Genomic DNA, 288,358 nt, shown 5'->3' with positions numbered 1-288,358 from the left:
TAAGTTTTGAACCCTTACTTGGCTTGGTCCTGGTATTTAAATTACCATTGAGTAGAGTCTTGGTGGAGCTAACCTTCTTCATTGGGATGCAGTGGACATACGGGCTTTCATTTTGTGGCCAAATTACCCAGACTTGGTTACCAACCATCAAAAGCATCATGCTGCTGATACTGACTGTCCCGTTGGTAGAACTGTCACTTCCTCCTTTATCTGCATTTTATAACAGCAAGAGGCAAAACTCACGGGACATGCCCTGCAACAGAGGATGTTTGCTTTTCCCTTCCTGTGCTGAGGGAGGAAGTCGTGAGCTCAGCAAAAGAGGCAGAGAGGCTGGGCACCGGCTCCTTTGGGGAGTTCATCTTGACAGCAGCCTCCAGATGGGCCGAGCTGGCAGCTTGCTTGTGGCTTGTGTGAACTGTGTGATCTCATTGCTCTTTGAGCCCAGGGACAGCACTGAGGGGCTTTATTTGCTGTGCACCTGCCCCATAAGCAACAGCATTGATTTCTGCTCCCAGAAGCCCTCAATAAGGAGAACCATTCAGTGGATATGTTGCCCTTTTTATCACCCAGAGAGAAGGATCTCGGCGTTCTCTGCCTCTCCTGCTTATAAATGACAGAACTCTCGTCTCATCTAGGTTTTTCTGGGCATTTATTTTTGTAAGATATTGCACAGATCAGAAACCCGCACACAGCTTCTGGTTCTGGATCTGTGATGAATGATGTGATGTAATATCACATTTTTAAAAGATAATACATTATTAGCCTGATCCTGCCCACTGACTCAGAGAAAATTCCTTGTAACCGAAAGAAGCAAATCAAAGAAGCCTTAAAATGACATGCTCTCTTCTGTTTTTTACTGGAAGTTTTCTTTTCTTTTCTTTTCTTTTTCTTTTGCTGGAGCAGGGGGTGGTATTTTAGCTAATTAAGATAGCAAGTAGTCATGATGAGCCAGAGCTGGAGGGATTCTGTGGGATCAGCTGACCCTTGATTTTATGCTCAGACCTTCCCAGATGGCTAATTGTTTATTCCTTCTGTGAAGATCTCTGACAGGAGAATCTTCACAAACCCTCTTAGTACAACATCTCAGGACTGATGTTGCAAATTTTGTCCCCATTTTGCACCTACATTTGCTCCCTGCTATAGGCGAGATGTTGGATATTCCCCAAAGATCCACATGTTAAAGGCTTGGCCCCCAGGGTGGCACGGTTGGAAAGTGGTGGCATTATTGGGAAGTCACTGAAGTGGGACCTAGTGGGAGGTCACTGGAGGTGTGCTCTCAATGGGTATTATAGCATTCTGGTCCTTTCCTCTTCTCTTTTGCTTTCTTTGCTCTGCCACACACTCTTACCTACCGCAGGCACAAAAGCAATCGATCATGGATGGAACTTCCCAATATGTGAACCCAAACCAACCTTTTCTCTTTATAAGTTTTTTTTTTTAACCTCAAGTGTTTATTATAGTAATGGGAAACTAGCTAACACACTCTCAATTTTGCCCAGTTGAAGTTGGATTGCTTTTTGTATTTCTAAACTAGTGAAAACCCCCTTCAACCTCTGCCTCCTCCATGACATCCACTTGGACAGAGTCAATACATTTTTGTGGCAAGAAAGTTTCAAGTTAGTCATCTTTTGGGTTCTTTGATTATTGTACTATTACAATACTTAAGAATTAAAATGAATACTAGAGATTATTTGCTCCAGCCTCCATCCTGTGTAAGAATCCATCTACACAATCCCCATTGTGCTAATCCCTATTTAGGTAAGGGATTGGTTGTATCAGAAGGCAAGGTGATCTGCAGGAGGGCAGCCTATGTTGTAAATAAATCATAAATTAAATGTCCTTTCCTAGGAAAAAAACTTGCCTTTTGCTGGGTCCTGAATGCCCTTTCTGGAAGGACATTGAACAAGCTGGAGCCTCTTTCTCATAGAAGCAGATTAGATACCTGACCGCTCTTATTTCTCCTCTTCCTTCTGTCTTAACACTAACCTCAGATAAATACACACTCTGATTTCCATTTGCTTAATCATAGATCACAGGCTGGAATTTCACCATACTTCATTAATGTCATGGACTCATTTATACATTCACATTTTTAAGACAGGCTGTTATCATTGGAATTGATAAATAAGAGGTGAAAATTGCCCCTACTTCATATTTATTTTAATAAATAAACAGCAACTTCCTGTGTGTGTGTGATGCTATGAGTGATTGTTTCTCTCTCCATTTCCCTTTGATCCCTGCAGAAGTTGGGGTGATTCATTGTGGGGACAGCAGACAAAGCACTATTCTGAAGAGTGGTAGTGAGCTTGGCCATCCTCCTTTTTACCCATCACCCTGAAAGTCTGAGTAACAAACATTACCCAGCGCCAATGTGACTGCTGCCCGGAAACTCTCTGAAGAATCTGCCTGCTTTGAATCCTAACAAGAAAAACCAAAAGACTCCCACTCAGACTCCAAGGGAAGATGAATAACATAAATGGCCTTCTCCCCTGGAAAAAAATCTAATTATATGTGTATAGATTTTTTTAAAGGTTGGCACTGAATACTCAGAAATATATTAAAATCATATTTACCTTCAATAGGAAAATTGAAAGGGAAATGGTATTCTGAGACAAAAGGCCAACTCTGAAACTCGGGAGATGGTGACAGTTACAAAATGCAGGCATGTGTTGAAAGTGTATCCATAAAAGGCTGACAGCATCATCCTCCCCAGATGGGCTTGGAGAGCTCCGGAGCTCAGCACCCACATCCTTTCTCTGCTCTTTGCTGAGAATCTTCAGTCTAGGTGGATGCTCATTTTACCACCATGAGTTTGATATAAAATCTTTTCCAACGCGAGGCTTTGTGTTGTTAGTCGTGGCTATGGATTTGCTATAAATATGTACTAATGACCTCAACTATTGCTAATACATTATTGCTAACAAAATTAATATAAGTAATAAAATATCAGATGGCAATATAGCTGAGAACATGAACCTTGAGCTCAGAAAGGCTTGGCTTCAAAATCCTGGGTCCATTATTTCTAGCTGTGTGCAAATTATGTAAATCCTCTCAGCCTTAATTTTGTATCCATGAAATGGAACAGTAATACCTATCTTCAAATTCAATACAAAAGGAGGTTTAACTTGATATAAAAATGTACATATAAATCACACAAGTACTCGGTGAATAGTCACTATTGGCAGTGTCAAAATCTGTAGCTATTGTTTAATATCCAGGCTAAGATGATAAGGAAAATATCTTATATTCAAACTAGAATGGTTTCTTGTTCTGTATTCTATTTTATACTCTATATTCATATCAAAACCCCCAATCAGCCGGGTGTAGCGGTGCACACCTATAATCCCAGCAGTTCAGGAGGCTGAGGCAGGTGGACTGAGAGTTCAAAGCCAGCCTCAGAAAAGCAAGGCACTAAGCAACTCAGTGAGACCCTGTCTCTAAATAAAATACAAAATAGGGCTGGGGATGTGGCTCAGAGGTCAAGTGCCCCTGAGTTCAATTCCTGGTATTCCCTCTCTCCCAAAAAACCCAATCAATTACATATTTTAAATTACATGCAACAAATTACATCTTTGTTTGTAAATATTTGTCAATGTTGTCATTTTGGAGAACCTAAAAGGAAAAATAGTGTTTAAAGTAATATCAAAGATTCCACTTATGCCATGTCTTGCTTCAGTGCCTCCTCTAGTTCCATATGATTTTCAGAATGTGGCACAAAAGTAGTAAACTGGTGACCACAAATATCTTGTAACTTATCTTGTTCTTATTTATATTGTGAGTCTATTGGATGCATGTATCACTTTTAATTGATCGTTGAAAAAGTTAGTGATTCAAGTCCTGACTCTGTAAAACTTACAAATCTAGGTCACAGCAAAGCAGTCATCAGACTTAAATATTGGAATCACAAGACAAGAAGACATTTTGCCACAAACTATAAACACAAATATCTTGATTGAGCCAATTTCACATCTTAGGTTGCTGCTAAGCTGACTCCACATCTTAGAATACTTAGACTCCACATCTACTAAGGCAGGGAAAAAAAAGGTTCATTAACAAGTAAAAGGATTCCTGAGGATGTACAACTGGTAATCACAAGATACTGAAATAAATATATTGATGCCTATATTGTGATACCTGTTCTTGCCATGCAACAAACTACACTAACATTTATCAGCTTAAAACAACAAACATATGTTATCTCACAGCTTCTGTGGGCAGAAACCTGGGAGCAGACTGGGTGGGTGGTTCTGACTCAAGGGCTCCGTTGAGGTCAAGTTCAACCTTTGAGCAGGGAGGGCTGCAGTCTCATCTGAAGGCTTGGCTGGGATTTCTGCTTCCAAACTCATCCATGTGGTTGGGGGTAGGTCTTGGACTCTCACTGGCTGTGAGGAGGGATTTCATTTTCTGCATTGTGGGCTTCTCCATAGGAGGCTGAAATGTCTTCATGACATAGCAGCAGGCTTCTCGGGTTTCTTGTGGGCTATGGCCTGAGGGCTTCTGTTTCTTGGCTTGTGAGCTCTCCATGGGCAATTTACAACATGGCAATTGGCTTCCCCCAAGCACACGAAGAGAAAGAAGGGAGAAAGTGGGTAAGGGAGAATATGAGCCTGAAGCCACAGTCCTACCTAAGCTAATGTAGGATGTGACATGCCACCACTTCTATGTATTCTATTGATCACACAGACATGGAGCCAACATGGAAGGGAACAACACAGGACAAAAATTTGGGACTTGGGATGTGGGATTATTGTGAGCCATCTTGAGATCTGGCTGGCCCAACATGCTTGGTGATTTAACAGCATAATGGGCCTCTTCTCTGGTTGAAGATTGACATGGTGCTGTGGGTTTTCTCTGGCTGTGAGAAGGCAGTCAGGATCATGGTTTAGGGGAGAGTTTTAGAGCAAAATTGAATGGAAAGATTTTATGCAGACATTTAAATGTGAAGTCATTTAGTCGATACATGTTATAGTTACATTTCTATAAAGAAAGCAGATTTTTCCTGTAACTTTTCCACATGGATGAAAGAAACTGTTAATTTGGAAAACATCTACTTTCATCCGTTGGCTTTTCTACATAAAATGAAAGAAAAGATGATTTGGGAAACTCTATTTCTACCCATAGTTACTGCAGTACCCCCCGAAATGTAGAGTTTGTGAGCAAATCTAGCCAGGTGATAAATAGTCTAGAAAAACATCTTTGATCATAGAATTATAGAATTGGCAGCTACCTAGAGCCATGCCTTCATTTTCCAGATGAAGAAAGAAGATACTGATGGGTAACTGCCTTCCCGTGAGAACCCTGAGATATGGCAGAGTTTGCAATGAAACTCCCAAATGGACAATATTTATAGTTATGGTTTACTCGGAGACAGCTCAGGATGAGAATCTGCCAGTACAAGCCTTATATTTTAATTCATTCAACACTTAGAGAGGTGTCTTCTGTTTCAAGGAAGGGGACATAAGATAGGACTTGGTGTGGGTCTCCTGGGAGCTCATGAAGTGGAGTGTCAGACCATTGGGCAAGTGGAGCCCACACATCTGTGGGTAGCCTTTGGGACCGACAGTGTCTGGAGTATGGTCATTTGTGCTTCATGGAGTATCTGAGCAAGCAGAGAGTAAATTATGAGGCTACGGTTGATATCTTTTAAGTTGTTTACTTTTAGAGTACGGCTAGGAAATACTGCAAGCCCTGAGAATGTTGACTTCTTGCTAGCACTTAAATATTTTAATTCTGAATTATTAATGATACTTAAAACCAAAAATAATCTGTTTTCAAGCTTTTGCTGTCACCTGATAATTCATTCATTCATTAAGCGAGTAACCACTGTCTACCATGGGCCAGGCACTGTGCTAGGTGCTGGTGATAGAGCAATAAATAACTCAGATGTGTCCCCAAGCCCACTTTGTGACACTGGCCATCCTCTCCTCACCTTCACTCTACAGAAATGGTCACTTCTCTTTTTGCCTCGTTGATAGCTTATTTTGAAGTTCTTGCTGCCATGATTGTCCCCAGTGCTACAGGGAAGCACAGACTTCAAGGGTTAATTAAACGCCTCTGGTTTCTAAAGGTGAAAAAAAAATCACAAAAGTATTTGGTGCTGGCATGCAATCTCTTCTTCCAGAGAGCCTTTGGGGGTTTGTTTTCTTAACACAAAGCGTCCTTGAGACATGATTCAACCTAGCGGAGCCCAGGAAGAAACTGTCCTCTCCAGAGTCTGTGGTAATGATATTTTCTTTCTTCCCTGGGCCATGAGAGCCTCACCAGCTGGGAGGGAGAGCTCGGCTCACCTGGAGGAAGTAGTAGCTGCTTCGTGGATTCACTTGAATATTGAGGTCTGTCCAGGGGCTGGTGGTTGATGACTTCACAGACAAAACACCAGTCAGTAGCAATCAGAGCTGTTCATTTTCCAGGACCTAGAGTCTTCCCTCAGCACCCACCTATTTAAGGAGAATTCTAGAACAATGGAGTGAGGGCATTGTGCTGCCCTCTCTACCTCCTGGGGGCTCACTCTTTTTTTTTCAGGAGAAGGTGACATCAGTGTGAAACTCCCTTCTTAAGCCTTCAGAAACATGTCTCCTTATTTGAAGATTAGATTATCCCTCTTCCATTGTTTTCCATGAGATTTTGTTCCCTTTCTCCTTTTTGGGGAAGGCCAGCTCACTATTTTCAAAAGGTGATGGACCATGTCAGGATTTAGAAAGTGAAAGGAAAGAGATTGGTTTGGATTTTCTCCCTCTCTTTGTGTGCTCTAAAGCTCAATAAACTTCGAATGGTGACTGCAGGTAGAGGGGCAGAAGAAAGCTTTTGTGTCCTTACAAAACCTAGGTTTCAGTTGGATTATAGAGGTAGTCAGGAGATAGAGGGAAAAAGTTCAAATAGCACTGTGACTACTTTCCATGTCAATGGCTATGTATCAGCCATATTCCATTGCTATAAGAATCAGCATGTTTAAGTATTGATAAAAAAATTTTTTAGAGAACACAATACAAGTTATCAAGAAACTGGATGAGTTTGTTGTAGCTAAGACAGGACTGTATGTAGTTTATATTCAAGTTTATGGATTTTTCTGAATACTGAATACATTGTCAAACTGGTACTAAAATTTCGTGTGAAAGAGTCAGTTCAAACTCTGTTAATCTGCCTGATACATCTTTTTGTGGTGTTTTAAAGACACTAAGCAAAAATTTTAAGCTCATTCCAGCACTACTATAGAGATTCATTGGAACTTTGCTGTCCCAATTTCTTTACTGAGTTAATATGTACAACACGAGAAGAGTTGCCTATGACCACTCAAGGGTTAAAATATTAACTTATTAAAGGTTTCTAGTTTCACCCATTTGGCCTTTTGGAGAAGATGGATGTCTTGGTGAGGGACACTGCCAATCAGGAAGTTAATAAACTTGAATTCACACCCAGTCAGGCAGTTCACTACCTTTTGCACAAAAGTTATTTTCCATTTCTGAGTTATTTGCCCAGAGTTCTCTTCCCCATGCCAGAGAGTTGTGCATATTGGAAACAATTGAGAGAAAATGAAAGTTATTATGTGAATTAGGAACTGAAGACATTATGTCTAGCAAAGGTTAAGGAACAATCGGATGAGGCGTGACACATCACTTGCTTGCTGTAACTCTCCAGTGTGGCTAAATAAATGCTGTGTAATAATCTATTATCAGATAGCCACCACTGCCCAACACCCTTTCTCCTCGTGTCTTTTTATTTGAGTCACCATCCATATCGAGGGAGGATAAATTAATTAACTATGCATAATCACCAAATTCTCTAAACACATTTGGACTTTACACAGTGTGGAGCCTATACATCGAAGGTTGCTGGTATAGATGCTAGATAGCCATCGCCTGTTGTAAACCTATTCCCACAGCAGATTTAGTGAATTCAAATTCAAATGATGCATCTACAAGATATTGTCTAAGGTGAAACACTGTAAATTTTCTCATCGCAAAACATAACAAAGCCTTTGAGATAGGATATTCATTAAACTATACTAACCACCATAGTGCAATGAGATATCAAAAGATACTGACCTTGGAGAACATAGGATTTATATGACTTTAAAATTTTGTGATAGGTATTTATTTGGCTAGACCTATGAACTTGATTAAATGTACACTTTCTCCCAAAACCCAAAGAAGGTGATTTGCATTTTTAAAATGAACACAGCTTGTTATATAATTGCAACCACTAGAGTTGGATTTCTTTTCTCTACTGCTCCCTAGTTTTTTCCCCACTGCTTCTCGAATGGCAACACACTTTCCCTTCAAAGTTTCCTAACATATTTCTTTCTATAACTCACGTCTCCCGATAAGAAGCAAGTTTGTTGGCTCATTAATACAGAACTTAGAGGGTTCACTACATATTGATCTAATTAAAATGTTTTTGAGTCAGGACAACAATAACAATGGGATTAATTATTGTAATTTGTGCAGCCGAAGTATACACATAAATAGAGAATCTTTATTTTTCAATATTGCCAGTGGAAATGAATTTCAGACATTAGGACCTGGGAGAGTCGGGAGCTACAGCTGCCGGGTGATGCCCCTCCCTTGGTTCTGGCCAGCAGCCCCGACATCCCTGCACAAAGTAATCACAGATCACAGCATTTAATCACTGAAAACAAGCACTCCAGAGGACAGCGGTGTCAATATCCCACTCTCTCATTATCTGTTTGGATTGCACATCCACACTGTCAGATAAACAGAGTGGAAAATTAAGATTAAAAATATGGTAATTTCATTTCAGGCAGCAGGCACCACTCACTGCCCCTATTATGCTATTGATTACCTCTGAATTCAATTTTTCTTTCAATGCAAACTTTAATCTGTTTGCTACCCAGCAATTCAACTCCCCAAGGGCTATTTGAGAGTAAGTAACCATTTAATCTGATGCTAACTGAAAAATCACCGTCCTTAATGAATTGTGTAAATCATTCAGCTCTAAAGCACCTTTGACTTCTATTTCATTTTTTATTTTCCACTCAATATAGGAAAGGATCGGCGTGTGAATAATTACGAAGTAGCAAGTATTTTTACATAGAGCAAATATGATAAAAACCCTATTATAGTGGGGCATGTGTAATGAACAGTACTTTTTAATTTCAAAATAGCTATTCATTAAAAAAGAATGGAAGATTAAAAAGAGAGGCTCAAAGCTCAAGGTAAAAGTTGATAGACATTGTAATTACATGGTTAATTTCAAAGATTTATATGCTGTTATGATTTAAAAGGAATTTTTATGACCTGACATTTTCATTTGAGAAGATTTTTTTATTTAAAATTAATCTTCGAGCTCCTATTCTTAATTATTTCTTGGCAAGCGATAAATGGGAATACAAAAAAAAATGCCCTATATCAAATTTTAAGCAGAATAAATGCATGCGAATTTTCCAACAGCAATAAAGTGGTTTTTACTTATTTGAATTGCTTTACATTGAAATCCCCGGTTGAAGGAATTTGTGGGAGAGAGCTGGAAATTATTGGCCCATTTAAGGGAACAGCAATCTTACTGCAATGCAGCATTCGGCAGATTTGAAAATATCAGGCTGGAAAGAGGGTTTTGCTCGGGCGATTTGATTGTCCTTCAAGTCGGCCTTAAGAGTTTTCAACAGGTCTCTGGCCCTGAAGGTCCTAGACTGGAGGGCTCCCTACCAGCAGTCGGTGGGACCCGCCCAGCACTCGCGGCCGGGTGCAGCAGAGGAGTAGAGGAGTAGCGGGCTCCGGGCAAACGCCCGCCTGTGGCCGCAGCTCGGTCTCCTCCGCGGGCGCCCGGCGGGACTGCGCAGCCGAGACTCGAGCGCCTGGACGGTACAGCTCTCTGTCATTTGGCCGCTCCCTGCAGACTGATGACACTGCGCTTCCCCAGGTCGAGCCCCACAAAGTGTAGGGCTGCAGGGCCGACTTGGCGAGGCTGCTAATTACCCGTCAGTGGTCGCCGAGGGTGGCCCCCCTGGGCAGCGAGCTGGCCGGGGTCTCCTGCTCCACAGCCCCACCCAACCCCTTCCTCCCCAAGGTCGCGGCCCGAGCGCCTTTCACGCTCGGTCTCCCCGCAAGCGATCGCAGCTGCAAGTCTCGCCAGCCCCAAAGTTTGGGGGCGAAGGCAGAAAAGTATTTCCTTCTCTCCTTTTGGCGTTTCCAAGTTTCACTGGGGGCAGAGGCGACTCTGCAGGCCCCACTTGCCCCATCCTCACCTCCGCCCCCGGTTCCTCTGCACGATCAGGGCACAGTCCCTGGCTCCCCCTTCTGTCCTCGCCCCAGCATCGCGGGGCCCCTTATCGGGGAGTTTGTGGGGGCTCCCCAGGCGCTTTGGGGCAGACAAGGGAGTCCATAGAGGGGAGCGCCTTTGGAGAGCAGAGGGAAGCGAGGGGCTGGCGGCGAGTTGAAGACTCGCATTTGCCCCCTCCCGGAAAAACCCGGTGCCAGGTCCCGCAATGCAAGGGCGCGCGGGAATGGAGCGGGGGAGGTGCAGGAGGGCGCTGCTCGCTGTGATTTTTAACGCAGCAGGCGGGGGCTTCGGTAATTTCCCTTGCGCGTCCCACTCGGCCGCTCTTTCTCTGCACCGAGCTCCAGGCGGCCGCCTTGCGCCCGAGGGGCGAATCTGCAAAACGGCTGAAGCTGTCTCTTAGCGTCCCTGCCCGAGAGCGCCCACTCCGCTGCCCGCAGACAGGCGACGTTCCAACCTCTGCTCTGCTGGGTTTGCCTTGCAATCACCGACCCCAGATCTTCACCCCCCAGCATTTCTATGTCACCATTTACGTCCCCGGGGGAAGAAGGGAGGGAGGGAGAAATTAGCGCCTAAGCAAAAGGAAGTCAGTGCAGCTGAGTTAGAGCTACCCTTTTGCTAAAACTCCTGGTAACTCGAGAAGAATCCACACAAAGCTTGGTCCCGGGGAGGAGTCTTGGGGTGGAACGTACAAAAGTCAGCTGTGCCGGCCAAAAATGAGGTTGAAATTCTACCCTACACCCAGCCCCTGTTCTGAATTTTTAACTTGAGCTGCGAGTGTTATTTCAGGTTAGCAACAGTTCTGGGCAGGCACGGGGAGCTGAGGGGCGAGGGGGTGGGCTTCCGCGAATTCTTCCTGGATCCTTGCACTCTTCAACCTTAAGGACAACTCGTTTTAGCCTACAGGATGGTCAGGGCCCAAATCAAAACGCTTTCATGTGCTCTATGGCCTTCCACTTACTCAGAGGTGTAAGAACTCTGTAGCTTTGTTTTTATTTTTTATTTTTTAACCAACATTAGCAAAGACATTTCATTCATTAAATATGTATTGAGCACCAGATACCGTGCTAGGCAGAACCGGTCACGGTTCAGGCAGTTTTAAAAAGCATTTTATTTTGTTGGAAGCAATGAGTGGCTGCATAACAATACTTAATGTATTTTAAGTATGTGCATTACCTGTCCAACTGGCTATAAAAGCTTCCTTAGAACTCATCTGAACCATCCTGTCAATGATAGTTTCAAGACTGTGAATCCTACAAATTATTGACCACTAGGTACTGCCTAGAAGATGATCTGTACTTGCAGTTCTGACCTTTTACACATATTTAAAACTATAACCCTTAATAGGTCATAATCCTGGAAATTCTGGTGAGTTTTCACGTAGAACATATTTTGACTACACATTCATTCCTGTAATGCATGCCTACATTTTTTTAAAACAAATTTTTCTTTTACTTGCTTTTTTTCAAAAATTCCAAAGACTACCATCTCAGTGTGGTCCATGAGGCAGCACATTTTTCAATTATAAAATATTGAATTATATTGCAAACCTCAAAAGGGAAAAGAAAAGAAACAGCAACGTTCTGATCTTTGCTTTAAAAATGACTGAGCCAATTTATTTTTTTAGCTGTTGATTTTTAATGTAACCCTTTCACCCAGAAAAGGACGTGGAATGTCAAGAAGCTGAGCCCATTAGGTTTGCATTTTCTCAGTCTGAAAATGCATGCAAAACAGCGCATTTATAAATGCAGACCTATGACAGCATATGTAAATGGAATATTTAATAAATTCAAAGCCCCTTTAAAATAGAAACCAGTAGTCGGACGTGTCATATAATGTGATCGAACTGCAGGTTTATGTTCATCTCCCTTGTATCCCTAATGTCCACTGAATTCTATTGAACTGTAGTTAACACTCAAGATACACTAATAACATTGAAAAAATGAAGCAGACTTCCTAACATCGCCCTATATTTTCTTGATTTAAAATATGCATATGTTTTGTTGTTTAAATGATCATTTCTTTAGTTTGTATCCTGGGTGGGAGGAATTAGGGAGCAGGTTATTAGAAATACTAAAATAATCAATAAAGAGAATGTTAATCTTAACATAAAGCTTAATTCCTTTAGTAGTGTGTGTTTTCTTCTCTCAGTCCCTCGGATACATTTTTAAAATAACCATGCACCTGAGTACATGTAACACACAAGAACTACTTTCCCTTGCTTTAAAAATCTAACACTGGGAAATGGGAAATGGCATTGGAGTTGCTGTCACTTCCAGTGTAACTGTTAGAGTTGATTTAGTAAGAAGCCCAAATGATTCTCCCGATGAAATATCTCTGAATCAAAAACTGGTCTTGACCATCAACTACCTGGACCAGGAACTAGGTAGAGTCTCCATCAGGGCAGGACTTTGTCATTGCACTGACTGGAAAAGAAAGAGGGGAGTCCATATGGAGGGGTCCATATGGAGGTGATGAGGAGCATGCCAGAAACTCTGCAGAGGGAATCCCATGCATATTAGCTCCTAAGGGCAGAGGACCAAGCAGCTTGCTGAATGCTCATGTGTGGAGAGCAGTGATTCTGTGCTGGGAACACCTATAGAAAATTAAATGAGACCTGCTCATTGTTAGTCTACGTGAGAGAGAGTTCTCTAGACCTTTGCAAGGAAGTAGGGCAACCCAGGAGAAGTACATGGGGAAAAAAAAATACTTTAAAGGTCTCAGTGTAAATCATAGAAATGCTGGATGGAAAAGGTAGGGCAAAGAAGAGACATGTGTTGGGTAGTCATTATTCTCATCCATTTGTTCAGCAAATGTTAATTGAGCACCTTCTAGCTGCAGGCACTAATCAAGCCTTGGGGATACAGACCCCACATGAAGCTCACATTATATTCGTTAAAATTAATGCCTGTCATTAGTTGCTACTGCTAAAGAAGAAAAAAAGTAACTCATAATTTATTTGCAGGTGTTAATTCTATTCATCTTTAGGACTGCAGTGTCCTCCTGGCCAGTGGAATCAAAGAGATTCTAAATGGTGTTTTGCCCATTAATCCATTCAAATTCAGTCCCCTAAAGGTCTCCATGTGCATCCACTTTCATCAAGGGAAAGGAAAATTAATATTTTCAAGCACCTACTCACAGGCTGAGAGTATGGGAAACACCTCATTTAATTAAAAAAAAAATGACATCCAGTGGCTAGTATCATCACCCCTTTACAGATGAGAAAACAGGCTCACAGATGTTAGATTTCTTACCACATTGAGCTACTTAGTAGAAGAAATAGATTTTGAGTGTAAGTCAGTTTTCCCAAGTCTGTTCTCTTTCACCACAAGAATCCATCAAGCTAACCCTTATAAAGTAAGGGTGTTCTATAAATGTAAGTCATGTTCATTAACCATTAACACTAAGGTTATTTTAAAATATCAATTTTTATGATGAAAAAATGAGACATGATTGACATTTCAATATTGTTAGTGAAATAATTCCTAAGCACTCTCCTCTATGTTCTATTTTTCACTTGAATTGAAGTTATAGAAATTGTTTGATAATAATTTATCTATCTATGGATATCTTTCATGATGTGGTTCCTGTCCCAGCTTCCCAGCCTATGGGAAGAATTTGGATTCTCGAGCTAACACTCTGATCCAGGCTATGTGTGTTATTCTGCCATGTAAAAGATTGGGTTTCTTCTAATTAGGCACTCCTCCAAAAAGAACTCAATTAGAATGAGAACATCATCTGAATCATTTCCAGCTACTTACAGATTGCACCTTTTATAAACCCCACAAAAATTTACAAACTAAATTTTCTTTATAATCACTTTCTGTAACTCTCAGAATAGTTAAGCATTACCTGCATGTCAAAGAGCAACCTGGGGACAAAAGGGATCTTAGCAATTTAATTACAAAACTCCAGAAAAATACAAATGAATCTGAGGCAAATGCTACAGAGACAGCAAGTTTGTTCACTGGGCATTGATTGGTGGAGCATGCAATGACGTCACAGCCTTACAAGAGTAAGTCCAGCACTCCTTGCCTTCTGAAGAGGCTGGGGTCAGCCAAACTGAAAGAATCCACTGTGGGGCTTTTCAGTTGTGTAGTAGGTGCAGTTTGCCAAAGAGAATCAGGTATCAGGGAATTTGAAAGGAAGGCAGACGCAATCTTGAATGATTCACAAAAGTTTATAAAACACTGAAGACGTGTAAATTTAAAAGTTACTTATTCTCTTATCTAAAGTTGTTTTGTCCGTTGCATTTCCTCCTCCTGGGCTTGCTGTGTGAAGTTGGGTCCATAGCAAAGGTTTGCAGTTTGGTTTTCCCCTGTAGTTGAGCCTTACTCTAGCAGGTCACTCTGCTTCCAAATCTACTGCATTCGTTTTCAGTCACCCTAGCAGTATGTTCTTTGTAGGATGGGTTCTGAAATTTACAAAACACTTTCACAAATGTTCTCTTGTTTTAGTTCTCCTGATGCTACTTAGAAGTTGGAACGACTGCTGGTGTTTTCTTCAATTTGCAAATGGAGATCAAAAGCACCTAAGATTCAGAGAGACGCCAGGACTATTCCAAGGCAAGACAGCCAAATAGTGCTAGAGCCAGTACATCTCTTTCTAATGCCACTAGCCACCCTACCTCTGCAAGGAAACCTGTGGAGGTTCCACGCTGAGCTGTCAGAGTTCCCATTGAAAACTTCCAGGATTTGCTCAAACATATAAAATGATGGCATCATCAAGCTTTATGAACTGAAAGAGGAAAGTTCAACTCTCCATTTTCCCTTGAGACCTTCTAACATGACCTTTCGTTCTTCCGGTCGTCTTTTATTCCTGGCCAGATGGCATAATATACAATCTCTGCCTGGTAGAACCAAGTTTATTTTCAGCCAGCTTACACTCCTGCTTTTACTCTCATGTTCAAAAGCTGCTCAGCTGCCCAGTTATTGGTATATTGGTCAGTGGAGGTAAGTGAATTATACTAAAATAGTGCAAGCTTAGCTGATTTTTAAGGAGTTGTTCATAGGAACAGAACATTTGGACACTTTATTCTACTGGGCATATGTATTCGATGTTGGGTGCTAATTTTTTTTTTACAGTTACTTAGAGAGACTCTTTTTTCTTCCCTTAAATATTCATCTCTAGCTGGTCTGTCTCTGTCAATTTAATACTTTTGAGGGATATTCCACATCCCTGCCATCCAGTGATGGACACTGCTGATCCTCTACCCAGCTGCATCTGTAGCATCTCGGCTTCCACCTGGGGTGTTAACCAGATTATTTTTCTATCACTCTTGCCCACACTGAATATGCTGAATACTGTATCTCTAAACTGGCTAGCCCACTCTCACAGCCTGAGTCTCTATTATCGTCAGCCACAGCATGCATATGTTTATTTAGTTTGCAGTCCTTAGGGAATCCTCTCTCTGTGCCCTTCCTGGAGTAACAAAATCTCTGGATTTTTTCTCTTCTGTTACATCTCCTGAAATACTCATCTTTGAATGTCTATTCCAAATGGCTACAGCAAGCTTTCCCACAACAGTAACATGTCCCTGCCTGCTTTGAATTCTGGCACACGACAATGCGATTATTTTATGCATGCTTGCCTTGTGTCTTCTGGCTGTGTTCAGTCCCGCTGCATCTCTTGCTGCAGTTTCTATAAGCACAGCGGCTCACAAGCTGTTCTAAAATATGCAGCCTCCTTCAATCCAAATCTTGGTCTGTTTGTTTCGGCTGTGTGTTTTTGCACCAATCTCTTGGTTACGGCACTAGGAATTAGTCCTAAGCAGCCAAAATTCGGACAGTCCTGTAAACCATTCTATACAAAGTAGCAGATTTGTATTTGAACACTGAACCTCTCACCATAGACAATAACAGAGGAGCCATTGAGAAAGATGGCTTAGATGTTGCAGGTGTGCAATGAACAGACTGGCTTTCCTGTAAACAGCCCATCTCAGCCCAGGGGCAAACTCAGAATAAAGAAGGAAGAGCAAAAGTGTCAAAGACCCCCAGAATTGCCCAGCACATCTTTTCTTCTCAATTAAGTCTGTAAGATTACAAACTTACTCCAGTATTGTTTAAAATATCTGTTCTTTCTTCTAGTTATGCTTTTCAGAGCTCTGTAAAACGGTTAAAGGTCCACGCAGAGCCTACTCTGTTAATCCAGATGGTGATGCTCCTTTGAAAGAGAGCAGTTGATGAGATAGGGATCCAAGATATAATTTTGCTAACTTTCTAGATAAAGTTTCTTAGGAACAAATGAGCCTTTTTCCCCGCTATGATTTACCCAGGAAAAAGTATGACTGAAGACATTTTAAGAAAAAAAAAAAAAAGCTTTCCCTAACTAAACTGTGGAAACAGACTTGTCATTCCCCATCAGCAGATTCCCGCAAGTAGCTCCATTTATCCTTACTCTTAATTACTGATAATTTGCACTTAAACTTGGGAAAGAGGCATGTCAAAGCCCTGACAACTCTTTATCAGTATTCCCATTTTAGTGGCACAGCTAAAGAGGCACAAAGAGGTCAAGTGATTTGCCCAAGGTCGTGGACAGAGTATTATCTTTTCATCAGATTGTTTCTATGGTGCCTGGAATTGCAGGAACAATGATGTGTTCCCACAGCACTATGAGCCAAAGGAGAGGGCAGGAGGAAGAGATGGGTGAACCAGCTTGATACCAGAAGAAAGAAGACCCACAGAACTGCCTTCAAGTGGGCAATGGGACTGACTAGTCCCCAACCATGCTTATTTGCAAAAAGGAAATAACAGATGGAATTCATTCACATATCCAATATATTTTTTACCAAGGGAATTGTAAAGTGACATTGTCTCAGACATCCAATGGAAAAGTGCCAAGAAATATTGAGATGGTCCGGTAGGAGATTTCCATGTAAATGAAAACACAAGGCATATTAGCAGAACTGAATATGTACATAGCACCCAACTATGAAATCTCAGTTTCTAGCATAATTACAGGGGCATAATAGATACTCAATAAATATTTGTCAAAATGATAGTTATTCAGCCAGGCACTGTGCTACATGCCTATAATCCCAGTGGCTGGAGAGGCTGAGGTAGGAGGATCACAAGTTCAAAGCCAGCCTCAAAATAAAAAATAAAAAGGGCTGGGGATGTAGCTCAATGGTAAAGCACTCCTGGATTCAATCCCCAGTGCAAAAAAAAAAAAAAAACTTATTCACTCACTACCATGCTTGAAGTTACCCTCTGACAGAGTGTTTGTATGTGTGATTTGACTGCCTGAGTTTATATAGGCAGGTTTTTTAATATAGATTTTATATAGATGTTTTATATAGGTTGGTTTTTAGAGTAAGTTAAAAAATTATTTTAACCTATAATTTTTAATTAATTTCTAACTTTCAAAAAACATGCAAATATGGTCAAAGAATTCTTACGGATCCTTCACTCATTTTCAAATGTTAACACCTTACATAAACTTAGAGCTATTCTCAAAGCCATAAAATTAATATTGTTACAGTACTATTAGCTCAGCTGCACCCCTTATTCAACTTTCCCCACTAATGGCTGTTTGGGGATCTAGGACCTAATCCAGGATTGCACATAGCATTTAGTTGCAGTGTTTCCTTGGCCATTTGCAATCTAAGCCAGTCTTGAATTGCCCTTGACCTTGGTACTTTTGGAAAGGACTAGCCATTTTGTAGAATGGCCCTTGATTTGGATTTATCTCTGGCATCCCCTTGAATAAATTTAGGTTATGTCTTTCTTGGGCAGAATGCCAAAGAAGCGATGCTTTGCTTTTCTCAGTACATGGTATCAGGAGATACAAGGTGTTGCTATGCTTTGTTATGGGTGATAATAACTCGGATCATCTGGTTACAGTAGTATCAGAGAGGTTTCTCCACTAAAGGTTAGTGTTTTCCCCTTGTAATTAATAAGTTTCTTATGGGATTGTACTTTGAGGTTGTGCAAATATCTTGTTCCTCATTATCCTTTTGCCCACTAATTTTATCATCCACCCATGACTCTTGCCTACAATTATTACTGTGGTGTTTGCCAAATGGTAATTTTCTATTTCCATCATTCCTCCTACGTGGATTAATCAAAATTAGGCTATAATTATTTATTGAAGAGTTTTTAAAATAAAGAATGGGATTTCACAGAGGCAGATTGAGAGCCAGTAACTCACAGAAAAAAGGAGATCCCAGGCTGTGTGAGAGATAATGACCGGGTCGTTGAGTGAAGCAATGGATAGAAGCCAGGCCTGTGACCAGAAGCATCACTCACTGAGAAAGAAAATGAAAGCCTTTAACAGTTTCTGAGAAGGCAGAAAAATACCTAAAGAGATACTCAAAGATCAGCATCTCAGGGTGCTGGGGATGTGGCTCAGTGGTAGGGCACTTGCCTGGCCTGTGTGAGGCCCTTGATTTGGATTTATCTCTGGTATTCCCTTGAATAAATTTAGGTTATGTCCTTTTTGGGCAGAATGCCACAGAAGTGATGTTTAGGTAAAACTGATGGCGGAAGACTGGCAACTAGTACAAGGCACTTGGGGACAGATGGGCCTAGAGAAGGATGAGTGGATTCATGAAAGGAGAAAAGGATCACCCTTCTGACTTCACTGGCAATTTGTGCAAAGACTATGTTACCCCTAATGGAGACTAAATGCTTGGGAAATGCTGAGGATTTTGTAGAAAAATACAAAGACTACTCCCTGAGTTGGGTTACCTCAGATTTTTCATCTTCTCCCCCAATAAATGTTGGGTGGTCTTCCTAAAATCAATCTTGGGGGACACTGACCTTTATTTCTCATTTCTGCCTCAGCCAGAGTGAATTGTGGTCTCATGACTAGGTAATGTTAGGTAGGACCAAAACCACTCATGAGAGAGTGTTTAGCTATTTACCAAATATTGGTGCAAAAGGAGAGGAAACGTCCAGATTATTGTGACAGCTGCCTCCCGCCTCAGCTCTCCTAATGAGCCTGACATGGGGATCTGCTCTGGGATTTCAGTCTCCGGAATGAGCAGCCAACAGGGCGAGCTGGAGGGTGCACATAAGGTGATTTCCATTCCATCTTCTCCTCCAGCTCCTTCACAGAGAATCTGGTTTGATCAGGCCTTGGATCCCTCTCCCAGTGTCTTGGCAGGACTGGTCCTGGTCCCCCAGGAACATGCTTTTGAAATAATGACTTTGGAGACAAACTGAAACTACTTGCTATTTTTTCTTTGGCTGATGAAGGTAGTTGTCACTTCTGTGAATTCCTGTCCTGGGCCTTGAAATGGCACCAGAGCATTGACCTGTTTCACCTGGAGCTCCTGCAGAGTGCCAGGCCTGTCTGACAGGCAGTGGTGGCCCCAAGTAGTATCTCTCTCCTTTCTCTAATCCTCCATCAAGGACTGTCCCTAACAAAGGGTGGTACTGCCCTCAAATTGGCATGGCAACAGAAGGGGGTACTCAGGAAAAATAAAAACTGGGGGAAAACCTCCCAAATTTCAATTTTGGGGGCAGAATTTTGAGAAACTGTGTGTACTTTTGTGTGGCATGGAGGGCCAGGCCACTGGCTTGAGACCTGGAGCAAAGGTAAGAGAGAGGCAGCTCCCTTCCTGCCACTCAGAGCCCCAAACCTTTCAAAGACTGATTTTTCATCTTCTCCTGGGGGGAGGGGGTGCACAGTGCTGTGGGTGACATGGAGGTTCCATTCAGCCTATCTGAGATCACTCAAATCACAGCCCCAACACTTACTATGTGACAAACCCCAAAAGCCTTGCATAGTGCTAAATGAATGGTGGCCATGACTAAGGTTAGGTCCCACAGCAGTGTTCTAATGCTCTGGGGTTTCTAGTTGAGTACTCTGTTTCCTTTTCTCATGACCATTCATAATGGCATTTTTTGCACCTCTATCAGAAAATTTAATTCTGTTATTCTCAGGAAATTGGATAATGTCTACTAGCAAGAATGTTATGCATTCTTGGGTATACATTATTAAAATGACATCTATTAAAAATGTCACCATGTCATATTTAAGTAGCAGCACATAAAAGCCAAAGTTCAACAAGCCCAAACTACTTATCGCACCAGGCAAGTGAAACTGCTTGGCTGAGGGTTTCTCTTGAACATTCTCCCCTTGCCTCCTTCACCCCTGTGTCTGGGAGAATCCTCCTAAACCGACATGCTACCTTCTGTACTTTGTGCCTTTATTTTTACAAGTGTAGTTGAGTTTCAATTATTTGTGAAAATTCTTAATAGCATATATTATCCAAATAATGATGACCTAGTGTGAGACTTTACTGGAGATCACTGTTATTAAGTCTCACTGAGAAGTGGGGCATGACTGCCGAACTTTTATAGGAATTACAGGGTTATGGGGTTAAAAGCAAGGTGTGGCAGGACTCAGCCATGCAAGACAAACACACAGGACTGTTAGAGTCCTTGGATGCTAAAGGAAGATCTAAGGAAGGAAGCTGGTGGACTGAAAGTGTTGTTAAAGGGGCCAGGCGTCAAGAATCCCATAGAATTTCTGTGAAAGAAACACTTGCTCTAATTAAGGACTGTGATTCCCTAAACTAAAAGTCAATAAAAACTTTTTTTCCTAACCCAAACACAGAACAGGTTGAAGGACTATGTGTGTTTCTGTCTGTAGTTCCTCAGATTACACATGGACAATCAGAGCAACATCAGAAGGTCCAAGGTTCTTAGGAACCTTCACCAATGAGCAGGACTTTAAGAAGCCTAACCACATATGAAGTTTGGGGTCTTGTCCTGAATATTTTTCAGGACCTAATCCTCCTTGTCAGTGAGTTTCTCTTAGAGCCTAGAGAAATAATTTATAGGCTTGGTTGTTAGGCCAGTTTGTATCCCAAATGGCTCTGGGTGAAAAGTGAGAAGTGCTCATTTCTTTTTTTCTTTTTTTTTGGGGGGGGAGGGTACCAGGGATTGAACTTGACACTCAACCACTGCGCCACATTCCCAGACCTATTTTGTATTTTATTTAGAGAGAGGGTCTCACTGAGTTGCTTAGTGCCTCGTTTTGCTAAGGCTGGCTTTGAACTTGAGATCCTCTGCCTCAGTCTCCCAAGCTGCTGGGATTCCAGGAGCGTGCCACTGTACCCGGAGAAGTGCTCATTTCTTTATTTTCTCCCTAAAAAATAATTTGTGGCCAGATACTTTTGCCCACCTTTTGAACGTATGCCCACTGAGTCCTTGAAGAGTAAGAACTTAACGTGCGGCAAGTTGAAAACAATATTGTTTTTATTATTTTATCCCATGTGAACCTCCTGGTGGGTGGCAGAGTGATTACAATTTTCTGTGGCCTGATTTATTTTCATACTGATTTGCCAGGCTACTGTAGCATTCCTACATTCCTTATAATTTGGGTGTTTATTACATACTTTACAAGGCACTTGAGTAGTATGATATCAAACTTGAAAGAGGTATTGTATATACAGAAACTCTATTAATAAAAATTACTAAGTAGTGCTATTTGTTTATGGTAAAAGGGGATTGGCTCATAAGATGATGGAAGATTCCACTATACATAATGAGCTAATTAGCAATTTGGAGGTTAGTTTTCCTTATTTAACTATCTCAGTGACTGATTTCTGCCAAATTCACTGGAAAAATTATCTCAATTATTAATCTGTTCCCCCCCTAAACCAGGTATTTTTGATTTGAACATGAATCTCTATGTGAGTTTATAAAACCTCTATCAAGCTATATCTGAAAATCATTGTCCTACAGACTGTTGACCTGGGTCAACAAGCCATTTGTTGACCATGAAGACCATATTGCAATTACAACTATCCCTCAATATCCGCAGGGGATTGGTTCCAAGACCTCCTTCCCCAAAGACCAAAATCTGTGGTTGCTCAAGCCCCTTACATAAAATACTGTAGTATTTTGTATTTGTATAACCTATGAATATCCTCCCATATATTTTAAATTACATCTACATTACTTATACTACCTAATACGATGTAGATACTATGTATTGTTACACTGTACAGTTTAGGGAATCACGACAAAAAAAAGTCTGTCCATGTAATCACACCTTCAGTAAGATGTAATTTTCCCCCAGTAATTTCCATCCAGAGTTGGTTGAATCTAGTAACATGGACCCCACCGGCATGGAGGCCCAGCCGTACACCTCCAACCACACTGAGAAGCCAAGTGGATTACATTGAGCCTCCGCTGTCTTCTCAATGTGTATCACTCCCAAAGCCTGGTGTTCCACCAAAAACCTTTCAAAATCCATCTCAGATTCCACATTCTGTGAATACCTGGAACACAGAGTTATTTCCTCATTTGACTCTATTTACAATAATCAAATTGCCATTGTCCTTCCAATCCCATTACCTTTGCAGAAAGTAAATTAGCAAGACCTGCTGAGTGAACCCCACTGCAGCCAATGGGTGCCCAGGAACAGACGCTACCTGAGTGTAAAGTCCAGAAACATTTATCTAGTGCACAATTTCTCGTTATTACCTTCATTAAGTCCTTTTTGCAAAGAAGGATTTAAAACAATGGTTCTCAAAATGTGATTCTCACACAACATCATCATCATTATATGTTAGAAGTGACAAAGCTCATGTCCCACCTGGACCTACAGAATCAGAATCCCTGAGTTTGGGGATCCACAGCCTCCACGTGAGTCTGACTCTTCCTGAAGCTGGAGAAATAGTGGCTTAGAGAAATACTGCCCTGTAAGTTGGCTAGAAGCAAATGTATTCTTTGGTTGGCCCTCCTTTGAATTTTTTTTTTAAGGGAGTATGTTGTCACTAAGATTTCTTTTTAACAGCAAACTAACCCTACGCCTAAAAACTAAGGCTCTGGAATTAAAAAATAATAATTTTATATATATATATGAGATTTTGTTCATTTGTACATGTTTTTCTTGTTACTCAGTTAATCATACCTAATTAAAATTTATAGTGAATTTATATTGTCCAATTCCCTTTTCCTGAATTTAAACATACCCCAGAGAAATCTTTACCCAACCATCCTTTTTTTTTCTTTTCAAGTAAACATTCACTCATTACTTCTATGACTAATATAACTCATTTTCCATCTTCAGAAGAAATTTTTAAAAAATCAACTTAAAGGAAAAACAACGACAGGAAGATATCACAGACCACATGCATACTCTACACCATACAATCTAGCTATCAGATATATTTATCTAGGGTCTTCCATGGAATTTCACATTATCCTGCTGGCTGTTTTTCATGCTTAAGTGTAATGTATAAAAATGAAGTAGTCATTAGATGGTTCAGCCCAGATCAGAGCCCTAGGGTTATTTGAAGAAACAAAGTATCTTAACAATGAGATCCATAATCCCATTTCTCAGATGAGGCATGAAAGGTTAATTGGGCATAAACATTAGCCAGATTTTCTCTTGGTTAGTTTCAAATGAAAACTTCTTTAAGTCATATTTCCAGCTCATATTCATGTATATATCTGATAAATTATAATAGCAGTTCTGTATCTCATGTTGATATAAAAGTTCAGATTATACATGTGCATGGTTTGTGATGTGATGTAATCATGACTTTTTACCAGTGTGTATTAAGCAGCTAGAAAGAACAAAGCACTTATCTTTAGTTGTGGGAATGACAAAGGAAGCAAGAGTTTTGGCCTGTGGTCTAGAAGAAGCTATAGGAAATAGGGGCAAACGATATTAGAGATACACACACACACACACACCACGATGTATAAAATATACATGTGCACAACTGATAACAAATAAACATAGACACATAGACTTGAATGGCAGAAAGTTAGTGCTTGCCAACTGTTCCATGTCCTTCCCACACTCCCAGGCTTCCTTGATGTTAAATTGGCCACATCATTTGTTCTAATTGACTATGTGCCAAGGGCAAAGCAACTAAGCTCCAGGATGGCTTTTCCATTCCTCTCTTCCCCTCTGTGACAGCCTTGGGAACCATCTACTGCAGACAATGCATCTAAAAATATGGAGGAGGGCTGCTGACTCACATAGGTCATTATTGTTGTATTAAGTGAGCATTTAAGATGTAAGGATTTGTTCTTTGCAAGCACCTGGTTTTGATTATCTAGCCTAATTCCACCTAGAAATGTGGAGCTGGGCGACTATGCACTGTGCTTCCTTTCCAGTCCACATGGCCCTCATGGGGAATGCCCTTCACCTGTCCATTCAACTGAGTTGTAATCGTTTAGGACCCAAGTAAAATGCCAGCTTATTCATTCACATTGATTCACTTCATCAATATTTTGGCATATCTAATATGTGCAGAAGGTATGCGGAGAGTATGTATTCATTCTTGAGGATCCAATGAAGACAGACCCATGCCCTGGCTTCATAGATTTTGCACTATGGCAGGGAAACAAGAATAAGGAATTTTAATCCAGCCCCATGCAGAAGGCCTATCTTCCTGCCCTGAGTTTTGGCAGTTCCTCTTACACACTAACCCGGTCACTATTCTTGTTAGAGTACATGGTCTCCCTCTCCCACCAGGTGGCAAGCTCTTCAATGGTGTGGACTTGATCTCACTTACCTGTGACTCTTCCACCACTTCAAGAGGCTTTCTGTAGGCAATTACTGATGATGTATATGGAGGGGTATGTTCAATGTATGAAAGAAATTTAACTTCTGGAATTATTTCTGAGAACTAATATTAATGGCGGGGAGGTCAAGAAATGCTTCATGGTGGTTTTTCAGGAGTATTCAATTAGGCTGTAACGATTCATAATTAAATATTTTCCTCTTGTGTGCCTGGCACATAGGAAGTACTCCATAAATATTTTGAATGAATATGAACTCAGTGAGTGGGTTTCCTACTTTCTTGTTGGTCAATAGCTCTCCTGAGTGAATGAATTCCTACCCTGAGGTACCCTCAGTAATTGAATGAGGAGACATGTCACACATTATTGTGGCAGATAGAGGCATTCCCAAGTCCACAGAGGAGCAGGAATATTGGATTTTTTTTTTCTTTTTAACATCTTGAGAAATCAATATACTTATATTGTTTCTGGTCACTTAAACCAACTCAAGTGTAATTCTCTTTAAAATATTGAATTTATTTGGCAAAATTAAGAAGGATCTTGTTTAAATTTTAGTGAACTAAAATATGAATGATGGTCTTCTTACCATTCTGTTAACAAGAAGTTTTCTCCAGGATTCACAGAAAGTACATAGACTTTGATAGTAATTTAATGAATTTAATTTTCCCAAGGGCCTATCTTTGATAAAGAGCAAACTGAAGATTAAAAGAAAATGAGGTTATTATATTTTTATACTAAATTTAATTTCATTTTGCTAAAATATTTCATTAAAAATTATAAAGCAATTGAAGGAAAGGTATTTTACTTATTTCTCTCCTCTTCGTTTTGTTCTGTTGAACACCCCTGAGGACACGCCATTGTTTTGTCTCTGTTACATTCTCATATATATTGTTGCTGGTGATCTAGCCACGATGTGAAGATTTTAACCACCAGATAATAATACCCTATGGGGTATTGATGAAATAGCCATTTGTGCGTATTGATTTATATTTCTAAGCTCTAATGTTTCTCCTTTGAAGCATTATTGACTCTGCATCTTAAACTTCCATAAGCAGTGATTATATTATTAAGGTTGGATTTTCTCTCATATAGAAATAAAGAGATTATTCTGTCTGTCTAATAATACTATTCACAAAATATCAAATAGAAACAGCTATTTAAAAAATAAATAAAGGCTCAGATGAAGCTGAGAGTTTAATCTGGCATGATGAAGCAAATATAAGGCACACTGAAGATAATACAGAGTAATAGTAGCAGTACATGCTAATGACCTGCACCTTTTAATTAATGGAGTTGTTTATCGGGCTCCAGACAGCCGGGCCGTAGTCTCTCCTATTATTTTTGGAGATGTACAATCTTGGGAATTTAACGTGAAGTATGGAATGAATCCAGTGGTTTCCATGTAATCCACAGGAGTTTTTCGAAGCCTGAAGAGTGATTTTAATTGCAGATGTTAATCAGATGTGTATTTTCGCCTATGTTGTTATTCACCTGATCTTTTTATGTTGCATGATTTTTGTGTCACTCTTGAAATTAACATCGTTGTGTTGATTTTGTTCTTTTTTGATGCTGTGACATGGAATGTCATAACCATCCTGAGTGAATATGCAGAAAACAAGTCAGATCTTTCAAAACACTTGTTTCTATCCACAAGGGAGTTAAAATAAATTGTTTTTCCTCCTAAGAGGTCTTTTGAAATGGGCTCCATTGAACTCAAATGACTTCAATTCAAATCAATATAAACTGGGCACCTATTGTTTTTCAGTTGTTTTAAGAAAGGAGCTTAGATGGTCAAGAGTAGGCATTTTTGTTTAGTGAAGTAGATCATAGGTTCCAAGCGTATTAAAGCTAGAAGGAGCCTTAAGATGCTAAATGGATCTTTGGCTTGTAGATGAGCAAGAAGAAGCCACAATGAAGTGGGAACATGTGCTCAAGTTCAGCAGCTGGTATCTCAGCTTGAACAAAGTCTCAGGCCTACTCCAAATCCAGGGAACTTTCTGCACATCAGACCTCCTCCTTATATGACCTGAGTAAAATCTGTCCAGGTTGAAGTTACCCTCTAGCTGTGTCTCAGACTCTCTGCTAATGGGCCCGTGGTTAACACTGACACATTCATTCAGTGGGATCTTATGTAGCCAGTCAAGATAATATTCATGAAGACGGTATAACACGGATTTGTGACAGGGGTAATGATAAAGGAGGAAGCAAGAAATAAAGGTGTGTGTATAACATAATGACAATATTTAAGCCTTTTATTGAAAAAGAAAGTGGGGAAAAAAATAGAAAGTTACTTGAACTTACATTTCAATGGTAGGAATAGCAAAAAAAAAAAAAAAAAAAAAAAAAATCCTTATTCCTACTTTCCAAATTTTTAATTCAAACTTTCTTTATAAGGATAGACTATTTTAAAGTCGAAAAGTGAAAACAACTGTTCTTGAACAAATGTTCAAAGACACTTAAAGCAAAGCCCTTTTGCAGTGGTCTGAGGATGTTTCTGGAGCAGAACACACACTCAAACGCAAAGACGAGAAAACCATCCAGTGGAGGAGCTGGAGTGAGGGCGCCAGTCCTGCTCCTCAGAGCTGTTTCTCAGGGAGACCAGGATGGGATGTGTGCCTTGGGCCCAGGGAGACACCAGCCAGAGCCATGAAGAGAGGAGCGATTAAAAGATGTGGTGGAAGGAATCTCCCTGATAAAACCAAGCCCTAACCAGAATCCTCTCCAGCTACAGCAAGCTGACTTGAGTGACAAGCTCTGCCTGAGTGTGCACACACAGGAATCTTGACCCTAAGAAATCAGAGAGCCTAATTAAAATGGGGGGACCCTGTGATTCCTGCACCTCTCACTTAAATAATTTATTATGAAACATCTATCAACATTCATTACCCTCTACAGACTCTGATTCAGAACACCTTGCCTGGGTCACACCTTTCAGTTCACTCCGTCAGTTCTGTGGGTTCCCACTGGCCTTTTGATTGTTCCATTTGGTTTCCTAGAGGTGGGTGCTGAAATTTCTTTTTAACAACTTCATTGGAGCTACTTTATACAAAATACACTGCACAGCTTTAAAAAATGCATTTTGAGCAGTTTTGACAGATTTCTACACCCATGAAACCACAACCACTAATAAGATACTAACATTTTCATCACTCCAGAAGATTCCTTGTGCTCCTCCCTCCAAGCCCCTCCCCATACCCCAGGCAGCCATTCATCTGCTTTTTGTCACTATGGATTAGTTTTCCTTTTCTAAAAATGTACACAAATGGAATTACTTTTTTTGTGTGCTTTCTTTAACTCAGAATAACAGCTTTCATGTTCATTCTAATGGTTAAAGGTATCAGTGGATGGCTTCTTCTTATTTACAATCAGTATTCTGTTGCATAGAACTATAACATTTTACTTTTCTGTTGAGGGACATTGGAGTTGTTTTTCTTTTCAAGGGTATTACAAATTAAGCTGCTGTGACAATTCAGTACTCCTTTGTGTAGATGAACATTTTCCTTTGTCTTGGGTAAATACTTCAAAGTAGAATGGCGAGGTTGCATGTTATGAGAACATTTGCCTTTTTAAGAAAATACTGCACTGTTTTCCACCACTGCAGCACCTGAGCATTCCCACTGCTCCAAATCCTCGACATCACTTGGTCTATGCAGCCTTCGGTTTTGCCACTCTGATGAGTATATTTGGATATTTCACTGTGAATCACACCTGCATCCCATCCTGGTCTCCCCATAGCTGGCACCCCATTCCAACTTCTCCAGTGGACGTTTGCTCTCCTGTCTTCAAATGTCCTACTCCAGAAACATCTTTAGATCCACTGCAAAGGGGCTTTGTTTCTGCCTCAAGATGATGCCTAACTTGTCCTTGCTGGAGCTTCTTATTCTGTCGTGAAACTGAAGCCAACAAGCAGTCATTAATTCTAGGAGATTCCTAAGGCTCCACCCTATTTGGTGGCTAAAAACCACAGAAATTTACTCTCACTCTCTCTGGGTTCTGCAGTTTAGAAGTTGGAAGTCGAGGTGAGGCAGGGTTGCGTCCTTGTCTCCAGGAGAATACATTCGTGCCCTCTTTAGCTTCTGGTGGCTATGGCAATCTTCTGTGTTCCTTGACTTGTGGCCACATCACTCCAATCCTGCCTCTGACTTCACATTGACTTCTCCGTGTGTGTCTTCTCTGTGTGTCTGTCCTAAATCCCGCTCTTCCTTCCCTTTCTCTCTCTCCCCCTCCCTCCCTCCCTCTCCTGTGTTAAAAAGACACTTGTCAGTGGATTTAGGGCTTACCACAAGGATCCAGGATTATCTGTTTGTCTCAAAATCCTCAATCATATCTGCAAAGATCCCTTTTCCAGACCAGATAACATTCACAGATTCCAGGAATTTGCCCTGGCTATCATTTGGAAGGTCATTTTTCAACCTACTCATTGCTGAGAACTGGGCACCCTGCTGGACATGTGACATTGCCTGTTTTCCTGCACAGTATTATTCCCATTTTGGAGATAATCTAGACTTCGATAATTATCTTGTCTACTTTCAGTGCTGGCTAGAAATAGGGTCAGTAATTAAATCCATTTTTTTCCCTGGCTCCCACAGTGTTTTTGGCTACTGTGTCACAGAGATGTTAAAACCTCCAGAATGCTGAAAGTTTTTCCTGAAATGTATGTGTGCTCAGTGGATTCTTAGAGCCACAATTTAGCTTCATTCAAAGTCCTAAGATAGTCTTTGTATCAGTGATTCCCAATCCTGGCTTCACATCAGACTCACCTGAAGAACTTTTAAAAATGATTAATATCCAATTTCACCACCAGAAGTGATATCTCAGGGATCTAGCCTTTTCAAGAAGCTATCCAAGTAGCTCTTTTGTGCAAAGCAGGATTGAGGGGCCCTGGGATTCTCTGCAAAACCCATGGCCTTGGAAGTCCTCTGAGGTAGGTTAACTCCATTCAGTGATCAGAAATGACCCTCAATACCTTCTGTGGTCAAAACCTAAGCCTCATTTTATCTTCATATTTTTTAAAAATTTGTTCTTTTTGATATACATGACAGGAGAGTGTAATTCGAAACATTATATCTACATGGAGTATAACTTATTCTAATTAGTATCCCATTTTTGTAGTTGAACATGATGTGGAGTTATACTGGTCGTGTATTCATATGAGCATAGGAAAGTTATGTCTGATTCATTTGACTGTCTTTCATATTCCCCTCCCCACTCCTTTCCCTTCATTTCCCTTTGTCTAATCCAATGGACTTCTATAATTCCCCTCCCTACCCACCCCCCTTGTTGTGGGTTAACATCCACATATCAGAGAGAACATTCTGCCTTTGGTTTTATGGGACTGGCTTATTTCACTTAGCGTGGTGTTCTCCAGTTCCATCTATGTACTGGCAAATGCCACAATTTCATTCAATTGCCAAACCTCAGTTTAGACTTACCCAAGTCTCTGGAAACTACAAGATGTCTAATTAAATTGTTCAGTAATTTAAATTCTATAGGTGTGAATAAATGAACTTACTTTATAGCTCTGCCCACTTTTGCTAGTTCTTTTTGTCAATCATGACCTCAGTGTTTCCTGAAGAAAGAGCTCTTTCAGACCCTCAGACCCTCATCTATAGAAAGTCACATATTCAAAAATATAACTCCAAAAGCTTCACACCCAGAGACAAGCTAAAAGCCTTCATTTCTATCAAAGGAATCTGAAGTCAATTGTAATTTTCCCTCTTTGTATTAAGAAAGGCATATTATTTCTTCCTCTGCATAATTAGAAGTGGGTGGATGGATTGATCTGATTTTCTTTCTCTAAAAATCGCCCAAGGGTTAAAAGCAAACAGGGAAAGATTTCTTCCCCAAAATAAAGATTTGAGAGACGATTATGGTGCCTTGATATTTGCTTCTTTAAACATAGTAATTAAGGAATTGAGATACCTATGTTGTTATATTTCAAATGTTCATGTGGAATATCTTAAGTAGGTTTACACATTTGCTGGTACATCTTCCACAAACCATGTGCTATTGGGATTCCTTGTACTTGATATTTTATTGTGATTTCTCTTACCTGACACAATTCAACTGAGAAAGTATTCCTTTTCAGGTTTATCTGTGAAAAACATACTAAGTGCAATGTTTATTATTTTGCTTTTTTTTTTGGTATTATGTTACAGTATGTTTGCATATTTTCCATAGAGAACTAGGGGCTAATCAAGGCCATTTTTGGCTTTCCACTTTTTAAAAAATTAACATGCAATAATTGTACATTTTTGTGGGACCCAGTATGATATTTTAATACATGTATATGTGGTGTAATGATCAAATCAGGGTAATACATTTCTTTATGTATGGAGCCTTTAAGCCCTGCTCTTCTAGTTCTTTTCAAATACATTAAGAAATTTTTGTGAATAGTTGCAGTAGTGCTGTAGAACATTAAAACTTATCACTCCTGTCTCGTGTAATGAAGGTCTCATTATTCAACCTCTGTCCTCTACCATTCCTAGCCTCTAGTAGTCACTATTCTACTTTTTTATTTTGAGATTAGCTCTTTTAGCTTCCACATATGAGAGAGATCATGGGGTATTTGTCAGCAGTCACTTTTTAATTTATGAATCTATACCCTTTGGGAAGACACAGGAAAAGAAGTTTGGAGTAACTGCCAAGTCATATCTAAGATCATTCCAAGTCAGAAGTCTCTTTTGCAGAATACTCAAAACTGAAAGTAGTTAAGTCATAATCAACTTGAATGCCTCAGTTTGGGCACATCCAAATGGAAGAAAGAGTTCCTGAGAGAGCTGTTCTGTAGAATATGAAAAGCCTTTGAGTTAAGAATGTGTCATGGATCTGTCCTCTGCCTGACTGTACAGCAAAATGGACTGAGAGATGCTGTATGGTATCATACAGGCTCATTCCCTAGTGTAATTCCAAAGAATGTGAGTGAGCTTCTAAAAATCAAGGGCTCCTTGGGGAATTTTAATCTGTAAAAATTGTGCAACCTCATATTTTCCAGAAAGGACTCAGCAGGGAAATTTTAAAACTTTCTCCTCTGGATGTGCTTGAAAGAAGGCAGTTCTCACCTATCTGAGTGGTTGGGAAAATGAGTCTCAGAAACTTTGAACAGAGGCTTGCCAAGAGATTCTGCATTGTAACTCTGTCCTCAAATGCCCTATAGGTAGAGGGTGTGGCCTGGAAAAACCCTGCACATAACAATTTTCCATTCAGTCATCACTTGAAGTATAGTTCCCACAGTCAGTTGATTCGGGCTGTTTGGGCCATTGCAGAACTGACTGAATGATACATGCTTGACCTGATTTTGTTATAAAGGTCAATAGCAAGGGAAGGTCACTAACATTTCAGAGACCAGTGACTTTGCCTATGTTCATGAATGAATTATATCCCTGTTAAATGTTTTAAATGACTCTTTGGACATCCAACTTTATAATACCCAGAAGTTGCTGATCAAACTAAGCATATTAGTATAGTTATAGCCTTAGTTGATCACAAACTGTGAATATTTCTCCACCCTTTTTATTTTGGAGAGTGTCAGCCCGCACTTGTTGACCATATGTTTTGGCAAGATAGATGTTCATTTCTTCCAGGGAGTAATAGATAGTTGTAAAATGTGACTTTTGGCATACAGAATTTCACAGTCTCCAGAATGGATACACTGGTACCTTACTGATGGAGTTCAAATAAACTATAGAGTGGAAAGATATTTCCTTGAGAGTCCTAAAAGGAAGCAAATGGAAAGTAAGGCTCAGTGATTTCAGCCTCAGGGACATTGTTGAATGTCATAGGTGGAGAAAGGGATCAGAGTCTCACAGAGGATAAAAACAGGAGGCAGAACAATAGCATATGTAAGTATTCACTACATGTTTGCCAAATGATCATAATATCGAGCCACTGTAGTATGACTCGCAGTGTCAAAACCCCCATTCAAATTTAAATAGAAAGTGGGGTGGAAAATTATTTAATGTTCAAGAAAATCTCATTCAGGTTTTGCTGGATATGCATGCTCAAGTTATACACTCAGTTGCTGCCATCTCTTGCAGTTGAATATGACTTTTATCAGCATATGTTGAGTGCTCTGTAACAGTGTTAGAGTCGAAAGAGACTTTGGAGATTATTTGGCAGCTACTCCATATTCCTCTTCATGTGCTCCCTCTTAAAAGCATAAGCCAAGCATGGCTCATTGGACCAACTTTGGGTCATGTACCCATTCCTGCACCAATCACCTGACAGGAAAGGTTAACTATTTTAATTGGTCAGAATCAATCACATGCTACCCACCCCCATCCCCAAGTTAGTTATGCATGGGAAATATGATCTATGGCCAGAATAGGTTGATGGATCCAAGGTTAGAACATAAAATAAATATTTCCACTAGAAATATCATGCCTTGTCTATTTAGTATGTATTAGGAACTGTGCAAAAAAATTGTATAAATAGTAAACCATTTTATGTGCCCAACAACCCCATAAAAGTAGAATGATATACAAAATATTAGCATACTCACCTATGAATCAGAACAAATGTGGAAGGGTCCCTGTGGAACTGGCATGGAATCCTGGAGGTCTACACTGCACCAGGCATTAACCCCTTATTTTCTGCCTCATGAACACTCCCAGGGGAAAGAGATTCTTGTGGAAGAGGCCAGGGCAGCTGGTTGGCAGCAAAATCTTGGGAAGCCTGAGGTAGTAGGGCTCTATTCACTTTGTCAGGAGTAATTCAGCATTTTCTAATAGCTGGCAGAGCCATACTCATGCACACCAGCTTGCTTGATGCCAGAGAAACAGGAATTACCTCTAGTTTACAAATGTGGAAACTGTATCTCACAGATTTTTATTAACTTGCTCAAGACCATGTTAGTAAACTGTGGAACTGAAATTCAAAGCCAGATTTATCTGCATGTAAAGTCTATGCACTACCAAATAATCCACTCATCCAGAGATCCTCCATTTATTACAAGCATCCTTGTATACCTAGGTCTTGCCCTTGAATAAGAAAAAGGTTTCCCTGAAAACCAGTGTGTCCTCAGTTCTTTCAGCATGACTTTTATTAGTAAGACAGAACTCACAAAGATGCTCAGAATCCCAAACTTCCATCTTCCCATCGCTCACTCGGTTGCCATGATTACTATTCATCAAATATTAATGGAACACTTACATGTTCAATCAATATATTTACATGATTCTGAGAAGGATAAGACACAAAATTAATGATATAAACACTGATATTTTCTTATATCATTTTGATTACAGCCCTAAGCTTTGCTGTAAAAATTCAAAGGGAATTTTTTTTTTACCAGAAAAGTCAAAATTCTTTGGGCATATTTTGGAAGGTATTAAGATTAATATGTAACATTTTTAAAAGTTGATTTTGGAAGATAAGCAACTCTCACCCTCAACTAGCTGTGAATTTCCAAAGCAAGTTTAAGTACCTGAGAATGTGGAATTGGTCTTTCTGTTGCTTTTGAGATTGGCAGTGACTTCATTCCTCCCTAACACTGTGGCAGTCACTAGAGAAGTGTGAAGTGAGTAACACAATGCCCTTGGATTATAACTGTATGGTGTAAATAGGTACCAAAACAAAACAAAAAGACAACAAGAACTACAACAAAATTGTTAATGTTGTAAATGCAAAGGGTGATTTGCATGGTGGTCACATAATCCAGATAAGATCCCAGTTCCATCACTTATTGAACTTGGACTGCACTTAAACACACTGAGATTTAGCTTTCTAATCTGTGATAGGGGACATAATAGTACCTCCCTTATACAGTTGTTGTGAGGATTATTTGAAAAATCTGTGCAAAATGCTTAGCATTGTATCTGGTATATTCTGTGCCAAATGCTCTGAGAATAATTGCAGAAAAGAGAAATGTCAATCAGGTCACAGAACTAGAGGTGGCTTCCTGGTGGAAAGTGCTTTAATGAAATTTGAAAGATAAAGATGGAATAGATAATGGAGGAGGCAGAGGGGCAATTAAGACAAGGAGTGTTAGGTAATAAAGTATCAGGAGAGTAAAGTACGGAGTTTTGTAAGAAAGCAGTGGACACCATGATTTTACCTGGATGGTGGATGTAATAAAGGGAATGACCAGATAGAGACTGGAATGATGTGTGGGCCTATGTTTGACAGGTTTTGAGTCTTCCACAGGGTGTACAAGCAGTGCCTTACCCAGTGTTATAAATATGAATGAGTGAACAAAAATAGATTAGATTCCTAGAGCTCTGAGGAGTGGGGAAAATAGATCTCTCTATAAACCTACACACATTTCCATCACACAAAAAGGACAGGCTCCGTAGAGATGCTCAAGTACGGGATGATCCCATGACGGGGAGATGTACAGACTGTCACCAGTGGAAAACTGTTTCCACCACTGGGTGGGACAAGGGGAGAGTTGGAGTGAGGAGGAAGAGCTATTGTCCTTGGGGGGATACAGAGGGGTCACTTACTCTCAGACATGCTTCCTTGAAGCACAGAAGGAGAAAGAAGTCGTTGCTCCACCTTCTGCTTTCCTGGTCACCGCGCTCCTGCTGAAGCCTCCCCTTACTCAAACCAGCTGGAAGCCAGCCCTCAAAGCCCCCCATCCAGAGACTAGACAGGACAGAAGGGTCAAGTGGAGGATATTTACCACTCATGTCAAATCATTTTCAGATTTTAACATGTGCTTGGCTCATTTTGAAGAAGACTGCTTACTGTGACTTAACTTCATGTGACTTGTGTGGCATGTCTAGTAGGTTCAAAAGTGGGCCGAAATGGCCAGGATTTGGACCCCATATGAGAAAAGTGATGGAACCAAGCTCAAGTACAAAACTAGGACTGGGTCAGGAGTTTCCCTGAAAAGGAAGGGGTAAGCTGAAACGCTATAATTGCTACCTGGCCTTGTGCCTTATATAAAGCTAAGTAACTTCCCCAAATTGTAAAAGTCAATACATTTTCACAACCAGAATCTGGATCAACCCTTCCTCCTCTCCCACCTTGGCTCCATGTATGTTTTTTAAGACCCCAACATTACAAGATGAGTTCTCCAAACCACCAATATGAAACCTGCTTATGGATAGGAGGTGGGCAGTCTTGTGAGTAAAATGACCACCAAACCACTACCTAATCCCAATTAAGATAGAGGAGAGGAATTCCAGTGCAAATAACCTTTTAAACTCTCATCCTGCAGAACATGAGGCAAACTAATGCTCCGAAAATCAGCCAAGTGCTTCATCAATGGGCAGAGGAATTCACCCCAGGCAAAATGAAAAGTTCAAAGCTATCTAAATATAACTTAAACTTATCAAGGAGATTTTTTTAAAGGAATATTATTCATTAAGAAGAACAAGAAATCAGGCTTGGGGTGTGGTTCAGGGTTAGAGCACTTGTCAAACATGCATAATGCCCTGTGTCTGATCTCCAGCACTTTAAAAAACAAAACAAAACAAAATCAAGATGCAAAGGTAGGCAAAAAGTAAAATAATAAGTGTATGAAAAAGACATGTGGGGAATAAAAGAGTCAATTTTAGACTGAATTAAGTTAACTAATTAGGAGAAGAATTAAAACAGAATTTAGCACAGAGATAAAGAGATGAGAGCTATAAAAGGGCATTGAAGATGCATATGCAAGACAGATTGAGATACTTCAATCTAGGCCTAATGAGAGTGAATGAAGTAGAGAAAGCTCTCCAGAAGGGCAGAACAACAATTTTTAAAAGAACAATGGTTGAAAATTTTCCAGCATTGATGAGAGATATGACTTTCCAGAGTTAGGAAGCATAATGACAGGAAGTGTCAAATAAAAATGAATCCATATCTTAAAATATCACAAACTAACATAATAGTATATCATCAAAGATAAGAATGATTAAAGTTATGAAGATAAGATAGAATACCTACAAAGTAAAAATAATGAAAGTTAATTTGGACTTTTCATCAAGAAGAATAGATGCCAGGAGACAATAAAGCATTATCTTCTAAATGATGATGGAAAATAACTGCCATAAAGAATTCTGTACCCAGCTAAACTATCCCTAATGATGGTTGTGGTGGTACTGTTGGAGTAGTAGGGAGAGAGGCAGCCTTTTGATCTCTAGGTATACAACTCAGGAAATTTACTATTTGTCTTATTTTGCTTGTACTGTTGCATCAAAATACTGACTGGATGGCTTGAACTACAGGCATTTATTTCTCATGTTTCTGAAGACTATAAAGTCCAAGAGCAAGATGCTAACTGATTTTGCTCCTAGTGAGGGCCCTCTTCCTGGTTTGCAGGTAGCCATCTTCTTGTTGTGTCTCCACACTGTTGGAGAAGAAGGAGGTAGGGGTGTGTGTGTGTGTGTGTGTGTGTGTGTGAGAGAGAGAGAGAGAGAGAGAGAGAAAGGAAGAACAAGTCTTCTGGTCTCTTACAAGGGCACTTTCCTACCATGAAGATCTCACCCTCATGACCCTGTCCAAATTTAATTAGTTCCTAAAGGCCCCACCTCCTAATACTATCATATTGGGACTTAGGTCTTCAACATATTAATTTTGAGGGGTAGACAAATACTGAGCCACAACATTGTCCCTGTATCCTCAATAAGTCTATGTAAGTTCTTTATAAAAAAGAAATATGCATCCAGGATAAACAAGTGAGATGAGAAACTATAATTAACTCAGAAATTAGATAATATATATTTGCAAAAGATGGTAAATACTCATTGACAAATTTAATAACTTCTATAAAATAAATAATAGCATAGTATTTTTATTTAAATTTTTTTTTTTAGTTGTAGATGGATACAACACCTTTATTTTGCTGATTTTTTAATATGATGCTGGGGATCGAACCCATTACCTCACACATGCTAGGCAAGCACTCTACCACTGAGCCACAACCCCAGCCCAGCATTGTGTTTTTTTAAAAGGTGATGTTTTTAATAATGAAACACCAATAAAAATCATCTTTATTTTGTACCTAATTGTATCTATAATTTACTTAACCATTGCCTAATTTTTTTCATAGCAGCAGTAATTTCTTAAAGCTTCAAGCTCTATAGAATAAACATACTATTTTCATAATATCTAAAAATAAATATTTTATTTTAGAATACTTTGAGATTTACTGAAAAGTTGCATATACTCAGTTTCCTCCATTGTTAATATCTTACAATAGTACATTTATCACAACTAAGGGACCCATATTTGCACACTATGATAAAATGCCATTGATTACTTGGATTTCAGTATGTCTTTACCGGTTCTTAATTTTTTCTATTGCAGAATCCATCCAGGATACCACATCACATTTAGTTATGTTTCCCTGGCCTCCTCTGGTCTACAACTGTTTTTTAGATTTTCCTTCTTTTTGATGACTTTGACAGTTTTGAGAAACATTGGTCAGATATTTTGTAGACTGGTCCTTAATGTTGGTGTGTCTGATGTTTTCCTCATGGGTATACTGGGGTTCTGTGTTTTGGGGAGATAGACTCTAGAAGAACACACTTCCAAGTTCTTTCAGATTGTTGCAGGATATATTTCCTTGCTAGTGTGGGTCTGGGGTCCCCATTTTCTTGCTGTCAGTGAGGCTGCTCTCAGCTCCTAGAAGCTACCTGTATTTCATGTCACATAACTTTTGTCACTTCCATGACATAGAGTCCTTATCATGCTTCAAATTTCTCCAGCTTCCTTGTTTCTGACAAGATCAGGCCCATGGTTAATCTTAAGGTCAGTTGTCTTGGGACCTTCAATACATCTGCAAAATCCCTTCAGAGTAACACCTAGATTCGATTTATTGAATAACTAGGGAAAGGGGTATGTATACACCAGGGCCCAGAATTTGAGAAACATCTTGGAATTCTGCCTATCACAGAAGGAGGAGGTAGAGGCACAGAAAGAGAAAGAGAAAGAGAAAGAGAAAGTGAAAGAGAGGAACAGAAAATCATGAAACAACATCATTTTGTTTGTATTTCTCCATTTGCTTTATCTTATCTCTACTTCCATATTTATTTTTCTTTTCTCTTAAGTTCTCCCCTAACTAACCAAAATGCTATGTGCATGGAGTTTTAAGTTGTAGTAAAGCCAAATTGTAAAATGGAAATACCTCTAAAATTATATAGTCTGGAGATTTTCTAAACTTTTTGTGAACAGTGGATATTTTAATGTTTCCCATGAATGTGAATCTGCTTGGGACCTGTCCATAACCTTAAAACTGTTCCATAACCTTAAAAGGCAAATATTTAAAGAAAATTATGCAAGGATATATCTTCTTCTAAAATGTATTTTAAAAACATATATGTAAGACAGACTAATGCTAAACAAATTTATATAGAGGTTATTATAAAAATATCACTTCTTAAAATGGTACAATCCATCAAGGGAGACCAAGACGTAACAAATACATGGTCATCTGATATGTTAATATTTGGTGCCATGAATATGCCAAACAACACTTGTCAACTCATTTTGCAGTGCTATTAGGCAGCTGTCAGCTGCTGTGAATCGTATAATCTCTGCATCTAGTTTAATACTACTCCACGTTCAATATATATTAGAACATTTATTTTACTCAGCTTTCCACATATAGGTTTCTTAAAGAGGGATGTTTAAAATAGAAAATCAATCTTGTGGCTCTGAACAAGCCCAAAGTTGAACAATTGAGAATAAAGATAAATAACTGAATAATTTCAGCCTCCAGATCCTGAAAAACTGGAATGCAAGCTCTCCAAGATGAAATAATTAATGATTTTTGGAGCAACCTATCGCAAGAGTACCCAAATATTACAAAACATACAGTTTGTGTTCTTCTTCCCTTTGCTACAACACGCTTTGTGCTCCAACAAAAACAAAAGAAATGAATAGACTTGATGTTGCCTCTGATAAGAAGTTCTGACTCAGCCCCATTGTTCCAAATGTTAATATGCAATAGAGATGTAAGATAGAGTTCACTAAAAAGCTATTGTGTATGTTGTGTTTGATAATGAAATATATAAACCAAAAGATGCTTTATTTTGTTCTTATATTCTTTGTTCATTCTCACCAAAATAAAATTTAAGTTATGTTATTGTCCGTGATAGTATAGACTAAAAGCATATAAAGTATCAATGATAAAAATACCACTCAATATAAATTAAACAAAACCTTTGAACAGATCTTTCACAAAAGAAAATCTACACAGCAAATAAGCACATGCAAAGCTGTTCGACATCACTAGCCATAAGGGAAATGCATATTAAAACCAAACGAGATACCACTACATGCCCAATAGAATGGCTAAAATTAAAAAGATTGACAACAGCAAGAGCTAGTGAGATGTGAAGAAACCAGTGTTCTCTTTAACTGTGCAAAACAACAAAAACGTATTCAGTTCTGAAGAGCAAAAGTTCAAAATCAAGGAGTAGGCAGGGCCTTCCTCTCTGGAGGCTGTAGGGGAGAGTCCTTCCTTAACTTCCTCCAGCTTCCAGGGGCTGTTGGCATTCTTATCTTCTGGCTGGGTCTCTCTCTGCTCCATCTTGACATCACCTCTCCTCCATATGCCTGTGCCTAATCTCCCCCTGCCTCTCTGTTATAAGGACATATGTGATGGCATTTGGGACTCACCCAGAAAAGCCAGGATAAGCTCTCCCTCTCTAAAGATCCTTAACAGTTACACCTTCTGCCATGTAAGGAAATATTCACAGTCTCCAGGGATTAGGATGGCTGTCTTCAGTCACTGCACATCCCAAATGTCCATCAGCTGGTGACTGGATAAATCATTTGTGATATATCCACACAGAAGACTCTACTCATTCACAAAAAGGAACTAAGTACTGATAAATGCAACAACATGAATGCATTTCAAAAGTATTTTAAGTGAAAGAAGCCTGATTCAAAAAGCTACAAATTGATTCCTTTATATAAACTCTGGGAAAAGCAACACTCTACAGATAGATAACTGATCAGTGGTTGTCAAGGGCATGAGACACAAGAAGTGGATTGACTATCATAGGAGCACAAGGGAACTTTTTTTTTCTCCCACAAGGGAACTTTTGGTGATGATGGAAACATCACCTATTTTGATTACAGTGATAGTCACATGACTGTATACATTTTAAAATTTATCAACCTGAACACATTTGAAATTGGTGAATTTTAGAGCTGAGCACAGTGGTACACTCCTATGGCTTCAGCTACTTAAGAGGCTGAGGCAGGAGGATCCTTTAAGACCAGGAGTTTGAGACTGATCTAGGCAACATAGCAAGACTCCTTCTCAAAAATAAATAAATAAAATAAAATAGATGAGTTTTATTTGATATAATGCATGCCTTAATAAGCCCACTTTGAAACAAGCATAGCACATTTTAATAATTTTGTGCATTTAATCTGAGACCACTCTTTGGTCTCTACTTTAATCAAAATTCATTTGATTATGAGTTCCTGGTAATGTGTCAATATGTTAAAAATTTTCATAGTTCTGCGGTTTAAAAAAGGTTTCGAAAAATGCTTGAAACATCATCTTTAAATTTTTAATTTATTTTCTTCTCTTCTTTTGTCTCTCCTCTTTAGAATATGTTACCAGTTACAACGAAGAGGCTAAAGTAAGAATTCTCTCCAAGACCACATTTGTTTAATTGACATGGCAGCCCTTTAAGTCTCTGGAATTTCCTCTAACTTCCCAGGCCCACAAAATTTGGTCCCTAAACACACTGCATCCCTGTCCTAATTAGTTTCTGGCCCTTATCGCTCTCCATTTAGAATCATTCTCCATAGTGAAATACCAACATCACCTTTCAAAAAAAAAAAAAAATCACTGGGCGCACACCTGTAATACCAGTTGTTTGGAAGGCTGAGGCAGAAGGATTGCAAGTTCAAAGCCAGCCTCAGCAACTTAGCAAGGTCCTAAGCAACTCAGCGAGACCCTAAGAAACTCAGCGAGACCCTAAGAAACTCAGCAAGACCCTGTCTCTAAATAAAATAAAAAATAGGGTTGGGGATGTGGCTCAGTGGCCGGGTGCCCCTGAGTTCAATTCCTCCTCAGTACAAAAAACAAAAACAAACAACAACAAAAAAACCTTCTCAGGTGATTCTAATGTGCAGTCAGGCTTGTGAACCACTGACCTCCACCAATTCAACTCCAAGTGGTTGCCACTCATAGTGGGAAGTGTGGATGGGTTGAGAAGCAACTAGAACGCCCTCCCTCTATCAGCACCATTACTGTTGTCTGCCAAAAGGGTAAATGCCTCTTAAGAAGAATTACCCTGAACTCATTAATGTTTTACAATGAAATAATATTTTCTTACATAAATTTGAAAAACAACACTACGATTTTCTAGCCATTCAGTTTGGCTTAAACTACTGGTCATGCTTGGTGAGTGTATGTACCCAGGGGATCCCTTCCAATGGTTCTTTGGGCTTTTGCCCACTGGCTTGGAAACAGCTGCTGCCTTCCACAACCTCCTATGAGATGATAAGCGACAGGGCCATCATAAAGGGTGCTTGGCGTATGGAGGGTTCTGCTTTCTTGCGGTCTCCTAAGACTACCTGTGTTTATGTGTGCGGGCACACAGTGCGGCCGCCCTGAGTGCCTTCAGCTAAAGTGAGAAAGGCAGCTCAGGAGTCCACCTACAGCGCACAAGTGGGGTATGACAGGCCAGGAGAGAACTGGGCATCATCATACCCATTTTTGTGGGTAAGGTGGGATCCTTTAAACTATATCCAAGCTTGCCTGGCCTATTCCATGTGCACTTCCTTCTTTCTTTTCTTGAGGCCAGTGAACTAAAAGGGTTCAGATGGTTAAAAACAAATAAACTAAAGAAATTTAGAAAGCCCATCCTCAGTACATCCCTGGGAATCCATAGTCACGTGGCTACCAAATGGCAGGTACTAGGGTGTGTCTACACCCCCTCCCAGGGTCCCTTCGCAATGCCTCCCGATTTCTCTCACTTCTCTGTGCACACCTTCCCACCTGTGGAGGACGCACTTGCGGGAGAGCTGGGAGAAGCCCTGGGCCTCCCCGTGGGAACGAGCCAGCGATCGCTCTCCCCAGGGGCCTGGCGCGCCCCCTCCCTGGCTTCAGGGCGCGGAGTCACCGGCTGTGATCGCGTTCCAGGCAGCAGGCGGGCTCCCGCTCTGGCCGTGGCGGAGGGCGGGCGCCTGTGATCTGCGTCCAGGACGCGCGCGCGCCGAGCGTCCCGGGGCGCCCGCCTATGATCGCGCGCCAAGCGCGGCCCCGCGCCCGCGCTCTCGCTTTGCCGCCCCCGCCGACCCGCCGCACCAAGCTCCCGCGGAAAGTGCCGGGAACAAAGGGTCAGTGGAGCGCTTGGCTCAGGCCAAGGCTGTGGTCTGGTGAGTGCCCCCGAGACCTCGTGCACCCACCTGCACCCCGCCATTCACCAGATCCAGCGAGGATCCAGCGAGGCGCCCCCAAAACCTTCCTAATGCCCGCTTGCTTCTAGACGGAACCGCGGAGGGGAAACAGCCTAAGGCACAGAACGCGGACCTTGGGGTTGCTTGTCTGTGCGGAGGAAGGACAGTGAACGCGTGCCCATTTGGAGAAGAAGACCTCTCTGGCTTGGTATTTTAGTTCAAAGCGGGTGTTTTTCAAAGCAGGTGTGAATAGTTTAGCAAGAAAACGTTTCTTTTTTAAATAGGTCCCTGAGCAATCTGAAATCAGACAAAAGCCTCACATTAGCATAGGGTGTGCATAGCCACCTGTTCAAATAACTGGGGCAAATAGTGGGAAAACGGCCTTGGATAGAAGAAAAGAACTCAAAACCAGTGCAAATACTTGAACCCGGGTGAGTTGAAGGATTAAGCTTCATCGCAGTACCGGCAGCAGCGGGGTCCGGTGGTATACCCCACCTGTAATAAGAACTTGCATGGGTTATTTTGAGCAACCTATCTAATTCCATTAGATGAGATAGCAGCTTTTTTAGCCTTGGCAAAACAAAAATATGGGGGAAAAAACCTTAGAGTGCCTGAATCCAGCAAGCATTGTATTTGAAAATCCTGATTTCAGGTCATGGGTGAACAGATAGGATTTTTTTTTTTTAATTCCACAAACAAATGCCCCAGCCCTGGAGTCTGTGTTTAAGATTGTTGTTACTGCCTGCTTCCATTCCAAGAAAACAAAACCATGATTTCATCAGCATTAATTCTTAATATTTTTGAGATGTTATTTTACATTTGTTTTGTGGCGTAAGAGAGGAGCGGGGGAGGGAGTGGGAAGGCAATGGAGAAAGGATCCAAGAAAAACTTGACTAGGGGAGAGTGGGTGGGAGATCAAAGGGTGTCGAAGGTGGGAGAGGACCAGAGCCTAGCAGTGTGGGAACAGAGCACATTGATGCAATGGAGATGGTGGCAAGAAGGGTCCAGAACCACCCTGAGACTAGAGCAAGGGACCTCTTCCCTGAGCCCTACCATTTAGAGAACCCCCTTCTAGCTCTCCTTGGTCCTGGTTGTCCCTAGGGGGTGAAATGACTAAGAGCCAAGAGGGCACACCCATCTAGCGCCCATTCCTTCTTGGTGCTTGGTAACAGAGTGGGTTCCTAAGCCATCACCTGGGAGCTGGTTGGAAACACAGGCTCTTAGTTCTACCCCAGACCCCCAGCTTTTTAATAAGATCCTCAGGTGGATTGTAGGCACATTATAGACCCAGAAGCAGTGATCTTGACCACTCAGAGAGGATCCAAGAATGGCCTGTTCAAGATGGCGGCTTCAGAACATGTTACCCTCACAAGGATGAAAGCAGCTGGCAACACTGCCGTGTGAGTAGCCCTGGAGCTAGGGAGGAGAAGACCAAACATGCTTGTGCCATCTGGGATGTCTTTCCTGGTATGGGCTATGTGTGAGACAGCTCCCCTCATACTTCCACTTTTCAGCACAAAACTCAGAGAGTCCAAGATTCTAAATTTTAATCACACCTTCCAGGTAGTTAAAATGGGTTATTAAACTGGGAGGCTAACACATATTGTATTCAATACTTCATTAACTTGGTTTGTAGCTTTACCTATTTAGACGTGTGATTTGTGGACCTCCAATCATGTTCTTGCCCTGGGCCAGAAAATATTAGGGCTAGGCCCTATAGGTCATAGACGTTTCCTACATTAAAAAGAGGGAACTCAGAAAGAAAGAATCAGTGTAACATTGCACTTCTTAGCATGTAAATGCATAGTCTCTAAGCAGTTGTTTAAGAGTTTAATCTGCATCTGAATTTTTTTTAAATGTTGAGATGTCCGTGACAGTTGTTTGCCTTAAAGGAGGATTAACTTCAAGAACAAACAGAATTCAACTTGTTCAACTAACACTCAGTATGAAAGCCATTCATTTTTTCAACCGACACTGATTATTCTTCCATTATGGTCCAGACACCATGTTTAGCTAGGCTCTGATGAATGAGACCTGGCTGCCCTCAAAAATTCCCTTGACCACTTAAGCAGGTTAAACCTCTCTTTACGAAGCAGGTCTGCTTCTTCAAACTTCCTTCTCCCCAAAATGATGAACTCCAAGTCAAATGCGTCAAGATCCTCCAATCAACTCTTACCTGGAGTGGACCTGAGGGATAATTTGGCTTTATAGGCAAGACAGGCAGGTGGATAATGCTTAAATTTGCATATTTGACAGCACAAAGTAAAGGCAAATTCAATTGCTTATCTGTTAAATCTTTTTTAGGATATTGGTCATTTCCTTTTTGTGACTTGGTATTATTAATGAAATCTGGTTGTTGAAATATCTTCACTGGTAAAGTTTCTGTCCTGTTTATCAAGGATGAGTTCTTCCCTTCCTGATGGATCAAAAACACCCACTCCCTAAAACCAGGTGTTGCATTCATTGCTGCTTCTGCTGGGGAGAAAGCCCTTGCTAAACTCATGGTGAAGTACTGGTCGCATCATGTTTTACAGTTCATATCCAGTCTCTTATTTTTAAAAGAAATTCAAAAGCACAAGTATTGACATGAAAAAATGACCAATGGTGGTTGCTCCAGCATTAGTGGGGAACATATTTTCCCCAATACTTCTTAAATCACAACACATGCCAGCTACCTGGTCTACTGACTCAAAAACTCATGGAGAAGAAGAGGCTCTCAGCCCTGGTGAAATGAACATAGTGATGTTTATCAGGCAAGGCTGACCCTGATATAGAACTTGTTCTCAAAAATGCCGTCTTCATCAGTAGACTAGAACAAGTAGATCGGGGGAGAAGAGGAAAAGGGAAGGTGCTGGGGAATGAGATTGATCAAACTGTTAGGTACAGGTATAAATAGGATACAGTGAATCCCGCTATTATGTGTAATTATAATGCACTAATTTAAAAGTGCCATCTCCATTCCAATGACCAATAGCCAGGAAATCCATTAAGCTGGAGTCCTGTTCTCATTAGGGGAGGAGGGAACAAAACTGAGAAGACAAGGGAACCAGCCTTTTCACTAAGATGGCAGCAGAGTCAAGAAGGAAGTTCCGACCCCTTTCAAAGCCCGAGCTTTGAAAGTTCTGAAGGCCAAGGAGCAGTATTGAAAGGTGTCCACAGCCATAGGAAAGGAGATGTCCATGTCACCCACCTTCTGGCAGTCCAAGATACTGCTCTCCCAAGACAGCCTGAATATCCTTGGAAGAGCTCCCCCAGGAGAAACAGGCTTGACCACTATGCCATTGTTAAGTTCCCTCTGATCACGAAGTCTGCCATGAAGAAGACAGAGGACAATGACACACTCATTGTGGACGTCAAGGCCAGCAAGTACCAGGTCAAACAGGCAGTGAAGAAGAAGCTCATGACGTGGCCAAAGTCAGCATCCTCATCAGCCCAATGGGAAGAAGTATGTGTTCAGCCAGCTCCTGATTATGATGTTTTGGATGTTGCCAACAAAATTAGGATTATCTAAACCCAGTCTAATTTATAAATATACATTTGTTTACCAAAAAAGAAAAAAAAAATAGGGAACCAATAGCTAGAGATGGAAATGTTAATTACCCGGATTTTATCATTACATATTATATCCTTGGAAGGAATTGTCACACTGTACCCTATAAGTATCTACAATTAAAAAATAAAAAGAGTCTTCATATAATAAATAAATAATCATCCCATAAAAAATCTACCTACAGACAGCTGTCCCATCCTCCTCCGTGGCTGGCAGCCTGGAGGCTGGGCTGGCTTGTTGATACAGTCCTCACCTCTCAGCACAGCTGCTTGAGAAAGACTTGAAAGTCCAAATTCCACCAAAATGAGCTATTGTTTCATGTTCCTAATCGTCATCTGCATTTCTGCCCCCACACATGTAGATCAGAAGCTTCAACATTATTACTATCTGGGGAAACACCAAGTTTCTCAGGAAAATTTGCCTAACCATTTCTCTCTGCCTGATAACTGATTTCAGGTGCCTCCCCAAAAGACATGTGGCAACAAATCTGGGCCCATTGTGCAATTGAGGAGCCACGGTTTCCACAATGACTAGATCCTGATGTGGAGCAGACCACTCCTGTGGCTACTTGGAAGTTAAGTTGGACAGGACACAAATTAGGCTATGTTCACCAAGCACTCTTTCACAGTGATATTTATGTATTTGTAAAAAGGATTCCGAATTTGTAGAAATAAGTGAATATTTATCTCTCCTAAAAGTGCCATGCAAAAATCTTTTCTTTTTTTTTTTTTTTTTTTGTAGAGCACTTTACCAAGCCCAGGGTTCATGTGGTCTGTCTTTTTAATGGGAATACAGTGATTTAGAACAGCAACACTAGAAAGATAAAACTTGATATAAAACTTCTACTGGCCATAGAATTCAGTACTCAAGGGTGTGTCTGAAGCTTTCTACAGGCAGATGAGACACTATTCTTAAATAAAGATCTACAAGTTTGTCCTAACTGAAAGAGGCACTGTAACTTCTCTTTACATATTTTCCTGGACCTTATAATTAACCCATGCTCATTGTAGATAATTTGGAGAACTCAAAAAGCTTACAAAAATTAAAATCAGCAATGCTCATACTGCTCAGAAATAACGATTTTTATCATTTTGATTGTTTAATTTCAGAATTTTAAGGATGCAAATGTGCTTTATACATATAAAGAGACAATGTTCAATGTTTATAAAATGTTAAATACTTAAAGGTAACTTTTGTCACTTAATATTATGAGTATCTCAATCACTAAATTATCTTTGCAAAGATGATTTTATTCACTGTTTAATACCTGATTGCATGAGCATACCAATTTTTGACTCTTTGAAATTCAGTTTTTTTCCATTTTGGATATTATAACATTGCAAAATAACATTGCAAAAATATCTCAATGTATATTTCCCCTCATTGGTATTTATAATTGTATCCCTAGAGTTGATCCCTAGAAGAGAATTTTTTGAGCCAAAAAGCAGGAACAGTTTGCATCATTCACATTTTAACCAGCATGTTTGATGCTGCTAATTTTTCTGTGTTTTTCCCAATAGTGTTTTCTATTTTAACCCTTGGAAACTGGACAGTTCCCTCATTTTCACTGTATTTGCTAAGAAAGCAACAGAGGGGCTGCAGTTATGGCTCAGTGATAGAGTGCTTGCCTAGCACATGTGAGGCACTGGATTGATCCTCAGCACACTATAAAAATAAATAAATAAATAAATAAAGGTATTATGTCCACTTACAGCTAAAAAGATGAAGGAGGGAAGGAAGGGAAGGAAGGGAGGAAGGAAGGAAGGAAGGAAAGTATTTAGCAAAACAAAACTCAAATTTCAGTAGAACTCCAGAGTGACCAGAGATGTTAACCTCTGCTTTGTTAAATCAGACATCCATCCCCATTTCTCAATACTGTTTCAGTTGCCAAAGTGAACTTTCTTGGAAGTGGTGACTGTTGGAGGGGAGGACACCTAGAATCAGTATCTCTCTCCAGTTTGTTTGCACACTGGCTTAGTTACTGCATTCAAAAGTAGCAACACAACAGTGATGGTGCTTTCTTATAAAACCCACTAGCAGCAGCTGCAACTGGGTTAAACCAAGTCTTTAAGAAAAAGTTTATTTGCATATTAAGAAAGTTCTTACTGGAATAAACTCGATTGGCACAACTCCAGGTAGAAATAGCCATGTATGGTGGGAAAACAGGTTGGGATAAAATGAATTTCAACTGGAACAGATTTGGGATCAGAGTTGGGATCATCTGCATGGCTTTAGCTGAGCAGCTAGCAGTGCTTTGTGCTTAACTTTTGGCAGAGATGCAAGGCATCCACTCCTAACTCAGCTGTCATCACAAGAACAGCATCATCCAGGTGCCCTCTGCTAACAAAATTATTTCACACAGGTGAGATACAGTATGTAATTTTTCGAGGTATAGTAATGCCAAATGCAGAATTGCTGATGAGCCAGATTTCTAGGACTGCAGCAGTCACCCACTGTTGGAGGGAGTGGCCGCATGTGGACCTGCCTGCATCCTGGGTCTAGGTGCTGCACAGGCACTTGACCCCACATGCATATGCCACACAGGTATGCATATTTCTGTGCCTTTGCCTTAAGCTAGATTTGAGTGCTTCAGTTTAGAAGGAGCTATACAAACCATACTCACAAAATTAAACTCCTCTGATGATTTCTGTAGAAGCATATAGTCATCAGCTCTTGTTTATCTAGATGTGGAGTCTTCACACAGTGGTGGAGCTGTGGAAAATATTGTTTTTAACTTTATGTTGAAAGAAATTTTAAGTCAATAGAAAAGTTGCAATAATAACACTATAAACTCCTATGTATCCTTCATCTAGGTTCACTCACATAACACTGTTTCCTACAGTTGTTTTCTGTCTTGATAATCTTTTGATTCAGAATCATGTATATAAATAACGTGTATATACACTTGTGCTGAAACATTTGAGAGTAAGTTGGAGACATAATGGTCCTTCATCTCTAAAGACATCTGTTTTAGTTAGCTTTTTTGCTGTTGTAACTAAAAGACCCAGCCAGCACAATTGTAAAGAAGAAAAGGTTGATTCAGGGGCTCATGGTTTTAGAGGTCTCCATCCATAGTCAGCAGGCTCCATTCTTTGGGGTCGAGATGAGGCTGAACATCATGGCAGAGTGTGTGGCAGAGGGAAGCAGCTCACATGGTGATCAGGAAGCAGAGAGAGAGAGAGAGGTCTTCACTCTCCAGATACAAATATATACCCCAATGAACCAATTCCTCCAGCCACACCCTACCTGTCTCCAGCTACCACTCAGTTAATCCCATCAGGGATTAGTTAATTGATTAGGTTAAGGTTATGGCTCAATCATTTTTCCTTCAAACCTTCTTGCATTGTCTCACACGTGAACTTTTGGGGAACACCACATCTAAACCATAACAACATCAATGTGTATTTCTTAAGAATAAAAATATTTTCTTACATTGCATGGTATAATAAATAACCAGGAAATATAGCATTGATAAAACTCTTCTAGTATATATTTTTTTAATTAAAATTTCTCCAATTGTCTCACTACTGCCGTTATTGTATTCTTTTTTTTTTTTTTTTAACAAATCCAGGATCCCACAATGCATTTCATTATCTTAAGTTTTCATTTAATAAGAAACAGTTCCTCAAACTTTAATGGTAACTGACACTTTTATTAGAGTACTGACCAGTTGTTTTGCAGAATGTCCTCTAAGTTTGGAGCAATCTAATTGTCGATTTCATCCAGGTTGTGCTTTTTGGGGGGCGGGGGCAGAAATCTCACAGAAGTGACCTGTCATTGTCATTGCCTCACACAGCAAGAGTGTGTTAGTTGGTCCCATTATTGGTGATGTTAATTCTGGTCACTTGGTTCGGGTGATATCTGCCAGATATTACAATGGGTAAGATACAATTGTCCTCTTATTAATATGGGAAGATACTTTCCATCTGTGCACATGTATCATTCCCTTCCAAATGTTCACTGTATTATTTAGCAATCGATATTGATTTTGTTGGAATTATTTATGGTAATGATGGCTTCAATGGGTACTTTTTCAGCCAATCCTTCTACATTTTTTAGTTGGCAGTCTATTGCAAAGAGATTTTCCCCTTCCATTGGTCCGTCCATCCTTCCATCTGTCCATCTTCTTATGTATCTACCTATGTGTGCTGCCTCTCTGGATCTTATTAGAATCAGTATGGACTCATGGATTATTTTAAATTCATGATTATGTTATAAACTGGAAAGTTTTAAGATCTTTAATCCTATCTGTTGTTCCTTTTTTACTTAAAATACTCCTTAAAGGTTCATGTTGATTTATGTAATCTGCAAAATTTAATTAAAAAATGTTTTTCACATAATGCCCTCTAAAATTAATTACGATTAACTTTTGGACCAACAGTGTTTGCAATACCAGTCTTCCATCTATTGTGATGCATAATTGTGATCTGGCTAGTTTTATGAAAATGGTTGCTGAGGGAAAGACAGATTTAGTCAGAACTTTCCAAAGTAAGCTTTCTGACAATATTCTTAGTGCATCTCAGTCTTGATTTTGGCTTGTCTTGAAAAGGCATATAATCCCATATGTTGTCCACTTAGGCAAGTTAGGGCTTGCAGCATCGATGGTGGTCTTGTAGGGCCAAGACATGTCATTCCTTTTATTAATGTTATTTTTAAGTTCTAAATTAAAATAAGCTCATTTCAGGGGCTGGAGTTGTAGCTCAGTGGTAGAACACTTGCTTCGCACATGTAAGGCACTGGGTTCAATCCTCAGCACCACATAAAATAAAGGTACCCACCTACAATTTTTAAAAAATTAAAAATAAATAAATAAAACATTTCAGTTAACATAATTGCTGGTTAACTGAAAACATGAGATTGTTTACCTTATAACTTTAGATTTAAAAAGCAAAACCTGTTAATTCACATTCTTTATTTTTAAAGGAAAATCAATGGCCTGAACATAAACCTCTTTTAAAAGCTACTTTCCACATCAAGATCTTGCTTTTGATTCAAGTATCTAATTAATATACACATAGGCATAGTATTATAGTTTTTTAGACCTAAAAATTCCCTATTTAATATTGAACATTTTAATGCTATTTAAAAATATTGCTACTGTTCTTGAAGAATACCTTGAAAGCTTATGTGGTCTAATTTTAAATGTAAAGATCATGGTATAATTTTCTCCTGATTTATAAAGATCTAATGTTTACTGAGATCTAACCACATACCAGGCTTTGTTCTAAAGCAGTGCTTCTCAACTATCTAGAGTTAAGAAACATTTTTACTTAAATTATTTTGGATCTATTGCAAATGAATAGTTCTACCACACAGGGCTGGCTAGGGTGTAGCTGGGGCCACATGAGCCTCACAGTTCAAGTTCAACACTCGATCTGGTGTCTGGTCTGCTTAGCAAGAAGAGGAGTTCACTTATCATGAGTTTGGAGTTGTGGTAATGTCAAAAGGCTATAAAAGTTTCTGAACACTTTCTTGAAATTCGTCTTGTGCTTATTGTGACTAGCTATAAGCTCTTCATAGACTGGCACTACTAACCTAAAGACCATGCTTTGAGTGGCACTGCCGTAAAGTACTACATATTTCATCATTGAAAGTGTCCCCCAAGAAAAATTGCTATCCCAGTATTATCCTAATATTACAGAGAAAAAAAAGGAGGGATAGTCTATTTCCCCATTTCAAGGGCATATAGTTAGCAGGGAGTAGAACTTAGATTCAGACTCAAGCAGCCATTGCACAGAGAAGCTAGTGTTTGGACCAGGCGGGCCAGATCCAGAGCCTACACTTCTTGTCAAATAAGAATAGTTCAGCTTGGATCATCAAAGACCTCCTCAAATATACCTCCTACAGTTTACAAACTGCCTTCATCCACACCTCTCTTGGGGGAAAAGGGACCTTCTTCCTGTCCGCGGTCAGTGCCTGTATCTCTTGGTTCCATTCTTCTTATTTTTCCTGTATGCTTCTGATCCATCAATCTAAATAAGTGTGCAAGAACAGGGAGAAGATCCATTTTACAGACAATGAAGCTGAGGTTTATTAAGGTAGAAACTTGCCCAAACATGTAACTAAGGCTGCATGGTTGTGGTGTGACTATATCCCAGTGTGCAAAGGTTGATCCCAGTTTATTGCCCTAGCACCTTGTTTGGGGCAAGTGGCACTTCCATTTCACTTTCAAGTGTCCTACTTCTTTGTCACCCTATGTTGCCAATGAGTGGCAGAGATGGAACGGACTATCTATATGATATATGACAGGCTCCCAACCAGGGGTCTGTTACCCCAGGCTATTCATTAAAATTTGTAATTATAAGTCCAGAGGGATTATTCTCAGTCATTCAGCAAACATTTATTGTCACAATGTGACAGAAATTGCACTAGCAGATGTAAGCTAAGAAATGAAAAGGTGGTTCAAGTCCTCAGAAACTTGGTTTAATGAGGAAACAGACCCAGAAATACTTATATTTAGGATAGGCTACCTAATTTATAGGACCCAGTGTAATGAAAACACAGGCAGGGCCCTTTAAAAATTGAGAATTTCAAGATGGCATCAACAAGGCATTCAGCCAAGTGCTGGGCCCTTCCAAGAAAGAGCCCTGTCTGTGTTCATTCAATCAATGAGGCGTGCTCAGTGCATTATGGAAATACATAGGAGTTGCCCAATCCCAAGAGTGAGCCTAAGATAGCTTCCTGGAAGAGATGAAAACTGTGCTGACCTTAGGGAATACGCATTGGATATTTGCCTTGTGTAGAGTCATTGGGACTAAAGTGCATCCCCAATAATTGGGCTGTGACACGTGCGGTGAACATGCAGATGTGTTACCCTGATTCCCCTTCAAGGTGTGTTGCCCCAGCTGCAGGAATTGCACATGGCAGGACGATCCTTGTGCACCATTTTAGCTCACAGCTTCTTGTGGGGTGGACTAAGGTTGTCTGGGCAACATTCCAGCTGTTTCTTCCTCCACCCAATCTTACTTCTTTCCTCTAGATTCTAAAGGTGTTAATCCCAAGGCCACTGATGCCAATAGCATCAAGAACACTAAACTTGATCATGGTCACCACAGCATCGCATCCCACAGAACCAAACTGCAACATGGACAAAACAGCACCCAGTACTCAAGGAGGACTTTAATTTAAAAATTATTGGTTATATGTATACTCATATCATTTATTTCTAAGCCTCCCAAAGGTAAAACAGTAGAAACAAGGATTGTATGAATGAGGTTACCCTCTGTGTTAAAAGCCAGAATTCGATACAGATCAGCATGCCCATTAAAATGCACAAGCCACATTTTGTAGAAATGGGGTCATGACTTTATCAAAATTCTAAAGGAAACCTATTTCTATTTTTCAGTCTGTATTTGAGGAATAATGTAACCCATAACTACTAATTATGGAGTAGGATGTAATTTCCCTTATTGACACACTCAATTTTCAATGAATGAACATTTGAAAATTATATCATTGGTGAAGAAACCAGGTGGCAATAAACATGGCTTTCAGGTTGGACCATTACTTATTGAACTTTCTCAATTTTCTTCATTCCAGGTGAAAGATTTTTCTCTTTCCTTTTAAATTATAAGTCCGCCCTTAGTAGTTGTGGCACATTAGAGGAAGTACAAATTAGTTTTTTGATGTGGTCTCCAGAATGTCACAGTCTTCTAGGTAAAGGTGAATCTTGAAGACATTCCCAAACAGAATTGACTGTGGGAAGTGACTTAATACACATTAAATCGAACACACTTCAGAGCACAAGATTCTGAACATTATTAATCTTTCAGAATTAGATTTGAAACAAATACTCAGATTTGAGAAGAGGGGCTTCTAACACCTCTACAAACATGGACTTTCATTGGTTTACAATTGACAAGTTAGTCAGCTGATAAATTAACTCACCAAATTGTCACAATGCTAAATAATAATCTAATTCACTGCCTCATTGAATTGAAAAGTTGATTCTTCTTCTCAAGTTAAGACATCAATTATTTATGGTGTTATCAAAAGGACTTAGCATTACATTGACTTATATATGTAATTCATTCCTAATAATGAAGAATAAAACAAAGACAGCAGGTGGAAACTCTTGGAGGTAATAAATATGTTTAGGACATCAATTGTGAGAATGGATTCTCAGATATATGTACGAAGTATAGACATTAAATATCTACAACTTTTTGTATTCAGTTATACCTCAAGACATTTAAAAAATAAAATCCCCAAAATTCCCATTTTATTTCATATCTATATTAAAATTGGAGAGGAAGTGAAATTTATGTAATTGGTTAAAGAAAATATAGGCCTTGATCTTTCATGTGCCAAGGACTTCAAATGTGTCATTTGCTGTGGGCCACAAGACAATCCTAGAAGAGCCTTGTATTAAAACATAAACTCAGTAGAAATAATTTCCCAGATGCAGATAATTCATTTGTAGAAGACTGAGGCATGTTCCCCACCTCCATGCCACCCAGAAAATTAAGGAATTGAATTTGGGATTCTAAAAGAAAAATAATATTGAGAACAATTTTTTTTGTCAACTCAGTTGTAAAGTATTTTAAATAGAAGTGCAGAAAACATATGAAAAGTCCAGTAGACACTGATCAGCCCAAACACACACAAACTAAAACCAAAACACTAGAACATTTTATGCACCCTAGATGCCCTCCCATTTTGTATCCAAAATACCAACACCTTCCATCTCCCAAAGCTAAGAATTGCTCAAACTTAGGGCCTCATGCATGTTGCTTGAATGGAACTTGTTTAAATGGAATCATAAATATTCTTTTGGGTTAGATTTCTTTGGAGCAGTGTTGTATTTGTGAAATTCATCTGTGTTGTTCACGTAGTTTAATTGCTTTCAACGTTGTGTGTTCTGCTACCTCATTTTCCTTCTCCTGTTGGTGAGCATGTCAGTTATTTCCAGCCTGAGCTATTAGGAATCGTTTGTAGGAACACCCTTGAACACCACTCTTGGTGCATATGTGTACACATCTGGCCAGTCAACAGGGTGTGCAGCTTATGAAACTGCTATAAACTTTTTTCTAAAATAGTTTTTTCCAATAAAAATATTCATACCTGCAGCAGTACGTGAGTATTCCTGTTGCTCCATGGGGTGTTTGATGCACTTTTCCAATTGTTGGACTCTTGGATATTCTTTTTTGTAAGATGAATTTTCAATTCAGGTCTCCTGTCCATTTCCCTAATTGAACTTTCTGTGTCTTTCTTAAGGAGCTTTAGGAGGTACATTTGATGGCACCATTTCTCAAATTTTAGCCTGTACCATAATCACCCTCTGGGCTTGTTAAAACAGATTACTGGTCCCTACCACCTGGGTTTCCAATTGAGCAGATCTGGGGAAGGTGCCAGAATCTGCATTTTTAATGAGTTTCCAGGCGATGCTGCTAGCCCAGGGACCACTCTTGATAACCAATATTCTATCACTTTCTAAGATACAACAAAAACCTTGACCATTTAATATTTGCTCAAGGCTGGACATAAGCTAATATTCTTTTCCCGGAAGGAGAGCAACTGGACCCCAACAGCCACTGTTTCTGTCTATCCACAGCCCACATATCTTCTTAGAAGACTTGGTTCACCTAAGCAGTCAACAGAACCCACTGATAAAGGAAGATATTCTTTTGATCTCAGGAAAACTCTGGCTTTCTTCAGCAAAGATATGAGTCAGTAATCCCTCTAAGAACAAAAATACAGACCTCTGAATGAAGAGGAAAACTGTCATTTATTTCAGTTGAGTTTTGTTTCATTAAAAATCCTATGACATCAAAACAGAAATGAAATAGAAACATGTTTATATGACCGTGTAACCTCTAAAGGCCAAATGAACACATATATATTTAAAACGTTTCTCATATTTAAACAGACATCATTGTCATTTCAGTTTCCTGAAATACTAAACATGACTCTCAAAAAACAACTTTGTGCGTGATTGTTGTACAAAACATTAATCGTAGACTTCTGAATACAAAGTCAGACCACCTCTGTGGCTCCATGTATTTTGGTGGTTTGCTGTGTGTGTGCTTTTTTTAATAATGCTTCATTCTACAAAACATTCGTTTCTGTTAATGAATCGAAAAGCCTACTATATATGGGCATTTATGTGTGTGTGTGTATAGAAACACACACATACACACACACAAACTGATGTATGCAACCTGAGGGTGATGATATCCTATTAACCTGAACCCAATGTACATAGCTACTGCATCAGGAAGAACTGGACTCATAGTTCAAATGAAGTACAAAGGTCCTAGAAGTATTGTGGTTTGTTGACTGCCTATTCAGAAGGACCCAAAGAAACTGCTGTTAGTGGTCAGAAGGAAACTAATCTGAACAGGCTCATGAAAGCTTCTGGAAGCATCCTGAGAACATAGTACATAATTACAGCCAATGTTTGCAACAATTTTCAGTTTTAATCACCAAGTCAGAGAGCCTATGTATGCAATTCGGAAAGGATCTTAGGAAAGGCTAAACCAAAAGATTTCTAGTCAACAAGAGGATTAACCTCCTGTAAACCAGAAATCCAAATAAGAATAATACTCCATATGTTAGGAATTATCCTTGGAGTTGATAATTCCAACTTTTGGAATTGTTTGGCCTTTTGGGAAAGTATCACCTTGCTGAGTCAGAAACTGCAAGGAAGTTCCATGTCTGAGCCAGGCAAATCTATAGATGAGGGACGTTCACATGTGTATCCTTCATTATGGAAGCACGAATAAAGGCTCTCAACTTAAGAAAGCATTTTCTTTTTTAGAACCTATAATAAAATATTGTCCTCCTATACTTTAGTCACATATCTTTTTGGAGCCGGGGCAGGGTGGATTCTTCCTCCTACAATGTTACTTGAAGTACATTTTTCTTGTTGTTTTGTTTTTTCCTGTTAGTTTTATCTGTACTATTCTAACCAGAGGCCTTTGGGGGAAAGTAAGGAGTCCTAGTTGAGAGTGGTGAGACAAAATGGCAACTTCACACAGTCTTCAAGTAAGTAGAGTCCCTGATACCACTGGAGGTTAGTGTCTTATTTTGGGGAACAGAGGAGAAAAAACAACAACAACAAAAAAAAAATCAAAACAAAACAAAATTATCCCAAAACTAATAACAAAAAACCCCTGTCATAACTGTATTCTATTCCTTACAAAATGGGCTTTGGCTCTGGGGTCCGTTAAGGCACAAAACCTGGTAGACACCTTTTATTGGTGGTCTGCACCTCTGATTTAGATTGTAAAAGAACAGCTATAACATTTGAATTTCAAAAGGGAGAAAATCCAAGAAAACTAACATCTTGTATGTGTAAATATTTGTTGCTAGAGTTAAGGAAAAAAACAAACTACAATGTAGTTTACACAGTGCAAAAACTATAGACAAATGCCTTTGGAATTGATTGACATCCTGGCAGAATCATAGTGCTGTCTCAAAAATGGTTAAGGCTGAAGACTGTCCATTGGAAGTGTTCATAACCACAGGGCCACTGTGAGCAATATCTGGATAATTCCTTTTGAAGTACACCTATAAAAAAAAATAACAAGCATAAAAAAAAAAACATCTTTAGAAGTTTCAAAGTCCTCCTCTCTAAGGCATTGCATTTCTGTGTCCACTTCTTCGTGTGAAGCAAATCATGTCATTTACTGAGGCACAATTACAAACCAGGGATGTACATATGCTGCAGAGGAATTAGCCCCCTAAAACCCTCTGCTGGGCTGGGCTGAATGCCAAACCACCTGTAGATCCACTTTAGTTCAGATCATTCTGATTCCCAGATATGTTTTATCACTCCATTAAATTGATAAGCAAAATCATTTTACTGACTCAAAACCTGGAGATAAATTAAAAACAGGGTGACAAAGAGGCTGGGAAATCTAGCGTCTGCACGAGGGTTTCTCATTTTCGCACATAAAATGAGCACAATAGATTTGGATGTTAATATCAGGTTGTAATCCCTATATTTTATAAACTCTGACTGACAAGCATTCAAACTCTGGCTTCTGTGTATGAAATATCCCAGCGTTTAATTTGTGCAGCAAAGCAGTCCCAGGGCCCATAGAAATGTGATCTGTGGATAGTGGGTCACAATAATGAAAAGCAGGGAAAAAGCTTGAACAATGACCCAACCAAGCAACTTCTCTAAAATGTAAGATGATACCAAATAATAGGACAGTCCTTTGCCAAGCCTTTGAGTTCCTGAATTCTACCAATTTCTAGCTGAACTAGAAGAGATACAGGTTTCCTGATAAATGTATAATCAGAACATAAAGGAAATGAAATGCTGTCAAGTTTCTCTGTTCCACAATCATCCGTTTTTAGTAGCTGTATCGTATCTTGGTTCCTTGACAGATGCGTGTAACAAAATGAAATAATGTCAAGACTTGTGAGCTCTTATCTCCAAATGTGTTTGGGTGAAAAAGGACTTCGAATGTAATTTTTTTTTTTTTATTCCCAAAGAAGAATGTGAAAAGTTTTGTTCGAGTCTTTAAAACAGAAAATGTACCATCTATCTGAGGCTGACGTGTGTCATGAGCTGGGTCTCTTAGTCATTCGATTCTGGATCTATTTTATGAAACCTGGCTCCAAATATATTTGTGGGTGCTGTCAACAAAGTTATCATTGGACATAATGGACTTCAAATACAAAATGAGGAGCGCTGAGACACACACCTATGTGTTAAGCCCACTTTCTTTCTTTCATTGCTTGCATACTTGTTACTCAAAAAAAAAAAATGACTTAAACACAAAATTCGATATATTAAAATGTCACATAAGAAGAAAAGTATTCTCTACTTAATTCCCACTGGGTGAAATTTGGGACAAGTTTTCAAAAATATGATACTTGTGTGTGGGGGTTCTGCTCTTTTTGAGGTAGCTATATTTTCAGTGGTTATAGATTTACATGTTTCAAAAGGGAGATTTCTTGTTGAAACTAAAAACAACCAACAATGGAACAAATGGAAATTCAACTGAAGTTCTGCTCCAGAGTCCTCCTCAGATATGTTGGTTTTGTCCCCCTGACCCTTCTCAATGTCATTTTTTATAAAGAAAATGATGCTATTTGCAATTCTGCACTAAATGGTCTTAGTTCCTGGTCTGAAAGGCTTGGTTGAGAACGGACTTCCTTTTGTATAAAATCCTTCATCTGGCCTATCTTTCCCGAATCCGATGCCACATGTTATAAAACATTCTGGACAACGGCCTAGAAGGATAGAGCATCTCTTATGCAGTGAGGGGAGTGGATGACTGCCCCTCTCTGGCAGGGTCCTCAGGTCCCAGGCTTATCCTAGGGTGGAAAGGCCCAGTCTTCATACTCCCTCCTGGGACTTACTGCTGATACTGGAAAAACTACTCTACCCTCCCTCTATACTGGCTGCCTCGTCTGTAAAATGAGATAACAATGACTTACCTCATAGGAACTAATTAATGGCTGCACACTGCTGGTGGAAAACACACCGAGTTAAGTGCTGGGTGTGTTTGGGAATGCTGCTCTGAGAAATGGCCCCTTAGTACACGGAAAGTAGCAGCATTACCCGGCATGAGACACAAAAACATCACACCAGGAGTCCCGTTTGTGGATCTTGATTTTATTAATACAGACCCCAGAGTCATGGTTGAGACTGTCCACTGAGTGAACGTGGCAAGCCGGAAGGAGAAAGTACAACTGAGAGGGTGCTAAAGCTGGAGGACCAGCCCTTGCCAGTTGGGGACTCTGGGACATTATTAGCCTCCTCTGTCTCAACTTCTTCATGTGTCAAAAAGGGATAACCTTGTCACATAAGAATGTCTGTGAAGAGTATATTGGAGACAGTGCCATACAATCTCAAGTCTGGGGCCAGCAGACTTTATGTCCAGTCAATGTTGGGCATCTTGCTCCTCTTCTTCTGGTTCTCTGGAGTCTGGTTCAAAGAGTCCCTTTGATGAAGTCTGAAACTTCATATTTAAACTCAGGCTCATCATAAAGCCACCATAATGGAATTAGATCTTACTAAAAGCAAGAAAGCAATACCAGCTCCCCTTCATGGACAAAAACTGGGGCTTTTATTTTACATCAGCCCAACAGATTGAATTCTGGCTCAATACCATCAGTTCCTTCTCACTGATCTGTGTAACTAATGGTACTCAAGGCCTCAGGTTCCTTCCTCATTAAAGCAGGTGTGATTTTGGTGTGCATCACTGGTGTGTATGTACTACTGTCCGAGAAATGGAGGGTTAGAGCTTCTGCTCTTAAGAAAATGCAATAATGAATTTTTCTCTCTCCTGTCCTTTTAGAAATCACCTTAAACATCAAAGATATTGAGAAAAAAAGAATAAGCTCAGCCTTTGATGGAATCAGGTGTCATCGGAAACACTGACTGGGAAAATATCCGGAAGGGTTGCATGTGCCACTGGATTCAATGAGGTTGTGGAAAGAGAGACAGTGGACACCACTGGGAGCAGATCTCAGCCATCAGGGAGAGTAAAGTCCTCCAATCAGCTGGCGCCAACAGAAATCATACAGAAACAGCTTTGTTGAAGAATATACATTGGTGAGGCCCAGGGGGAGAGAGGTTCTGAGATGTGAGCTGCATTATAAATACCCATTTCTTTCTCTCTCTGTCGTCTCTCTCTTGCGCAGTCATAAGGAGATTCTATGATAAACAGGGCGAATTTGCTTTGAAACCATGCCCTGGCCACAACTATCCCACAGCTCTATGGTCTAGGAAAAACTCATTTTATTCAAAGGGGAGAAGTAGGAAAAATAATAATAATAATAATAATAAAAAGAAGTATAAGATCTGTCAAATATACAAATAAAAAGTGAGAAAAGGAAAACGATGGACACGTGATAAATGAATACTACTGATCAGGTGAAAATGGCAAAACAAAACAAACAAACAAAAAAACCCAACCCACCATAATGCAATACATGCAAAGGCAAAAGTTGCAGAACAACCAACCAATGCACAACAGTGGTACAAGTGACCAGGGTAAAAATGCAAAGCAAAAAGGTGATGGGACCTGAGTTGACAGAGGTCAACAGTGGAGTGAAGGGGAAAATGAAAATATCAATGAAATGACTGAAGAACTGAAGGGAGCATGGAGATGGTTAGCCAGGGATGGAAAAAAATGAGACATGGGAACAGGATTGAGTACTCAGTAAAACAACTGGAAATTAATAATTACAAAGGACTGGGCGAAAACAGTTTATAAAACAGACAAAGGACACATAGCATAAACAGGACTGAGACTTGTAAAGAGGACAATATAATCAAATTTTTAAAATAGGGTAAATTTAAGGAAATTTCCAGAAACAAAAGCCCAAAGGGAACTCAGTGATATCCCAGAAAAAACAAATGACCTCCAAAATAAAGAAAGAATCCTTTGAGCACCAAGGGGAAAGACCAAATTATGTCTGTGTGGCTTCAGACTCCTCCACACGAATAAACAATTTTAGAAGACCTCAGACCAAAGATTACAACATATTAAGTCAAACAAAGTGTTCAAATTTTATAACAAGCAAGTTTAAATTAGACAGCAGCCAACTATTTCAGACATGTGATAAGTCACAGATTCTAGCTCCAATGAACCCTCCTCTAGAACACTGTTTTATAGCTTATTACTTATTTTTACTGCTACCTGTAATAATAAATATGTCTCACTTTACATGGAGTTCAGTTTACTTTCCCTATCTATAAGAACATCCCTATAGATTTCAAGGAGATCCATGAAATATCTAATATAGTTATTTTCCTTCTATTTCATTATTCTCTAATTCATTCCTTAAAAGGCACTGATTGTGATGGACTAAGCAGGTGCCAAACCCACTATTGGATCACTAGAATCTGAAAAGGGCTACACTAGGGCCGGGGGTGCAACTCAGTGGTATAGCACAGCCTTGCCCAGTATGTGCAAAGGCCTGGGTTCAATCCCAGCTCTGAGTAAAAAGTTAAAAAAAAAAAAAAAAGACTGTACAAGAGCAGAAACCCTAGCCAGCTAAGAGTTGGGGAAAGTATCATCAATTAAAACAGAGAAGTGAAATACACAGGTCTAAATATATTTAAAAACTATTTAGACAACTGAAGTTTTGTAGTTAAAAAAACCCTAAAATTTTACAGCATTAGCGTTTATTATTAAGCTGATAATTAAAATAATTTCTAAATATTCAGAATTTCTAAAGCTATTCAGAATGCTTTGGACATTTCTTTTGTTATAACCAGGAGGTAAGGGTTTGGCCTCTAGCCTTCTGAAAAGTGAACAAATTTTTGTTATTAATAGGTGACATTTCTTTATATCTGTAAAATGCTTATGTTCTTGGAAGCATGTAAATACATACCATCTCATCTGATCCCAGCAGGGTGAAGGGGCCGGGACAGTACTGTAATCCCTGCACTACAGACTTGTATCCAAGGCCACTGCCTGCTAAGGGCCTCTTTATCTATTTAATCAGGTCCAGGCTCCTAGGATCCAGGATGCTAGGATGTCACGACTTTTGGGTTCTACCTGGTGATTTCACGAATAGATAAAATGGCACATCCATCCCACGGGGAGAACAAAGGAACTCTGAAAGCTTCAACTAGGTCTGCTGCACCCAGGAAGAGGATGATGGGCACTCAGCCCTTGTTACATGGTGAATGGTGTGGTGACCCCCTCCTCCCAGTGCTGAAGCACTAACCCCACTACCTCAGAATGTGACTGCATTTGGAGACAGAGTCCTTAAAGAGGTGAGTTCATTGAGGTACTTGGGGTAAGCCTTAATCCAATGTAACTTTTAAGAGATTACAGGAAGAGGAAAGACCAGGAGAAGACAGCCATCGACAAGCCAAGGAGAGAGGCCTCAGAAGAAAGTCATCCTGCTGATGATGGCTTTGACCCTGGATTTCCAGCCTCCAGAACTTTGAGAAAATAAGTCCTCATGCTTAAAGCCAGCTAGCCCACAGGACTTTGTTAGGGTAGCCCAGCAGACTAATACACCCTCCAGCTTTATATGTCTACGAAGTACTTTTCTCTAAGTTTTCATGGATCATGTCTCTAAAGGCCAATCAGCTGGCCCGCACCAACGTTTTCAGAAAAGCAACTATGTGGTCAAGGATACGTGACTTGGAAGTACCTTTACCCAGATGCTGAATTTTCTTTTCAAACCAATGAATTCTAATCTGTGAGAGTGAAAAGCTTGTTGATTTAGACTAATCCCCACAGTGTTCTGAAGGAAGCGTTGATATTTGATCTTATACATTTAAAAAGCTGACACTCTGACAACTTGTTCTCCTAAGCGGACCAAGTGTGTGCAGAAATAATGTCAAGAAGATATTCAGTGGGGCTAGGAATCAAGATCTGTATTTCCTTTTGTCTTTCTGAAGAAGTGACCTGTGCTAGTGACGGGCAGGCCTGAGATCCAAGAGGGATGTTCTGCCTCTGAGGGAGCCTGGGTGACTGGCCCCACCTTGCACACCCAGTGAAATAAGGAGGAGTGTTTTCAGGCTCTATGCAGAATGCAGCGGCTGGAACAGGGCGTTGGCCTCACCCAGCAACGTGCCTTCTGCTGTCCACCAACCCATATCCTTGCCAACCAAGTGCCATAGGAAAGAACTGCTGTGAAGAGCCAGGGAAATCATTTTCAAGAACTTATACAAACTACATGAACGTAACTGACCATTAGTACTGTTGAAGCAGATGAAAGAGAATCAAGAGGTTTCTAATTTTGTGACCTCTGTATACATGTTACACTTGAAATAAAAGGAAGGTTGAAGGAAAACATTTCTCATTTGGTGTCTCCTACAAACGAGGGTAACACTGGTCACTCGATTATCTTGGGGCCTTATTTCCTCATCTTTAAAATAAGGATGATGAGTACACAGGGAATCCCAAAGGATTGGTTGGGTCTTATGAGGGAAAGTTGGACCAGCAGAAGATGAAAGTCCTCTGGATAATTTGGGCCTAGAAAAGTCTAGTGCTTCAAGTGCAGCTTCTCACCTCGGGTGCTAGCAGTGTAAGTCTTTATGAAAAGCTCGGTACACAGACACCATCCTCCCTGAGCCTACACCTTGAACCCCAACCTTGCTAACTATTTAGCTAGCTATGTGATCCTGGCGAGTTCCATCCCCTCACTGAGCCCTGTCCTCCTAAACAGTCGTAATGATAGAAGGGAGTCTATCCTAGCACAGTGTGTCCCTCTCAACGAGTGCCAAAGTATCCCCCTCATCATCAACAGTTCAACACATGCACCAAACACCTCGGTTCTTCTCTATTCTTTGGTTTATATTGCCCATGACTAGGGGCATGCCTAACATGTTGTTAGTACCAAGCATGATATATTGAATATGTAGGCATATACGTCACAGTTTTAAACACAGATGCAAGACTCAAAGAAATATTGGAAGGCACAGATCCTCATTCCTAAACAAGAATAAGAAACAGTGACAGAAGGAAACCTTTGCTACATTTTAGACAAATCACTCATACAAAAGGACTGTTAGATACTGGAACAGTATTATTCTGTTGTGTTTAAAAGATATTTAAAATGCTATATAAAACCAAGCAATGTTATTCTACCTATGGTGTTGAAAGCTTAGGAGATACAGAGAAGAATGAAAATGGAAAAGCACATCCATGTTGCCATGATGCTAAGAGGTGAGCAGTTACGACAGGGAGCCTCATCAGGTACCACTGGAAGCCCTTGCCCAACACGCGGCAAGGAAAGTGGACATTCGCCCCACCTTCCTCCTCCCACCAACACAAAAACCACCTCACAGAATTATTCAAAGAATTATGAGCCACTGTGTGACACTGGCTAAGTTCTTAAACCAAAGTGCAATATCCCATCTGTAGAAGGAGCTAGGACTGCATGGCTGTTGTTTTCAGACACCATGTAACCCAAATGTCTTTAGTACTCTGTAAACCTTCAAGCACTATTCAGACTGTAGCTTTGATGGATTTTTGATTTGTCCTGACGACAACGTTATCTTCTAGAAGGTAGAAGTACAAAGTGGTCTTTGGACCCAATCTTAACAAAGAATTAGGAGAAACCTGGGGAGAAAGTGACAGTAGGAGTTTTCTCGACAAATTATAAAACAAAGAACTTTGTTTTATATCTGCTTGTTTCCCTGGTAGATCTTTCTAGAACAAATGAACAATATTCAACATTTCCCTTCACACTCTCAAATCTCCTGGATGTACCTTGACAAGCATTTGCATGCACCTCAAATGTCCTCAGCACACATACGAATGAAATTCAATGGGTCTGCAAAATGAGTATTGTGTTCTGTGAGAATCAGAACCCTCAGTCTACATGGGGAAAAAGTCCAGTCTAAAACTGTCCCCATCAGGCACACCTGCTTGCATGCGTATGTACACCCCACGGCCCCCAATGCTTCTGTCAAGTCTCCCAGGCCTGACTTCAACCTGGGACATGCTGAAGCTTTGTCTCTGGAGGTTTGTAATTGAAAGGGGGCACACAGTGCTTGTTACCAGACCCATGGTGCCAAATTGTGAGGAATGAAATAGTGAGACAAACTTTAATTACAGCTCCTTGGTGCACACTCACCTGTTTTGCTGTTTCAGTGAGGGCAGCGGCTTCTGCCTTGCCCAGCTGCTGCACCATCTTGTAAAATAGGCTCTCTTTATTTTGCAGCAAAACGTACGGCTCATCATATTCTTTCAGTCTTCCTGAATCCAAAACCTGGTAATCAGCAGAAAGAAGACCATTGAAACACAATGTTTTGCAGCAACATATTATAACTCAGACAATATTTCGGAAAGGGGCAGGAGAATATAGAGAATCTATTTGGGTGGTAGGCCCGGAGGGTGTTTAAACGGTTTGATTACCCTGTTTTACGAAGCAAACAAAGGCCTAACCTGACCTTTTATTATTATAATGTTATAGGAAAGGAAGAAAATGAAAGTTCTAGACTATGATTATAGGCAATCAGCAGTCCTGTGCATTTTCTATTCTGCCAAGGGCATCTGGGGTTGTTATTATTAGTTAGTGCTTTTAAAACTGGGTAACTTCTTGATTGAAGAAAATCAAACTCAATTTATCTAAAACACAAAGTAATGTCAGAAAACCGGACGGCAGTGACCCTAGCAAATAAGCTGCTGAGCTGGTCTGATACAATCTGAGCAACAGCTGGAAGGGAAGTAAACGCCTGTGGAATTTCTTTAGGGGCCAACACTGTTGTCTGCTGGGAAGGGGGGCTACACCCCTGTTGGTGAGGTTAAGGTGCATTCTGAAGTCACCTCTGGGTGTAGTTTATTATTCTGAGAGCAAAAGACTGGCTAAAAGAGCTACTACCTAAGCAGCTTTAGCATAATTGCTCTGCACTGAAGAAATCTCTAGAAATCCAATTTTCTCTTTGGATAAGACTAAAGAAGCAATTAAGAAATTGAGCTCGAAATTCCAGTGATCACGGCTACACAGCACACGGGGGCAGCCCAATCTGAATTGCTGAGGGCCTGGAGATCTGTTTTCACAATTATCTTTCCTTGCTTCTGTCTCTCTTTCTTCAGCTGCCTGCCTTTTAGCCATCTTATTGCTCATTAATATGTCCACTGGAAATTGAAAGGGAGAGGAGGGGGCGCTTAGCTGTGCATTTCTTCTTATTAGTGGCTTTGGTTAATGGCTTCAGAGAGAAGAGAGAGTCTGAGACAATTGGCCCAAATGACGCACCTAGCAAAACCATTCTGATGTTAAGTGGTACTTAGTTCTTCATTTAGGCCGTGTTTAGAGTAAATTCATCTAAAGAGAATAGGCAGAAATTCTAAGCAGGACACAGGTTGTTTTTCCACATCTAGATATTGCAGTTAATTCTGGCATTTAATCGGAAACATTTATTAAGTCTCACAAAAGGCATTTTCCTGTTAATCTTTTGTTTACTACCGTGAATCACTGCTAAGGGCAGCTTTCTCAAAAGAGTTCAAAAATAATTGAATCTGTCACATCCACATAATAATTAAAATGTCCTATAATTTGGCATGCCAATTTAGATGCCCCGAATGTGTAATTTTACTTAAGCATAGCATTACAGGGCATATTCACTCTTCCTGACGTGGAAGAAAAGAAAAGAGAAAAAAAAACGCAATTTTAAAATACAGATCTCTCCCATGCCAAAGACTAAGTAAACGAGTGAACCCAGTTACTTTACAAAATAGTCAACTTTTCTATTCTGCAAAATCAATAAGCAAACTTTTATAAAGTACTAATTCAGAAGTGGGGAGAGTGAGCTCTTCACGATGAAGACAGCACATATTTTTTAATGGAAAGAAGTCTATACTTCTTGTTCCTAATCATCTTCCTACAAAATTTATTCAGGTTTGAGATAATAGTATCCTTTCCATCTTCCCTCAGATGCTGAAAACATATGAATGCTTCTTGCAGAACAATTCTCAGAATTGACCATAATCTAAAATGAGATATCCCCCAGCCAAAAACCAAAAAACAAACTTGAAAGCTCTCAAACAAAACAAAACAACAACAACAACAAAAAAAAAAAAAACAAGAGGATTAATGTCAGGAAGACTATTTTGGTCAAAATATTTGATGCCTTGTAAGCATTAACAGTGTAATGACCATATTTGTTGAGACAATTTTAAATTTGGGGTATAACAAAACTGTAATGCCTTGTTACAATTTACAGAGAGAGAGAGAGAGAGAGAGAGAGAGAGAGAATACGAGAATGCATACATGCACGAGAGCACACATATGCCAGGGACTAAACCCAGGGCCACATACATGCTAAGCACACTCGGCCCTACACCCCCAGTCCCAGAACTTGAATTTTAACTTTAGTAAGATAACACTTTGAGAATGTAAAATACTCTTTAATATGCACTGAAATAAAATACAAGGCTGGGGGTGTAGCTTAGTTCTGAGTTTAATCCCAAACACAAAACAGAAAACACAGTATCCTCACACGACTAAATTATTATAGCCCCAAACAGATGAATAAACTAGTTTTGAGAGATGGCATGTTGACATGCCCTGATACATAAACACAATGTGGCAAAGAATATGGTTATCATAAGATCAATGAAATTGCCTCCTAATAAAAAGAGCAGTTTTTGAACTTGAAAAGGAAAATAAAAATGGCTATGGGGGTGTACATTCACTGCATTTAAAGCCAACACTGTTAACTCTCAAAATAGATAAATAAGTTAGGTAATTAATTTCCTTCCTCTCTCTCTTCCTCCCTCCCTTCCTTCCATCCATCCATCCAAAATCAAGTGAGTACCTATTACCAAAGAGCTGTTTTAGAAATGGATTCACAAGCAAGCAAGGCCTAGTCTGTAACCTCCTTGCAGCTGCAGCTGAAGACTGAGCTGCAGAGAAGCTAAATAGCTTGGCCCAGGCAGCACAATCAGTAGGTGGCATAGCTGGGGCCCAAGGCCAGGTGCCAGGCAGCTTTCCTCTCCATGTGAATTCCCAGAGAAAGACACCATTAGTCTACTTACTGTCATGTAAAATAATGGCAACACTAATTTTAAACATTTAATTTTGGAAGATACTCTTCCATTTGAACAATATATCACATAATTTAAGAAAATATGTCTGTAAACACAAATGTGTCCTCTGTCCACTTTCCACCACAATTTTATTAGATTTGGGACTCAAATCACTTAGTGTGTGCTTGATACACACTCACAGAAGAATAAAACCAATTTTATTTAACTTTCAGGATAAATAAAGAAGTAGTCACTCATAGCCAAAACACCTTGGAGGAAAATGTAAGTGACCTTTCATTAATTCCTGAATTTATTTGGTTCACATCGATTGCACACTTACTACACTTGTGTCATTATACTGGATGGTGTGGAAAGACAGGAAAGTCCCAGCCCTGCCTTTAGGGAGCCTATGCTGATGAGCAGCAAAAAATACTCAAGAGACTCTACTTCGAGGAGACAAGCAGGAGATGCAGCAGCAGAAAAAGTCCCTAGGGCCAGAGGCTCTACAGAAAAGCCACAGGGAGGAGAAGGCAGCACACAGGGCTGGATAATAAACATGTTGACACACAGACACTGGGGTGGAAGGACAGTGGTCATTGCCAAACACGACAAGGTCCCGGAAGTCTGGAGGTGTGAAAGTCACCTCCTGCAAGGCAAGAGGCTGGCAGACGTGGCTCCCCTTGGTAACAACTGCATTCCCAGGATCTGGCATTGCCCTTGACAAGCACCAGGCACCCACTGCACATGAGCTGAAGGATAAATACAAAGGAAGCAAAACACACTGACCATAGTACCTGATCATCCATAGTATGGAGTTGGGGAGGCTGCAGAGTGGAACAGGAGGGAAGGAGTCTAGCTGGCATTGGGAGCAGGATAGGCAGGGGGCAGGGAGATTATAGGGTTACAGATAAGGACATGGAGAATCACACACTTCAAGCTGATGGCTCCGGGCAAGAGAGAAGTAGGGATGAGACAGAACAGGGATGAGGGCAGAGAGCTGAGACTCAATTTATGTTAAATATTAGAAGACAGAAAAGAAGGGATAGTCAATTGTTGAAAAAGAGTCAACTTGGAATGCACATGGAAAAAAAATGCCAGGGCTAAAAATTTAGCCTCTTAACCTTTATATTTACTGATATGATCAAAGATTCTAGGTCTTTCAGAACAAGTAAGCATAAAGCAACTCTGAATTTTCTTTCTGCATAGAAAAAGTAGACTTAATTCTCAGTTTTTATCTTAACATTTTTTATATCTATAAGAAAAGGCTCCTGAAATATTATGCTGGGTCCCCATCCTTCCTGTTCTCAAGTAAACTAAACAAAACTATGCATTAACATTGATGTGGCAGCTACCCTCAGCCCCAGGATGTCTCCAGGAATGCCAACCTCAAATTGCTTGCTGCTCTCTAGTAGGTAAAGGAAAAAAACATTCTATCAGATGCGTCAGTCAGTTACATAAGCTCAATGAAGATGTGGTTATCAGGCCTACAGATCTGCAGATAGTCCAGGTAGCTGTCCTAGATACAAGAACTAGATGGACCCATTGCAAAATAATTTAATCCACTTTAATGGGCAGGATGCCGTCATGACAGTGGGGTGTGCTCAGGGAGTGGTGAGGGGCAGGACAGGGTCCAGGTAAAGGCTGACCAAAGGAAAAAAAAAAAGCCCAGAGAAGCTTTCAGTATGGCAAGAGACAATAAAAGGGACCCCACTTGGGGACAAACCGAGAAAAGGGGGGATCAGCCCTGTAGAGCTCAGCTTTGAGATTCCAGGGGACAAAGGGGAATCTGGGCAGCCATTGACTTAGAAATTGGCTTCCCTGGCAAAAAAGTACCTGTGATTTTTCTGTGACTAGATACTGTGGCATGTGGCACTCGCCTCACCCGGGGAGGGTGGAGGCTAAACCATAGTGACCTATCTGCTACTCCCCAAAGCTCCTACTGTCCCCTGAACCCCCTCTCTCATATTTCTTCTCCCAGAGTTTGTGCTTCTAACTTTGAGGTAGTTTCTCCCCCACTGGAAACCTGAATAAAATCGTTCAGCACATGTTTGAAGGAACATGTTTAAAAAATTCTGAAATGTTCTAATAACCGTGGTCATGTAAGCTTATCAAACAAAGTTCTGTGAAGGTGAAAAACAGCATTTAAATAACATTCAAGTGAGTGAGCAGCAACTTGTGCTTTTCCAGGTGGATACATTACTGAAGTTACTGGTTTTGTTCTCTCCAAGAAAAGAAATGAAGAAAGATTTAAGTTTGGAAAGATGGCCAAGCCCTGAGAGGGCCCTGTAAGCAGAAAAGCTGCAATCCAACTTTGTGAGCCATGGTTTGGGTTCTCCATAATTCATTCCCCAAGAATTCCCTCGCTGCAGACAGTGACAATGTTGAACAGAGGCAACAGCAGTAGCTGCAAATTCTCTTCACCTTTGCTCATCTACCAGGAGAATCCAGAGGGGTAAGGATTGGGATGCGCAGGGCCTGGAGGAAAAGCCTCGCTATTGGCTGGAAAGAAAACATTACCAGTAACCGGCGAATCCCGAACACTCCAGGGAGGACGCCGTCTTTGGCGAAGAGACAGTGTGGAGTATTTAGGAGAAAGAAGCTTGCTAATTTGCCTGTCTTGCTCCACTGTTTTGTGGCAACTGAGCGAACGAGGAAGATTAAATTAGCTGCCATAACGACTAAGCCATGTTTAATAAAGTTAAAATTGAGAGAACATCTTTATAAAATAGAATTCTAAGCCTAACACATTAATGGCGCTTAATGAACCAAAACTGGGTAAATCCCTTTGGAGAGCCAACACATAAACAAAGCTATTAATTAGGTCACAGTTGTTTCCCAACAAGCCTTTTGTTTGATTTACTTATAGTAAACAAAACCATATCCATCCGTCTTTGTGGAGAAGTATTCACCAGTGCAACAAAATGTAATTATTACACCTTAAGCACTTGCAATTACACGACTTTACGATGACAATGCTGTTGCCCTTCATTAGCATCCATCACTTCCCTAGCTGCTCCCCAACACTGGCCGCTGGCCTCTGGAGCATTAGGTTTTTGCGGCTGATTGACTTGTCTTTATGTCCTTGATGCATTCAGAATAACAGAACAGAGGTTGCTTGTTTTCTAGAAAGGGAATAGGTATTTCTAAAGCAAGCAAGAAAAATTTCTTTGAAAATCAAAGGTTTAAAATTATTGGCTGCCGTAGTTTCAATCTTGAATGTCCTCCCAAAGTACAGGTGTTGAAGGTTTGGTACACAGAGTGGGTGTTATTGGGAGGTGGTGGAACCTTTAAGAGGTGGGGCCTAATGGGAGGCCTTTAGATCATTGGGGGTGTGCCTTTAAAAGGTCTGTGAGACTCCAGCCACTGCCTTGCTCTTTTGCTGGTCATGTGGTGAGTAGTCCTGTTCCATCACACATTCCCACCATGGTGTGCTGCCTTACCACAGGCCCAAATGATCATAGACTGAAACCTCCAAAACTATAAGCCAAAATAAACCTTTTCTCTTTATAAGCTGATTATCTCAGATGTCTTGTCATGGTGATAGAAAGCTGACTGGCATACGGGTGTTCTGTTCAATTGAAAGCCAACTGATAAACAAGCTCTGGAATATAATAGAAGGTTTCACCCTGGGGTGGATGGAGCACAAAGGCCAACTCCCCATCTGTAAAAGTATGGAATGCACGTCTGTTAGGTTCCCTTAGGTCAAGTCCTTCCATTCCCTGTAAAAAAGCCAGCAATAGCAACCAGTTTAATTGACCACACTGACATTTCCTGGTAGGACCTCGTGTGACACTGCTGATGATCTTGTGGCAAGGGAACCCTAAATTGTTGATCTTCTCAACACTGGGGCTAGAAGAGGGAGGCCTACACATAAACAAAGCTATCTTGGGTCACAAAACAAAGCTATTAATCAGCTCATGGTGAAAAATGTAGGGTCATCTCAGTGGGTTGCACATACTCAAAGAGAACCCATGTCTAAGCTGACCTGTCCCAGGGTCTTCGCCATTCACGAAAGTGCTCAGGTCGCATCACAGAAACCAGCACTGACTCCTCTCTCTGCCACATTCAATCCATCACAGCCCTGTTTTGCTATTTACCCCATATCCCTTCATTTCACCATCTCCACTGCTAGTACCTTCCCCACATCCAGAGGGGAAGAGAGGGCACAATTGTCAGAGTGAGAGAGAACACTCATCTGAGAAACTGACACACAAGCAGTGTGGCTACACCTATTACGGAAAGAAGGTGGGCCCTGGAAAGGGAGGGAGGGGCCAGACCACGTACTGCTTCATAATCACGTGAAGGATTTAGAGAGACAGTCACCACAAGAGAGAAAAAAAATGAAGTTCTTACCAGGAGACAGTGGTAAGTAAAGTGTTCAACACATGGATATCTTTTGATACTGACAACAAAGCTATTGGTTAAAGGAAATGCATCAACCAGACCTTTAACCCTGTGGTCAAATGCCTTGACAAGATTTAGGATGATCAGTTGACAATTCTGTCAGATTCTGTCCTTCCCTGCTATATCCCTAACCAGTCAAGATGCCATCTGCCTCAGGCAGCTTTCTTGAGCCTGTAGAAACCAGGTCAAAGTGGATTCTAGGTTTCTTTTTTTCCCTTGAGTAGTAAACTCACTTCACTTAACTTGTTGCCCCCGAGTGTGCTCCGTCTCCCTGGAAGCTAGCATAGGTAATGCTGCAGCCCAGGATGTACCTGGAAGTGTTTGGATTCCTGTGCCTGGTGGTTGGCATGGTGATGACCTCTGCTCTCCTCTGTGCAGTGGGAGTCCTTCCCTGGGATTAGTGGACATGCTTCACAGAAAGGTTATTTTCCTATTTACCTTTTAAGAGCACAATTCCAGGAAAAGAAAGGCAATGCCAAACAATGTTTCTGGAATCAATGAGCATCTTAGAATGGTACACAATCACACACAGAAGTCTGCTGGAGCAGCCTAAGTCCTACTGTGATGCTGCAGTCAAGAAAAGGAGCCCCACTGCTTGAAGTCTAAAACATCCTCTAGTTTGGACTGCCCCACTCTTGTTGGACAGCTCAGCAGAGCTCACTTCTGAACATGTCCTGCTCTGGGGAGTAACCTGTTTCAATGCTGATAGCTGGGTATTTTATTAATTGTCCCCACTGGTAATCTCCTCTGATAATTCGTGTGAGATAGGGTGGGGGGTGATATCCCCAAACTTCCCAAGACATCTAAAGAGCCAGCTCCATTATTATTGGAATAGAGGAGCTTGAATATCACCAATGGTTAACAAATTTTAGTCTGGACCACCCAATCACAGTGTAAACTCGATCTGGGACTTTGCATATACCCCATGGGGGCTTCTTGAATCCATCAGAGCATCACTGGATTCTAGATAGAGGTGATGGGTAGGGTCCACAGATAACGAAAATCATGGGCTGGGAGCTGGCCTGGAAAAAAAAAACAAAGCTTGCTTTTCTGACTAGGTACGTTGGTGCACGCCTGTAATCGCCTGTAATCCCAGCAGCTCAGGAGGCAGAGACAGGAGGATCGCAAGTTCGAAGCCAGCCTCAGCAAAAGAGAGATGCTAAGCAACTCAGTGAGACCCTGTCTCTAAAATAAATACAGAATAGGGATGGAGATGTGACTCGGTGGTCGAGTACCCCTGGTACCCTAAACAAACAAACAAACACCTTGCTTTCCTTTGGGCTTACTGGAAGCCAAAGGCACTTCCTTTGAGGGGTGCTTTCCTCCTCACTTTATGAGTCACGTCATAAGGCTTACTGACAAGGAATAGGCAGCAACAGGAAAGGACAAAGAGAAGACAGGAGAGACAGAAGGAAAAGGGAGGGAATATGGAAGGAGAGACTGAATCAGGAAGAGCTAATCAAAACCGAAGAGAAGATGCTAGACAGATATTCAGAGACACAGCTGGGCGACTGCCATGTGTGCAGCCCCTGGGGCCACCATGGGGGGACTCCCTGGCTAGCCCCTACAATCCCTGAGCCCCAGATCTGCCTTTCTTCACCCTGACCTGGGGCACACCCCATTCATAGGCTCTTTGGCCCAACGCCTCTGCTAGGTCCTGCCAGTAGGGGCACTTCAGGGAGACCAAGGTGGGACACAGGTATTAACCTCCCGGCACTCCAGCTCCTGCTAGCACCACCCTGGCCTCCAGCCTCCACGTCCATTAGCACATCTGGAACCAGCCTCATGATGCTTCCTCAAAAACAGCGCCCCCAGCTAGACAGTGGGCCCTCCTCGGAGAACTGAGCACCAACAGTTGAGCAGCCCTCCTCTGATCGCCTGGGACTGAGATCTGTCCAAGCTACCTCCTAAGTATACCTCCCCAGTGTTTCTCTTCATGCTCCCAGTCCTCTGATTCCTATGTAACAAGTTTCCTATATTAAATCCTCTGTCAAAACTGCTTTTCTGATTAGGCTGTTTTAAAATATTATTTTTAATTGTCGAATCATATTTGTATTACTTGTATGTAATACACACAGTGATAACATACACACGGGATGTGGAACGACTGAATCAAACTAGTTAGCACGACCATCACCTCAGTGGCGAGACACCTGAAATTTACTCTTAGATATTTTGAAGTATACAATATGTTAGGATTGATTATAGTTATCCTGCTCAAAATTTTGTACTTTGTGGGAAACTTTGTACTCCCCACTCCCAGTCTCTGGTAAAGTCCAACCTTCCAAGATTCTACAGATGAGGGAGATCATGGTGGTATTGGTCTTTCTGTGCCTGGCTTATTTCACTCAGCCTAATGTTATGTAGGAATATTGTCTTTTCTCCAAAGACATAATCTTCCATTTTAAGGCTGAAGAGTATTCCACTGAGTATAAATATCAGTTTCCTTACTCATTTACCGACTGATGGAGACTTAGGGTGGTTCTATACCTTGGCTACTGTGAATCAGGCTGCACTGAACCTGGGTAGGTAAATACACCTTAGAAATACTGATTTTATTTCCTTTGGACATATACCCAGAGGTGAAATTGTTCGATCCTATGGAGGAACCAACTTACTGTTTTCCATGATGGCTGTGCTAATTTACATTCCCACCAACAGTGCACAAAATATTTTGCTGAAAATGTTCTTCTCTGGATCGTCTCACACACCCATTTCTGACAGAACACCTTATGAATGTCCAAACAGTTGAGAAACTGGAACCTTAGCCAACAACTTCCCAGCATTATAAATGAAAGGCTGATTTTTTTTTTTTTTCTGAAAAGCTAAACAACCGTGACACAGAGAGAAATGATACTATCCCACCCCACTCTAGTATGAACTTTGGCATCATCAGCCATCTCTTACATTTGGGGTATTTTCATTAGTTGGCCATCTAAAAGAAAAATGGCAACTCAAATAAATTTTTAATACAAAAATAGGCAAAGAGATGTACTGGCAATATTCCTTAATAGCAATGAATGTGCAATTAGATACTTGAGCTATTGTCAAGAGTGAGAGGAAAGATTATCAGAGTAACTTATTGGGGGATTTCTGTCAACTTTTAACATAAGGGATAAATTGAAAAAAATTAACATACATAGAAGCTTCTGGAATTCCACAGGGGAAGGACTCACCATTATCCTGTCACTGTCAATAATGGTGTTCAGCCTGTGCGCAATGGTGAGCACAGTACACTGCGCAAACTTCTCCCGGATTTTTTTCTGTATTAACTCATCAGTTCTGGAATGAAAGAAGGTAAATTTGATTCAGTCCAGATGGGAAAAGTAGACTTATGACTTAAAAAGATCATACAGTATTTTTAATAATGTTTCAACAATCAAAATTGTAAGATATTCATAAAACAATGGAAAATACGTTCCCTTCTAAACTGTTTCAAACTATCAAAAGTGAAATTCAGGAATGAGTTTGCACAAGGTGCCTGATCCAGGTTGAGGACCCCTTATCTGAAATGCTTAGAACCCAAAGCATCAGGGATTCTGGAATTTTGGAACATGTGCATATATAAAATGAGATACATAGCCTGAAGGTAACTTTGTACAATATTTTTAATAACTCTGGCATGAAATAAAGTTTATGTATTGCAGTGAAAGGGGAAAGGGTCTACCCCGCCCCCCAGGGACAATGAATAAATCATGTGTTGTATTTTGAGTCACATGAGCTCAGGTGTGAAATTTTTCACTTGTGTTTGTCACATCAGGACTCAGAGTGTTTTGGATGTTGAAGCATTTCAGATTTTTTTTAATTAGAATGCTCCACCTGTAACATCAACTGCACTGTAAAACACATCCTTTCTTCCTCTGTTTTCCAGAATAAAGATTATCAAGATTCATTTTGGGGGGTACACAAAGAACTTAGAAACATTTCTCAGCATCATCACATGCTTCTCATTTACCACATTTAAAATCCGTATTCATCACTGTTCACATCCTTCACCCATCAATTGAAAGAAAGAAATTCATATTTGCTATTACGTCGACTTCAGCTCCATACCGTGGGTCCACATTTGCGGTCGCTTCATCAATAATCAATATCCGATTTTTCTTCAGAATTGCCCTGGCAAGACACACCAACTGTCTCTGTCCAACACTAAAATTGGATCCTGATTCAGCCAATTCAGTATCCATTTTACCAGGAAGATCTTCAATGGTTTCTTTAAGCTGTACCTGCAGATACAGACAGAAGAACAACATTTTCCTAAACAAATTACCACTGAAGCAGGCAAGTCTCTTAGACATTAGAGCTTTGAAGTTCTTTCTCTCAGAAGGCATGTCTTAAGTGTACAGCCTCGGGATGGTGAGAGGTGTATCCAGTCGGCATTCATTAGAAAGATGGCTGAGTCAACTCAGAACAGAAACTGTCTGACTTACAGAGAACAAACCTAAGGGGACCCACTTGCTTCTCAGTCACCATCGACAGGCACTATTTGCGCTGGGTCATGAATTAACACTGCTGGTGCACACATCACTTTAAAAATGTACTATGTGCTAAATAAAATTATTCTCCAGGTAAAATGTAGCATGATGAAAATGTCCCTCCTTAGATTTTAGTTTAAAGGTAAGTGCTCCTTATCTTCAATGGACAAAAACAGAACAGCGGTTGGCTAGGGAGTAGAGGGCTGACTATAAACGAACACAAGGGAACTTATGGGGTGACAGAAATATTCCAAAACTGAAATTCTGAGATGGATGCAGAACTCTAAAAATTTACCAAAACCACTGAATCATACTAATAAAGGGAGCATGTTCTGGTATGTAAATTACACCTCAATGAAACTGGTGCAAAGAAATGATCTCAGTGCCCCCATCACCTGAATCTCCTCCTGCCACGCGACATTCACGGAGACCTCCCAGGAAGTCTAGGGAGTCTCTCATAATCAAGTTCTTTCTCCCAACATACAGAATGTCTCTTTAAAATAAGTAAAACAGATCTTACAGTGGAGTCTAGGCATAGGACTCAGTACACATAAAGGAAAATAGAAATACAAAGTCACTGCAGGAACTAGGGTTCTCTGAAGAATACTCCTAGGTACTTCACGATTGTGGAATATTTTAATCACCTGGAAAACTTTTTTTAAAAATTCAAAGAATGGGACTCTGCAGGTCAGAATCGAGAAACCTGGAGCCTGTTCTGGAGATGGTTCATTACCAAATTGAAATCCTGAATTGCTAAAGCTGTTGCATGCATCTGCTTTGGTCTTACACAGGCACTGCAGAGAATGGAAACCCACAAACGACAGGAAACAGCATAACACCTTCTTACCCCAGACTATGGAGTGTTCATACTAATCATCTTTGCAAAACAACAGTTGTAGGGTGATGTGAGACTACGTTGGGTGGGAGGTTTGTTCACTGAATATTTTTTTAATGAAACCTTTTAGAAGGAGAGCCAAACTCAAGGCTATACTTAAGAGATACTGAAAGGCAAAGGGTCAATACACCTTACTTTAAGAAATCAGCAGATTGGTGAGTGATGGCCATGGAGCAGGTACAATGATACTGTAAGAAAGGAAAACACCAAAGGCAACGCTTCTCAAAATGCTGAAGCACTTTTATGAATGTGCTCTTGAGTTGAGTTCATGACAGAGAGCTAGCCACAAAAAGTGGGAATTCTGAGTTAATATTAAATATAGTATCGGTTCTTGTTACTAGCGTGAGAGATGGGGAAACACAGAAAATCTGAAGTATAAGATTTGGATTGTGGTGCAAGGCCCTATACTGAAAATGATAGTGCCAGCTAGGATCAGTCCCCTCCATTACAAGGAAGAGAAGCTACCAAACATTGTTCTCATGGGAGATTCCTAGATCTGCACTCCATACTGCCACTTATCAAAGGTTAGTGGTGGCAGCTGTCCCTTTTAAGTGGCCTTTAGGAACCCTGGTACATGAATTCTTCTCAAGACCAACAGCCAGACTTGGGAGAAATAATCTCTTCCCCTTCCCTGACTAAGGTGACATCTGGTCACTTATTGACTTTTTATTTTCCTTCAGGTTTCAATGTCTACCTGAAGAGGAATAAGGGTTTTTGAGGTGAAGGACAATGAAATATGTCTTCCAGAAAACAATGTCTTCTGGGACGGTTGTCATCAATGGATCAGGGACAGTGGGAAAAAATGATGTGAATATGAAGGTGCTCTGCAGTGCTACCATATGTTCAAGTTATGATTAGGCATTAGAAGGGAGGGAAGAACCATGGAGGCAGAAGACGTATCTGATAGAGGAATTACATCACTAATGAATTTCGTGAGTGAGATGAGTGTCAAGTTATGTAGGAGAATGTCCCTGGTCTCAGGAGAATGGAGTTACAAATTCAAGGGGGAAATCGCAACTTAACGAATATATCTGCAATTTATCTTCGAATGCTTCAGCCAGATAAAGACAGACAGTACCAGACAAGAAGCAGATGTAGTAAAATACTAACATCTGGGGAATCTACACAAAGGGTATGTGTGCTCCTCATACTCTTCCACCAACCTGTCTGTGGGTGAAAATTCTAAATAAAAAATTGGGCCTTTGAAGCCAGACAGCCTGGGCTTGAATCCTGCCTGGCTCCGCCAAGTAGGCAAGAAAGTCGAACTTTCTCTATCTTATCTTCATAACCTGCAATGAGACCTGACATTACTAGAATCAATAAGTCGGTCTCCAAACACTGTGAAGTATAACATGACATAGTATGTGTAAGTGCCTAGTGCCTGACATGAGGTGAAAGGTCAACAGACATGGTGCCAGCCAGCTCTCCTGATGTTCTGTTTTATTTTGCTTCACTGCAGCTATAAGTAGCTAACTTTGTATCACATATGCACTGGCTTATTTTCTGTATTCACAAGAATTTAAGCTCCAGGGGTAGTTGGGAGGGAGGAGGTTCTTTGCCTTAATAACTAGTATACAGAAGCTTCAAGATCCACAAGGCCTATGGAATGTGCTCTCAACCAATATCTGTTGAATGTATGAATGAAGCCACAAGCACATCTCAAGACATGTCCATTCCTATTAATTAGAAAATAAATCCACATGGACATGTACTTTATTATATGAAATGTCACGTTATTACTAGATATTGTTGTAAAGGAAATTTATTCCTTATAAAAATTAGCTGCCCCCAGGATATCATAGTAGTATATAAAATGTGCAAAACATTTTTTAAAAACTATTTATTTCTGGAAAACTGATTAAATAACATAGTATTCTAAACTATGGATGTATAACAGTTCGAATACTGAAAATACACTGAACTTATAAGACACCCCAGAACCATTGTCACGCATGCTGTCACCCACTGTGTGCACTGTATCTCCTGGGCATCAGTGACCCTCAAAAGAGATTGATGTGGATGTCAGGGTCTGTTCATGGGACTTTTTTAACTTCACACAAGAAAAGCTGATATGGGCTGGAAGGAGAAGAGGGACTAAAATTTGATCAACAGATGGAGATGAGCTTTTGACTAGAATACAGGCAGTGGGAAATGGGGTGAGGGGAGTCCATGACTGAAGTCCATGGCCCAGGGGCTGCAGAGTGTGGAGGAAGGTTGGCTCCTGGGTATGTGCATGGCTGATGTTCAGATTTCTGTATCTCGGTTTCCTGTGTAACAAGATGTACTTTTATCCTAATAGAGATACCATCAATGTTGAACATAACTGGATGATTTCTCTGCCATTCTGACAAGACATACCCTACTCTCAATTTTCCATTCCAATATTAAAGTTGTTTTATAACAGAGGTAACACGCTGCTCATTCATTTTTGGAGTTTAACTGCTGGAATCCCTTGACCATTTTTAATACACTGCTTTCATCTCTGGTTTTAATTTCTATTTATGCAGCTGCTGTTGCTGCTTCTTAGATGCCCATGTTGGCATGAATTCCAATAAGATATCTTCAGTTCACAGCTATTTTGTAGTATTTAAGGCAACTTTCAGTATATTTAGAAAAATAACCAAGAAGAAATGAGCAATGTTCCAAGGACTCTCCTTTGTGAAGGCCAAACTTACTTTTCTACCTCTGTTACTTTACTCTCCAAGGGAGAAGGGGGAGCAAGAAATAAGAGAAATCTTTTTCTCCATTTTAACTTTTCGTTTTTACTTTCAGTTGTTAGAGAGGTAACAACTGAAGTGTTCGCTTAAGCAATCTCATTTGCCTACCCTGTGGGTTTGGGTTTCCATTTCCAACTGGTATCACTCATAAACGAACTGGTCAGGGTTTTCAGTCCAAGTTTCCTGTTTGTTTTGCTTTTTGGTGCTGGGGACTGAGCTCAGCGCCATACACATGCTCAGCAGCTCTACCACTGAGCCACATCCCCAGCCAGGCTCTGTCAGAAGACCCTGAGATTACAAGGATTCCAGGGTAAGAAGCTCTGACTTATCAGAATGACGCCAACCTCCATAAACTTGTGGTCATGAAACTCTAATTATTTCCATGAAAAACTCACAGGGCTTCACCTGCTATCAGATCTGGGCCTTTTACACCAACCAGATGATGAAAGTATCTAAGTACACTAGAAAAAACTGAAAAATGCAGAAAAAAAGTTTAAATCACTCATTTTAAAAATAATCCTAAATAAGCAATGTGATTAGCTTGGTGGCAACATTTCTAAGGTGCAGGTTTCAGATTACATGCATGATTAAGAATAGGTGGAACCAAACTGCAGATATAATGCTATGTCGTAATTTTTTGAAAATCTACCAAATCTTTCATTTAAAAAATAGTATACACTGTGACAAGGAATTCTTAGAGAAAGACAATGATGAGTGATTTCTTACTTCTAAGATTTCACTAAAGCATGAGGTCAATTCCAGAAAGAATACACAGATCCACTTGGAAGGCAGGTCTGTCAAGGTGCACATCAATATGCCCATGTTATTCCCATTTATAGGAAGCTCTGAATGCAGTTTAAACAAAGGTAGACCTCAGTATTATCTGCCACTTTTCATTGTCAGAATTCTGAGAGGCTACTAAATTTTATTTTAATGAAATAAGTGTAAGTTACAGTCAAGTAACAATAAGTGTAAGTTACAGTTAGATGGCTTTGGATTGAGATGTCTCCCAGGTAGGAATTTTTCACTGTCCATGTTACAGTGTGTTTCTAAAGTAATTTTGCTATCTGAGAATCTGTAAAGAGCAATATCAAACTGTGAGGCAAACAAAAAAATAATTAGTAATTCCTGTTCTCTTAGGGCATGTCACAATATCACTGTTAAGTGTGTCCTGTGAATTCAAGAGCAGGGGATTGTCTTATCTTTCTCTACCATCTCTGATGGGTAATGGGTAATGTCCTCCTCGCTCTTCTCTCCTACAATTTCACTCCAGAAAGACTCACACACTTAAATGAAACCAGAGGCCAACTGTTTCTCTGGTAGGAAATGATGAAGTAATCAACCCAATTTAGGACAATAAAATCCCCATGGTTGCTGGAAAGCAGGATGGATCTGTAAAGGCTTGGCACTGACATGTCTTCAGGAGCAAGAATTACTGGCAGGAAGTTGTCAGGCCTCTAAGTCTGCTTGCTCTTCGGCAGAACCTATCTTTAAATTAAAGATTTCAGAGCTAACCCCAGAAGGGTGACAAGGACAAACACACCAATCAAAACAATAACAACAAAGAGGATATTATCGCTGAAATTATGTTTTTTTTTATTAAACCATACTTCTCTGAAATGAAGATCAACCATTCAATACATATTCATTAAATGCTTAATTTTGAAAACTAAGCATTTATTTAGATGAACACTAAGCTAGGTCCTAGGAGGGATTAGAAGTCAAAGATATGGTTTCTGCCATTAAGTAGCTTAGAATTAATTTGTAGAACTAGGGTGAACATGCAAAGTAATCACAAACCAACAACACCCTTAACAGTTCAAATCCTTTCCCGGTGAGGGCAAGGAAATTTAAGCAAGTAGTTTACAGTGAGCCCCTAATCAAATAATAGAAAACCCTCTAGAAACAAAGGCATCAGTATAAAACCTTAGCAAAGGCTACAGGGTTCTGTCAATTGAAGTCACTCTTCAGTATTAAAATGACATGTTGGCCAATAAATTATTATTATCACATTCTATGTGTATAACTTACCTTTATAAACACTTTCCTCAACAATTTCAAAGAATTTCCTAAGTATGATCTCATCTATCTTTCAGGTAATACTGAAAAGCTAATGCTTGTCTCTACTTCCAAATATTCCCTAGGAACACAGCAGTAAAATCAAAGTTGCAGGGCACTGAGTCCCTAGAAATGAGACACACAATTTCTAACTTAGATACCTGAATAAGAACAAATAAGATAATGTACTGAGTTACAGGCAGAAAGTTAAAATGAGAACATAAAATGCTTTATTTTTGGTTTTTATCATCTTCCATTCATACCTTTTATTTATGTTATCAATGTTTCCAAGTGATGAACCCAGTTAAACTGATCAGCAGCCCTCAGTTATCTGCAACATTATTTACACACACACACACACACACACACACATATACACTGATGCTAACCAATAAAAGATAATTGCACTTTATAAATTACCTCCTCTAAGGCATTCCATAGTTCCTCATCTGTGTGCTCATTAAAGGGATCCAGGTTTTTCCTCATTGTTCCCGTGAACAAAACAGGCTCCTAAATGTCCAAAAGAGTGAATATCATTACTGTTGTCTCTTCTCATTTTATTCCAATGTTCACTTTCAGGCTAGAATTAAACTATGAAAACAAAGCAAAGCAAAACAAAACCAAAAAACCAATATTCACTAGAATCATTGATTAAGGTTGCAAATGCCTGTTTATAAAACAACACCTCTACAAATTTCCCATTGAACACACCGGGCTCCACATATCTTCCAGACCACGGAACACTAACAGAAGCAACGATTGCAGGGTGCCCTCTTAAGAAAACGAAGGTGCAAAAGGGAGATCTGGTTTTTACAAAAGGTTCCTGGGTAATATCAGTAGAAACGGGAAATATACGTATTTGAGGAACGTTACATCAATGGAACTACTGAAATTATCAATTCTGGATGATGCTGGAAAATACCAACCAACCACATGATTAATTGAAGTTTATGCTTCAAAGAAAAATTGGCATTTTCTCCATCAGTAAAATAGTCTTCTGTATCGGGGATTTCTGTGTGTCCAAATGGGATGTTCTGTCCTTTGTCCAAAGGGGACATGAACTAATGAGGCCAGTGGCACCTCTGCTCATGAAGAGATCACCTCTGATGTTGCATTAGCTGACCCCCATGTTATCTTGTCTACGTATCAGGGTTACCTGTCTCTCAGAACCTCATTACTAATGACAAGGGTAAGGTAACCTGAAATCCTTTGTAAATCACATCACGTAATAACATTATTTTAATTTAAATAGTTCTTCTATTCATCTGCTTTAGGAGGCACCCACAATTAAACTGCTCTTAAAATACATGTCTCCTTCTGAATTTCAAGAAAGAATCTTGTCCATAAGCTTCTATAGACTGTAAATGTCCCTTCTGGCTCGAGCCACTCAGGACACAAGGGCATGAACAGCAAAGAGCCCAACTGGCTACTTTCAGCAAAGATGGCAGAACCACGAGGTGTGCAGATGTGGGAAGCAGAGAAGCCCTGGCTCTTCCACAGGTGCCAGAGAACTGCTCCAGGAAACCACAGACTCAAGTCTCTCCCAGCCTGGGGCTGGACCTCTAATACAAGAGAAGTGTCATTCACCATCTCAGTTCTAAGAGGTGAGGGAGAAGTGGACACAGAAGGTCAATGGTTTGCCACCTAAAAACAGGCATCCCTAGACAAAATACAAAAATTGAAGACATTAAAGTAGGTGTTTTATTTGCACAAAGTTGATTAAGATGCCCCCAAAGCACTGAAAAACCACAGATACCATGTTTCAAATGACTACTGAATTGAACAGAAAAATCCCAGGTGCTTTGTTTAAGGTCTTGCCTAAAACCAACAAATTTAAGACTTAAGACTGAATAACCATCTACACAGGAATGGGAATCTCTTGTCAGGGGTATAAGCATAATTCTATTGACTTCAGATGATTAAAACAAAACAAAACAAAACAAACCTTGGTCAATACCAACTTAGAGAGATTCCAACACGCAGAACATTCGTAATCCATCTAATTGTTCACACAAGGTTCACAGAAACAAAGTGGCCAGGGGCAATGGGGCTGCTATCACCCCTTCCTCTCTCTCTCCTCCCACTTCCCCACAAGGGTCCACACTGACAATGACATCCCACTCAGGGGCGTATACTGAGAGGCTCTCAGGATGGGTAGACAGAGGGGATAGAAGAACATAGGCTCAGAAGCAGTGCTAGCCACATAGAGAAGAGGGAGGAGGTCTCTGCTTTATCAATGACCTGGATAGTTTTTTCCTTCAGGTTTCTCCCATAGAGCAAAATCACATCCACTAACATATCCATGGTTTGATCCTCGTGGGTTTTTACAAAGAACCCTTTTGAGAAATGAGATCTAAGCTGATGTATGAAAAAACTGCTTTGCTTTTTGTAGTCTGACCTTCCTTTCTTTGCTAAAAGGATGGGAAGGGGCCTAGTATTAGCGATTTAGGGATAGTGGTTTGGTGGCTCAGGAGAACTGCACAGGAATGCATCAGTGAAGTCCAAGCCCCTATTCCTTCATCAGGGCCCTGTGCACATCCCCTCCCTCACCTTCTCCCCTTTAGGAACCCCCTTGAAATGGACGAGTCCCTCCAAAGAACAGGGACTAACATGAAGTCCTTCCAGCTCCAGGAGTTGTGCGCTCCAAGCCCCTGACCATCAGCTGCCCTATGCTGTGTTCTGAACTCCGACCTTAGGCACATGGGCCCCAGGGAGGTTTGCTATCCTCATCAAGTCACTGCTGATTGGCATAAAACCACAGAAGTGAAGTTCAAGCTCTTCCCACTGCGAGAGGGGTCCCCACTTAAATCTATACTATCAATTTAAATGGAAAATTTATCACTCATGTTCATTTAGGCAGGAGAAAATAGTTAAGCAAATAAGAACATTTTTCATTATGACATGCCGAATACATATTTCACTGAGTAAAGTTTCAATCAAAACTTGTTGAATGAGAAGAATGATTTACTAAAACATTAAGTGATTGAAGCTGTATTTTTCTTTAAAACCAGCAGGCAATTTGTTCAGTGTCTATTTTACTACACCAGCGTGTTTTATGTATGGTATTGGTTTCTGCTCATTCTACTTTCATCCACCTGCCAAAGAAGAAACCATTATATTATCTTCCAAAGGTAATAAAGTGCTCATAGCAGACACATATTGCAACAGTAGATAAGGGTCAAATTAATTATCACTTCTGATAGATATTATTATTTAACATGTCTACCTTTGTGCAATAAAATTAATAAACTAATCTTATAAATAAGTGTTGTAAAAACGTTTGCAGGCAGAACATTCAGCGTGGGGATTTATGGGAGGACACACAACCCTCTCATAAATATGTGCAAAATTTATTAGCCTAAGTATATTTTTTGTGATGGTACATATTTAAACCTCATTTAATGAGAGTTTTACTTTAACCCCTACAGTTAGCTGCTGTGGTTCAGTTAGGAAAACAATTGCTGTTGTTCAATATAATAATTTAAATTGAGGACCAGCATCAAACCTGTTTTTCATAACAGTTTTGAAAGTTCACACATTTTATTTGTGCTTTGAGCCACATTCAGTAGATAATTTTCCCTCTATTACTAACATAACACAAATCATAATGGATAAGTGGCCCAGGAGTGGCCATTCTGCATCAAAACCTTTAGGACAGTAACTGATAACCCCTTGACAGAACTCTCACCAGACCTATCCTATGTATTGACTGGGAGACAGGCCTCACTTATCCCAAGAAACTCTCCCCACTCACCTTCAGACACTTAAGAAGACCTGAGACCAAGACAAAAACTGCTACAAACTAGCAAGATGAAGCACAACTTTACCCTGATCTTTTTGGGTCACCAACCAGGCAAATTCATCTATGACTGCTGCTTCCCCAGTGTCCTAACAGCTGCAACTGTTTCATGTTAGAATCCGTGGGACCTTTTTTGAGGGTCGAACATCTCCTGGTCTCAAAAACCAGGGAGTTACCTAAAGTCACTTTAAGTCTTGGTTCCCGCCCCTGAGTTTTTTTTTTAAATCCTGTAGCCTCAGAATGAACTGATCATCATCCATTTTCAGAAGAAAAGAACATTGTTAGTCAACAAAGGAAGAAGAATTTAAGTCCTGTAAAGTCTTCTTTAAATACAAAAAGGTCACCAGCTCCAGGGAGCAGTTTCACTGCCTTTAATGAAGACTTCACTGTGCAGAAAACAAAGGTCGACTGCATTAGGCTGGGATCCCATTGTATTTCTTTACTAGTAACAGCATACCTTTTCTCTTTGAGTTTTGTTCTCAGAAAGAAAAATCGGGTGGGGGAGAGAAAAGAAAGAAAAAGAAAGCCAGGTAATCCAAAAGAAGTCTTAAAGAGACATTGCTCTGCTTACCCTGTTCAACCTACTAAAGAAAACTGGGAGAAAAGAACTACCAAAATAGCAGAGTGGACTGCTTAAAAAATACCTGGCTATTGTTCTGAAACAAATAAAAAAAAAAATCTATTCAATGTAAAAGAGAAAATCTGTCTGATCATGATAAAGTTGATAGCTGTTGATGTGCGCCAACCCTCAGGGTGTGATCATAAACGATGAATTTGCATGGAATTATTCTGCAATTGAAAACATTTTTTCTTTGTGCCCACAGGATAGGGGCTCTAGGTGTCACGAATCCATCCAAAAAAGGTTTTGAAATCCATTCTTCCAGATACTTTCTGATAAGCAGTCTATTCCCGGAAAACAGCCCCACCTTGGGGTTCTCTTTGGGGAGTGCATTAACCATTTCGAATCCATAGCACTAATGAACTCTACTCTTCTGCAACCTACTCTGGGGAATATTTTCATGGTCGGTTTGTTTATTTCTGCAATTTTGAACACATATGGAGGAGTCCCTTCATAAGGACACAGTGTTGGTTTTTTTTTTAAGTGACTCTAGGTTGGCCCCTGGCTCTGTATGGACCACTGTATATCACCATTCCTGAGCCCGTACCTAAGTCCTGAACCCCTAATTCAGAATTGCTCATGGACAGGTTCAGAAGGAGAAAGGAGGACCCCGAACCATCAGCTAAGGGGAGATGCACAAGAGAGAGACGACCAGGAGCTGGGAGCTTGCTGCTCCAGGATTGGGGGTGGGTGGCAACAAGAGGCAGCACTGGATTTGCCTTTTACTATGTCCCCTCCAAACTTCTAAGTTCCTCACCAGGGTGTTGCAACACTAGAAACCACGCCTCAAAGCTTGTTTGGGGGGGTAGGGGGAAGAGGGCCACATGATTTCTGCACTGCAAACCCAGTGGCCTTCAAGTCACCTTGACAACAGGTGTTCTCAGCCCCTGCAGCCACTAAGTCCTTGTCAGAGAAAGGGCTCTGTACTCCAGGAGCTCAGGCTGAGAGTACCTGCCACCATGAGCCATGATACAGAAATGAACCCATTTCTAAAATGCTTTTTTTTTTTTTTGAAGAGTGTCAAACATTTTTATTCTCCTTATTGCCTTTTTAAAAAAAATTAATTTGGGGCTGGGGTTGTGGCTCAGCAGTAGAGCGCTCGCCTAGCACGTGCAAGGCCCTGGGTTCGATCCTCAGCACCACATAAAAATAAATAAATAAAAAATTAATTTAACTTTTTACACAAACAGAGCACAACTTTTCATTTCTCAGGTTGTATATAATGTAGAGTCACATCATTTGTGCAATCATACCCGTACACAGGGTAATAATGTCCGTCTCATTCCACTATCTCCCCACCCCACCCTCACCTTCCAAAATGATTTTTAGACCTGAGTGCCACTCGAGATTTCTGGCAAAAGAAACCACACAAAAATCCAGCCTTTCAAAACCAGCAAACTGCCAAAGAGTGACGAAGCTCTAAGAGAAGGCACCTTCAGCTTTGCTCCATGTTGATTCACTTTGATTAAGCCTTGGGGGAATCCCTTTCAGTGGTGAAAAGCCATGCAATTGGTAGAATATCTGATGAGATGTCATTCAGTTCAACAAACACTTATTGAAAAAAAAAAAAAAAATTTCTAGAGTCTGATAGACCTGAGTTTTGATTCTACATATAAGTCATTGGCCTCGCGGTAAATACTGAATCTCTCCAAGCCTTGGTTTTTCTTCCTGGGACATGGGGCTTGCCCAGCCTACCCTGTGGGGCTGCCCTGAGACGTGGTAGCCTAAAGGAGGCTTCTCACAAGGGGCAGCAACAGCCTGGCCAAGCAGGGCAGAACAGAGGGGCACAGCGTTTTAAAACTGCAGGTGCGACCAATGGATCATGAAATCAATTTTGTGGCTCGTGATCATCATTTTGTCTTTTATACGAACTAGAATAGAACGGATATAATAGAAAATATCAGAGCGCAGGGCACAGAGTGATAATGTTTTATGAGATTTTAATTTCTGGGCACGTGTGTGTGCAGGGGTTTAAACACGGGCCTGCACTGGGATCAGGATGCAAGGAGATTCCTCCCGGGGACCCCGGTCTCGGTAGCTTTTCAGCAGTGTTGGCGAGGCTCAGATGCTGAGGAGCTCCGGGAGTTCGCCTGGAATCCTGGCACTGCCACTTCCTGGTTGAGCAAGTTAAGCTCTCTGTGACTCAGTTTTTAAATCTGTCACATGAGGGTGACAATAGAATTATTGGGAGGATTAAGTGAGAGGTGGTGGGGAAAGAAGTTAAAACATGTGAAGGATTTCACAAAGGTGAGGAATCATTAGTTCTGAGTAACTTGTCAGGGGTGGCCACAAGCACCGGAGCCCTGGAAACAGGAGAAGCAGCCTACGTCCTCAGAAAGAGAAAACAGCAAGGAATGTGGGCCATCGCCTGGGGGTGCGGGGTGGTTTGCAAAGGGTGACTGGGGTACAAAGCAGCGATCAGAAAAGTGGGGTGGGAGGAAGCCAGAAAACAAAACAAAGAGATGGCTTCACCATTTGTTCATTCTTGAGAAAAACAATAGATTTCCCTCTCGGGCTTAATCCTAGGGCCATCTAACAGTTTTTCTGCTGCTTTGCTATTTACATTTAAATAATTTGGTTTAAAGAAAATCACCAAGGACTATAAAAACATAAACACAAATTAGGGAGCCAACTCATTCCAGAATATTCTACCAGTTTTAATTAAGTAGTGATCATCCCTAAATGGCCAGTGTTGTTCACTGGGCCACCTACATTTTTTTGCATGCAGTCAAATCTTCACGTTGAATCTGTTGGGTATAGTCACTACTAGACACAGCTTAACAAGGACACTAAGGCTGAGTGACTTAATTCAGGTCTCACACTGTAGGAGGCAGAGAGGAATAAAAATGTGGGTCCTATAGATACTTTGTCCACACTCTGAAGCAGTGGATCCTTGCTGCCCTCTAAATGGCTTCCTGGGAAGCCATACTCACTACAACTATGTTTCTTCTATCAACCAACATTGCACCTTGGAGACAAAGTAAGATAAAGGCAAAATATAAAGGATCCGTGTTTACAATGCTTGGCGATCATGATCTACATGGATACAAAGCGTAGCACTGTTTTGTAAGTATTCTCTCTGGAATAGACACACAGAACATTTGCACAAAAGGAGGGTGGGAACTTATGGAATAGAACCAAGACCTGGTGATGTCAAGGTGTACTTAGTCTTTGCTCAGATGTGCTTCCAAAACATTCCCAGCAGAGCCAAGAATCATCTAACGCTATTTCTTTATTTAGAGTTCTTTTATGTACACAAGCATACAACCATTTCTTATTAAGAAGCATTAAAAGTAATGTAGGGCACGTTTCTAGATCCTTTCATCCAAGGATATGAAAGGACTTGGCAGACACACCCCTCATCTCTGCTAAATAAATTTCCTTTGGCCCATTTCTGAGATGGGTACAAACAAAAGACATAAGCTGGGAATTTAAATTTTGATTTTCTACTGTAACCATGAAGTCATAATTAAAATCTCTAGATGGAATCTTGTGTGCCAGAAAATTTCCTCCATTTTTTTTCTGAAAGGATTATCTTTTTTTTCAAAAGGGTTATCTTATTTTCAAAAAAATCTGTGGAAAAACACACAAAACATGAAATGACACAAAACATGAAACACACCTTAACTGTTTTTAAAGTATATAGTTTTGTGGTATTGAGTGCAATTACACAATCGTCACCACCATCCATTCATGGGACTTTTTCCATCTTACAAAACTAAAACAACTCCATGTCCTGTCTTCCCTCAGCCCCAACAACTGCCACTCTACTGTCTCCATGAACCCAGCTGCTCACAGAGCCTTGTACTCTAGACCCATCCAGAACTCCGTGACTGGCTCATCCCACTCAGCACAATGTCTTCAAAACGTATCCTTGTTGGAGCATGAGTCAAAGTGGCCTTCTTTTTTTTAATACTGAACAATTTTCCATTGTTCATATAAATCATTCTTAATCCATTTATCTGTAGACAGACACTTGGGGTTTTTTCCAGTCTAGGCTGCTCTGAAAACAGCCATACCAACATCTGAAGACCCTGCTTTCAATTTTTAGACCATCTGGTGACTCTACTTGTAATTCTGGAAGGAGACTTGGGCTGTTTTCCACAGGGGTTATAGCGTTTTACATTCCCACCCCAGTGCCCAGCGTTCCCATTTCTCTATATCCTCACCAACACATGGTGATGGATATATGTATATTTTAGAGTGGACACTGAGAGGTGGTATCACATCATGGTTCTGAGGTGGATACCTTGATCTCCAAATTACTGGAAGTAATTTCCAATTATTTCAGAAGTGGATGGTAGGTTATAAGCGTGCTCTATCATGAGATGTAAGTCCACATTCTCCCTCCCTTGGGGACCCAGGTTCTCTGTTTCCTAATCAACAAGGCTCTTTATCTACACATCCAGAAAGCATATTTGCTGGGTTCTTTTTCTTTTGTCTCTGTATTTCTCATCTCAGGAATGAGTGTGCATGTGTGTGGGTACCTCAGCTCCCCTTGACAATGGTATGCTTGCAGAAAAAAAAATCCCAAATTAGAACACCTAAAGAGCAATACTGGAGTTGAACACACATAAGCATCAAAGCGGAGGGCAGGATGAAGCTGCCCTAGGCCTGTGGGGACAGGCCCTATAGTGCCCATGGCTACTGACCTAGAGGACAGTAATTACTCAATAAATACTTCCTGAATTTGTGTTGAATAGATGAACAAAAAGCAGTGACAGGAGATTCTATTGTGCATGTAATCCAATCTCTAGAACACTCCCTGAAAGTTTTCCACTAAGAAGCAGAAGAAAATAAAACAAAATCAGAGCCCAGGAAGACATGGCAATTCAACCCTCTGCCATCATGGCAGATGAGGCCCCCAGTGAGGCACGCTATACACGCTGACAGCCTTCATAACTGCTCTGAGAGGTGCTGCCAGTAGCTGCCTGGTAAGGATGAGAAAAGGAAGGTGCAGAGGGATGGAATTCCTTTGCCCAGCCTTCCTCCTGATTCTGTACGGCCTCCCCAATCAAAACCACTTATGAATGCCTAGATTCTAAAAGTGTCTGCAAAGCATCTATAAGATGTGACTCTCACAGCTGCAGAGTTTAACCAGGGTCCTCCATGGAGATAATCACCCCTGAAAGGGTAGCTTTACTCCCTACAGCAAATTCCCTCATTAAGACACTTACAGTCCATGTTTCCATATAGGAACCTCTCGCGAGCTGACCATTTGCTATTCTGTTCTCAGAACTATGTACTTATCAGTGGATAAAACTAGCACCTAGGGAAGCTGAATCCAGAATCTGAGTAAGGTGTTATTGAATCAGTTTTTCCCCTCTTCCTCCCTCCCCCCATCACCCCTATGCGCATACACACACACACACACACACACACACACACAAGAAAACAACAACAACAACAAATGAACAGATCAGCTCTGATATCTGATGGAAATTCTTATTCAGGGCTGGGGCTATAGCTCAGTTGGTAGAGTACTTGCCTAGGACACACAAGGCCCTGGGTTCAATCCCCAACACCACCACCACAAAAAGAAAATACCTATTCAAAATATGCTCTACTGAGGGAAAGAACCAGTCTTTTCATCCCATTTCTTAAAAAGCAATAAAATTAAAAGCAATTAAACACAGGCGCCCTTTTGGAAGGCACGCGTGAGAATGCTCTGACTTGCATACCTGAGGTATGATGGACATCTTCTTCCTTAAATCATGAAGTCCAATTTCAGTTGTCAAGATCTTATCGATCCAAATTTTTCCTTCAGGTTCTGACAATCTAAAAAGGGCCGAGATGAGGGAACTTTTCCCAGCTCCTGTTCTTCCCACAATTCCAACCTACAGAGAGATCCAGGAGGGGGGAGGACATTTAATAATATGCAACACATCTGGAAGAACACTCTGGTTTCCGAAGGTGAATTATAGAGTTCTATACAGAACATCGTCTGAAAGCTTCTCGACCTCGGCACTGTCCACATTTTGGGATCGACATATCTTCATGATGGACACAGTACCCCTGGATGCTCATCAGTACCCCTGGTCTGAACCTACTGGGTACCAGCAGCAGCACCCAATTGTAAGAACCCAAAACATTACACACTGACAAATGTCCCCTGGGGGCCCAAATGCCCCTGGACGAGATCCATTGGTCTACAGAAGAGTTAAAAATCAGCCATCCGTCTGCTGGCTGGAAAGACCCAGGGCATGTGGAAAAGTCAGCTCTTGAACGCTTTAATTCCAAGGTCTAGAGATTTTGAATCTTGAGAATTTCTTGGATAACTTCACAGAGATGTTAATAACTTCAGTCAGAAGCACTATATATAAACAAGTATTAGTTTTCCCAGAATCCTATCGTTTAAGACAAATTATTCTTTGGCAGAGAACCTAAATCAATGCAGATGCTAAATATCTGGTTACATTTGTTTAAAATGTCTTAAAATGTTTGTTAGTCTTGGGTTTTAACAGAATGTAACCAGTAGCCAAAACAAGCAACAATGAGATCAACACCAACACCACCAATAATATTTGCTATTGACATGGGACCTTTCATCTGGGCAGTTCAGAAAGCATTTTACAAATCAATTAATACTTATAACTGCCCCTTGAAAAAGAGTCATCTCAAGTGATCATTCCTCTTATTAAAGCCAAAGTAGAGAGAAATGAAGTGCATGGGCAATAAGATCAAAGAATCAATATACTACAGGCAAAAAGCTGGTCAGGAATCAAACTGTACTGTAATAACTAGCTTGAACCTGTAAACAAAAAAAAAAAATGGCCTTTTTACCAATGAGGTTGCTCAACTGCAAATTCCTTGGTGAGAGCTTCTAAAAAATGATATCATCCTTATTTAAAAATTTGGAATCAATGAAGAAAATAAGACATGTCTTCAATCACTGGTAAATTAATTCATTTAAAATAAGTAAGTTAATTACATTTAAAATAAACTGCTTCAAACAGAGAGGAATTAAACTTTCCTGCATGCTGATTACGTGCTGGGGACTTTATACATCATCTTATTTGAATTCATTAAAATAAAACTTACTCTTTATCAATAAAGGCATTTAAAATTATCAAGATTAAATGTCGGAAAAGTGGCTTCATCTAATGAAAATAAGCTTTGGAGGGCCATTACCTACTTTATGGGAAATCCTAAATTTGGCACTGGCGGGCAGGAGTGCTGGGGATTGAACCCAGGGACACTTTACCACTGAGTTATGATCCCAGCTCTTATTTACTTTGAGACACCATCTCCCTAAAATGCCCAGACTGGCTTCAAACTTATGATCCCCCTACCTCAGCCTCCTAAGTAACTAGGATAACAGGTACTACATCAGCTGGTGGAATCTTAATTTATATGTTATGGATGAACTAACTTCTCAGCTGCTTTCTGCACGCATGTATGTATGCCCCAGGGTATACACATGTGGTTTGTGTTTGCCTCTGTCTTCTCTGGGTGCCCTCTTGTGTAAATCAGCACACATGAGGACATAGGCAGATACTACATTGGAGAGTACTGTGGATACCCAGAAGCTATCAGCTCCCTGAGAAACTGATCCATCTGTGTAAACTCAAAGAAAACTTAGCTCTAGCTATTTCTCTCTGCCATTCAAAGTCATCAAAAGTATAGTCTGAAAGATTTTCACAGGGTCTGACTGGATGCCGGAGGAGAATGTCCCTAGCATCAGTAAGTATGTGTTCATCCCACTAAAGGAACATGTTGAGATGCTTTTGCTTTAACTGCTTTGCAACTGCTCCTTTGTGCTTTCTCAGCCAGGCCAGGGTTGGTCTCTGTCAAATGCATCAACATGTTAGATGTCTGTATTTGGACTTTTCTGCATACATCAAACTCAGCATGATCAATACCCAGTGCCTCAGTTAAAAGAGCCGCTGCTTCAAGTCTCCCTTTTGCAATCTCCTGACTACTCTCCCAGGTTTTGGGTTCTAAGTATCCACCTTACTTCCAACTTCCTCCAAAGATAGCCTGGCATCAAGCCCTGAAGAGTTAATATCTGTGCCTTGATTTGACCCTTCAGTTAAAGTCCCTTAGCCATTGCCTACACTCAGGAATGCTGCTGGAATCCCTCCACCCACCCACCCACAGTGCTGGGGATGGAACCCAGGGCCTCTCCCATGTCAGGCAAGCTACCCCTCAGCCCTGCATTGCCTTTTAAATATTAAAACAAACTTTTCCTAATTATAGTCAGTGCAAATGAATATGAAAAGTACTACCCAGAGCCCAGGACTCTGACAGAAGCATTCTTCATGTGTGAATGCAACTGTGTGTGTGTGTGTGTGTTCTTAAAGTTACAAAATCACGTTTAAACAAAGTGAGATTAATATAAACATATTGTTGTTCCCTGTTTCATTTACTATTTCCTTAAAATATTTAAGAGGCACATAATATTAAAGCATATATGATCATTTATTTAATAAATCTACTCTCTCTAGATGTTTAGGCTGTATCCAATGTTTTGCTATTATAAATAACCTCATGTTAAATATTCTTGAAGCTAAATCTTTGAAAATAACTAATTATTTCCTGAAGATGAATTCCTTAGACGTGGGACTTCTGAGCAACAGGTACGAACACTTTCAAAGGAGGCTGTTTAGCACTGCCAAACTACCCTCCAGAAAGAGGATCCTAATCTCTACTGTCTCTGGCTCCCTGCTCACTCACCAACCTGGGTTTTGTAACTCTGTTTTAATAGACCTTAGTTCGATTCCCTGAGTGGCATCATTTTCCCCATTAACATCTTGCTAGGAGCACAGGACAGCTTCTGGCTTCCAGTCCCCTGCTGGGGTCTTCTCGCTGGGATCCTGGGCACTCAATTCTCAGCCTCAGCCTCATTGGAAACTTCCTCTACACACATTCCCAAGCAACCTTCCCATCTCAGTGAAGTGAGAGCTTCCCTAGGGGAACTGGGTGCTTGAGGCCTGAACCTGAAAATGTGCGCTATACACCCAGTAGTTCCCTCCACTGTGTACCCTGCAGGAGCCTCATTCTTCATTTGTGTGGAATCATAGCCTTGTGCTCAGCTCATGGTGGTGCCCCCACCTAAATTCTTTCACAAGCATTTCCACCTGCTCAAATCCTAGCCATGGGCACCCCAGTTTATTTCAAATGGCTCATTCCATAAAAACTCTACCTGTCCCTTCTGCGGACATGTCCCACCCCAACAGATGTCATATTACCCTTTCCTAAACATCCATTAAACTCTGTGACTCCTCCCATCTCATAGAGCCGTCATTCATACAGGACTCTGCCTCTTCCACTGGACTATATGTGCTGAGGGCAGAATCGATATTGGATTTACCTTCATACATTTATTTACCTGTGATGGCCTGCAAAAAGTAGCAATCCCACAGAGTTGAGAGATTAACTCAGGCTTGAGAAATGTTGGGGATCATCACCACATTGTTCAGGTAAATGATCAGCTGCTCAGAGAAGATGGACACGGCCAATGAGCCCTATAAACAGGATGGCAAATGGCCAGCCCCTTGCTTTCCACAGGACAGACAAGTCATGCATTGTAAGTGGTTAAGTTCACCTTATACCCCAGTAGAATGACGGCTACCGCTGATCAAGCACTGACCACATGGCTCTCTGGGCCAGGTGTTTTCCTGAGGTGAGCTCCTATTACTTCCATTTTGCAAAAGAGAAAAATGGAAGGTTAAAGAATCTGTCTAAAATAATTGAACCTGTAAGTGGTGGAGCAGGACTAGAACCCAGTTCTGTTTGCCTCTTGCTCGCTGTGCTGAGGGCCTCCCTGTCACTTATTCCCTTGATCCATGTGTAAAGGAGACAGTGGGGAAGGTGTGGCCACCATAGAGACCCTGTTGCTAGGCCTGGAGAGCATGCTGCAGATGCCAGTGCGTAATGCAGGGGTTGTACAAGAATTTTGTTCACTCTGAGCAGATCACAGTTGGTGACAGAAGAAACCTGCAAGTCAGGGACAGGCATGGGTCACCCAAGAAAAAGGACAGATTAGATCTAGTGTTCTACTGGGACAGAGAGACTTTTTTAATAACATCAGGTTATGAAAGGAACTTAAGTGCCTGAGCTGGTGCAGAGACAGAGACAGCTATGTGGGGATGGCTAAATAGCAGATGAAAATAATCTGCAACAGAAGACAGGTTCTACTGGAAAGATGCAAATAAACACATCAACTTAGGATCATACAGAATTAACTATAAGGTAAACTTATGGTTTATACTATAGAAAAGTTTAAAAACAAACAAACAAACAAAAAAAACCCTGTAAGGTATTAAGTGGCCCAGGGCCCTCCAGAGTCTCATGTTTAGTCCCAAGGGGCAATCCATGAGCTCAACTTCATGCTGATGAAGTTTCCTAGAAATCGTGGGTTATTGGTCACAAAAAAACCGCTGTGGGGGACAGAGGACTTCACAGGAGAGTCTCCTGCAAAGGCAACTCTGACAGAGAGCTGGGTCACCTTTGTGATTTTGTTGCTAACAAGTTCCTAGAAGATGCAGGTGCTGCTGGAGCAGCCAGGGCCAGAGAGCAGAGGGGAAATGCAGCCCAGAGCTCCCGGGAGGCGGGCTCTCTGAGAAAAAATTATGTAAAAAAGGAGAAAATGTAGGAAACTCATATTTTTGCACATTATAGCAAGGTCTAGTACACATCTGTAAAAATGTATTATCCAAGTAATAGCTGTGAGCAAGAAAAAAATAACAAACCCAAATCAATCTACCTCTAGAGCTGGAAAATGCTTTAAAATGGCCCAGTACTCTCAAATGATCAAATCAACCACAAAATCACCTAAATGAAAAATGCAGCCAGTGTTTAGAATCGAACCAGGAAGCCTAAGGTGGTGTTTACCTCATTTTTGTTCTTTATTTTTACTTGCTATTTCTTCCATGAATTAAAAACCTGCTTAGTACCGATTATGTTTTCCCATTTACTATAACTTCCAGGAATCTTGGCAGAGAAGACCATTGAAACGGAATAAAGCACTATTTCTGCTGTGTTAGCACATTCCCATGTCCTTGCCTGAAATGGTGACTCTGTCAATCAAGTCCAACACCAAGGGGTGGCCTGCGGTCCCAGGGGCTGGGCACAGGTGTGGCAGAGTTGAAACCTAGCTGGACACAGACAGAGTGAAAGCATTCCATGATGACACTGTATGCCTGCAATCTCTAAAGACACAGATGGAGCTAAGGTGACACTGGGTGGACCAAGGCACACGCTGAAAGTCAAGTTATTGTTGATACTACAACTCGGTCTTCAAAATTAATTTACCCTCAAACATTTTAGCATCTCGGGTGATCCTAGAATTTGGGGGTTTTAAGATCGAGGAATACAAATCTGGGGATATGCATTGTTTTCTAACTTGTAAAGGAGAGGTTCTTCAGTAATTCCTATTTTGTGGCTTTGAGGGAAATTTAAGACGTATGCAAACAACGAAAATTACGGTTGCCACATTCAGATCTGAAAAACGCACCGTGTGCGAGTAAGCAAACATCCTTACAGTCCTGCCAGGAACGGGATTGAGAGACTGGCTTTCATCATAGCTGTAGCTCATGTTCCCTACACAGCCGTCCTCAATGCCTTTGGACCTACAAGGAAGCCGTGGAAATAATTAGGAGCTTGCTTTTGCCAAGTGACTTACTGAAGCTGTTCCCTGGGTACCCTTTGGGCACTAAGTTGTACATTTATTCTTTCATGTCACAAGGGCATCACTCATTAAATCGTGCCTGTGATTAGGCCATTAAATGGGCCTGTGGTGGAAAGAGTTTAGAAGCAGCAGCTCCTAAGGTATTTAACACTCCAGGGGCTGGGGTGCAGCTCGGTGGTAGAGTGCTTACCTAGCATGTGCAAAGCCCTGAGCTCAAGCAAGCCCTAGTATTGTAAAAGGGGAAAAGTACTTAATGCTCCCATCTAGGGAATGGGCTGTTCACAGGGTCACCTTGTGAGTGGGTTTTGTCCTAGGGGTCCTTCCTACCTGCACATTATGCTCCCAGACAGCTTTCCTCAGCACCCACCACGTGCCCTGCAGAATGCCATTTAATGGGACACAGGAATGTTCCCTAATCTTAATAAGCTGTCCCTCTGTGCACATACATCACATTTTGCATATCCATTCACCAGTTGATGGACACTCAGGTTGCTCTCACCCTTTTTTGTGAACATGGGTGGACCACAAGTGCCATCTTCAAGTACCTAGAACATGATGTGGAAGAACAGACTCTCAGAGGCAGAGGTTTTAGCTGACTCTGAAAATGAGGAGACTTTCTGCAGCCAGATAGCAGCTGGTATGCTGGGAGACGGAAGGACAGGTCCTTTGGGAGAACAGGGGACACTCAGAGTGTGGGGATGTCTGCATGTAGGAGTCAAGGCAGGAGGGCCAGGTGGGGAAAGAGCTCCCTACTGCCTGTTTTGCTCTGGTCTAGTCCTTGCAGGAGCCTGCCCTAGTTCCTGACAAGGGAATGAAAGGACATTGGTGGCAGGTGTAGTTGCTGATAGAACCAATCCACACACCTCTCTGCAGTGTCCCCAGAACCTCCGGGATTTCCCTTCTTTGACTCTGAGTGAGTCTCTGGGCCCTTTGCTGCCTCTCCAGCATGAGGCTCTGGTTTCTGAGCCCCAGGGTTGTGGCTTCTGGGTTTTTCTCCGGTGGCTGAGAAGTAGCCACACAGCTCCAGCAGGAGCAGGCCTGGGTCTGGGGCCTGCGAGGGTCACAGCAGCCCTCCAGGCCGGGAACCCCTGTGTGGTGGGAGGCCAGGGAGCAAAGGAGAGTACAGGTTGCATGAAGGAAAGGAAGGAAAAGAAAAGGGACAAAGGACAACAAAGGAAGGGCTGGACGGAAGCTGCTGCGGTGACAGGGAGGAAAGTACCCGAGCAGGTCAAGGAGCAGGAAGTGATGGGAACTAGACACGGAAGCCCTGGTGACAAGGAGCCAAGGTTGACTTTCCAGGTGTAATCAGGAATAATCAGATGTCAAACATAGTATCCCAAGTCCCTTAAGTGCCAGCTCAGGGCCCAACACCACCAGGAGGCAGCTCACCGCAGGAAGAAAGAAATGCTGGTTTCCAAGGAAGATTTATCTATTTATATCTGATCTAATTTTTTCCAAGAGGAACCAAATGTCCTCCACAGGTCTAGAGCAAGACAACAAGCAGACACGGAACTAAATCTTTAGCTGATTTGCTAACAAAGATGGTTTAAACGAACCTTTTCTCTCGACTTAATGAGTGCCGTCAGGTGCTTTAATACCAGAGGCCCGTCTAGACTGTAGGTGAAGTTGACGTTGTCGAAGACGATCACGCCTTCCTGGGGCCAGGTGGGTGGTGGGCGCTTCTGGTATTCCCAAGGCGCTTCTTTTTCTAGATCCGTGTATTCAATGACCCGCTCCACTGAGATCATCTGAAAGAGACGTGGCATCCACACGGGTTAGGTGCAGGGATTGTGAGGGAACGCTTGTGATTTACACATGCTGGTCAAGGAGAATGCAGGTCTTAATACCCATCAAGACTGACAAGGATCCACAGTCTCGTTCCTCACCATGGCCCCTTCCTTCACTTACAGCTACTTCCCTCAACACAGACGAAATAAAAGGCATTTTTAAAAAGGTTGGTAGGGATCCCAGTCTTTTGCTACACAGCGGCCACTGGCTGTACATGAGTTAAATCAGATAGTCATCCAAACTCTTCATAATAATCTTCTCGAGCAAAACTGAAATATTCCATGTTCATTGTCTATCTTTGCAGGAGAAGGTAGAACTGTGTAGAAAAGGAAGTCACTTACAGGTGGAATGAGCCCTCCTAAACAACTCCACCCTGGTTCCCTACCAGGAAGGAATACCAGCGGCCCCAAGGCCTCCTGCCTTCTGCTCATTGCCTAAGAGAAGAAATGCTAGAACTGGATGTGGGGAGTGGGGAGACCCTAAATAAACAACCTCAAAATACCGAATTTTTCTTTTACAGAGAATGAGAAATCACCCATTAAGAAACAAAAATAAACAGGCCCCTAAGAAATTAGCTTATATCCTCTCTAGGATTTCAGAACTTCCCTCCTACAGAGACATTTATTGCATTTGAGGACAGCTTGTGATGAATATAAAACCTGCTGACATAGCATACATGAGACTGAGAAAAAGATGTATATATTTTATTTTACATTAACTTTAAACAGATGGAGGAAGGATCTGAAAAAACTCTGTTAGCTCCGATGTAAAAATAACAGTTTTAATATTTTACATAAGAATGGCTTTTATGCTATTTAATGGCAAGGAGACTTGAAAAGGCCAAGAACGTTCAAATAAACATTACCATATTCTCCACTTCGGCGCTTTGTCTAACAGACCACTGGAACATCCCCATGAGCGTGAGGGCGTAGGACAAGGCCAGGCCAACCTGCCCAGCATCCAAAGCTACGTGACAGGAAGGAGGGAACAACATCAGTCTCATTATAACCACACCTGGCTCCTTCTGCCACATTACCAAGAGAACCCAACAAGTTGCAGATAACGATAGTAACCATGATGCTTCTACTAGCTGTTGGTTGAGACCATAATACACCTTTAAAAACCCATGAGGAATTTTAGAAAGAATTATTAAATGAGTTTATTAATCCCAACAGGATCAATATACATTTGAAAAACAAATATGATATGCGTGAGGACTAGCGTCATTATTCACATACTCATCACCGTGGTTTCAAAGCCCATTATGTCATACTGCTTTCTACGTCCAACATGACCACAGCTGGGGACAATTTTTTTTTTTAAAGTAAACTACTGCTCTCCTGGTTCTATTATTAAATACTGAAATTCAGCGGTGTTACTATGGGAGAGTCAGGGGTGGCAAATTCATGCCAGACACGCCAACACCTGCTCATCTGGTACCCATCTGGCAGAGACAATGATGCTCTTTCTTACTGAGAATCTTTGTTGACCTAGAGCACGAGCAACTACACCGATCATCCAAAAGCAAGACCTAAAGCCATAAGCTGGACAAGATGCTTCAGAACAAACTTGGGTCACTCCTTACAACTACAGACAGGACTGGGAATGTGCAGAATGACATTTGCACAGCCCTCAACCCATTCAAAGAAAGATAAAAGGGACCCGTCAAGACCCCAGGGACTCCTCTAAATGGGTCACATTGCAGAATCATAACCATCCTGACATGCTGTAAAGCTTTCATACACTTCATTAGAACCAAGAGAATATGGCATTGGACAAGGTGGCAAGAGTTTAATTTAATAACTGTAAACACAGCTATAAATTGTAATCATACCATAAATAGTTATTCACATCTGCACTTACTTTTTGCCAGAATCAGGGACCCAAAGGCAACCACGATGACAAAGATGGCACAGATGGCATCCAGGCGCACGGCGAACCATCGTGATGTCGTCAAAAACAAGAACCAAGCCTCTGGATGCGCGAACCGTTGACAAGCAAGATGAACAAGTACAAAGCCACATCAGCCACAGTGAATGTGAGAGGCATGAAGATGCATGTGCCAGGTGGGACCCCACAGATACACACGCCAGAAACCTGAGGATTCCAGAAAGCTGGGCCTTGGAAGCGATGCACACACAACACACGGAGCTGTGCAGGAAGAGGCACTAACACTGCAACCCAGAGAAACGGTGCCATCGGAGTACAGGACACGCAAAAATGGTCTCGGGTGCCCTTTTCACAACGCTGAACCATGAAGTGAAGTTCACCAGCTCATGTGGTTGATGGTTTCCGGTTCTCCAGAGTACAGCTCTCACTTTGTATCTGGCACCTTCCATACTTAGTAGAGGGCCCTGTCCACAGGGCACATTGCTTAGGGGCTATCTCTGAATGACCAGTTTGTCAAAGGACCTGCGTGTGGTTTCTCATGTGCCATTTAATCACCAAAATACAATCAAGGTCGGAAAGATGGGCCAGAATTTTATACATTTACAGGAAATCCTGAAGGTTTTAAATGGATAAAAAAAAAAAATCACTGATACAAAGAATAGTACTGGTCAAGTGGGTGGCAGATCTGATAATCAGGAGATGGATTTCTGCAGTCAATTCTGCTGCCCCATGGGCTGGGAAGTGCTCCTCACGTGATCTAGTGAACATTTTATTGGAACACAGCCATGGCCTCTTGCTGATCTGCTGTCTGCTTGATTTCCTGCTGCAGCAGCAAAGGTGGGCAACTTCAGTAGGGACAAAGGGCACCCAGAGCCTACGCTATTACTAGATGGTGTTTTGCAAAAATGTTTAATGACTCCTGCCCCAAAGGGACAGAGACCAAGGGCCCAGAGAGGGAGTACCATGCAAGCCAGCAGAGGGAAAGCAGGAAAGATTCTGAGAGGAGCCAAAGTCTAGGGGCAAAGGAGAGGAAGACAGGATATGAGGTTATGCTCAGAGACAGGCAGAGGTGCTGGCCAACAAGGCTGAGGAAGCAGTGGTCCCAGCCATTGAAACCACTTCCAGAAGTGCACAGACCTGAATGCAAGTCCTGGTGAGCATCAAATAGCTCCTGACACCTCTCTTCAGCTCTGTATGCCCGGATGGTCCAGAGCCCCTGGAGGGAAGATGACAAGTGGGAAAATACTGGACTCCGTGCTGCAGAAAGAGACAGACACAAAACAGAGCAAACTCAGAGACTGGACACAGGCAAACCAGATAGCCTTCTCTGTTCTATGGTCATGTGTCCACCAAGCAGCATACTCAGGGCTTTGAGTTTCCAGAAGAAATGTCCCCAGAACCCTGGAGAGGACCCTACCCATTTACCCTCAACCCCTGGTCAGATCATCCCTCACTATGTTGGTGGGAAAATGAAGGTCTCTCTGTTTGACTCACCTTTGACCAAATTCAAATCTGGTTATTTTTTTCCTTTGCAAACCCATCCTTCAAGATCCTTTCTTCCATATTCTTCCTGGGTATCTCTTTGGTCAGGAATTATTTATTCACTCATTTTTGAGACATTAGCATTTTAAAAAATTGTTATAGCACTCACTCTACTAAACTATAAGGTCTTTTCCCGCCTTAGATTTTAAAGAGCCAAGATATAGCCACTGTATCTCAGTAACTAGAATGGCACCTGGCACAGGACAGGAACCCAGTGAATAGGCTGCATCCTGAGGAGATCTTTCTGTGCCTACTGGTGCAAGATGAGTCCTGTGTGGTCACTACGTATCTGGATGCCACACTGCACTTGCCCACAGGACCTGCCCAGTCGAGATATCATTGACTGGCCTTGGCTTCAGCTCCAGAAGCCTGAGGGATAGAAATTCATCCTGGTGTGTGACGGTCACTGTGACCTGGGCCACTGCCCTCGCCTTTCTGGAATCTGTCTGTAGTGCAGTGGCTTCATCATCTTAACAGAATTTTAAAAGTTGAATTCTCCTTTGTGTATCTCTGTTTTGATTTAGAGCACAATGTCCATGACGGGTCATGTGTTTTGAGCTTGCTGTCTCATGACCACCAGAGCCCAGCCCTGCGCATGGGGGGATGTGTGGGTTGCCTGTCACCAGGCAGCAATGGTTCCCTGACAGTTTCACTCTGCATTGTGCAGAAGGCTGTACTGGGACCGGGATGCAGCAGGAACACATGATCCCTGCACACGGCCTCTACCATCATCTGGGATGATGGAAAATACTGACAAATCCCTGTCACCTGACCATAGCCTGGAGAAGACCTGCTGGTAAAACATGGAGTGTTTGGGAAAAGCAAAGGTAATTTCATCTTACAAGAGGCTGCATATGTTTTATAAAATTACTAGGAATAGAAAAATCAAGAGAAAAACTCCAACTTACTCATTGGGGCATCCAATGGCCTATGTGGCTACGCAGTTCTACATGGAGGTGCTCACTGTGCACACGGGTACAGCACGAGATCAGGAGGTACTGGGCACACATGTGCCAGGGCAAGGAACAGAGCCAGCAGTCAGACTCCACAGTTGCATGAGCAAGGAAGAAGCAGATGGCCAACTAAGAGCCACTGTGGTCACTGGTGGCACAACCTGGACCATGGGGTTAGTTGACTGCCGGCTCCTCCCTGGGACTTTCCCAACAAGGATGTCTGACTGGGAAGACTAACTATTAGGAGTCCTCTCCTGAGATACTGCTTTCAGAAAGAAAAGCTTTCCTGAACATGGATTTACCAACCAACACATGATCTACTAATGCACGTCATTTAGGCAGAGCCCTGGGTGAATGTGGTGGTTCTGACTGTCCACCTACATGTGTGTGTTCTCACTCTGACATCCATGCTCTCTCTCATTCTCAGACATACTGAGCAGTGAATTGCTATTCATTTTAGCTTCCTTTAACCTTGCACTTTTAAGATGGTAACATGAACATAAGACTAAGCTCATGATCCAAATAAATAAGGCTGCGAGCCCTGCATGGTCTTTCTGAAGACATCAACAGATGGCCCTGCTAACCCCCAGAGGTTGGTCACCCTGCACACAGGGTATTCTGAGAGATGACCAGCTCAGGAGGGTTCTAGGCCCCGTTACCCTACCAAGAGCATGCTAAGGGTCTGCCTTCAGAAAGCCCGAGGACTTAGTCTACTGAGCTCTCATTTCTAGAACAAGGCAGGGTCTTAACCCTGTTTCATCAAAGGCATGCAGCCGAGGCAGACATGGTGGCCACCCAGGCAGTTCTTCAGCCTGGCCATTCTCAGCTGCTACCCGTACCAGAAAATCAAAGTCACCACTGGTTCTCTTCTGGCTGGGTTTGAGAGCAGGGTTGACTTTAGAAATCCGGTGTCACCCCAGCCTTGAACACCAGGAAACCCAAAGCCAACTGGGGTACTTCACCTTACCCCAAGAGTTACTGAGGTCCAGAAGAAATCTGTACCATTGAAAGATAATCCTGTTTCTTCCACACTCGACTCAGGGGTGTGGGGGATGCCTGTGGGGTGAGCTGAAGGACTGTAATGCAATTAACTAGAACTGAGAGCACCCCCTAAAGGCCTGCAGATGGACCCAAGGGAAGAGCAGGGCAGAGAGATGCAGGTGGAGATCCTGGCCTGCCAGTGTTGCCACAGGTATCATTAATGCTATGGGAGGCCTTCTGGTTATTACTGTGGTTTTAATCCTGTGTGTGCAGGATTCCAGGGCCTTTGGTATAGCCAGCAGGCACTTTCCAAGCACTGTCTCAGGGAATTCTCAGAAAAACCCCAAAGGGCAGGTGTTTTTATTGTTTTAACAAAAGGAAAACAGACTTCAGGACCATTAAGGCCCAAGATTAAATAAATTAACCAGAGTAATATAGTTAGGAGCCAGAGTGAACCTGCCTTATTGCCAAGGCTGTGCTTTTCATCTGAGCCACAGTATCCCAAAGGGAGAAGAGCTGGAGTTCAAGATTCTCATGCATCACTGGATGCATTTTTCTCTAGGCTCTGCAGCCCATAGTCAGAAAACTCGTAATTTTTTTAAAAATAATTTTTAGTTGTCAATGGACTTTTATTTTATTTATTTATATGTGGGGCTAAGAATTGAACCCAGTGCCTCGCACATGATAGGCAGGCGCTCTGCTAATGAGGAACTGCTCCAGCCCCCCAAAAAAACTCCTAACTCTTACTTAGCTAATATTCAATAGGCTTCCCCATTACTGTACCTCTTATTAAGCACCCTAGGTTAAACAATATCCCTGGAAATCTGGATGGGAATTCCTTACAATAGCAGACTCAAGGATGTATGGTCTGAACGCATGTGGCATTTACATTAACACTCAGCTAGCCAATGCCCACGGCAGACATAGCTAATGGATCATGGCACCCTCACAGTCAGGCACTTGGATATGGGGTCACAATCCAGGCACTGTAGAATGAAAAAAGTTCAGTAGAGAAACGCAACCAAGTGCCATCCTGGTTTTATGCCCTTCTCTATGACTGATTGTTGCTACATTCGTTTTTTCAAAAATAAACCATTGTGTTCAAGACTGCTTAAATATCAGCCTAAGATTTCAGAAGCAGCCAGGGCAGTATGATTTGAAAATAAACCTTGGGACTCTAGATGGCCTCAAAGAATATTTGGTTATGTGGGGGTAAAAGGGAACATCCTGCAGTCAACTAGGGTACAGGAAACCCACATTCCACAGGGCCATGACAAAGTTGTAGAATTTCCAGATCAAAATTATCTCAAAGTTTTTGGTAGATATGCCTTGGAAAGAAAAATCTTGCGTGCTTCTTGCAAAAGCCTTCCTTGGGTCCTCTCTCCTCACTTGCACATGGGTGGGAAGTGGCTCTTGAACAGTGCACAGTCTTCCCAGGGGTTCCTTCTGGAACAAACAACCCTTCCTTGAATATACCCGAAGCTTCTTTGCAATAGGATGGTGAATAACTCCATTTCATGAGCAGCCTCCACTCATAAAATGTCAAAAGCCTTGTTTCTGTGAAATAGACTAGGGCCAAAGAAACACACAAAGGAGAGTCTCCAGCAATGCCAATTCCCAATGCCCTGCAGCAATTGATACGAGCAGAGTCCTACGCACACGCTTGGCACACAGACTGCAGCATTCTGCTTCCCGCTGAATTCTCAGCAATGGAACCTCAAAGCAATTTGGCTCATTCCCCTGGTGCCTGAGAATTTTCTTCTACAGCTTTTCTGAAGCTGCAGGGCTCCATGCAGCCACCAGAAGCCACCAAAAATCAAACAAACAACCTACCCTCCATTGCCACAATAAACAGATAATTTTTCCACGGGGAACTACAGGACTCAATATTCCTGGTCCTGGTGTGGCTTTCAAAAAGGTGACTTGGCCTTCAATTGTACTAACTATCCATCACACAGGTTTTCTGACACCATATCTTCCTTTTTTAAAAAATTTTTGGCTGGTATCCTTGTACTTTAAAAAATATATAACAATTCTATTACCCTTATAGCTTTAAATTTTACTAAGAATGGAATGCATTAGTTTGTGCATTCATGAGATGAGCTCTGGGTTATTTCATCCTCCGCAATTACCTGCAGAATACAGTGATTAATCATAAAACGGTTTCCTCTGTTATCCGAAAACTAGGAAGTTGAAGGGAGCAATAGACTGAATGCATTCTAAACTGATTGCCCTCCTCCTGGTCTCCAAAAGAGATTATTATCAGCATCCACCTATTACCAGCCTAAGGGGGGAAACCTCAGCATGGAATTGCACCAAGTACCACTGATAATAAGGAGCACAACCAGAAATCACAATGCTTATACTTTCACAACACTTAACTGCAGCTTATTTCCAGTAGGAAAAAAATGTATTTTTCAAATATATTATTTCTGATATTTTTGGATATAGTTCTGATACTTCCTCCTTTCCTTTCTCTTAACATTTTCCTTCCTTTGCCACTTCCGGTATCTTCAAAAAAGAAAACTTCCCCGATTATTTCCCTTCTAAATTAGTTCTAACACATGAGGAACTATTTCATTTATTAGAAAAATGCTTCTGAAGTGCTGCTCTGTGCACCGGAAGCATGTCATGGGCAAGAGTGGCAGAGGAGGGTCCCCAGTCTTCATGGATTATTCCAGGGGAGTATTTTTCTACCTTGTCCTTCATTCCTTTTTCCAGTTAAATTGAAAAATTGCACCCAGCAGGACACCAGTTCCACCTGCCCTAAGGGCCACACTGACTCACGCTGACCATAATACTGTGCTCAATTACCTGATGTTAACGAAGTGAGAAATTCTGAAAGATAGAGTGTGCAGAATTTCAGAGGGCTCCTTAATCACCGCACAAATGGAAGCTCAGTCGCACTGCCATACCCACCTGAGACCCTCGGTACTCACTTGTAGATTCCAGGCGCTTGACATCCCTCGAGGTTTCCAGGAAGTATCGTCGGAGAACCAAGAAAAGGATGGCCAGGGGAACCAGCGGAATCGCGATCCAAGGAATCACTGCCACGGCCACAGACACCACACTGATCACCACCAGCAATGTCTGGAACGCAGAGATACAGGGCCTCCTTACCCAGAGGGCTTCTCAGCCACGAGCGCTAATGGTTAGTTTGGTGAGGATTCTAGTCCTTTCCTTGAAAGATTTGTTGGAAGAGGAAAAGCTTTCCCATCCCAGGAAATAAAGGCACAAGTGACAGAGAAGTCACCCATCACTTCTGGGCTCCAAGCACCATGCAAAGAAGGTCCTATGCATCCATTCTTTTGATACAGTCCACATCCCTAAGAGACAGGCATTATTATTTTCCATATTTAATGATTAGAAAGCTGGGATCCAGAGAAAGTCTGCATCCCAAACTACCACAAATCAAGTACATGCTACTGGAAACTGGCAAGCTGGTGCCACAGATGAAGCTTCCAGGGACCTCAGTTAAGAATGGGTGGCTACAGGCAAATTCAGGGCTCAGAAAAGGAGGAAATTAATTTCAATCTTTCTCTTTGGAAGAGGGGAGGCTCCATCTTGATCCTCTACCCTCTGTTAATATTCACTGAGTGCTGACTGTGTATCTGGCCCTATGTTAAACCCGTCAGATGAATCAACTACTTCGAGGTTCACAGACCCCCAGGAAGTAGTAGTATCATCTCAGAGACACTGAGGCACAGGAGAGGAGAAGCAACTTGATCAGATTTACACAGCATCAGGCACAGCACTGGGGGCCTCACACACTTACCCACCACATGTGCCCTCAGTATACAGCCAGCTTTTCATTGTTGAGGAAAAAGTTTTTATGTGGACCTCATCATTTGTCTTTAATTTTTCTTCTAAACACCCTTACTTGAGGAATTCCAGAGTTTGTCAACAGGCCCAATAAAGAACAGACAAGACAAATGTGACAAATATTTTAACATTTCGTAGAAATCCTTGGAAGAGTTTTGATAGTAAGTAAACAATCTTCGATGTCCAGAAAGCTTTTTTGTTGTTTTTTTTTTAAATCTTATCTCCTGGATATACATTTGCTTTTCTGCCATTAGGATAAGCATTTGAAATGTCTATTTCAAAGGCAAATGATGATCGCAAGAGCAGATGCCACTTATCAGGCATCTAAGGGTGCAGGGCTCTGTGCTAATATTCACTTAATTATCAAGTCCCCCCCGTGAGCTGATTTTGTTTAGGGAAACTATCTTACTCTTAAAAAGACAGCAAGCAGAAAAAACCCAAGCCACTGGGTGATGCTGATTTAAGTATTCAGCTTTATCAAATAAGAATAAAATTGTGGCCTGTGACTTAAGATGACGGGGCTGCAATTGAACACTCAAGTCCACCCTCGAGGGAAGCACACACTAGCTCCCTGAGGAGGGCAGAAGGGCCCTGGTCCCAGGCTCTGAAGTTCACAATCTTACACAAAAACATATCACTCAGCAGAAGGGACCGAGTGCTGGGGAAATACAGGGAGGCGTAGACAAGCCCCGTGTGAGAGTTTTGAGGATCAGAGGCTGACTTCACAGATACACGTGACAGGGCGGCTGTCACAGGTGCCTGCCTGGGAAACACAGAGTTCTGCAGACTTGGCACCAGCACGTGTGCCCCGTGCTCACCAGTTCTGTGCCTTCCTTCCTTTCCCCAAGGAAAGGGTGAGTGGGTGACACCCCAGACACCTGTTAGTGTGCAGAGCTCCTCAAGTCAGTTTTCGGGGAGGATCATGGCAACCATATTGTAATCAGAAGAGGACTGTCACTGTCATTTGTGTAATAAGAAAACTGGTCCCTAAGAGGTTCCGAGCATGGCCTACGAGTTCCCATGAAGTCACAGTGCCATGGAGAAGGCTAAGAGTGGTTGGTATTCAGGGAGCCCGAGGTCTCAGCGGCCTGCAGGACCCAAAGCAGGGAAGTGCTAAGCCCCCCAGAGCTGGAGGAAAGAGGAAACTTCCAGAGCCATGATCTGATGGCAGGAGCTCCTGGGAGTCAAGGTGGGTACAGACACATGCACCCTCCCGGTCTCTATAGCAACAGCAGTACACAAACCAGAGGGAAGCAGAATGGAGTTTCAGAGGAACAAATCCCGAGTGTGGGAATTCCAGCTGTTCGACCCCTTGCCTTTTCTGTCTACAGATGAACTGGATCATACACTGCTCAAAAGTCAAAAGGTTTCCTGTACGCTCACGAGAAGGACTTTTTAGCGCCTTCCAGGCCTTGTCTTAGGTTCACCATCATTAGTTTTCAGGGGGAAAAAAAATCACCCAGGTAATTATGAGAAAAATACACAACTACAATTTTTAAAGCAAACTTACATCATTTAATAGGGTGATACTCATCAGTTCAATTATCTGGCTCTCTCTAAGGTGAAGGACTTCTAGGGTTCATCTGGCCTGCCACAGGAAGCAGAGTTACGCTTGAACCAAAGTGTCCATTAAAGACAAGTAACTGCTCTCAGAAGCTCCCAAGTTAGTTTCGGTCTTTCAAATCTTATGGGCCCAAATTTGTAAGCAATTCATAGAGGCTTTCTAGTAAGTTCTAATTCCACTTGCGGGTCTTGCTATAAATAGCCTCCCAGTGAGGGGAAAGTCACATTCTCTTCTTTTTCTCATGCATGTGTGTGTGCGCGCGCATATACACACATATACACACAACACAATCTATACACATATATCACACATATAGGTCCCATGCATATATAAACATGTATAATATATAATCATATGTTTATTTGTATATACATATATAAATTTTTCACCATAAGTTTTCTTAAACTCTTCATGAAAATTGGCACAGAATAAAAACACCTAAGCAAAAAGCTACAGTCTGAAGGGGGGAAAAAGAGATTCCAATATGTGATGAAAATTCCTCCCAAGAAATCAGTCTCATCTCTTCCTTCCAGATTCCCAGGGATTCCCAGGAGCTGAATCCATGGTACCCACCAGCCTGCTGCCATGCCAAGGCACAGAGACCAATGATGTGTGTACAGCCTGAAGAAGGGACTGACCCATGCCCTGACACCCTGAAAGGTGAGGGGAGGTGTCATTCTGACACACCTGTCATAGCTGGGAATTCTACCCCAAGTTTTATAATTCTGCATGAACAAATACAAACAAGTCTTGGATAAATGCTTTCACTTGAGACTTCATAACTTGTAGTAGGTATGTAGCTTTTAGAAATGACAACTTAGACCCCGAGGGAAAATTCCTTAAGTCTGGTGTGGAGTGCTAGGATGGATTTAGGGCCAATCATCTTCAATATGAAACAGGAAGGGTGAGACTTCCCATCTCGCTGAATGTAGTAAAAACCAGGCTATGCAAACAGACCCAAAGGTTGGTGGTAGGGATCCAGGGAGACAAGTATTGGCAGTTCTTGCTTCACAAGAAGCAGCTGGGCTTCCCTTATCATTACTCCCAAGTGGGCTGCTTTTGCAGCCAAGAGCCAGAAGAGGAGGAACAGCATATTCAAAGATCTACAGTCCCAGCTGGGCACAGAGGTGTGCACATGTAATTCCAGTGGTGCGCGAGGCTGATGCAAAAGAATGGAGAGTTCGAAGCCAGCTAAGCAACTCAGTGAGACCCTGTCTCTAAATAAAATACAAAATAGAGATGGGCATGTGGCTCAGTGGTCGAGTGCCCCTGAGTTCAATCTCTGGCAATCCCTCCACCCACTCCAACACACTCTCACACACATAGACTGGCAGCTTGATTCCAACCAAGCACACAAGGAAGCAAGCACTTTGTTTCCTAAATGCCTCATGTACCAAAATGACGTTGACTTTCCTCAACCATGTTTAAGGTCTATCTTGCTTAAATGTGCGTTCTTGACATAAAATGGCCACTAAACCTCATGCCTGTTACTGTCCTTTCCAAATATTTTTTCTAATTCTCAGCATTGATAACTTAGAGAACTGGAGGTAACTCAATATTTTTTAATATGCTTGTTTTATTCTGTAACCTTTTTTATTTGTTTGTTTCAAGTCTTTGCTTCTTTTCAGTGAAGAATTACTGTTCTGAAACTGCTGAGAATTTCAGGGATACTAAGAGAAAAGGTACCAAATACTTACTTAGCATATTTAGTATTTAAAAAAACAAAATAATAATAATAATAATAATAATACCACCAGGGTTTGAATCCAGAGGTGCTTAACCACTGAGCCACATACCCAGCCTTTTTTGTTTGTTTATTTTTTGATACAGGGTCTTGCTAAGTTGCTGAGGCCGGCCTTGAACTTGCTATCCTCTTGCCTTAGCCTCCTGAGTTGTTGTGATTACAGGCATGTGCCACCATGCCCAGAATAAAAAAAAAGATAAATTTGGTGTTTCATTTCCAATGCATTATGAACTGTTGTGTCATTATCAAGAGAAACACAAAAGCTAGATAATGTACATTAGTGAATCCCAAGAAATCAAACTGTGTCCGTTCCAGGTCAGCCTCCTTGGTGTAAGCAAGCATCCTGACCTGGGTGTCAGGACGACAAAGGTGAAGGACTTTATTTACCACTCATGGAAAGGATATCCAGAGCACTTCATCCTCAGACAGATCTGCCTGTGAGCAGCTGTTTCCAACAAACCACACTTACATCTAAATGAACTGCTAACGAGGCGTGCAAAAGCAATAAAGGAAAAAAAATGATGCTTATGAAAAATGTTAATTGTGGTGTTTAAAACACTGCTCCCAACCAGGAAAATGTTACTTCCTTGCTAGTACATATGGCAAATGTCCTCAGAATATTGAAGAAATTACACAATTTTCTATATCTAGTTGACAACCAAAGCAAAGTACAATTGCCTTGCCCTTTGAAATACCAGGAAAAAAAAAAAAGATAACACTTCATGATGCTTGCCTTGTGTGCAACCTCTTAAGTATTTCACCTGCATTATCTAACTTCATTCTCATATCTGATCTAAGTAGAAGGGCTTCTCACTGCCATTTACAAAGGAGAAAACAGGCTCAGGGGTTAAGTCAGATAATACAGTCACTTTAATCCCAAGTCTGTTCTCTGAATCTCTGCATGATAGCGCACCCCATATTTGAAAAAATACCTGAATATATTCCTCTTTTACATACTGTCCCTTTCTATGCATTTAAGAATTTTGTTAGGTTTCCTGTGGTTGTATCTGGCCTCTCTCGTGAGATTAGACCTAGATTCTCAGCTAATTAGGTAATGAGTTTGCAAGCACTAAGAAGATCTTAAATTGCTTGCTAACAGAACACAATGAGACATGTTGATTTTAGAACTATTGTTTCAAGATAAAAAAAAAAAACAGGAAGAAAAAAGTTTCATAAGAAAGATGAATTTGTAAGCCTCAAAAGCAAAATGACTTAAGAAAAGGGGGGAAGAATCAAATTTAATTATTTAGTAAAGACACAAAAATCTAAGAACACAAAGCAAGAGTTGACTACTTTGCATGCACAAAAGCTGCATTTGAATGGTGGTAAAAATACAAATTTTGTCCCAAGCAGATACTCTAGAATTAATATCATACTGTACTATTACAGGTTTTAATGTATTTTCACGGGCAAATTTCCATTACAAGTACTCGTCTGCCTGTTTGGCATCTGTCGACCAAACAGCTTATAGTTCTGTAGGAACGTCTAGGTATCTACCTGCAATTTACTTTACACTTAATTCCATAGGATTCTGTTCCACCAAGTGTAGGAAGCTTGTGCCAAATAACTTGTTTCCTATAAACAGCAGTAAAAATATATTCTTCTTATTTTATGCAAATTCATGCCATCCATCCTTCTGCCTCACTCCTTATTTGAACTCTGTCTCGTATCTGTTATTAGGCTCAAAGTGAAAATACATATTTACTCATAAGGCTACTTAATCAGTAGACAGTACTCCTATTACTTGTTTACAGTATTAAAAAAATAAGATCAGCACCATCAAGATTGCTAACAACTCAATGGAACTGGAAAGCTTTTAATACTGCTGTCAGTCAGCCTCTAGAATTCTGTTCCAGATTCTGATAAGTGCAAATCATCCAGATTGCCTCGAACTATTATTGATTTTGCAGAAGATATGACTTCAGTGCAATAATTAAAGCAGGAGTCACTTCTTGGCAAGAAAGCATGGCAAGATTTTCCCTGATTTAGAAAAAAAGAAAACAAAAACAAATACCCGGATGCCTAGTTTTTGATCAGTAAGCTGTTTACTCATCTTCCATCTATTTATTCTGAAAACACATGAGATAAAAAAAATTACCTCTGGATGAAATGACTATCATAACAGATTGTGTTGCTGGCTAATACAAGATTCTTGTGGAAGCACTAAAATTCAGAGCAGGCTGTACAAATCTCCAAGAGTATTAAGAAATAAAAATGTAAGTCCTATCAAATTATACACTACATTGCAATTACAGGATGAATCCAAGCAAAGGGGAAAATATGGAAGGCCTTAAAGGTAAGCTCCTAAGCCTTAACACTGACAGAGTCAGCATGAAATCCACAGGTGTGACTTGTTTGTATGGCACCTGCCCTTGGGCAGTTCAGAGGTCAACTCTGGTTCCCAGGTCTATTGTTACTGGACCCTCCTTGGGAGGTCTCTCCTCTGTCACCTGGTTCTTTTGACCTCAGCCAACTCAGTTACCTCTGTTAAGTCAGAACTTTATGGGATGCTGGCATGACTGATTCTTATGAGGAGATCCACACACAAGTTCTCTAAGATTAAGCCTTTCTGAATTTGGATACAGTAACCACTCCTTTATCCTTCATTTGGCTGGTGATCTTTTCATATCCAGAGCAGTCCAGGGACCTGTGTCATCCTTCAGTTAGCTCTGTGTCTTGAGTCAAGGCCAGCTGCACTGAAGAGAGAATGGCTGGTGGGTTACACCCTGTTCGTCAACACAGGAGAGAAGGCAGGAGGGAACACAGCAACCATTCCTGCCTTTGGTTCAGCACATCTGATCAAAGTCTTCCTTTCTATCTTCCTTCAGGGTCAATAAACTCACTACAAAACCCAAGGAAGGAATCTGAAGATAGACTACTTTTTAATTTTTTTAAATATTTTTTTTAGTTGTCGATGGACCTTTATTTTATTTATTTATATGGTGCTGAGAATTGAACTCAGTGCCTTCACACATGCCAGGCAGGCGCTCCACCCCTGAGCCACAACTCCAGGTCCTGAGACTTCTTTTAAAAGGCACATATTAAGGGCTAGAGTGTGGCTCAGTGGTAGACTGCTTGCCTGGCATGAGATCCCCAGCACCACACAAAAGGGGGGAAAATATATCAATTTATATGAATCTGAAAATATAGTTCCAGAATGCATAAAGCAAAATCTGACAGAACCTAGGAGAAACAACTTCAGTCACAGTGGGAAATTCTGGCCCACTTATCTCAACAACTGATAGAACAAGGATATACAAATCAGTAGATACAGAAGATGTGAAAACATGATAAACTAAAGGCCATTTTCTACATTCTTAAATAACAACAACAACAAACCCAAAAGGCTAAAAGTCCAGAGCCTAAAAATTTACCATAAAAGTATAAAATAGCATATTAAAGTATAACAAGAATATAAATTTTAATAAATAGATATTAATGAATATTAAGGAGAAGAATCAGTGAACTGAAAGGTGGATTCTTGGAAAACAATAATGAAATAAATAAGCTGTCACACCAAAACTAAGCAAGGGAAAACAGGGTGGGTGGGATTACCATGATGGTGATTTTAAGCGGGTAACACAAAGGGAGCCCAGGCACGAAAAGAGGATAAACACTGCACCCATTGATTTCACATTTTGACCCAAAGGGCACATTTTTTGAAAAAATAATGGACAAAGAGCAACATGAGAAGGAATAGAAATCTGAATAATACCATGTCGACTTAGAGTTGGAAAGAAATGAGAAGCATAATCAAAATACCCACTAAGAAAATTCCTGGCCTATAGACTTTCACTGGTGAATTCTATGAAACAATTAGGGAGAAACCCTCTATTCTCTTTCAGAAAACAGAGGAGCAAGTAGCAGACAGATTTCCACTAGAAAATCAGAACCAAGATAAATATCAGGGGACTGATGGCAAGAAATCAGGGGGCGGCCAGGCAGGTCCAGAATCCACACAGAAGCTCTTAGTGCTGGACATAAAGATGTCATCCACAGCCTTCTGCAGCTCTTGGGCCTTTTCACTGACTGAATTAGGCTCATCCAGATTACCTGAAATAATGCTCCTCACTGGAAATCACCTGATTATGAACTTTAATCACATTTACGAAATACCATCACAGCAACACCTGACTAAATAACAGGGTAGTGAAGCCTAACCCAGGTGACACATGAAACTCATGGAATTGACCATCACAAGGAAAAATCCCTTGTCAATTCTTTTCATGAAATCAATGTTTATCTTGAATACCAAAAACTGACAAAAAAGATTACAAGAAGAGCAAACTACAGACCCACATCCTTCAGGAACAATAGATACAGAATTCAAGACAAAATATCAACAACTGAATACAATGATACCATGACCAGTGGAGTTTATCCCAGAAATACAAGGTTAATTTAACCCACAAATATCAACCAGTATAATTTGCCATATTACAAGAGTAAAGGAGAGGGCTGGGGTATAGCTCAGTGGTAGAGTGCTTGCCTAGTATGCATGAAGAACTGTGTTCAACTCCCAGAACCACAAACACACACACATACACATACACACACACACACACAAAAAAAAAAAAACAGGAAAGGGAAATAATTATATGATTATCTGAACAGGCGAGGGGGAAATAGTTGTCAAAATTCAAACTCCTTTTTGATTAAAAACATTTTTAACTCTCAGAATACTGGAAATTATTCAATGTGTTAACAGAAAAAAAGGTAAAATTACCCAGGTCAAATTTCCACTGGAAAATACACACACACACACACACAATTGTAATTAACCTCCTACTTGATGGGAAAATACTGACATTTTTCTCCCTAAATGTATAAGTAAGTCTTATCACTAGTACTGTCCATTGTACTGGCAGCCCAAGCCACACCAATAAATCAAGAAAAGGAAATAAAAATCATAAATATGGGAAAGAGAGAAGTAAAACTTATTATTTGCCACTGACATGACTGTATATGTAGAAAATTCTACAGAATTAATAAACAATGAAACAATTCCAAGAAATGCAGTGTGAATTGAACAAGTTCAATGATGGGGTCAGCATACATAAATCAACTGCACTAAACACTAGCAAACAAAAGATGATATTTAAAACAATACCCTCAACAGAACAGGAGAGTATCAAATACTCAAGAATAAATGCAACTAAAGAAGGGCAATATGGAAAACTACAAAATATTTCTGAGAAAAAGTAAAGAAGAATTAAATAAGTGGAAAGATATACCAGGATGATAAATCAGATACTGAATATTGTTAAGATTTACAGACATCCCCTGCCCCGGCCCCATACTGATCTATGGCTGAAGACTCCTGTCAATCTCCCAGCGTGGCTTCCCCATCCCACCACCACTAAATGGTATTAGGATCAAACCCACTAGCAAGACTTTAAAAAAAAAAATTGACAAGTTAATTCTAAAATTTAAAGGACCACAATGCACAAAACAATCTTGACAAAAGAGGTACAAAATTGGAGGACTTGGGTCTCATGCTTTACTAAAATGAACAATAACCAAGACACTGTGGCACAGATCCAAGGACACACAGATCAGTATTACAAAATCAAGTGCACACACAGGACCTGCTCACAGGCAGGTCCTATTAAGACCAATTCAATGAATAGTCTTTTTAACCAATGTGGCTGGAATAACCAGGGGTTGAAAATAAACCCCAACCACCAGTTAGTCCTCATGCCACACACTGAAACCAACACAAGACTCATCGATTCTTAAAAACGCAGAACAACAGGAAAGTATCTTCACAGTCCAGAGGACAGCACCAAGGTTTCTTAGGACACAAAAACACGTACTACACAAGGGAAGATTTAAAAAGAGCATTAAACACTAGCGACAAACAGAGAATACTTAAAACAATCCCCTCAACAGAATAGAAGAATATCAAGTACTCTGAGCTTCATCAAAATTAAAACCAACTAAAAATATACCAAAAAGAATATTAAAAAGCACACTTGTGTATGCATAAAGTCCTATGTTCCATCCCCAGCACAGCAAGAGAAAGAAAGAAATAAAGGTCAGAAAGCACGACACCAGGCTGGGGTTGTGGCTCAGCAGTAGAGCGCTAGCGCCTAGCATGTGTGAGGCCCTGGGTTCCATCCTCAGCACCACATAAAAACAAATTAAATGAAGGTATTGTGTCCAACTAGAACGAAAAAATTTTTTAAAAAATTAAAAAAGCAAGACACCAAGGAGGAGAAAGCATTCACAAAGCACTAATATTAAAAATACATAAAATGTACATAGAAATCAGTGACAAGATTTCCAAAAATAGTTTTTAAAAAATCAGCAGGAGATCTGAACCAATATTTTACCAAAAATATCTAAATAGCCAATAAGCATGTATGAAAAGAGCATGATACCATTAATCATCAGGGAAATACAAACTAAAACACCAACCACATCAGCTATACCCAGGAGGAAGACGAAAATCAAAATGACTGATTAACTAAATGTTAATAAGCACTCAGAGCAACTGGACTGCCCATAAATTGTTGGTGAGTGTGTAAAGTGGTACAAGCATTTCAAAAGACTTTTTGTTCATGTGCTGTTTTATTTTTTTAAAGTAAACATAATCCTCACTATAACTCACTCTTAGGTATTTTATCTAGGAGGAATGAAAACATATGTGCCCATAAACACTCGAATAAAAGGGTCAACTGCTTAAAAAGGAAAAAAAGCAACAATCCAAATGTCATGTGCAGAAAAGATAAATAAAATCGGGTATCTTCCTACAATGGGATACTTACTATTCAGGAAAAAATTTAAAAAGAAACCCTCAAAACATGCCTGGAAGGAAAAAACATTAGGATGAGCAAGATAATCCAGCCACAGAAAAAACATATTCTGTATTGATTCCTTGTATATGTAGGCCTGAAACAGGAAATCGAATCTATGTTGAAGGCAATGTGGGCGAGGCTGGGGTGTGGAAATTGCAGTATGGCACAGGAGACATTCTGAGAGCAAGAGAAATGTCCTATATCTCATTTCAGAGTGGCAGTCACAGAGATGTGCACAATTATCAAAATCCAGCAAACTAAAGGACAAAGTTTATTTTATTGTATGTAAACTACATCCCAATTAAAAATAAAGATAGGGTAAAAAAATTATGCCACCAGAATTCCATGTTCAAATACTGGGCAATGTATACAGAATAGTCACAATGCCCAGAGGTGACAGCCTTCAGGGCACTGATAGTGGGGGCAAAGGGACACACATGAGGTCCAATGTGCCTCAGAACAAACATGGCCATGGGTGACAACTGCCCCATGGGGTGCTGGCCCCTTGCTGTGAGCGCACTCTGGGCTTCCTGCTTCAGGACTGAATGCAGAGGACAATCAGAGAATGCTCAGTGACCTAGAGAAAGGGCTGCAAGACACCAGTGAGTCAGGAAACTCACAAGCAGGAGACCATCACAACTATAATGGACTGTGTCCCACATCACAGAGAAGACACGTCCACATGAGGATCAGCAAACGCGAGATGTTAATAAAACAGAGGCAAGTTCGCCAGCCTCACCCTCTCTTGTTCATCTTATCAAGAAAACCATTAGGTACCTAAACTAAAATGAATGCAATCAAGAATCGCATATGGAGACTCTGAGGGTCCTCGAAGACTAAACGTGTAGCCATTTTCCTCTCCTGAGTAATAACTGCCCATTTTATCGTGATGCAGGATGCGAGACGACAAGAGACCACTCTGTGAATGGCCACAATTGTTTTGCCATGGACATCATCCAATAATGCCAGGATGCAAAGTTCTATGCTCTGCAGAATACCACCAGGCTCGATAAAAAATGAGACCCTTCATTTTTTTTTCTTTAGGTCTTAATTAGCGTCTTGTTAAACGACAACCATTATCATTGGAGCGCACATGCTGGGACAAATTGTAACACTGGTTGCCAGCCTGGAAGCCTGGGAGGGTCCCTGGTGATTAACTGTCACCATGCTGATGTTGACAGTGCTGCTTTCTCTGTGTGCTAACTATCTCACTGGAAAGGACCCAACCATCTCATTGTCATTAAAAAAAGAAAAAGAAAAGAAAGAAAGAATGAAAAGTAAAGAAAAAGAAAGGTAAGGGAATCATTGGAGTGGGCCTGTGTGAATCCTATCACCCTGATCACTGAAGCCCGCGGGTCAAGTCTGGTCAAGAACCATGTCATCAACTCCCCTGTCCGTGGCAGGAAACCCACTTTAACCTGGCAGCTGGCAAGAATCATCACGACTATTCCCTCCTTGCAAACTCTCGGACTAAACCTCTTTTGTTGCTGTTGAAAGCATGAAAACACTGTGATTCAGTTAAAATGGATGATTTTACTCTTAAAGAGTAAGACAGAGATCTTTGAAACGAGGGCAAAGCAACCTCACTAACAATCTCTTTTGTGCGAGGGGGATTTGAGGGTGGGAGTGGGGGGCAGGGGTGAACAAATGACAAAGTCATTGTTCATGAGCTTTCTACACACTTTCCCTGACATCTCTACACAATGAAATGCAAGGGTCAGTGGTACTGAGACAAGCCAAGGCAGTCCCACCCTTATGCTTCTATAAAAGCCAGTGACCCGGCCTATTATCCCCAAGTCTTAGGCCGGCTTTGTTCTCAATGCCCAGATGCAGAAGCTTTTTCTCACTCCTCCCCCAGGAAGAGATGACTGAGGACACCTCCTTCACATTTTCTTTTGCTTGGGCATTTTCACTTCATAAAGCCGCAGTCAATGTGTTTTGGGGGGGGGGGGGGGAGGCAATGACACATTCCGTGGTGGTCTCCACCACCGCCTGCATTGGTGGCTCAAGTAGCCTCAGGATTAGCCCTTTGTGTCCCATGAAAGGATATGAAAAGTCAGTTATTTAAGCTCAGTCAAGCTGTTTTTTTTTTTTTTTTTTTTTTTTGGATGAGGGTGTGTGGGGAAGAAAGGTTTGCAATTCAGTTCTCCTCAATAAATTTCAGCATTTTGCTGAGGGCAGCTGTGCATGGGTTTGCATGCTCAGAGCAACCCCGAATCGTAAAAAAGGGAAACTGACATGCCCAAGTCCCACCTCTGCATCGTAGGTTCATTTTCACATTTGTCCCACAGGAAGACCTCTCGGAAGTGATGATGGTAAAGACAAGAATTCCAGATCATTGAGACTCTACTCATTGCTATTGGGGACCAAGGAAGTTTCACAAGCACTACGGAAATCACGTGAATATGAAATATGTCACATTCTGTGGTCTCTTCTGAGGAAAACTGATTCTGATACTGTAACTCTAAATGGGAAACAGCCATTTAAATCTTCAGGGTTCATAAATGTGTATGTACACCCCTAGAATCTGGGGTACAAACACATGTAGTGATATTATTGGGCTGGTGTCCATTTGACATTGTTACTATAATACAACATGATTCGACCAATGCTGCTAGAGACTATTTGTCCCATTTAAAAATAAATGTAGTTTCAATATAACTACCCCTTATGTATGCATGTCATGTGCTTGGACAATACACTAAAAGTTTTGCTGAAATGGTGCTGGGGTGTGACTCAGTGGTAGCGTACCTGTCAGCATATGCAAAGCCCTGGGTTCAATTCCCAGCATACCCAGAGGAAAAAGAAATCTCTCTCTATATGTATATATATATATAATTTAACCAGTCATGGTAGCACACACCTATAGTACTAACTACTTGGGGTGAGGCAGGAGGACCACTGGAGCCCAGGAGCTTGGGGCTAGCCTGGACAACATAGCAAGGTCCCATCTCTAAAACAAAACAAAACACAAAGCAAAACAAAAAATAATTTTAATGAAAAAAATGCCATTTTAGCCTCACGGCAACCCCTATGGCATATAGGGGTTTTAAAGGTGCAGAGTGTGTGAAAAGAAGAAAGACTAAGGATAGAGCTGGCATTGAAATGACAATGTGGGATCCGAGGCTCCCCCACTCCGCCCTACCTGATCCTTGAACCTCACTTATGCTGTAAGTGCCACCCAGTCATGCACATCCATCCCTGTGCAGCACGCTCAACCCTCATGCCTATAACACATGAGCCTGGGAAGCCAACAGCACTGGCTGAAGCAATTTCAGGATTCTTGAACCCTCAGGTAAAGCACACTAAACAGACTGCATCCATTAGACTCCTATGCTGCCTTCCTTCTTCCTCTGGAACTCCTAACAGCTCCAATTCTCCAAGCAACTACAATCTGACTAGAGAGCAACACACCTAGAGCTAAGGGTTACTCTAGCATGGTGGTATGCATGCTGGTGCTGTTGGGAAAAGGGCTTGTGGCTGACATGTGCCCTGGGGGAGGAGCTATCCTGCAATGTGGACCCACTATGCAGAATCAAGGGCTTGCATTGCCCACACTTTGGTGTTCCTACTTGGATGTCCCAAGGGAATGGCATTCAAACGTGTCCTTTCCTGTCCTCCCTGTGTTACTGCAACTCCATCCTTGTTCCTCCCTGTACCCTTCTACCTACCACTCTAAAACTAAACTTTTTGGGGGGTGGGGGTGAGGGGTGGTACTGGAATTGAACTCAGGGGCACTCAACCACTGAGCCACATCCCCAGGTCCATTTTCCTATTTGTATTTTATTTAAAGACAGGGTCTCACTGAATAGCTTAGAACCTCACTTCTGCTGTGGCTGGCTTTGAACTTGATCCTCCTGCCTCAGCCTCCTGAGCCACTGGGATTGTAGGCTTGTGCCACTGTGCCCAGCAAAACTAAACTCTTGAAACACAAGTTTCCCTGAGATCTGATCCTTTGGGGCCACCCACCTTTATCTCCTCCAATGCCTGTCTCTAGCTTATTGACATGGCTGTCCTACCCTGTGGTTCCCTGTGAACATTCCATGCTCTAGGCTTCCTGCCATGTATGTCCTCCTCCTCTACATGTGGTTCAGGAAGCATCTGGATGCCTTCCCCAACTTCCCCAGGCAGGCTACAGAAGAAGCCTGCTTACCTGCTGTGATCTGAACACAGAGAAGGCAGCTCTGAAATAATGCAAAACCTTAAAACTTTGCTTTAACTTAAAAACAAGGATAGGAAGGGAGAAAGAATGGGAACAGGAAAGACAGTAGAATGTGAATACACAACCAGTGTAAATCCACATCATGTACCACCAACTACTGTCATGTATAACTACAAAGAACAAATAAAAAAATCTATTTCCCAGCAGCTCTGGAGGCGGAGGCAGGAGAATCTAGAGTTCAAAACCAGTCTTGGCAAAAGCAAGGCACTAAGCAATTTAGTGAGACCCTGTCTCTAAATAAAGTACAAAACAGGGTTGGGGATTGGTTCAGTGATTGAATGCCCCTTAGTTTAATCCGTAGTTCCAATATATATATGGATATATTTGAAGAAAACATGTATAGATTCTGACCTGAAGATGGAGTTTCTCATGATCTTCTTTATATAAACACACCTATAATGCACTATCTACAGTTTTTGAGACTCCTGGGAAACTCTTGAGTACAGGGTCCTCTTCTAGTCCTCCCATTACTCGCTGACCCTCATTTATTTTCATCCACATTTAAATTACGGAGGGGGAAAAAACACTTACTAGTGAAGTCTTTATTACATCTTTTCAAAGCCGTCAACTTGTCAAACCACTCTGCTATTTGCCATTCCTATTCATCAATTCATGAAATTACAAGGACAAGTAGCATGAACAAGTTTAGGAAGAACTGCGAGTAACTCTGGGGCAGAGCATGGGCCCTGAGAGGCAGCCCACTCACTAGCATTCTAGAGGAAACGCCAGCCGCCACCTAACCCAGGAGGAGAAAATGAATGAATAGATAAAACAAGAATCAAGAATCGCTGACTTCTTCATTCTGTCTAGACCACTGACTGACAATGGAGTTAGGTCAGTATTGGAGGAGAGAGCTTCCTTCCTTGTCCTCCCCGGTCTCAGGGCATTCCCTGAACGGAGAGAGGAAGTCTGTAGCCATCTCTGACTCTTGTCCAGCCTTTACCCCTCTGGATTCAGCCTCACCTGTCCCTTGACACATGCAATGCCCCCCCCTCATTGCACCCCACAAGAACTAAAAACTCCAGGACCCAGCAACACCTCCCCACACCCTGTATTCCAAACAGGACGCTCTCCATTCCACTCTGCTCTTACCATCCCAAAGCCGGCATCCTGGACTCCCTTCTTGGACTTGCTCCTGGCTGGTGGTCACTAGGGACCCCCCTCACCCAGCTGGCCTGATGCCTTGTCTCGCACCTTCTCCTTTCTGTTTAACACACCATCTTCCTTTGGCTTCCCCAACACCAGTCTTCCTCTTCTCCTTTCTGCTCACTCTGCAGCTCTTCTGTTTCTCTGCTTTCTCTTTAAACCTCAGGAACTCATGGCCCTTCAAAGGACTTCCCTGTCTCTGGGCAACCAGTGCCCAGGGTCACTGACTACCTCCTGAGGGAAGAAGACGCAGGCTCTACACTGGTACCAGCTCTTTCTGAAGCACTCCTGCTTCCAACTACCCACAGCACACCCACCTCTGGAAGTCTCATGAGCTCCCCAAGATAAGACAACTGAAAGTGCACACCTGGGATTGGAAACGTGTCTCCTGCGAAAGTCTTAACCATTCTCCTGCAGTGCTCCCTCTTTTGTAACTTTGTCACCCAGCATTGCACTGGTGGCTTTCTATGGGTCCCTCCCAGCGTCATGCCTCAGAAGACAGGATCCCATTCCACTCAAGTTCTGTATCCCCAAGCCCAAAACGGGGCCTGCACACATAAGACACTCCATAAATGCTTGTTAGCAAATGAAGATAAAGGCTCTTTTTCATCTCTGTACATCCAACACACAATAAAAGCAGCTCAATAAAAGATCAGTGGGGTGGGGCATGGTATAGGAATAAGAAGAACTGAAAAGCATTAGTGATTCTTTTCAAAATTCATACATTTATAATAGAAATAATGTTTTCCTGTTGGGGGAATTTCAAGATTTTTCAAAATACATTTAACTGCAAACAGTGTCATAAAATATATCTGCCCACTAAATATCACAAATATTTGCATTATTAAATTTATATTTAAAAATACCATTAAAATGCTATTAAAAGATTACAAATATGGCATCTATTAACAATTCAATCATTATTTTAAGAAAATGAGGTTTTACAATCATGCTTCTGTATTTATACTCATCACATACTTAAAAATATGAATTTCAGTGATCTATGCTTTCTTTTTTGGTTTACCCACATACAACCTCTTTTGAGGGCCAAATTCCTGTTCAAACAGTCTCCCCCTCATTGATTTCTCATACCTGAGATCTAGATAAACATCTTCAAATACCTGTATTTGATTCCTGTTTTCATAGAAATGCCAACTTTTAAGTTGACAGATAACTTAGTTTTCAAAATCTTGTTAATATTTATAGAAGTTACAATTGTTCAAACAGCAAAGAAACAACATATCTGAACAACACTGCTAAGCCAGATGTGCAGTGACAGTCCCTAGCTAACTTGCCTGATAAACCCAGGGCAACCTACCCAGAACCTGCAGGCTGTTACCTCATATTCTATACATAATATTTGCAATGGTATATTTATGTCTTATGATATATTTGAAACATCCTTCCATTTTGACCTACCCTTCTACCCTCATCTGTCAAAAACTCACCTTTAGATCACTACTGTTCCACGACCTGTCCCATCTGCCCTCCACACATTCTGAACTTCTCACTCTAATGTAGGCAGCTGCAAGTGGCAAACATTTTCCAAACTAGATATGACGCTGTTTTCCATGAGCATTCTACAGTGACTAACAATATAAAAAACTCTCAATGCTCACACAAATACAAATCTTTTGTTGAAGTACCAGGGACACAGTCAGGCAAATAACCCCTTCCCAGTGAAAGAATTTGCTCACCTTTTAATAGGATTTCCTTATTTCAGTCATTTCATCAGAGTAACTCTGTCCCTGGTTTCTGCCTGGCTTCTACAGAGCACAGTGGCTCTGGACATCATGCCAGAAGCAGAGGGACTATGTTCTGGTCCCTCACTGATTCCTCAGCATCAGACTCAACTGTAAACACAAGTTCTATCCCAGTGAGCCACTGTTCTGAACTCTTACTTATAAAACAATAAAACTAATCATTATCTTATAGAAAAAGTAATCAAAAATGCATGCTTTGGATATGAAACTCCACAGGGAAAAAGGAATCATATTATTTCTATAGGGATTTGATTTTAACTCTCAAAAAGCATGAGCATATGCATATCTTTAGGCAGAAAAAAAAATACAAACCAGCAAAATATCCTGATAAGTGGAAAGCTTAACTCCCTATTCATAAAGATACTAACTTTTGTTTTGGGGATGCTGGGGATTAAACCCAGAACCCTGCACAAGGTAGGCAAGTACTCTAACCCTGGGCTATATCCCCAGCGGGGTTTCTAAGCTTTGAATTTTGATTTTTATTCTGTTTGTTACTATATCCTGCCAAGTTCTTTCTGGCTCAAGAATATCAGATGATGTGCAGCTTTCCTGGGTATCAGCAAGCACCCTACCCCCTGCTAGACATCACCAAGGGTACTTCCTGATAAAACAGCCCAGTCCTTACTAAACTCCATTGTCTCAGTCAGACTCAGCAGCCGAGGCCTTCGTGCTTTGTTTCTCTGCACCCAGGGGGAAGCTGGTTTTGCTGTAAATACCCACAGAATCTGATGAGAGACATTGAAACCCTGGGCCTGCTGATGTCAACAGAGGGTTCTGCTAATGACATTAAGAACAAAGGCAGACAGGAAATTTTCTACTATCTCAATTTTGAAAGGGGCTAATGAACCCTTTAGAAGAATTGATGAGCAGACAAGAGGCTTGAAAAGTCATTTCCCTTTCAGACACCCATGCCATTGAGAGGGCAGGGCTGCTGAGACAGATAATATTCATGCTACCTGTAGGGCTTACCTGAAGGGTACTTAAATGTTTAAAAATGTATTGAAAGGTTTAGTTAGAGTTGACAAAATTTCCACTGAAAAACCAAACAACCCTCCCACCACCACCACCCTAAAGATCAACTGAAGATCAACCCTCCCACCACCACCACCACCCTAAAGAGCCAAAAGGTGAGTGCAGCTGATTGTCATTTTGACCTTGCTTCGATTTAATTCAGGAGACTATTTAGAAATGTAAGGAGCAACCCCTTCATTCGGCTCAGCTAGCAGAGCTAATAGGCTTCTAATTAATTTCCAGAAGATTGCTGTTATAACTAACAGGTTTTAAACATTTGGTTGATTGGGGAAAATGAATTGAATATAATGTATTTGATTTGGAAAATTAGTTTTCATTCTATGTGCTTACCATAATAGTGTTTATTTTAAGTTTACATGATTCCATTAAGAGTCCCAGAACACCACAGGTTGTTTTTATCCTTACACAGTCCTATCCAACTTATAAAGAAAAAAAAAAAAAAGAACCTAAATTAATTTACACTTAAGACTTTTGTTGGCCTTTATTTGAGGGCAAGTTAAATTCATTTTTGTGGCTTTAATAAAAACCTTTGCTGGCTAATATAGCAACAGGCCCCAAATACTTCAAAATGATCCGGGTGATAGCTCAGTCAAAAGCCCACTCATCGAATGCAAATCCTCCCAAGAAAGGCTCGGCACACAAGTCAGATGAGCCAGTGAGGGCATTGTTTATGGAGTTTCATTTGATTCCTCCTGACAACCATTTAAACAATGAATGTTGGGAAATGTCCCTCAAAGAATCAACAACAATGGCAGGGATCAGCGCTTTTATATTGAGCTAATACTATTTTTAAAAGGAGAAAATATTTCTTCCTGAAGGGATTATGGGAAGCCTTATTAAAGACACCTGCAAACAAAACAAGTGACAATAGATCTTTATCATAATTGATAACTGAGTTATCCTCTCTATAAAACTCCTTTCTTGGAGACAATACCATCAAGATTTACCTCTGCGGGTTGACTCAAGAAATCAGCTAATTGGGACCAATAGTATTCAACAATGATAAGTTTACCAAGATTATGTGAGCAGATTTAAAAAAAAAAAAAGGCCCTTGTCTATCTGGTTAAACAGAAGTACAACGAGACTAGAATGTTCTCTCTTCACACTGCTGAGAGTGTCTATATTGAAATTAAGTAGCATCCTTTCCCTCCACATGCGATCCGAAAAACACATGAGGGATTCTAATTAGCAGGGCTCACTCTGCTAAGCACACAGTGGGCCAGCCGGCCCTGGGAACCCAGCCTTCGCCTAACTTGAAGTTTCGAAGGAAAGCAACCTTTCACAAAATCTTCTCAAAGTAATTAACAATCACTGTCAAAATGTGTACTTCCAGTCATCTGTATTCTGTGAAAAAAAATGAAACTGTTTCAGTGGAAGACTGCTCCTGGGGATGAATAACTTAGCTAAATCCAGCAGGACACATTTACCAAATAAGTTTGAAGTAGGGGAAAAAAAAAAAATCAGAGGTGCTTGTTTGCAGTAAGAGGACTCCACCCGTGAGTCCCAGGTAAGTCTCGGTTTACTTCCCCTTGGTAAACAGTGGATGCCATCGCCCAAGGGCTACGCTGTTTGCAGTTAGATATATTTATTGCCTCCTTTCTGTGTGACTAATAGGAATTTCAGTATTCCTATCAGGACTATTACTGATTTTTCTGACACGTCTAATTTTCCAAATTAAGTAATTTGGGCTCCTTTTAAAAAAAAAACCAGTGACTCCAGAGGTTGTCCTAACCTTGGACTCAGAGAACTTCTTGAGCACTAAAGAAAAGGGAGAAGGATCACTAGGCCCAAACAGTAAATGCACTTCATAGCACTTCTTCTTACCCTTTAACCTGGCTCACGGTTGGAACTGTCAACTGGCCCTTAGGGGAAGTGAAAGGGGTTCAAACTCAGGATGCATTAGCAACAGAAGCTGGGATTTTAGAATATGTGCAGCTTTTGATAGATGCACTTCATTTCCAAAATAAACACTTAAAAAAAAATCACTGCAAAGTAGGCAGAATTAAACAATACCACATGAGATGAAATGACCCAACATTGTTCTTGAGGACCTCAAGTTCACAGACAAAACCAAATGCTTTATAGAAGATACTTCTAGGGGCTTGTTTTTTGTTTTTTTTTTTTAAGACACATTAAGACAGAGCAATCAACTTGTGAAAAGGAAAGCTGCCTAGAAAAACAAAGAAGACATTTTCTGAGATGACTTTGATCCTATGCTCAAATCATTGGCTTAAACACGCTTGCCTTTAAAGGCTTTGTATTTGCAATAACTACTCTCTATTGTACTTGTTAACAAAGTATTATTTTCACCTTATTATTACTAATCTTTTCTTTGTAAGAAACCACACCTGGTTTTATCCCCTCCACACACACACACACACACACACACACACAAAACGGTGCAGGGTGCAGTAAATATTTGGCCTTTGTGGTAATACAATGCGTAATTTAGTTAATCTGGGCTATCTTTCCGTGAGAGCTGATTGTTTCTATATTATGAAATGAGTTCACAGTAAAGCAAAAAAACCACGCCAGATACCTGGGAGGCAGGCTGAGAGCCATTTACCCAGCATGTAGCTGCCACAAACCAACCCTGACAGGACGGCATGGCCACTCCTACACACCAGGTATTACTCATGCTAACTCAGCCTCCTGATCATAACCACTCCTTTCTTCTACAAACATGGTTTTTATTAAGGTAGCACTGCACATTGCCAGGCTCAGGGCCCTACTCCCACCCCAACCCCTGTGAAAAGCCTTGAGAAAATAGGAATTTCAGCTTTCCATTGGAGAACTGTCGTTCCTGTTACATTACCTGGATGAAATCTAGAAATGTCAGGGGAAGCAAGTCATCCATATGTCCAATGTCTTTGGAGAAACGATTTAAAATTCTTCCTGCAAAAACAGGATATGAGAAATTATTCATTTCCCCAGATAGACCCTTTAAGAGAAACAATTCACAAACAAATCAAAACAATACTTTAAATGTATATGTATTCAATATATTATGCATTCATATGAAATAAGCCGATGTCAGTGGCAAAGAAAAAGAAAATAGTATGATACCTAAAGAGAAATTAAAAAAAAAAAAAACACCATCAAATGGTATTGGGCAGGGAATTACAATGTGGCCCTGATTTTAAAAATCCAAAAAAAAAAAAAAAATGTGGTGGCGGGCAGGGGAGTCTTGTAACAGTATCAGGAAGGACTAGTGGATTTTAGAAAGTTCCCTTATTTTTGAGATCCCATCTAGGACTTGAATTCAAGTGCTACTTAGGTACATCAACAAGTGCTACTTGCGTACATAAGTCAATCCTAATTGTAATATTAATTTCCGGTTGCCTATCAGAATTAATTTTGCTAAGTGGAACATTTTTTAATAAATGTAACTGTAACCTTTGAATGTCCCCCACCTCACACACACACATACCCCCAGGAGGGTTCATGACCCCTCACATTTTGGGAAAACTTGAAATCCTTCCAAGTGGTGGGTGTACTACTGGAGCAGGAATCGTTATTTCCAGAGGAGTGTGACCAATAAGAATTAAATATCCAAGAAGAAATGAAAATGATACTTGCGGATTGATTAAAGATCCCTTCCTATCATTCATTAGTAGAATCCAAGGAAATGCTATACCATAAAAACTTCAGAAATGGAAGGTTGAACTAATAAGCATCTATTCTTCTGAATGACTAGAGGGGGCGGGCAGTGGGGATGGGAGGTTTGAAGGCACACACATGCTGGGTCTACTGTTTTGCAGGTAAGCCTGAGAGACACGTTTGTATAGTGCCCCCAGGGCCCAAGCAGCTGCTTTGGGAAGCCATGCTACAGACCTGGGGCGTCTGTGCTCTTCCCAGCATTGGCAGGGGGCCTTCCTTTCTCCAGAGCCTGCATACCACAAAACAGCAGGACCATCAGCAGTCAGCCTTCCACAGCCCCTGAGGTCCTTCCTAGAACCTGGGCTCCACCAGGAAGCACAGGGTGTTCAAGTCAGATATGAGTTGGGCCTTGATTTTCCTGTCTCGGCCGTAAGACATACAGACTCCAGAAAATATCTTCTAGTGACATCTTTGGCAGGCCCTGTGATAACTTTCCTTAGCCTTTAATAACACCAGCTTTACAGGGTTGTCCCAAGGATTAAATGGGTCCATGCAGGTGAAAGAAGCTGATCACAATGCCAAGCACTTTTTTATAGGTGCTCAAAGTAAAGAGACACAGAGGTGGGGCCCTGAGTATTAGCAGGTTCTGCAGTGTGCACCTAGGAGGAAGTTTAACGTGCTAAAATGCAGATTCTGACTCAGTAGCTCAGAAGGAGCTGGAGAGTCCATTTCTAAAGAACTCCCAGATGGCCCCCTTCCGCTATCTCCCTGATGAGCTCGGAGGAGCAAGAGGTTAGGAAAGTATTAATCGGATAGGCTTGAAGAACACTATAATCAGACAGGTCATTTTTTGCCACATATTCTTTTAGATTTTGTAGCCTATCTAGTTATTTTTTAAAATATTTTCTTTAGTTGTAGTTGGACACAATACCTTTATTTTATTTATTTCTATGTGGTGCTGAGGATTGAACCCAGTGTCTCAAAACGTGCTAGGCAAGCGCTCTACCGCTGAGCCACAACCCCAGCCCCTATCTAGTTATTTTTTAACTTTTCAAAGTATCAATAACGAAAGACAGAAAAATACACCTTAAAAAATATTAAAGACATGATTATAACACTTGCTGCTTCCTCAAAGGAAAAAGCTACAACTTTTTAACACAGGCAAGGTTCAGACACACAAAATATGATTCAGCTTTAAAAATGTCAAGAGCAAATTAAAAAAAAAATTTTTTTAAGATGAAAAGGCTACATAGAGATGAGCAGTACATGAAAAGCAGTCCTTTACCTTTTATTAAAAATAAGAATATAAAGGTCTGAGAAATCCAAGGTTTGCAAACAGCACAGAATAGAGGAGAAACACAAACCACTGAGAATAAGTCATCTCCTCACACAGCTACTACAACAACTGAATGCCAAAGATAGTCCAAAACTTATACTCTTATTCACCAATGAGCTGGGTGAAGAAAAGGAACGGTGTTCGGAGAATATGTCCACCTGGCTTTGTGGCAGACTATTGGAATCAGAGCTGTGGTGTCAAGTTCATGGCCCAGCAGTCATTTTCTCAGAGGTCCCCAAATCCTGCATGCCAATTCATCCCAATGGCATGTGGCCTTTGCTGAAAGGTGCCAGGAGACGCAAGGGAAGAGGAGCCACGATATCCTGAGGGGAACCCAGTCCATTTTTAGCCTGTTCTGGTAGAGAGTGCCGGCAAATCTTGCCTTCCTGTACTGCCTTCCTGTACTGTACTGCCCAACTGTTCCTGCTGCTTATTCAGTGACTTAAACTTCTCATGAATGACAGCTCTTCATATACTGGGAGAGGGTTAATCACAGACTTCTCACGAGCAACTTGCCCTCAATTATCCCTCAAAAGACAGAGTCCTGGCCTGGCCGTGGCCTCTGTGCATGCTCACATGGCCAGTCTCACTTCATGCCAGGAGCCCATGACTAAAATCCATACCAGGAACTGTCGGCATACCTCAAGTGGGAACCCCATTTCCCCCTTTCTGCACAGGACATACCCAGCCAGGAAACACCCCGGCACAGTACATTCTGGCAACCAGAGCATACCTGGACTTCCATGACTGAGAATTCACACCAACGCTATCCTGCATCACACAGGCAGATTTTCAGGAACAACAGTGGTGATATGAACAAATTGGAGAGTTCATCCCTTCTGACCTATAAATTCCATTTTTAGGAAATATCCCACAGTGCAAAGATATTCAAGGTGGCATTATTTGGCAAGTCAGAAGTGGGAATCAATCTAAATGTCCCAAAAAATGGTCTTAATGTGTTATGGGTAATTTTAATTTTTATGTTTTTTTTTTTTAATTTTTGGTGACTAAGTATTATTTGTGTAAAAATGTGAAGTGGAAGAGGAAAAGAGAAAGAAAAGAGACAAGGAAGGTTGTTGGGAAGACTGACCTTCATCCATCACATTCAGGGTCTACTTAACCGCTCTGGTTCACATTTTTCTGTCTTGTCCATGAGAAAAAATGTTTCGAAAGAAGATCTAGAACTTCTTCTCAAAATACAAATCAATAAGAAAGGTATCTGAAGAACTGATCCTAGAAATTAATCTGGAGTTAGCATCACCTGTAGAATTCTGACTCCTCACCCAGAGCCAAGACTCCTCAGCTTCTGTCTCACTAAACCATCACTTAACACATGGAACTTCCCATGTCTAGTTTGAACCCCATTTTTTAAAAGTTATATTTATATTTATAGATAAAAATATTGTGGTATATTTTTATTGAGGTATATTTCATATCTCTTCAATTTATACATTTTAGTTACACAATTCAATGGATTTTAGTAATTTTATTGTGTAGAAATCATCACCTAAAATAAGCTGAAGACATTTTTACAGCCCCATAAGATCCCTCCTGGCATCATGAGATCAAAGCCAGCCTCAGCAACTTAGTGAGACCCTGTCTTTAAATAAAATTTTAAAAAGGGTTGAGGCTCAGTGGGTTCAATCCCTGATGCAAAAACAAAAAAAACCAAAAAACTCCCTCATGTTACTTATATTGAAGCCCAGATTCAGGTAACCAGAAATCCACTTTCTACCTCTACAGAGGTAGGTGGGATCATATAGGTGGGATCAGTATGTGGCCTCTCATGTCTGGCTTCTTCAGCTAATATGCCTGAGATTCCATCCATGACACAGCATGGACCAGTAAGTAGTTCCTCTTTTAAGCCCTACTCTTTGCCATAAAAACTGTCTTAGGAACCAACAAACCAGGCCCCAAGAGGCCATGACTACCTGACCTTGAGGGTAAAAGTGGATGTGTTCAGTGAACTCTTTGCCATTATAAACTTCTACATATTCACATTTAGATACGCATAAAAGTTCATACCAAGAACTCACCGCTGGTTCTGCAACCTAATTCTTTTGATAAGAACTGGACCCTGGGATGTAGCTCAGGGGTAAATTGCTTGCCTAGCATGACTGAGGCCCTGGGTTCAAGCTGAAGGAAGGGAAGAAGGGAAGGAAGAAGGAAAAGAGCAACCCGCCTTTGGGCTGATATCCTGCAGAGCTGGAAGCGAGAGGTGCTGGGTTTGAGTTGGGCATTGCACATGTGGACCCTCACAGACCTGTAGCCAGTGGTAGACAGAGTGGACAGGGACAATAAGTACAAGAACTACCATCTTGGAGAGACGTGGAATCTAAATCCAGGCAGCCCAAACAAGAGAGCATACAGTCTACCCAATGGGACAAGGAGAATAGACTTGTACACTCCAGGCAGAACAAGATGGCAGAACAAAGACTGGTCCAAAGTAAAGGGCATTGAGTGGGAACCCTGCTGAGTCTCTAGGCTGGAAAGGGTCACTGTGTGCATGATGCTGTGGGCCTGGGAGGTGAGGATGCCATTCAAGGAGTGTGCCAGCATCATTCTACACAAGACAAAGATCCATTCTACTCATTCAGCCAGACCAACGTTGAGAACAGAATAGGAGCTATAGCTGTCTGTGGGTCTGGCCCATCTTCTTTGTTCTTCCAGTCAGAAGAGGCCATCCACAGGTGGGTGCTCACAGAAAAGCATAAAACCGAAAGAGCCCCCTGACCAAAGCCCCGTGAGGTCCTCATTCTCCTCTAACACTCAGGAGCAACAGGACTCCAGACAACTTATTCAAATTCTAGTGAGACTCAAATTCCTTATCTTAAAGATGAGGAGTTGATAAATTTCCTCCAACTACTTCACAGAGTCAAAGATTCGCAGGATACGAAATGGTGCTTGGAAAGGCCTCATCTAAATTCAGAACATCTAAAGTCATTACTGTAAGATTTCAGAGCTGGAAGAGGCATGAAAGATCTCCAGAGCCAATGATTTCCAAACTCTCCTCTGAAGATGATGAGATTCCACCTTGAAGAATGTCCAGAAGGTAGAGACTGGCCTCGCACAACTCTAGATACCCCCCTTTCTCCCATGGCTGCTTGTCCCCTCCCCAGGTTCACAAGGAGCTCGCCTCTGAAGAAGGACTCTGCAGGAAAGAAAAATGTCTGCCGCTCTTTGTGGACCTCACTCCTCTTGTTAGAGCTGAGGAGACAAGGACCAACCAAGGTGCTCAGGGAGACTCATGTTTCATAAGGGGGTGGATACTGTCTGCCCAGCCTGCTGGGGATTTCCAGGCTGCGGGGAGAGAAGCTTGGCAAACCTCATTCTTCAGAGCAAAGTCCTCTGCTGGCTCTTCCATTTTTCTGAGGATAGAGCCATTGACTGATTTTTTTTTCCTGGTTCTCTTCCTGAACTTTTCTTTCTTTCATTACTTTCATTTCCTGTTTACTGATGCACTCCCAATCTTATCTCCACTCCCCATCTCCCAGGGCTTACTCACACACCCCACTATCCTACAAAGCATCTAAGCTCCATGCAACTACACTAAACAAAAGCCTTTGAAACTGATCCACAATGACCCTTGCCCAACTTCTCAAGCTCTTCCTTAGGCCAATGCCCAAACACTGAGCAGAACACTTAAGTCACTTATGACTTATCTTTATCTCACATCATAACCAGCATGTTTTAATTTTCCATTTAAAATAACCTCATTTGCATCTTTATTTCTTTTATCTATCAGATCAATTCTATTAAGTTTTTAGGAACAGGGAGGAGAGGAGATTGACAGGAGGTACCCACTCAGCTTCCCTTCCATTCCTCCTGACTGTATCCATGTTCTGACTGCGGAGCTTCTCTGTTTATCTATCAGAAAGGTCCTGAACCCCACTCAGCTCCATCTACAAACTTGAACTTCTTTACCTTTATTGGATAGCTCTGGATAATGGCATTGCCCTCTCAGGAACCCTCCAGAGCACTAGCCACAGTTAACTCACCCAAGGTGACTAGGGGACCTAATCCAGAGACTGGCTATCAAATCATTCAGATGCCCCCTCAGCAAATGTGAGTCCATGAGAGAAGCAGGAAAAGCAGTGGAAGAACCATTCATAGCAGAGAGGAGAGGCAGAGGGCCCCCTGAGCCCTGGACAGTGGCCCTTTGCTTCCATAAGGACCAGCCCAGTTCCCAGATGGTTACCCTTCCTCCAGCTGCTTGAGCTGCCCCAGGCTCCCTCCTGTCCACCCCTCCTCATCTGACTAACGCAGGGAGATTCTGGCCCTAGCAACCCAAAAGCCTTGGCCACGACATTATCACTTACCTGACAACTCACTAACTAAAATTTCTTGGGGAAAGAATGAATCCTATGAGACTTAAATTTCCAAATTGGCAATTACTCTTTTAAGTAATAAAGCTTAATATATTTCAATTGCTCTGGCAGAAACTTTTTCAAGTGGATTACAGACTTCTGATTCCTTAAATGCACACATCTCTGGACAACACAAAAGCTCAACAGCGTAATTGTTTTTTAAAGGTGGCAATGTCCTTGGAAGCACCTAAATCACTTGGATGAAGCCCCTCACCAAGGACTTTGGCTCTGTATTACTGGGTTCTCAGGAGACACATTTTGCCATGGTTCTGGGCCTCCATTTTGCTTTAGTGTTGAGAATGGAGGAGATCCTACAATAAGTGGTAAAAACAGGGCCTGAAATGAGACTCAGAAACATAAGCAGTGTCCCCATAAAGGCACAGTGCTGTGAGACTGTGCTTGGTGAGACACTATTCTTGCTTGCTTCCTGATATCCCTGAGGTCTGGACACATTCTCAGAATACACACAGCATAATTTGTGCAGTGAGTTAACTGTTCAAGTGTGTTATTTTTTGCATATACATCTAGACTTATACACCTCTGTAAACACAGACTATATTTCACATGAGATCAATAACAAAGTGTGTGTGTGTGTGTATAATTTTGATAATAACAGGCTATAAACCCTTAAGGAATGTTCCAACTCTTTTTAAAATATGGAAAATTTTCTGAGTAGAGGCACTCTTACACAAAAACATAAACAAATCCATAAACTAAACTTAAGAAAAGAGGCTCTTACTGAAAAGAGACTATGAGACCCTAGACTTGCTCCATGACCATCTGCCTGCATGACCTTCAGGGAACAAAACTGGGAAGATGAATTCTACAAACAATGCTCCCTTGTCTTCCTCGGTCTGTAAACACATCAGGGAATTTATCAGGACACTGAAGGTCCATGGGCAGAGTGGCTTTATTCGTTTATTTGTTTATTTTGGTACTGAGGATTGAATACAGAGGTGCTTAACCACTGAGCTACATCTTCAGTCTCTTTTATTTTTTATTTTGAGACAGGGTCTCGCTAAGTTGCTTAGCGCATCACTAAGTTGCTGAGGCTGGCCTAGAACTTGTGATCCTCCTGCCTCACCTTCCTGAGCTGCTGGGATTATAGGCATGCACCACCACATCCAGCCACAGCGGCTTTAATCAGAAATAATCATAAGGACTCTGATCTGCACAGTCATTTCCAGAGCTCTGGGTGGGGCCTGAGATTCTGTATTTCCAACATACTCCGAAGGGATGCAGATACTTAAGGTCCAGGGACCACACCTTAAGTAACAGGGAAAAATCTGTAAAATTTATGAAGCCAGCCCTTCTGCTATCAAGAGCAAATGGTTTTTCTTTTTTCAAATTTCAAGTCTCTCCTTCCAATGCTGTTTCATGCCACCTTCTTCAACAATGTTTTCCGACTGTGGGACATCTGGTACCACAGCAAGTGTTGGGTTTATCATCATCCCAGTCACTTTCCCTGTCTTACTCTTGAAATCATCTGTCTGAGCTCCACGAAAGAGATTTAAGATTTCCAGCCGCAGAATGAGGTTGGGTACAGTGACCTAAAGATACTGCCATGATGACACAGAAGCTCTCTAGAAAGCCAGAGAAGATCCAGAGAGGGGGATACTGGGCTCCAGGTGTAGTGGGGTGGAGGCAGCTGTCAGAAAAGGAGGGAGGAATGGGCATGCACCAGATGCAGACCCTGCAAGGGCCAATGAGTGGCACAAAGGACGGAAGGACAGACAGGAGAGGAGAGGCAGTCACAGATCAGAAGAGCATCACCGCTCACCAGCCCAACAGATCCGGAGAGTATCAGAGGTGCCACCTACCCTTATAGACATCCAATTTAAGCAGCAGCCTTAAATGGGCACATGCTCACCCAAACCAATTTCTTAAACTAAATTTGGCACACAGGCCCAGGATGGTGCTGAGGAAGAGGCCTCCTGACCTCCACTTATAGCCCTTCTAAGACCCCATCTTCCTGACACAGCAAATATGGGCAAAGCACTGAGAGTTGTGTGTCCTTCTTCTTCCTGCCCTACCTCCTTATCCAGAGAAACCCACAACTGGGTTCTGGTGGCAAGTCTCAGACATGCCTCCTGCTTGCCTTTTGGCAGCCATGGGATGGGGGAGCCACAGGCGGACTAAGGCAGACACTGTGCAAGCGGTCCCAGTGACGCAGGGACAGGCGGACACCTGGGATGTCTCTGTCTCCTGGAAGTTCAGCTAGACCTGGGATGGCAGGGATTCAGACTCTCCTAGGGTGATGTGAAAGAATGCCTTTCTAGAACAACTGCACTGTGTCTCTTGCCTTTTCACATAATTAAGACATATTCAAAATATTCATTTCAAGGTTCCATTATGTGACATGACACATTGGAGCAAACGAGTTTCAATTTTGTGTGTGTGCTCTTTCCTTTTCTCATGAGAGCTTTCTCGTTTTGTCTCCCACCTGGAAGATCCCAGGTGGGACAGTCCAAACAAGAAGACCTATAAAAATCTCAGCTTCTTCAAGACCAAGGGCAGCCTCAGAGTCTGCCCCATCCGTCCACCTTCCGCTCTTTCTGCTTCTAACTCACAAAATTCTCTTACCTTGCACTCTTTCCACCTGTCACTCCTGGTTAGAGGAGTTTCAGGAATCCTCTCTTGGCTAACCATAATTAAAGTAAAATATTTAAAATAACTCCACCTCGGAATTAAATTACATAAATTATTGTAAGCTGAAAGAATCTATTAACAAGGGAACAAATGAATGAATGAGGGCAGAGGCGCTATTAAAAGGCATAACAGATTAGCTAAGTCCAAGGGCCCGAAGGCCAACACATGCCAGGCCTTACCCGGTTGTGGGCCCAGGAACAGGAAGATTCTCGAGGGTCATACTTTAAGGGGCGAATATACCTGGCAAAACGGCCTCAGGAAGTCATTTTTGCTACAGCAGCCCGCTGAATAGTTTGCTACAGCAAATAATCAGTACTTTATATTTTCTAAGCATTAAAAGGAGAAAAAAGTGAGGAAGAAAGACCAGACCATTTCTTTTACCCAAGATCTCATGCATATACCACCAGGAGTGAGTCTGGCCTGGACCCCTGGTATGGCCAGGGGAGTGCAGGCCTCTGGGGAGCAGTGCCTAGAAGACTTTCCAAGATGGAAACGCGTCCAACCTGAGGAAAGAAAGCTCCAGTGCCTTCCCACTGCAGAAGGCCCAGAAGGTGTGCGTAGGATTCCAGGAGATTCCTAACCCTCAGCCACAGGAAGCAGCCAGGCCTCAGAGCCCCAGCCAAGACTTTTTCTGATGCTAAGAGAACAGGAAACTGCCAATTACATGACCTCCCCTGCCACCAGAATGTACCACTTTTGTCCCAAAGAACAACCTTTTCCTCGTCAGGCATCCTGTGACGGTCATTCATGGCCAGACACTCATGAAATCTCTCTAGAAGAAAGACTGTTTGTGGGCAAATACAAAGGCCTGGGAATACCCAGCAGTCTCAAGAATGAGGCCACAGAGATGACAGCGGCAATACCCACTCATAGAGCCTTCATCTAAATGAAGAATCCACATTTCCACAAAGGCCAGCGCCAGGCTCAATCCCCGAGGTTACTGTGAATGGAAATTAGCATCTGGCATGTAGAATCAGCTCTCTCTCTCTCTCTCTCTCTCTCTCTCTCTCTCTCTCTCTCTCTCTAGTACACATACCAGTATATGTAATGCTCAAAAATAGGACAGCAAAACACTTGGTGTGAGAACATGACTAGACTTGAAGACAATGGGCCCTCCTACTCCCCACCCCATGTAAAGCAGGAGTGCTGGAAACGGATCAACCAACACCCAAATCTGATCGTCAGTTCTATCTCCAGAGCATCATTTTAATATCTGGGAACCGCCAACAGATGTTACACCAAACTGGCTGGGTTGTGTTAATGTAAATGTGCAGACTTTCGTTGGGATTGGGGGGGGAAAAAAGTATGCCATTAAGAAGTGGTGGGGGGAGACCGATTTCAACTACTGTAATACTTCTTTCAAAAATCAACATAAAATTTGGAAGACCTGGAAAATAGTGCTGTGAGTACAATAATTCTATTTGTCCTGTTAGCTATGGAAGTCTCAGGATGCACACTACCTCTTCGTCAAACGATTGTCTTTTTCTCCCAAGGAAGAAACTATTTGCAGGTTTGCTTTCTTGTTGACTTTTTCTATACCATGTGACACTACTAAATACCCTCTCTATTTTCTTGTATTTTATTTAGAGACAGGATCTCACTGAGTTGCTCAGCACCTCACTTTTGCTGAGGCTTGCAATCCTCCTGCATCAGCCTCCAGAGCCACTGGGATTACAGGCATACACCACTGTGCCTGGATTAAATACCCTCTTTTTAAAATATTTACATACACTGGTTTTTGGGATATTATTTTTTTTCTTTTCACATATGTCTCTCTTCATTCAAACTACTCTGACCATCCCTTAAATCCAAGGACCTCCCTTATATCTCAAAGCTTTTGAGTCTATGAACTCTATTCCTCTGGCCAATGGTAGTCTTATCCGCCTGAGTGTGAGCTCTTCTCCAAGGACAGCAACTCCCAACCAGAATGTGAGACCACTGTCTTTCTTCTCCCTTGCATTTAACTTTCAATGCACCCAGCTGGTGAATCTCTCTTCTTCTGGAGAGCTGCAGACACGTGTGAAGGTATAAGATGTTTTAATTGAACTGAGGACAACCTTGATGACTTAAGAGATTCGACACCATCCAATAATTAACTTCAAATGAACTTTGACATTTAAAAAGCTTTATGGACTTATGGTATAAGTTGCCCAAACATTTCCATATATTAAGAAAAAGATATAAATCCAGATTCTGAGCTTTTGATATTTAGGACCTTCCATGAGCTTGGAGCAACCACAGGAGTTGACCTTGAAGGTGGCAAGGTATCAGAAGGCCTGAGCTGACCTCCCAAACCCCGATGCATGTTATTACATCAAATAACTTAATCAGAACACAAACGGTTCTTAGATTTCTGCAGAGGTAATTAAATAACAATCCAATGCCAATTAATCACAGTCAAATAAGAGTGTGTCAGAGAAGAACTCGATACACACTGGAGACTATTTAATGGTCAAACACTTGGCAGGATTTTAGTTAAACAATGATTCATTAAACCTCCTCTGCCACACAATGGCTAGGCTAAACTCAACGTGAAAGAATCGAAACTCTTTTGTTCTCCCATAAAAAGACATCAAACCTCTGTGCGTGATATTCTTTTCTCTCTCACTTAGCAGACTGCTCAGCTGCATGATTCATGTGTTCAGCTGCTCCTATGCCCACGGGCGTCTGCAAGTCCTCCTTGGCGCTGAGCACTGTAGCTAAGCGACTCTTTCCTTCCCAACTGCACTAGTGAAGAGCTGGACAGATGACCACACCAACTTAAACTGTTGATTCACTTCAAGCAGGGAAAAGCACCCGGGACTCTGAACCACCTTCAGCCCCAGGAGAACAAGATCCCCCATCACAAAAACCCTGGGTCCACATAACTTGTCCATCCACCAAAACCCCACGTGACAAAATGTGTTTCTTTATAACACAACTCCCCATGAAAACTCAGGGATCCGCTTCAAGTTTAGCTGGTAATTAATTCCCAAAGGCTTGTCATCAGATTTCTTGGGATACTACACTTTTCTGTAAGTTCATTTCTTCATATGGAGCAAGAATTGAAGAAAAACAACATTCCTCTGTATATACTGGGGTTTGCCTACCCTAGCAGTAGAAGCACCTCCAGAGTTTCACTAATGTTACTATTTCTTAAAAGCATGATTTTTGCACTTCATTGCTGATATGAATCTGAATCCAAGATCAGAGAGGTGGCTAAAAAACAGCTCTGTGGTGTTACACTGCAGATGTTTTGGGATGGTATTTGCCTCTCTTTAGAGAAGGGTTACATAAACCAGTTTTAGTTAAATGCTGGGTTGTTACTCAATTTTTTTGATGCATTTAAAAATATGATTTTAGTTGAGAGGGTAGCACAGTGGTAGAACACTTGCCTTGCATGCATGAGACCCTAGGTTTGAGCCCAGCATTTCAAAATAAATAAACAGAATTAAATTAAAAATTGAAAAATAAATAAATAAAATTAATTGCTGTCTTCATTGCCAAGAAAATATGAATGAGGTAACATTTTTGGAAGGGATAAAAAGTTTTTTTAAAGATTATATATATATATTATCTGATATATATTTTATACGTGTGTGTGTGTTCCTATGACTCAAAATTGAATTTATTATTGGTAAAATGTATTTTAACTCTGCTTGCACATTGGGCAGTAGGAAATAAAGTCCCACTTTTAAGTATCTTTCTGGATATAAAATGTGGAATTTGTATGCCTATAAAAGTAAATGTAGGATACAGTGAACATTTACTAGGGTCAAAAATATATAAAAACTATGAATCAAACAGTGCAAAGTCTTAACACAATAGCAAAAAAATAAAGCAAGAAGAACTGACAGTGTGACTATGAAACTTATCTGGGGGCTGCCTCAGTTGTAAACCCATTTTGTAAACCCATTTTATTGTGCTCCCACAGTCCACAACGATAACAGCCCTGCGTGTGTCTACTTCTCAGCTAAACTATGACATAAAATGATTTTGAGGGGGTGGGGAAAAGCCACACTGAGGCTAACATCAACATACCGTGGCAAAACAAATTTTCCTGCAAATATAAGCAGTTTTACAGTCTATCAAAGTGGTGCCAAAAAGTAGATTTATTCGCATTAAAGTGCTGACAGGAACGAAACGTTTCTGCAGTCAATAAAGTGCGTTGTAACCCAATCGTCAAATCAATACAGTCATTAAAAATAGACTGCGTGCTTCAAGTAAATGGTGAGTTTAAGTGGGGGGAAGAAAATCTCCGGTTGTGATGGAGGATGTGTCGCCAGACACAGCTAACAATTAGCCGACGTGGCCGTCACTCCTCCGTGTGCCTGCGAAGGAACATCCCTGGGTGCCTTATCTCCCTCAGCGCGTATTTAGCCATGTAAACTGCCACGCGGCATTTCCAGCTTCCCCACAGGCATCTTATAAATACAAATAAGAAAAGATGCCCTGGGTTTTTCTCCTCTTCCTTCTTCTAGGCCCCAAACTGACAGAATATTATCACTTTTGTAGACGCTTGCAAGTCGACACACTGGTATTGGGCCAAAATGTGCTGAGATTATAATATCCATTTATCTAAACTGCTAGCATGCCACGAAATTCAGGTGGGGTGCCTGCCACCTAAATTAATTTACTACTTGAAAAAGACTTCTTCTGCCAAGCCTGTCAGAAGAAGACAGGAAAGGAGTCAAACTGTAAATAAATCTAAACATGGTTCGCGTTTGATCTAATTTTTCAAGAGTAGGATTAAAAAAGAGGAAGTGTGCCAAGGGATGGTGCCAAGAGGAGACGAGCCACAAAGGAGGCTGCCCTGGGAGCCCGGGAGCCCAGGATCGCACCACAGCCCGCTGCAGGGAGTGCTGCCTAGCCGTGCCAGGGACCCAGCACTCCCCGGTACTGATGCTCAAAGCCGCCTTGAGCGATTTATCAAGTTGAGAAAATAAAGGAGGCACCACTCAGACCCAGCAGGATGACTGCTATCAAAAAAAAACAGAATAACAAGGGTCAGTGGGCAGTGGGGAAACTGGCACCCTGGTATACTGCTGTGGGATGGTAAATGATGCAGGCGCTGTGGAAAACAGCAGGCCAGGTCCTCAAAATATGAAATGCAGAATTACTGCATGATCCAGCAAAGACTCTGCTTCAGGGCATACACCCAGAAGAACTGAAAGCAGAGACTCAGATATCTGTAGACCCACAATCACAGCAGCATTACTTTCAGCAGCCAAAAGGTAGAAGCAACACTATTGAGTGTCCAACAACAGATGAATGGATAAAAACGAGATGCAGCATGCAAAGATACGGTGTGATATTACTCAGCCTTTAAAAGGAAATTCTGACATGGCGACAACATACATGATACCTAGTGAAGACACCATGCCAGGTGAAATAAGTCAGTCATGAAAGGAAGAATGCTATATGATTCCACTCATGTGAGGAACTTAGAGTAATTAAACTATGGAGACAGAAAGCAGCATGGTAGATACAGACTTTCAATTGGGAACGATTGGAAAGTTCTGGAGATGGCTGCTGGTAATGGTTGCTCACAGTGCTCCTTTGTTCAATGCCACTGAAAAATGGTTATGATGGTAAACTTTATTATGTCTCTTTTGCCACCCTTTTAAAACAAAATGAAAACAAAGTATTTGAACTTTATAGCTATGCTTCTCCCAGTAACCGTGATTTCCCTCATACCCACCATTTCCTGGCCATGCCTAGAGCATTAAGCTCCACAGGCACTCCTGACACCAACGGGCCTGGGCCAAAGAGGAGGCTTGTGATGTGGCAGCCCCTCTGTCACTACCTGGTGAGGAGAGGAGAGGAGAGAGTAACAGCACTCGTGGAACAAGGAGGTCCCAGAGGCTGGACAGCACCCCACTAAGGAGTTCTCCCCCTTTCTCTGTCTCTCTCTCTCCCTCTCTCCCTCCCTCTCTATCTCCCCCCCCCCAGAGATAAGGAGGGCAGCATCCAAGGGGAGGGACAAGTGAGAGAGGAGCCTCAGGTCAGGCAAAGAGGGCTGTGGAAGGAAGGAACACAGCGTCCCCCTGCACAGAGGAAGAAAAGGAGAGGGAACAGGTGTTGGACATTTGACTGTGCAAAGCAGGGCCGACCTCTGAACAAACACCATGGCAATTTACCTCCCCCCAAATATTTTACATTATAACCCACGATCCCCCACTTCTCGCCCACTCCCTGACGCCTTGGAAACACTTTGAGTTAAGATAGCAAAAACAGACCTAATGGAATTCCACCCTGCTAGGTGACATGGCCAAACCAACACAACCAGGGGGTCCTGAAAGCCTCTCATCCTCTACTAGAACCTCAAGGGCCCCATCGAGAACCCCAAAACCAGTATTTAGATTGGTCCTCAACATCCAAAGGCATGATTAAAATTCTTATGAGGCACCTACCATCTGTGAGCTTGTACCACCAAAAGTACAGAAAATTAAACAAAAGATGGAGAGATGCCAACATTTAAAATATAAAAAGAGGGCGGTGTCTAAATGGTGAAAGACAGTGACATACATATGAGCCTTCTCTGCACTTCCAGGGGATGTGCTTCATGCAATGGAAGCAAAGATAAATAAACGACTGGAGCAAGGGAGGTTTCCAAGAGCTAGGTTGAAGCTTGAAGAAGGGACTTAGAATCATGCACTGAGGAAAATGAGGGCAAGGCAAGGAAAGGCTGCTCTGGGCAAGCGTTGGGCAGGGAGGTGAAGATAGAAGGGGGAAGACCCAGCACCAATGCCAGGCACTCCGGTGGCCAGTTTAGAACAGACACTCCTGTCCGCAGAAATCACGTCCTGGGAAACGGCAAACATCTTTCTTAAATTTTATTTTTACAAAGCAATAGATAGCCGGGTTTGGTGGTTCCTGTAATCCCAGAGCCTTGGAAGGCTGAGGCAGAAGGATCACAGGTTCGAGACCAGCCTCAGCAACTTAGCAAGGCCCTGTCAAAGCACCTCTGGGTTAAATCCCTAGTACCAAAAAATAAAAATAAAATAAAAATTTTAAAAGGCAATAAGCAAAATAATTAGCGAAATATTCTCTCTCCTGATTGCAGAGGCTGTTTGAACATGAGTGGGCCCATGTTGGTTACAGACACCAGGCTGGCGAGGCTTGTGATTCACCCCCTGCCCACCAGTCCACCTGTGTGGGCCTGACCACGCCACCCTACTGAACTGATTTTCCTCATATTTAATACAGACACTTAGCTAAAGACCCAGAGAAAAAGGTAATAACGTTGTTAAAATTTTTCAGAAGTTAACGAAGAATTTAAAAATTATAATTCCTCAAAGTCAAATCAAGTTTCTTTCTCTGAACCCTACAATGTCAGGATCAGGTAAAAATATAATATCTTTAATTTGTATAAAAAAATTAAGATGTTGCTTGTATTCTAAACACATCAGGTCCTAGATTTGATCCCCAGCACCACAAAAAAATGAAAATAAAAAAAAAAAACACCCATGTTAGAAAGAAAAAAAAATTCTGATAATTACATTCACTTTGGCTTTTCATTTATTTGATGAATTTCAATTATTAGGCATAAAAACTACCTATACATAGTATATGCAACTGCAGGAAACATGCTGTAAATAACCAGTCAAAAAGCCACTGCTTATAGATATAAAATAAAGAAAATGTATTTTTAAAAATCTCAGTTCATCTTCAGAACTGAAAGAATGCCAAACATTCGATCATAAAGAATGCCCAACTTCTCTCTGTGATTAGACTTCAGTCTGTGTTATAATAGACCTTTAGTAAAATCAAAACAGTGTTTTAAATATCATTAGGTCTTGATGCTTCATACATAATTTAATATAAAATTTGGTAATTGGAAAAGTAAATAATTTTATTGATCACTTAATTTCATGTAAAAAAAATTAGTGAAATTATTTATTCAGAGATCTCCAAAAGAGAGAGAGAGAGAGCGCGGGAGCGCGCACACATGAGCGCCAGGCACTGTGGAGCATGCCTATAATCTCAGAGGCTCAGGAGGCTGAGACAGGAGGATTGTAATTCAAGCCAGCCTCAGCAACTTAGTGAGGCACTAACAACTGAGTGAGACCCTGTCTCTAAATAAAATTAAAGGGGGGCGGGGGGTGGGGCTAGGGATGTGTCTCAGTGGTTAAGTGCCCCTGAGTTCAACCACCAGTACCAAAAAAAAAAATGCTAATTCTGGGGTGGGCAGGTATTCCTGAGGATATTCCCAGTGTGACTGTGCAGATAGGGAGCCTGGCCAAGCTATGTTCTCAAGCTACTGATGATCAAGTGTGGGTTCCTCTGAGCTCAAGGTCTCATGTGGACATTGAAAGGTTCTTCTGCAAGTAGGCTAACTTGGAGAAGGCAGAGTGCACAGCCCTGGGAGTGAAATTCACCCAACTTGGTCAACAAGCTAGGGAGAAAGCAAGGGGGTGGAGAAGCAAACCCCTTACAGTATTATGAGTCAGGGGAGTGCCCAAGAGCACACTTGCCTCACGCCCAGCCTGCCACCACCATACCCTGTTAACTCTGTCCACCACTAAAAGAATGAGTTGCTATGGCCAAGAGGTCCCTGTGCTCAACGGGAAGCCGCTCCTACTCCCTGAGACCCAGAGTTGGGCCAGAAATGAGAAGATGCAGAGTCCATGTTTTCCTTCATGAGCCAGATTCTCTTCAAGGTTGTCACTTTATGCAACTACCTGCCTGTCCCCCACCTCGACTCCCAGTGAGAAGAGACCAAATATGTAAGAAGATAAAACAAGAAAATATCCACTGATGGCTTTTATAACAATTACCAATGATGTAATAAGCCAAATCAACTGGCCTTAAAACATTCATGAACAACTTCATCCAAGAAGGCATCTCTACTTGAGACTCTGATTCAGAACAAAGAAGGCTGATTTGGAAGGTCTCAGCGGGCACTTACTCTTTCAGGGATATCAGTCTCTCGGTAGCACTGTCACAACACAAAGTTTCCCATTTATATGGGAGGTATTACATATTCTTAAAATAATGTAGAAAATGGAAACCCATACTTTTCACGAGCAATCTAAAATTATATGTGGTAGAATATTCAAGAAGATGGAGAAATAATTAATTCCCATATTTTAAAGGAAAAACTAACACAGACATCAACAATAAAATGTGGTAACACATTTATGAGGAGCCAGTGAGTTCACTGAAGCCCTGTGTGGCAGGAAGGTTTCCGATGAGTGTCCCACACTCACCAACTCCGATTGGGACGGGTTCTTCTGGCAAAGTTCCGCGAGGTCCTTTGGTTCCCATCCGGAACATTCCTCAAACAAAAGACTTGGACTGTGAGAGCTTTTATTCTGTTTTTTAATATAAATCATTTTAGGGACTGGCCCAACGTGCTGCAGAGAGTTCATAAGACACAGGTCTTTGATCTTTGTGGCTTTGCCATGTATGTTTTTAAAATTTCTGGAATGCACCCAGGGAGGCAAACTGCTTGACAGAGACACTATAAATATCCGAATAAATAAATACATACAAACATCTGGAACCCTGATTAAGCACCAAAGTTTTATTATTTGGGGGGGTAAAAGTGGTTGGGGGAAAAGCACTGAACAGCATTTTTACTTTTATGGAAAAATGTCCTATTCTTTCCTTATGATAAAGCCCCTCTGATACTAATAAAGCTTTTAGAAAGCTCAAGTTTGTAAGTCACATGGAAAGTGGAGCACTAATGTTTTGTAGCTGCCTCCCCACAAACAAGCTACTTAAACTTTATTAGAACGGATGCTCACCAAAATTCACTTTTTAAATAGCAAGAGGTAAATGAATATTTATGAAACATTGGCCATTATTTGAAACAAAATAAATTCAGGAAATATATTCATTTGTACTAGAGCTTCAAGTTAAGTGTGCACATGTATAGGTTTTAACTCATTATGCAATAATTCTGTGGGCTACGGATATAATAAAATATGTTGGTTTGCTCCTCTATGTAAGGTGCTTGGAACAGCAATAAACAGAGAGAAGGTAGAATTTGTCCTAATTATTCCCAGTGCAATTAAATTAAAGAATCAAAACAGCTACAGACCATATGGTTAAGTGTGAATCGGGGAGTTGCACAGTTACAAAACTTGTGACATGTTAGAATACCTTCATGTTCAAAACAAACGAAAACAGAATCCCAAATGATTTCCTGTTATACCTTTTATGGGGCTCCCCAATAAGACGGAGATTTGACGAGCACAGGAAGGTCAAGTTAGCAGGAATCTTAATAAACAGAAAGGCTTCCTGCCGCTCTGGGGATAATATAAAAATGGTTTACTAGCCCTGCGTGATCCCACCTGGCATGGGTGTCCTGTCCTCCCTGCACTCTTGCCCCCACACTCCACAGCTAAGCAGCCTCCTTCCCCTATTTCCAAGTTCAATGTCAGGCCAACCAAACACTCCCAGGTCAGATCCACCAGAAACCCTTCAATGCTCCTTCCTTGAGTCCCTGTCAGCCACCCTCCGTACCTCCTGCCCCCCCCCGCCCTCCTCCCACAGCACCCATCATGAGCACGGTTCTACAGTACTTGCTCCACATGGTCTTATGCCTATCTTGCCCACGAGCAGCAAGGGCCAGGATCTTGGCCTAGGTCAAGACTCAATGCCCAACTCAATGCCAGGCTCCATATGAGTGGAGAATTGGGTGAATGTGTTTAGAAACTGGCATTTTCAGTATTTGCCCTAATTAGAAAAGAGACACTGTGGGCACTTCATGATTAGCACTGAGACCAATGCTGTGACTAGCGGACACTGGCCACCCAGGGCAGGAATAAAGGAATCACTAAAGGTTGATGCCAATAAAGGTGCGGGGCGGGGGGGGGGGGGGGGGGAATAACCAGTGGTCCAGTTCAAAACAAAAAGAATGTTCCAGCTTGTTCCTGTGGCAGCTGCAACCCAGAAACTTGGCCCTGCTACAAAAGCATGGGGGCAAGCTGTGTGGGGGGTAATGAAAATAAATACCCCCAGCCCCAGGAGCCCCCTGCCTCGGCACCTCCACAGCCTGTGCCCAATGGGGCCGCGAGGGCTCAGAGACAGCATGCACACTTATATGGTTCTAGTTTGCCTCTACCTCAAGGAAGGCAGGATAAAACAGAACAAATGAAAGAATTCGTCTTGCTCTTCCCTCTGTGTTCCTGCTCTGCCTCGTGTCAGAGCCAATCGCTCTTGCCCACTCACTTCATACTCTCCAAAGGACACCTAAACTGCTAGGTGCGCCATGAGAAAAAAATTCATTGCTGAGTATCTGGGTGGTTAATCACATCTATACGCATATGTACATCCACAATTGCCATGACGTCCCTTGGCATGAAGCTGGCAACAGAACAGATGGAAACTTCTGGTCGATTCCATGCTGATCTCTTGATCGCCCGCTCTCACACTGATCTGTTCTACGATCCACCACCTAACCTGGATCTGAGTTGCCTTGACGGTTTCCATGCCCCTCTCTCCCTACCCTTGGGACAGTTCCAGTTCCTCGGGCCTGCCTTTGTTTCTGCTTCTCTACAAGGCTCTCCTCACCAATGATGTCGATCACAGACACTCCATGCATCCACCAAGCCCAGTGGGCTACCACCATCTGGCATGAATGACACTGCCGGGGGGCCCTCATTCCCTCAATGGTGGGCAGGAGGGGATTCCACTTTCCGTACTCCCTTCAAAAGGAGGGCAGTCCACGGACCCTCCACCACCTTTACAAGGAATAGCCAGATGCAGGCTGCCAAGGAATTTTCAGGTGCGTTAAAAACTGACATGGAATTAAAAGTTTTCTCCTTGCACAAATTAACATCCACAGAAAAACGGTCTTTTGTGCATTCTCTCAACACAAAAATATGAGAACTAAGGAGGGAGAAGAAATTTCTATGTAAGAAAAAGGGGGGGGGGGTGAAATCTATAAGGAAGCCATTTGGTTGAACTTTAAAAAAAAAAAATCAGCCAATCTCCACTTGCAGGATCTGCAAACGTGTCCGTCATTCCTGGTAAACCCGGCTGACACGTCTGCGGTAACATTCTTGGCCTCATATTTGTGGATTTCCATGGCTAATTTTTTCATACTAGTTCTTCCCCTTTTTCCTCCAAATCCATATTCCGCCCGACATTTCCCATCACTCAGAGGTTATGTCTGCTATTGTAACCTACAGGAACAAATATTCATCTCCTAAGAGCCATACTGCACAGGCTTTTCATGCATATTAGGGGAAAATCAGGCTTCTGCAGGACATCAAAGTCCTTTCAGACCATGACCTTAACTGTGTTCTCTACCAGCATTCAAAACTTGGTTGCATTAAATAATACCAGTGTAGGCTCATAATGAAAGAAAATCACGACAGGATCCCAATCTCTCAGGCTGTCATGGACTCTGTGTCCCTCGGATGAAATGTCATGTTGCTCATCACTGAAAGGTTCTCTTAAAGCTGAAAAGACCCACTAGTCACAAATCTGAAATTGCTAATATTTTCATCAGAAAAGAGTCAAAGAGCTTTAATTCACCAAGGTATTACAACTTGGAGGCAAAGGCGACAAGCCAGCTCAGGCTGAATGGGTCAAGATATTAAGTGCCATGAGATGTGATCAAGATGTTAGTGGAGAAAGTGGTCCAACACAATATTTTTCTGTGCTCAATTCAAAACATACTCTTCTGTATTCTCGGGCTTTTTAGGTCAATTCACTCTTCATCAGAGTCTCACCTTATTTCTCTAAGGTTTCATTCAGAAGTATTTTCATTCAGAAGTATTATCATTCAGTTGTTTTGGTCTAGCATGTGTCCTCAAACTTAGCAAAGAAAACGAACATGACACAGAATTTAAGAAATCTTTGAGATGCACTATAAAAATAGTGCACAAGATATAGCATAAGTCTAGAGCTCTGCATACAATCTCTCACTGCATTGCAGATTACACAGGGAGGGGGGACATCGATGACATTTAATATGGCAACGTACACTAGTCAATATTTGAAAAGAAACTTGGTAGTGAGGCCAAAGGGAAGCAGTGGAAATCCTCAGCCGAAGAGAGAAGCTGGTCCAGTCACTCAAGGGCCACTCACTCTGCCAGTGGCAAATGGCAGGCTTATTGAGCAAACTTATTTCCACACTTCTAACTTCTTAAAAGGACCATCAAGACATAAGGGAAACTGGAAGTGGTTCTTTCCAGGAGCAAAGTTAATAATGATACAGCTTTTCTATACGTTTTCTAACAGAACAAAAACATGGCTAAAGTTAGGATTACCTCCTTAGACTGCTTATGAATGTGTATGACAAAATCAAAGTACCTTATTATAAAATATTGAGCTTTGGGCAGACGGAACAAGATTTCCTGTTTTCCTGCAAACTTCCAAATACCCTTTAACGTCTACAGAGGACAAACCAATAAGAATGAAAAATTCTGAGTTACGGTCATCTCCTATCTGTAACTTCAGTTACTAACAATCAATCATGGACTAAAAATATGAATGGAAAATTCTGGAAATAAAGAATTCAAAAGTTTTTATTACAACATGTTGTCATCATTAATACTATAAACTTATTAGTTACTGTTGTTAATTTCTAACTGTACCTAAAATTATTGTAGATATATACACACACACACACACACACAGGAAAAAACAGTGTGTATGTGCAGTTCCAGGAGTTTACTGAAGTCTTAGACATATGCCCTAGGTCTAAAAAGGGGCAACTGTATTGCAAAATAATTAAGGTACAAGCAGTAAGATGGATAATGAAAGAATCTCTGTCTTTCCTGTCACCATAATTTGTAACTAGAAGAGGACAAGCAGCTGGAAGCTGAACCAAAGCCTACTAAACAGGGAAGACTTCAAGTAGTGAATCGCTCCCATGAAGATGAAAGTCATCTTGTTGAATGTCAGCAAGCTCCTGCAAGAAGGGACCCGTTAGAAAAGAATCTTGAAAAAAACCCAATTCACAGTACTCTCTTTTATTTCTGTTACCTCAATTTAGCCGCTGATCTTAGGAAACAGTTCCTTTCTTAAACTTCTACAGTGAAGATAGTTCAATACTCTGGCTAAAACATCCAGTGGGACTTCTCTGGATTATTACACTGTGACTCTAGGCTGCCATCCATAAGCTCTAGGTCCAGGCAAGTTTGACAATGAACTACCAACACTCGTAACAAGGATTTTCTCGACTAGACTAACAGGAGAAATTCAACCAGTCTCTGAATTTCTTAGACCTAGAGAGCAGCTGGATGGAATTGCTACAATGATAGAAGCCTCCAGGCTGTGTTTCAGCCAACAGGAACCTTTTGAGGTCTCCAAGCTGATGACTTCCATTACTAGGCTCTCTAACTGTAGCATTCTCTCAAAGTCTAACAGCAATGAACCCTACTAAGAAAAAAAACTGACTTTCCAAAATAGCCTGCTTAAAGAGTTCTAGATGAATTTATAATTAAATGAAAAATTTTTTTGAGGATAGTCAAAATAATTCAAAAGATTTAAATATCTTTTTATTACTGGATGTTTTCATTTTTATTTCATTATGAGTTGTTGTTAATCTCTTATTGTATCTAATATGTAAATTACACATCATAGGCATGTGTGTAGGAAAGGATGACATATGCAGAGTTCAGGACTATGTCAACAGACATCTTGGAAGAGTTAACAGCACTTTCAATTTGATAGGACTTGAGAAATCTCAGACTCCCTTTCCATATATATGTATGTGTACACACACACACACACACACACACACACACACAGAGTTCATTCCAAGTGCTGCATTATTTTCACTCCCAGGAAGGACGTGACTGACTAAAGCTAACTATTCCACATTATCTCCAATAATATTAAATACTATAAATTGCAGAGCCAACATTTTCCTAATAAATTATCAGTCATAAAAATCACAAAAACTTTAATAAGTCATGACAATGCATACATGAAAGTCTCTAGGCAGCAAAGGGCCAAGAGAAGAGGCCAAGTGATCATCGGCTTTCAGAAACGGGAGGCTTTCCTACAAAGATGTGGGTGTTTTCATCCAACTTTGGAACCAACTCATTTTCAAGTACTGAATCCTTCTGAAAATTGCTAAAACAAGAAATTTCATGTAAAACCTGAGTGAACGGAATGAGGAAAGCGTAGACCAGAAAAATAGAAACATTTTCTCTCACTTCCACAAGTTAGAATTTGTACTTCGACAGACAGACAGACACACACACACACACACACACACATACACATATTCAGCATTCAGATATACAACCATTAGGGCCACACTACAACACCTGTGAATGTGTAAACTGTCGAGGTCATGGAAGCTTTCTAAATTCTTGAAAATATTTCTGATTAATGTGATATCCACCATCATTTAAAAAAAAAAAACAAAACACTACACTAAACAAATTTAAGCTTTACCTGAAGAGGTGAAGTGTTATTTAGTGCAAAATATCACAATAGCGTAAGAATGTATGGCATGTCTTCAGAAAATGACCGTAGAGAATTTGGAATACAGTATCTGGTTGCCTTATGCAAGATTCCCAGCACACTGGCATATGGAGATGCTTAATAAATGCTGAGTTATAATCTGCACTCTGACTTGATGATTTTCAGCAATCTTGTTCTTTAAATTTTCAATTACAGGCATTGTATCTCACTCAAACCAGCCCGGACAACAGCCAGAGGACCTAAAGAAGACAGAGAAGAGCATGGCTCCACTATGCTCAGAGGCACAGAGATGAGGGCAGGATGCTTGCTGCTTTGTTGCTACGGCAGATGAAATGAGACAATGAATTGACAGAATTTGGGTAAGTTTAAATTGTCAAATAAATTAATGTGGTTGCTCCAGAGTGTCAAGACACAGGGAAACCGTCCAAATCCATCATGCTTGTGGCTGAGCTTCCATGTGATGGAGAACTAGATTATAAACTGCCAAGAGACGAAATCTCTGTCTCAGAACAGACCCCAAGACATTAGAGAGGGTGGGGAAACAAATATCAAAATCCTGACATTCTTTCAAACAGCCTACTTTTGGTTTTCTTAGGCTTTTATTAAACTATTTCTAAATAAGCTCCACAAAAATGATAGAATCATTAAATTTCAGAGTAGAAGGCCCCTCTGACATTACTGAAGTTGAATCCCAAGATTCAGGACGAGTTAGGGGCTTCCTACGTAAAGACTGCTGGTAAATCAGCAAGCAGTCTCTTCATTGAGGTCTCTCCACCCAAAACTATAGGCCTTGACATATCCCCAGGCTATTATAACCAGTCAGTAATTTACAGCATTTAAATTGTTGGTTTATTAAGGCTAATGGGGTAATATACCTAGAAGAGTTTCATTCATCCTGTTTGATTTATTATTCCTTTAAATGTTTGAAAAACGTAATCTTCCTCCCCGGCCACTTGAGCCATATTTTTGCACATGAGGTATCAGGATGGCCATCTGAGAAATGCAGAAGGACTGCCCAGAATTGTGGAGTGAACACACCACAGAATGTCTCTAAAAAATCCCATGAATAAAATTTGAAGGCTCAACAATCTAATACTGCCTTAGGTCAACTTTCACTTTCACTTGTGAAATTTGCCATTTTTCACGCTTTTTGAAAAAGGTGAACACGTGGAAGTCTCTACAGCTGACCCGTTGTCGGATTTTTTTAAAAATAGAATAAAATTTTTTTTTAATCTTTTTTAGTTTTTTAAAACTTTTTTTAAAAAGTTTCTCCTCCTCCTAGGAAGGATGTTCGTTTCCCTGGAATGACTCCAACATTCCATTTAAATAGAACTTAATTTATAGAATTTCAAACTGTCTTTCCTTAATTACACAATAGACTTCTGTACTGAACTTCAGCCGTATCATTTTCAAACAAAAAGTAAACCAGATGTTTGGTACTTACATGCAAAATTGAGCTCTCATTGTAAAACCAAATTAAATTTAAAATGAACTCTGGAATGAAGCTAAGCCCCATTGAAAACAAAAACAAAACAAGCAAAGAAAAAAAAAAAAACCAAATACACTATAGATTTTATTTGGTGGCTTGTTAGTTTTGATCATTCTCTATTTTTCCTGAAGACTAGGAAAACACACACACCCCCCTCCCCAACTCTTATCAAAACTAGAATATTAATTTGGAATTTATAAATTTACATGAACCTAAAATTTCATCACCTTAAACATGAGATATCAATGTTAGGTATGTGCCTTGCATTGTCTTAAACTGTGTGTGTATGTAAGTTCTCTTAATTCTCATCTCATGGCACAGATAAGGTTGAAAGCAAACTACAGGGCAGTTCAAAACCACCATTAGCACATAAAGAAAAACCATCCCATCTGCTGGTGGGTGAAGTCAAAGGTCACCTTATTGCTGGCTAATTTACAAACTTTCAATTCCACACTTCTTTGACGGAAAGCAATAATACAAAACATATTGTGGTTTGACACTCTAAAAAGAAGTCAGTCTCTCTCTCTCTCTCTCTCTCTCTCTCTCTCTCTCTCTCTCTCTCTCTCTCACACACACACACACACACACACATACACACATCACACATCAATACTTCTTCAGATAATTGTTTCAATCAAGATCATAAATGACAACCAAGGCTCTCTCTCATCTGACATCCAATCCAACATTAGGGGGAAAAAATAATACAAAGTTTATCCAAAAATTACAAGGTACTCCTTTTGCAATGTAAAATTTCAAACCCTGATCTCATCTAGAATGCTCAGTCACCATGATAAAGAGGCAGGGGAAAGGCAAAGTCAATTCAGCTTTAAACTCTACCATGGTGTGTGAAGGAGGAATGGTTAGAAAATGTGATATCCAGGGGAATTAAAAGTTCCTCCACGCAATTTTTGAAATTCTCTAGAGCATGAGCTAAGTCCCTCACGTGGTCTAAAGACAATTCCTTAATGAGCAGCAGCTCATGATTGTGCAATAACCTGTGTCTGTCTGGATCACACAGGTGTTGCCTTTTATTACTCTGGCTCTTTACATCAACAACTATTTAGCCAATCTCGAAGTCAAGGAAGAACAATTCTCCAGTAAATTTTCATCATCCTGAAATATGTGTGAATTTTCCCTTCATTTACAGGAATGTGTTCAGACCAACTTTTAAAAGTTGGCACCAGCCGCACATGGTGGTGCACACCTGTGATCCCAGCAGCTCAGGAGGCTGAGGCAGGAGGATCACAAGTTCCAGGACAGCCTCAGCAGTTTAGCCAGGCCCTCAGCAACTTAGTAAGATCCTGCCTCATAACAATAAAGGGCTAGCAGGGTGGGATTGTAGCTCAGTGGTAGAGGACTTGCCTAGCATGTGTGAAGCACTGGGTTCGATTCTCAGCACCACATGAAAATAAATAAAATAAAGGTCCATAGACAAACTTTAAATATATATATATGGTGGAGATGAGGATGTGGCTCAGTGCTAAGGTGCCCTTGGGTTCAAATTTTAAATATATATATATAAATAAAACGTGGAGATGAGGATGTGGCTCAGTGCTAAAGCACCCTTGAATTCAATCTCCAGTACAAAAATAAAACAAAAATTCACAACAATAATAAAGAACACTTCTATCTACAATACAGCCCTTTGAATCCTACTTGACTTTCCTTTCACTTTTATGCTAAGTAATAAGGAGAACATAGAGAAGATTTGTTAGCATGAGATATATTTTTAAGCTATCACTATCATTTGATTCTCCAAAGAGAAAAAGAAGATAACTTAATAGTTCCTTCAAAGGGAATAAATTTTATGAACCCAGACCATTCTGATGCCAATAGGTGAGAAAAAATTTTTTTTAATTTTAAAACAATAACTACTTATGAGAAAGCAACTAGAGTATTGACAGGCAACAACAACAAAATTAATCCATGGTGCTAACTATGTTATAAAGCACTGCTCCTAATCCCTGTATGTGGAATTATATATGTGTGAGAAATAGATCTAAGGACGAATCAGCTTACACTGTGGTATATTTGCAAATATCTTTGTGTAGAACAAAAAGAACTGGGTACACTGTGGTACTTACCACACCCTCAAAATCTATACTCTATTGTATGCTTCCACCAAACCCCATGGGAAAGGAGACCAATCACTGAATCAAAAGAACTCTTCTATAAGCTTGCACTTGAAGTTCAGAGAGAAGTCATTTACTAACTATGGACTTAACATCCCAAAATCAAGCACTCGGGCTGCAAATCCACCAGGGCAGATATACAGATTTCCAAGGCTGTGCTCACAACAAGCTACACCAGGCACCACTTTACCAATAGCAGACCAGCAGGCAGGATTTCCCTACAGTGATGAGTGTGACTGCATCTGGAATAATGTCTGGCTAAAGATTTCTAAACACCAGAACAAGTTTAAAACAGACTATCCAGGTGTTCAAGAGGTTGAAACAGTCACCAAGTGATACAATCTATTAGAATGCAAATAGGGAAAGTGCTTCCATAACAGAGAACTTGATTTTGTGATACCTAAAACATACAACCACAATATTTTGATAAACTTCCACTCAAAATGTACTTTGAAGCTTATTCCAAATATTGAAGGGCTTTTACTTAAATGATGAGTAAATCTCTCAAAAATTAATCCTAGTTACCAAGAATGAGAATACTCAATGGAACCTGGTCAATGTTACCATAACATTACTTACTTACAGAGAAAACATTGTTGCTTATGTTCTATAGCCTTTCAAGACTTCTAGAAGCCCAAAGTGCATGTAGGTCCTCAGAAAACGTGACACTGGGCTGGGTGTAGTGGTGCATGACTGTAATCCCAGTGACCTGGGAGGCTGAGGATGGAGGATACCAAGTTTGAGGCCAGCCTCTACAGCTCCGCAAGACTTATCTCAAAATAAAAAAAGGGATGAGGATGCACCTCAGTAGTAACGTGCCTCTAGGTTCAAGCCCTAGTACCAAAAAGAAAAATATTTTTAAATCATTAAAAAACAAAAGAAAAGGTGAAGATGGAAGCTCCTGCCAGTTTCCTGAGATGAGCTGCAGCATCCTGATGTTCCCCCATGAAAGCGTCTGGATGCAGTGAAGAATCTGGTTGAATACTGTGCTGGGTTTTCTGTAAGCTTAGAGACTGTGGTCTTAAGAATCACTGACTTCTGTTTTCCTTAAACTCCTCTCACACTCCCACTGGTGTGATTTCAGTTTGAAAACAAATTTGCCTTGAAGTACCAGAAGAACGGTTTTTGGAAATTTTATGAAATCAAGGTCGATCACTTATGTGATAGATTAGAAAGAAGACACATACGACTGGACTGCGTTTGTAAGTGTGTGTGTTCCATGTATATAGATGTCTCTTGCCGTACTGAAGTTTTTTTTTTTAAATATTTATTTATTTATTTTAGTTTTCGGCGGACACAACATCTTTGTTTGTATGTGGTGTTGAGGATCGAACCCGGGCCGCACGCATGCCAGGCAAGCGCGCTACTGCTTGAGCCACATCCCCAACCCGTACTGAAGTTTTAACCAATGCCTTTTCCGTATAGAGTCACAGAACAATGGAACAGGGTGATATTTTAGAAATAATCTGTTGCCTGTGCTTTAAGTTGGCAAATGCCTTTGCAGACAGGACTTTCTGTGACAAGTCTCAGATCACAGGGGACAACCGGATGACCAACAAATGCCTCCTAGCAAAAAAAAAAAAAAAAAGTCCACCTGTGAGAAACCACAGAAGTGACAGCTGGCTTAGCAATCACAGAGCTATGTCCCTATCAGAACTGGAGCAGTTTGACATCTCAACTTGCCTCCAACTCCCCACCAATCACAGCTTCAAAATGGAGAATTGCGCCTCTCTACTCCTCAGGAACACACGGTTTATATGGCGAAACTATGATACCCGAATCTGTTAACTCACAGCAGTGCTGAAGGTCCTCTCCAGTGAGCATCGGAAGCCCAGGGAAATTTATTGGGCATTTGACAGGCTCATCTCCTTGACTGGTAAACAGGAAAAACTGTATCCATGTGGAGTCTACTCTGGTGAAGTACAGCACCCTAAGAACCAGCAAATGTTCTGTGCCATCACATACTGGAAACTACGTCTACCAGAAATACTCTATTATAAATTGTACTTTTGAAAAGCAATGATAGGGAAGAGTTCGATCTAACATAAACACCAACTGTAAGACAACAAGGCTTGAATTTTATTTAAAGACTGTAAAGTTTTTTTGTTCTTTGTGGGTGTGGCTGGGAGAGATGCAAATATACCCTTGGAAACTTCCTAGTTCCATTCCACCAACAATATTTACTCATCAGCTACAATATGTCCAATCCTGGGTTCCAGAGACTCAGCAATACAACAGACAAGCTCCAAGACTGCAGGGGGCACGAGGCCAAGGAAGCCACCAACAGCCCATACATACTTACCTGCATCATTGTATAACTGTAATTCTGATAGACTACTATCAAAACTTGGATCAGAACAAAAATTGTAAAGTTTATGGGAAACAAAATGTCACAGACTCAAAGTCATAAATACTCAGATTTCTTTTCCCCATTGTTTTTACAGTAAAATAAAAGTTTATAATAAAGGGGACAAGGATGAAACATTAGGATATGAAAACTCCAGTTACAAATGAAAGTTAAAGCTCTATCCATGATGTCAAATCTTGGATGAGAATCACTTAACCCTTATAGCAAAACAATGGAATTTAAACCTAGCAAATCCCCACCAACTTCCACATCCCATGAGAACACTATGCTTAGTCCTATCACATTCTCAGTGGTATACTTATCAATAAAATTTATACATGTTGAAGGTGGTCCAGAAATATACTTCATTTTCTCTTGAAATGGTTGCACAAAAGCAAAGAACTGCTTCATAAAGTTACCCCAGAGCATTTCTGAGGGTCACAAAGAATAGAAATCTTGAACTAGGGGTAGGGGAGAACCTTCGAAATAACACCACCTAATGGCTATCCCAGGTCCTCAGCCTCCACCACCAGACACAGGGACACCAAGGCCTGCCCGACCCTAATTTACTTAACAGCCAAGACAAGCAGACACCAACCAACAGAACCTCAGAGCCAGTGGGTGGCAACATCACAGCTGCAATGTTAGAGTGAAGTGGAGGACTTAGATTGAGAGGACGGGAACCATCAGGTTAATACAAGATTCAGGCAGGACATACCTACTTCCTAACATGGTAATGTAATCAAAATTTTGAGAAACACTTAACTATAATTTTGTTAAGCACTATCAAGGTTTGATAAAATATTTTCAACTATATACTTAATACAATGTCACTGTCTCAATGTTGTTTTTTCCAGTTTCTTATGGCAAAATAAATAATATTTGTAATAAAGGGTATGGGAATGAAATCTTAGACAGATGTATCATTTAATATATTCTATGAACTATTAGAAAATAAAAAAAAACCATAAAGCAAAATGTGAACCTTAAAATTTCCTGAAATATTACATGATCTCCACCTTGAAGGAGATGCCAGTTTCCTAACTCTTACCTTTTTAACATTTTTAATGGGATAAACACAAACCCAGTGCTGCTTCCTGTTACTAAGTTGCCAGCATTTCCATGTACAATGTATTACAGAGAAGAAACATGAAGAAAGCGCGATCAGAACATTCTAGAAGCTTTAAAATGTACACTAAAACAGTGCAGTATTCACCAGCTGCCAACAAGAGCAATAATAATCACATTTATAGAGATTATTGACAAAATAACAATAGCAATCAAATACATGTAACTATGTAACTATTTAAACTTTTAACAAAGGCTTTTTATCTTACTATTAGCAGTAAATGAGCAACTCCCATAAAATATCACTTAATATCACCCCTGATAAGAGTTTAAGTACATATAACCATTGTTATGTGAAAAAACATTATTTTTAATGTGTGACAACTAGACAGGATTTAATTACCACACCTACTTCAAACCATTAGCTGTTTCATTCAAACCTGAAAAAATAATATTTATGTGGCTATTGAGAACCATTATGATTGATGCAATCTTTTGTGTAGCTCCCTTTATAGTGACTTTCATTTGTTATTATTAACAAGGAAAAATGAAAGGGGAAATGTGTGTTTTTGTTCTGCCACAAAGCTTTTCTGATGATGACTAACTTCTTCCTTTGAACAGAAAGAGCCTCTTAAACCAACTAATGTACATATAAATATGCACTTTACAAAGAGCACCAAGCGAGGGAGTGGGGGAAGCCAGTAGGACTGGAGCCAGAATAAAACACGCAGGCTGTCAGGACAGTTGTTATTCTTATTCTCAATTTCTTACAGCTCATCTGCTCTCAAGTAAGGGGAAAAGAAAAAAAAAAAAAAACATAGTTTCTTTTCACCATATCCACAACAGATCTCACTTGAAAGGAAACACGGCGAGTGATATGGCATGAATGGGCATATTACCAATTTTCCGGCATCACTGCTGAATATTTATGTCGTGAAGAATGACGACACGGGAGAGATTCTAACACGAAGCCCTGCCTTGTAAATCGTCTGGATGATGCTGTGTCAAAACAACACCTACCATAAATCAGAGGTTTTAAGACCAGTATTTCTTGTTTAAACACATTACCTGCTCCGCAGCCGCGCTTGTGTGAACAGGCACAGATTAACGCATGCTAAGCACTGCCATTTTCCCTCCGAACTTATAGAGCTATAATTTAACAGGCCTGTTATTGTCAGGGTAATTTTGACAGTGCTGAAATATTATACGTGTTAAAATATGCATTTAGCACTAACTCCAGTGGTCATTTGAACTGAATAAACAGACAGACAGGCATCCCCGCAATTATGTCCCTTCCCTATTGATGACTCTTTTTTTTCCTCCTGGCAAGGAAGCCCTAGGTTGACAATTGATTTTATAAGCAGTATAGCAACACAGCCTCTCTGATAGTACAAAAAGCTCGTCCTGTTGCTTTCGTTCACTCTTCACTTCTCTATGAGCTATCCAGCAGCCTGCAGTGGAAGTGAGGGGTCCCCTTCCAGGTTGGGGAAACAGCCACGTTCCCACCACTTCCACCCTCCTGCTCCAGCCCCTCTAAAACACACATCCTCATTCAGAACATCTGATATGTTTGTGGAGTCATCTACAGAGCCTCACTTCCCAGCTGATCAAGCTGGAAATCTTAAACAATGGCACAACTCTAGATTTTTGATTAGGGAGGATAGAAGAGGGTCTTCAAATCCAGAGTACCGTTCATGCCCCACACCTCAGTGACCACAAGCACCTTCCACCAGAAGATTAAAAAACCAGCAGAGATGTCAGCGTGTTTCTTTTTCTAAGGTTTTAGTTTTAACTTCATCCATAAAGAAAAAAAAATATTTTTTTAACCCTGTAAAATGCATAAGGGAGCACACACACACAACACTGTAGAAAAATCCACTGTGTGATGAACACACCGGCTGTAATCCAGGACTAACTTTGTACTTCCCTGAGAGAATAAACTAATACATCTACCAACATCAGTAGCTCAGTTTCCTAAAGCCAAAATAACAAATTGAAAGCAAATAAATATTTATCTGGAATCTACTAGAGTCGATGCACTCAGCCACACACTATGTCACCATAGTTAGGAAAGGGACGACAGGACAGTTAGCCACTCATATGGTTTCCAAAATAAAGGGAGAGATTGGAGGGGCCCGTCAGAAGGAAACGTTTCACGTGACTCAAGGAAAACTCAAGAAACTGTTTGCTTTTCTCCCTAAACTTATGTTTCAGAAGAAGAAAGAAGCAGGTTGTGTGAGCACCAGTATGTACCCTTTAGGAATTCAAATATATCCAGATGAGAAGTCAGTGGCTGCCTATTCCAATTTCTAGTCCAGAGAGTGTTAATTGGGAAATCTGCATCCTTCGTTTGAAATGGTAGGTATTTCCGGACAATGTTGTTTATATTTCTTTAATGCAGTTTTAATGTTCCCAATATACACTGAAGATACTTTTAAAATTCCCTGTCAACACATATCAAGGTACCAAAGACCTAAGCTACAAAAATGGAATTTCCAAGATAGCTTTAAAATCAAACCGCATTTTGCTATGTCTGCTTTTACACACTCTATCTGAAATCCTGCAGATCATGCTGCCCTCTTGTGCCAGATGTCAAAAGCTGCATAGATTCTGTCCCAGTAAGGAAAACCTGATTTACATTTAAAAGAGAAACTGGCTCTTAATTTCTGAATGACTTACTGTTTGATTGGCATGAGCCGGTTAGTAAAATCTGATGAAAATGGACTGGGGCTAGGATTGAACACAAATTTCGAGGGGGGAGTGGCAGAGGTGGCAGATGACATCTGCAAATGCACTATTCAATTCAAGTCACCATCGAAATGCGGAGGAAGCCTGGGCACGGCAGAAAATGTGAGGGTCTTTAACAGACATGATACCATTGCCAAGATACATCCAGGAGGAGTGGATAAAAATCGAGATGAGTGAGAAGGAAGACAGGAAACAGAAGAGAAGTGGAGGAAAAAATCTGGCTCTGACCATTTGAAGGTCATACACTGCTTTGGTTCAAATTTTACCCCAATGGCTTAAGATTTACCAGGTTATCAAAGATGTGTAAGACAGTAAGGAATCATATTACACAAATTAGGACCTGATAAATCATCATGCACCAATGCCTGGGTTCAAAACAGAGAGTAGTAACCTAAAGTCTGATGACTGGAGAGGGGTGCCCTGGTTGGTAGCCGACCATCTGGAATGGGGAAGTGTGGTCAGAACTTCATGATGGAAAAGAAACATGTGTGTCCAGGTTTGCCTTGCTCTTCTCCATAAACCCAAGTAAGTGAACTTGGGATGTTGGCCTGGCAGTCACTATTTCTAGCACCTTCCGAGAAAGTGGGGGTTAAGTATAAAGGTTTGAGTCCCCTGATGATTAGCAACAGGAATGAGGGTCTGGGGAGGAAGTGTGCTAAGAGAAATAGCACATCCAGGCTGGAGCGCTCATGAACCAATGAAGAAGACACTTGTACCTACCAGGGCAGGGTCCCTGGTGGAAAGTACAGATGGAAATGAAAGGAGATTCTGGCCAGATCTCAGGTGCACGCTGGGATGTAGCAACCCCAGGATGGAGAGTTTCTTCCCCAGTCTCCCTCCTCTGTCTAGCTTACTGGACATTACCTGCTGGTAGAAGTCCTTGCTGCTCTGAGTTCATACGAGACTCTTACTGAGCATGCTCTAAAGAACTAAATATCAAGAAGTAAAAAGGTATGCTTCTGGGCTGAGGATATAGCTCAGTTGGTAGAGTGCTTGCCTTGCATGCACAAGGTCCTGGGTTCGATCCCCAGAACCAAACGTACAAAAAAAAAATTATACTTCCTTCCTCACCTTCTCATAAAATACACTCCTGTAATTCAGGAGGCATGACATTCTGGGTGGGTTTGGGGGAAGGAGTCTATACATTTAGCATATACATTGAATAGCACTGAAGAAAGAGGGCATGCCTGCCTTGCTACCTTACAGAGCAATTATTTTAATATATTGTTATATAACCATTACAGATCATAAATAGGCAACATAAACTATGGGGCATAATTGATAGCTGTGGTATATCTTTCACCATTGTACAAAATGCAAAAAAATTATCTAAATAAAAATTTAAATCTAAACAAGTCTTTAAATTTTTGTTTTAAATCCATCACTTGAAAAGTAAATAATATATGACTTCCAAACATTTTGGGCAAACCAGGCATATGTTCAGAGTATTTATCTGGGCTCCTATTTCACTGAAGGGATAAAATCCTGCTCATAGGTATGGGAGGGAGAAGATGAATGCTTATGAGCTGCTATTGTAAGATTAGTGACCTCCAAGATTCAGTCACTCAGCTGGTCAGCTAGGCCCCAAATCCCTGATTAATGAAGAAATCATCATGAGGAGAAGTCTATGGGTCTTGAACATGAAGGGCCTCCTTAACTGCAATCAGGTGTATTCATGAAAACAACAGGCGGTGACCCTGAAGGCTCTAAGTCTGCAGTTTTCAAGTTAAGTGGGAACGTGGAGCACCCATAAGGGCCTACCGTCCAGAAGCCGCCAGTCACTTTCTAATGACAGCCACAACCGCACCATGTTATTTGTGTGGCCTCTGCATTCACAATTCTTTGCACTTCACACAGTGCCTGGATTAAACAATATTTTCTGAATAAATCTACACAAGATGCTTTCTTATTTCATCCTTACAATACAGCATAAAACAGAAAGGGCAGGAACTGGCATCTCCATCCCACAGGAAAGGAACCTGAAGTCCAGGACGCTGTCACCGTTGCCAGCATTCACTGGCCACCATGGGGTGCGTTTTGGCTTCAAACACTGGGGATGGATCAGCCTGCTGAAGTCTCACAGGACTTCAGTAAGGTTGGTATGAATACTAACCCAATTTCACAGATGGGAACACAAGAGATGCAGAGAGATTAAGTAACTAGCTTGTGAGTATCAATGTAACTATAACCAGCTATTATGATTAGAAACTAGTACCAAGATTGAATCCAGACAGTTGGCTCCTGGAGCCACACTTTCACCCACTACACCCTGCTTTGAGATTTTCTGTACAACAGGAACTATGTGATTTGGTCTTAGTCACTCAGCTGTCAATGGCCATTCCAAAACTTCTCCTGTGCTCCCTCCAGACCTACTCCCTGGCAACTGTCATCTGCATAAACAAAGCCATTGTGGGCCAATGTGGGGATATATGGCCATGACTAACCCAGAAACCTGGGTCAAGGAGGCTACTTCAGAAGCAAGGCACCTGGGTCGGAGCAATGCAGGGCCACAGGGCAGAGACATCTACCACCTGGAAACCACCAGGTACACTAATGTGGAAAAACTAACTACTGAGGATCTCCACGGCAGGTACCACAAATCCCCATTGTGCAACCAAAGTGACTTCAAAACCACAAATAGTCACAGGTGACGGCAACAGCAACATCTAACAAAAGAAAGGAAGGTTGTTTTTTTTTTTTTAAATACACAGAATTAAAAGCTTTGACTGAGGGCTGTTAACATTTTACCAATCTTGGGGTGTTTTTGTTTTTGTTTTAGTACTGGGAATCAAACCCAAGGGCACTTAACTACTGAGCCACATCCCAAGGCCTTTTTTATTTTTTATTTTGAGACAGGGTCTCACTAAGTTGCTAAAGACCTTGCTGAGGCTGGCTTTGAACTGATGATCCTTCTGCCTCAGCCTCCCTAGCTGCTGGGATTATAGGAGTGTACCACCACATCCAGCAATCTTGGGTTTTAGTTAACTCATTACTACTGTGGGTAAACCTCATCATCAGGGTCTATAGAGCCCGGGGGTTCCAGAAATGGACAAGCCTCCTAAGGAAGAGGCACGCAGTCTCAAATTCAGGGTGTTCCTCCAGAGACAATCTTCCCCAAGGGGGGCTGACGCCAAGGCATGTCCACAGTCAATGTTTTAGCAACTGTCCAACTCCATTTAAACACATTTGCGCGTATGCCACATGACAAACTTATTCCTAAAACATTCTGCAAAGTAAACATTCATTCATTGTTCCACACACATACAACTTAAAATAAAAAACAGTATGGTCCTGATATTATTTTCTGTGGTGGGATATCAGTGAGGCTGAAAACAGGCACAGTTATTTTCTTCCAGGATTGCCTCCACTTTCAGAGACTGAAATGTCACCAGATTGTCAATGTGTTAACAGGACGTATTCACTGAGCAATGTGGTATCTGACTTACCTATTGGATTTCTATCAAAGAACAATACTGGAGCTTTCAGGATTGACTCAAACATTTTGTTGTGCAAAGTTTGCGAAGAATTAACGAGGACGTAGAATACCAACAGAGATCTTGCTATGCCAAAAAGGACGGTGGATACAGTTAAACCTGAAATAAAGAAACATGACTCAGAGAACACAGGACCCTTGAATTTTCTTCCATAATGCTAAAGAAGATCAGGTGATCTATAAGGATAATATGTAATTCATTCCAAAAAGCATCTGGATTTTTACAAAAATATAATGTATTTACAAGATGCACTGACAAAAAAGAATTGAAGGGGTTCATTTTCTTCTTATTGAATGGAAACTACATGGGGAAAAAGAGAAGTGCAAACTATAATTTCATTCTAGGCTTATCTAATTCAATTACAAGTTCTGTTAGAACTCAGAATTAAGAAAAATAATCTTAAAAAGTAGGCAACCTTGCCTTCTCCATATTAACAGGGAACAGGAGAAATGATTTACCTTTCCTTGTAGAAAATGCCCAAGTAGCTTTAAAGAATTTGAAAATACCACATTAAGTTGCACATGGAAAAACTCTTAAGTAACTGAATTGCAAGAAAATAGAAATTACATTTTAACAAAAGATAATTAATCTAAATAAGCAGCTAATCCCCCAGTGTTTCATATAAATACAAAATATTTATAATAAGACATGCATGAAGATTCAGTATGCCTGTAGTCGCATAAAGAGTTTTCCTAATACCTCCCTCCACCTGCTTTTCTTTGCCCTGCTGGGTTTCGAACCCAAGGCCTCAGGAATGCTAGGTAAATACTACCCCTGAGCATCAAGCCCTATTCCCCTGCTTAATGCACAATGCTACTACATACAGTGGAGATAACTTCTGTAATAAATATTTTCCCTTCTAACGACACCTCACATTATTGAACCACCAAAAGCTGCACAAATGCCCAAACTTCACCACCAGGCATTTATTTGCCTTTGCCCCACATTCTACTTGAATAAATAACGGAACCAGTCTCCTTTCTCCTCCAGGTCTCCCAGCCACCACCGATTCAGATGGTAAACAGCTAATGGCTTTAGATTTCTTAGCAAGAGATCAACAAAATGAGTACCAAATTTCAGGGAGCAGCTTCTTACAGAGATAAACTCAACTCTGAGGAAAGCTTGTACAAGCATTTTCTGTAGAAATATTTAAAATTTTAGATGAGGATTTCCTTTAAAAAGCATGCAAGGCTACATATATTCTGAGCACTCTTGTGAAAACAGCGCAAGGCGTTAATATTAGTCTGGCAAGCCAAATGTTAAATTAATCACACAGTCGGGGACGCGATAACATTGTGATTGCGAGGTAAGAAGAGAAGGATCCCTAATTCCCAGACACTGGGTCTCTCCCTGCTTAGCTTCCCTCTTAAGTAATTAGTGAAGCCCGAGAGATGAGCAGTACTGTGGAGGAAGCTTTGCATACCTGTGAGGGAATAATGCTTTTATTTGGGGGTCCTTGCTGCCAGAGGATTTCATCCAAGTTCAATAAAAGCCAGGGTTTATTCAGACAGAATTGGAACAATCCGAACCACAGGGTGGGGATCCGTTTCTAATCCCCTTGCCCATCCATATAATGATATAAGATTTAGCTAAAGCAATCTATTAGAATAGACAATAGCCACATATTTCCAGTGGCTGATTTTCTGAATGCTCAATCCTAGTTTAACTTTCAAAATCCAGTACAGAGCAAATTAAGAGTCTTCATTCAGCCTCTTTCTTCTAGTAGATTTTAAAAATAATTATTCTAATTAATTCAGAGAGTAAATGCGACTCAGACTCCTAATCTGTTAAGACACTACTGAATTACTCCTAGAAGCCCTAGTTACCCACACTGGCTCATTGTAAGCATCTCTAGCTCTCATATAATAGACCAAATGATTAAACTTTACCTGCATAAATTCCTAAGTACCAGTTAAGATCTAGCTTCTCGGTTACATTTCCTTCCCCATTGACAGTGACATTCAGCATACTTTGTTCGTTTGCCCTATGGAACAGGGGAAAAAAGGAAATATTAAGCTATAGATGGAAATTAGATAAACATCTAAAAATGGACCTCAATTTGGAAGGAATGTTTTATGCTAGAAAACGATCCCTGTCTCACACAGTGCTTTGTATATCCACCTTATAAAAATTCAATTTGAATCATGACTTTTAGTTCTCAACATGCTGCTGAGAATCAGACGTGGGTAGAGACCATTATGGGTCACACTCCACCAGCAAGAACTTTAATTTTTCTTCAGGTAACTATGCGAGGATTAGGAGAGAAGGCTCAACAAACTCCACCTCTCCCTGAACTCTGGAGAAGTGAGACTTGGTATTGATTATATAGCCCTTCACATGAGACCAGAAATAACTCACCAGTAGGAAAGCCACCAGTCCTGAAGGACATAAGAAACCTGGAGGAGAAAAAAATAAAAACCCAGCATTGGCATGACTTACCAACTCGAAACTTTTAAATCCCCACAAAGCATAATCTAAAGGAAGGTTCCAGAGGACAGAGATGGTTCTTCTGGCCCAGGTCTGTGCCAAGCGAGCCCTACTTCCTAGACAACAGCAGGTCAAGCCAATGCACCTGTCATCTTAGAGTCTTTAGAAGATGCCCTTTTCCGACAGAAGCTCTTTGTAATGGACACAGCCCCAGTTAGCACCACTCCTACTGGTCCCCAAAGGCAGCACTTCCGTGCAAACCCCAAGGGAACTACAAGGAGCAGCAATCACAGTGCAAACATAGATCCGTGGAGATCACTCTGCCGTTCCGTACCTGAGCTGCCATGTTCAGCAGAATGAGGAAGATGATGATAAACCAGGATGCCCCAGCTGTGAAGTAATTCTTATAGGCCTTAAAGCCAATCTTTCCCTCAGAACGGCTTTCCTCTGGCTGCACTGCCTGTGCGTTCTCTGTCTATGAAGGAAAAAGGGCAATTAAGAGACAAAGTAGTGCACAAGCTAGCACACCTGAACGGTTCAGAAGTTGACAGTGCCCCCTGCTGGCAGAGGGGTGGGAAAACAGGCACATGCTGCTGGGGGAGTCCAAAATGGTATATCTTCCATAGAGAAGGGTGTGCGAATAGCGAGCCAATCTATAAAGGCATTCACCCTGGATCTAGTCATCTCACTTCTAGGAGTCTCTCAGAAATAAGAGAATGGCAGGGCTTTGCTTGAAGCGTAACATGATTTTCAGCACAATGCCCGACATACCCAAGTTCGAGTGTAAATGTTGAAAAACTTGTACCAAAATCAAAAGTTAATAATGTGGAAATAATGGCCACTCTAGATTATTTGTGTCAATTAACCATGGAAATATAGTAGCCTTCGGTTCAATCCCCAGCACCAACAATAACCACAAATAAAGCAGAGGCTCAAAATGTTAGCCCAATACAGTAACTGAGTTCAAAGAGTTTGGGCAATGAGAGTTTGGATAGAAGGAATAGCATGTTATCTCAAGCTGCTTGTCAGAATCATCCAGGATCCTAGATGTGGACAGTGAGGGTTTGGATAACAAAAGAATACCTGTAATACTCAGTTGGAACTCTGCAACCATGGGTTCCACAACCACAAATTAAAAATGCCTGGGGGGAAAATACTACACCTGTACTGAACATACACATACTTTCCCTTGCCGTTATTCCCTAAGAAATATAGCATAACTACTATTGACAGAGCATCAAACTGTATTAGGTATTATGAGGAATCTAGACGCATTTGAAGTATTCAGGAGGATGTGCATAAGTTATACGCAAATACTATGCCATTTTATATAAGTGAGTTGAACATCCCCAGGTTCTGATATCCCCAGCATTTCCAGAAATGATCTCCTCCCAATACCAAGGGATAACTATTTTTAAGGGAGCTTCAGTGCATTTCTACCTGAAGGACTTAAAAATACATTATAGATTCACATGAGCTAAGGATGTACTTGGCTCTATGCTGGCCACTGGACATTCAAAGATGACTAAGATGTGGCTTAAAGAATACAAAGAAAATATAGGAACTAACTTTAAAGGGTCTATCTCACATGCTGGAAATTCTTAGGTGTTTGCATACACAATTTCTGGCCTAACACGAACCATGGGAAAAAGAATCCCATCAGTCACATGTACGTCAGAATCATACAACAATCAGAAAAAGTAATTGATTTAACACAGGCCATGGCAGAAACAGCCTAAGGGGTTCTTCAAATCAAGCCTGTGGATGTAAAAGGGGAGCCAGGAACCACCAGAGCAAGTAGGGGTGACCTATAATAAAGTCAAGAATTCTGAGGTCAATATCGGCCACATATCCCTCTGGAATGTCTAGCAGCATATCCACCTACTGATACCTAGGAGATTCTCCAGTCCAAAACCAAAGGAAAGCCCCCAACCAGGCTTGCTCACCTTTGGTCTGTTTTAATTCTACCAACTCTGCTGAATAAGACCTTGGAACCACAGAATCTACTGTGGGACAAAAGAAGATGCTATGCGCACAGTCGACCAAAAATTTACGAGGCCCCTAAGAGCCAAAAGAACCAGGACATCTTGTAACGAGAGACGAACTCACATCTTGGCCCTCTGCAACACCGTCTTTCAAAGACGGTCTAGAAGACTGTTGAGACCAAACCGAGGACTCAGAGAAGGTGCGATTCCTCAGCGTAGGAGTCCCTGGAACTGGAGACTGTTCGGCTTCCTCATTTTCCTTCTTTAAAAGAGAAGCAAAGTCGACTCCAGATTTCAGAAATTCAGTGTAAGTTCCCTTCTGCACCATTTCACCCTAAAATAAAAATTTCACAGAAATACATTTGCATAGGATAATATTAATCTAATCCAATCAAATCCTCATCAAAGATTAACTGGTCTTAAACTAGGAATGTACTGAGGTCTGGAATCCTGCTTGACAAATCTGGTATAATTTAATTTGACACATACCTAAGAATTCTGTTTTCTGCTAAATCCTATGTTAGGTGCTGGGGGATGGAGATATATATACATACACATTAAGGATGGAGGGCATTGACATAAATACTACCAGCATTTAATAAGCAAAAAATACAGATATTGGGGGGGTGGTCAGTACAGTCTTTTAAGAGAACATGGAAAATGAAGTAAGCCTCGTGCAGAACAAACAGAGAACAGGGAAAGGGATTCCAGGAAAGACACTTGATTGACAGGGAGGCAGACATAAGCATATGTACACAGGCAGAAATCACTCAACGAGCGACAGCTGGCTACCTGTCCCCACTAGGACAAGATGTACAAACTAACCCTGGACATTGACCCCATGAACTGCATCCTCATAGTCTTAACTCTAAATCTGCCCCCCAAATTGAAGAAAATTCCAACCAAAAAATCAACATACCATGTGACACTTCATCTCACAGCTCCCCCTTACAAACTTAAGGAAAATAATGTGCAGACATCTCTACCATTTTTTCATCCCATGAAATGAGACTGATTTGATTTACTCAGAGCCACAAATAAAATATTAGACAAAATCCTGGGATACAAAACAAATCAAAGGAGAATAGCCCTGGATTTAAGGGCAGGTCAGGTGGGGAAATGTGGCCAGAAGCCCACCTGCTACTTCAGTCCTTAGATGCCACCCCAGGTATCTTGCTTGGCCCACTTCAGAAGTAAAATTCACAAGCTTGTTCAATGAAATTACCCCTTTTTACTCAGTGTCAATGAGACACAAAGAGAAGACTACTGGTATAAAGAGGACAATTCTCTTGAGAAGACCAGTACTGAGAATTCAGAGGCTGAAGTAGGCAGCGATACCCTCTGCTGTTAGAAAGGGGCCAGACCAACAGTCGGAATGGACCCCAGCCCATCGAAGGTACCCTACAGTGGACTAGAACTGAGAGGTATCCTCAAAACCAGCAGGAAGTAGGGCCCCAGAAGCAGTCCCCATCTGAAGAATGGTGACAAGGCTAATCTAACCCCCACTGACTCTGTGCTCATCATATTACTGGCATTTGGATTTTACCATACTAGTTTCAGCCCTGTGCACATGAAATTAATTGTTTTCAAGTTTGAGGAATCCAAGCTCCCTATTCCTGGAGGAAGAGGAAAGAACTGACACACAGAACTGCTCTTGACGAGGTAGCTACTCTGCATTTTTATAATCCTCCTGGGGTTGGGGGGATTCATTTGACAGAGCTTTGACTGACAGGTTCCTCACTGTGCTTTATTAGGCACATTGAGCATCAAGGAGGCACTTAAACACTTTTGCAAGAACTCTGCTAACATTATATATCCTGCTTATTGCAATAATGTGAAATTTTTCTGTTTTTGAGAATGATGCACACAGATTTTGTGAACCGTGGCTAATATTCACTGTGATATTCCTATAACTTTACCAAGAAACCGTGGGAGGGTGCTATGGTTCACTTACGGTTTAACAGTGTTTCCCACTGTCCCATGTGTTTAAAAACTTGGTCCCCAAAATAGTACTCTTGGGAAGAAACCTTTGGGAGGCCCTTTGGTCGTGAAGATAAGCCCTCAGGAGGGGCTATGGGACCTGAGTCTCTCTCTGCCTTCCTGTTTGGCCACGTAACCTCTTCCCCACCCACACCTCCTCCATGACGTGACTACAGCGAGAAGGGCCTTTGCCAGAACTGAGCCAACGCAGGCACCCAGCCCTTTCACCTTAAAAATTGTATACTAAATAACTAGTTTCTCTTTACAAATTAGCTTCCTCATGCATTTTGGTGTAGAAATGCAAAGCTAATACAGACAAAAAGTATTAAAACATTTTTGAAGGGTACGAAGGGGACTGTTTCTTTGCAGGTGTAATCAAGTTAAAATGAGGTCATCTAGAGTAGGGTGTGTCCTAAGTCCAATGACAGATGTCCTCAGAAGAAACCCAGACACACACAAAGCATGCCACATAACAAGAGAGGCAGAGACTGAAGTACCCCAGCTACAAACCAAAGAGTGCCAAGGACTGCCAGCAAAAGACCCCAAGGTACAAGAGGCAGGAAGGGTTCTCCGGTAGAGCCTTCAGAGAGAGAATGTTCCCACTCATACCTTGATTTCAGACTCACAGGATCCAGAACCGAGACCATAATTTCCTGCTATTTTAAACCACCCGTTTGTGGTACTTGTGCTGACAGCCCTAGCAAACTGATACACTTCTGAACTACAAAGACTTTTAACGGCTTCTGCTATAGCCCCTCCAGTGCCAAGAGGGTTATTTTTACAAAAAAAAAAAAAAAAATCATGAATCAGATCATGTCCTTCCCCTGCAGACCACACAATAGCTCCATGCCAATTCCAGGCCTACTGCCCAACGCTCTGGGCCATGTCCTATAGCATGGGGCCTCCCTGAAGTTCCTCCACGCATGCCAGATGACCTCCTTCTTCTGTACCAGTCTGTAGGCAATACCCAGTGCTCTATCCCAGCCACCATATCCTCCCCAGGGAGAACGGAAGTCCCACCACGGCAGGGGTTTTGCCTTTCACATCACCACACAGGATCCACATAAACTGGGCACTTGGAAGCACCTGTGCACTTAGACTAGCAAGCGCTGTGCCAGGAAGGTGGGAGCTGCAGGTGGGGAGCCCAGCCATCTGCCTGTGAGTTGCTATGAATGCAGGCTGCTCTTTACGGAAACTGTGGGTGACAACCAAATGGGTGCAAAGGTGTCTTAACATCTGTGATTTCCAAATAATCTCCTTTATTTAAGTCACAGAAAAGGAGACAAAACCTTATAAAGAAACAGCACCATTATTATCATTAACAATTTCACTAGAACCATTGTAATTTGATAAATGTAAGGTAGCAGGTTTATGTACTTTAGGATAATTGATTTAAAATGTAATAGTGACATTTCTATAAAGCCTTTGAATTTATTTTCAAAGATAAGGACTTGAAATTGAGGGAAAAGAGGGAGTTTCCAATGAAGCCCAAGGAGGGTGACCTGCTGAAGACACCTCTGTGCACACACAAGAGTACTAGCAAGTCCAGATCTCTAGAAATTACTTACGTCTTTCAATATCAGAATATGGCTTGCAGCTTTTAGGTACTGCAACTGATGAGTCACTAAAATTGTGATCTTCTCGTGCAAGGTTTGACAAATACACCTATAAATGTAAAACGTACAATATATGAAAAACCACATTGAGGGTGCTCCAAATGGAAAAAATAAAATCATTTCAAGCTAAAATGAAACAAAGACAACAGTGCAGTCAAAGATGCATAGCTTAAGTACAGATGTAAATATGAACTAAATACAAATGCAAATATAAATCAAGGGAGCCACCTGGGCACTCAAACTCACTAGCAGCACATCTGAGGTTAAGCTGCTAGGAAATTCTAAACGGCTATTAATTTTTTTTTTTAAACTCAGTTTAACTGTTAACATATTTCATGATAAAACAATGGAACGATACCAAGATTCTAAAAACTTGACTTAACTAAAATACTCTATGCAGAAATGAGGAAGAAATAGGCTGACGTCATTTAATAAATATGTGGCTCTTTTCCTTAGACTGTTTCCTAAGTGATGATGTATGAGACTAACCTAAACAGAAGAAGTCTTAGATTTTCAGTAAGCCTTGCCAGAGTGCATATTCTAGACCCTAGATAGAAAAATGACTGAACTGAGGCCACAGTCAGACCCAACACTCCAAGCCTCGTGGCAGAAGCCAATTTTCTTTTATTAGGACTGAATATGAAAGTGAAAGAACAAAATTTGAATGGTCGAAATCACAGTAGAAATCATCTAATGGCTCAAATAACCCTAAAAAGTGCCCCCACATTTTAATTGCAGACCCTGGAAGCTCAAAACCAGTCCCCAGCTTCAGGTAAACAGAGTGGGACCCGGGGACCACAGGCAGGGCTGCGGACAGATACTGTGGGTTCCAGGTCCTTGCACAAAGCAAATGTCAGGAACGTGGGCTACACCACCATGTGCTGGAGAGCACCAAATCTGAGCTCCTCAGATCTCTGCTCCCTCTCACCAGCCTGACAAAGCTGGGTAAGCCACTAGACCTCTTAGAACCTCAGTTTCTTCCTATCTCACAAGACTAACGTCAACTCATAGGCATGTTCTGAGAAATCAAAACACCAACCCCTGGGAAAGGCCTGGAACATAACTGTGCTCAATAAATGTTATCTCCATCTTTCTCCAACCAACCAGCCCTGGGCTTTTAATTCAGGATTGACAAACTGTAAATAAAAGATGATTTGGGGATGGGGTCCATGATCAGAACCAAGATCTCAAACTATACACAAAAATTATCACTTCATACTTTCAAATATCTTACTTTGTCTTATTTCATACCTAAGTTTCTCAACCTACTAAACCTTTCTTCTTGTGTAATATTCAAGCTCTCCATAGAACTGTTTCTCCTTAACGCAAAACTACCAGCCAAACATCCCTTTATATAAATATCTGTAGGGAGATGTTAACAAAATCAAACATGATGTGTTGCTGTGTCCCAGAGTCTCAAGTCCAAGGTTTCAAAATGTTTCCTTTCTAACATATTCCATCACAGAAAAGCTAATGTAAATAAGTAAAATAATATTATTATTGATGACTTTAAAGTTTTCCAAAATTAGGAGTTTTTCAAAACCTCCAGAAAAATACTTTGTGAACTGTTAAGAGTTAAAATTTCGAAGACATGAAAGAGATAAGATCTTGCCATGTTGCCCATGCTGGTTCTGAACTCCTGGGGTCAAGATCCTCCTGTCTCAGACTGAGTTGCAGGTGTGTGCCACTGCGCCTCGCCATGCCATAAAAATACTGATTGGTTCAGCAACCAGTCTATACATGGACGATTGTTCTATACAAGAACTGTTAAGGACTGTTCTATACAAGAACTGTTAAGGGTTGACCCATACTGTGATGCAAGCAACAGAAATAGGAAAGACAGAGTCACTGCTTTGATTCTTTCCATCAACCCACATTGGCTGAGCAGCTACATAGTGTCAGGCACCATTCAAGTGCTGAGGACACACCCACTGGTCAAACAGACAACACCCGCACCATACAGAGGAGACACAAAACAGAATATGCATTATTGGGTCATGATGTGAGCATGGTGAAGGTTGCTATTTTAGAGGGAGTGGTCAGGAAAGACTTGTCTATGAGGAAGTAACACATGAGCCATAAGAATATCTGGGGGAGGGGAGGTCAGCAGGTTGGCTTTGGGGAACCTTCACACACTCACAGACAAGATTTATACCTAGCAACAGATCCAATGGGCATCAGTTAACCTAAGGGCCCTGACCTTCTGCATGTGAAAATTCTCTTGTATTTACAACATATAGTTGTAAAACTCACAAACCTTAATAGCTTGGATGTATATTCATGATTGAAGTAAAACTGTTAATGGCAAACAGAAGTGTAATTCATTCATTTTCAATACAAAACACTTCACATTTCTAAGCTTCAACACAACCGCCATCTTTCATAGCATATTGTTCAATCCAATTTTCTAACTCGTTGAGAACATTCTCCAGTTGCTGCTGAGTGATTTCCTAAATTGCATTCGTGCTCCCTGCTCTAAGTTTCCCCAAAGAATGTGATTCTGATTAGCAAACAACAATTTTAACAAGCTTGCTTCTATCAAGTGTATATCCAAAGTCATTAAACCCTAAAGGTGCGAGAGGACTTTATAAACACCTTCGTGTTCTCAGGAAAACTTGGGGGAGCTCTTGCAATATGCACACTGACACTCAGCAATTAGAATGCCTTCCTCTCTCCTCCAGAGGGACTCTACCACAGGGTCCCACCGGGAGTTGCTTTTCGAGTGATGAAGAACTTGAGTGGAAAAGAATCATACAAGTGACAAAGGCTCTTCTCTGCCCAGAGGAAAAGCCAGCGAGTCACAGTCAGGAGTGGGCAGGAGAGGAAGGTCAGATCGGAGAGCTCCCACTTTCTGTTCTGAAAAGACTCAATGCTACCAGGTACATTTTTTGATTGTGGTTTAAATAAACATACCAAAACTGAGCATTGTAACCACTTTTAAGGGCACAGTGCAGTGGTGTGAAGTGGCCCCAGGTGTGGAACCTTCACCACCATCCACTCCCAGAATGATCTGTCACCCCAGCACCAGACACATTTATATCCCCACTCCGGTGGAGAAACGTTTAGTGACCCTCCCTCCACTCCAGAGTCCCACACTCAGTGGAGGACTCCATGTCCTGGCTCTTTAGAGTCCAGAGCTTGGTGATACGATCATCTCACTCTGCTTGCATCTGTCTTCATATTTAGGACTGACTGTGGACTGACTGCCCCACTCCTAGTCTTATATGTGGAAGCCAAACCCCAGCACCTGACAATTTGGAATTTGTCTTTATAAACTTCATATGGAAACAAATTCCTTAAGGGCAAGAATGAGATCAAAACTTGTGTCTCCCATACTCTGCCTACTATGGGTCATTAACTTCTTTGTGGCTTACTGTCCCCTCCTTGGCAAACTAAGATGTGTCATGCTGTAACATCTGTCAGAGAATTTATCTCAGCATGCACAGAGGGCTCCCCTCACCAGCATAGGTGAAGGGGCTCACTGCCCTCAGCAAAGTGAATGACAAGCAGAAAGTTAAGGGGGGATGGGGGTGATCAGATACTGTTTTAGCAGGACCAAGTCCACAAGCTTTGAAAAGACCAGTCTAGAATACACAGGGTGTGTCTGTCTGCATAGGTTACACACACACAGAGAAAAGCCTCCAGTCTTCTACGTCACTGGCTCAGTGGCTAAGCAAGAATAAAAGAAGACAAACTGCAGAAAAACCACACGCAAGAAAGGAGGAGCACTGGACTGCAGAGGCCCAGCTGCACACGTCAGCTGACCCTTCACTGCTGAGAGTCTGCAGGGTTCCTTGTATTGAGGCTCCGTGAAGCAGCATCAAACTCCTGCAGCCATACACTGCTAAGGAGCAAACCGTTCCTGAATTCTGGACTAGTAACTATTTCTAAACCTACAGGTGAAAATAGCATAAACCAACAAGGTCTTTCCACAAAAGCCCTGCATGTACTGAAAACCGCTCCCTCATGTGCCACGAACAGACAGAGGAAAAGAGGCGACAGCCGGCACCAGTCTGCCGAGTCCCGTCCTTCAATGTCAAACCTGCACGTCATCCTTCTTCTTCTGGGGGTCTGAATCCCCCCACCCAGCCCCCATTCCGTAACTCCCTGGGACATGGGCTCCTCGCACTTCAACTGGCGGGCAGCTCCTGCAATTTCCTACCTCGACCTTATACAAGTGCAAACTTTTCTCTAAAACGGATCTTCCCGGAGGCAGGCGAGAGGGGCAGAGGGGCACAAAGGCGGAGGAGCTGAGCCTTCTGAAGCTAAAGGCCTCTCCTGTGCCTCCTGGAAAGGGCCCCTGATGCAGAGGTGGTAAGACCAAGCAGACTCACAGCTGGAACAGGTGCTTGCTGACTTCTGCGTCCACCGCACTGAGCGGGTCGTCCAGGAGGTAGATGTCGGCGTCCTGATAGACTGCTCTAGAACACGGGAAAAGGGGTCAGGCAGGCCACTCCCGCTCACCAGCTCCCTCCTGGGAACCATCCCATTCCACCAACTACCAATGAAATAACCCAAAACCAGTGCTTCCCCCGGACCCAAGCCTTGGCGAGCAGTTTCTTTCTACGTGTCCTCCCACTGGAAGCTGCAGAATGAATGGAGAAGGACATTCACCTTGCAAGGTTCACCCGCGCCTTCTGCCCTCCGCTCAGTGTGGTTCCCCGATCTCCGATCACAGTCAGGTCCCCGTCCTCCAAAAGCTGTAAGTCCTACATGGAGAAATACAGGAAAAGGGAGAAAAGACTCAACACTGCTCTCCTGTCACCAACCTAAACTTTGCAGTTCCTCGGAAACACAAGCATATCTGATCAGCAGCAGTGGATCTATTCACAGGGACTAGACTGGAAGTTTGAACCTTTCAAGAAAACTTTTGGGGCACTTTAATGCTGTAGTTTTCCAGAGTATTTTATGCACTCAACTATTTTACTGGGTATGTACTGAGCACCAGCAATAAGCCAGACATTGTTCTGGGGACAGTGACTTCAGCAGGGACGGAAGCAGGAAGCAAAGTCCTTGTAGTTTCCTTGCGGGAAGACTTGACATAAAAAATTAACATGACTGTACATGGTGATATATAGAATTCCAGAAGTCCAACTTCTACAGGGTGGCCAGCAATGGCTCCAACCAAAGCTGAGTCAGAGGGCAAGATGGGCCAGCACAGACATGGACAAAGAGCGTACCAGAAAGAGGAAGGAGCAAGGGCAAAGGCCCCGGGGCAGATGCATGTGCAAGGTATTCAAAGGATAGCAACTGCTGTCCAGCAGTTCTGGGCAGAGGGAGCAGTACTGGGAGATGAGGCAGAAGAGACCAGAGGCTCAGTGGTTCTACTGTCACTGAAATAAGAACAAAATGATCTGGCTTGTTGGAACCACTGCTGTCTCTTTGTGGAAGCTGTTGATAGGGCAGGGCATAAGCATGACACAAGTTGGGGGCTGCAGCCACAAGGTGAGAAATGTTCATGGTGGGCCCCAGGGAATGGACAGAAGGGGCCACACTCTGGGAAACTTCAAAGTCAGAGCCTTTAAGTTCTGGTGATGGTATGCAAGTGGGCTGCGAGGCAGAGAGGACCACAGTGCTTTAAGCATAGGAAAGGAGACAGCAAGGACACCATGGACAGAGCTGGGAGGCAGGGGACACAGGTGGAGCAGATAGAGCCAGAGTTCAGGTACGGCCAGACTGGGATGCCCACTGCTGCTGGACACACAAGTCTGCAGACGCAGGCTGAAGAGCGCTGTGCAGGCTTCAGCACGCGGGTGGCCTCTAAAGCCATGGGGCTTATTTTCCCCAGCAACACACAGGTGCCTTCACGAGCCATCTCATCTGCTCACATCAGCATTAGTTCCCACCACCTGCACGGTTTTCCATGCCTGCACAGTGACACTGGAGGATCATGACAGAGCAACAGACAAAATCTATACAGGAGACAGCAGCAGGGAAAACCAAAGGAAAAGGAACCAGGTCCTGGAGGGATACTGGACAGGTCGGGTGGATTGAGACCGCTGCTCCACACAAGCCAGGAGAAAAAGGAGAGCTAAGATAAGGAGGTTCTACTGGAAGATCTAGGGATCTATTCGGTTACATGTGATTATTTTTAAATTGACAAAGCACAGAACCTTAAAAAAGAAAAGAAGGTAAGAACATTTTCCAAAAAATAGGATAACAATCAGGTCTAATACACAATATTCCATTTAGAAATCTCTACTTAATTAATCGTCACTACAATAATCACTAGACAGGACCTGGCTTAGGCAGAGTATGTGGGTACGGACGAACTTTCACAGTTACCAACCACAGACTCTATAGCAACAGCCCTTTAGAGATCAATCCTCATTTCTTGGTCTCTACTTGGACCAATTTGAGGAGAAAGCAAATGGCACATTGGGCTCCCCATGAAAAGTGAAGTCTTTGACCTCCCTGGGTCCTCTTCCTGGAGAAACAGGAATTACTCAACTCCCAGGAGGCTGTGAGAACCCAAAGGAATATGAGGATGAACACCCTCGACAGGGAGGAAAAGAACAAGAATGAACTGCAAATTGGACTTGGTGCCTGGAGACATAATTCCCGAGCCAACCAACAGTGGGACCCCAGCCACAGTGCGAATCACTCTAAGCACAGCACACCCCGCAAAGAAAGAAAGAGACTATTTTCAGCTAATCCCACCCCCTCCACCCCCAGTCCAAAATGACACCTAAACACAGAGTTCCCAACAGACTCAAAGCTGAGCTGGACTACTTTCCAGGGAAAACAGCAATCACCCTCGTATAAGGTGGTATACTTTACTTTGCTTCTTTGCAGCGCTCAGAAGTGGTCGTCATCTCTTGCTTTCGGTTTTCATGTAAAACAATGAGCCGGTTTAAGATATAGGTCCCCAGCCTCCACCCCACACTGCTGATGTGGCCCATGGTTCATTGCTGACCATCACTGTAAGGTGTTCTCATTATTTCTATGCCTTGATTGTGTGTTGTTTCTTCTCAGTGTAGCACCAGGGGGTAACACAGCAATCTTAGCCATTTTCAGAGAAGACACTTCAAATCCACTCTTTTCATCTAGCACAATTAGGGGGAAAAGAGTGACTTCATTTAGCATAATTAGGGAACAAGAGAGGCTCTAGTCTGGCAGACAAACTCTGAGTACTACTACCACCAATGCTGTGGTTCTGCAAACTTACCCATAAGCCTCTGATAGGGAAAATGATCTTAAGTGAAGTCTAAGCCAGGCCAATTTCCCAATCGTGACTTTCTGGTCTGGGCAAAGGGAAAGCATGAGCCGAGCATATGTTTCAAGCGTCCCAGGGAGAGGAAGGTGCTCATTCACACTCACCTTCATTGTCTCTCAGTAAAACTTAACCCATTATTCCATTTACGACTGTTTGACGTAACCAGAGGAAAATCAGGGAATGGCTATGCTGGTTTAATGTCAAAAGGCCAGAAACACACCACGTTGCCTTCATGATGGCGGACGCCCCACTGAGGCTGTTGGCCCTGAGGCCTTGGCAAAGTCAAGGGCAGAGCTCTCCTGCCTCTGCTCAGTTCTTCTTCCACATAGAACTGCCACTCCTCTTGTGGCCTGTCAGTGACCTCCCCACCTTCCAGGCTCAGTTCCAACCTCTTCCATGAAACCATTCCCGTTTCCCCAGGTAGAGATCACCTCTCTTTCTGGTGGGTTTCTAAAACTTTCTTTACATGTCTTATGAAGGACTCGTCTTATTCTGCTTCACAATTTATTGTGAATTAATTGTACTCAGCTCATTTCCCCACTGGTCAGCTCCTGGATGGTAGGAACCAGGCACCCAGCACGGGTCTGGATGCGCGATCTCATCTAACCCTCGCTCCAACCTGCAGTAAGTACTGGCCCCGTGGACAGACGAAGAAATGGAGATCAAGCGTAAATGACTCTCAGAGATCACGAAGAGGGCTGGAAACTGAACCAAGCTCATCTCTGAACTGAGCATTTTTACTGTTTCAGTTCACGTTGCCCCAAGTGGTTGTTGAAAGATACATTTAAAATGCAAACAATACCAAAGCAACGGAACACCTGGAGCCCTCTATCTCCATTCGCACACTGCACAATCAACTCAAGCCTCCATATTTGGATCCCCCTCTTGCAGCTCTTGTGACTCAGCATTTCTTATTTAATTATTTATGTTATTTCTTATTTAATTATTAAATTTTATTAAATTTCTAATTTAATTTTTTATTTATTTCTTATTTATTATTCTAAGCCACAGGAGCCCATCTGTTTATCCCAATTGAGAGATGAAGAAAAAAAGACATAATAATAATAATTATTCCATAATTGTCAGGTCAAACTGGAAAGAAAATGTCCAAGTTAACAGGAATATGAAAAAATAGGAGGAAAAAAACTCTAAACCTGTGGGTATCCCAGAGGGGTGGTCTATGTGGAAAAACATCACACTTGAATTTATCACCCACATCTTTGAACTTTACTTAAAAGTTCTAAAAAATACCTAAGGATAAAAGGATAACGTGCAGACAGATGTCACTTAATCATTGTACTGCATTTATTATTGTGGCAACCATACTAGTATTGCTGTGTTTTTTTTTTTAAGTACACTATGAAGACCCTACACAAATGTCAAATTAAATAACAGAAGTTGCACAGTCAGACACTTTATTCCCAATGTTACATTCTAGGTGATTTTACCCAAAATTTGGGATATAACAAAGGGCTAACATTTATATAAAGCCTCTCCTGTGCTAAGGGATCTGGTGTTTTAAATTGATGATCACATTTCACCCTCACAAGCCTTATAAGGTTGACAGTTCTACTACCTCCACTTCACAGACGGAGAAGATGAGGCTTGTAAGGTTCAGACAATCAGCCAAACACACACCCAGTTAAGAAGAACTGAGACTCGTCACAGAGCTGTTTGACCACAGGGCCTGGGATTTTAACCACCATGACAAGATGATGAGGTTGCTTCCTGGGTCAAGTTCAGTGACTCTCCACAAGGCCCTTTGGAATATATAATCAGCCAGAGGGATGCTCCTACATGGGAATTATCACTTCATCTCATTATTTGATCTCGGAAATGTTGTCATCTCCATGAACTTCCAAATTTACTTCCATTAGATCTAGTACAAAGAAAGCATTTAGTTGTTATCAATATATCAAATGAGATATCCGGCCTGCCTTTTTCTGTTTTTTTTTTCCCCCCTCCAGGGCTTTTTGGAAAGAGGGTAAGAGGAAACTGTGAGAAGAAATCTTTATTTCACTCATCACTGACTGATTTAGATAAAAGGGCTACAACTGTGCCAACAGCTACCACTTACCAAAACCTGACATGTTTGCACTTCACAGGTACCGTAAGATCAACCCATATCTCCTCCAATTAATAAGAAACAAAACTGAGGCAAATGCCCAGAGCTACCCAGGACAGTTGCCCTCCCATGTCGAAGCCTCTTCCACTACACCACAGTCTGCGTACTACAGGACACCCTGATCCCAGGGTAGTCCTCTCATCCGTGGCCCCCTCACAGCCACCCCTGACACAGGATTTACCAAGGAAATGGCTGAGGCTCTCCCAAGGCATTAAGTGGTTCCCTGGTTTCTTAAAGATCTTGCTGATGTCCTGCTAAGTAGGGTCACCGCTGGCACTTCAGTAGCTGCAAAACATCTCAGCCAATGCTCTCATTTTGCATCTGACACCAGAGGCCACCACAAGGTAACAGGATGCTGTCTTCAAAGTAACAACAAGCAAAGGACAAGGCTGGGCCAGGACTCCTGCTCGGTTCTATTTCTTTACCCTGGGCTGCCTTCACGCAGAGGACGGAAATTGTGCCCTTCAACAGAGCAGGATCACCATCCCTGTGCATCAACAGCTTATGAAAAGTCAAAAGGAGGCCAAAACCCCAGACACGGCCCCTGTTACTGGTCCAGACCTCCCACGTGGCTGTGGGGGCCCCTTGTCCCACTTGCCATCACAGATGTTCCACCATGTGGAGGAAGGAGGCAGAGCTGGCTTGACCTGGGAGTGTGACGCCGCACATGGGCATTAGGAGTTGAACCTGATTAAAGGAAGAAGGCAAGGCTTGAGATTCTTTTTTTCCATGCTCACCCTCATAAATCACTCAGTCTGTCAAATAGTTCTGTCCTAGAAACACCATAATTAAGAGGCGGCAGGGCACTGGCAGAATTGGAATCTGGAGTCATGCGGCTACACCTGACCCTGATCTGCAAGTGTTCAGGTGAGTCACTCTGTATCTCCAGACCCCAATGGCCCAATAAGGAGAATAGCATTGAAGACTAAGAAATTACAGTAGAAGACCGAAAATTCAGGTACCTTGTGTACACGCACGTGTCTATGACAGGCAGAGAGAGCACACGTATGTGATCCAAAGAACTGCAGTGATCTATGACAGGCAGAGAGAGCACAAGTATGTGATCCAAAGAACTAGAGCGAGATGACTGACACCGAGTGGACGCTCAGTTGATGGGATCTATTATGATCACTCTTCTACGCTTGCTCCCCCTCCTTGGCACATACTGTCTGTATACTATTGAATAAAACTCTAAGGCCTGTAATCCCAACAACTTAGGAGGCTGAGGCAGGAAGACCACAAGTTTGAGGCTAGCCTCGGCAGCTTAGCAAGACCCTGTCTCAAAATGAAAAATGGAAAAGCCTAGGGATGGAGCTCAGCTATAAAACAGCCCAGGGTTCAACCCTAGTATTGCGAAATTATTTAATTAAAAACAAAAATCCAGCTCATCATTGCTTGCTGTCATTTTTGAAAACACATAGCCTCTCAGGACAAGGCAATGAAAGTTCATTAAACGATTATTTCCCTGTCCACACCATCCTAAAATGCTGCTTATCAATACAATCTATGATATTCAAGCCAGTATTCTAGCGAAATTATGCTTTCCTCACAAAGCTGGCTAGGCACCTTCAATACCACCCCTGTGAAAATCTGCCTGGCCTTTCTTTCAAAGTACAAAAGAACAGCTGGACGTGCAGGCCACACTGAACAGACCCCGCGGAGAGCCCTTTGGAGCCATCATTCGCCAATTTTTAACCCAGAGAGGGTAACACAGTGTTTATCAGTAATATACATTTTGTCCTTTGCCAACTTATATTCAGATAACTATGTTCATCAATCATCTGCCTGTGCTCAATAAAACCTTTCATCTGGCCATTTTTGTGAAACTCAACATCCTGAAAATAATCTCTAACGGGGAAATGATGCAGTATCAAAAATAAATTAAAACATTTTGTTTACTTTAAAAAAGTACAAGTAAAAAAACAAGTGGAATGAGTGTAGTGGTGCATACCTATGATCCCAGGAACTTAGGAGGCTGAGGCAGGAGGATTACAAGTTCAAAGGCAGCCTCAAAAATGTACTAGGCCCTAACCAACTTAGTGAGACCCTATCTTAAAATGGAAAAAAAAAAATTTTTTTTTAAAGGCTGAAGGTACAGCTCACTACTGAACCTCTCAGTTCTGATGTCTATAAATTAAAGTTACAAAAAATGTTCCCAGTACCCAAAAAAGAAAGAAAACAAAGTGGAGCAGGGAATCTATGGTCAGACAGGTCCATCCACCAAGTGAGAGGTGCAGTTCTTACTGGAGTCTGATTCAAACTAGCAGGTAAACAAGGCTTCTTAATGAGATAATTAAAGAACTACACATGCCGCCTAGAAAGTCAACCATAGCAAGGAATTCTGTCATTCTTTAGCTATAATGTTCTGATGTTTTTTTTTCCAAAGGAGTCTTACCTTTTAAAGAGAAATAATGAAAAAATTTACAGATGACATATGTGAAATCTAGCTTCTGCTTGAGAATAACTGGGGGAGAGGAGGTGTCTGCAGGGGGCAGGTGTGGAAATGACACAAGGTTGGCCACTAGCTGACCATGTTTGAAGCGGGGCAATAGGCAGCCATGGGAAGGCTCAATATGCGGTTCTCCTCACTTTTGCAACATTTGTAATTTTCCAACTTAAAAAAAAAAGTCAAGAGAACTTCACGAAACCAAACCAAATCCCCCCCAAAACGGTGCCTGTGAATGTCACTATTCACCAGGATTAAGCCAGTAGAGCTGTGAGAGAGGGCATGTGTTTGTCCAGCAGAGTAGCTTAAAATGTTAGATAACATCCAAAAGTCGGAGAAAATAAACTTCATGAAAATCTTGTAGTTCACACTAATGAGAACAGAACTAGTAATTCAAGGGCTGTAGCTCAAGTTGTCACTCACCTTTTTTAAAGCACAAGCCTTTATTACTTTTTCATATCGTTCTTTTTCATATTTCTTCCCAAATAAAATGTTACTCCTCACGGTTCCTGAAAACACCCAGGGCTGCTGAGAAACATAGGCGATCCTTCCATGCACGCTGACCAGCCCCTGACTCGGGGGCAGCTCCCCCAGCACGGCGCTCAACAGCGAAGACTGGAAGGAAGGGTGAAAAACACGTGAGAAGTCAGCACTGGGGACAGAAGGAGCACCCTGCACCCGGCCCTGCCCAGCCCTGGGGATGGACCTCCAGCCTTTCATTTAGAACTAGATAAGAGTCAGCACTAGACATTTCAATGAAATATTAGAAATACCACTATTAGTCAAAGTAAAATGTTTTGTAAAAAATATTAATAAAATACAATGTAACTATCTACTCTGCCCAAAACAGTTTCTCCCAATGAAATGCTATATGCAAACACTATAGGTCATAAAGAATGCTACATGAAACTCTGGGTGCAGTTGAGTGTTGAAGTGACACTGTAGCCTTTCATGATATATACTGCATATATCAGACACTGAGTGCAGTTGTGACCCATAGCCCATACTTTTCTTATCCAAATACTTGTTCTGGAGAAGGTATCAAGAAATAATATACCTAATGCACTAGGAAAGATTTTTTTTTTTTAGAGGACCTCTAGAGAGCAAAAATCCATCATAAAAGGAAGTGATCACCCTACCACCTGTACAGGCTACATTTAGATTTCTCTACTCAGTGTGCATGCAGGCTTCCTTCTAATCTTTCACAACACAGAGATGTGACATGCCTATGGTAGCCACTGTTAGAGTGCTTATAGCACTGAACTAAAAACGTCTGTTTCTCACTGTCTGTCCCCAGAACCTGGGAGCTTGTTGAAGGCACAAGTGACTGGGTCTGACTTATATGTGCACCTTCTGCTCTAAGCATAGCACCAGCCATGGACGTACTTTTACAACATGTGCACTGACATGACATTATGAGTGACATGGGTAAGACATAGGAAGACATGTGTAAAGATGGACAATCTCCAGATGTCTCGTAGCATCTAGGGTATGCTCTGACCAAAATAAGTCCCCACTTTCTCAGTCACTGCATCCTGAACAGCAGCCACATAAATAACTTTGTTCCCTGACATGTCCAACTTCTAGACAAGGAGTTCCCAACTGTAAAACCTGAAGCACCAAAGCAAAGACAATACGCAAAAGGCAGACTCTTTCAGAAAATCACATAAGCTTCTTGCAAAACCATCGTCCCATAGAACACGCTGAGAAAGACCGTTCCAGGGACAGTCAATTCAAAATCGTGTTGTGCACTGCTCTGGGCTCCACTCCAGAACGCACAAGGAATGTGGTGGTGCCTGAGCTGCCACAGGCCTCATAACTTACCTTGCCTGCTCCCACGGGGCCAACCACAGCCAGCAGTTCACCAGGTCTGACAGTAAAGGACAGGCCTTGTAGGGTTGGGGTTTCTGATGTCTATAAATTAAAGTTACAAAAAATGTGCCTATTTTAATAAAGTAATATAAATCACTCCAAAAGGTGCAGAAAATAAAGCCAGAGTCACACATGAATGTACCCCACATCTTTCTTCATCCTATTTAATAGGACATGTCCTAGCCTTCTTTTCATCCAGCCACACTTCTTGGTGGGGTTGATAGCAGTTCCAGCAACTTCAGGATTTAAGAAAAAAGCCCTTGAACCACATTTCCACATGGATTCAGCACTAGACATTCATAGATAGCATTTAAGTAGCAGAAATGACAAGGCAACCCTTCTGAACTGAAAACTCATTTCACAATAACTCACTAAAATAATATTCCTTTTTATTTTTAGTAAAATAATATTCTTATTTTGTTTTGGGGGGTTTGTTGTTGTTGTTTTGCCTTTTGGTTTTGTTTTTTTGTTTTGTTTTGTTTTTTTTGTTTGTTTGTTGATTGTTTTGTTTGTTTTTTGAGGGGGGTATCAAGGATAGAACCCAGGGGCACTTTACCAGCCTATTTTATTTTGAGACAGGGTCTCACTGAGTTGCTGAGGCTGGCCTCAAACTTGCAATCCTCTTGCCTCAGCCTCCCAAGTTGCTGGTATTACAGGTGGGTGTGCCGCGCCCAGCCTAAAATAATATCCTTAATACAATACTCAATATGAAAGGTTTTTCATTGTTTTGAGTTTTTGCTTGGTTTTCATCTTCTGTTTCGCCAACCTCCACAAGGTGGCAGCACGAGTTCACAGGATTCCCAGTCCCTAAGAAACAATTTAAAATCCCCACTCATCCCTGCATCTTCAGTTGATAAAGAATGAGTGTGAGTAATGCTCCCTTATATCATCCAGTCACTCTCTGCAAGCGACTGCTTACAATTGATGCTCAGTGCTATAACCAAAGCTCACTTTAACAACAAAACTGGGGAACAGATGAAGGGCAGAGGAGCCTGGTGTGGGTCAAAGTGAAAAATCTGTTCTACCTACACCTGTGGCCTGTTACCTTCCTGCCAGGCAGGATCAACATGGAGCTTCTACTACAAATACCAGGAAGACTCCCCACAATGTGCAGACCAAGTATTTCAACACTCCCAAGAATCGCATTCCTGAACAGTGCATAAATTCTAAGATATAGAGACCTAACTGGGATCCTAATTAGAGTAAGATATGAGTCATGTTTGTATAAATACATCAGCAAATACTCTCCTGTCACATGAATCTAAAAATGACAAATAAAATTTAAAAAGAGACTTAAAACTGTATGTATGTTTCATGTAGAGTTTGAACATTCCTGATCCAAAAGTCCAAAATCCAAAATCTGAACCTTCTGGATATCCCAAGTAGGAAATTGTACATCTAACCTTCTTGTATAAAACTACCTTTAGGCCATGTATATGTGAAACATAAATGAATTTCACACTTAGACTTCGGTCCTAACTCCAAGATAACTCTTTATGGACATGTAAATATTCCAAAATCTAAAAATATCTGAAATCTCAAATACTTCTGGTCCCAAGCACTTCAGATAAGGAATATTTAACCTCTACTAAATTTCAAGAAAAATCTTAATAATCGCTCAAGTTTAAAAAAAAAAAAAAATCTTGGGCTGGGGATATAGCTCAGTCAGTAGACTGCTTGCCTCACATACACAAGGCCCTGGGTTCTAATCCGCAGCACCACCAAAAAAAAAATTTTTTTAATGTTGTTTTATAGTTTCTCAGTTCAATTTATTCTTTAGGAAGCCAAACCAGATTCATTCCTTCTGCACAGAACTTCCAAATATTACAAAATCAACTGGCAGATCAAAATATGTGGATGGGAATGGGAGTTCAACACAGCATGATAAACCAAAATGAGGCTCCCTTTTCTCATTCAATTATAATCAGTACTTTAAATTATCTATTCTTCAAGAAAAAGGTCAGACAGTATAAAAGAGGAAAAGAATGGTTTTAAATTGAGAGTATAGAACCTCAAGAGTAGAATCACCAACTTTAAGAACTTTTGTCCAATCCCAGACATCATTACTATCAAAAGGAAGCTGACATAACTACTGAAAGTGGAGTAAAAAGACCTGATTCTGAAGAGTCACCCGGGGGCTTTAATCTCATAGCTAGGATCCCTATCTGCATTTCCCACAGGGTGGATCTGAAGACTCTTGACCATGTGCACCCCATGGCTGAAGATCTAGCAAATTTTGAGCCCCAATCCCTGTGTGAGGAGCCCTCTTAAGAGGGGATATGTTCTATTATATAAAAGAACAACCAAGAGTGAATCAAAGGAAATGTGGCCTTTTCAACTCTAGCAGTGGCTCATGCCTGTAATCCCAGTGGCTCAGGAGGCTGAGGCAGGAGGATCGCAAGTTCAAAGCCAGCCTCAGCAAAGGTGAGGTGCTAAGCAAATCAGTAAGACCCTGTCTCTAAATAAAATTACAAAATAGGGCTGGGGATGTGGCTCAGTGGTCGAGTGCCCTTGAGTTCAATCCCCAGTACCCAAAAAAATTGAAACTGGAGGGGCTGAGGCTGTAGCTCAGTGGTAGAGTGCTTGCCTCACACATATGAAGCACTGGATTCGATCCTTGGTGCCACATTATAAATAAATAAAATGAAGGTATTTTTTAAAAAATGAACCTCGAATCCCTGAAGGGCAGGACCCCCTCGGACAGGGAGTACCCATCTCCCATTATGCCCCTCAGGTTCTTATTAGGGCAGGGAGGCTTCTGCCCCATACAAGTGAGTCAGGCTGTGTACTGCTCTACTGTAACCAGAAGGGGGCAGCATTTGATGGCTAAGGGGGCTCCTGGTCATCTAGGCTCCCCTCACACTGAGGAGCTCCAAATCTGGGCCACACTAGGCCCAGAAAACAAGCCCCCATGGAGATCTGAAGATCCCACAGGACCATAAACTACAGATGAGTCATACAGATTATAAATGAGAGCTAGCTTGGTGAGATCTTCCCCCAAATAAGGGCCTGACCCCAGAGGGCTGCAAATGGAGTCCGGATATTTCAACTCCAAGCCCAGCACACTCCTCATTCCACCTCAGCTTCCAACTACCCCCATCTCTGTGTCCCTGCCCCATCCAAGGACCCTGACCCAGGACCTCACACGACCCAGGATCCCCCAGACAAGGCCAGAGCAGATGAAGTGCTCTGCGAGGGCAGCTGCAAAACAGGCTAAGAACATGGTTGTTCTCGGGAGAACAGAAGAGCCCATTTTCCCAACACTGCAGAGTTTGATTCAAAAGCAATTTGGCAATGGGTCCTACAAGATGTGTACCGGCAACCTTGGTGCTTTACCTAATCCAGTAGCATTTACCAGAGAGCCTCTTTATTGTGGGATTTTAGTGTGCTTCTCATTGACCCACAGAGCATATTAGGCTAGGATGTACCAAGTAGGCGAGGAGAAACCCCAGGTCAGAGCAGCCTGTACAAGTTCCCATGTGCAAAAGGTGCAGTGCTGTGGCTGGGGACAGATGACTGTTGAACTGGTAGAGGTGGCGGCATTACATCCGAATTAGGTGAAAAGCATGAAGAAAACAATTACTTAGAGGTAAGAGCAGGTGAAGAAAGGAAGAGTCTATTATTTGGCATTTGCACCACAGAAGTGGGGAGCAGAGAGGAGCTGGGTAGGAGTCCTGCTCAACCCCTCTGGCTGCCAGTCTGTCCCGCACTCCTACAAACTGCAATTCCAGACTCCCTCCAGCTCAAGTTCAGCAGTGGAGAGCGCCTGGTCTGAGGCTGGTCCTTCCAGCTCCACCCACCTGCTGGCCTTACCCACCCACGGCCTCTTCTGTTTTCATCTCCTAGGTACCAAATTCCCTGAAGGAAATTCCCTCTCCTGTGCTGTGACTTCGGTTTCCCAGACTGACCCAGACTGAGAGAGGGAGTCCTGCACAGAAGACCAGTGGCCCAGGTGGAGGGCCTTGGAGAGGAGGGTAAAGGGGGGCAAAATGGAGAGTCCACAAGTCGGAGCACTTTTTGAAGGTGTTCCTGTTGTTCTTCCCATCTGCCTAAATGTCCTCAGTAAACCAAATGTGGCAAAATCCTGGTGGCCTCACCTATTTCACTGTCTGTTTAGTATAAGACAAAACCCGGCAGTCAGGAATCCGGTTTACTATGCTGGCCCGCTGCCTCCTCCCTGTATGGGGTGCCACCAAAATAGCCAGTACCCTCCAGAGGCACAAATAAGGGAGTCCCACCCCTCCTCAATGCCAGCAAAACTCCAATTCATGGGCTTTCTCAGAATGTAATAAGATGACCTGAACACATTAAGGTAAAAACTGACTTCCACTGGTCTCTAAAACAATCTGAAATGTGGTTAACACACTCCATGCCACACCCTAAGACTACCCTCTTCTATAGATTCTAACCTTATCAGTGTCTAAACTCAGGTATAGAGTCCAAAACTAAGGCAACAATGAAAGTTCTCTTGAAATTGTGATAAAGAACAACTTGTCAAACAATTTAGGCTGATTTTGTATTTACTTCCTACTGACGACAAACCTTCCTCGTGATTTTTAGAATTTATATAACATACTATCAGTAAATTAGTAAGCACCATTTTGTGCAAATATGTAAAACTACAAACGTAATACATATCATGCAATATATAAAATCTTAAGATTTCTATGAAATCCGAGGCACTAGTTGTCTTCTGGAAGTCATGACCTTGAGATAGAGAATGTGTTACCTTATCCCAGAAAGCAGTAAAATCCTGCACATGCACTATCATTTTACCCTCTGGTGGCAGTTGGGGGTCTTGCGGTGATATCTCATCAAGTAGCAGGAAGTTCTAAAAAAAAGAAGGAAAAACAAAGATTGTTTGAACTGCAGAACCAAAAATCACAATCAAAAATCACTGCTTCCGTATAATTTGCAATATAGAACTCTATGCAGACTACACAGCATTTTATTGGTTGTATTTTAAGTGTCGATTCTAGGGCTGGGAACATTGCTCAGTGGGAGAGCTGCTTGCCTAGCGCGTTCCTTCCCCAGCACCGCAATAAATAAAAAGTGTTGATTCACATCAGAACATGCTAGATATTAAAAGATTTTACACAGACACACAGAGGAAATTTACAAATTAACAGCCATGAATGAACTGTCTGTTTAACATTCTCAACAAGTACATGGGTTCCTTTCTAAAGCAAAAATCCTGCTCCAAAGTTGAACACAGGTAGAACCTGAACATTTTTTTTTTAACTTCTACGTTACTAACAGTAAACATGGGGTGGGGAGTTTCAGTAGCAGAAAATGTTTTGATATTTATTAAATCCTCAAATGTGCCAAACATCATGCTGGAGGCCAGGAGTGCAAAACTGAAGGCCATTCCTAAGCCTTCAGGAGTCAAGTAAGGCCAGAAGCACAGGCAGGGACACATGACCAGTGGCAGAGATGGAAGGCAGGCCCAGGCTCTATCCGACTACCTTCTGGCTAGACTCAAATTCACTCTGCTTTTCTCCTCCCTCATACATATCAAATCAATATATCACAACATATCACTACTAATTCATCATTTTTTTTAAAATGTTCTTATTCAGTTAGGTTCTCACCTCCTAAAATATATTTTATAAGCATGTCTTCATAATCACTGTGTCTTCACCTTGGTAAATGTCCTCTCTTCCACTACCTGCTATTTTCTATACTAGTTAGCAGCTATTTGATGCAATTTAACTGAATAAATTCCTACTTATTATTAAAACCTAACATAATAATAATAGGCAAACACCCTCTTGCTTCTCACATGCCAGACAAAATCCAATTAGAGAAGCCACAGTGGCACAGTAATTAAATAAACAACCTGGATGTCCCCTAGCACCTCCTCCCCCTCCCCAAATTTTGCACATATGGCAGAAAATGCTGGCTGTCCTGAAAATCTGTTCTCCATCTTCTAAGGTAACAAGACCCTGCATCTTTAGCTGGTATGTGGCTGTCAAGAAAAAGGACCACTCTTCCCAGTCTCCTGGGAAGCCAGGTGCACACATGTGACAGGATGCTTCTGCTGCCATTAGGAAGCTGTTTCCTTCTCTGCACAGCAGGAACACTGAATGCTTATCTCCTGGACTGTTGTCAGGATGAGACACACTGGGCAGCGCACAGACACCCAAGCCCCAGGCAGCAAGGCCAGAAGGAGCAACAGCAAGAGGACAACAGCTCAACACCTGAGAAGCAGCATCGGGAGAAGTTACAGGGTATGTATACTTAGAAGTGCACTATGGCTGAAGTGAATTCTTCAGCATTTTCTTTCAGGATGCAAAAGCTATATAAATTTTTCTTTTTCTTTTTCTTTTTCAAGGATCCCACTAAGATGTCCAGGCTGGCCTCTAACTTGGATCCTCCTACCTCAGCCTCCTGAGTCTCTGGGACAATAGGTGTACACCATCACAAGAAGAAGAAAAAAAAAAAAAAAAAATATATATATATATATATATATATATATATATATATATTGAGCTGCATGGATCATCCCTTAAAAGTGTTCCTTGATCATGACAGAAAAAAAAATGAGAAGCTTAGGACTCTATGAGTAATTACATCTAAAAAAAAAATTTAGATGTTGATGGACCTTTATTCACACGTGCTAGGTAAGTGCTATACCACTGAGTCATAGTCCCAGCCCAGTAATTACATTTTATAAAATAAACTTTTAAATTTTATCACTTAAAAAAAATCTTGTCTTTAATGAAAATCCCCAATCCCCCAACCCCCCAAAAAAAATCCCACACAGGGTCATGTGAGTTCACTGGAGGTCTGTTATTGGACATCCAGCACTACTGAGACCCAGGAGCAAAACAAGTATTTTAAAGCTTCGATCCTGAAGTCCTTCCCAGGCCCTCTCACACAGCCCATTAATCCTCATCTTAGACAGGCTCATCGACACACAAATACTTGAGACCCATGAGGAGACAGGCCCTTATCTTGACTTCGCAAATCATTTGCCGCTAGCGATTTAGGGACCGCTCTTTAGGAAAAGCAACAGCAGCATTGTAGAAATCAATAGCTTGTACAGGAAGAAGCCTTCTAGAGACAGGCTCCTTGAAATTAAGAAAAAGTGAAGAGAGGACAAGGAGGAAAAGGGCAGGATCCAAAAGGTACACCCAGACATCAACAAGCAAACCATCTGTGGAGAAAAGAACCCGTCCTTTTCAGCAGGGATGACCTTGTGAAGTGCAGGCCATCCTTCCTGTCCAAGCTGCAGGGATTTTCCTTCCAGCCCAAAGTAGCTTCCACTCAGCACTGCACACAGCCCTGCCTAGATACTCCAGCTGGCCCCGGGAGGAAATGTGTTTGCTTCTCCTGCTTCTGGACATGCTCCTCGCTCCTGCAGTCCTCATTCCTACATCCAGGGCCCCGTGCTGCTGCCCCTAAGTGAGCAACAATTCTTGTGCCATGTTCACTACACTCTACCTAAGAAACATACCACATTTTGGACTGACTGTGTGTGCTGGTGCTGAAAGAGTTAAACTTCCCTAACCAGAACAGTGACAGTAAAAAGAAGGCACCATTGTATCCACCTACGACTTTAACATTGTCTGCCACCACACCTTGATTCTTCGAATGCTGACGACTGCTTCAGACACTCTCTCGATGGCTGAGGGGAAGAACAGGGTGACCGTCAACCGCACAGCCCCATACAGTGTCATTGCCACAAATACACGACTGGCTGTGATCACGTTGCCGAGCAGCACGTAGGTGGTGAAGGTCACAAACAGGATGATTTTATTTGCAACGAAAAATGATGCCAAATTCATCCCTCTGAGGTAGGAGCTTCTCAGGACCTTGGAAATTTCCTTCCTGGAAAAGATAGTCGAATGCATTTGTTTTTCAAGAAGCATCATCAGAAGTCATGAAACAGAGTGCCCTGTGAATGTGGCCCCTTTGTTACATTATGGAAACATTTGCAAGCACAGGCCCTGGGGCAGCTTCCTCCAAAGACCACACAGAGCACTAGGTGACCACTTTGCTTTTCCATCTGAATGATGCTGAAGTCACCGTGAGTCAATCAGAAGAATCATCCTATCAAATTCATTCAATAAGTATTCATAGCTATAAGTCCTGGGCCAGGCATCCCACTGATGTCAGTAAGATAAGCAAGACACAGCCTGTCCCCCGTAGGAACTCATGGAAAAAGAGAATAAACAACCCCAAAGCTGTGAGACCCCAAAACACTGGAGAGAGTAGCTAGCAGGAAACCTCACAGAGACACAGGAGAGGCAGGAGAAGCTATGGTAAAGGCAGAGAGGGCTGCAAGTTTGGAAGAAGCCAGAAGAATGAAGCAAAGAGCACATCTGAACACCGGGAGTACCGACAAGAGTGCAAAAGTGAGAGGTGGCCAGGGGCTACCAGAAACTTGTAAGTCCCTCGTACGAACACATAAAGAACACCCCGCAGCTGGGAAGGCTGAGGCAGGAGGATTGGGAGTTCAAAGCCAGCCTCAGCTATTTAGTGAGGCCCTAAGCAACTCAGTGAGACTCTGTCTCTAAATTTAAAAAAAGAAAGAAAAAGGATTATGCTGGGAATGTGGCTCCATGGTTACATGCCCCTGGAACCAAAAAAGAAAAAAGAAAAACACCAGTATTTCTATAGCTGTTTCTAATGAATAACACCCATTTATATAGTTTGGCATCATACAGACATAACCAATCTCTATCATCTGCCCTCTGATTACATTAGCATAAAACAGTCTCAAACTCTGGCATCTGGAAATCCTTACTTATGGGGGTTTGGAATGTTCAGAAACATGTAGAATTTCAGTTTTGTATCACAAAGAAGCCTCATGACTTTTGCTGTAGGAGAACAGAGACTGGAGGCCCAGGTGAGCATGGCGTCTGGTGCCATTCTGCTTGACCCTCTACCACGTGCAGGGCTGGTTCGGGTCATACTTAAGTTCACCCTCATGTGTAAGCACAGAATGACTTCTAAACTCCTTCAGTAAAAACAGAAAATAGAAAAGCACAAAAATATGGTACGATGAACACAAAAACTTACTTTCTCAAGTTGGTAATGAGGTCTGCAAATGACTTCTCCCAAGCATACATCTTTATTATTCTTATTCCAGTTATAACTTCATTCATGGTCCTGATCCTGGCATCCGTGTAAGCTGCAGTTTTACTCCTAAGGGGGACAGACAAGAGGGATGAGCCACGCCTTTCCTTATCAGCAGGGGGCATGGGCCCAGACCAGGGACCAAAAGCTTCCCTCCAGATCTGCTGATGACACAGGCAGGTCCTTCTCACAGGACAAGTGGACCAAGGCACAGTGAGGAAGCTGACAACGCACCCAGCTCCATGAGTGTTTGGAGCATTTGCAACACCCCCTAAGGAAGAGGGGAAAGTGGCCCTCGAGGGGCACCCAGGTCGGGGAGGCAGCAAGGCCTCCGGCTCTGACAGTGGCATGGTTGGCAGGGGTGGAATGAAGCAGGAATAAAGCGCTGCAGGGCAGGGGTGAGAGGGCTGTTGGTTGTTCCATGGGGAAAGGAGAAAGCAACAGGGCTCCAACACACCAGGACCCTGGAACAGGGCCTCCAAGGAAAAGCAAAGAGGGGAGAGGAAATTCTCCGGTAGAGCAAACACCACAAGCAAAGGCACAGAAGAAAGTGATCAGGTACATCAAACAGCAGGGCATCTCCACCACCTGCCACCCTCACAATGACCCACTTCCAACTCTGGCACCTGCTTCAAGTCTAAGTCACTTCTACCATCATCAAGCTCTTTGCTGACAGCCATGTTTTCTAACATATATGCTGCTAGGACTGTGAGACTTTATGTCATTAAGACTGACCCTGCCCTTGGGGAGTTTCTAATTTAATGGAAACATCAAATTAAAAATAGCCCACAAGCCATGGCACGCGCCTGTAATCCCAGTTTCTCAGGAGGCAGGAGGATCGTGAGTTCAAAGCCAGCCTTGGCAAAACAGAGACACTAAGCAACTCAGTGAGACCCTGTCTCTAAATAAAATATAAAATAGGGCTGGGGATGTGGCTCAGTGGTTGAGTACCCCTGAGATCAATCCCAGTACCCCCAAAAATAAAAAATAATGCATACAAAAAAATAGTGCCAAAACACAGGTGATAAAAATATATGCAATTAGAAGTGGGCCTATGAAATATTTTAATTTATTATTCTTTAAGATACATTTAAATAACTTCTACATATCCAACTTCTGCTCACCTACTTGGTGAGACCACAATGCGTGAAAAGGCAGCTGGTAGCAGTGAGGGCCTTTACCTTCCCCCTTTAACACTGGCCTTCAGCTAAGCCTGAAGAGTTTGTGACACATGCAAAGAAGAGAGGCATTTATTTTTAATCAGAGGCATTTATTTTGTGTCTGAACAGAAGCATCAGGCAGGTGGTGCCTGTTACCACACAGTGACACTGTTTCCAAATTAGTACTTCTCTTACCGCAGGGAGGAAAACAGCTTCCCAATGCAGCTTTGCAGAGGCAGGAGGATAACCAGAACCACCATTCCCGCAAGACATGATATTCCTATTTCCATCCAGAGAAGGGCAGTCACAGCAATGGCCTGCAGCGGCCCCGCCCACAGAAAGTGTAAAAAGATTGTCACCTTCAAAGGAAAAGACAACATGTTCTTAGGACTAGATAAAAGAAGATTACAAAAAAAAAAAAAAAATCCAGTACGAACACAGCACAGAAATGCTCTGCTCCAAAAATGACCAGAGCGGACTTCAAACCTGAGAGGTGGAAATTCAAGTGTCTCTTGCAGATGAAGCCATGTGGGGCCACAGAGGGCCTTCAGGCCCTTTCAAGAGCACTTGACTGGAAGCAGAAGGAAGACTCTGAACTAGTCTAACTCACAGAGGATCTCAGAACATCCCAGAACTCTCTGTGTGGCATAATTAGGTCCCATCTCCCCTGGGGCTCCCTAGTACTTTAGGGGGTGCTATACCATGGTACCTGCTACCTTCTCCAGCCACTGCTTAGCTATATAAATACATACATAACTCCTGGACAGGTTTCAAGCTTCTTCAGGAACAAACTAAAATCTTCACCCCTGACATTAAGCAGGGAAGGAGGAAACTTAGTTTATTTTTGATGAATAACTGAAAAAGAAGTGGCCCCTGTGCAAGATAGATTTGACCAGAAGCTAAAATGTCCCATATTTTGTGTTACAACTATTAGGTAAGTGTAAAAAGTAACTGGCTGAATAGAGGAAAGTTGCTTATTCTAACTAGGGACCACCCATTTGGCATTATGTAGCAAAGGATTCCTACAGGCCACAGGGAAAAGATTCAGCCCACCTGCCCCCCAGGAGTTTACCTCTAGAAAAAGAGAAAGACAATTCAGCATGCTGTCCCACTGCCACATACTAAGAGTTAAGAAGGGACAATGGAGGACAGCTAGGTGGTCAAGCCAGCTGGGCAGAATCACTGTGGTCTGCATACATATTATTCAAAGATGATGTATGGGACGTGCAAAAAACCCAAACCTGAATCTACAGGATAACAATGTATTCCTGCATCTAAATGATACCAGGAGAAGTGAGATGTACATTTAAAAAAAAAAGCCTCTGTCTTACGTCCTCAAAAGAATACTGGTCTGCACCAAAAACCTGCCATCACAATAGGTTAAACTAAAAAAGAGGCACGCATGGAAAAAGGCGCCCCTGGATTTACCTGGTCAAACTTGTTCACATCATTGGACAACAGGTTGACTATCTGGCCTGTGGTCGTCTTCCCCATGGCCATGTTACTAAGACGAAGTGCCTGGAGGAAAAGAGGAGAGGGGAGAATCGTATTGCTAGGTGATACTGCATCGCATGTAGAAAACAGCACATTTTCCTGGGGACTTGTGCATTGTAAAGGCCAAGGTGACTCTTGACAGCAGCTTTAAGAAGGGCTCCAAGCAGCTGTGGTATCCAAGGACATCAAAGAAAAGAGAAGGAAGTGGGAAAGATCGCACCTCGCTTTTTAATGAATGTGATTGCATCCAATATAGAAAAGCACGTACACTCACACTGAACCACCTACCAAATAATTCTGAGCCAAGTGAGATAGCCAAAGAAAACAAATTATAGGACTTGGATTATAAATACGGAATGAGTAACTGTGCATCCACAGAGGAGGAAAGCAACGTGCATGCACTGCACTGTGCGTCCCCTCAACCAACATGTGGCTCTCCCAGCCACTTTCATCTAGGGCACTGCAATCACCCCATACACACACACACATGCTAGCCTCCACCTTGGGACAACAGACAGGGCACAGAGGCAGCAGCCTACCACAGCACTGCACACCACAGGGCTGGGTCTCAAAACAGGCTGCCCAATGCCCCCACATGGCTTGCCCTCTCAGCCACATCTCTGAAAGCGATTGCCTCTATCTAGGTTCCCCCTGCTGGCACCACCACCATCTTTAGTTAGGGAATCTTCCATCTTAAGACACCTGTTGGGCCTAGAAGCCTAACATCAAGGTACCTACAGATATGAAGCTGCCAAGGCCACCCACTAGGGACATGCCTACTTCCATCTAGAGATAATAGCTAGAATCTGTAAGACCATCACCAAGGTCCCCGCAGGCTTGGTTCCAGCAGAGGTATCCCTGCTAGCCCACATCTCGATTCCTCTTTCACTCTTCCTGTGATCTTCACTCTATATTCTCACCTCCTACCTCACAAACCCCACATCCGACACCCCACACCACCCCTGCTCTCTCACTGTCCACCGTTAGAAACTGTAGACCCTTATGCAAACCTACTGTTTATATCGTAAGATTAATCTAACACATCATTTCTGTTTATTGCAACAAAACTGTAACTGTTTAAATAGGAGCTATTTGGTTTAAGGCTGCACGTTGTTCACACTGGGTGCTGTAAATACTGATCTCTCCTTCAGAGGTGAGGTATTGGTATCCTGCAGGAACACTATAAGATTATAGGGTAGAAACTGTATTACCCTGGGGATCTGCACTGCTAGAGGAAGACACATGGACAACATGAAGGGAAGAAGGTGCCCCCAACAAACCAAGATGTACAATAATAGAATTCATTGACAGCACAGTAGATGAAATGTCACAGAAGTTGTTCAGAATGTACATAATTTAAATGATCTGCAAAGCAAAAATGCTCTTATGAGCGCAAACATAAGCAACAATTGCTCACTCCAACAAAGAGATAGAGATACAGGTAGTAAAAGATTACTTCAAGAATAAAGAGATTCTGGGAAAGAAAAAAAAAACAAAACAGAAATCCTTGAAATGAAGGAAACAATAAACGAAATAAAAAATTCAACAGAAAGCATCACTAACAGACTAGGTCACATGGTAGACAGTGCCTCAGGCAATGAAGACAAAATATATAATCTTGAAGATAAAGTTGACCACATAATGAAGATAAGAAACCACAAAAAAAACCTCCAAGAACTATGGGATAACATGAAAAGACCAACTCTAAGGATTATCAGGATAGAGGAAGGCACAGATATACAAACTAAAGGAATGCACAATTTCTTCAGAATTTCCCAAACATGAAGAATGAATTGGAAAATCAAATATAAGAGGCTTACAGGACACCAAATGTACAAAATTACAACAGATTCACAACAAGGCACATTATAATGAAAATGCCTAGCATACAGAATAAGGATAGAATCTTAAAAGATGCAAGAGGAAAGTTTCAGATCACATATCGGGGGAGACCAATTCATATATCAGATTTCTCAACCCAGACCCTCAAAGCCAGGAGATCCTGGAACAACATACACCAAGCTCTAGAAGAAAACGGGTGCCAACCAAGAATCTTATACACAGCAAAATTAAGCTTCAGATTTGATGATGAAATTCAAAACCTTCCATGATAAACAAAAGTTAAAAGAATTAACAATGAGAAAGTCTGCAATAAAGAACATTCTCTGCAAAATATCCAATGAGGAGGAAATGAAAACAACAATGAAAGTCAGCAAAGGGAAAAACTCCACTAAAGGAAAAGCCAATCAAAGGAGAAATCAAGTCAAGTTAAAAACCAAAAATGAACCAAAATGACTGGGAATACAAACCATATTTCAATAATAACCCTGAATTTTAATAGCCTAAACTCATCAATTAAAAGACATAGACTGGCAGATTGGATTTTTAAAAAACAACAACAATATGCTGCCTTCAAGAGACTCATTTCATAGGAAAAGACATCCATAGACTGAAGTTGGAAGGATGGGAAAAAACATGGATCACGTAAACAAGCCCTCATATTAGACCAAGTGAATTTCAAACCAAAGTCAGACTGAAGGGATAAAGAAGGTCATTTTATACTGCTTAAGGGAATCATACACCAACAAGACATAACAATCATAAATACCTATGCTCCAAACAATGAAGCATCTACATATATCAAATAAACCCTTCGCAATTGCAAGAATCAAATAGACCACAACACAATAATACTGTGTGTGACTTTAATACAACTTTCTCATCACTGGATAGATCTTCCAAATAAAAAACTAAACAAAGAAACTATAGAACTAAATAATACAATCAATAATTTAGACTTAACAGACATAGATAGAATATTTCATCCATCAACAAGTGAATACAGTTTTTTCTCAACAGCACATGGATGGGATCCTTCTCTAAAACAGACCATGTCTATCAGACCATAATAAATTAAATTAAAAATCAATGATAAAATAAAAAATAGAAGCTACTCTAACACCTGCAGACTAAACAATACGCTATTGAATGATGCACAGATACCAGAAGACATCAAGGAGGAGATTAAAAAAAATTCTTAGAGGTAAATGAAAATTCTGATACTTCATTACCAAAATCCCTGGGACACTGTGAAAGCAGTGCTAAGAGTAAAGTTTGTTGCATTGAGTCCATTCATCAGAAGAATAAGAAGTCAACAAATATAGGACTGACATTACATCTCAAAACCCTAAAAAAAAGAAGAACAAATCAACACCAAAAGTAGTAGAAGATAGGAAATAATTAAAATCAGGACTGAAATCAATGAAATTGAAACCACAGAAACAATTGAAAACAAAAAGCTAGTTCTTTGAAAAAAATAAATAAAATTGATAAACCTTTAGTCACCCTAACAAAAAGGAGAGAGAAAACTCAAATTACTATTATCCGTGATGAAAAAGGAAACAACAGACACTTGAAATACAGAAGATAAATAGAAACTATTTTAAAAATTTATATTCCAGTAAAATGGAAAATATCGAAGACCCCTCCAAATTTCTAGAGGCATAATAACTGCTCAAACTGAAGCAGGAGGATATACAAAATTTAAACAGATCAATTTCAAGCAAGGAAACAGAAGACGCCATCAAAAGCCTACAAACCAAGAAAAGCCCCAGGACCAGATGGGTTCTCATGCTAGTTCTACAAGGCCTTCCAAGAAGAACTAACACCAATACTCCTCAAATTATTCCATGAAGAGAAAAGGAGGGGACCCTTCCAAACGCATTCTATGAAGCTAGTATCACCCTGATACCCAAACCAGACAAAGATATCAAAGGAAAGAAAACTTTAGACCAATATCCCTGATGAACATAGACACAAAAATTCTCAATAAAATTCTGGCAAAGAACATTAAAAAAAAAAAAAAATAGCACACCATGATGAAATGGGGTTCATCCCAGAGATGCAAGGTTGGCTCAACATCCGAAAATCAATAAACGTAATAAATCACCATCAATAGACTTAACGACAAGAATCATATGATTATCTCAATACAGACAAAGCATTTAACAAAATACTGCACCTCTTCATACTCAACACTAGAAAAACTAGGAATAGTAGGAACATACCTCAACATTGTAAAAGCTATCTATGCTAAGCCCCAGGCCAACATCATTCTAAATGGAGAAAAATTGACGGCATTCCCTCTGGAACAAGACAGGGATGCCCTCTTTCACCACTTCTATTCCACACAGTCCTTGACACTCTAGCTAGAGCAATCAGACAGATGAAAGAAATTAAAGCGATACACATAGGAAAAGAAAAACTCAAACTATCACTATTTGCTGATGACATCATTCTATACCTAGAGGATCCAAAAAATTCCACCAGAAAACTTCTAGAACTCATAAATGAATTCAGCAAAGTAGCAGGATATAAAATCACTACCATTAAATCAAATGCATTTCTATACATAAGTGATGAATCCACTGCAAGAGAAATTAGGAAAATCACCCATTCACAATAGCCTCAATAAATAAATAAATAAGTCACTTGGGAATTATTCAAACAAAAGAGGTTAAAAAAAAAAAAAACCTGTACAATGAAAACTACAGAACTCTAAAGAAAAAAACTGAAGAAGATGGAAAGATCTCCCATGCTCCTGAATAGGCAGAATTAATATTGTCAAAATATCCATACTACAAAACTGTTATACAGATTTTTAATTTTTAATTCCTATTAAAATCCCAATGACATTCTTCATAGAAATAGAAAAAGAAATCATGAAATTCATTTAGAAAAATAAGAGACCCAAGATAGCCAAAGCAATCCTTAGCAAGAAGAGTGAAGCAGGAGGCATCACTATACCAGACCTTAAACTATACTACAGAGCAATAGTTACAAAAACAGCATGGTGTTGACACCAAAATGGACTTGTAGACAAATGGTACAACACAGAGGATACAGAGACAAACCCACATAAATATGGTTATCTCATATTAGAAAAAAAGCACCAAAAACATTCACTGGAGAAAAGATAGCCTCTTCAACAAATCGTGCTGGGAAAACTGGAAATCCATATGTAGCACAATGAAATTAAACCTATCTCTCATCTTGCACAAAAATGAACTCAAAATGGATCAAAGATGTAGTCACTAGAACAGAGACCCTGTACCTAAAAGCAGGAAGAAAAAAAAATAGGCCCAAATCTTCACCATGTTGGCCTAGGATCTGACTTCCTTAACAAGACTCCTAAAACATAAGAAGTAAAATCAAGAATCAATAAATGGGATGAATTCACACTAAAATGCTTTTTCTCAGCAAAAGAAACAATCAATAACATGAAGAGAGAGCCTACAGAATAGGAGAAAATCTTTACCACATGCACATCAGATAGAGCACTAATCTCCAGGACATATAAAGAACTCAAAAAAATTAACATCAAAAAAAAACAAATAACCCAATCAATAAATGGATTAAGGAATTGAACAGATACTTCACAGAAGAAGAAATACAACTGATCGTCAAACATATGAAAAAATGTTCATAATCTCTAGTAACTAGAGAAATACAAATTGAATACTCTAAGATTCCAGTTTTCTCCAGTCAGAATGGCAATTATCAAGAATACAAGCAATAATAAGTGTTGGCGAGGATGTGAGGAAAAAGGTACACTCACACATTGCTGGTGGGACTGCAAATTGGTGCAAACACTATGGAAAGCAATATGGAGATACCTCAGAAAACTTAGAATGGAACCACCATTTGACCCAGCCACCCCACTCCTCAGTTTATACCCAAAGGACTTAAAATCAGCATAATACATTTACAGCCACATCGATGTTTATATCAGTTCAATTTACAATAACTAAATTATGGAACCAACTTAGATGCCCTTCAACAGATAAATGGATAAATATATACACAATGGAATATTACTCAGTCTTAAAGAAGAATAAAATTATGGCATTTGCAGGTAAATGGATGGAACTAGAGAATATCATGTTAAGTGAAATAAGCCAACCCCAAAAAACCAAAAGCCAAATGTTTTCTCTGTAAGTGGATGCTGATCCATGGGCAGGGGGTAGGGGGGAATAGTGGTAAGGGAAGAATAAAGGAACTTTGGTTTGTGTGGAGGGGAGGGAAGGGATGGGCAGTGGGGATGGGAAGGACATCACTACCCTACATCATGTATGATTCCACTACTGGAGTAACTGCACCATGTACAGCCAGAGGAACGAGAAGTTGTGCTCCATTTGTGTCAAAAGGCATTCTGCTGTCATGTATAACTAATTAGAACTAATAAAAAATAAATTAATTAATTTTCAAAAGTAAAAAACAAAAACAAAAATCTGTCAGTAACTATCTATCAGTAACTCTCAGTGTGGTGAGAGTGTGATGATTTTGCACTGGAAGGCGAAACCCGGAGTCTTGCTTCCCTCATTCTGTGAATGGAAATTCTAGATCCTCACCCTGCCTGGATCACAAAATCCCAAGAGAAATGATCAGTCATTACTGAGCATCTTCTAGGAGAAGGACACCAGGGGTACCCACAGACAGGACAACTGATGAGCCACGTCTTCCCATCTCCAGAGACAGCACCAGACATGCACACAAACACCTGTGATTCAGAGGGAGGTGACGGTCAGCACGCTGGCCCAGTAAACTGGGAAGAAGGTGCCCACTGAGGGGCACTGTGAGCAGGAAGGGCCCTGGGTGCCAAGGAGAAGAAACTGTACAGAGAAAGGAAGCCAGAGACTGGGAGAATGGGGAAGGGTGAGGGTGTGGTTTTTACGTGACAGTGAGAAACTCAGGCAGAGGAAACTGTAGAAGTGACTGACCAGGAGATGCCTGGAGAGGGGGCGCATGGGGGGCTGCCACAGTAGCCCAGGCAAGAGGACGGCACGGTGTGGATGGAAGGGAGGGGCCAGGTGCACTTAAAACACTTCAAGCAAACAAAGCGAATCACCTACAAAATATATCTGCGAGTGTGCTGTGTGTGTGCACGTGTGTGCATGTACGTGTCCGTGTGTGCGTGTGCCTATACATACACAGGCATTCCAGGAAAAACTCACTGTGTCTTAATTACTGAAATCTATCTGAAAATATTTTTGAGACCAATGTCACACACAAATACACGTCAGCTGCATGCAGAAAATATACCGCAGGTTTTAAAGGAGGAGATATTTGAGAGCTAATTGTAATAGTGAAAATAGGACCAAACGGCCACCAAATTTGATCTTAAACTGATCATTTTTAAGAAACTTCAAAGGCAACTGTCCAACTTGAACTGCTGTTCACACACTATCACTGCTGCTTACTAGGGGTAAGAGGGTACTGACTGGTGACAATCTGTGCCAAAGACACAGCTCCTCTGGGTGGTGGGGGCTGCTTGCCACCAGGCACATCTGGGATGCAGGTGGACTGAAGGCCAGGCTCTACCAGCTCCAGCACTCAGGCGGCAACAGAAGTTAAGGAAGGTCCCGCAGTCAACCCAGAAACCGAGACTCTGTCAAAATAAAGTCTGTCACACTCCTGCTGGGATAAGAAAAAACGTTCAAGAAGACGCAGAACACCACGCCTAGGCTTCCGGCCACCAAGGAGCAACGGGTCTGGTTTCGCCTTCCACTGCAAAATCACACACTTGGACACAACAGAGGAAGCAGCCGTCTGTCCTTAGGTACTGAACCACAGGCACCCGGGGCCTGAGCACTGACAGAAGGAAATATGGGAGGTGGCCCCAAACAGGCTGGCTTTCTGCCTGGGGCGTTTTCTGCCCGCACAGAACTGTAGTTTCCCCAAGTCAAGGAAAAAGAGATGGTTGTTCCAAGTTGCATAAGCTTCTGGGATTTGTGGGCCAGAGCTGCAGAGGGTGGCGGGGAGGCCCCAGGAGTCTCTGTAGGATTTACCAAAGATAATTTGCCAAGAGCTTGACTGTCCATGGACAGATCGAGGCCCAAGCAGCCCAGGACCAAAGGGAGCTGGAGGTCATGCAGTGGTAGGAGGTGCCAGGTTCTGCCCAACTAGAAAGAAAAGCTCCCCATGAGGGTGTTCTCGGGATGCCAGGGAGGCCACGCATTAGAAATAAAGATCTCACTCGAGAGTCAGAGTCCTCCTTGGACCGAATTCAAATGTTAACACATGAGACACACGGACAGAAGCGAGGCTCACGGGATCAACGTGCCAAAAACAAACCCAATGCCCTGCGATCCACATTCCCTATAATGTAAGACTCAGGACGCTCCAACAGAGAAACAACTATCACACATGCAAAGAAACAGAAAGACGTGACCGGACAACAGAGGGGGAAAAGTCAACAGAAACAGACACTGAGGTGGACCCAGGTGGGGAACTAGTAGATGGGAATGACGAAAACCACCATTACAAAAGCTTTCAAGGCGTTAAAGAAAATACGGTTATAACAAGTGAACAGGTGATTTCAGGAAAGAGATGGACACGATCAAAAAGAAACCAAATGGAAATTCTAGAACTGAAAAGTAAAATATCTGAAGTGAAAAAGTTGATTAGTTAACAATTAATAGAAGATAAAGTTTCATTGATCTTTTCCTTGAGTCACCAACTCTTATTTCTGTAATTTACAATCTGAAGAAAACTCAGAGAAATGGGTGAAGGAAAGAACAAAGTGTGTGTGAGTTCTGTGGGAGAATATGAGCACTGAGACACGCGTGTAATTGGAATCCTAGGAGGAGAGGATAAAATGGGAAAGAAAAACTGTCTGCCAAAAACATGGCTGGAGGGCTAAGGGTGTGTGTGGTTCAGTGGAAGGCACTCGCCTGGCGCCTGCAAAGCCCTGGGTTGGATCCCTCGCGCTGCAAACGTACCCCCTGCCCCTACCACCTCCTAGTTTTGTTAAAGTGCATACTTGATCCTATCAAATGCCTAGAAGGATAAAAACAGGAAGACTGAAGGTACATACCTATAATCTCAGTAGTTTGGAAGGCTGAGGCAGGAGGATTGCAAGTTCAAAGCCAGCAACAGCAAAGTTGAGGTACTGAGAAACTCAGCCAGACCCTGTCTCTAAATAAAATATAAAACAGGGCTGGGGATGTTGAGTGCCCCTGAGTTCCATCCAAAATAGGGCTCGGTGATTGAGTTCCATGCCCAGCACCACCACCTACCCACCTCCAAGTAAAACCACCAGAAAGACCTGTGCCCAGGTACCTCATGGCCAAACCACTGAAACCAGAAAGTAACAGACAATGTTGAAAGCCACCTGAGAAAAATGATGGCTGCACCCAGGGAACAAGTGACAGCTGACTCACCAGAAATAATGGAGACAAGACAGTCCCTAGCCCTGGAGACAAGAATCCAGCCTAGAATTCTACACCCAACAACAACATCCTTCCAAATATGAAGGTGAAATTAAGACATTTTTAGATCTAAAAAGGCTTAGAGAATTCAGTACCAACCCAACTGAGCTATGGAAACAACACAACAGCATTGTTCAAACAGAAGGGAAAAGATACAAGATGGAAACCCAGAAGGGCACAAAGAGAAACCCAAAGGACAATACATGGTTAAATATAAAAGAGCGCATTTTTTCCTTTTAATTGTTTTTTTTTTCCTTAATTGTAGATGAACGCAATACCTTTATTTTGTCTATTTATTTTTATGTGGTGCTGAGGATTGAGCCAGGGTCTCACAGATGGGAGGTAAGCGCTTTACCGCTGAGCCACAAACCAGTCCCCTTTTAATTGTTTTTGAAACACAACAAGCTGTTTAAAGCAAAAATGGTAACACTGCATTGTGAATGTAGACTTAAAACACATAGCAACAAGAACACAAAGGGCAGGGCAAGGTAGTTGGGTGCAGTGACAAGTACCTATCGTCGCAGCTACTCCAGAGGCTGAGGCAGGAAGATCTCTTGAGCTCAGGAATACTAGGCCAGTTTCTGCAAAGAGCAAGACCCTGTCTCAAAACTACTCAAAAAAAAAAAAAAAAAGTGATGATTTTACCACTCTATGCTTCTCACATTTAAAGTAATATAAATACCAAGGCTGCAATAAGTTAAAAATGGTATTTTAATCCTTAAGGTGACATTAAAAGTACAAAGAGAAATATTGCTAAAAAAGCCAATAAAAAAATCAAAATGGAATGCTAAAAGTTATTTGGTTAATCTAAAAGACAAGAATGGGGGCGGGGGGACCAAGAAAACATATTAAAAAATAAATAAATAGCAAGGACAGACAAAGGTTTAAACTAACCAGATGACAGTCACACTGCATATAAATACGCCAATCATTACTTTAAAATGATAGATACTGTCAGACTGGATAAACAAAAAAGGAAAATCCACTATGTACTATAGACAAGAGACTGTTTAACTGTTATAGTGGGTTAACAGTACAGGGATGGGAAAAGAAACCTGGTGGGCTACATTGATAGATGGTGTTAACTGCAGGCCAAGCAATATTACCAGACTAAGAGGACACTTCATCAACACAAAGGAGGCAGCTAACCCCTCCTACGTGTGCCAGGACCACTACAAGAGTTTCAACATACGAAACAAACAAACGAAGCATAGCAAAAGGGGGAAATGGTACAACTCTATAATAATAGCTAGAGATTCCCACATCTCTCTCTCAGTAATTGAGAAAATGGAAAAAAAAATTATTAAGACACAGAAGACTTGCCTGGGGTTGTAGCTCAGTGGTACAGCACTTGCCCCGAATGCGTGAGGCCCTGGGTTCAATCCTTAGCACCACATAAAAAATAAATAAATAAAAATAAAGATAGTGTGTCCATCTATAACTTAAAAAAAAAAATTTTTTTTTTAAAGATACAAGACTTGAACAACACTGTAACCATCTTAACATGACATTTATGGACCCCACACCCAACAACTGCTCAACAGTTTTTTCAAGTACACATGGGAAATTCCCCTGTGTGCATAAAACATATCTCAATAAATTTCTAAACATAAAAATGAAATGTTGAATGTTCTCTGATGATAAAATTTTAAAAAACAGTAAGATCTTTAAAAGCCCAAATATTTGGAAATTAACGTTTTTCTAAATAACCATGTGTCAAAGAAGACATCTCAAGGGAAGCCAAAATTTTTGTTAAAGCAGTGAAGTAAGAAATTTTCAAAGAAATGATAATGAAAATATACTTTATTATAATTTGTGGGACACAATTAAAACAAGTCATTCAGAGGAGACTTCTGGCTTTAAATATTTTACCTTGAAGATGAACACATAAAATTGATGGTCTAAGGTGCTACCTAAGACCAGGACCAGGACCAGAGAAATAAACAGACAAAGAGAAAAGCCATCTTCTCATGAGCCCCTGAGACACATGAGACAGGAAAACAACCTCACACACAGAGTAAGAATTATTTCTAATTCACAAACAAGAAAACACTTTGAAAGTCCTGCCCAACAAAGGAAGGGCACTCAATTTTGCCTTCTTTTTTTTTTTTTCCTTTTCTTTTCTTTTCTTTTAGCAGTAAAAGAGCCCAGGGTTTGATTTTGTTAACTATTTTCAGCTTCTATTCCCTTATTCCCCCTCTTCCTTCTCTCCCGATGAAGAGGTACACTCTCCCTTTAAGACTAAAATGTTCTTTCTTTTAATGAGTAAAGTTACCACAGTTTCCCATTAATATAGAAATTTCAAATTTGGTGCAAATAAAATGTATTCGGTATAGTTCAAGACAATTCACGTTCAAACAACATAAAGAAAATAAATGCAAATCAGTGCATGGTCATTCAGATAATATCGTGGTTCAACACTTCTTAAATTGCATAAAAGGCATGATTTGGTTAAATTTGTTTTTCTTCTGAGAGTAAAACAGTTTTGTCATGAGAACAATAAAAGGCAGACAAAACAAACTGGAATCAACACCTGCATTATAAAAGCCAGAAGGAGGGTTAGTGTGTAACTTTTAATAAGTCATGAGCACCTAAATAGAAATAAAAATTATTAATCTAATAATAATTTTTTAAAAGTTGACAAGGGCAGGGTGTAGTTCAGTGGTAGATCGCCTGCCCAGCACTCACAAGGCCCTGGGCTCAATTCCCAGACTGTAAAGAAAGGGAGGAAGGAAAGAGGAAAAAATACTGCAAGAACTTGACAAAAATGCAAATGGCTAATGAATATATGCAAATACTCAAATTATTACTCAATGCTATATAAATAAAGCAACTAAGCAGTATTTTAAAAAAAAAAAAACTTATGAAACTGATGAAATCACAAAGATTTTTTTCAAAATGTAACATCCAATCTGAGCAAGGACATGGGGTCATCTCATACCACAGGGGAGAATATATATAGTTAACAACTCGTTGGGAGCAAACCAGTGTGTCAAAAGCCTTAAATTGTGTGCAACGTGAGAAATCAGAGATGTGTTCAGAGCTTTAGCTTTAATCCCATTCACTACGCTACAGTTTATAATACAGAAAACACTAGAAAACAGTCTAAATGTTTAATTATCGGTCATACTAGAATCCACGTGGCCATGAAGAATAATACCATGAACTTGCTATCAAAGAAGAGATGGCCATCAAGGACTCCTGCTGAGAGCAGGCCAGATGACACCCTGGGGGCTATCAGAGATCTCTGTCTTCTAAATCAAACATTGATTTATCAACTTTAAAAACATAAATCAGGGCTGGGGTTGTGGCTCAGCGGTAGAGCGCTCATCTCGCACATGTGAGACCCTGGGTTCGATCCTCAACACCACATACAAAAATAAACAAGTGAAATAAAGGTGTTGAGTCCAACTCCAACTAAAAAATATTAAAAAAAAAAAAAACCATAAATCAAGCAGGGCACAGTGGCAATGCCTGTAATCACAGTGGCTTGGGAGGCTGAGGCAGGAGGATCCTGAGTTCAAAGCCAGCCTCAGCAAAAAGTGAGATGCTAAGCAACTCAATGAGACCCTGTATCTAAATAAAATATAAAATAGGACAGGGGATGTGGCTCAGTGGTTGAGTGCCCCTGAGTTCAATCCCCAGTATTGCCCCCCACACACAAAAAAACGTAGTATCTCATTCATTTAGGGGTGGGGGGGAAACCTGATTCCTCTTTCTTAATTATTTTAATCAGTAAATATGAAACAGAAAACCCAAGTGTGCACACATAAACATGACCATCCAAGGAATGGGGGAGGGGTCCCAAGCTGATGGAATATATTCTCCCTCTAGAAATTCAATCTTTGTCTTAATAGAAAACCTCTAAAAATGCTTCTCTAAAAGTCCTCTTAAAAGAGGCTCCACTCTGCTCATCTATGCGGTATAGAATCCTCACTACCAACTCACTCCCCCAGCCCTGTGGGTGCTCCTCCCAAAGCACTCCACTGGCCATGCTCTTTGGATTTGCATAGTTTGTCATTTTACACAACTTGTCCCTTACAATGTGCTGTTCCTTCAAATTCTTGTCAAACTCTTTCCCATTTCTTACTACTGTTTTTGGAGGGCTCAAGAGTATTTTAAGTCAAGTCAGAATAAGTAGGCTCCAAATAGAATAGGTTAGCACCCAAGAATTTCTTGTATTTGGGCTCAATTCCTGATTGGTGGCCCTACCCCAGCTGAATTTGTCAGATAATGCAGTTTCCAGGTAAACTGGGCATCACTGCAACAGGCATCTAAAAAGAATATGTTCAGCTCACTCGAAGCAGAAAATTGCCTGTATTTTTCCAATATGGTCGGCCAGAGCTGCCTGGTCATGCCACCACACCTGTTCCTGATTGCACAATCTAAAGACATTCATTGCTTTGAGGAGCGGACCCAGGAACTGCCCAATATCCTCCATCCACAAACTTTGCTGTGGTTCTGTAGAAGAAAAAAATGAGTCAAGGAAATGAAAAACAAAGCCTGCACCAAATCAGCAACCTGATGTGCCCTATAATCTGACAGCCCTGCTGGCCGCTGGGGTTTGTTTTGGTTTTGCCGGTTTTCGTGGCTGGCACACAAGCAGGCAAACCTGTAGAGAAGTCCCCTGCAAGCTTTGAAGGATGTGACATTACCTCCTAGGGGCACCCCCAGTTTCACCCTGCTGCTAGCTTTTTGCATGACATCACTATGACCTACTGGAGTTAAGAGGTCAGAAATCCACTCACAGGGCTGACCAGCCAGACCTGGCCTTGGATAAATAAACCTCCACACTCGAGGGCCACAATGCAGACCCAAGAGCCACTCCACCTATGGAGGGCCCTGTGATACCTGTTCTGAGGTAGGGCTGAGAATCAGGCACTGGCCACTTCTAAAAACACAGGAGAGATGAATTCAGCAGGAGGAGCTGCTCCACCTCCCCTCACCTCATCCCCGCTGAGGCCAGAGAAAGGACTCCTTCAAGGCTGCCTGAGGCCTCTCCAATGCCCTCGGGTCCCAGGGGCTCTGCAACCCTGGCAGGATTGGGGGAAAGCAGAGCATGGCAGGCCCCCACTGACAGCTTCTACACAGGGTCCCCAACAGTTTGCTGGTAAAGGTGCTAGATGAAATCACTACTCCCCAAAGGGGACCAGAATGTCACCACACTGGGAATCTTTGAGAAATCCTTGTTACAGAACTAAAATAGGTATTTTGTGGAGTAAATGGTGGTCAACATATATTGTCAGAGAAACTGCACTTTAATTCATAAGCTCATCTAACATCCATGGAGAAAACAGGTGGCACATTCTGATGGTGGCCTGTTCCGAAGGAGTCCCATCCCAGGCCTTCTACAAGACCTCTCACGCCCCGACCCGACCATCACCAATTTCTGTGTTTGAAAGAGCAGCTGCGGTTGATTGGTAAACCAAACAAGAGAGATGAGCAGGACAAGATGGTCGTGGTGAGGGCCGCAGGAGGAAAACGGAAACTGAGAAGCCCATGAGAAGGCGACCTCAGAGAGAGCAGGAGTGAAGGGTGCAAAGGGCAAGCGGATATTTTCTGCTTTCTGCTTCTAAAAGAAAAGTACAAAATACAGCCCCCCAAAAAAGGTGTTAATAATCTATTTTCTCAAAAATGGCATGTTTAGTACCAAAAAACTTATATATGGAGCCAAAGACAACTTTTTTTGGGGGGTGGTATTGGACATTGACCTCAGGGGCACTTTACCACAAAGCTACACCCTCGGTCCTTTTTGTTATTTATTTTAAAACACAGTCTCACCAAGTTGCTAAGACTGGACTCAAAATTGCAATCCCCCTGCCTTAGACTCCAGAGCCGCTGGGATGACACGTGTGGCCATCACACCCAGCCAACTCTTGTACAACAACTATCTTTTAGACCAAGAGTAGTCATAGAAAATAATACTCCCAACGCAGACTCACCATGGTACGTAATTTTACTAAAAATTAGTTGAAATGAGAAAATGTAATCTTCCTTTTTTCCTAATGTATATTTATCAAAGCACTGACCTTGAGCAGTTGGCTATTAGGCCCTCCTAAGGCATCAGTGCACACCTGTAATACCACAAAATTAGCTCTGTCCCTTGTTTATTTACCAACATCACCTTTGAAGTGTTAAAAAGATAAGGAGGTCTATGCAGCAGAAATGAAAAACAGAAGCAAGGACATGCTACAAACTTTATCAAAAGCAGCCATGTCTTTAACTTCTTTCACCAGTAGATACAAAGGAGGAAGCTGCATAGCACCCAGGGCAGGCTCTGCCAGGGCACTCCTTTCTCAGCCCCACATTTCCCTGCTCATTTGTGTAGAAAGATAAGCGTATCAAAGAGCAGCTGTGGGCCAACAGCTGTTACCTGGCAGAGACAGCCAGCCGGAAAATGACCCTGTTCATGCAGCTAATGGGTTCCCCAGGGATAGGAAGCAGGAGAACTTCAAAACAGCCAGGACCTGCAGAGGTGCTGGCTCAGAGCAGGGAGCAGGCAGGCACAGAACCTGAAATCCCTCCTTTCCCTCTGCAGTTAGCTGAGGCCACCTCTACAGATGAGGAGCAGGATACAGGGTCAAGGTATGACCTGAACCTAAAAAAAAATTAACCTTGAGGACATTATGTTAAGTTAGGTAAGCCAGTTATAAAAGGACAAAAGCTGATTCCACTTAAATGAGGTACCAAGAAAAGTCAAATTCATGGAGACAGAAGCAGTAGTTGCCAGGGGCTGGGGGAGCAGGGAGTTAGCGATTAATGGGTCCAGAAATTCAGTTTTCCAAAAGGAAAGAGTTTTGGAGATGGATGTAGTTAATGCCGATAAATATAATAAAACATTATTTTAAATGATAAATTATAAAGCTATATGTATTTTTACCACAATTTTTAAATTTTTTCAATTTTTAATTTAAAAATTTAAAAAACAAAACCAACTACTTGAAGTGAAAGGAAACAGCCATCAACCAGTAATTCTAAACCTACAAAAATCTTAACAGAATAAAGACAAAAAAAAAAGTCATACAAAAAGTCAAATTAAAGTTAAAATAAAAGTCAAGTTAAAGTGAAAATAAAGCATAGGCTCTTTATTCACCTCACTGATTGTTTCTTTTGCTGATAAGAACCTTTTTAGTTTGAGTCGATCCCATTTATTGATTCTTGATTTTAATTCTTGCACCAAAAGAGTCTGATTAAGGAAGTTGGGGCCTAACCCCACATGATGGAGTTTAGGGCCTACTTTTTCTTCTATTAGATGCAGTGTCTCTGGTTTGATTCCTAGGTTCTTGATCCATTTTGAGTTGAGTTTTGTGCATGGTGTGAGATAGGGGTTTAATTTCATTTTGTTGCATATGGATTTCCAGTTTTCCCAGCACCATTTGTTGAGGAGGCTATCTTTTCTCCAGTGCATGTTTTTGGTGCCTTTATCTGATATAAGATAATTATAATTTTGTGGGTTAGTCTCTGTGTCCTCTATTCTGTATCATTGGTCTATATGTCTATTTTGGTGCCAATACCATGCTGTTTTTGTTACTATTGCTCTGTAGTTTAAGGTCTGGTATAGTAATGCCACCTGCTTCACTCTTCCTGCTAAGGATTGCTTTAGCTATTCTGGGTCTCTTTATTTTCCCAGATGAATTTCATGACTGCTTTTTCTACTTCTATGAGGAATGTCATTGAGATTTTGATCAGAATTGCATTAACTCTGTATACTGCTTTTGGTAGTATGCTCATTTTGATCATATTAATTCTGCCTATCCAAGAGCAAGGTAGATCTTTCCATCTTCTAAGGTCTTCTTTGATTTCTTTCTTTAGGGTTCTGTAATTTTTATAATACAGATATTTCACCTCTTTCATTAGGTTGTTTCCCAAGTTTTGTTGATGTTGTTGTTGGTTTTTTTTTTGTTTGTTTTATTTTTGTTTTTTTGAGGCTATTGTAAACAGGGTAGTTTTCCTGTTTCCCTTTCTGAAGATTTGTCACTGATATACAGAAATGCATTTTGATTTATGCGTGTTGATTTTATATCCTGCTACTTTGCTAAATTCATTTACTAGTTCTAGAAGTTTTCTGGTGGAACTTTTAAGGTCTTCTAGGTATAGGATCATATCAACAGCAAATACTGCCAATTTGAGTTCTTCTTTTCCTATTCGTATCCCTTTAATTCCTTTCGTCTGTCCAATTGCTCTGACCAGTGTTTACCTCTCATACGTCAGAGCACTAATCTCTAAGGTATATAAAGAACTCAAAAAGCTAAGCACCAAAAAAACAAATAACCCAATCAATAAATGGGCCAAGGACCTAAACAGACACTACGCAGAAGATGATATACAATCAATCAACAAGTATATGAAAAAATGTTCAGCATCTCTAGCATTAGAGAAATGCAAATCAAAACTACCCTAAGATTTCATTTCACTCCAGTCAGAATGGCAGCTTTTATGAGGACAAACAACAATAAGTGTTGGAGAGGATGTGGGGGAAAAAGGCACACTCATACATTGCTGGTGGGACTGCAAATTGGTGCAGCCAATATGAAAAGCAGTATGCAGATCTCTTGGAAAATTGGGAATGGAACCACCGTTTGACCCAGCTGTCCCTCTCCTCAGTCTATACCCAAAGGACTTAAAGACAGCACACTACAAGGACACAGCCACGTCAATGTTTATAGCAGCACAACTCACAATAGCTAAACTGTGGAACCAACCAAGATGTCCCTTCAATAGATGAATGAATAAAAAAAAAAGTGGCATATATCCACAATGGAATATTATTCAGCAATAAAAGAGAATAAAATCATGGCATTTGCAGTGTAATGCATTTCACTATCATATATAAATAAATGGATGAAGTTGGAGAAGATAATGCTATGTGAAGTTAGCCAATCCCAAAAAACCAAATGCCGAATATTTTCTCTCATATAAGGTGACTGACTCATAGTGGGATAGGGAGGGAGAGCATGGGAGGAACAGACCAACTCTAGATAGGGCGGAGGGATGGGAGGGGAAGGGAGAGGGCATGGGGTTAGAAATGATGGTGGAATGTGATGGTCATTATAATCCAAAGTATATGTATGAAGACACGAATTGGTGTGAATTTACTTTGTATACAACCAGAGATGTGAAAAATTGTGCTCTATATGTGTAATAAGAATTGTAATACATTCCACTGTCATATATAAATAAATAAATTAAAAATTAAAATAAAAAATAAATCATAGGCATCATCTTCAGCATGCATCTCAGAAAAAGGAAAACAGAGATTCTTGTTGCCTTTTCACTTGCTAAGGGGGCCACAGCCACCCCATCCCTCTTTCCAATCCACTGTCCCTGTCACTATCCTCTACAACAGCACACCCCAAACTTTCCCTGAGACACAAATTAAAACATACGGGTTTCCGGAACCTTTCCTTAGATATTCTGATGCAGCAGATCTGGCATGGGCCCAGGACCTGGGCTCTCGCTAATCCCACCTGGGCCTGGAGATAGGACGGGGGACTCTCTCCTAGCATATGCACTCATCCTTTATCTGCTCAGCAAGGAAGTCAAGAGGGCTCGCCCTATAGCTCCCGGGACCACACCCTGCCCTGTACACACAGCTCTGTGCCCCGGACACATACAGGCTATTAAACTAATGGAGGGATGACTGATCTGACCAGGGCTGAGTAACTGATACCGGACCAGCCCACACTTCCCATGTTCCCATAAACCACACAGAAGGGGACAAAATTATGAGGCAGATGTTTTCAGGCACCAGGTAACGGGCAGTATACAAGACGGATCCCTAAGAGAAGGGATACATACTCAAGAAGTGAACAGCCCCACTCCCCTGGCTCTCAGCCAAGGGACCACTTTTCCAGGTAGGGCAGGGCACGGCAGCCCTGCTGAGCTGAGGAGCACAGGTCAGATGGGGTCAGCTGCAGCAGCGGGCATCTGTAGGCAGGGCACTGACAGTGAAGAGGTGTCAGAGACGAAGAGTCCCAGAATTCAGGGGTGGGGAGATTTGCAACAAGTCCTTAAGTAAGGGGTGGGCTACAAAGGCACCCACCCACCCAGGACTCAACAGAGAGCTGGGACTGTGGAGGATCACAAGGTGAACAGAGAGGCTAAAGGTCCAGCAGAGGTGGGGAACTAGAATTTACACATGTAACAGGAGCCCAAGAAAGAGAAAAGCATTAAGAATAAGCCAGAAAAGAAAATTTCAATAGATAGAATGATCCAATATTTGCCAAATCTTACGATCATCAAATGAAAGATCCAAGAGGCTCATCATCAAACCCCCCAAAAATAAAAATACAAAGTAAATCACACCCAGGATCATTATCATCCTCCTGAAAAATGGTAAAAAAGAGAAAACATGTTAAAACATTCTCCAGAGAAAACAGAAACATTACATACAGGAAAACAAAGATAGACATGAAATAGGACACATCTTCCAAGCGTGGGCTGGGGGCCCAGAGACTACTGACCCAGAATTCAACATCCAGCACGACTAGCCTTCAAAGAACAAAGACTTCCTCTCTGGCAGACCATATGACAAGAAAGGCAAAGGATGTCTTTCGGGCTGGAAAGACATGATTTCAAATGGAAACTGGGAGCTACAGAAAGGAATGAAGAGCACCAACAACTGTAATTCATGGGTAAAAATGGAAAACTATGGCTTTTGTGCTTCACAAAGAAGAGATGTGAACAGCAAAGCAGCTCAAAAAGACACAGGATTTTACCCAGCAATTCTACTCCAAGGTATCAACCTCAAAGAAATAAAAACCTGTGTCCACAGCAGCTGTCCACAGCAGCTTTACTTCTAACAGCCAATTCTCAGAAACAGGCCAGAAGAGCATTAATTTTGCGACTGAATCCGCAAGGGTGTTCCAGAGTCAACAATAAAAAATAAACTAAATAAACTAAATAAAAAAATAAATAACACTGACATACGTGATAGCAGGAAATAATCTCAAAATAATCCAAATATGCGGAGTAGGGTGGCACACACCTTTGATCCCAGCAGCTCAGGAGGATCATAAGTTCAAAGCCAGCCTCAACAACTTAGCGGGACCCTAAGCAACTTGGCAAGACCCTGTCTCTAAATAAAATATTAAAAAGGGGGGCTGGGGTTGTAGCTCAGTGGTAGCACATGCAAGGCCCTGGGTTCAGTCCTCAGCATCACATAAAAATAAATAAAATAAAGGTATTATGTCCAACTACAACTAAAAAATAAATATTTAAATATATATTGGGGGGGCTTGGGATGTGGCTCAGTGGTAATGTACCCCTGGGGTCAATCCTTAATCTAAAAGTAATAATAAAAGTAATCAAAATAATCTCAAAAGCCCTTCTCTTTCATTTGTGAGTTTTTAGAAATTAATCTATGATGACAGAAATCTGATCAATGGTCATCTGAAGCTGCGGTAGGGGGTAAGACTGGAAAGAGGCAGAGCGGAACATTCTGGACTGTAGAAAAGATCAGATCTTGATGGCAGAGCAATATCCGTGTACCGCACAGGCATGGTCAAGACTGAACATGTGCTCATTTAATGTGTAGTTATGGTGTGATATGAGGTGTGCCCCAAAACGCCCGTTAATGCAGGAATATTCAGGGTGAAATGACTGGATGATGAGAGCTGGAACCTCATCAGTCCACCCTGGTTGGAATGGGCTGACTGAGTGGTGACTATAGGCAGGTGGGCCAGGGCTGGAGGAGGCTGGTCACTGGGATGTGCCCTGGAAGGGTGCATCTTCCCTGTGGCCCATTCCCTCTCCCCTCTCTGTTTCCTGGCTGCCATAATGGAGCAAAGCTCCTCTGGGATGTCCTACCTCATCTAAGGTCCAGAGCAATGGAGTCAGCCCACCACGGACTGAACCTCCGAAACAGCAAGCCAAAATAAACTTTTCTTCTCTAAGTTGTTCTTGTCAGGTATTTAGGTCACAGCCACAAAAAGCTGACTAACACATGTACGTAAACTACCCTCCTGAGTTGACTCAAAGGAGTCAAGAGAAACAGAATTTCAAGTTATATGAAAACAATCAACTCTCAATATTAAGCAGTATTTCATATACCCCAGACTTACAATTGCTATATTTAGGTTTACTATTAGTTAATATATTAAACATTTATTTCTGCTTATTATTAGATAACAATGTCCTTACCGTGTCCCACAACTCTAATCTGCTATATGTCTAGAGCCAATTCATGAGAACAAAGCTTCACCAGATGAACAAGATGGTAAATATGAACCAATGAATGGCTGGCCCATGAGAAACTCAGACTGTAACTCCCAGATCCGATACCAAGGTCATTAAGGCCATGTGGACTCCTTACCCATTCATAAGCAGCCACAGGCAGCAAGGCACCAGTAGATGCTTTTCCTAAGTGACAATCCTGGCCATTTATTTCCTTACTCAAAAGCTCCCAGTGACTGTTTCTGTAGATCAAGTGATCCCAACTGCTATAAGCTCAAGATCAAGGTCCTCCACCACCTGGACCCAGTGATCCCTTCTAGACTGACCTCCTGTGCTCTCCTAAATCCTTGCACACGTGGTGCTACCCTCTCCTCTTTTCCATCACCCCCGCTCGAGGCCGCTTCTGCCTAAGATGCCTCCCCTGCACCGTTACAGAATCCTTTACAGAATCCATTACAGAATCCTTCCCTAAACCCTTAAGCAACATGACTATACACCACTCAGCACCCTGGCTGCCATTCTAGTTATGGGACTGAGGAACTGAGCCCTGACTGACAATAATAAAACAGGAAGGTTGGAACACACGCTGAACACCGGGCACCGTGCTAACTGCTCTGCACAGAGGGACTCGGTGAGTCCTCACCACAACCGTGATTTGAGCACTGTTACCTTCATGGCACAAATGAGAACAAGGCTGCTCAGAGCAGCCAGCCTGAGGCAAAGAGGAAGAGGAAAACTGCACTGCACGTAAAAACGCCCCCACTCCAGAGTCTCAGCTCTACGATGACAGTGCCCCACCTTCTAAGCAATGTGCTTCTTCTGCGCTTTGTGCTTTAGAGAAATTATCTTATTCAGGGGCTCACAACAAACCCATGAAGCAGGTACATTTATCCCCATTTTAAAGATCAGGAAACTGAGGCTCTGAAAAATGAATGGGCTTCTCTAAGATTTTACAGTTGAACAAATGGCAAAACTGGAACTGGAACTCAGGTCTGACTGCTCAGAGTCCACACTTACAATCTCAACCCTAGCCAACCTTCCAGTGTCTTCCACGACGTGCCCAGCACCTGACTCAACACCTGGGCACTCCTCCAGATGAGATTCAGTCCAGACTCTAAGACCCTGGGGGCTGAGAAACAACTACCATCACTGAGTCTTACCCTGCAATTCAACAGCATTAGTTATTTACCTGGAGAAGGGCAAAACCTGTAACCCCATGCTACCCACATGCTACCCTCATGACCTGGAAAGTCTTGGTTACAAGGCATGTGATAGAGTTAAGCTGAGCATGTATGTGAGGGCTACTAGGATCACCTGGGAGTTTTTTAAACTCACCACCAATTAAACTGCAATATCTAAGCTTAAAAGCCAGACATCAGTGTGGCTTTAAAGATTTCCTCAAGGGAATCCAATATACAGCACAGTTTGGGAGCCACTGAGCTCTTATAATGTGCACCACACCCCCACGGAGCAGGAAAAATTATCTTAGGAACTTTAGGGTGCAACTGACCCAACTCTGCAGCAGCAGACGCTTTCCTCTGAAAAACAGCCACTTGCTTTGTTAGCTCCAACTCCTAACCATGGAAAATTCAAATAGCTCCTCTTAGATCTTCCCTAGCAAATTAGATTGACAAATTGCTCTTTGATGTGATTAAGGTTTCACAAAACCCGGGTCTAATTCATGTTGGCATCAGAAGCAAAACAGAAACAAACTTTCTAGAAGAAAAATAAAGTATTATAAACAATGTAGGAAACACTACTAGGTTGTTCTAATTTTGTCAGCATATTAGAAACACCATTAGAGGGACTGGGGTGGTGACTCAGTGGTAGAGCGCTCGCCTAGCATGCATGAGGTACTGGGTTCGATCCTCAGCACCACATAAATATAAAATAAAGAGTGTGTCCACCTAAAACTAAAAAATAATAATTTTTTTAAAAAAAGAAAACACCATTAGAAAAGAAAGTCCAAAGAAGATACTCTCGTTTTCATAAATACCACAGAGTTCCACTTTGACACTACTCTCGTGATCCTCCCTAGACATTTTCAGAAAGGAAATCTAAGCAGAGACTAATAGGCAAAAATTGTTGGTTTTGGAAGACCAAGTCAGTTGAATATTTGCGATTTCTTACTGCCCTGCCTAAATAAAAAGCAATATAGAATCTATAATGAACTAAAACTAGCTATAAATAAAAACAAAACTAAGCCTCTCTGAGAACTACAAACATGATAACATATGGCCCAGACACTGCCAGAACCTTCTACCAACTGCCTTTCCACAATCACCGAGAAAATCCTATATTTATGTTGACAAAACACTGGGCATGTTACTGGGGGAGATCCACAATAAGTGACAAAGGGGAGGCAGAATGTGTGCAGGGAGCCAGCTCACCTTGGAAGTCAAATCAGAGAAAGACAAATCCTCTCCCACAAACCTTCCTTTGGACTGACTCTAAAGAAAGTGAAGACTAGCAGTTTTATCCAGAACAAGAAGTCTAGCCAAGCTGACTCCGCTGGGCAAGATGTCCGCTCCACTTAAGGAGCATCCGAAACCAGCGCCAGCAGGCTCCGTGACTACTTTGGCTTTACCTGGCGATCAGAACAAGCCAAACCATCATCAAAATCCACTCCTCAGAAGCCAGTCTAACACAGAAACCATCATGGTTCTCTAACCTGGACCCAGAGTCAGGGAATTCACAGCCGATTAAGCAAAAGGCCTTGGGGATGAGGGGATCTCTGTGCCCCACGTTTTATAAAACGAAGCAGGATGGCAAGACCATCCTGAGTGCTGAGACCGTTGTCTGCCTCCCAGGAGTGCACACCTTCAGCATTCAGCCTCAGTTCTACCCCAGCCTAAGCCAAGGTCGGGGCTGTTCTTCCTCCATCACAGCCACCTCTTACCCAGTCTGGCCCCCTCCTGTGCTCAAGCCAGGTAAGTAACCCTTTGAGGCCTGGGGATGGACAAGCCCCCTCTTCTGTGTCCCAGTGAAGAAGTAAAGGTGGGAAGCAGGCCACCAGTCCCAGTGTAAAAATGACAGCAAACCTGCTGGAAATGTGACTAGTGACTGACAGAGACTTTCTAAAATGAGTGAGTACAATGTTAAAACACTACTGCCGTGAGAAGCCAGGGTCCTTACCACCATTCTGTTGGAAAACAGCCTGTGTTGCATGCTCCCTTTATTTGGTAAAAATTCTGAGACTCGATCCAGAGACCTGAGGAACCTCCACAGACGTCTATGGACTGTTTTAAGGAACCACCACCCTGGAGCCACTGACCCAAATAAAAGAAATCTTCTCTTCATGGAATCCTCAAGTTAAACAGAAAAAAAATCAGAGATCAAGCAGGAATATAAAATGGTACAGCTGATGGGGCAGTTCCTCAAAAAAATTAAAAATAGGCCTATCACATGATCCAGCAATGCCACTTCTGAGTATAGATCCAAAAGAAATGAATTCAGGAACTTAAAGAGAAACCTATGGGTACACCCATGTTCACAACAGCACTGTTCACAACAGCCCAAAGATGGAAACAACCCCAATGCCCGTCACCAGATGAATGGATGAGCACAACGACACTGTGTTCAATATAATTACAGGAATTAAATTTGTGACATATGCTACAATATGGGTAAACCTGGAAGATGTCACGCTACCTGAAGTGCTCCATTAACATGAGTAGTCTACAGCATTCCAACAGGCACAGAGCAGAACAGGGACGGCTGGGGAGCAGGAGGACCTGCAGTTACTGGGTATGGTTTCAGTTTGGGAAGATGACAAGGTTCTGGAGGTGGATGGTGGCGATGGCTGCATAGCAAGGACCATGATTCACGTCAATGAACCATGTGTACACTTAACAAATTAAAATGGTATATCTGATGTCATGCATATTTTACCATAATAAAAAAGGGATCAAATGCCAAAAGTAGTTGTACCAAAACTGTGGAAAGGTAAATAAATGGCAAGTCATTTTTCATGTGATACATCCCAGAAGATCATTCAATACAACGAACTAGGACAGTGATCTCAGCAGTCATTCCATCTGTAACACTCAGCCAGATTTCTCCCAGGACCAGGGATTAGAGGGTGGGGCCTGGGCTTAAACTGCAAGGGCAGAAGGGCCTCTCCCAGCCGCTCGGCAGCACCACCCGCGCCCAAGGAAGCAGCCCTCTTGCACAGCAAGTCTCCAGACCCAAGGCAAGCAAGAGGGAACCCTCCTTTCTCACGTTTATAGAATTTCAGGGCTTAACCTGAAATTTATAGGGCTTAACCATGAGTAATTCTTGACTTGGTAAAGAGACTATTCTTCTAGGATAATCTAGCTAGCAAATGAATACCTCTGGGAGCTGCTTACCTTCAGGATCAGATTTCCCAAAGGCTACTTCCAAAGCCTCAGTGGAAAGAGGAAGAAAAAACAGGTGAACAGTAACTCACCTGTGCAAGAGCTCTGTTAGGCTAAACTGGTACCTCACACCTGACTCCAGCGACTAGGGTGTCCACAGTAGGTGCTCACTCAATTCCTCATGTATTTACTGGAACTAAGCATGAGCTAGAAAGATGAACCGTGAGCCCACTGATAGTTGAGTATTCTTCTGAATGGCAGAAGGGAGTGGAATAGACTGTCAATGACAATGACAGTGATGACCACAGGACAATGAAGAAGTCAAGCTCATTGGTAAACACTTATAACCCCAGCAGCTCAGGAGGCTGAGGTAGGAGGATCAAGTTCAAGGCCAGCCTTAGCAACATAGCAAGGCCCTAAGTAACTTAGTGAGAATCTGTCTCAAAATAAAAAATAATAATAAAAAAAGGGCTAGGGATGTGCACAGTTGTCAAGCACCCCTGGGTTCAATCCCCAATACCAAAAATAATAATAATAATAATAATACAATGAAGGCCCCTCGATTAGAGCATCTGCACACTGTTCCCATTTCCAGGCACCGACATGGATACTGGGTATATTTTTTGATCCCACCATCAGGCATAAGATCCCACCACCAGCCACCAGCACTCACACAACTCCAAGCCTGAAAAGACTACCCGGGGCAGACGTGGAGAGGACACTGTGCATGCCTCTGAGAAAAAAATTCACAATACCCAGAAGCTCTACTTTAAATTGCTGTATTCATCTTTAAATGAGGATTTTAAAAAATAAAAACACAAAAGCAAATGGACCAGGGCAAAGAGATACTCAGGCTGGAGTTTATAAAAGTGGTGACTCCTTTATAAAGACAACTGAAATCCTACCCCCTTTAAAACAACCACGGCCAGGGCAAACTGTGGGATTTTATGGGACTTCTCAATACAAAAAGCACCATGCACATCAAATAAGGCCTTATCATAAAAACTGCAGTAAAAGGAAAACAAACAATCTAAATGGCCAGTGACAGGAAAAACTATAAAAGTTCTCTTCAAAACGACTAAAAGACTCTTAATATTGAAAGTGCTCTTCCGACCAGTTTCCTTAAATACCATAAAACAGCCATAATTAGCTTTCACTGTTTGTCTTTAAACAGGATTCCATTTATATTTTCTTTAGTTGACAAAATTATATTGGATGTAATCACATGGTTCATTTTAGAAAATATAATTCCCACTCTCAAAGACATTCTTTCCTCCTAGATTTAAGATCAGAGATGCACTTTTCCTGAAGTTCACTTTTAAAGAAAATTAATTTTGAGGCGAATGAAAATTTGAATGAGACTTCCATAAATACAACTATGAGATTTAGTTAGGAAAAGACAAAGTTGTTCATTGGATATTAACTTTTTGCCTAGATTTCATTATAAGTTCTGTATTCTGTATCAGCCTGGTATTACAAGCAGCCATGACCTAACAGCAATAGAAAACTTCCATTGTACCTTAAATGATTCTACTTATGTAAATTTTTAATTTTCATAAAACCTTCCCAAAATGCTTCTAATGCCTCAGGTGAAGCACACGTTTCAACGCTGAATGTCACTTACCTTCCGATAAATCATGTGGCACATGGCTACTCTCAACCTCATGCCGGCGCACTGGACATGATAAAAATACAAGTGGTGCAAGATGGCCAGAATGAGCGTGCAGACCGTGAGCACCGTGGCATAGCCATAAGCTGCGTACAAGGCCACGGAGTCGGTGGGATCATAATTTTCAAAATAATTAATAACTTTCCCCAAAAATAAAGGCTGAATTACTTTGGTGCCTTCCTATAAGAAAAAAAAAAAAAAAAGCCTTCATTAGAAACACAAACCACACCAATCTTTCTCCACACAAGCTTTACTTTTATTAGCATGTTAAAAAAACGTTTTGACAAAGTGCGACATTCATCCCTAACCTAAAAGGAACACAGAACGGCTTTCTTCTCTAAGACAGCAGCTGACAGTTTAACCTGAAGTCAAAATTACAAGTTCAAAGACAATCAAGCTTTGGTACACCGAGCTCGGTAAACTGTGGATGCTCATAAATATTATAACCAGTGATTTAAAACGCATTTGGCAAAGTATCAAAAAAAGGTCTTGGCTTACAATGAAAAGGGGAAAAGGTGGCCAAAAAGGAAATGGGAAAGGGACCTGCCTAGCAATGGACAGCCCAGCTCCTGGTGTGCCTGCCACTCCCACTAAACCCCAGCAGCCAGCCCATGGGCAAGGCCATCTCCTGCTCGCCCTGTCTGCATCAACTCACAAACTGGCAGGAACCCAGATGAAGCCTCCCATCTTGCTCAGCCCAAATAACATGTGTCAGGAGATCCAAGAGAAAAGGGTCCAACTTTTCTTGGAAATATAGAAAGGAGCCAGGCTTTCCAGGTTCCCCAGCTCTTGGACCCCAAGGGGTGCAGCTTCCATATGGCTCTACCCACTGGAAACTCAGAGGTACTGCCACCTCCACTCAGGCAGGTAGAGTCAAAAGTTAAACCAGCACAAGTCAAGGTAAAGGATACTGTCAGCCTTATATTGTAGGTGCCAGTTTCAAAGAAATATTATCATGTCCTATCCAAGGCAAAAATTAAAATCCTACCCCACTGAGCTCCTGGACCTCCCAGACAGAGAGAGAGAAATAAATTTCTAAAAGCAGAGAAACAGCAAAGCCACGTTGAGCCCTGATGCACGGAGGCCCGAGAGTTTTCCTTGACCTGCTCATTGCGCCTCTCCCAGCCAGATGGCCACTGCACCCCACAATCTACTTCCCCCCACCAAACACCTTGTAAGGGCCCCCCATCAAAGAAAAATCAAACACTGCAAATCCAAGTCACCTAAAGTAAACACGCAGCCCTCCATATCATTTCCTCCTGGCTTCTCAAAAGACAAAATGCCACAAGTTTGGAAATCTTCCAAGAACTTGACTAGGAAACAAGCACTTCCTTTCATGCAACCCGTCCTTATTAACACAGACATGGCAGACAACTGTCGGGTTTGCTTTTCACAGCTGTTTTTCTGTCTATCTGAAGTGAAGAACCCACACAGAAAAGGGAGGGAGAATCAAAACAAAAAGAAACAACTCTAACACACATTTTCCTCCCAACCAACCAGTGCCGGGTCACAACATTTATAGAAGACATCTCTGTCCCTCCAATGGGCCATGACATTAAATCCCACATTCCTGTCCTGCTGTGTACACACACAGCACGCACAAACGCTGACTTCACCAGCCCCGCTGTCTTCCATGAGTCATGGAGGTTTCTGTCTAGGATGCACAAGTAAGGAAAAGCTACTTGAAGAATGAGGAGTGAGAGGACCAGATATTCAGAAGGCAGAGGCCGGCGGCTGCATTGCCAGCAAACCCATCTTTCAACTCTAGAGGGACTGAGAGCCCTCACATGGTGGGGCCCAAAGACTATCATAGTATAGGGACAAAACTTCACAGATGCACACAGAGAGGCAAAGAGGCCAAGCTGTACACACACAGGAGTGGTTGAGGGCAGGCTAGGCCAGCAGCATTTACACCTGAGCCATCCACCAGAAGCAGAAACTTCTGCCATCCCAAACTTGCCTGAAACCTCTCAGGCAATCCACAGCTCACTGTTGCACAGTTCTGATGCAGGTGTGATTCAAACAGAAAATAAGAGCAATGTCCCCCAGCAGACAAAATAATGAATAAAGCAGAAAAGGGTACAAAAGAAAGTAGGTCACTATTACCCATCTATCTAAATTTTCCTACTGAGAGAGAGCATGTAACCATCAAGTTGAGCAAACAGGCTCATTAATAAGTGAGTCTTATTTGTGGCCCACACCTGCCCCCTCTCCCTCGGACCTGTCCATCCCTGATCCTAACCCTCAACTGCTAAGAAATAAACAACTGGGAAAAATACTCTTTCTCATACTTGCAATATAGCAAATTAAAACTTTCTGGCTATCAGATCAAAATTCATACAAATCTTTTATCTTGGACAAGAATCTGTGACCTATAGAAGAATCTCCCCACAATCCAACAAAGAACGTAGTCTTTATTTCTACACAAGAATTTCTCAAATGTGAAATTCACATGAGACTTTAAGAATCCAACACGATCCCTCGAGGCCCCAATCACTCAAGGTTCTGCGCACTCTCCACATATTCAGAGGCAGGCATTTCTCAAAGGAATATCTGGCACTGGGTCTCCTTAAAACTCTGTCATTTGGGTCATGTGCCTGGCTTTGTAGAGTAACTTATCATAGGCTTGACAGGACACATCCCCAGTGGATAAGGGGCTCCCCCATGATCCCCAAGGACTTGAGACATTCCTTGCCCAATTCCACCATCCCTGATCCATGAGAAGGAAAGAAAACACAAGAAACAGAAACAAGCTACCAAAGAAAATCACATTTGAGTAAAAAACAGAAGAAAAGAGTGAGCTTTATGGGGAAAATGAATAGGCTGTTAATTTAGACACAAGGGAATAGGTAATAGGAAGAGTAGAGAAAGATCCAGAATGAAAAAGGTATACAGTGAACCTGGGGATCTTACAACACCAAGATCCCAGAGATAGCTGAAGTCATCTTTAAATCGGGGTCTTGAGCCTGACTACAAGTGAGAATCACCAGGGAGGTTTAAGACGGGCAGAACCCACTGAAGCCCAGAACCCACTAAGTCCCAGATTTAGATTCCGCTGATGGGGCAGGACCTGAGTTCCCCCTCCCTGGAAGGTTCTGGAGTACAAAAACCAACCTCAGGTAAGCACTGCTATCCTCCTGTCCCGCCCCATCCCCACATCTGAGTCTAGAGGGGTCCAGATACTTGCTGCGCAGAACTTAAAAACCACAGAGGGGTTTTAATCAGGGCTGCTGGCACACATCATCCATCCCCTCACAAAAATCCACAGGAACCCAGAGTCCTGAGGTTTCAACTTTGAAACAAAGACTCTTCATTTTCGCAGTAGGGAGAATTCAATGTTCAAAAAAGACTGTATTTGCAAAATTAAACAATGAATCATAATTTGCTATTAAAGTTAGGTCTAAAAGGACAGAGGGAACAGAGTGGAACCAGGGACAAGGACAGCAGCCTTCTTTAAAAACAACCTCTTTGGAGTCTGGGATTGTAGCTCAGTGGTGAAGTGCTTGCCTCACACGCGTGAGGCCCTGGGTTCCATCCTCAACACCACATAAAAATAAATAAATAAAAATAAAGATATTCTGTCCATCTACAACTAAAAAAAAATTTAAAAAAATAACCTCTTTGGTATACTTGAGTTTGGAACCAAGAAAATATTATACAGAATTACAAAATAATATAAACTTTCAAAAGGCCATTTCTTAAACTTTAGAGTAAAATGAAGCAAATGTATACCCATTCAGTTGTTGTTTAAATAAAAAAAAGTACTATTGATAGTAATTTTACACAAAATGATTTGAAAATACATTCCCTGCAGAATATACCTACCCAAGTACAAAACAAACTACATATATATATCTTTCAGAAACCCTATTAATAGATGACAGTATTGAAGTATTGATACTATAAGATAAAACAAATTATTATATTGATATTGAGAACTGCATTAGGCATAGGAGAAAACAGAAGAGGAGAAAAAAGAGAAATAGATGAAGAATAAAGAGATCACATAAAAATACTAGTGTCCTGAATGATTTAGAAATACTCACATAAACCTATGATATGATTGTCTCTAAATATATATACTTATTTTCTATAAGAAACAACAACCCGGGCTGGGGATGTGGCTCAAGCGGTAGCGCGCTCTCCTGGCAAGCGTGTGGCCCGGGTTCGATCCTCAGCACCACATACAAACAAAGATGTTGTGTCCGCCGAAAAAATTAAAAAATGAATAATAAAAAACTCTCTCTCTCTTTCTCTCTCTCTTTAAAAAAAAAAAAAGAAAGAAACAACAACCCAGTACTAGAAATGCTCAGACGAGTCTCCAAATACTGCTTCCCCTAAAAGTGGTTGTGACAGTTTGAAGAAATGGCTGTTTCCACAGCTGGGGCAAAAACTCTTCAGGATGTGCTGGAACACCTCATCACATCAGAAAGAGGAAACTAGCAAGGTCTGCTGGAGTAGGTGCGAAAGACCCTGGACCTCACCTCCAGCTCTCAAAGTCAGAGATGGCCAAAGTGTAGCAGACAGATGGTAACTACAAGGGACTGAAGCACATCAGAAATGTTTAAATCCATGAACCCATAAGGATGCTCCTCAAAACAAACAACAAAACCTCATCAGCCCCAGGAGAATGCTAGAGAACCACTTGTTATTTTAAAGGAAAAAAAAAAGTAAGAAAATTAAGAGTTAATCAAAAAGTTGATAATAATCTAATTTTTCTTTATGGAAATATTCCAGCTAATAAATGAAGAAGTAATTGGAATATCACCATTCTAAAATCCCCTAATGAATGGATGGGTCTTAACCGATGATCACAAACAGTTGACTACACACACAAAAAAAGACAACCACACCTTAGATACCTGGTAGTGGTGAAACACAGCCCTGCGATGAAGTAACAGACCTGCCAAACGCAAAGAAACAAACTCAACACCGGTCAGAGCAAGCTTCTAGTCTAACTACCAACTCCTGGCACCAAAGGAACATGTCAAATGATGGGAAGGGAGACGCAGTCCACCCAACCCAGACTGTAGGAATGAATCTCTGCAAGACAAACACCGCAGTTTCTTCAATTAAAGGGGGAAAAAAATAGTAAAAAAGGAGAAAGACAGGAACCAATACAACCTATATCAATCAGAAACCCATTATAATATCAATTCAAACTGTATACACGCCTGTAATCACAGCAACTTGGGAACCTGAGGCAGAACTGCAAGTTCAAAGCCAGCCTGAGCAACTTAGCTAGGCTCTAAGCAACTTAGTGAGACCTGTCACAAAAAAATAAATAAATAAAAGGGGCTGAGGATGTAGCTCAGTGAGAGAGCGCCTCTGGGTTCAATCTCTGGTACCCTCGATTTTTTTAATATTTTGTTATTGATGGACTTTTATCTATATTTTTATATGTGGTGCTGAGAATTGAACCCAGTGTCGCACAGATGATAGGCAAGCGCTCTACCACTGAGCCACAACCCCAGCCCATCCCAAAAATTTCTTAATTAAATTTTAAAAAGTTAAAAAATGGGGCTGGGGATGTGGCTCAAGCAGTAACACACTCGCCTGGCATGTGCGGGGCACTGGTTTCGATCCTCAGCACCACATACAAATAAAGATGCTGTGTCCACCGAAAACTGAAAAATAAATATTAAGAAATTCTTTCTCCTCTCTATCTCTCTCTCTTTAAAAAAAAAGATAAAAAATGAATTAATGAATGAATGAACATGGACATGCCTGGTGCATCGGTAAGCACCTGTAGTTCCAGCCACTCAGGGTACTGAGGAAGGATTGCTCAAGCCCCAAGAATCTGAGACCAGTCTGGGCAACAGAGCAAATCCTCATTTCTTAAATGAATAGGGCTGGGGATACAGCTCAGTTGGTAGAGTGTTTGCCTCGCAGGCACAAAGCCCTGGGTTCAATCTCCAGCACCACAGAAATAAATAATAGGTAGATAAGTAGGTAAATAAATAAATAAAATGTAGGCTGAGAAAGAAAGAGAGATGAACACTGGCTAGATATTGATATTAAAGTATTAATGGGTATGCAAAACAACTGCCTTGCGGTTTTCTAGGGGAAACGCTCTATCTTTTAAAAATACCAAAATCATTTGTAGATGAAATGATGCTCTGTCTGGGAACATCTTCAAAACAGAGTAAGCAGGCTTCAGATGACTCACACACGTGGTCATGGTTTGATAACTACTGAAACTGGCTTAGGAGGAGAGAGGGGATTAGGAGGAGAGAGGGACTTATAATCCTAGGCTATTTTTGTTTTTTGAAATGGTCTTTAAAACCTAGGAAAGAAAACGGCACAGGAAGCTTGGCCCTTGTGAGGAGCTTGCAGAGAGGGAATATGCAGGGGTGAGGGTCTAAAAATGAGGACACTGAGCTTTAGCAGTCAAGCCTGCTGCTTGCAGGCTACAGGACCCTAAGGGCACCCCAATCTCTCCCAGGCCTGAAGGCTCTGGCATGGGAATCTGCCCTCTCCACCTCAGAAGAGCCCAGGCAGCTGAAAGTGCCCTGCGGCATCTTGAAGAAATGAGCATGGTCTTGATCACTTTTTTTTTTTTTTTTTGGTACTGGGGACTGAACTCAGGGGCACTTGACCACTGAGCCACATCCCCAGTCCTATTTTGTATCTTATTTAGATATAAAATAGGATTTTAAAATATTTAGAACCTGCTGAGTTGGTTACTTTTATTATATCAAAGTCCTGAGAAGCAGGAGGTGGAGCTCAGGGGCAGAGGGAGTGCCCAGTGTGCGGCAGGCCCTGGATTTAACCCTCAGCATTGCAAGAAGCAAAACAAAAAAAAGGTCCTAGGAAAAGACTCATTTTATAAATAAAAAGGGCTGGGGATACAGCTCAGTAATAGACGCCAGCTTTCAAAAAAGCTGAGTTTTTTTGTTCCTATTGTTTTCTTTTCTTCCCATAATGAATGCAATCTTTTTCAAATGAGTCAGCTGCTTTAATGACTTTTTATTTTTTTATTTGCTTTAAGTCAAAGAGTTAGTTGATGGCAGAGCTGGAATTAAAATCTATGGCTTTTTTTCTTCTAAGATTGCTTCATGGTCTCTTCATCAGATGACAAATTGATTAGAAAATTGTTAGTGTCCTGGTTTGTGTAACATATGTATTGTATTTTTTAAAAAAAAAAAGAAGAATTAGACAGTGGATTCCATGCCCTTTATGACTCAGGGTTGTCACTGTGATGACTACTAAGTGAGTGTAAGGTGCCAGGAGCCTGCGGGGTGTGCGGAGCAGACCAGATCTGCCCTTCCCAATGCTTCCCACCTCTCCCTCACTGCGTGGTCTTCGCGACTACTCCTTGGCCTCCTGGATTGGGCAGAAGGTGAGGGGCACTGGGAAGAAAGGGCAGGGGATGCAAAGGCCTGACATGGCTATCAGGAAGCCAACCCTGAATGAAGACACAGGATCACTGTGGATCTCCAGGACTGCTGACTTCCTGCCTATCAGCAGAGTTCCAAAGTGAGGATTTACTCTGACTCCCGCAGCCTCCACCTAGACCACAAAGCATCACAGTCAAAGCCTTAGAGGAAGGCCAAGTCCCTGGACCAGGCGGGCAGCCAGCTAGATCACTTACTAAGGGTCAGGGAGTAAGACCCCAGCCCTGCCACCTTTGCCTTTCAGAGGTAGGAGTGGGCGGGGTCCCCCAACTTTTACACTCCAGCAGGCAAGATGCCTCACGTCTCGAAGCACAGTCTCCCCACATTCCTCCTCTTCACAGCGAGGGCTCTGGGCAGGTGAAGACTTGCTGCGGTCCCCATACACTCCCCTGGAGGTGCACACAGGGGACAGTCGTGCTGGGAACTCTCAGCCTGCTCCGCTCCAACTGGCCCTGGCCTGCGAGAGCTCACACTCACCATCACCTCTGTACCCACTTATCTGAGCACTGCGACCGCTGCCCATTCTTACAAGACCAGACGCGCACTGCTTTGAAATCCCAACCTCAGAGCTTCCCTAGGACTGGCCATGACGCTGCCTCTTCCTGCTGATGGTCCCTAAGTACCCAGGGCAGGTTTTGCTCATGATTTGGCTGGTAACAGTATACAGCTTAGGAGCCACAGAGATGCTGTGTAAGTGCTGTGCCCGCCAGAGGAAGTAAGAAGACACAAGAGGCCAAGGAGACATGCCCGCTTCAACAACCTCTCCTCTGTGTGACTCAGTAAGGAGCTGTAGCAACCGAAAACCAAAACAGCACCTGAAAGGATTTTTGAAATGCTAACAAGATCCCCACCAGCTTCCCTACAAGAAATTACTTCTCTCTGACTTGTCCAGAACAGTGGTGTTAACAGGCAAGCCAACCAAAATAAGAGTATTTATACTGGAATTCAGGTTTCTTTTGGTTGACAGCAGGAAAAAAAGTTTACCTAGTTGAGCTCTGATGACCCTTAGTTCCCTGAACCTCACTGCATTGGAACTAAAAGTTCTGCCAATTATTATACTAAATACACAAAGTTAAAATGAGCATCAAAAGCCAATCACCTTGCACATCTAGGGAACAGCCAGGCTCTGTCTGATTTTACACCACAAACCAACAAGATATTAGTCTGTGCAGGAGGCAGGAGGTGGAGTTCAGTGGCAGAGGGAGTGCCCTGTACCACACCAAGTAAGGCCCAGCATCCACCACGTGAACAGCGGAGCATCTCAGACACCAGAACAGAAGAAGTACCCCCACCAGTGACCCACCCGTTCGTCCTCCTCCTTGCTGATCAAACACACAATCCACTCCAGGACGCAGACTGAAGGTTTAGTAAAACAGAGAGAGCACTGTGCCCCGCCCAGACTTCAGTCCCAGTGAAGTTGCTATCCAAGTTGCTATCTCCCCCCCACCCCCATCCACCCAAATTGCTGAGCCAGAATGGTGTCCTCGCAGCGTGGATGTTTGAGAACTGAGGGCTGATGTGCCTCGGCCGTGGGGGGCAGTGATGGTGGAAGACAGCTTTCCAAAGGGAAAAGGCTGGTCCACCTGAATGCACAGTCATGGTCTGACCCAACCAACGCTCCACCACTTTCTAGCACTGCCTGTAACTTTCTGGCCCCAGGGGACATGGTAGCCTGCACTCTACCCTAATCTGACTTCCTCCCCCCATGCTCCACTGCTCCAGGCAGCAGTTAAGACTCCTTATCTCTCGAACTCAGGTTCAAGAAACAGGCACTGAGACCCTGAAGGTAAAGTTTACAAGTCATGCATCACAACCCCAGATGGGCTATCAGTCCGTCCAGAGGTGGTAAGACTCATACATCAGAAGAGCTGGGACCCAAGCTTGGCTCTGTCATTGATGTTTCGTGTGGCCCTGGGCACACTAGGTGACAACTTAGCATTCAAGGTCCTCCTCTTGAAAGTGGGGATGATAAGAATACCACATCTCACTGAGTCAGCCAAAGGAATAAAAAGTCATTTGATAAAGTGCTACAGCAGTTCACAGTACCTAATATTTTTCAAGTACTATTATCATGACTAAAACCACTAGTACTGCTATGGTCATTACTACTGAATATGCTGCTACTACTAACAGTACTCAAGTACTATTGTTGCTGCTGAGTACTACCCCTGCTGAGTCCTGCACTAGTACCCCTCAGTATGAACCCCATGTGTGCCATGTTCTCTGTTTCCCACTTTTCTGCCATGACTGTACAATAATCAAACTCTTAAAGGAGAGCCCAACATTCTACCAATTGCACCCAGTCCTAGCCTTCCTGCATCCACACACACCTGCAGCTTGACAGGTGTGACATCGCTGCTCCCAGACCACAGTGAGGCTGACACCTCTCACCCAGCTTCTGCAGCCTTGACCTCTGTTCCCACATCTCCAGAAAGCTTGCCCAGCAAGACTGAAGCTCATTCTGAAATGAGACCTGGTCACCATCTGGAACCTAGAGACCCCACCCAAGGACAGGTGTCCTGTGACAGAAAGGACATCCAAAGGCTGGATTCAAACCCAGCCCCATGGGCTGTCCTTCAAAATCACCAGTTTCCAATTTCTTAAGTACCTGCTAATAAATGAAAACCAGAGAGCAAGGTAGCTGAGCAAGGTCTGGTCCAAGAGATGACTTCACACCTGTGTGCAGCCACTCTGACGCCACCCATTCCTGCCACACCTCACTAGACACCTGTAGTAGGCCTCGGGCACATACCAAGGCTCCAGGGCTCCCAGATCTGAGATTCCCAAAGACGCCACTCTCTGAGGCTACATGGCCACACTTAGCCAAGAAACCCCACATGCAGGCCACGACAACTCCAGCTTGTTACTCTTTTCAAACTGAGACTCATTATGACCATGTAGTAGCACCATCACCAGGCTGCCTGGAACAGGTCGCAGATGGACTAGGGAAACCTGAGGGGCTTCTGCACCATCTCCCACCCCCAAGTCAGTCCCACTGCCCCACTTTCCATGAGGACAAGACAGCCTCCAGGTGGTGGCAGGTGCCCTTTCAAAGGTGGCATTCACCTTCTGGAACACTGGCCAAGACACTTTTATTGCCAGTGAGAACTTCAATCTCCCAGGCTCATCCCTGTACCCATCACTTGACAGATCCCCCAGTTTTCTCCAGTGGTGAAGAGCAGAGCCCAGCACCCACCTGTTCCTGCCTCAATGTCTTTTAACATCCACAGAGCATGTCAGTGGAAGCCACACCTCCCTATGCATGTCAAATTAACTGAACCACCCACATTACCCCACCAAATAGACATGTGACAACTATCCACCCTCCTGCATCAAAAAACACCCTTTTCTAGAACTATAACTTCCACCCCTGCTACTCTCATGCATTCAGGACCTCTAATGTCCCTAAGGCAGCAGTAAAATGCCACAATAGGCATAAGTCACCCACCCAGACTTTCAGCATCCCCTCCAACAGGCCACAGACCAGAAACTGGCAGGCTACCTGCCACTGAGCCCCAGGAAGCACACTGTCTTACTGGAGAACCCCAAAGGAAAAATCTATGAGGTACAAAAGGTCACCATCCACATGACTTTACAGGTCCTTGATCTTCCACTAAGTAACTATTTCTACATTCTCTGCAATGCCCAGCTCCCAAAGCTCCACCTTCAACCAGCAATCCATCCAACAACAAGAGACCAGGATGGGAGCTGATGAATTCACAGGAATTCAAAGAGAAGCTGAACCTCCTCCGCAGACAAGGTGTGGCTCTCAGAGCCTGAGGGCCCACTAGAAGCAGGTCAGCTGTCAGGAGCTCTGGCCAGCTCTGGCCTCTGCAGTTAACCAATCCAGGTACAGGGGCCCAAATTCTGTTCACTTAGGAAGACAGAGGTGACAATACCTTACTGGAAAAGCATTTATCAGATTTGGCATGACTGAGATGACAATTGTTTTTTGGACACCAGTAAAATGTCTTCTGCTATGCTGGGCTCCAATCCAAATTTACTCACTCCCAACCCCAGGATGCATCTCCTTGAGGCCATACGATCCTCTTTTGATCAAGGATAACTCTTATCATTCAGAACATTTACTAAGCACCAACACTACTCCAGCATGGTATGAAACAGTGCTATCCTTCTGTGATGCAAGATTTTAATTGGTTAAAAGAAAATACAATAACTTCAGTTGCTTACCTCCTTACCCCTTCCAATGATGAATGCAACTGCATCATGCTTCTACACGTGGTTTTTATACTCAGACATCAACATACTTTTAAAACCCATTTGGCCACTTCTCTCCCATGGGCCCCATTCTTTTTATTACTGATCCTTTGCATCATGTCCACTCTGTGTATACCAAAATAACTTTTAGCTGGGTATAAAAATATTCAATTTACCTCAATTAATGTAAAAATTCCCAAGATCACATAAGACTTCCAGTAACACTTTATGATTGCTTTTGTTAAAGAAGGCTTCTGTGCATCCTTCTCCGCTCTCAACACCTCTTTATCCCAGTACCTACAAAGAAACACAAGCTGGGTTAAGAAAAGCACTCGCTGCCATGGGGCAAAATGGGGGAGACGGCAGAGGGACAGGGACACGGTGACTGCAGGGCTTTCTGAAACTATCAACAAACACAGGCTGTAGGGCTCCTGAGAGAGATGTGGCACAAACTGGAGCACCAAAAATAGAAGCCTCGAGGGGAAAAGTCTTGGGACAATGATTACTAACAAGTTTTGCTGGATTTACAAAACCCTCAGAAGCAGGAGAAGACAGACAGCACAGACAGTCAGACACCAGGTTTGGTGATCCCAGCTCTGGGGACAGACCTCAGACTTCCACCAGGGCCTTTGGCACTGCTCCCTGTTCTTCTACAGAGATGCGGGAAACACAGGTTTCCCTCACCACAAGGTGGGCCAAGACCAGGGACAGCCTGAGGGGAGGAATGCAGTGTCCAGGGAACTAGGCTCCAGAAAAGCCCAGTGGAAGGCCAAACCCACCCCAATTAGCCACACACTCGGTCTTCCTTACCCTTCTCTTTACTGCCTCCCGCTTACCCTTGCAGTTCCTCTCCAAGGTGCTTGGAGCGATCTTGTGGGAGCACTGAATACATATCATCTTCCTCTAGTCTGCGTTTATGACCAATTTTAAACAAGGGGTTTAGCCACCTGGTAAAAAGAAAAAGAAAAGGAGAATGATAGACACCCCAAATTGCACATGTGTGTCTAAGGAGATTCCTACCCCTGTGAGTTTTGCAAAAATCTGCTATTTAAATGCACATATCTATAGGAAAAAAAAATGAATGTGTGCTGACACATACGCACACATATACCCTAGCTCTATCCACTGAGAGGCTCTAGAGGCATTGACGCCCCAGTAACAGAGAGCATTCCAGCACCCAGATCTAGGTTTCTTACTACCCTTGTCCCCTAAAAGGAAGCAGGGCTCCTGGAAGAAATGGCTGATCCTGCAGCTGGGGCAGAGAAGGTACAAGACGGGCCAGGAACATCTTCTAGCACCATAAAAAAGGAAACATTCAAGGAATCCCGAGAATGGGTCCAAAGGACAGAGGAGCCAACCTCAAGAGGTCCCAGAGGACAAATTTGGGATAGTCTGAGCAACCAAATTAATAATGATAGCAGCAAATCATAACCCACCAGATAACAAGAGAATCCACATCCCTGCTGAGGCCTAACAGGGAAGAAAGGAAATGGTCCTGCACAGCAGGAATGACAGAGTTAGAAAATCATCTATGAAAGCTGAAACCAGTGAGTCGAAGTTTGATGAGAAACAGAATATCTACACAACCTCCAATTATCTTCCTACAAATTACTTGTTATGAAAGGAAAAAGAGCAACTTGGTATAGGAACCAAAAAAGAAATCAACTATTTTGGGATTCTTTTTACCAAAAATAAATAATAAATACACACACACACATATATATTTTCAGTATTCATTAGGAAATATTTAAATAAAAATGTACAACCCAAAGATAAACACTGATTTACCAATTTTGCCAGGATAAGGACATTTCCAAGGCCAGACAATAACTAGTCTCATTGATGGGTATATCCCTCAAACAGCTCGGCCAAAAGGAGGGGCTCCAGAAACATATGTTGAATATGAATGTATGAATCAATGGGGATGCGATCTCAGAAACGGATCGCATTCAGACTTTGCTAACCTTGGGAACTTGGTCCAGGAGCTGGCAGATGGGATTCTCAAACAGCCCAGTACTGAAGACTCAGGGTTCCCACAGCCTGTCATTCCCCACTCCCACTTCCAGAAGTCTCAATTTCCTTCCAAAAAATGTATGCACGCACACACGCACGCACACACACACACGTGTGTGTATGTATACACATATACGTATGTATATCTGTGAGCTTTACCACCAAACAGATTTGAAAACCTATAGTTATTCTAAGCTCAAGTCCTTGGCACTGGAACTGACATGGATGATACACCCCGAGAAGCCTCCTTTAAAACTCCTCTTGTGTGTGTCTCTGCTAGAAATCCTCTGGGGTTGAGTCTAGACTTTGAAGAATCAGGCTGTGTAACTTGGAACTAGCCCTCATTCTCCCTGAGTGTGGCCTTGGGCTTATCAAGAAGACATCTGGAGGTAAGAGGGTCAACTGGAGTAGCTCTGAACAAAAATACAAAGTTCCAGCAGATAAATATCAGCCATCACCCTGACACAGACCCGAACCATTAGAAAGCCTCTCATAGATTTGAAAGATGAAATCACTCAAATTCCTTTCATCTTGGCTCTCTGTCTGCATGACATCTTAGCAGGCATCTTTTACATGGTGACATCTATCTACTTGGAAGCCCTCTCCACGGAGAACCTGCTGCTCAGAGATTTCTGCTGAAATTAGCTGGTGAGCATTCAGACACTTCAAGCAAGCTGGTGTCAGAGTCAGCTTCAATCCAGCTCTACCTCAGAATCAGGAACTTTGAGAGCTTTCTAAAGGCACAAGGTTTGACCCAGGAGTTGCAGTTCCCCAAGTTTGGAGCAGGCATTTCAGGAGTATCCAAGATAACTCAGGATCCAGCCCCTCACAACCCACCCTAGTAACTCCAATCCACCCAGAGGGAAAAGGAAGCCAATTGGCTCACTTCTTTCTCCCCACCTTCCCCAAGAAGTTTCCAGAAAATTTTACCCTAACCTGCCCAGGTGTGTTTCCTAGACATGTCTGAGGTGACTTCTGCACACCTGGGGCCTTTCCTTCCAGTAGAACACTACCCAGGATTTTCCAGCAAGTACTTCTACATTTTGGAATTCCTTGGTGTCTTTTCAGACTAAAGAGCTTTTTCAATCAGGGTGCAAAACTGGCTTGGAGAAGAGAGTTGAAAAGTTAAGGAAGGGACTGAGGGTGCAGCTCAGAGGTACAAGCACATGCTTAGCTGGCACAAGGCTCTCGGTCCTCTCTCCTGCACAAGAAAGAAAGGAAGGATGAAGGGGCTGGGCTCAGTGGTAGAGCACTTGCTTATTAGCATGTGTGCGGCACTGGGTTGGATTCTCAACACCACATATAAGCAAATAAATAAAAAAAAAAAATTTAAAAAGAAAGGGAGGGAGGGATAAGGACATTTCAGAGGGAAGAAGGGAAGGAGGGAGGGGAAGAGAGAGAGAGAGAGACAGAGAGAGACAGAGATGGAGGGTGGGTGGGAGAGAGAGGGAGGGAGGGAGGGAGGGTGGGTGGGTGGGAGAGAGAAGGAGGGAGGGAGAGAGGGATAACTGTGCTCCACTAAATGAGCAGTTAAAAAGTAAGGTGTCAAAATTGAATTAAAGTATCTGAGTGTGGGCCTTGGGCTTATCAAGAAGCCCAAGGAGCACAAACTCAGATTCTAAAAGAAGATGCCACACATCATCTAGTACTCGACCCTCCCAGTCCCTCCTCTCACCACCCAAATCACAAAAAGCTAGGCTGAGACACATGGTTTAATTTCCACTTGATGGCAAGCTACTGTGACAGAAGATTAATCTGTATAAGGAATTTGACCATCTGCATAAGGAATTATATACAGTAGTGCACCACATAATGCCATTTGAGTCAACAGCAGACTATGAATGTGATGGTGGTCCCCAGGCCTAGATGGTCTAGTGACATTGTAACTGTCTTCATTTGTGTAAGTGCGCTATTGTGTTTGCAGAAGGACAAAACTGCCTAGTCATGATTTCTCAGGACTCATCCCCATTCTCAAGCAATGGATGACTGTACGTGGAGTCCCGTGCCACTTGGCACCTGCATTTCAATTTGCCCCTGAGAGGTTTAGTTATGATTCCAGGCCACTGCTAAAAATCCACCTCTGCTCCCTGCCCCAGTCCTTCTCTCCAGGGTTAGTCCCTTCACCTTCCTCAATCCTTAATATACAAGGGCATCGTTTCTCTCATAACTGACTGGACATGAACAGTGACTCCTTCCAAGCAGTGACTGCTCCCAAACTACCTGGGACCCTCATTATCAAACAAGCAGTGACTGCTCCCAAACTACCTGGGACCCTCATTACAAAACACAGCCTTATATGGGATACATGCACAATAAACAGCTACTGAATGAACAACAGATGGCTGGGTCACCTTGAGCAGTGACCTAGAGTGTAACTCAACAGAAACTCGATATAATGCAGTCCTGCTCATTTCCAAACACAGGGAGCCATCAGCTCCAGAGAAATAAGGAGGTGCCCAGGGGAGATATCCTGCACCCCAGTATCAGAGCCCACAGCCTCATGCCCAGATGGCCAGAGACTGTTACACAGGAATTCACTGGAGGGTTCTGAAGTTTTGTTTATTGTTATGGGTGGGGTTTTTATTCTCCCAAAGAATTTAATAAGTTCTGAAAAACGTTTCCTTGATGTGAAAGGAAAGTAAGGACACCAGACCAGGAGTCCAGTGCCCTGCAGGACCATCCTGGCCCCGCTCCCTGTGATCTTGACCCAAGTTCTCCATTTGCATGAAGTTCGTGTTCCCCAGATACAAGTACAGAGCAAATGAAAGCAAATACTCCATGTGCTGCAAGGCCCTGCCTCTCTCCTTCCTCCGGGGCCTCTCCCTCCTTCCTCACTTTTTTTTAACAATTGGCCAGGCTAGAACTAAAATATTATTTCATTTCTTGTTATTCATTGAATCAAGCTTGTTCTCTTTTTTTGTAATGAACAAGTTCAACATTTTACATTCCTCTCAGAAGTCAAGTCTAATACACCCTTTAAAGTGTTTATTCACTTGCATGACCCTAAAATTATATTCTACCAAAAAAAAAAAAAAAAAACCCACAATTTCACTGGAAGTAAACACATGAAAAGAACAGATTAAGAGGGAACGTTTTCTCTGCTCTCCCTCCAGTTACTCCACTTACCCCTGGGAACCCAGTATCCACTGGTAACTGAGAGCACAGGTCTACAGACCCAGAAAGATGACAAAGCCACAGGCCAAGGTCAGAGTGCAGACAGCAGAGAGGGTAGGGGGCACAGTGACCTCAGGCCCCCACTGCAGCCCACAAAAAGTATGCTCATGTTTTCTGGGTTACACATCTAAAAAACGATACAGAAGTTCCGGACACAGGGGTAGAAATGGAGTAGATGCCTTAATGCTTACACATTTCCTATTTGGAAATCACAAAGGAGAAAAGGAACAGTCGTCATCTGTGTTTCTTTGAACACTCTCCACTGGCTCACGCACCTCTCTTGCTACAGCCTGGATCTTAAATGTCCCCTTAGGCCCCATGTGTTAAAGGTTGCTTCACACCCTGTGGCACCAATGGGAGATGCTACCACCCTTAAGAGGTGGGGTCTATGCTGGCACACGCCTGTAATCCCAGCAGCTCAGGAGGCTGAGGCAGGAGGATCACAAGTTCATAGCCAGCCTCAGAAAAAGGAAGGTACTAAGCAACTCAGGGAAACCTGTCTCTAAATAAAACACAAAATAGGGCTGGGGATGTGGCTCAGAGGTGGAGCGCCCCTGAGTTCAATCTCGGTGGGGCCTAGTGGGAGAAGTTAAGTCACTGGGCGTGCCCTTATCAGGGGCACTAGGACCAGGACTCCTTCAACCTTCCCTCTCCTCCTCACCATGAGGTGAACAAGCCCTCGTCATGTGCTTGCTGTTGGCGAGCTGTGCTGTGCCACCACAGGCCCAAAGCAATGGGGACACTGGGTCAAGGCATGAAAACCCCAAAACTGTGAGCCAAAGCAACCTTTTGTCTTCATGTACTGATGACCACAGGTGTGTGTCGCAGTAATGGGAAGCCAGCACAGCCTGACCCTGATGCCTAACCTTGGTGTCCTTAAGTCCTCCTACAACAGGGTGGTCTCTGCATCCTCAAAGCACCCCCTGTGCTTCTAAGCAGCAGTGTGTGGAAGCCTTTATCACCCTCTGCACTTTCATAGACAGGAAGGTCAGCCGCAACCCCCACACACACTCTCCCCACCCTTCTCTGAAAGGGCTCCAGGGAAGAAACAGTGCTCCTGGAAGTTTCCATTTTGCATCTTCGGAGACCAGTCTCCATATAAATATACTAAATGAGGGTTCCAGTTTCCTTCCAGAGGTGGGTAAAACCCTAGTGTGAATGTTGGTTGAAATGAGATTTTATAAACAGAATTAATATACTTTACTTTCTTCATGGCACTGCAAACAGGATTTCTCAAGGAGTGCTATATATTTTAAATCAGCTTATTAAGGCTTCAACATCTTTATATAAAGTAATTTTTCGAATGGACATAATTTGGCTAAAAACCAACGCCAACGAGTGCCTACGGCTATATAAAGTGTCCCATCTCGTGTAATCCACGACTTGTTCAGTATCTCCTCTTGGTGTCTCACAGCCACCTAAACTAAACCTGTCCCAAACAGAACACCTCAAAACTCCTGTTCCTCCCAGTCTCTTCTCCCCTCCTGACAAGAGCAATCACATCTTCCCATTGCTCAGACTTTAAAAATCCCCGGCTCATCCCGGCTTTGCCTCCAATGTCACATAGGAACGCCATCAGCAAGCTTTATTATTTTGACCTTCAAGGTATAATCCAGGAACAACCACACTACCCTCCTATCAGCCTTTGCCTTTATCTATGCTTAAGTTTTCCACTTAGCACCTGTTACCAGGTAAAAGGCTACTGTAGTTCACCTCTCTCTCTCTCTTTTTTTTTTAAGCACATGAGCATCACAAGGATGGAGATCTTCTGTGTAGTTTGCTGCCGCACTGCCCACACCTAGAGCATGGTGGGCACACAGAAGGCACTGGGATTTGTGCAATCAATGAACACACCCTCTGCAAACCCCCAATTTGATATAAACTCCAAAACCCACTACTAGTCTAAAACCCAGAATTATCGTAAGTTCAGAACTGAATCTATTACTAAGGTTCCCCAAGGGCACTGGCTCTCAGCCTGGAGTCTGCAAATGGGTTTCAGGAGATGATGACACGAGGTAAATGGATGCAGATGTGACTTTCTAATCAGTCAGTGACCGGGCGCTGGGTGGGCAGGGCCAGGGCAGCCCATGGCCAGCAGCAGCTTCTCCCCAGCACCCCAGCAATCCAGCTCAGGCCCACGCTGCTCACAGTGAACAAAAGGAAGAGCAAACAGACCCCCTGGGTTCACCAGAGCTGCCCTCTTATCAAGTCCCCTGTTCACCTCCTGCACTCCCTCTGCCCTGGGTCCCACATGGGCCCTGCCAGGCCGTTCAGGGGTTCCAGGCCATGGTCACCCGGCTCTGTAGTGAGGCAGCACAGCATGGTGGGAACGTATTGGGGACAGAGAAAGCAGAAAGGAAAAGGACAAGTCCATGGGCGAAAGTTGGAGAGGTCTAGCCCAGGCTGCGGCCTTCTCTGGTTCATCCCTGACCTCCTTCCCTCCCAAGGCTGCTCCACTCCCTGTCCTTCCCAGCCTCCTTCCTCTAACCATCACACCTTTACCACTCTTTTCCCCACACTACGACCAGCCCCAAGAATCTACAAGTGCTGTGAATGGATAAACGTCCTCCTCCTCTCCATTTAAAAAAATAAAAATATACATGTAACAGAATAAAACGAGGAATCACACCTAAGATATCATTTCTGCTGCCTGCCCACATCACGTGGGGGTAAAAACACTGTTCCTTCTTGCAACTGTCAGGTAAAGGACCTTACAATGCGCAAGTGATGGCTTCATCTAATTAGCACACCCAAGGGCCACCCAAGTACAGGAATTGTCACCAAGATCCCTTCTGAGCTCATGAGCATGTTATGCTGACTGTGAAAATCTGGCCACTAGTGCCTGTTCAAATCAAACGCTTTCTTCGCAATGATAAAACCTCATCCTCCACCAGGGATGACACAACTCTTCCTCCAGGCTATGGAGCCCCTCTCCAGACCAAAGGTTAAGACTGCTTAGCAGAGCAAGCATTGCATTAGGATTTGTGTACCAAGAGGCACAGAAAAGGATATACTTTGTTTGGGTTTAAGAGTCATTCCAAAAGCTGAATCATATGATTGTGAACATGCAATTCACTTTGTTTTTAATTAAAAAGATCCTTACTGCAGGCTAAACACTGCTCAAAGTTTATCAGCCCAGAGGAAATAAACATTGCATTTAAGTTAACCCAGGAGACGCACCATCTCATGCAGCTTGCAAACTGAAGCCTCGTGTCCACAGGATCTGTACAGGCGACTGCATATTTGCAGGGGCCTGAACCTGCTTTTCCAGTCTCAAGAACCTCTCCTCACAGCCAGCTGGTGGCCTCCTCAGCCCCTGAGCACACCTTGATGCACCTATCTCCATCCCTACCTGGTAGGCCTCCTTCCTCCTTTGTGTATTGGGGGGGGGGGGTAAATTTTAACATGCTTTACTTTTCAGAGCAGTTGAGGTTTGCAACAGAACTGAGCAGAAAGTACAGTTCCCATCTGCCCTGCCACCACCATGGGCACAGTCTCCTCCGCTACCAATATACACACCGACTGACGAACCCACCCTGACACATCAGAGGCACTCAAGGTCCTCCGCTGACATCTGGATTCACTTTTGGTGTTGTCCAGTCTAAGGGTCTGAATAAATGTGTACCCACCGTCACGGTATCATACAGTTATTTTCACTGCCTAATTTCCTCTGTGCTGACAAGACACTCATCTTCTTAGTGTCCCCAGAGTTTTTTCCAAAACATCATGGAGTCAGAATCATACAAGACGCAGCCTTTTCAGATTGGCTCTCCTCCTTCAGTAATTTATGTTCAACATTCCTCCACGTCTTCTGGTGTGCCGATTTGCTTCCGTCTAATCACTGAGTCATGTTCTACCCTCTGGATCCACCACAATTTATTTATTCACCAACTATTCAACTTATTCACCTGTTCACCAACTCATTGACATCTCGATTCTTCCAGGTTTGGCCATTAGAAATAAAGCTGCTATAAACATCTGTGTGCAGGGTTTTGTCAGGACATACACTTTAAATCCATTTAGGTAAAGACCAAGGAACACACTGGTCATGTGAGAGAAAGCTTAGTCTAACTGTTAAACCCTCTTCCCAAGCAGCCGGGCCATTCTGCGTTCCCACCAGCAATGAAGGAGAACTCCTGGACCTCCTCCTCTTTCGTCTGATTTAATCAAATCCAGCCTCAGGTGCCAGCAACTCCCACCTCTCTCCAGCAAACCTTCCTGCCTAGATCCACTGGCACTCACAAAAAAATCCCTGGCACAAAACCTCACAGCAGAGCCCAACCCCTGAAGGCCCGCAGAGGAGATCCCCGCAGCAAGTGCGGTTAGTGTGGCATACATTATGCTTTTTAAGTGTAAGTTAAAGAGGGAAATTTCCTATAAAAATCCAGATTCCTAAAAACCAGGCCTGCTGAGGCTGTCCACGCTACCTCACACCACACGGCAATTTTCTATTCTCCCACTCTCATTCCCAAAGAAGTGCCAGAAGCCGCACACCCAGGCTCACTGCCATCCTGGTGGCTGGAGGGATGGCTGCATTCAGTAACGTGAATGTAATTAAACACAAAACAGATAAAATGGTAAATTCCACCTCATGTGTATTTACCATGTTCTAATTCACAGAAGTGGTGCCAACTGAAATCTACTAAATTGACCTCCTGACACACTGAGGGGTTAAGACTTCGTATAGGAAAACACTGGCACAGATGCTCCCCACTGTGTGTACACTGCCCTTAGCACTCTGGTCCCCCCTCCAGGTGCAGGGACCCCGGGGGCAGGAATGGCCTCTCTGTCATCTGCCCACACTCTGTGCCCAGCACAGATCCTAGGACAGGTGAGCTCAACAAGCACATGTGCCCTGTGGACATGGAACATGAAGACAGATCACACTGAGGTGGGACTGAGGCTCCTTCCACTCAGAGCTTCCTCCTGTGCCGCACGCACTTGGGCCACTCCTGTGTGGCCTCTTCTTTCCCACAAAGGAAGGAGGAAGTGAATGCAAAAGGACAACAGGACAAGTCCCTCCCTCACTGAAGGGGCCAACGGGTGCCCACTTGATGTCTAGGACCACTTTGTTCAAGGGGCCCACACCCCAAGCAGTGTTCCGGAGCTGCCCAGGAGTACAAAAAGGCACAGAGACACTCAGCATGTCTTCCTGAAAGTTCCAGTAAATTGTGAAGTAGAAAAAAAAATCAGTGCTAAGGAACCAGGAAAAAGAAAATCACAAAGAAACGTCAGTTCACTGAACACGTCCCACAGTGCGGGCTCTTCACCACCTTCCCACAGGAGCTCTGGGAGCAGACTGAAGGCACAGCGTTCTCAACCTTAGGCTTTCTGCACACCAAGCAGGGCTAGCTGCCTGGCCATGGTGATCAGGACCCCGTCTCTAAGCTTCACCTCATACAGCCACATGCTGCAGCTCAAGGGGACATTTGCCAAGAAGCAACTAGACCAGCCACCTTGAAGACTGCAGCATCACCCACATCTCTACGAAGTTTATCCCTCATGTCTCTCATGTCCCCTCCTCCCTATCAGATGACCCCCCCTGCATAACCCTCACCATCCATGCTCTGACCCCAGCTCCAACCCTCCAGTGAAATGCTCAAGCTGTCTTCATGATCTGCAAAGCCCCCTCTGCTCTCGGCTCCTTGCTTACCCGGTGACATGGCTCCCTCTCACACTGCCATCTAGCCCCTGGGCTGTCCTTCAGTCTCTCCACTTCCCAGCTGTGGACACCCTAGGACCTTCCAGTCACCCAAGCTCTCTGCTTCACCATCCATCACCACTGAGCTATGGAACCAGGCTCCCCTTCCCCCCAACTACCAGCGTCAACACCCCCCACATCCAGGACCAAGGGCACCCAAAACCCCAAGCTGCCCACTCTCTTGTTCTCATGTCTTCTGGAACTTCCCCCTCTCTGCCTTCCGTTGAATGTGAGTATATGAAAGATGGGCTTCCCCACGGCCATTCGATTCCTACCTTGACATCCTGGTCCCTGCAGTCCACTCACTGAGCTGAGTCTCCTGCCTTCCCCAGAGTCCACCTCCCTGTCGACCCCCTGCCTTCAAACACCACCTAAATGTCAACAGGTCTGTGGATCAGAGTTACTCCATGGTGCGTGGAACAGCCTAAACCTGAGTTACTCCATTCTGCCACGAACAGCCCCATTTAGTACACGTGCTAAGGTAGACGGACTCCATACTTTGTTTGCACAAATGAACAACCACCATTTGCCTGGCACGACCACAGGTATAAACTGATAAATAACTTACACATGCCAACTTATCAAACTAAACCAAGGAATTTCCCAAATCATATCAGGACACCAAACCTGGGAGCTTATCAACTTCACCAGATAGAACTCCCTCACCTAAGACCCATAAAAGAAGGAGCCCTATGAGACTAGACTGGATGGCACCCCGACACCATCACCTGGTCACTCATCAAGAGCATTGGCCAAGAAATCGCCACATGACAAACCTCCAATTTCCTATCCCATCAGGCTTCAGTAAAGTACAGTTTCTCCCACCCAGGATGACCACACATGCACAGCCCACTCCGAGCTGATGTTCTGAAACTGGAACTGCAGTCTGTCTACCAGGTCCCTCTGCTTTAACAACTGCAGAACTGGTTCATTAAAATCTTTATCTGACCAGGCACGGTGGTGCACGCCTGTAATCCCAGCAGCTCGGGAGGCTGAGGCAGGGGATCAGAGTTCAAAGTGAGCCTCAGCAAAAGCGAGGCCCTAAGCAACTCAGTGAGACCCTGTCTTAAATAAAATACAAAATAGGGTTGAGGATGTGGCTCAGTGGTCTAGTGCCCCTGAGTTCAATCCCTGGTACAAAAAAAAAAATCCTTATCTGACCACCTGCAGTGACCCTTTGATTCTGCATTCAGATCTCTCTCTCTCTCTCTCTCTCTCTCTCTCTCTCTCTCTCTCTCTCTCTCTGCCTGTGCTCTTGGCATAGAGCATCCTGTAACCCTGAGACCGTCTTGACCCTGTCTTAGTTTTTTTGTGATATATATCAATCATTGTGTGAAACACGATGTGTGACTTGAGTGTTACAGATATCAGACATTAAGACAGGAATGCAAGAAGTTGTCTTCCAGCCTCGCTCACCTGACGCTGTTCTAAAAACTTCCCAAGCTCCTGTCTGCATGTCCCCTTGGCTGGGAGCAACTGCCCTTCCCTATCTTTACCCAGGACTGGACCCTGTCCCCTCCATCTCTCAACCTAATCGTCACCTCCCCAGAGAGGTCTCACTGCTGTGCGTAAGAAAACAAACATGACCTCCCTGTCTTTCTTCCTCTTTTCTTTACCCACTTACTATAGACCATTTGATGAGAAAAAAATAATAATCCATATTCATTTGTGGCTCTCTCCTCTACAATAAAATCTCCCTGAGGCAGACGCCAGGGCCTTCCCCCTGGGCAACTGGCCGAGCACAGACAGATGCACCACAGCAAGCCTTAATACATGAATGACTCTCCCCAGCTGAGAAGCAGGAGTGAGACCAGTCAGACCCCTGGGCCACAGCAAGTCTTGCAACTACTTCCTGGAAAAGAAGGGGAATGTGCAGGTCAGCCAAGGTCAGTAAATCATTCAACAGATGCCCCCCCAGATCCACCCTAAGATAATGTTCTTGAAGGAATGATGCATTTTAAAGTCCTTTTAACTGTGGCAAATAGTTAACTGTTGGTGAGTTTTTTTTCTTGAAGAGTGCCAATGAAGGCTGCTAGAGATTCCTCTGGCCCAGCCTGGGGCTCCATCAAGGCAGGGGTGGGTAGAAGGGGAGGACCTCAGTGTGAGAGCATAGGGGGGCAGGAACTGGAGTAGGCCCACACACCAATCTCCCAGCGAGAACCAGCCTGCTAGTAGGTCCCCCTCCCCTAAGACAGGGCTTCTAAGCCTCTGCACCACTGACGTTTCAGGCTGGATAACTCTCTGTTGTGGAGGGATGTCCTGTGCCTTATAGCATGATTAACAGCACCCCAGGCCTCTACACTCAGGAAGTCAGTGGAATCTCCCCACTCCAAGTGGCAACAACCAAAAAAAAAACATTTCCAGATGTTTCTTGGGTGACAAAAATCACATAGGTGAGAACCCCTGTTCTGAAGCCTTTCTGGAACTTTCTGGCAGCAAGTCCCTCAGCCACCAAAAAAAAAAAAAAAAAATCACCACACTCACTAGTTCAGTTCTCCTCTAGGAGTTCACCGTCCATGAATATAGCCTGTCCATGTCCACAAAGAATTACAATAAGATGGGGCAGGTATGGTCCTGAGCAAGGTACAGAACCTGCCTCTTGGCTTCCGTTCAAGTCTCAGAGCTAAGGGATCAGCATTCTAGCTCACCAAAGACCCATCTCAAAGTGTGGTCCCCACAGTAGTCACAGCACCATTCCCTAACATGTTAGAATTGCAAATTCCTTTGGGTGGGGGTATGGAGCCCAATAGTAGAGCATTTGCCCAACATGTGTGAGGCCCTAGTTTGATCCCCAACACCACAGCAAAATAAATAAATAAAATCTACTGTAGAAAGGCAAATCCTCAGACCCCACTTCAGATCTCAATCAGAGAGTCTGAAGTGGGGACCAGCAATCTGTCTCCTATCAAGTCCTCCAGGTGAGGTAGAAGCAAACTGGAGTTTGAGAAACTGCTGTGCACTGTGCTGTGACATGGCAAGTGGAGAGCATTCATCGGCACATACACCAACAGTCCAACCCTAGCTCAAAATCTCAACCTCAGCCTGGGCAATTTTAAAACAGAAACCCACAGGTTTCCAAGGCCCTGTCCCAAGTGCCTGAATCAGAGTAAAACAAGATGGGCCCCAACTGTTGGTCTTTCTATGCCCACCACTCCCCAACCCCAGCAGATCCTGGTCATACACCAAGTCGAGGAACTATCTGTATCAAAAGGGAAGAGGCAAGCGGGCTTTTCTAAAAAAGACACAAAACGTGAGCAAACCAGGAGAAGAATGTGGTGCTCACAGAGGAGACAAGGCAGAAGGAGAACAAGCTGTCCAGAAACACGGAGCAGACACGTGCAAGGAGACCCTGCCTGGAGACAGCAGGGGCACAGAGGAGGGTGCCTCCCCGACTCAGGAATGTGGACTTGATCCTGAAGGTACCAGGGAAACAGTAAGTTCTTAAGTTGCTTTGAAAGTGATGGGTGGTGGAGGCCAGGAAGCCCATCAGGAACTGGATTTAAAGAAACAGAAAGAAAGTATAACAAGTTCAAATGGACACAGGCCCTCACTCAAGCACACCACATCCACCCTCCCTCCCCTTGAACACCACAAATCCTGCCTCCCTTTTCTTGGTCCTAACTCTGGAATCCAAACCAAGTGAACCAAAATCAGAACTTAAAATTCATCATCCTATTATGAATTATCCTAGGAACAAGCAACTGAAATCCAGAAACAAGTGCAAAGGAAAAAAAATAAAAAGATAATGAGGCAAAGCGCCAAAATAAGGAAACAGAAGATTAGCAACTGTGTCAGAGGCAATGGGCCGACATCACAAAGTGCTGCAGAGTGAAGAGAGAGCCGGGCCATCGGAGAAGAGCATGCTCCTGGGCACACGCCTCATAGAAGGCAGCAAAAAAACAGAGTCCAACACATACATGCAAAAGACAGAGCTGCCCGCGAAATGGGACAAAACCCCAGCTTTGAAGGTGAAGCGCATGCACAGCTGCTGTACAAATGGGGGGAAATGGCTTAACATGAAAACTCAAAGTATTTACCCAAAGCCTAACTAGATAACTGTGAAGGAGAAGAGACTAAAATGGGGGGACATTAGTAGCCAAGATTCGCCCTGGGATATCCAAACAGGCCCTAAATCCAGTGACAAGTGATCTTATAAGAGGTAGAGCTGGGGGTATAGCGCAGTTGTAGAGCACTGGCCTAGCATGCATGGAGCCCTGGGTTCAATTCCCAGGCAGAGGGAGGCAGAAGGAGATCCCAGTCACACACAAGATGTGGAGACAGACAGAGACTGAGGTGGTGCACACAAGCCAAAGGCTGCCCGCACCAGAAGTGGCCAGGAATATTCTCCCCCAGGGGTTTAGGCTCCTGGCCTCCAGGACTCTAAGAGAATTAACTTCTGCTGTTTAAAGTGAGGTGCTACAGCAGCTTCGGGAAACCGATCCAGTCCCATCACTACTATTCCCAGTGGATGAGAAAACTGGCCCAGAGCAGATAAAGTGGCCACACAGCTCCTGTGTGATGCAGCTGAGATTCTAATCCAGACAGTGATGGATTGGGCTCTTACACAGCAAGCACAGGCCCTAGAACCAGCCTGGGCCTTCCCCGACTAGTAGGTGGAGTACTGTCCCTTTGGCCAGGGTACACAGTGGGCATTTCCTCATGGGCTCTGTCCTTTCTTCCTTACTCTCTGCAAAGCCATCCAAGTCAGTGAAGAGGGGTTGGGAGGTCAAAGCAAAGGGACTGGAGAAACAGGATGGGAAGTGGGAGAGAAGGAGCTTGTGCAATAAAGAATTTGGCTGGATTTTGTTCCTCTTAAGTTTTTGGAATTTCCCAAGTCACAGGAATGGGACCTGACAGTTTATGCTAACAAGGTGACTCACAGCAGGCCCCTGAGAGTTAATGTTAACAGTGACTAAGGATGGGGGCTGCCCCAGAAAGACCAACCCTGTGTTGAGAGGTGTGGGCATTCGGCCAAGTGCCATGGGCCCAACCTCCAGGGTGCTAGAGGCTGAGTTTGAGTCCATGGACGATGTGCCCATCAGTCATGCCTACAGAAGGTAACCCCAGAAAAAGCCCTAGACACCAAAGCGTGGATGAGCTTTCTTAGTTGGCAATACTCTGAATATTGTGGCACACTGATGTGCCAGTCAAGTGACATGTCCCGACACCACAGGATGAGACAAGGAAGACTCTCCCAGACCTCGCCCTGTGTTACTCTCCCTTTGACTGGTTCAAACTGGCATTTGTTCGCTATAGTAAAACTTTTATTCTAACTACAGCACTTTCCTGAGTCCTGTCATTCTTATTGAACCTAAGGGGTCACAGGAAGCCCCAAATTTATAACCAGTTGGTCGGAAGTAAGGATGGCCTGGGGACCCCTGACCCTGTACCTGGTGTCTGAAGGGAAGGCAGGCACAAGGTAGACTGAGCCCTTCCCTGCAAAGTTCAGACCCACTCGGGGAAGCTGGCATCTGAAGTCACCGCGAGCAGGGATTCACATCTCAGGACACCCACTTCCTTAGCTTCTGCTAGCCAACAGGACAGCTCACCTTCAACTTTCTCTGTCCTGACCACCCTGTTCCCCAACATCTATCTCCTTGTCCCCACCTCAGCTAACACAGGACTGCAGCCCTCTACCTGCCACCTACCACCCCATTACTGTCCCCAAGCGTATTTCTACTGCAGGCACTAAAACCAAAAGACTAAAGATACTGGGAAAGCTCCCTCCTCTCACCATACTCTCTAACTGTAGGACAAAGTTCTCCAATTTCAATCTGCAAGGAAACCACCTGAGAAGCTCGTGAAACATAAACCCAGATGCCACCTGTCAGGGCTGACTCCACAGACCTAACGTGGAGGCTGAGGACATGGAGGGCCATGCCTCACACTGAGGCTGGCTGGTAAATGATAACCCAATCAAAATGGGTCAGAGCAGGAACATACCTCAGAAACTCCAGGAGGGTCCATGAGCCCCCCAGAAAAAAACTCGCCTGAGAGCTCATGATCAGTTAAACTAGGCCCAAAATCCCAGGCGATGGGTCGCGTGGCCAAAGGAAACTCAGAAAGAATAGGTGACCTATCCCTCCCTCACCCACCTGGAGAAGAAGCCCGAGAGAGGGGCTGGGAAGTGGGGATTTGGGATAGCACCTTGCAACCCAGACTGAATGGGAACACACGGGACCCCAGCCCTGTGTCCCCTCAGGTCCACCAGTCCTAAAGTGGCTCAGGCTCCAGACAGCTATGAGAAATGAGGGCAGCGATAGGGACAAAGTAAAAATGGGTTGTCAAGGACAATGGAGGGAACATGAGCCCCAGTGGGCCACACAGGGCAGAGAAGGTAGGATGCCAGGAGGGTCACCTAGGAAGGAGAACTTGGACCCCCCTGGTTAAGAGGCGGATGGAGAGTGTCAATATGCTCAGAAAACCCAAATTGTGCTGGGAAACCACTAGCCTACTTCTGGGGCACAGAAGGTACCCAGGGTACCAAACAGTGGCATTCATATGAAGCAATGCTGCATTTTAAAAGGGGGCAAAACATGAACCCCTCTCAGTATATATACAGAGACTAATTTAGATGAAAGAGTATCAGTACAGGTACATCAGTGAAGAAGTAAAAGATATAACCCAGGATTTCTAATTCTTTTTGAGGACGGGGGAAAGGGGACATTTAGAACAAAAATCCTTTCTTTATCTGGGTGGTGGTTACCAGCGTGTTAACCTTATAATTCTTTAAGTTGCTTTTGTGTGTGTGTGTGTGTGTGTGTGTAACCTTATAATTCTTTAAGTTGCGTGTGTGTATGTATATATGCACACACGCGCGCATGCACTCACGCTTGGGATTGAACCTAGGTCCCTGTGCATGCAAGGCAACCATTCTACCAACTGAGCTGTATCCCCAGCCCCAAGTTGCATTTGTTTGTATCACACTCTATCTCTAACATGAAGGTTCAAAAAGTGTGAAATGTGCCGGCATGATGGCACACGCATGTAATCCCAGTGACTTGGGAAGCTGAGGCAGGAGGATCACAAGTTCAAGGCCAGCCTCAGCAACTTAGTGAGGCCCTAAGCAATTTCCTGTCTCAAAACAAAAATTAAAATAAAGACTGGCAATGTAGCTCAGTGGCAGAATGCCAATCCCCAGTACCAAAAAACAAAAGGTAAAATGAGAAGATGCTCAATGTGATTTTAATGGATAATTTAACAGTTTATATATAATCATATAGTGATCATTCCCTGGCTTTCTAATGCAAATTACAAAACAAATGTATGGTGACTTAAGTGAGGTTCTGTTTCTTCCCTTGATAAAAATGAAAAGCAATGAATGCCACTCCTCACTTCCCAGACTTGCCATCCAGGGCAGGAAATGAGCAGGAAAGAGGCAAGACTAGATTGGCCAGGGGCTGACCACTGTCAACATCCCCAGGTGAATACTTGGGGTTCATCTACTGTTCCCTCTACTTTTGTACATGCTGGTCACGTTCCATCATTGATGGAAGAGAGAAAGGAAGGAGGGAGACTGGGAGAAAAATCCCCATTAGCACAGGTCTTCTGCTCTGGGTATTAGATACGCATTGAGTTTTCTCTAGGAGACCACCCAACTATTAATACTAGTGCTGTCTGTGGTTAGAAATGAAATTGGTATGTTTTTGTCCAATCATCAATGATTGTACTTTTTTCATCTTTTACTTAATATAGTGATTCAACATAAGCAAATTAGGAAAGGAAAAAGGAAATAACACTGACCACTGAATTATATATACCTGGGTGGAGCTCACCTTACCTCCTAGTTGCCCTTGCCCTGTTTACTCCTTCCCTGCAGTATGACTCTATTTCCTCAGCTCCCTTGTAGTGAGGCAGGAAAGGAGAAGACATATGAGCCATGACCAACCCTCTACCCTTCCTTCTTCCTACCCTGCACAAAGCAGCAACCAAGCTCCAACCAAGCACACAATGGGGGCCTGGCCTAGATCCCTGCACATCAATACCCAGGAGATCTTGTTAAAATACAGATTCTGACCCACTGTGTCTAAGGTGGGGCCTGAGACTGTATTTCTCCCAAGCCCCAGGTGACGGCCATGCTGCTAGTGTATGGACCACACTTTGAGCAGCTGGTGTGCAGACCACACTTTAAGTAGTAAGACTCTAGGCAGAGCCACCACCAGGGTTTCTCTGTTTCTGCTGCCTCAAAGATGGTGGCTAAATGATAAACAGTGGAAAATACACCCCCAAAATAATAATAATAATAATAAAAGACCCAACCAGAAAGGGCCAGCTGGCCTTTCTTGGCTCATAACAAAGTTTAACTTGGGTCTATGATCAACCCCAGTGTTAAAAGTGCAGCAAGCAAATGAATCCGGAGACAGCTGCAGCCAGATCACGTTTGCGTGCAATGTGATCGGAGTTGGCAGGCTTCTATCAAAAATGTATCCACCACCCTGACTCAGGCACAGGGCTGTAAACACAGATCTCCAGAGGCAATCACAGCCACAGCACGGCAACACTGGCCTAGGAACAGAGGACAAGAAGACACATGCTGGGCAGTCCTTCACATCACATAGGCCCCCATCAGCCGAGCAGATCACACGGAGGTGGACGTGGAAGTTGTTTATTCTCAGAGACCACAGCTATGATTAAGAGAATATAAGTCTATAAAACCTGGGGAAATATTTGCAACACCTCAGCCCTCAACACCCTAGCAGTTATCCTGTTTGTCCAAAATTATCGGGAAGCAGATGAGAACTTGCATAGTCTCAAGGATACTGTGAGAAGCTCTGGTTTGCAGGGGAACCTTCTTGGTTGCTTGACTTTATGCTCCTTTTCTATTTACAAAGCAGACACGGGAACTAATAGAAAGAGTACGCTGCGTGACATTGTGTCACACGAAACTGGAAGAAGTGAGCAGGATTCCCACAGCCTCCCAGGAGCCTTTGCCAACAGCCTGGAAAACAGGTTGAACTCCATCCAAGAAGCTCCTTCTTACAAAAGAAGGCTGATTTTGTTTTTTCTCCTAATTCAAAAAGTAATTTATGTAGAACAAGGTCCACATTTACTTGGAATCTTCCCCAAAACTTCCAAACATTTTCCCTGAGTCTGCAAACCAACAGCACATGAGTTACAATTAACTCAGGCATTTTCTTTTCCTGAGGTCTCTTTCAGCTTGTGCAAGGGGCCTGCGGCAATCCAGGAGTGAGCTCCAGGGTACAAGTCCATCTTGCCATCCTTCTGGAGCTCAGTTAGCTTGGATCAGGGGTGGACCCCTGAGCAACTCTCTCAGTCTTTGCTTCATTCTGTTCCTGATCCCTTCTGACCAGGACTTCAGGTCCACCTGAGAGATTCAGGTTGTATCACCTGGAGGAGCAGGTCATTGATAAATACAGAAAAGTTCAAAAGAAAGAAAGCATGAGGGGTTGGGGATGTGGCTCAAGCAGTAGCACGCCTGCCTGGCGTGCGTGCGGCCCAGGTTCGATCCTCAGCACCACATACAAACAAAGATGTTGTGTCTGCCAAAAAAAAAACTAAAATAAATAAATAAATAAATATTTAAAAAAGAAAGAAAGCATGAGCCCTGAGATAACAATGGGTACATTTCCTTCTGCTGCATGGACAGAGTCTGTGCTAAGACTTTGAGCATGGTGGACTCTCCCAGCCTCTTCCTGCTGGCCCCAGGCTTACCCCTAACGAGGCTGTTAGGGCTCCTTTTTCTGCTGAAGTAAATTTCTCCTCTGGCTAGGCCACCAGACTGCCCTCTAAATCAGCATTCGGCAAGGTGACCCTCTACAGGGACTTCAAACTGTTTTATATTTTTTTATTTTATACATAAAAATAAATGTTTTGACATCTTAAAAATCTTTCTGGCTGGGGAGAGACTGCCCCAATGGAGCTAGATACTTCTTAGAGAAAGTGAGGGCCCAGCTGTGCCAGGCCTCTGAGAGATCAGTCACCCCTGCAGGGCCAGGCCTCCTCTCTCTGGCCTGTCCAGCCCAGGCAGCAATGATCCTCTGCCAAGTACCATGTCCAGGGACCACACAGAGAGCTCAGAGCCTGCCAGAAATTACTCAACTGACCTGCTCAGCAGCCTTGCCCTCGGTGGCCCAGACTCCCATCACTACTGCCCCTCTGTCTCCTGATCACCCTGGTGTTTCCCCGTGTGGCCCTGAGTGAAGACATGCCAGGCCTCCTGGCTCTGGACCTGCAGGGGGCCGACTTTGCTTCCCAAGCCTCTCCTGGGTCTCTGTGGCCTACACCTGGGTGACAGGCATACGAAAGAACACAACCTCACAGCTCTGGATGGAGCCCAGGGCCTGGTGCAAGCTGGGTGAGCACATCCTCAGCCCCCAGACTTCCCTTTAAATTTCTAATATTCAGGGTCCCACGGGAACATTCTGACATAGAGGCTTCAGTCCCAGCCTTGGCTTCCCTACACTCTGAAATTATGTTTTGGCAAATGGTATAAAGCACGCAGAGGAAGAGGAAGGGGAACACTGTGATTTCACGATCAGGAAAAAGACCTGCGATTCAAGTAACTGAGCCTTGGTTTCCATTTAATTTGTATAATGTCACCACCCTATATTTTTAGGAAAGGCTAGAGGGTTAAATAAATATGCACCAATTTAAGCTCACCCTTCTGGTACTTATCCATGAGCTAGTAATTGAGACTGCTTAAGCTCCCTAAACGAAACACACAAGACCCTCACGGCTCTGCGGCAGAACTTAAGGTGTCATCCAAAACCACAATGCTAGAGTTGGCTTAGAACACAAAAGCAACTTTCCATGAAAACCAGTCCTGCTTCTCTGTGATTACCCATACCAGCTCCTGGGCACTGGACAGAGCTCTTGGCAATGACTCCAGACCTCGAATGGATTTCTCAGCCAAGCACCAACAAGCAGAAACAACTGTCAAAATATAGGTCACGTATATTATGCACATTTACAGAGAAAGTAGGTAACAACACCTGTCCAAGGTAACACAGACTTAAAATGTAATAACATTTCTGCCTCCTATTTAGAGTCAAGGGGAAAAGCTAATTATATGCTTTTCTAACTGGGCAATGCTATGTCAGTGGGACAGATTTTAGGAAAATTCCAGCTGAACCAGTTCATTCTTTGAAGCATTAGGTCAATTATGAACTTACCAGCCCTCCGCATGAATAGCTGCATATTTAGAAAGAACAAAAACTTTCTTTGAAAAGCCTCCCGACATGGACTATTAAAGGCTTACTTGGTAGGAAATAAATGAAGAGAGGGAAACTCCACAGCAGCACTGAAGAGGGCACAGCTTTTGTGCTAACCTTGGTCTCCACGCTGAAGGTTCAGAGAGACGTGGGGGCCACGCGGTGAAGGAGAACCTTCACTCACACCTGGCCCGCCGCTCCCGAGCTGGCCTGGTCTGTCCCCACAGTCCTATACCCAACCCCAGCTTTCTGAATGCCAGCTCTTCCAAGCTACTCCAGTTGCCTCCAGCTGGTCTTTCGGCCCTCACCCCTCCACAAAGGCCACCTGTGCCTCATCAAAAGGGGGACAGAGAGACAGAGCACTGCACACATGCAAACTCCCCAGGGTCAGGAACAGTGAGAGCAGCCCAGCCCCCAGGTGCAGAGCCAGGAGCAGAGACCATGCCACCCCTCTGCCTACCTCCAAAGAGGCCGGAACCTGATGGACTCTCCCTCCCTCGTCCCCATGGAAGGAGCCCTTGGCCTTCTCACAACATGGGACATGGATGACACCTTTCTAACAACAAGGACACAACCCCGAGCCTACCATTCCTACCGGGAATCTCAATACCAGAGCTGCAGGAAACAGGAACCATGACACTCATTCACTTACTGACTCCTACAGACACTGCCTCAAAGGCACTTTCTAGGTCCTGGACCACAGACAGGGTCTTAGGGAGCTCACACTGAGAGTTGGGGGTGAAGGGGGAAAGGGGAACACAACCACACTAAAGATGTAGGTTCAGAGTAACAGTGACAGAAAGCTCAACAGGGAGCCACTAGAGGGTGGGGGGTGAGGCGAGAGAGAGAGGGAGAGGGAGAGAGGGAGAGAGAGGGAGAGAGAGAGAGAGAGAGAGAGAGAGAGAGAGAGAGAGAGAGAGAGAGAGAGAGAGAGAACACGCTCCCCAGTGACCAAGCACAGGGTGAGCATGTTGCAAGCACAGAGAACAGCCCTCAGGAAAGCCTAAGGCCTAAAGCACTCCAGAAGTCCTTAAGCACACAGTATGCCACCTCTAACTGGGCAGGGGTCACAAAGAGAGTCCTACAGAAGGGAGACAGTGGGGAGCCGGGCACTACCGCGGGCATCAAGCTGGGCTACCATTATCTTCCTCCACACTGCAGGGTTAACAGTACACTTCAAGGACAGATAAAGCAACTAGCTCACACTGGAGCAAGGACCAAGATGCCATGCTGTTCAACAGCCAGAACAGTCACCACGAAGTGGGCCCATCCTGGGCCCCACCTGGGTCCCAGCCTCTCCGACATGGGTCGTGCCTCCCACATCAGGGTCCAGGAACCTGCTTCCCCAGCCTAGGCTGCTTCAGGAGATGCCAAAGATGTGAGAATCTCCCAGCTGTGGGGCCCAGTGCTTCTCCCAGCCCAGCCCACCAAGACAGAATCAGGCTGAAGGTCTAAGCCAAGGAGGTGGAGGTCTACGTGACCACAGATGCCCTCACCAAGGATGTCTGTGGGTGCTGGACAGCCCACCAGGCCCCCTGGCTCTAGCTTCCTATCCAGTGTGCTTACTCTGCCTTGTGTCTTGGGAACCAGCTGCTAATTTACAACCACCTTCACTGGCTGGCTGACTCCCACTCTAGGACACTCCTGTGGGCCCCACAAACTGGACCCTGCGCTGTCCTTGGTGCCTGTCATCATCCCCCGCCAACCCCCATAACCTCAGGACTACAACCCAGATGCCTACTATCTGGCCAGGCACCACCGCAGGCGAGTCTGACCCACTCCAAGGCCAGGCCAAGGGTCACCTCAAGACAGAGCAGAGAATGGACTTCATACTCCCCTTGTAGCCATTATTCTTTCAGAAAAAGCAAAGGTTAAAGGTCATTTCTAAGGCACCCACTCAAGTGTGGAGAACAAATGATTCCACTAATTGTTACTCTGGGTAAAGTTTAGCAAATATTTACATCACCCTGTCCACAGTTCAGTGCAGATGCTCCAGGGAGGAGGCAGGTACAAACTTCAGTTGGGTTAAGGAATAAATTACCAGCCAACCTGGGATACTCTTAGGAGAGAAAGGGGTAGTTATTAATAATAATGTGACAAGAGTCCCTTTAGGTCCACCTGGACCACCTGGTACAGGTGAAAAAGAGAATTTAAAAGAGAGGCTGACCACAGCTCCAGGACCTCGGGTGATTAGAAATTCTATGACTCTACTTTCAAAGAAAATCAAGGGGTGGGTCTCTTTAGCCTTTTGGGAGAAGAAGGGCTGTCATACCAATCACTTCCTTCCAAAATAATACAGGTATTTACACACAGGAACATGGCCTGGACGAAGACCCAAATACAGAGAACACAACCCTTTCCTCTACAATCTCCCAGAATGCCAAGACCCAGCAGGACCTGGGTGACACTTCAGAAATTAAGATTTGGGCTGAACATCAACTGCAGACTGCTTAAACCCAGGAGAGGAAATCCATTTCTGTCTGTGGTGTACTCTGGGAGGGGCACTTCTTAGGGAACTTATGGGCCGGAAAGAGCATTTCTGGACACAGTAAAATACAGTGTCATTGTAAGCACCACGTGCTCCATGAAGCCTGTCCTGGATCACACCGGCTCCTCACGGAAACACACTGGGGAATGTGACTCCCTGTCCTCTACCTGCCAAGGCTGCTCTGCCTGTGACCCAGGGCTCTGAAAATGCTGAATCAGGCCCCTCCTCTTACTCACTTTGTTGCTTTTGGCAAGAAAATTAACCCCCTCTGCACTTCGGTTTCCTTAGCTGGAGGCAGAGAAAGCGCTCTTGACTTAGGGGAGGCTTCCTCAAAAGTCAGGAAACCTTCAGAACTTCTGGGTGGGTCCTGCAGCAGTGAGGACTGCTGGGCTGGGCGAGGGGGACGCTGCCTCTGACTTCAGAGAGAGGAAGATGTCCCAGCCCCTCTCACTGCAGGGATTTTCATGGAAACAGGTAAATGGGGGCGATCTGCTGAGCCCAGGAAGGAAACACAGGATCAGGAGAACAAAGGGAGGCAGATGAGGCCAGGAAGTGAGCACTCAGGGAGGAAGTGCTGCTCAGACTTCCCACCCCACTCGCTCACCAGCTCCCCAGAACCAGAGGACCCACAGGCCAGACTGCGGGGAGTGGCCTGTTCCTGCCCAGCTCCCCAGGACGACGCCCTCGAGGACACCCAGCCCCCCTCATGAAGACACCTCCATACGCCTGCCACCGTGGTCCTCACACATTCATGGCCCAGTTCTCCTCTTCTGTCCTTGAGATCTAAAGGTGTGAGAAAGGAAACGGCACCTGGGCTTTTCCTGTGAGACCCTGAGGGGGTTCCTTCCACTGAGCGGGACCCCTGCTTTTCACCTGTCACCAACTTCTCAAAGTAAAACTCCCCAAAGAGTGGCAGCTTCCGAGACAGGAAATGAAAATGGCTTCTGGATCACCTGAGGTGTCCCAGTCACAGCTCAAGGTAACCAACTAAACCCTCAGGGCTACCTGTGCCACCCCCTGACACGTCCCATCAGGGCTACCACTTTCCTGCCTCACTCTGCCCTTCAGTAAAAAGGCCAGTTCCCGGAAATCAAAGGCAATCAATTCCCTCTCCATGACCCTGAGCCGGCTGCTCTGTGATCCCTTCCGGTTGCACCATATACTTCCTGTAAAGGGACTCTCCGAAAATAAGCCTCCTCTTTACAGGAAAGGGATCCTCTCGAGGATCTGTGGAGGCAGCTTTGTGGAATTTTCCTTGAAGAGACGTCAAGGCAGCCCCTCACAGAAAGAACCAAAGTCCCTGAGAGAGAGGCAGGGGGATGGAGAGGAAGAGAGATCCTATTTTGGATTACTCAAAGGAGCTAATTTTCTTTTTTATTTTTCTTTTTCTTTTTTATTTATTATTTGTAGAGGGACACAATATCTTTATTTTATGTATTATTTTTATGTGGTGCTGAGGATCAAACCCAGGGCCTCGCACATGCCAGGCAAGCGCTCTACCACTGAGCCACAACCCCAGGCCTAATTTTCTTTTAAAAAAGAAGAAGAAGAAGAAGAAACAGCAGCAGCAGCAGTCCCTCATGATATTCTAAAGGGGGAAAGGAAAGAGGGTTTTGGGTTTGCCCAAGAGAACAACCTCTCGTTTCTCAATTACTAACCATGGATACCCTAAGGACCTATATGGGGTTTTCCAAAAAGCCAAACTTTGGAAATTTGCATACAGATGGAACAGAGCAAAAGCCTGAGTCATCTCACCTTCTCAGAGAGCACAACCACTTACACTGGACGGCCTTCTGCCAGGGACGCACCCCACCTGGCCTTGGGGAACTCACCAACAAAAACAGTGATCTTACTTCAAGTGCAATAATTATACTTGGAACAGGGGAACTGCTTGTCCAGGGTCAGAACATGCTCTCCTCCTCTGCATTAATCCATAAGATAGCACTGCGAAGGGTTTATAGGATAGGCTGCACACCTGAAGAGTTTTAGGAATCATACCTGAATAAGCAGGCCGAGCACAGGGTCAGAGTCCTTGGTGACCTCAGTCTCCTACAGAAAAAATCACCACTATACCAAGAAGCTCTTACACCTGACAGCCAGTGGGACCAGTGCAGCCAAGGCCTCTACAGGGGACCGGGTTCCTTTAGTCTTCTCAGGCTGCCGTAAAATAGTAAGATAGCCTGAGTGGCTTACTCTCTTTCACAATCCTGATGGCTAGAAGTGCAAGATCAAGGTGGCAACGGGGTTGGTTTCTTCGGAGGCCTCTGCCCTGGGCTTACAGATGGCTGTCTTCTCTCTGCATCTTCATATCCTCTTGCCTCTGTACGTTTGTGTCCATATTTCCTCTTCTTACAAGAACATCAGTCGGACTGGATCAGGATCCACTCTAATTTACTCTCCATTGCCCCCTTAAAGACACTTGTGCCTAAATACAACCCCATTCTAAAATCCTAGAGGTGGGGCTTTCAACACACGCATTTTTGAAGGCCACAATTCCACCATTACAACTCAAGTGCTGGAAAAGGCAAGTCTAGCTCTGCTGGAGAACCAGGGTCTCCCTGGAGCCCATGTGAAACTGAGACACAGAAAAGCCCCAGGGTGGGACAGGAGGGCTTGGGTCATCCTGAAAACACAGTGGCCTTCCTGGTTTGCTCAAGAGGAGGCTCTTCAGCTGTGGTTTATGAAAAGTCCCGAAATCAGTTCAGTGGGTCTGACCATGATCAGCACTTTATTTTGTTTAATGAAATCAAATAGAAAATACCAGTGTAGGGAGGGCTGGGGCTGGGGCTGGGGCTGGGGCTCGGTGGCAGACCGCTTGCCTACCATGTGCAAGGCACTGGGTTTGATCCTTAGCATCACATAAAAATAAACAAATAAAATAAAGGGTTTTGTAGATGCTATCCATCTACAACTACAAAAAAAAATTTTTTTAAAGAATACCAGTGTATTATAGTGACTAATTCATAAAATAAGGATTGTTTTTTGAAACTTTTGTTTCTGTTAAAATACACACACATTAAATGTGAGAAAAAAAGAATACAGGTGCCTTGGGTCATCATATAAAATTTGTAGAACAGGATCAAAACATTTTTTAAAAACTGGACTCCTCGCTTTCCTCCGCTACAGACAGCATGATCGTTTTTTCTGCTGGGTATCTCATGCTGAAAGGCAGAAGACCGAAAAGATGAAGCCTGGAGACTCTAAATCTGCACAGCCTGGATTCAAATCCTGGTTTTGCCAGTCACTAGCTGTGTGACCTCAGGAAAGTGTCTTAACCTCTCCATAACTCAATTTATTCACTTTCAAACAGGACATGATAAAGCGGCACCTCAGAATTGTTGGGAGGATTAAACGAGTTAACATGCATAAAGCACATAGCAGGAACTGCACAGATGTTTGCTGTTGATGACGACACCATCCATCATCCCTGAAGCTGTCCCAGGTCCCACTTTGCCAAGGGGCAGCCACTCACACTTCCAATCCCTGACCCTCATTCCAGCCCTGGACCCTGCTAACCATCGGTGCCTCTGACTTTGACCAAGTTTTTTAAAACAATTTTCATTGTCTAACCCTCCAGACTAGAGCAGGGCAATCAACAGAACTTTCTACAATGATGGACCACCAACCGGCTCTAGACCTACAGGAAGGGAGGGAGCAAGTTGGGATTTCTTTTATCCCTGTAATTAGCATCCCTTCCACTAGAGGGAAAGCAGATGGTCTGATCACAATTAGTAGAAGTGTCAGCAAAGTTGTCCTAGTTGTTTGCTCAAGCATGTATCCAAGTGCTATGTGCCAGGGCCCACACAGGCACTAGGGGCACACAGTGACAAGCGCACAGGCAGGACCTGAGATGCACGGAGCAGTCACTGAGGCCCCTGGCTAACCCAACCTTCCCAGCAGACACCCCCAGTGTGGCATCCAGCAGAGACTCAGAAGTACTTATGGAGCCCCCCGCGGGAAGGGGCCTGGGCTCACTCTACACTCTGACCCCAGCACCTATGACCCAGAGGTGGCATCACGTAGCAGAGAGCAAGGACTCTGAGCTAGGCCACAGACCTGGCTGCGAAGCTCAGCTCTGCCACTCACAGGCTGTGACCTTGGGAAATAACAGAACCTAGCATTTTTGTTGTGAAGATTAAATAAGCTAGTCTTTGTAAGGTACAGAAATAGTTCTCTGCCTACAGTAAGTGCTGCTCAACACTTTTAAAAAATAAAAAGCACCTGACATACAGCAGGTCCACATTCTTGGAAAAATGGGCTAAAAGTTGGTTAATGGGCAGGTTTTCAGCAACAGGGTACTGGACAGGAGGAGCATGGGCTAAAGCAGGGGAACAGCAGGCAATGGATGTAGCAGGGAAGGAACAGCTCACTGAGTGCCCGGGGAATGTGGTAACTGCGAAGGAAGAAAGCCTAGCTGGGCCCATGCCAAGAGAGCATCAAACACCAAACAAGACACGGTGGTAGCTCGGGAGCACAAAGCTGGGCTTTGCAGAGAAGAAGCCCGCAGTGTGTGGGGCTGGAATCAGGAATCCCTGAGGCCTCTAGTCAAGACACTGCATGGACCAAACTCCCTGTCACCGACCAGACACTTCCCCACATTCAGACTACTACAAAGCGCAAACCTGGTTACCAGGTGAGGCAGTGCCATTCCTGGAAAACGGGGTGCCGGCCAGCAGAGCTGAGTGGGGCAGTTTCCACCATGTTGCTCATCTGTGGAACTACTTTTTTTTTTTAATAGCTCTAGACAGGCAACATACCTTTATTTTATTTGTTTATCTTTATGTGGTGCCAAGGATGGAACCCAGGGCCTCACATGTGCTAGGCAAGCGCTCTGCCATTGAGCTACAGCCTCAGGCTTCCAGAAGCTTTCTTTAAGGACGGAGCAACACCTACTTATAATTTTCAATATATTTCCACAGAGAGTGATCCAGTTCTGGGCATGAATTAAAGTTCCCTCTGCTGCATTTTTTTAAAAGACAGCTTCATTTCTAGTGGGCAGTCAACAAACGGGTTACTTATCTACTCACCACAGATGGATATTACACGCTGCACTACTTCCATATTATTTCCCTGCCGACTTGCCCTGCTTGACTGGAGAGAGGCAAGAAAAATAAGTAAAGAAACTTTATCGTATCATCCTTAAAATATAATCTTGAAAGGGCTCAGGCTGTAGCTCAGTGGTAGAGCGCTTGCCTAGCAGGTGTGAGGCCCTGGGTTCGATCCTCAGCACCACATAAAGATAAATAAGTAAAGGTACTGTGTCCATCTACAACTTTAAAAAAAAATTTAAAAAAAAAAAAGAATACATTACCTGGGGTTGGGAGTATCACTGGTAGAGCAAAAGCTTTTGCACACATGAGGTCCTGGGCTTGATCCCCAGTGTTACAGACACACACACACACACACAAAGAATGCCTTATCTACTTTACAGTGAACAAACTATGGTGCTTAATTAACACTGAGAATTCATGTAAGTGCCACCTTTGGGTTCTGCAACACTGAGACCCCTTTAAGCCCACGCTACCATGTTAAGCCACTATGGTCACCCATATGCTCTAGAACAGGTCAAACACCTGTCGAGCTGTTGAGGGATCACTCCAACAGGTGACAGGAACAGAGTGATCAATTATGTACAGTACATATCTCACTCACATCCTGACAAATAAGACACACCAGTAAAGATCTGCAGATAAATCTGATTTATTATATAAGCAATCTTCCACTCACAAGTGTGAAATTCCTATTCTATTCACCTTGTGAGCTCAATCAATATCTGGCACAGGGTGAAGAAATAAACACAGGGACAAGGAAGCCAAACTCTTATGTTCTGGAATTTAATGGACCTGACTCTATTCACAGCTCTTTCCTACCTGGACGACCCTCTGACTCTCTAGCCTCAGTTTCTTTCACCTGTAACATGAGGACAGAGTCAACTTCAACAAGAGGTGACTATAAAGATCAAAGGATTCAATATCTCTAAGATCCCTGGCAAACAACCAACCCCCCTTGCCCCACTGCCACCTGCTGGGCACCCACATGGATGACCATGTTCCATTGTGATCATGGTTTTCATGGTTTGAGATCAACAAGAAAGAAACCTAAAATGGGTTAGGGATGAGGGCAGTAGGGAACCCTCATCCAGAAAAATGGAAATACATACTGAAATGTTTTTGACCTTTGGGAAGCTGCTAAGTCAGTGGTCCGGGGTTATCAGTGTCCATCAAAACCTCCAAGGAAAACTTTTAAAAATACCGATGCTGCCAGGCACTTCGCACACACCTGTAATCCCAGCAACTCAGGAGGCTGAGGCAAGAGGATTGCAAACCCTGAATATTTACTACCTAGCTTTTTCCAGAAAATGTTTGCTGACCCGTGTTCTGGACATCTGATACAGCAGTGGGAAAAACAGATAACAGACCCTATAAATAAAAGAGCATGGCCGGGAAATGTTATTTATAAAAACAGGCAGTAGGCTGGATTGGACTGCAGGTCTGGTCTGCCAAGCTTTGGTTAGAACATTATCTAGAACACAGCAGGCCTTCAAGATAGCCAGGTGCAGCAACACACGCCTGTAATCTAAGCAGCTTGGGAGGCTGAGGCAGGAGGACTGTAACTTCAAGGGCAACCTCAGCAATTTAGAAAGACTCTGTCTCAAAATAAAAAATAAAAAGGGCTGGGGATGTAGCTCAGTGATAAAGCACTCCTGGGTTCAATCCCCTGTAAACCCCTCTGCCCCCCCCCCAAAAAAAAACTGTATAAACATTGAAGAAGTTAGGTAAAACACTACCCTTGGTCAGATCATAGGTAGGATATTATGTCACATTAACATAAAGACATTACTAAACTGCAGATCATTTGGTTTAACCATATGGATGAGGGTATGGAAACCCTGCCATCCAAGGGCAGCATGGGAACTGGAAACACTGTTCTTCAAGACAAGATTTAATGCGGACATGAGAGCTGCCAGAATACCAGAAAGGCCAGCATGTGAAGGAAGGTAAATCAAATTGACTTAAGTGTAGACAACAGACAAAGGAGTAAAACAGCATAGAAACTACCCAGAAAGAAAACCATGGCTTGCACACTATAATCCTGGCATCCTGATCTGGGGCCATGAGAGTCCAACAAGTAATTTCCCCACTGCCCAGTCCTCAAGGGATTCCTGAACTGACTGTGGGCTGGAAGAAGAGCTCTCCCTTTGATCTAGTACAGGTTAAGTATCCCTTATCAAAAATGCATGGGGCCAGATTGCTACAGATGTCAGTTCTTTGGATTTTGGAGTTTTACATAAGTTTGATGGGTGAACAACCCTGTCGTGGTTTGGATGAGGAGTCTCCCAAAAGCTCCTATGTTAGTGCAGAGGTGAAATGATTGGACTGTGGTGCCCAACCTCTCTGGACCTCCCTATCCTCACTTTGAAGCATGATATCCTGTCATATTGAGAACTAAACTGCATGAGAGTTACATGCTAAACTGAGTCAAGTTCGGAGCCTTCAGACAGCATTCTATAGGCATTCGTGATCCAGAGTATTATTAGCAAAATGAATCCATCTGATCCATGCCTCTCAATGTGTGGCCTGAGGATGTTAGGTGAATTAACTATTAAAATGCAGATTCCCAGGACAGACTTAACAGAAGCATAATATACCTGGGGGGTGGGGTAGGAGAGCCTGGCATCTGCCCTTTTTTTTTTTTTTTGGGGGGGGGGGGGCAGGGATTGAACCCAGGGTACCTTAACTGCTGAGCCACATTCCCAGACCTTTTTTATATTTTATTTTGAGATAGAGTCTTGCTAAGTTGCTTAGGGCCTCGATAAGTTGTTGAGGCTGTTTAACTTGAACTTGTGGTCCTCCTGCTTCAACCTCCTGAGTCACTGGGATTATACACGTGCATCACCACACCAGGCTCCCTGCAGCTGCATATTTAACAGCAGCTGGAAAACATTGCTGATGCAGATAAGTACAACCTTTAACATCTAGAGAAAATCCCATGCTAACCCTCTGCTGACTTTCATTTTCAGTTATCTTTAGGAATACTCATAACAAAAAAATAACAAAAGGACTAATCTTTAATGGATGGAAAACTTATCTTCCTCCCTCTGGAGGGCAGGAACCTTTTCTCTCCTCAAAAACATGGCCCTCTTTGGAACTATTATAAATAAGGAAATAACTGCTAATTATGAAAGGCTGACCAAGGCTAGAACCAGGCTTCAGGCATCCACCAGCCCCCAGAACTTCCTGCGCTCTCCTGAGTCCTTAACTCTGACAGGTTGAAAGGCATTAACCATCCTCTCCCAGAAGATTCACTCACACACAGCCACCCTGAATTTTCAAGGTCAAGGACAGGACTGAGTTCAATTTCAAATCCTAGACTTCCTCCCAATGCTCTGGGCTTTCACCTCTACACCAGTCACATACACTGACTCATCAAAGAAATGCCTGCAGGGGCTCACAACTCATAGAGGAAAGGCAAGGAGGCAGCTCCTGGTGATGGTGACGGATAGGGTTCCTTGGCCCCATGGAAAAGGTGTAAGGATGACTTAGGATGAAGCTCACCATGTCCCTGGTACCCAAGCTCCACAACCCAGCAACAGCAGAGCACTGGACCAGGAAGTACAACTCAAGGAGGCAGGACAATCAACATAATCAGGGTCTCAAGGGGACTTAGAAAGACAAACTATCCACCTGACATATTGCAAGGGACACTAGTTGACACCTGTCATGCAGGGCTACCAGGACAAAGGCAAAGGAAAGAAAAGGAGATTAAAATTCTAAAATGTGTTACACTATAAAGAATTAGCAGCAAATTTTAATACACCTTTGGGGGTGTACCCTATCTTGTTTGAGGCTATAATTATTATATAAAATTGCCAAAAGTCAAACCATGCTTAAGGGAGAAGAAAAGAAATCAGATCAAAGAGCCCTGGAAAGATAACTCAGCCTCCTGTCTACAATATTTGGACTTCTGACTATTAATGAAGAATAATAAGAAAGAGATGCATGTAGGAGATATTCCAAAAAACGGTACCAAATATTAAAATTCTACTTCTAGGCACTAACTGAGGGCCTCAGGACGCCAAGCTCTCGAAGCCATTTACATTTCTACCCTTATGTCATCAGCTTTCTCTAAGATGAGTCTCCAGAGAGTCTATATTGTCACCAACGGCAGTTTCTACAACAGTTCGGGCTTTGCAAGATGACATCTCACCAACTCAGACACACAACGCGGAGCAAGGACTTAACCATTCTTTGCAGACAAAATGCATCTGACTCCAGGATCCACTCAATAACCCCCTTTAGGGAAAAGCTTCACTGTTAACCTTCCACCTGCTGCTAACCCAAGACCTCCTCACCAGAGGCCAGGCAGAGGAGGCAGAGCACACCCAAGAGGCTTGCTGCGCGATTCCTGCAAGTCTCAAGGGCTTGGACAATCAATCTCATGCTCAGCTGGACAGGGTTCAAAAATCATACCACCTGTTTTCAGTTACAGAGGAGAAAAAAATTCAACAAACAGTGATGAGAAAATGTGCTATTTTAGAAAAAAATGGGCCTACCTTATATCAAATACAAAAAGAAATTCTAACTGTCTTCATTATTTTTTTTTAGGAATGCAATAAGAAAATAGCTAACAGAAAATGCATAGAGATATAGGTGATCCTGGAAACTGAATCAGATATATTAATAGGGCTGGGCGTGTAGCTCAGTAGTAGATGCATGTTTAGCCCACCCAAGGCGTTCACCTCAAAGCCCGCGCGCGTGTGCACACACACACACACAAGCTCACGCACACACACACACAAATTGTGTTGAGAGCCACAGTTTAGTGGGAATGACACCTGGCATTTTGCTAGAGGGAATGGTTGAAAGGTGACCTTGCTCTGGGATTAGGGCGGATCCTGGGGGGATTAGGGCAGATCCTGCTGCCTCAGGCAGCCTCTACTTTGGAGTTCCCCTTGAGTTCTCTTGGGGTTCCTGAGTTCTCTTGGGGTTCCGGGAGAATTAGTGTGCAGAGCCCTGTGGAGGGAGTGTGTTCCCAGGAAGTGTGTGTAGAATGCCAGAAAGAGTTCGGGAATAAAGAGTTGCTTTTTGAACCTACAAGGCTTTGTGGCGGCTCGGTTATTTTGCGCCCAGCCAGACTTCGGCAAAATTGCACCAAAATATGGGCATAAATAAACATGTGTAATCATTAGAAATAAATGATGTTCAACTATAATGAAATACTGAAGAAATTATAGTGATTATCATGTGTAGAATATTTAGTACTATGAACGATAACCATCAAAAATTAAGAAGAAATCAAGATTCGAAACTATTTACAGTTTTATAAAAAGCATGAGTGTATGAGTATGTGTGCTGATGTGTGAAGATGTTTAGGGCAAAAAAAAAAAAAAAAGTTTAGGGCAAAGACCAACTGAAACAGCTACTGTACCCAGATGACAGAAATCATCCTTTTTCCTCTCCTGTTTCAAGTTTTAAATTTCTTGCAGAAATAGAAAACAAAATATTGTTTTCAAAAATCCACAACCATTATTAATAGCCATAATGTACAGCCCAAATCCAAACTGTGTTATGAATACACCAAAATTCCAGTGGCACATTTTGTATAAAAGTCAGTAAGCTAGTTACTGGCATCATTTGGGTAGGCAGCTACAAGTTCAAAAAGCAGATGAAATTTGAGAAGAAAATCAAATACCCAATAAAAAAGGTGAAGAATCAGTTTTTCTCTAAGGTGGGCATTGTCTCCAGGAGGCCACTCCCTGGCTATAGTTTCAGTTTCTAGCTTGCTGCAAGGTGAGATACACAAGGACAGCACTAAGTGGCCTCAGACTTTACAATTTCTCAAACTACAGAAGGTAAGTAAATATAGGATGGTCACCAGTTGACTCTCCAGTCACAACCCCTTTTAAAAGTAAAACACTGGAATAGCAAGGCCCACAGAAGCAGGTTAAAGCTGTGAACCATCCTTAACCTTAAATTAGCCCCACCTGGAATACATACACACACACAGTTTCTAGTTTTACTGAACCAGTCTGGAATAGATGCTAGAGACTTTGTATCTCTAACAAGGTCCCAGCTGATACTAATGCTGAAAATCTGAACACCCCACTTTGAGAACCACCAAGAGATGTTTCATGTTCATCATCTCCAAAAAACAGGAATGGGGGCTGGGGATGTGGCTCAAGCGGTAGCATGCTCGCCTGGCATGCGTGCGGCCCGGGTTCGATCCTCAGCACCACATACAAAGATGTTGTGTCCGCTGAAAACTAAAAAAAATAAATAAATAAATATTTCTCTCTCTCTCTCTCTTTAAAAAAAAAAAAAAAATAGGAATGTTAGCCAGGCAGAAGACTGAGGCAGGAGGATTGCAAGTTCAAAGTCAGCCTCAGCAACTCAGTGAGGCTCTAACTAACTTAAGGAAACCCTGTCTCAAAAAATAAAAGGAGCTAGGAATGTGGTTCAGTGGGTAAGGACCTATGGGTTACATCCCTGGTACCCCCCCCCACCCCCCCCAAAAAAAAACAGGAATGTTAAGAACTTCCCCTGAGAAACTCCAACCTGCCAGAGCAAGGGGAACAGCCCCCTCAGTGCACTCAGGAGCAAACTCCCCAGTGAAGCCACTCAGTACAGCAGTTAGGACTGTCCAGGTGGTTCCAAACCTTAGTAGCAGTGTGATCCTAGGCAACTTAACCAAAATATCTCAGCTTGAGTTCAAATGTAAATAGAGATAATGGTTCCTTCCCCTCCAACTGGGAAACAAAAATGGTGCCCACCCAGTCATCAACTCCTTACCTTCCCATTTCCCTGAATCTATTCTATCTACATTTTTTTTTAATGACAGGATGTCACTTTGTTGCCCACACTGGTCTCAAACTCCAGGGTTCAAGTTATCCTCCTGCCTCAGTGTCCCAAGCAGCTGGGACTACAGAGATTCACCACCAGGCCTGGCTTTCCCGTGCCTACATTCTGAAAACCCACAAATGGAATGTGAATGGAGAGTTCTGTGACCTGCCTGAAGGAGACAGTTTGCCTACTTTGAGTTATGTTTTATGTTAACCACACCCATATTCCTTCCTCCACCACACCCCTCTTTCTCCCTAAGGGCCTCCAATCTGCCAAGAGCAGGTCCTTAAACCTCTGAATACACCACAATTAAAACAAGAAGAGATGACTAGTTTTCTTGGGATTCCCTAGGTTTTCCATTAAAAAGGAAATACTAGAATATGTGGGAAAGATGAAAGAACTGAGGTCAAGAAACAAAAGCTATTCTAATCAACCAAGTGTGATTAAATCCCAAAGGCTCCGGTCCACATTAGTAACCAGGCTGCTAGATGCAAATAATAGGCCTCTTTATCTAAAATCTTGTCACCTATTTCCTCCAGCAAGCCGGGTAAGGCTGGGGACCTCCCAGCTCTGGACCACCAGTTGTTTTAGGAAAAGAGTTTGCATCAAGCCCATAGATCACCTCTCCCAAGACTAGACAGCGCACCCCCAGAGTAGTCCTCAAAGACAGAAATGAAGATTCCACCAAAAAGGGAAAGGGTCTGGTCAAAGACATACTACAGAGTGGCTATGAGTGTCCCCGCCAAAAGTAAAACGTGGAGGCAGTTTCTGTTTAAGAATAATGTCCCCATTCATCCATTTAAAATAGTAATAGCCTTATTTTACATGAAACCTGTCATAACTAGGTACCACGACACAACACACCAACAGAAAGCCAGGGTCATAGAGGCCAAGGATTCAGACACTCAGTCACAACAGACACGCGGGCACACACAGGCGGAGCAGGTGCAGCAGGAATGAGTCGTGCAGTAGGGAGAATCAGAGGGGTAGGGGACACCATTGGGAGATGGCACTAGCGGTTCCAGGACGTTGATCAGGCTGCGAAAAGGGCAGATCTTACAGCTGCTTATTTAAACTGGAAAAAAAAAAGTGCATTTTAATGCGGAAGAGCTGCGAATCCCGGGCGGTAGGTGGGCGTGTGGGGGTCCCGGGGTCCCGGAGATGCTTCTGCTGGGCAAGATTCCGCCTCCGGGCAGACTCGTTCCCCGCCTCCGCACCTCCCACTGGGCATCATCGGCAGAAGGGGCCTCCACCTGCGCCCGCCACCAGGTCCCCGCGTCCCCCTCCCCGGCGCACACGCCACGCACCGGCCGCGCACAGGAACGCGCCCGCTCCCGGGAACGGCGACGCGGCATCGGGCGCGAGCCGGGCGGCGGCGGCGGGAGGTACTCACCAAAAGAACACGCGCGAGCAGAGGTTGGCGTCCTGCAGCGGGTTGGGCTTCACCTCCGGGTGCACGGGCAGCATCTTGCCGCGGGGCTGGGGCGCGCGGCTCGGGCGGCGGTGGCTCGCGAGCTCCTGCTCCTGGGATGCTGCAGCTCGGGCAGTCGCGCCGGTCCGCTCGGCGGGAGCCAGACAATCAGCCGCTTCCGGGAACCGGGCGCCGGCGGCACGCCCCGTCCCCGCCTCCCGGGCCGCCTCGGGGCGCCCGCTACGCGCCGCCGCCGCCGCCGCCGCAGCCGCTGCCGGGAGCCCAGAAGCGGCGAGCCCAGCGCGAGAGCACCCAAGGTCCCTTAGGCCGTCCGCTCAGGGAGCCGAGGGCTGTGCACAGGTGCAGGGTGAGGGCCGCGGAGGCGCCTGAACAGAGGGGCCACGCGGGCCACGCAGCACAGCACCCGGCGTGGAGGCACCCACGTGCTGGAACCAGGACCCGGCAGCAGACTTTACAGAAGTTCGAGATCAGCGCTAAGGCACCGACCCTGAAGGTGGCGAGGGCGGTGCTGAATCCTCCCGCCCCTCCTGCTCAGAACCGCCCCCTGGGCTGAAGGTTTCCGAAGACCTGGAGAAAGCTGCTGGGCGGCTTCGGCAGCCCGCCCCCTGGCGCGTTGCCCTCCTCTGGACCAAATCGGGCGTCTTGGGAGGTTCTCCAACCTGCGGGCCAAGCATTTGACCTCGGACCGCTGCAGGGTTTAGCGTAGATTATCTTTGTAGAGCAGCAATACCTAAAGACAGGCAGGTAACATGAGATTAGAATTTGAATGGTTTGGGAAGATAAATGAATGCTGTCACTGGGAGGGCTTTTGGCACCCTGAGCTTTGGAACCTCTGAGCTTTTCGCTGCCCGCTTAGGTTGGAGGAAGGAGATATTCGGAGAGACACTCCTGCTGTATGATCTTTTTATTGGCGCCCTGAAAGCCTAGCAGAATAACGGTGGCAGAAGGGACAAAGGATACAGATTACACACATTTCTCGGTGTCTTACCTCGCTTTTGACCGTGCCTTGTTCAATAAGGTTATCTTTATTTTTCAGAAGAAACAGATTCAAAGGCAGCTGGTCCAAGGTCTTAGGTCAGTAATGATGAAACCTGATTCCTGCGCAAGTCTGAGTGTAAGCATGGTCTGGCTGGTTGGGAGATAGTGTGTTTGAAAAGTGCCAGGGTGTTCTGATTGAATGAATGAATGTAGAAATGAATGAACAAAATCTTTTTCCTAGCTTTTGGACCTCCCACTCTTAAGTCCTCAATCACGTGTGTTGCCAACTCAGCAGCTTCTCATCCCTGCAAACCTAAATGAAGAAAGATCAAAGGTTACAAGTTCATGGTGCTAGTAACAAGATCATTTTATCCTACTCTGATCATTTCTCATATGCATGCACTAAAATGATCTGATTATTAATTTAAAGAAAGCTTCACTGTATCCAATGAGCAATTGGGAGGCTGCAGTAGGAGGATTGCTAATTCAAAGCCAGCCTCAGCTATTTAGTAAGACTCTGTCTCAAAATAAAAAGGGCTGCCATTGTAGCTCAGGGGTAAAATGCCCCTGGGTTCAATCTCCAGTACTAAAAAAGAAGAGGAAGAAGAAAGAAAGAAAATATTACTGTATACAAACATTTATTTAAAAGTCACTGCAGCCAGGGGCAGCGGCTCTCAGCTATCCTGGAGCCTGAGGCAGGAAGATTCCTTGAGCTCAGAGTCCAAGGCCAACCTGGAAAACTTAGCTATACCCCATCTCTAAAAAAATAATAGCCAGTCCTGGTGGTACAGGTAATCCCAGGGATTTGGGAGACTGAGGTAGGAGGATCTCAAGTCTTAGACCAGCCTGGGCTAGTTAGGAAGACCCTGTCTCAAAAATAAAATTTTTTTAAAAAGGGCTAGGGATACCCAGACATGGTGGAACACCTGTAATCCCAGCAACTCAGAAGGCTGAGGCAGGAGGATTGCAAGTTCAAAACCAGCCTCAGCAACTTAGTGAGACCCTGTCTCAAAAATTAAGTGGGCTCTGGGGATGTAGGTCAGTGGTAGAACGCCCCTGGGTTCAATTGCCCATACCACTTTAATAATAAATAAAAGATAAGTGCATAACAAAATGTTAATAGTTTTTTTGTTTGTTTGTTTGTTTGCTGACCCATAGGGGTTTATTATACTATTTTCTTGATATTTCCTGTATGTTTGAGATGCATAACACAAAAAGAAAGACAGTTTTAATTTGAATATGGTAAGAAAATTATGATCAATTACCTTCCTTTCTGGATTAGCTGGTTCTCCAATAATGTGGTCTATAAAGCAAAATAGGTCTCCCTCACCTGATATACAGTGCTCTTTAAAACTCCCTAACTTCCTAGCCCAGGAAATGCTCAGCTACCAGTTCTACTTGAAAGGTGAAGAATTTGTTTGCTAAAGTTAGAAGTGCGCTCTCTATCCCCCACAACGGTGCCAGAACCATAATTAGCAGTCTCCAAACTGCCAAAGCATTTAGGTCCCTCAGCTTCTGCTGAGTTGTTCTGTTACTGGTTTTTGTTTTTGTTTTGTTTTGTTTTTTAATATACTAAGCTCTTTTGAAGCTTCTTAACATTCTTTTCTAAACATTAACTAATGTGGTATTTAGAAGCAATACTGAGGACTGGTGTCTGATTGTAGAGAGAGGGCTAGACATAGGACTCTACACATTTCATTGTCACCTGACCTTTCTCACCTTATTTTCCTCAGGTCTGTAATGGGAATCATATTCCCACTCCTCTCTACAGGGTTATTGTGAACTTCACCACTTCAAAATGCCTTCTGAGGACAATATACAAATGAAAGGGCACTTTTCCATTTATTCAACAAATATTGGGGCTTGGGATGTAACTCAGTAGAGCACTTGCTTAGCATGTCCAAGGCCCTAGGTTTAATCTTCAGCACTATATGCCTTTGGGGTACTTGACAGCTGGGCCAGGCAATGATGGGAGATGTCTTAAAAAAGACTTCCATCTGCACTTGCTTAAAGACCTTAAATAATTCAATAATGTAACCAAAAATACAGTAATAAATGTTGGAGAAGAGGAAATTAGAGCACCCACACATCATTGATTGTGACGGAAAATGGCACAGCCACTGGGCAAAAACCTGCCAGTTCTTCAAAAAGTTAAAACTTAACAGCAGAAAAACAAATAACCCAATCAACAATGGGCGAAGAAACTAAACAGATACTTCACAGAGGAAGAAATACAATTGATCAACAAATATATAAACAAATGTTGAACATCTCTAGCATTAGAGAAATGCAAATCAAAACCTATACTGAGATTCCAGCTCACCCCAGTCAGAATGGCAATCATCAAGAATACAAGCAACTTGGGGGCTGGGGATGTGGCTCAAGCGGTAGCGCGCTCGCCTGGCATGCGTGCGGCCCGGGTTCGATCCTCAGCACCACATACAAACAAAGATGTTGTGTCCGCCGAAAACTAAAAAATAAATATTAAAAAAAAATTTAAAAAAAAAAAAAAAAAAAAAAAGAATACAAGCAACAATAAATGTTGGGGAGGTTGTGGTGAAAAAGGTATACTCATACATTGCTGGTGGGACTGAAAATTGGTGCAACCACTATGGAAAGCAGTATGGAGATTCCTAAGAAAGCTTGGAATGGAACCACCATTTGACCCAGTCATCCCACTCCTAGATTTATACCCAAAGAACTTAAAATCAGCATGCTGCAGTGATGCAGCCATATCAATGTTTATAGCAGCTCAATTCACAGTAGCTGTTATGGAACCAAAGTAGGTGCCCTTCAACAGAAAAATGGATAAAGAAATACACACACACACACACAGAGGAATATTACTCAGCCTTAAAGAAGAATGAAATTATAGCATTTGCCAGTAAATGGATGGAAGTGGAGAATATTATGCTAAGCAAAATAAGCCAATCCCAAAGACCCAAAGGCTGACTGTTTTCTCTGATATATGGATGCTAATTCACAATAATGGGGAGAGAAGAGAGGTATTTTGTACTAGACTGATGGGAGGAGTGGGGATGTAGGGATAGGAAGGATAGTAGAAAGAATCCAGACATTATTACCCTACATGCAAATAGGATTACATGACCTGTGTAACTCTACATCGTGTACAACCAGACAAATGAGAAGTTTTACTCTGTTTAAGTGTGATGTATCAAAATGCATTCTGCTGCCATGTATAATTAATTAGAACAATTTTTTTTTAAGTTGCAGAGTTATCATGTGACTCAGCAAGTGCACTCCTGGATACACAGAAAAGAAATGAAAACACATCCACATGGGCACAAATGTCATAACACCATTAGTCATTAAAGTCATAAAGGAGACAGAAATAGTAAGTGTGTATCAGCTGATGAAGGAATAAATAAAACATCACATAACAATGGAATTAATGAAATATCGTGGATGAACATTGGAAATATGCTAAGTGTGTGTTAGTCATTTTTCCATCTCTGACAAAACACCTGAGAAAGTCAACTGAATAGGAAGAGTGGTTTTCTCTGCTAGTTACAGAGGTCGAAGGCCATGCTCCCTTGGTCTGGTTGCCTTGGGCCTGTGGTGGCCCAGTGCAGCACAGCAGTGGAGAGGGTGATGGGGGAAGACTGTCCTACTCTTAGTGGTCAGAAAACAGGAAGGGCCAGGTTCTCCTCTTCCCCTTCAAGAGTGTGCCCAATGACCTGACTTCCTTTAACTAAGCCTCACCTCTTATAGATTCTGCCACCCCACTATCACACACAGACTGGCAACCTAGCCTTTAGCATATGGGACTCTGGGGGACATTTAAGATCCAAACCAGTCACAAAATACCACATGCTATATGATTCCATCTGTATGAAATGTCCAGAATAGACAAATCTACAGACATAGAAAGTAGATTCCTGTTTGCCCAGTGGAGGAATTGGGGCGCATAGAGAATAATTGCGAGGGAGTGCAGGGTTTCTCTTAGTGACAATGGAAATGTTCTAAAATCAGGTTATAATATTAGGTTATGATGACTAATTTTAGGTTGTGTTATTCTACAACCCTGTGAATGTCCTGCAAAAACTAAGAATAAGTGAAGGGCTCAAGGGTGGAGCTCTGAGAGAATGCTTGCCTGGTCTACACCAGGCCCTAGCTTCCGTTCTGGCTCTGCAAAAAAAGAAATAAGCATCTTGTATGGCATTTGAATTATATCTCTAAAACTGTTCCAATTTTTTCAAGGTTCAATAAATTGTAGATATTCATATTATACCTATTATATGGCACCTGAAATATACAGGTTACTAAACATCATTTCTAACTGTGAGTGAGTTGCACCCAGTATAGAAATTCTGATTCATTTGGTTTGCAGTGAGGTGTGGGCCTTGGTTTGTTTTGTTGTTGTTGTTGTTGTTTAAGGGTATTGTTTTGGTTTGTTTTGGGGGGGTGTCTGTGTCTTCTTTTCTTTTTTTAGAACTGGGGGTTGACCCCAGGGCTTTGTGAATGCAAGGCGTATGCTTTGCCACTAAGGTACATCCCAGCCCCTGGGTATTTTTTTTTTTAGTTAAGCTTTTAACTGGTATCAAATAGCAGCCAAGGTTGAGAAGGAAATGGAGAAATTGTGTGTGCACAATGAGCTTCATAGAGATGTGTACAATAAGTGAATGCCGGACTGCGAGTGTAGTTCAGTAGGAGAATACTTGCCTAGCATGCATGGGCTCTGTGTTTGAGCCCTGCACTGCACATGATGATGAGGATGCAAGAAATGCTAAAAACACTAATAAGGAAGCATTCCACCTAAAAGGGGGATGAGCAGTCCAGGTTGTGGGATGTGAAATTTCATCTAACGTGGAGCTACAAGAGTCACAACACCACCAGGTAGTCACAGTTCAAGAAGGACAGGGAAATAGTTCCATATCAAGGGAAAGACACAAACAAGACTTTAAATAAAGACCCTAGCTTGTCTATTTAGAATATGATGCTTAAAAGCAAGGTATTGGAGTTGATCCTAAAAGCATGGCTCATGGCTTGGATTAGCAAAGGCTTTGTGAGCCACACAAGGGAGATGGAACTGTGCTTTCAATGAAAGGCCTCTGTTTCTGAAAACTAACATTAGTGTGAAAGATAGATTTAGGAGAAAGAATGTAGGTGTGAGGAAGGGGTAAAGTGACAGAGCCATAAGGAACTGGACTGGAGCCAAGTAGGAGGGACCCAGAGTCAAGGACATCAACCCAAGACATTTCTGGAAGAGGAGTCACAGGATTGTATCATAGCTATAAGGACCAAAGAGCCCAGCACTTAGTAGTTACTCATTAAGTATTTGTTCAACAAATATTGAAAGTCAAAGGGCTGGGGTTGTGGCTCAGTGGTAAAGCACTCACCTAGCACATGTGAGGTGCTGGGTTTGATCCTCAGCACCGCATAAAATAAATAAATAAAGGAATTGTATCCAACTTAAAAAAATAAAAAACTAAATAAAAAAAAAAGAAAGTCAAGGTGAGAAGATGGAGATGTCAATAATAATTCTGAAATTCTTAGTTTGAGTAATGGGAAAAAGCAGTGTCATTACAAAGAAGGAGTAAATAAACAACTTATTAAGTCACGTTAATTTGTAAATGTGGCTCTTAAAAAATTCGATTTTTTGTAGTGTAATATTCTGGCATTGTAATTATGTGTGGAGACGTTTGAGACTCAAACTCAGGAATGCCACTCTAAAGTAATTTTTTTCCCAGAACAGTTAATAATAGAATAAAAAAATTGAAAGAAGTTCTCCTTCGTATTTTCTACTTTCTGGCCAACAACCAGAATTCTGTTTAGATAGCTCTACTCCCCATAGCCAACATTAACAGTCCCCCTACCTGAATTCAGAATTAATTGGGAGGGGGAAGCACAGGATCAGAGGAATAACGATGTCAACCTTAAGTTGAAGCCTGACTGTTTTTTGAGGATAAAGGAGCTTGTTAGAACTCAGTCCCACTACCAACTGCAGCTATCTGGTCAATGACAGAGGCACACCACCTTAGGCCTCCCCCAGAAGTGATGCACGTGGAGCAGATCCGGATGTGCCTTCTCTGCAAACAGGTAGATTTTGAAAAGAGGAATAAAAGAGATATATTGAGCTGAGCATGGTATCTCACGCCTGTAATCCCAGCAGCTCGGGAGGCTGATGTAGGAGGATCGCAAATTCAAAGCCAGCCTCAGCAAAAGTGAGGCACTAAGCAACTCGGAGACACTGTCTCTAAATAAAATACAAAATAGGGCTGGGGATGTGGCTCAGTGGTGAAGTGCCCCTGAATTCAATTCCTGGTACAAAAAAAAAGAGGTACATTGAGGCATCCCTATTCCTTCTTCTAAACTCCTGGGTGAGGGAGGGTTGAGAGTGTTCCCCTAGCAAAGTACCCCATTCAGAAACCCAAAAGGTAGTTTGGATAACTACATTGTTAGGTCTCCATGAAGTAGTGGGGTAGGAGAAAGACTGTCTAGGAAGAATTCAGCCTTGTCTGATGACTCATTCTCAAGGTGACCCTGGGGGCCCTGTGAGGCCAACTTTTGAAAACTATAAATTACTAGTGTCAAAGGACACAATCACAACAACTTAGTTTAAACATCCCAATTGACTTGATTTTTCCATAAAATAGAGTAAGTGTTCCCATGGTCTGAGCAGAAAAAGTCAGTTTTATAGACAGAAGGACTGCACAAGGCAGAAACAAAGAACATAAAAGGATCATATCTCCGTTGCTGTCCTTTTAAGGTGACAATAGGAAGAACAATGAGAAATAACTAACATCAGGTTACAGTTAATTTCAGTTACTTCATTTTCTCCTGTAAGGATTAAGACCAAGGGAACTTCATTATCATGTCAATTAAGCCTGGTCTATCTGGGAAATTTGGCTGTCATCTCTCCAATCCTAATACAACTCAGCTTTGGCTCTAGTGTGGCTGACTCCATTTTTATTTTGGGTCTGGTTCATTGGGACCCTATGCAGGAGCTTGGTCCAAAACGATGACCTCCTGTGTTATTTAACACTTAATGGTCTACAGTGTCACTCTCAAATTGTCAAAGCATCAAGTTTCACTTCTGTACTAAGTATAAGAGCAAATGACGCAGTACTAACACGGGCCACCTAAGATGCACAGGTTTTCAAGCCTTTCCTGTAAGATTAATGAGAGAAATGGCATTCACAATTTGAATAGACTCCCTCGGGTATCCACCGAAAGCACATGGAAGAGAATACAAATGGAAAAATGGAGGCCCACCTCGCAGACCAGTGAGGTTTTATTCAGCACTGGAGGGACACATCTTTGAGGGCAAAATGGCAGCCGGCCACCACCAGGTCTCGGGAGGAGTTAGTGACTTTGGTGGGCCCTTTGGGCTGTGGGCAGGGCCAGGAGGAGTTTTGGTGGTGGGATCATTTAGGGCAGGGCAGGAGAGTAGATAGGGGAACAGGAATGTAAGTTCCTTTGGGGCCTATTGTCCATATCCTTCATCCACAGCTCCCAATGTGGTGAGGATTGCTCTCACTGCATTTTCTGGCAATAAGACTCCATGTCCATAGCCTCTACCTGCAGGCCAATCCTTGTCTCAGAGTCTACTACTATGAGAGCCCAAACTAACACTACCAAAAATATTCTTCCAGTAACTGAAATGTATATTTCCCTGCACCCATTAAAGTACTCTAAC

At 42.5% G+C, this 288,358-nt stretch overlaps 1 protein-coding gene across 3 annotated transcripts; it reads right to left on the bottom strand.

The window, feature by feature from the left end:
* Nucleotides 1-56,280: 56,280 nt before the first annotated feature.
* On the bottom strand, nucleotides 56,281-279,907 carry Abcc4 (ATP binding cassette subfamily C member 4). Of its 3 annotated transcripts, XM_046454929.2 has the most exons (31): nucleotides 279,682-279,902; nucleotides 242,738-242,848; nucleotides 242,078-242,198; nucleotides 230,242-230,466; nucleotides 202,772-202,861; nucleotides 201,539-201,702; nucleotides 200,127-200,252; nucleotides 198,683-198,932; nucleotides 195,829-195,930; nucleotides 191,052-191,141; nucleotides 189,651-189,842; nucleotides 182,055-182,149; nucleotides 181,775-181,861; nucleotides 177,393-177,489; nucleotides 173,969-174,178; nucleotides 172,194-172,334; nucleotides 171,791-171,828; nucleotides 171,322-171,416; nucleotides 169,385-169,531; nucleotides 131,637-131,716; nucleotides 109,668-109,818; nucleotides 104,390-104,509; nucleotides 103,226-103,336; nucleotides 102,228-102,328; nucleotides 101,131-101,322; nucleotides 93,624-93,779; nucleotides 83,945-84,034; nucleotides 77,433-77,605; nucleotides 76,556-76,661; nucleotides 66,082-66,216; nucleotides 56,281-58,083 (listed from the first exon to the last, which is right to left on the bottom strand). In XM_046454929.2, the coding sequence occupies exons 1-31, from the start codon at nucleotides 279,753-279,755 to the stop codon at nucleotides 57,976-57,978; spliced, it is 3,978 nt and encodes a 1,325-aa protein (XP_046310885.1). In that variant the 5' UTR covers nucleotides 279,756-279,902; the 3' UTR covers nucleotides 56,281-57,975. The 3 variants fall into 3 exon arrangements, with proteins under 3 accessions (XP_046310885.1, XP_046310886.1, XP_046310887.1); XM_046454930.2 differs by lacking the exon at nucleotides 230,242-230,466; XM_046454931.2 differs by lacking the exons at nucleotides 56,281-58,083; nucleotides 66,082-66,216; nucleotides 76,556-76,661; ... (6 more) ...; nucleotides 104,390-104,509; nucleotides 109,668-109,818 and adding an exon at nucleotides 128,928-130,165 and having other exon boundaries at nucleotides 279,682-279,907.
* Nucleotides 279,908-288,358: the final 8,451 nt, after the last annotated feature.

Source organism: Marmota monax, unplaced genomic scaffold, assembly GCF_021218885.2.
Source record: "Marmota monax isolate L192 unplaced genomic scaffold, Marmota_monax_Labrador192_F-V1.1 WCK01_AAM20220418_F8-fsc00026, whole genome shotgun sequence".
In the NCBI taxonomy this organism is placed as follows: domain Eukaryota; kingdom Metazoa; phylum Chordata; class Mammalia; order Rodentia; family Sciuridae; genus Marmota; species Marmota monax.
The sequence above is the reverse complement of the archived record's forward strand: the minus strand, read 5'-3'. Positions and strand labels throughout refer to the sequence as shown.

What these genes read in the sequence shown, in the direction of transcription:
- Abcc4 (XM_046454929.2), bottom strand. Translation starts at nt 279,755, where the DNA reads ATGCTGCCCGTGCACCCGGAGGTGAAGCCCAACCCGCTGCAGGACGCC. An exon ending in TGCTCGCGCGTGTTCTTTTG is followed by an intron (nt 242,849 to 279,681) that starts GTGAGTACCTCC and finishes TCTTTTTACCAG; the next exon opens with GTGGCTAAACCCCTTGTTTA. An exon ending in GTACTTAGGAATTTATGCAG is followed by an intron (nt 169,532 to 171,321) that starts GTAAAGTTTAAT and finishes TCTTTATTTCAG; the next exon opens with GTTTAACTGTATCCACCGTC.